The 240,147-nt window shown below is 52.1% G+C and overlaps 3 protein-coding genes across 10 annotated transcripts; 1 reads left to right on the plus strand and 2 right to left on the minus strand.

Annotated features, from left to right (window-relative positions):
• Positions 1–49,874: 49,874 nt before the first annotated feature.
• On the minus strand, positions 49,875–119,360 carry SETD3 (SET domain containing 3, actin N3(tau)-histidine methyltransferase). Of its 2 annotated transcripts, none has more exons than XM_030883394.2 (13): positions 119,198–119,360; positions 106,713–106,822; positions 104,149–104,241; positions 101,796–101,944; positions 99,716–99,788; positions 99,154–99,410; positions 63,117–63,175; positions 62,104–62,218; positions 57,325–57,399; positions 56,143–56,309; positions 55,175–55,260; positions 51,942–52,102; positions 49,875–51,252 (listed from the first exon to the last, which is right to left on the minus strand). In XM_030883394.2, the coding sequence occupies exons 2-13, from the start codon at positions 106,813–106,815 to the stop codon at positions 50,806–50,808; spliced, it is 1,785 nt and encodes a 594-aa protein (XP_030739254.1). In that variant the 5' UTR covers positions 106,816–106,822; positions 119,198–119,360; the 3' UTR covers positions 49,875–50,805. The 2 variants fall into 2 exon arrangements, with proteins under 2 accessions (XP_030739254.1, XP_030739252.1); XM_030883392.3 differs by lacking the exon at positions 119,198–119,360 and adding an exon at positions 106,937–107,734.
• Positions 119,361–119,693: 333 nt separating this feature from the next.
• CCNK (cyclin K) lies at positions 119,694–139,018 on the plus strand. Of its 3 annotated transcripts, none has more exons than XM_060295265.2 (11): positions 119,694–119,985; positions 124,079–124,327; positions 124,805–124,886; positions 126,393–126,524; positions 130,315–130,420; positions 130,923–130,980; positions 131,946–132,115; positions 132,466–132,737; positions 133,439–133,472; positions 136,290–136,361; positions 137,654–139,018. In XM_060295265.2, exons 2-11 carry the CDS (start codon positions 124,131–124,133, stop codon positions 138,277–138,279), a joined length of 1,749 nt encoding a protein of 582 aa, XP_060151248.1. In that variant the 5' UTR covers positions 119,694–119,985; positions 124,079–124,130; the 3' UTR covers positions 138,280–139,018. The 3 variants fall into 3 exon arrangements, with proteins under 3 accessions (XP_060151248.1, XP_030739256.1, XP_060151249.1); XM_030883396.3 differs by having other exon boundaries at positions 119,696–119,921; XM_060295266.2 differs by lacking the exon at positions 119,694–119,985 and adding an exon at positions 123,446–123,595.
• A 433-nt stretch (positions 139,019–139,451) lies between these two features.
• Positions 139,452–222,959, minus strand: CCDC85C (coiled-coil domain containing 85C). Of its 5 annotated transcripts, XM_060295267.1 has the most exons (7): positions 222,129–222,959; positions 160,014–160,087; positions 153,458–153,496; positions 149,368–149,475; positions 144,547–144,642; positions 143,590–143,688; positions 139,452–142,678 (listed from the first exon to the last, which is right to left on the minus strand). In XM_060295267.1, exons 1-7 carry the CDS (start codon positions 222,937–222,939, stop codon positions 142,589–142,591), a joined length of 1,317 nt encoding a protein of 438 aa, XP_060151250.1. In that variant the 5' UTR covers positions 222,940–222,959; the 3' UTR covers positions 139,452–142,588. The 5 variants fall into 5 exon arrangements, with proteins under 5 accessions (XP_060151250.1, XP_060151251.1, XP_030739261.1 ...); XM_060295268.1 differs by lacking the exon at positions 153,458–153,496 and having other exon boundaries at positions 149,368–149,472; XM_030883401.2 differs by lacking the exon at positions 153,458–153,496.
• Between the last annotated feature and the right edge of the window lie 17,188 nt (positions 222,960–240,147).

Below are 240,147 nucleotides of genomic sequence, written 5' to 3' on the forward strand. Positions count from 1 at the left end.
ATTCCACTTGGCCATAAATTACTCACTTAGCTACAAGGGAAGCTGGGAAACAGTCTTTGGGATGGATAGCTATGTGTGAGGTAAAAATCAAGACACTGAGATGGCCCCGTGTAAGGTTAGCTAGTAGAAGATTCCAGGGACTCCTGAAAGGAGAAAGCATGGTAAGGAACAACAGATCTTACCAGGTGACTTGGGTTTCTTGGGTGGGGGGTGCAGAGCTGGTTGCTGGAACACGATCTGATCAGCCACCCTGGCACAAGCAAAGAGCATCTAAAAAGCCATACCTGGGAGTCCCAGCCAATCTATGTCGGGACCATCGTTCTCTAGTGGCTGTGATGAAGACCCCCAGCCTCAAGGGGGATTGTCTGAGTCAGATTCAGTTGTGACACAAGGACCAAAGCCTTTGCTGAGTCCCTGCCTAGAGTATTTGGATCGTGACCAAAGGCGACTTTAGGAAGGGAAGCACGACCTTTCACTCCAGGACCCACAGGGATGATGAGCTCTGAGTCTGATTAATTTGAGTAGTGAAAGAGCTGTGTGTTCATTTTGTATCCCAAGTGCTAGATGAGAAAGACTCAGTTGTACTTGGAAGTGTGGAACTTGGTCTCAGTGTTCGTGGGACCTGAGCTCCTTTTTTGCTGGGGAATCCTCAGGTATAAAAGCAGGAGGGTGTGATGGGGGAAACTGGGACAGATTTCGCGTGTGACTCCATTAGCCTCACACTTTCGTCTTAGACAAACAGAGAGCCGGTGCCGTAAAGTACGGAGCCCAGCAGGGCACTTACAGGTCACGTGCACACACACACACACACACTCACACACACAGAGCCTTCCTTCTCAGATGAGGAACAAAGCCAGAGAGGGAAAGACCTGGCCAAGGTGGCCCAGGATGGAATCCGTTGTCAGAAGGTAACCCAAGAGGGAGGGAACCATGAGAAGACTGCCCAAAAGCCACGAATGTGGGGAGATTAACTGACTGCCATTTGAACTGGAAGGTGGCGGAGGTAATTCTTCCCGGAGGCAGAAAAGCCAGTCCCCAAGGAAGCGGGGCCCATCGAGGGACTCTCTGATGACCATCACGCCACGGGCTTGCTCCAACCCCTGGAGCCCAGTTCAGAATTCAGCAGGAAATGGGAAAATCTGCAGAGATGCAGACATGGCCACCCAGCTTCCCAAGCAGAGGGGCGTGACCAAGTGGGACCACATGTGACTATGGGGCAAAGCAATCGGTGCTGAAAAAGTGCCAAGTCAGGTGCCCCAAAGTCCTCCATGTCTGCCCTGAAGGGCCAGACATGCAGCTGGACATGGGCACTGATGGGAAGGACACTGCCCTGGCATCCAAGGACCTGCCCTGGACACCTGAGGAATCTTAGGCGGGTCCTACAGTGTCCTTGAGACTCTGCCCTCATCCACGAACCGGGGCCTCTGGACTTCCTGATCTCCAAGTCCCATCGCAGCTCTGTGAGTTCTGCTCTCTGCAGGGAGGTTGGTGGAGAGAGACCTAAGCCTACCAGGGGAAGGAAGGATGTGGCAGGGAGGCAGGAGGGAAGCATCCAGCCATCTGTGTGTCTGAACCTAGATTTCAGTCTCCGCGTAGCCATTACTCCTCTGTGCCTCCTTCCTCCCTGCCCTCTACATCACTGGATAATTGTGAGGACAGAAGCATAATGCTTTGCCAGCTGTCAGACACTAGAGCGCCACGCACAGGTGGGCATTTTTCAATTTGTATTTTTAGTTAATTGGATGGAGAATCAAGAGATGCCCGTCTTGCGATCTTGGGTGAGGCCCTTCTTTCTGGCCTCCGTTCCTCATTGCTCCAGTGAGAGGCTGGTCCACTGGAAGGGCCCAAAGGCTCCTGCGCTCATGTATCATCTCCTCTGTGAACCAGGTACTGTCTCACCTGAGCCTCAAACACCTGAGGAGGTAGATGGGGTTAGCACTGGACTCCTACGTACTCGGACTCCAAAGCCTGCACCGAGCATAGCGCTGGGCTGACGTGGCCCACTCCCCGTCTCCAGTCCTGCGGGGGCGGTGGGAGAGGGCGTGCCTGTATTCCAGTATTTAGGACTGCCCACTACGTTATTACGTTTGTGTTTTATTTGTCTCTAAGCGCCACGTTGACGAGTAAACATCCATCTCGTGTATCCCGGCTTTAGTTCGTTTAGGTGTCCATCTTGGCTTCCTTGACTTGCAAGCCATTTTAGGTAGATGGAAAGGAGCGAATCCTATGCTATCTGCCCATCTTGACTCCATCCCCCTATTCAGGCAGCGTATTTTCTTTAACCCCTGAGGGCTATCCTCTAGGGGTATAGAGCAAACAAAGACTTTGTAAAATACTGTGGAATTTTGCCAGGGTTTCAAACATCTGGAACTGCCACATGGTATTTGTTGGGGTTCTAGGCAATGTCTTGGGTAACATTTGTGGGGGTCCCAGAAATCCTGACGGAGCCCCAGGAGGGCGGGTGGAGGATTACCCGTCATTTCACAAGTTGGGGTAGAGATCCCACGGGCTGGGAACTGGGTTGGAAAGCCACAAAGATCAAGTTTAAGAATGGGGTAGATGCAAAGGGCTCGGCACGCCAAGATTCAGAGTTGGCCAAGCCCAGGCCAGATACCCAAGGAAGAGCAGAATCGGTCCACGCGAAGGATCTAAGAGGAGGCAGGGCCTGCATGAGAGCCTTTCTAAAAGACAATGAAGAAAGAGGTCCTGCCTTTGGGCTCTACGAGGCCTGGCCAGAGAAGCCAGGTCCCACCTTCCAGGTGGGCACAGTTGGGCAGAAGTCCCCAAAGGGAATCGGAGACCACGACAGGGAGTGACATTTAGAAAATGCACGTGGATCAGGACGGTTAAGTTCACAAAAGGGAAAACAGGTTTTAGTACACCCCTGAACGATGAATCTCCTAATACTATCCTTTTATGCTTATTCTTTCAACTCCCAACGCCCCTGTGATTCAGGGACCCACCACTCCCCTCCTTCTGCCTCTTTCTGCCCCAGGACTCAGCCCTGTGCACAGAGGACTCACGTATCAGGCTGGCTGGCATCACCAAGACCCCCATGACAGTAATCGTGGGACCAGAACGTTATTCCATATTCCAAAGGTATGAATGGAAGTTCAGTTGAACCCATGTTTCCAGCCTCACCAACAAACTAAAAGAGCACATGACTTTGCTTTAGGGGACCTCCATCAGCCTGGCTGCATCGGCACCCATTAGAAGTTTTATGCATCTTTGGTTAAAAACCCCGAGAGCAAATCAAATATCACCTTAACATTTTATTGTGGTCAGTAGACATTTTTTTCCCAAAACATGGGTTTCCTGGTATGGTTGGGGTAGGTTAGGCCAAAAGGAAACCACTGGCCTTTGTCTGTGGCCTAACCCCCTGCTGAACCCTGGGGTCAGGAGAGCAGAAGCCCCAGCTCCCTCACTGCCACAGATGCCTCGTTCACGGTGGGGAAGCTTGGTGACAGCTGCACCACAGTTCGTTTAGTGAACAAACGTGGGGCCCATGTGCCACTGTTTCCTGTTCCTACCTTCTAATGAAAGCCCACAGCCCCCCCACAAAGCCTCCCCACTACACACACGCATACCCAACAGCTCAGGTACTTGGGGGGCTCCCTCTGGAGGGTCTTAGGCAGCCTTGGGCACAAGAGCAGTAGCTGTGGGACAGTCACGGGGTGGACCCACCTTTCCCCCCTGGTTCCAGCCCCTCCACCACATATCCGCCCCCCGCCTGATATCAGCACCCCAGAAAGACACCCGCTGCTCCTGCAGGTCGCCCTGCATTTCCTGGGCACCGCTGTCTGCTAACTGCCCCCCACGGTCCGCCCCCCGCCCCCCGCTGGGACCCTGAAGGCATGCAAGATTCTCCAGGCTTTTCCGAGAGCTCTGGATGGAGGCAGAAGGACCCTCTCCTGGGGGGGAGGCTCGTGGACCCAGGCCTCATCTGCATTGCCTGTTATTCTGACGACTGAAGTCTGGGTGAAGGAAGTTGATATTTTCACTAGGTTACTCACCAACAGCGCGCCAGCGGAAATTAACAACAGCCATCGGAGTGGCATCCATTCGTGCACTGAACGGGCATCTTTTGACCAACACCGTGCTAGGTGTTTCAGGTAGGTGAATTCGACTCACAAGAAATCAAACACATCAATAAAGAATTCAGAAGAGTACACTATTTTATTATTATTATTATTTTTTTTTTTGGCAGTTAGCAGGCCTCTCACCGTTGTGGCCTCTCCCATTATGGAGCACAGGCTCCGGACGCACAGGCCCAGCGGCCATGGCTCACGGGCCCAGCCGCTCCGCGGCATGTGGGATCTTCCCGGACCGGGTCACGAACCCGTGTCCCCTGCATCGGCAGGCGGACTCCCGACCACCGCGCCACCAGGGAAGCCCAGAAGAGTACATTATTTTAAAGCAGAGGTTGGCAAACTTTTTCTGCAAATGGCCAGAAAGGAACTATCTGGGGCTTTGTGGGTCACGCAGTCTCTGTCACAACTACTCGACTCTGCTGCTGTGCGCAGCATGACGGCAGCCAAAGCGAATGGGTGTGTGTTTCAATAAAACTTTACTTATAAAAATAGGCAGCGGGCTGGATTCAGCCCTCAGGCTATGGTTTAGAGTAACATGAGCTGCTGCCATGCAATTGATTTCTGGTCCGTGGGCAGCTCCCCTCTAAGTTTTGATTCAGACCCTCAGAGTTTGGTGAATACCTGGCCTTCTCCACAGACAGGTGACAAGGAAATTACCAGATGTATTTATAAGGCACGGAGGTGCTGATTAAGTCTAGAAAGGACTGAGGTTTTGGTTTTTGTTTTGGGGTTTTTTTTTTACATCTTTATTGGAGCATAATTGCTTTGCAATGGTGTGTTCGTTTCTGCTTTATAACAAAGTGAATCAGCTCTACATGTACATATATCCCCATATCTCCTCCCTCTTGCGTCTCCCTCCCTCCCACCCTCCCTATCCCACCCCTCTAGGTGGTCACAAAGCACCGAGCTGATCTCCCTGTGCTATGCGGCTGCTTCCCACTAGCTATGTATTTTACGTTTGGTAGTGTATATATGTCCATGCCACTCTCTCGCTTTGTCACAGAGGTTTTAAAAGAGTCACCGAAGTCACTCAGCCGCCAGAGGGTGAAAAGAGTGTTCGTTCTTCACTAAGAACAGGAGGAAGAGGAGTGAAGCGGGGATGGGGCAGAGGGGAGGGCTGGCCCTGAGCAAGGCGGCTTTGCAGGCAATGCTCAAAGGCCCAGGCTTCATCTTGAAGACAACAGAGAACCAGAAGGGGAGCGAGATGATTAGGTGTGGATCATAGGGTACCCCTGTGGTCAGCAGAGGACGGCTTAGAGAGGAGCACGACTGGAGGCCAGGGAATCAAAGAGCTCTTCAGCAATACTGAGGACCAGAAAGCAAGAGGTTCTAGATCATCTTAGGATGCGACTCCACGAAATTCCTGGATGGGGTTGTAGGTGGGCAGGTTTCCTGGTTGGGTGAGTGGGTGGGTGGTAGAGCCTTTGCAGAGATCAGGAAGCCAAGGGGAGCAGATGTGGGGAGAGGGGATGAGATTTTTGGACGTGCTGAATTGGCGGTGTCGGAGGATGTCCAGGTGATGTGAATGCTGGGCCCGGCGGGCTGCCGGCCAAGGTCCTGGAAATCATTTCACAAACCGAACCAGCAGGGCGTGAGGCCACCAGCCAACACTTGTGCCAAGGAGCTGTCTGGAGAGAGACGGGCTGGGTGCAGTGCGGGGGACGGGTCACGATTTACACCGAAGAATATTGATTTCAAACAGGTGGAAAATACGAGCCGTCGAGGGTAGACAGGAAAAAGACCTCGACACCCATTCATCAGGGGCCGCGGATCAAGGAGACCAGATGTTGCTGCACAAAAAATGCAAAGAATTTCATAATTTATCCCCCAGACAAGAAGGGCCCGTTAAGGTCAGGGCAGGCAGCCTAGAGTTGCTGGTCGGCCGGGAGCTCTCCGGCAGGGCTGGGGTGGTGAGTGTGACCACGCGTTACCAATGGATGCCAGGTGGTGTCAGACACACACCTCCATAAACACCTGCACTGAGGGCAAAGACGCCTCCACGGACAAGTCGCAACATCTGCATCCAGGTGTCCCAAAGCTGGGCTCCTGGAGGGAGCCTGGAGGACCCGGGCATTCTGAATACCCCTCCTCTCTGGTGCACTTGTGACCTGAAGACCCAGTGTCACTAATGTCCCCCACTGGGGGCCAGGCCCATCCGTGTTGTTGAGTCCTCACCACTGCCCAGGCTGTAGGGCTCACTCCTGCCATTTGTGGGGGGAGGTGGGGGGGGGGGCAACGGGCGGAGAAGGAAGGAATTTGCCCAGTTCCTACTGCTGGAACCAACACAGAACATTTCCACACAAGCTTTGGAGTTAGGACTGAGGATCAAATGATTTCCTTTTCTAAGATGTTTCAAGAATGAATGTCTGGTCAGTTAAAACCCACTTGAACTCCCAAACCCAAGTTCCTTCTTTAAAGCTGGACTGTTTCCCTAGGTACATGTGATGGTGTATAAGGAGCACCTGGGTGTTTTTCACATGCAGCATTGCTCATTATTTCCTTCTGATTAAGATACAAACCAGAGTTATGGCCTCTACCGTCAGTCACAGCAAAGTCTCATGTCCTGCAAAAACAAGGCCTCTCAGCTGGTGGGGCCTGGATCCAAACTGAGCCTGTGACACGCAGGAGGAGACACCAAGGAGTGTGAGCTGAGAATCTCCAGTGGCCCAAATTCTCAGCAACGCATCCAAAGAATCCTACACCAAGACCAAGTGGGATTTTCCCTGGGAGGCATGGATGGTTCAACATACACAAACCAATGGGATATACCACATTAATAGAATGAAAGATAAAAATCATGTGATCATCTCAATAGATGAGGAAGAAGCATTTGACAAAAAGCAATATCCTTTCATGATAAAAATCCTCAACAAACTGGGTACGGAAGAAACATACATACGCATAATAAAGGCCATCAATGACAAGTGCACAGCTAACATCATCCTCAACAGTGAAAGTCTGAAAGCTTTTCCCCTCAGATCAGGAATAAGACAAGGGTGCTCACTCTCACCACTACTATTCAACATGGCCCTGGAAGTCCTAGCCACAGCAATTAGGCAAGAAAAAGAAATAAAATGCATCTAAATCAGAAAGGAGGAAGTAAAATTGTCATTATCTGCAGACGACGTGGTCTTAAATACAGAAAATCCTAAAGACTCCTCAACAACTGTTAGGCTCAAAAAAACTGTTAGAACTAATCTACAAATTCAGTAAAGTTGCAGGATGTAAAATCAACATACAGAAATCAGCTGCATTTCTATACACTAACAACAAAACATCTGAAAAAGAAATTTTAAAACTATCCCATGCACTATAGCATCCAAAACAATAAAATACTCAGGAGTAAATTTAACCAAAGACATGGAAGATCTGTAGAAAGCTACAAGGCTTTGATGAAAGAAAGTGAAGAAGGCGCAAACAAGTGGAAAGATATCCCGGGTGCACGGACTGCGAGAATTAATATTGTTAAAATGTCCAATACTACCCAAAGCCTCCTATGGATTCAATGCAATCCTATGGAAATTCCAACTGGCTCATGTTTCTCTTTGAAGGGGACCTCATTAAAAGTCATCAGCCCATCACAGCCCCCTCGCCTGTCCTCCAAGTGACACTACCGGTCTACTCGGCCCATCAAGAGCTCTGTGGGGACACGGTCTGAATCACACTGCCCAGGTGAGGAGATGCCGACGGCAGTGGGGTCTGCACTCAAGCCCTCAGAAAGCAACAATGATGAGAGCCTAAGAGCTTGTCAGGGAAAGGGACCTGGGAATGAGCATCTATGGGCCAGAAATTCCCCTGGAGGGAAGGGTCACTGCTCTTCCATGCCCACCTCTGGGTCTGGCAGGCATATGTGGCAGTGGCAGGGGCGAGGGGGCCAGTGGGACAGGAGGATGGAGGAACACCAAGAAGGGAGGAAGGAGGCCCCCAGGGGCAAGGCGTTGGAAGGAAGAGCAGATTCCAGGTGGGGAGACGCAGACCTCTGGGCAGCGGAGGGTCTGGGGGTGGCTGACTCGGTGATTTTCAGGGAGAAGAACCTCTGGCCAAGTTGTGTGTGGGGCCTGGCCCCCACCCTTCAGGCTCATCACCTCCTTTGCTGGGTGCCCACGGCCCCTGGGCATCCTCTCCCATAACCCTGACTTCAGGGTACCACATCACTGCCCGTTTTCTGTCTCCCTCCAGGCTGGGCTCTCCATGTGTTTGCACCATTACTGAGAAGGAACAGATGGGCTCTTCCAGAAGTTGGAGGGGCAGGGGGTCGGAATGGGGCTGGACGGACAAGGAGGCGGAATGAGGTGGGCTTCCTTCTCCTCTGCCCCCCACAGGCCCCCTTAGTCCCCAGCTAGCGGCTGGGCCCCAGTGAGGGAGCCAGCAGACAGCGTCCTGCCTACCGGGAGCAGTGACTCAGCCGCCATCTGTTATTTAATGAGAGGATGACAAGCCAATTGGCGTGTTTTCCCCGCTTCTCTTTAATATGGCAAATCGAGAAATGTGACTTTCTTGATCTATATTTTAATGATTCTGACTCGCTCACTCTTACTTCTCTTAATTCATCAGTAAATAAAGCTGTGATTTGTCCAGGAATCCCTACTGGGGTTTCTTCTGACTTTGCTTCAGGAGTTTGGGTCTTTTGGGGGGAGAAGGAGGGTTTTGCCAGGTTACACCCTTCCTGCCTCTGCCACTGGAAGGGGCCAAGTTCAACCCCAGGGTGCTCCTTGAATCAGAAAGAAATGGGGCCCAGGAAGGCCCCCCCCAACCCAGCCCACTTGAGAGAGGCCAGGCCACCGTAGCGGGTGACAAGCTGGCCTTGCTGTGCGTTTGAAGTCTGAGGCTGTACTGTCCCAGGTGGGCTCCGCAGCCAACCCTGCACGACCCTGGATGGGTCCTTCTCCCCCTCAGGCCTTGGGTTCTCAGGCCGTAGGCGGGAGGCCCGGTTGGTCCCAGAGGTCCTGTGATTCGGCGGTGCAGGTCGGGGATCTTCTGGACAGATTTTCTGGTGGTTTGGATGAGCACCATGTTCTTGCTTTCCCTGCTCACTATTTATATGACCTCAGGCAAGCTCCCCACGTGGGGACTGAGCCTTCCGCTCTGGGCTGTGCCCGGGGAAGGGTGACAGCGCCCACGCTCCTCTCAGAGCCCAGAGGAACGCGTGCGGCCTCCCCTGGGAGAAGGAAGCTCCCGGGGAGGGCAGCTGGGTCCATTAGAAACACGCTCCTCCTGGCTGGCAGGAGGGGGCTCAGGTCTGTGGTGGGAGAGGCCTTCCTCTCCCCGGGCCCCTGCTCTCTTTGATCCCCTGACCCCTCTGGAGTTTTGTAGTAGCTTCAAGCTCAGGAGGCCACCCACCTAGTGAGGACATGGGTTCGGGAGGGTGACAAACCAGGGTTTGGACCTGTTTGTCGGCTGTGTGACCCTGGGCCAGAGACCCCTCTGAGACTCAGTTTCCCTATCTGTTCAGCAGGGCTGAAAACCCCACTCACCACTGGCAGAAATAACGTGAAAAGTCAGGGGAGGGACTGCTGGGCTCGCCCCGCTGGTGGCAAGTTCGGCCAGAGTGCCCAGGTGCCGTGCCCCTCTGCTCCCAGCAGAAGCCACCAGACCCCTCCCTGGACGGAGGGCCCTGGGGCTGGGGGCGGGGGCCTGGGGGGGGGCGCTGGGATCTGGCCACGTGCTCTGCCTCAGTCCAAGAGCCGCGCTCACGTGACCATCGGCAGCGGATTGATGAAATTAAGCACAGATGGCTACTTTGCTGTTCTTTGAACTGACAGCTGCTGGTATAAAAATAAATTAAATTAAATTTCACATAAGTCAGACTTTTCTGTATTTTTTTAAATGATCTAAGTTTTTTTGTGTGGTTGTCATTAAATTGTTTTCTTTCTTTTTAACATACGGAGGCAGAGAAAACTCCAGGGCGGCAGAAACAAGAATGAGAAGGCGAATGCCCCAGGGCGACCCCCAGATTTGGAGAAAAGTCCCATCCTACCTTCCCACAGCCCCACCTCCCTTTCCCCAAGGTTTTTGAAAGACCACAGAGCTGCAGGGTTAAAAAAAAAAAAAGTCTTGGCTCCTTTGTCCCAAGAGGCAGGGGCCAGGGAGTCAATTGGTGCAAATTTGAAGCCAGGCCCGGCAGCCAGTGTCTGTGCCCTGGAGAAGCCGCTCAGCTGCTCCACGCCCCTGTCCCCACCTGTAAAGGAGAGAAGTGATGACGCCTCCCCAGGAGGTACCCAAGTGCGCAGAATTCTCGGCTTGTCATCACCTGTATGACCTGGGAATACAGAGAATCCTCACACGTAAGGATTATTATGAAGGTTAAATGCAAGAGGAAATATGGAAAGAAGCCCCCAGCAACCCTGTCCCCCGGCAGGCTCGCAAAACCACCCCCCGTGGCTGGCCTCACCCACCCACTCAACCCCCCTCCTGCCTCCCTTCCCCATACCCTGTGCTCTGGGTCCATGGTGGGCACAGCCGCTCAACACACAGGAGAAGGAGTGGGCAGCCCTCTATCTCCCGCCCCTGGCGTCTCCATCACCCTCCCTATGGCTATGTTCTTGGACAGCCCACCTACTGGCCACAGCCAAGTGGTCCAGCGGGGAGCACCTGGCCCAGGCAGGCCAATCAGAGCCCTTCCCTGAGGTTTTTGTAACGAGAGAGAGAGGTTGATCTTGTATACGGTGGTAAGCTGTGAATCTTTGGAGAAGGTGCCTGGAGAGAGAGGATGAGGCTTGTCCACAAAGAGGCAGAGATGAGAGATGGGGAGAAAAGCCCAGGGGCCTTTCATTCCCTGGGCTCACTCTTTTCCTGCAATTCTGCTGCACCCTCACCCTTCCCACAATTCAGCTGTTCACCTCGGCTATGGACTTCTTTCCGCCTGAGCTGGCTCCAGCTTGGTGGCTGTCACTGCAACCAAAATGCCCTATTCGTCCCTCCCAGACCAGCGGAGGAGAAAGTATACACTACTGACAACAGCCGTAGGGAGACCCACAAAGGGTCGCAGTAGGGGTGAGATAAAAAGCGGTGGGCACCCTGGGTGAGAGAGACCGATGCCGACAGGGAGTCTGAAAGCCTTCTGGAAGGAGGTGGTACTAGAAGTGAGATGGGAGAAACAGGGCAGCTCTGGACATGTGGAGAGGCGGAGGGGGACTTCCATGCAGTGGGAGCAGTGTGGGCAATGGCACAGAGGTGGGAAAGACAGGCACGTGTTACATACGTGGTCAAACAGTGGAAAATACACTAGAGAAGTGCACAGGGTCAGAACATAAAAGGCCTAAATGCCATTCTAAGGGATAAATGTTTGTCTATAGTCAGGAATCGCGAGAACACACATACCCCACACAGGCTGCTCTTACCTCTCAGGCCCCTGGCAGACACTTCTCATTGATCCAAGCATTCCTCCTTACTGAGGTGGGACATGGCATCAGAATCCTTTTTTTTGGCTGCGTTGGGTCTTTGTTGCTGCACGCAGGCTTTCTCTAGTTGCAGCAAGTGGGGGCTACTCTTCGTTGCGGTGCCCAAGCTTCTCATTGCGGTGGTTTCTCTTTGTTGCACAGCACAGGCTCTAGGCGCACGGGCTTCAGTAGTTGTGGCGCACGGGCTCAGTAGTTGTGGCTCGTGGGCTCTACAACGCAGGCTCAGTAGTTGTGGCGCACGGGCTTAGTTGCTCCACGGCATGTGGGATCTTCCCAAACCAGGGCTCGAACCCGTGTCCCCTGCATTGGCAGGCGGATTCTTAACCACTATGCCACCAGGGAAGCCCCAGAATCCTTCTTAAGAATTGATGCTCCGGGCTGATGGGAGGCGGCACGTAGGGTAAAATCTATTTGCCACCTGTGTCGCCCTTGATGGGGAGGCTCTGCCTCCAGGGGGTGATCTGGTCCTGTCTGGTGTTAGCAGGGGCAGTGACAAGCCAGTCAGTACTGGTTTTGGACAAGACCCTGTCCTTTCTTAGATCTCCAATGGCTGTCCAACAAACAAGGGAAATGGACAAGACCAGTGGCTTTCAAGTCTGTTTGTTTTAAGTTGTTGAAACCTTGACTCAAATTCCACAATGCCCCCCCCGCCACAAGTATACTAAAAATCATGCTCATCTAGGGAGAGGTGACAGAACCACTTTGGTTATGAACAGCTCCCTGATCTGAAGGCCGAGGTGCCTGAGGCTTCTCCCCCGAGGGTGGGCAGAAAGGAATAAACCAGGACTCCTGGGTTCCCAGGGCAGGAAAAAGGGAAGGGCAGCTGAGAAAGGGACGTGGTCCCATGAAGAGCCCCAGCCAGCCTGGTTCTGATGGAGCACCAGGGGCTGTGGGTCCCCTGGACTGTGGCCGCCTGTGGGTTGAAGGGCTGAGCCCCAAATGCTGTGGCCCATGCTTGGCCTGGGAAGCGAGGCTCAGGTCTTCTCCCTTGGGCAGCAGTGGCCCTGCATCCTCAGCAGATGGACAGGATGGTTCCGGACAGCCCAGACCACCCCAGGAAGGAGCGCGGCGCCCAGGGCCAGATGCTGTCCAACTGGGCCGAGAAAGAGGACAGACTGGCACCCCATTCAGGATGCCTGAGTATCAGACTCGGGGGACTCTGGGAAAAGGAGAGCGAAGTCCAAGGGCAGGCCCCAGACATCCCACTGATGCCATTTTGTTTCACTAGAAGAATGACACAACACGGCCACGTTTGCATTAGAGTTGGTGGAGCAGTTCTCACTAGTTTTATGCAAAACAGGAAATAAATTGCTCTTATTAGAGAAAGATGAAAGACCGTTCCTGAATCTCCCTCCTGCCTGCCTGCCCCCGTAACGTGGTCCCCTGAAATCCAGAGAACTTCTGAGAGCTCTCCCCACACCCATCTGCACACTCCAAATTCCATTTTCAGGGGGCCCTGGAAAGGGACCTGGACTAGAAGTCAGAAAACCAGGGCTCCTGGTCCCCTCTGCTGAGTAATGACTAAGTAGCCTTGCAATGGCGACATCTGATAGAACCGTCTGCAAGGTCGAAAATACCCCACACTGCAGTGTCCGGAACGCTAGTCCCCGGCCACTCGTGCTTACTAAGCACATGGAACGTGGCTAACACAACCGAGGAACAGAACATTTTACACTTGACTGCGTTTTAACTTAAATAGCCACATACAGCTACCACACGGGCAACCCAGCTTCAAATTCTGAGCCTCTGTTTTCCAATCTATAAAATGGGCCTATGAATCCCTATCTCTCAGGGGATTTGAGGGATGAAATGCGATAAATGGATAGGAAGGAACTTCATGAACTAAAAACTGGTGAAGAACTGCAAAGGATACCACTCAGCAACCTGTGGTTCATTTCTTTCTCCCCAACTAATAATCCCAGTGACATACTGGGCACTGGGTGTGAGCTTGCAGTGCAGCTTGAAGCAGACTCTGAAGTTCAGTCATGTGCTATGATTGTGCCGAGTGCAACGAGGGATAAGGACAGTCTGGTCAATAACTGACGATGATGTGGGTTCGTGTTCCTTGGAGAACAGCCACTTATGATCAGTCCAGATGCCCTAGGTAGACATCTTGGGCCAGGCCTTTTCCCGCCCCAGGACATTAGCCCAACCCCAAAGCTCCCAGATGCGACCACTGGTGCCAAGTCCTCAGGCCTCTGCTGCTGCCCAGCACCTGGGTAACTCGATGGAGGACAGGGCTCTCTCATTCTGGTGATAATACACTACTCAGCAGGAACTGTGCCCAAGGGGTCCCCTCCCACGGGGGTCTGAAAAATCAATGCAGTTGCTTTTCTTTTTCTGTCTGTGGGGAAGAGGAGGCAGAGGGTAAAACAGAGTTCTGCTTTTTTTTTTTTTTTTTTTTTTGCGGTACGCGGGCCTCTCACCGTTGTGGCCTCTCCCCTTGCGGAGCACAGGCTCCGGACGCGCAGGCTCAGCGGCCATGGCTCACAGGCCCAGCCGCTCCGCGGCACGTGGGATCCTCCTGGACCGGGGCACGAACCCGTGTCCCCTGCATCGGCAGGCGGACTCTCAACCACTGCGCCACCAGGGAAGCCCCCTGCTAACTCTCTTTTGATCGCAGGTGGAGCATGGCATTTCCCTTCTCTTGACTTGGTTTCCCAATTTGTAAAAAACAGAAGTTGGACCCGGTGACCTTTCTGGTATGTGGCAGGTGGGACTTTTTCCAATTCATTAAAAAAATCCTGTATAACAAGAACAACAGGGATGCGGATGACAAACAGTTGTAGCAACTACCGTGTGGGGAATGTCTGCTTGTTGCCAGACGCTAGGCTAACAGCTTTACACTGATGTTTGCATTCCCATCAGTGAGGTAGGGATGATTACCTGCTTTTGCAGACGATGAAGCCAAGGCTCAGAGAGGTGAAGCGGCTTGCCCAAACTCACAAAGCCCACCAGCGGCAGGGCCAGCACGGCAAGTCCAAGCCACTCTATTGCACAACTCTCCTTTGATTCTCCCTCTCATGTCGGGTCAAAGTTCCCACCCTCCCCGCCTCATGGGGATCAGGAGACCCAAGAGCATATCGTGCCTGGAGTCTAAATATCAGACCTAAAGGCCTCATCTGATCCCATCCCCTCAGGCAGAAGGTGGGGGCCCAGACCCTGAGGAGGCCCGGGATTGACCTAGGTCCCACGGCCAGTGAGCAGCGGTGCATCAGTTTGAGAGCCAGCTCAGGGAGGATGGGAAAAAGGGTGTCACTTGCAACCAGCTCCTTGCTGATCTGGACAGGCCAGCCATGTGGAAGGAACCCCTGGAATTCAGACAGACCGTCCTAGGAGAAATTTCCACCGTTCTGCAGCTCTAAGCTCCTCGGTTCTCTGAGTCTGTCTCCCCATCTGACAGTGGGGGACCCCTGCTCCCTCCTGATGAGGGACAGTGGATGCACTCAGGCACAGGGGAGCAGCTCCAGGCACAGCACTGGTACTCAGGGGATGCTGTAACCCAAGGACCAAATCCAAGGACTCAGAGGTCCTGGCCAGGAGAGGCCACCATGACGCCAAAAAGTCAGGCCCTTGGGAAAGAACTGGACCTGGACCAGCCCCTCCCTCTGTGGGAGGGAGTTAGTCCTCAAGGCTGAGTCCCCAGCCACACAGCCAGGAGAGCCTGGCAGCTGCCTGTCCCAGTAGCACCAAGAGAAGAGGATTTCAAGTAAATTAAAAACAAGCGTGTGTGTTTCTCCTTTGCCCATCTGTGGCAGTTTCTCGAAGCACTCTTGGAGGGGGGAAGGAACAAGGCGGAAGTAGAATGGCTCTTGGAGAAGCTGGAAAAATTAGCAATTAGGAGGGAAAATTGTAATGAGAAAATGAGCCTTAATAAGGCAAACACAATACTGCAACGGCTTTTTTCTTGCTCTCTCGTGAAAACAAGCGGTGACTTCATGTCTGGGTTTCTCTGCTTTCCTGAGGCAGAGCCAACTGGGAAAGAGCTGGAGAAAAAAATGTCTCCATTGTCCCTAGACAGTGGCCCTGGCATCCAGGAAAGACACGGCCTGCTTAACTACGACGAGCAGGAGAATCTCACCTGCACCTTTTCTGCAACTCCTACTCTGCTCTTGGCATCACACACTGTATACACATACTCCATTAGTCAGGATAGGCTAGGTCCTGCTGCAGTAACAACCCAAACTCTCAATAACTTAACACACAAAATTTACATCTCAGTCACAATATATATATATCTGGAGGGTCCACTTTGCTACACTCTTGCATGGTTTTTCTGGATGTGGGGGATACAGTGAATCTTTCCACCTCTCACTGGCTCTTACAGTCTTTACCTGGAAGGGATGCTCATCACACTCATATTTCATTAGCCAAAGTAAGTCACAAAGTAAGTAAGCCAAAGTAAGGGACTCTCGTCACTTGTATTCATATTTCATTAGCCAAAGTAAGTCACCCGACTTCAAAGAGGCAGGGACCTGCATTCCTAATGTGCACCCCACGGAGGATGTGGAAAATCTGTGACCAGCCCGAATGACTACCACACACACATTGTGACTAACCCTCTCCAAGGTAGGCAGATAGTAGCTATTAATGCTACCGCCCTCACTTCACAGGCGAGAAGACTGAGCCTCAGAGAGCAGACATGACTAGTCCTTTCATTCATTTGAGCAACCATCCAGCCCTGATCACTTGCAATTTCATTCGAGAACTAAATAAGTCTCGACTTCTTGATATAATTTCCTACAATGCTTTCAACATTCTGCCAACACTTCTTGAGAACCAGCGCTGTGCCTGGCACTGAGGATACTGGAGTGAATAAAATACACACATGCTCTGCCTTCATGGAGCTCACGTTCTAGGGGGAGACACAGACAAAGAAGAAAGCAAGTGAATAAACAAGAAAATGGCATTATAGAGCCTGAGAAGGATGATGCTAGAACTGTGAAATGAGCACGCTGAATGAACGAGTACACTCGTGAGTAAATGAATGTTTTCCACCCTTAACCCTGAAGACCCAACTCAAGGGCCAGACAGGCAGCAGAGAGCAGGGCTTTGGAATCAGAAGCTGAGCTGCAGATTCCAGCGTCACCATTTTCTAGAGATATGATCTTGGGTAAATTACTTAACCCTGCGGTCTTCAGTTTCCCCATCTTTATAAAGACATGAAATCTTACCACTGAGGGCTTAGGAAGAGTTTATATAAGGTGTCCAGCACGGTAAATGTGCTCTAATTAGTTTCACCCACAGCACATAGATCAGGCAAACGGAAAGAGACCCCAGAAGTCATTCCCATGCAAAGAAAACTGTGAGCCCGAGACTGGGCTGGGGCTGGGCTCCGCTCCTGCCTGGGCCGGCTTTCCAGCCTGCAAAGGGACACTCATCACTTGGGTTGTTTGGGGTTTCCAGGCCCTCAGCTCTGATATCCCTGGGCCTAAGATTTAATATCTTTAAGGGCCAACAGACAGACACCCTTAATACAGAAACAGCTGCCTCTTTTATAAGTATTGATGCGGATCAATATCGCTGGGCCTTGCTGTAAATAACTTCAACAGTCTGTCTGTGGACACTGGAATTCACTAGTGGTGACATGACTGAAACCTGTACCCGGCCGGCTGCCACCGCACGGGCCTCTCGTCACCACCGAAGGCCTGGTCTGGGAACCTCTTAGCTCTCACCTGAGGGCGTTGGCACCACCTAGGAGTTCGGTTCCAGGGCACTGGCAGTGCTCCCAAGCTGCTAGGGTAGGCAAGGAATAGCGCCCAAGAACCGCACTGCAGGAACACGCAAACACAGGGCGGAAGCCAGGCGCGGGCGAGCCCTGAGCATTGATAGCGCCCCCGTGAGAGGCTCTGATTGGCTCAAGTCGCCACACTCCTGTATGGGCAGTTCCTATTGGGCAGAGTTCACGCCTGCCACCACCCACCTGAGTCTGTCTTTGGCTCCTCCCCCAAGCCCTGGTCCAATCAGCTACGCAGGCGGGTATCTGGCACTGTGTGTGCAGGGGGTTCCTGCTTCAAGAGCCCGCAGCCAGGAGAGCTCGGTCACCTCGGCGGTTGCTGCCCCAAATAACACGGTCATCTTGGACGAGTCACTTCTTCTCTCATCTGCAGATTGGGTCCAGTGAAGTCCTCTAGTGGCCCTGCTCGTATTACCTTACACAGGAACTGGCTCCTGGCCAGTTCCTGCCACATCCGGGAGAGGTCAGTCCAGCTGCCACATGCAGGGGACCTCGAGGACACGAGTGGAGGGGAGAGAAGGGGAAGGCGACCCCTGGAAGGCGGCCTGAAGCCCCCTGCCCCTTATATACACAGCGTGCAGACGGCACCTGCGACACGTAGTCTGGCCCCTCCACGACCATTTCCTCTCCATCTAATTTTTCAAGCATCGGGCCAGCTAGCGAGGCACCGGCACCGTTCCTGCTGTGGACGGAAGGCCCCTCTCTGCCAAGGAGTTACAGGCGCAGCGCATTAATGCTCGGAGTAGCTGAGCGTTTCCGGCCCTCCCACGGCCAAGCCCATCCCTTCCAGCCCAGGAGGACCGGAGCGGGAGAAACAGCTGCCCCCCCTGTGCAGTGTGAGTTAATGGGAGTTGTAATTTCTCCAGCGCCTCTGTCTAGAAATGGGAGTGATGTGCATAATTTATGGGGGTCTGGGTCTGCGCAGCCGGGCTGGGCGCCGCGTGCTCACAATTGGACAGATGTGGGAGAAGGGAAAAGTTTCTGGAGGCGGCCTGCCCAGAGCTGCTGCCCTGGCCTGGCTCTTCAGCCCTGTGTAGGAATGTGAGTGCCTGGGGGCTGGAGAGAAGACCTAGAACTAGCAGTTATCCGAGCCCCAGTTTCCTGGGGCAGGGGATGAAGGGGGAACCCACCCATTCCATTACTGATGGTGGCTTTTATAGCTCTGAGTCACAGCCCAGCTGAGGGGGCATTTGAGCAGCCTTGGGAGTCCTCTCATTTGCCTTCCAGCCTGATTCCAAGCTAGGTATTTGTTTCTTTTCCAACCTCCCCCCCGCCCCGCAACCCCTCTAGAATATCAGCTCTATGAGGGCAGGAGTCTTTGTTTTGTTGACTGCTGTTGACTCAGCATCTAGAATAGGGCCTGGTCTGTAGTATGTACTCAAAAAATATTTGTTGAATGACTGAGTGAGCTCAGGATCTCAACAGGAATCAGGGAGATGGTGTGGTAGATTTGAAAGAGACAGATACGAGTTTGAATCCTAATTCTGCCGCTGATTTGCTGTGTGACCTTGAACAGTGTAAACCTCTTTTTAAAACTCTGTACCACTGTTTCCTCCTCTGAAAAATGGGGATAATGGGATTATTCCCTTGGGGCATCTATTGGGGGCATCTCAGGGTGGGAAGAGGGGCCAGTCAGGCAACAGGCAGGGCTGGCAGGGCGGTTCTGAGGCCCACCGCAGAGTCACCACAGGGCTCAGGAATCCATTCCACAGACCGACGCTTCCCAATTGGAGATTTTTTTTTCCCCAGAGGACATCGGGCAAGGTCTGGAGACATTTTTCGTTGTCACACTGGAGGACTGCTGGCATCTAACGGATTGAGGCCAGGGATGCCGCTCAGCGCCCTACAGTGCACAGGACAGACCCCCCCAGAAAGGATTATCCAACCCAAATGTCAACAGTGCTGAGGTTGGGAAACCCAGGTCTAGACCCACGAGAGCATTCAGAGCCTCAGAGTCCCCATCTGTAAAATGGGAGGAGGACAAGGTCATCACAACACGGGCAGACTTCCACCGAGTCAGAGCCTTCCAAGCCCAGAGGGAGCCATGAACAACGGGGGCCCCCCTGGGAGAAGTGTGCTCCCCTGAGTACCTGAGGGAGCAGGGGGCTCCGGGGTCTCTCTCCACCCACGTAAATCTGCCCAGGAAGGTAAGAGCAGTGGCAGCCCTAATTGAGGCCAAGAAGCTGTGTCGAAAGTTCAAAGAACTTTCCAGGATTTCTTCCTTAATTGTATCTTTAAGGGCGCCTGCCTTCACTCCTGCCAGGTGCTCCATAAACCATGTTTTCAGAGACGGGGTCTGCCCCCGAAGGCTCAGCTCAGGAAGGGGCTGGTGAGCTCTGCACAGTGTGACTGGGAGCTCAGATTGCAAAACCACCCCCAAGGCTCCAGAACCGCCCGCCAGGACTCTAGGATTCTGGAACTGGATGCTGTGGCATTTTGACACTAGATCTACAATCAAGGACTCAAGAGGGCAAAGGCTTAGGAAGACCTGTGCCCTGATTCTGGAAGCATGGGTTCTAGTATTCGACCTCTTGCTTAGGGACCCCATTCACACTGACCTCATGGGAACCCAAACATCACAGAGAACCAGGGTGTCGGGCTGCACCCCACAGACCTGCAAGGCCTGTACTTGCCCAACCTCAAGACCAAAGAAAAAGCCCGTCAGCAACAGGGACGTGGGTGGTTTAACGCATGGGGGATCTTACACATCTGAATCAAGGTCCTGGGGCAGCGCCCCACGATGTGTGGCAGACCGCGGGCAGGACGTGGTGGCAGTCTTGGCTCCTGGGGGGAGGAGAAGGTTACCAGTTATAGAGGAAGCTGATGTCAGGTTGGCTCATTGGTTATCAGGGAAACTGTCAGAGTGGCACGCCCCTCACCACCCCTTTGATAAGCTATCCTGGTGGAGATGTTCTCATCTAAAGATTAGAGCAGTCACTAGCTGGGGCAGAGGCAAGAACATAGGAAGGTCAGTCATGTGAGTAGGGTATAGGGGAAGCAGGCGCTGGTCAAGCAGGGGATGTACAGCCAGCAAGAGCACAGCCATCTTGGGCAGCCTGATCACACACAGGGTTTTCAACCTGATGGTTTGGCATGTTTGCAGTCACGAGGCTGACACGGTGCTGAAACCACAGGGCGTCCTGAGTTCCAGGTTTTCCTGCTGGAGGTCAGCTCCCCGCAGGGACTGAGGGAAGAGTGTCCAAGACCCTGAAAGTTCTGCACGGCCCCGACACACTGGGCCAGCTCCCCCGGGAGTGGATTCTGTGGGGCTCCCACCAGCGGGGACACAGCTGAGCCGGTTCGTCCAGAAGTCTGGTTGGAAAGAGCCCAGGTGCCCAGTAATACATTCCCCCCAAATGGGGACACCCATCAGGTGACAGAGGCAGCCCACGTCTCCACCTGGGTCAGGCTGGGACGACAGCCACATCTGTCCCAGCAACAAGGCGCAGGGTGCTTCTCAGAGCCTGGCAGCTTCCCCAGCCCACAGGGGCCTTTTGAGAGACAGCCGCTCAGCCAGCCCCGACAGGCTCAGTGCCTCTGTCCAACAGCCTGAATATTCCATGCGCTTGAATAATGCAGGCCGCCACACCACAGCAAATTAACTGGGGCTGCTAGAAAACTGCAGAGGGAAAGGGTGGTGGGATGGGTCCCGATTTTTTATTCCAACCCGTGGCTGTTTTGAACTGCAAGAGGTCCTTGCGCAGCTAAGGATGAGGCCTGACACATGGGGCGGGGGCGGGGACAGAGGCATGGAGGGGCACCGTACCACTCCCAACCTCTGCGGTGTTTGAGGCGTCAGTGAGTTGGAAGGAAAAGGGGGGCGGAGCTGGGTTAATCCAGTCTCAGATCCCGGCTCCACGACTTACTAGCCGTGGGTCCCTACCCAAGTCACGTGACCTCGCTGAGCCTCAGTTTCCAAATCTGTGAATGGGAGGTGTTGCCTTGGAGCATTAAGTGAGGCTCCACGGGGAAGAGAAAGTGCCAACTGGAGATTTCAACGTGCATGAATTCTCCCCACCCTGGACCTCCTCCATCACCACCGTCATCACCGTCACCCTCATCCTTACTATGACAGTCTGCGTCCACAAGCCAGGACAGCGGGAGCTGCCTTCCTGCCTCGCTTTCCCCGTACCCGGTGTGCTGTGGAATTTTCCTGACTGCTTCGGAGAATGCGTTTGGCCAAGGAATTTGGGGGCTGGAAAGGAGGACCCTACGGAAGACAGTTAAAATGTCTAACCCCGGAAGGCGACAGAAAAAATGAAGACAGGGCCTTCCCTGGTGGCGCAGTGGTTAAGAATCCACCTGCCAATGCAGGGGACAGAGGTTCGAGCCCTGGTCTGGGAAGATCCCACGGAGCGGCTAAGCCTGTGCGCCACAACTACTGAGCCTGCGCTCTAGAGCCCGCGAGCCACAACTACTGAGCCCATGTGCCACAACTACTGAAGCCCGTGCACCCAGAGCCCCATGCTCTGCAACAAGAGAAGCCACCGCAATGAGAAGCCCGCGCACCACAACAAAGAGTAGCCCCCGCTCACCACAACTAGAGAAAGCCTGCGCACAGCAACGAAGACCCAACACAGCCAAGGTAAGTTAATTAATTAATTTAAAAAATGAAGACAGCCTCCAAACCCTGAAGCCCAGCTCTCTTGTAAAAAGAAAAAAAAAAAAATTGTTTTTAAAATGCAAAAAAAAAGAGTATGTGTCCCTTATAACAATTCAAACAATAAAAGCATATTTAATAGCCTGTCCTACTCCAGTCCAATCCCATAAGATAACCAATGTTAACAGAATGAATTAATACAAATTAACCTCTGTTTCCATTGTTACTCTATGTAACAGTTCCCTAGGGCTGCCATAACAAAGTACCACAAACTGAGTGGCTTAAACAGCAGAAAATTATTATCTCACAACAATCTAATGTCACTAGAAATTTGAAATCGAGGTATCTGCAGGGCCACGCCCCCCTCTAAAGGTGCCAGGGAAGGATTCGTTCCAGTCCTCTCTCTTATCCTCTGGTAATTCATTGGCTTGTAACAGTGTAACCCCAATCTTCACTTGGTATTCTCCCTGTCTGTGCATGTCTATGTCCAAATTTCCCCTTTTTATTTGTTTTAAATTTCATTAGACTTTATTTTTTTAGAGCAGTTTTAGGTTCACACCAACACTGAGCAGAAGGTACAGAGATTTCCCATCTACTCTGTAAATACGCATCCTCCTCCACGTTACCATCCCCCAGCAGAATGGGACATTTGTTACCAATTGAACTTACATCGACACATCATTTTTACTCAAAGTCCACGATTTACATTAAAGTTCACTTTTGGTGTTGTTCCCTTTTTTATTTTATAAGAATTCCAGTCATATTGGATTAGCGGCCCACCCTGCTCCAGTATGACATCTTAACTGATTATATCTGCAACAACCTTATTTCCAAACAAGGTCTCATTCTGAGGTGCTCCGAGTTAAGACTTAAATGTATGAATGGCGGGTGGGGGGTGGGAGGGGGGATGGGGCAGGGGGCAGGGTCACAGTTCGATTCATAACACTCTGCAACTTTCTTTTTTTACTTAAGCACTAATAAAAATCTTTCCAGGTCATTGTTCCAACTTACTCTTTTTTTTTTATTTTAAACTATTTTTTTAAGTCTTTATTGAATTTGTTACAATATTGCTTCTGTTTTATGTTTTAGCTTTTTGGCTGCGAGGCATGTGGGATCTTAGCTCCCCGACCAGGGATCGAACCTGCACCCACTGCACTGGAAGGGTGAATTCTTAACCACTGGACCGCCTGGGAAGTCCCCATTCCAACTTATTCTTTAAAAAACACACACACAGCAACACAGCTTTATTGAGACATAATTCACATACCATACGACTGACCCATTTAAGGCATATAATTCAACAGGTTTTCGTATATTCACAGATAGGCATAATCATCCTCACAGTTAATTTTAGAACATTTTCATCACCTCAGAAGGAAACCCCATACCATTTAGCTATGGTTCACCCCCTTACAATTCACCCCTTTATTCCCCCATCCTTCCCAGCCCTAAACAATCTACTTTTTGTGTCTACAGATGTTCCTATTCTGGGCAGTTTATATAAATGGAATCATATACTATTAACTGGCTTCTTTTACTTAGCATAATATTTTCAAGGTTCATCCATGTCATAGCAATTGTCAGTACTTCCTTCCTTTTTGTGGCCAAATAATATTCCATTGTGTGGACATACCATATTTTGTTATCCATTCAACAGTTGATAGACGTTTGGGTTGTTTCCACCTTTTGGCTATTATGAATAATGATGCAATAAACATCGTGTAGATAAACATCTTAGTGCAAGTTTTTGTATGGACTTACATTTTCATTCTTCTTGGCCGTATATCTAGGAGTAGCATCACTGAATCACATGGTAACTCTATGTTTAATCATTTAAAGAACCGCCAGACTGTTCTTAAACATGGCTACAGCATTTTACATTCCCAACAGCTATGTATGACGGTTCCAGTTTCTCTATATCTTCATCACTTGCTATTATCTGACTTTAATCTAGCCATCCTAGTGGGTGTGAAATGGTATCTCATGGTAGTTTGATTTGCATTTCCCCAGTGATGAACGATGTTGAGCATCTTTTCAGCTGCTTATTGGCTATTTGCATATTTTCTTTGGAGAAATGTCTATTCAAGTGATTGGCCCATTTGTAAATTGGATTCTTTGTCTTTTATTTTTGAGTTATATGATATCTTTATCTATTCTAGATATAGATCCCTTTCAGATAAATGATCTGAAGATATTTTCTCCCATTCTGTAGTGGGTTGTCTTCTCACTTTATTGATAATGTTCTTTGAAGCACAAAAATTTTCAGTTTTGAGGAAGTCCAACTGAACTGTTCTTTCCTTTGTTGGTCATGCTTTTGGTGTCATATCTAAGAATCCACTGACAAAACTGAGATCATTAAGATTTACCCTTGTATTTTCTGCTAAGAGTTTTATAAGCTTCGGTTTGGGTTAGTTTCGTTCATTGAGACATTTTGAGTTAATTTTTTTGTATGGTGTAAGGTCAACCTTATGCTTTTGCATGTGACTGTCTAGTTGTCCCAGCACCACTCGTTGAAAAGACTGTTCTTTCCCCCGTTGAATGGTCTTGGCACCATTTTGGGTCTTTTACCATTTCTGTAAAAAAAAGAAAAAAAATCAGTTCATCATGGATAAAGAAGATGTAGTATATATATACAGTGGAATACTACTCGGCCATAAAAAAGAATGAAATTTTGCCATTTGCAGCAGCATGGATGGACTTGGAGGGCATTATGCTAAGTGAAATAAGTCAGACAGAGAAAGACAAATACTGTATGATATCACTTATATGTGGAATCTAAAAACTACAACTAGTGAATATAACAAAAATGAAGCAGACTCACAATATAGAGAACAAACTGGTGGGTACCAGTGGGGAGAGCGAAGGAGAGAGGGACAGTATAGGGGTGGGGGAGTGGGAGGTACAAATAAGCTACAAGGATATATCGTACAACATGGGGAACATAGCCAATATTTTATAATAACTATAGATGGAGTGTAACCTTTAAAAATTGTGAATCACTGTATTGTACACCTGTATATTACATAATATTGTACATCAACTGTACTTTAATTTTAAAAGTTTTAATCAATTTACCATAGACACAGGGGGTTATTTCTAGATTCTCAATTCTATTCCACTGATCTATATGTCTATCCTCATGCCCATACCACACAGTCTTCGTTGCACTTGCTTTGTACTAAGTTTTGAAATCAGAACTGTGAGTCCTCCAACTTTGTTTCCCTTTTTGCACAATTGTTTTAGCCATTCTGGGTCCCTTGCAATTTCATATGAATTTTAGAATCATCTTGGTAATTTCTACAAAGAAGTCAACTGGGGTTCTGATAAGGATTGCATTTAATCTATAGATAATTTAGAGATAGAGCCATCTTAACAATACTAAGTCTTACAATCTGTGAATGTGGGATGTTTCTCCACTTATTTACACCTTCTTTAAATTCTTTCAACCATGTTTTATAGTTTCAGAGGGTAAGTTTTGTGCTACTTTTGTTGAGTTTATTCCTAGGTATTTTATTCTTCTGATGCTATCATACATAGACTATTCCTAATGTTTTTCAGATATTTCAAAAATAGTGTTCCTGCCATTGCGAATGTGGTGGGTTTTCCATTTTTGTTTGTTGCTAGTGTAAAGAAAGGCTATTTTGTTGTTGCTTACTTACCTGGTATCCAGCCACCTTACCCTTTTCTTGTTGTTGAATTGCTTGAATTTTATATATACATAATTTATAACCTGAAAATAAAGGCAATTGTATCACTTCTTTTTACATATTAGGATCATCTTTGTTCATTTTCTAGAACAGTGCATTAGCTAGGACAGTGTCGAATAATAGTGGTGGTAACAGGCATCCTCTCTTAGTCCTAATTGTAATGACAGTGGCTTTAGAATTTCTGTTTGCTTCTCAGTTTGGGAAAAGGTCTTTACATGTTTAAGTAGTTTTCTTATATTGCATCTTACTTAGGAGAGCGTAGTAGTTAAAAGTGTGTATTCTGGAGTCAGAGAGTGTAGGTCTGAATCATAAGTTACGTACTAGATTTGCAACCTTAAAGAACTTACCCAACCTCTCTGTGTCCTCAGCTATAAAGTGGGGATAATAACAGTTCTGACTTTATGTGCTTGTTATAATGATTCATTATTCTTCTGTCTTCTGATTTCCAGGACGGGAAATAAGAACTCTGATTTTGGTCTAGATTCTCTTAGTAACTTAACTGTTTTCCTCTGCCTGGAATTTTGAGAGCTTTAAAAAAGTTTCCCCTAGAATTTAGGAATTTCAGCAGACTAATCCTGCCTGAAACGTGGTGTGCCCTTTTGATCTGAAAATGTTTGAGAGTCTATTGAGGGGGGGAAGAAAAAAGGCAGTGACCTCAGACTTCTATACCTGGTCATGATCATTCATATCATGGATATACGAGTGCCAAATTTTTTAAGATTTTACATTCTAGCCAATGACAGTATCAATTATTGACCAGTATTTGGAACATTGGGAACTTTGCTGGTGGGAGTCAAAATGACCAAAGCCACTTTTACATTATGCAATAAAGTTGAAGAAAAGAACACCCCATGACCCAGCAGTTCTACCCCAGGGTCTATACCTCAGAGAATTCTGACCCGTGAGCACCATGAGACTGGCCTTGTAGAAGCAGCACTGTCATGAGAGCAAAACAAAGCAAAAACAAAAACAAACATCTGGAAACCACCCACATTTCATCAGCAGAAGAATGAATCCATACATTGTGGTCTCTTCATAGGGCGGAATGCTACACAGGGGCGAAAAAGAATAAACTGCTGTGCGCACAGTGTATATCATCTCAGTACCATCATGTGGAGGAAAAAAAGCAGAGGGTAGAAAGATACACACAAAAGGACTCAATTACGTGAAGATCAAAAACATGCAAAACTAAACAGTGTCACGTTTAGGGCCACATACACACAGAACAATAAAGCACAACAGGAGAATGATAAATGGATAGAAATCAAGGCACGTGATTGCTCTGAGGGAAGGTGGGCAGGGGGCGGGACCTGGGAGAGTGCACAGAGGACCTTGGAGTCGACGTCCAGTCTTGTTTCTTACACTGGGTGCCGGGCACCCCAGGGCTCCTGTGTAGTTGCTCTTTATACCTCACGCATTTTCACAGATGCTCTTTTGTGAGTCCTGCTATCGAACTAAGCACACATTTCACAGAGAATGGGGTTTAGGAGGAGCCTGGGGTCTGCTGTGAAAGGGAATAGAGACAGGAGGAGGTGGCTGGAGAGACACGTGGGGTCAGGGTGGCGGTGTCCCCGGGGTGGGGTTGGTAAGAATGGTCCGCCAGGTACATTGTTTGTATAGAATTTAAAACATAATAAAACTGACTGAAAGTCAGTCTGCTTTTTATTGTCACCATGTGTCTGCAATTCTATACAATGTCAGTGATAAATAACCGGCCCTGAAAAAAAAACCTCCTCCTGGTCTGACTCGTAAACAATAGCTGCAGTTACTGTTGAGTTTTAATGATTTTTAAAGTTTTGGGGGTTTTTTTGTTTGTTTTTTTGCGGTACGCGGGCCTCTCACTGCCGTGGCCTCTCCCGCTGCGGAGCACAGGCTCCGGACGCGCAGGCTCAGCGGCCATGGCTCACGGGCCCAGCCGCTCCGCGGCACGAACCTGTGTCCCCTGCATCGGCAGGCGGACTCTCAACCACTGCGCCACCTGGGAAGCCCTAAAATATTTCTATGACTTACTTTTAATAAACATTGAGAGCTACATGGAAATAAATTCCATCGGCCCTTGAAACATGCAGCTACCCCCAGGCTGCCCAAATGGTCTTCTCCTGGTCCCATCCCCAGGGACAGGATACACCCCCAGGCCTCCTACCTGCAGCCCCAGTCGTCCACCTGGCACTTGCCCTGGGCACCCCTCTGTATGGCACAGTACACCCAAGCAGACCTTGACATGACCTCATGCTGAGGGGCCTCATCGCCAGCTGCCCTTCCCCTCAACTCAGGCCACTCCGTTCCCCCCAATTCCTGCCCACACTACTGTCATCTCCCTGCACTGCCCCATTCCCAGCGCTGCCGGGAAAACCGACCCATCCTGCAGAGCTGACCTTAGAGGCTGTCCTCTCCAGACAGCAGCCAGTGGCTCTTTCCTCTGGATCCCACACCCTACTCCACAGGCAGGAGTTTGTTGCCTGGCCCCCGGGTCACCCTCACCCCTGGCACCTGGACACCCCCGGCAGGTGCTCAGTGAGCATTTGATGATGGTGAGTGATGTTGGGATCAGTCCTTCTGGGCCAGAATTCTGTATCCCAGGGAGGTCCCCACAGACCCTCTGGAGGGGGCCCTGGTGGCCCTGCATGACCCAAGCCACACACTAGGCACTGGGACCCCAGGGCCAGAGCTAGCCTCGGTGGGCCAGAGAGCCCGTTCGTGAGTGTGCACATTCTCTGGGCCGTATCACAACGCTAAGGATTAATATTTTTGCTCCATTTTAATCCCCCCAATAGATCCATAAATTCAACACAATTCCAATCAAAACCTGATCAAGATTTTAATGGGATTTGACAAGCTGATTCTAATATTCAGATGGAAGAGTAAATGTTCAAGACTAGCCAAGATAGCTTGAAAAAAAGGAAAAACAAAGAGGGGAATTTTGCCTGACAAGATGTCAAAGTATATTATAAAGTAATTTTAATAAATATAATATGATATTAGCACATGAATAGATAAATAGATCCTTGGAACAAAACTAGAAGATCAAAAAAACAGACCCATGTGTATACTGGAATTTAGGATATGAAGAAAAGTGGCATTTCAAATCAGTGGGGAAAAGGTGGATTAGTCAATAAATATTGGAACAATTTAAAATTAAATTTCCTCTTCATGCCGTTAACCAAAATTAATGGAATAAAGATATAATTTTTTTAAACCCTGCAAGAATAACAGAAGAAAAAAATACATAAAATGTATTTATGACCTTGAGGAACCTTAAACAAGATTTAAAGAAAAGCGAGATTCATAAATTTCACTACGGAATTTAAAGGTCTGTATGAAGAAAGATAATGTAAAGTTAAAAGAGGAGTGGCAGATAAGGAGAAAATATTTACAGCATATATAACAAACTAAGGATTAGTATTCAAAATATACAAAGAATTCCTTTAATAAGAAAATAGGAAAATGATATGAGTGGATAAGATGCAGAACAGACATTGTAAAGGGTTAAGACAGATGCTCAACTTATTAGTAAAAAGAGGGAATGCAAATTAATTTGACATTTTTTTCCCATTAGTTTGGCAAACATTTAAATGTGTCAACATCGAGTGTAGGGAGGTAGGTCCTCTCATACACTGCTGGTGAGGTTACAAATGGATAACGTCACTTTGGAGACTAATATGGCAATATCTGTTAAAATTTCCTATGCAGCCTGCCTGCCTTCTTTTCTTCTTGAATATTCAGACCAAAAGCCATTAGACAAAGCTGGGCAGGGTGGGTGTCCACACCAGAGGGAGGAAGGGTATAGCAGCCCAGCATGGGTGTCGAGACTGAGTGGGTCCAAGGGGGCAAGATTTGCCACGTTGAGGGCCAGTGATGTGGGGAATCAAAGGCCCCACGGGGATGAGAGGGTGTCGGGGCGGGTGAGCACAAGGTATCAGAGCCAAAGCAGGGAGAAACGTAAGGAGGGTCCCTGTACACAAGGGTGATGGTGGTGGGGTGTGGGAGCCCGGGCAGAGTTAGGGGGCATCCAAGGGAGATGGTGGTGGCAATGGGAGATTGATCACCTACTGGAGGATTGATCCCATAAGCAATTATTTTGAGGATAATGGGACCCTGGAGTCTCACTGTTGGGGAAGGGAGCTACAAACTTGGAAGGTAGAAAACCAGGATGAACTCTGGTGTTGGAATGGAATTGGAGGTATGAATTATATAGAGAGATAGAGGAATGTAGAGGTAAATGAGTGTGTAAACATGTGTGTGTTTAGCTGTGTCCACTGAGAGAGCCTGGCAGCCGACACCCCCAATAGTAATGAGCACACATCCTGTCCAGATCTGGGCTGCTAACACCACACTCCACTAAACAGGAACGGGGCATGAGCCATCGATCCGGGGCCGGGGCAGGGAAAGAACAAGATACGTCTGGAATATCTTGTGACAGAAGGTAAGGAGGTGCTCAAAGGATGTTGAGGACCAGGGCCAGCTTGAAAGGCTAACCCACTGGCCAAATCAGGACCAAGTTCAATATCAAAATAAATAATGGTAAAAAATATAAATGATAATAATGACAGTAATAGAAGAGGAAAGGGCTATTTACATATCATACACATACAAATGTAATACCCCTGCATACACACACACACACACACACACACACACACACACACACACACACCACACACAGGAGATAATTAATTACTGAGAAAGTAACTCCACAGTTGGTAAATATGGCAGAAACGACCACAGTCAAATGAATAAAGTCACCCTAGTTGGCTCTGGGACAAATGGAAATCCTGTCCCACATCCTAGGATGCAGGGAGCGGAACGCGGCATCGCTTCCGTAGGGTTCCTGAGAAGGTGCGGAGCCTGAATCCACGCGTGACAAACCCCAGCTGAGGGGCATTCTAGGAAAGAGCAGGCCTGGGTCCTCGGAAGAGTCAGGGCTGGGAAAGTGAAGGAACTCTCAGATGAAGACAATTAAAGGGGTGCGACAACTAAACGTGAGGCGTGATCTGGGATCCTTTCACTATAAAAGACGTTCTGGGACCTCTGGTGAAGCTTAGACGGGGTCTGAGCATCGGGTGGTCGTAATGCATCAGCGTCAATTTCCTGCCTTGGTGGTTGTACGGTGATTAGGTGGAGAATGTCCTTGTTTGTAGGAAATACATGCCAAGGATTTTTGCTTTGATTTGTTGCGTTTTTGCAGGAAGTGGGGCTGGTGTTTGATAGCGCATTGCGTGGGCACCTTCAAATAGTGTTCAGGAAAAGAAAGTTCTCTACGCTACCCTTGCTCTACCCGAGCCTTTGTGGGTGTAGCTGAGGGAAGAGCCTTCACTGCACTTTGACCTCCAGAAGGGGTGGCTGGGTCTGTCTCAATCACCAGTGAGGTGCTGGCGTGTAGTAGGCACTTTATAGGGGGTCTTTAAAGGGGGAGTTTGGGAATCACAAAGCTAACCTGCTTATCGGAGAAGGGTTGCTCCTAGGACCGTGTTCATCTCTTGATTCCTTAAAGAATAGGTTGGCTGGGCTTCCCTGGTGGCCCAGTGGTTGAGAGTCTGCCTGCCGATGCAGAGGACATGGGTTCGAGCCCTGGTCTGGGAAGATCCCACATGCCACAGAGCAACTGGGCCCGTGAGCCACAACTACTGAGCCTGTGCGTCTGGAGCCTGTGCTCTGCAACAAGAGAGGCCGCGACAGTGAGAGGCCCGCGTACCGCGATGAAGAGTGGTCCCCGCTCGCCACAACGAGAGAAAGCCCTCGCACAGAAATGAAGACCCAGCACAGCCAAAAATAAATAAATAAAAAAGCCAAGGCTTTGAAGCCCTTTAAAAAAAAAAAAAAAGAATAGGTTGGCTTTGTGATTTGGGCCAAAATCCTGTAACTCAGCTTCAATTTTCTTGTTGGCAAAATGGAAATAGTAATAAAGGAATTGGACTGGACAGTCTGTTGCAGGTATGTGGAGAGAATCTGAGGTCCCAGTGACTGTCAGGCAGTCCGGCACCCCAAACTGGGCCCCTGGACCACACCCTTCCTACCCTTCAGAGCCCTGGTCCATGCTGGCTCTTGTTTCCCAGGGCCCTGTGATCAGCCAGCCCCTGAGCTGGATGCCTGTGGACCAGGATAAATTGGACATGGGCCTGCCTTCAGTCTGGTGGGTGTGGCAGGCACATAAACAACCATAACACAATGGGGCGCATGCCTTGGGGACCCCTGGGGAAGAACGAGAGACCAACAGCCACCCTGGATTTGAAGAGCAAAACCACCAGACTCGGCCCATCCATCCAGGTCATCCTGGCGCCTAGCACAGCGCCAGGTGCGTGGGGACGGGCATAAGTGACAAATCACTCCAGCCTCAGTCGCAGAGTCTGTGCTCTGTGCTAAGCAGCCCACATAAAGTATTTGATGTAATCCATAAAACAGCCGTATGAAATAGGTGCCACTGCTGCCCCGTTTTATAGATGGAGAAGTTGAGGCAGGGGGTTAGCTCACTTGCCCAGGCAGCTGTGAAGTGAACAGACAATCCTGTTCTCCCATATCATTTCCCAGCGAACGGACGCATAGAGCAGCACACGTGCCAGGGAAGTCCTCGCCGGGGTGATGCTGTCCTCCTCGAGGGAGACGGTCCTCGCCGGGCCGCTGGAGGTGCCAGCATCCGTGCAACCAAGAAGGCTCTGATGAACACCTCGGTTATCCCAGGAGGACTTACATTTTCTTCTATTAAAAATGTCACAGGAAGTCCACTCAAACGTTTGAAGCCACTGCTAAGCGTGCATACGTTTCACATTAATTAAAGCGAAAGATGACAGCCTCCAGGAAAAGGAGTAATTTTCTTCTCTCGGAGAAACGACCTTTCAGGAGAGCTTGTTCTTCAGTTCCGGCTGGTCATTACCGGAAATCACTGAGTATTTTCAATAAAGCTGAGATGACCAGCTCTGTTTGCAGCGTTCCTCCTCCTGATAAGAGAAGGGGCTTCCTTCCCAGGGCGTCCCTCACCCTCGGCCAAGCCACGAATGATGTCCTTGGTGAACAAAGAATGAACCCTGCTTGGAATGCAGCTCTCTGCCCCCATCCCCTCCCCGGGGGCCCCTGCAGCCACCAGGGGACAAGTTCTCAGCTGCCCAGCGATGTGACCTCCTGCTTCCTGTGGTCTTGCCGTCCACCTCGTCTCAGTCCCCCAGCCATGGCCACAACCTGACCTTCGTCACCCCTCCAAACAGCAGCCCCAGCTTGCCCCCTCTGGCCACCCCCTCCTGCCCTCCAGCGCCCCCCCTCTGCACCCTCACTCCGCAGCTCTGGGGCTCAGGAGACCCCGTCCCTTCATCAGCCTCACCTCTCAGGTGCCCACCTGTCTTCTCACCCAACCGTGCGCCTCACCACCTTGTCCCTTTGCCTCCGAACCCCAAACCGCAGCAGGGGTTTGGCCAAATGGGTTAGACTTCATGCTTCATGCCTGCGCCAAAGCGGCCAGCGATGGCTGGAGAAAAGCACGCCTCTGTGCCGGAGGGTCCTCTTGGAGGCCGTGCCTGGTGGGCTGGCTCCGACCCCCGCAGAACTACCTTTCCTCACCTTCTCATCGTTCCCCAGATGCTCACTCCTGCTGCCCGCACCCCTAAAGAGAGTCTGTCTGTCTGGGTAATCACTGCCTTTGTCTCCCCTCCCCCACCTCCCCCAGGTGTGCCCACACTCTACCTGCCCCATCCACCACGGAGCTTCCCCATGGGCAAATCCAGTGGTCGCTCACCTGGCAGAGGGGCTGCCGGTGTTCCCCATAGCTGACAGCTTTTCCTGGGACGCCCCTCTTCTCTGCCTGCGGGCACTGCAGGGTAGACTGGGCCCAAGGCGCCAGCTTCTGGGCCCCAGGATCCCGCACCAGGACTGTACACAGGTGCAGATGATACTTTCTGAGAGAATGAAGGTCCCAGCGGACATTCAGGAAACTCAAGAGCCCTGTCCCCGCAAAGCCAACCTGGCTGGAGCCCCGTGGATGCAGGAGCCTAGGCCGGCCCCCTGGGGCCTGCTCGCTTCCCCACCCACATGAGACAGCAGAGCAGGGGCAGGATACTCAGCCGTGAGCCCGTGCCATCCATCACCCCACCTCTCCAGGCGGATGCAGCCTGGACCAAGTACCGTTTTGTTCCTAAGTCTGCAAAACCAGGACAAGGGCAGGCACGGTCTCAGGCCTTTCCCACGCCTCCACACGTCTGTCAGCAGCTCCACCTCTGGGTGCTGTCATCCATCTCCCTCCAGCTGGCTGGGCCGCCAGCGGGCACCTTGAATGCAATTTGGCAAAAATCAGACTCCTGGCCCCCCGCCCCTCCGCTCTGTGTCCTTCTCACCCCAGTAAATGGCTTCCACCCACCCACCCAGTGGCTTGGCTGGAACCAGGTACCAACGCCCCCTCCCTGCTTTCTCTCCCACCCAGTTCCTCATCTTGTCACCCCACTCGACTCGCCCCCCTTGCGCCGGCCATGATGGCCTTTCTGTGCCTTAAACCACACACACACACACCCCAGGCTCCTTCCCACCCCAGGGAACTTGCTGTAGCCCCTTGTGAGTCACGCCGCCCGAGAGGCCTTCCCCGACCGCCCAGTAAAGAGCCTTCCCTCCTCAGCCACCTGCCCACCTACCAACCTGCTTTCCTTTCTTGTAGGTACTTGTCAGCCTCTGGAATCATCTTAGCTACGCCCTGGAGTGTTGTAGGATTCTCCCTCCGGAATGGGAGCCCCCCGAGGGCCCAGGCCCTCTCCTCCCTCCCCTGATGCGGGACCCACATGGTCCAGGAGCCCCGAAAGCTGGGAGCTTAACTTGGCTGGAGACTTAAGTCCTGTATTCCTGTCCCAGCTCACCTCTCTGACCTGGTTTCCTCATCCACAAGATGGACAAACCCCTGCACCCGCCTATCTCGGGCCCATGGTGAAGGTCAGATGGGATTGCAAGTCGCCCCTGGATGAGAGGGTGTGAAGGTTCCCCACGTGGACAGGCCTCACACCCGGCTCGCCTCCCGCTGAGAGGTTCACTGAAAGCCGAGAAGTGCCCAGTTGACGCCCACATCGTGCTCCACGGGCCTGTTTATTTCTTGAAACCTTCGTGCGTCTGTCCCATTGTTGGAGGGCCTTCACCGGTCCCCAGGCTACCTGGGCACACCATTCACTTCAGTCCTGTGGACTCAGACTAATAAGTGCTGAGCCTCTTCCCTGCGATGGGGAGGAAGCTGCTTTTGAATTGCGGATTTCTTTTTGCAAGATAAAATGGCTGGTGGAAAAGTAATACCACTAACAGAATACAGTCAAGGAAGGGAGTGTTTTAATAACAGCTGGATACAGCGTGTGGGTGGTAAAAAAACGTAGCTTCGTTTTTAAAAAATATTCATTTATTTATCTATCTTTGGCTGCGTCAGGCCTTAGTTGCAGCACGCGGGCTTCTCTGTGGTTGTGGCACGCTCGGGCTCAGTTGCCCCACGGAATGTGGGATCCTAATTCCCCAACCAGAGATCGAACCCGCATCCGCTGCATTGCAAGGTGGATTCTTAACCACTGGACCACCAGGGAAGTCCTGCTTGGTTTGTTTTTAAATAAGAGAAAAGAGAGGTAAGAAGTTTCACCCTTGCAGTAGAACCTCCGGGGCCCACACAGGAGATGCACAGCCCTGGAAGGAATTCTGCAGGCTGGTGACAGCGTGGTCGGAAGAGGCTGGGACCAGAGTCCAAAGGCCGAGTTCAAGTCTCATCTTCCCCTCCCATCAGGTGGGAGGGAATGCGTTTGGCCTCTGAGGCCTCAGTTTTCCTCCTCCAGAAAATGGGTAAAAAAATCCACCTTCCTCCGGGGCGCGGACATTTAGTAACATCCTTCAGGGGCTCAGGGGTGGAGGGATCCTGGCAGTTTGGTGGAGAAATAAGACGTGCTTTCAAGTCTCAAGGATTCAGGGAGGCAGTGGGAGCACCATTATGTCTTTACACCTCACTGGAAGAAATGAGCGTCCTCAGGGCTGGCACTGGAGTATGTGTGACCCGGGGTTTAGAAATAGGGACGTCTCAAAGCTGAATTCGAAGAGCCTTTGACCTTGAGGCGCTCACAGTTTAGTGGTGGAGGTGGACATAGAAACAAATCATCAAAGTCCCGCTGAGAAGGCCAAGGGGCGAGGCAGCAGGAAGGACCTCCCGCTTTGGCGAGTTGCCGTCCACGCTATGTCCTACAGGGAAAGGGTCTCCCTTGCTTCTGGGATATTTCCATTTGAGGTCGGAAGGGCTCTCCTAAGCTGCCCGAGGCTTTGAGCCGAGGGCAGGCTGCTCAGTGGGCAGCCCCACTCGGCCTCTCCCTGGCTGTGCCCTGGGTGGGTAACGGTCCTCTCTGCGCCCAGTTCCTTGTCTGGAAAAAGGCGGTAATCACAGCCTGTAGTGTCGATGTGGGTGCGAGGGCACAGGCTCTGCAGCCAGCCTGCCCGGGTCCCAGTCACACGTGCATGCACACACACTCACACAGATGCACACACACACACACACTCTACTATGCAGGCACACGTGTGCACTAACCTCGCCGGGCCTCAGCTTCCTAGGCTGTCAAGAGAGGTGGCCCCGGAGCCTCAGAGGGGGCGGCGTTTGGCACATGGGAAGCACACAGTGTATGGGCAGCACATGGTGACCCATCCCGTTACTTCTTCCTCCTGTCGCTGCCAGTCACCCCTGGGGCGGGGGGGGTGGTCGGTGGGGGGACTCAGGCGGCCTCAGAGGGAGACCATAATCCAGCCCCCGTGCAACACCCAGGTCCTGGTGATAGTGGGGGGCAGGCTTGGCGCCCCAGGCGAGGATTCAGGTCCACGAGGTGGGGGAGGGCACAGGTGGGCAGCGGGCGTGCAGAGCCAGGAAAGGAGGAGTTTGTCAGGCAGATGGTGTCGGGAAGGGCATTCCAGGTTGCTACAGGCCAGGGGAGGCAGGGCCGGGGCCTTGGAGGAAGCCATCGGTGACGTGGCAAGGTGACCCTCCCTCCCTGGCTGGCTGGGAACCGTGCGCTAGCACCTGGAGAGCCCCGCGGACAGATCAGTGCTCTGTGCACGTGGTCCCCTTCCCCTGGAGATGAGCACCCGTGTGTGCTGCTACTGGCTGAGCTTAATTGCCTGAAAAACCCTGTCCTTTATCCTCTGTTTGGGCTACCAGTCTCTCAGCATTTCATTTCAAAAACAAAAAAGCACCACTTGGACCCTCACGTGCTGCTGCAGATTTGTCTGCAGTTCTTGCTGTACTTTTAAAAAAGAAATGTAAAAAAACGTTTTACGCTCTCTGTGCAGGCTCGCGGCTGATTTTTCCTGCAGCCCCGAGAATGCAGCGGCCGGCCCCGGGCACAGTCCTTAGAGCTTCCCTTGGGCTCTCTCACTGTGATCCTGTTCATGTGGGCGGGACCGGGACCCTGATGCACAGTAAGGAGTGGCAGGGCAGGGTTCAGGCCCAGGCAGTCGTCACTAGGACACAGGGCTTCGTTCTGTATTTCTGAACTAATTTTAGACTTATAGAAAAGCTATAAAAACAGTGCAGAGTTTCCATATATCCCTCACACAGCTTCCCCTCAAGTTCACGTCTTGCGTGACCAGAGAGCAGTGAGCCAACCCAGGCAATGAACATCATACACAGCTCCTAACTAAACCTCAGACCTAACTCAGATGTCACCAGGTGTCCCACGAGTGTCCTTTCCCGTTCCAGTGTCCCGTCTAAGATCCCACATCACTTAGTTGTCCTGGCTCCCTCATCCCCTCCAATCTGTAACAGTTCCTCAATCTTTCCTTGTCTTTCATGATCCTGGCACTTCTGAAGTGTACCGATCAGTTATTTCGTAGAATGACCCTCAGTTTGGGCTTGTGTGATGTTTTGTCAGGATTGGACCGAGGTGGTGCATTTTTGGCAAGAATCCCACAGAGGTGATTCTGTGTCCTGCTCGGTGCCTCACATCAGGGGTTCATGGTGTCCGTGTCTCTTCATTGGTGATGTTGACCTTGATCACTTGTTTAAGGTGGTGTCTGCCAGGCTTCTCCACAGTCAAGTTCCTATCTTTCCTTTCTAATTAATACATGTCTTGAGGGAGGTACTCTGAGACCATGCAAATTCTGTTTCGTCTCAAACGTTCACCCATTAATTTTAACGTCCATCGGTGGATCCTGTCCACAACAATTATTAGTGTGATGTTTGCCAAAAGGTCACGTTCTATTTTCTTCTTTTCTTTATATTAATAAATAGGAATTTGACTGTAAGGAAGAACTGTCCCTTCTCTCCATTTATTTATTGAATTGGTTGTTTATATCAGTATGGACTCGTGGGCATTTGTTGTAATCTATGTGTTATAATCCAATACTACCGTTATTTATTTTATTGCACAAATTGTTCCAATTTAGCCATTGGGAGCCTCTTCGTTTTGACTCCTGTGTTCTCTCAACGAGACCCCATCCTTTTTTACCACCTCCTAACTTCTTGACACCACAAGATGCCCGATACGAGCTCATTTTGTATTTTCCCTGCTCTGATCCTGAGACCATTTCTCCCAGGAGCCTTTATTGGAGGATGGTGCTTGGAAACCAAGATGAGGCACTAAGGGTGCTGTTACTGGGGCATCACTGTTTCCAGGCCCACTCAGTGGACACAGCTGGGAAACACATGTGCTATACATGCGCTAAACCACACCCACACACATCCATGATTCTGGGTCTCCCTATCTTATACACAGTAAAGACCGTGAGTTCATACTGATCACAGGGATTATTTTAGCCTTCCTCTTTTCCTTCTTTGTAACTTTTCTCCAACAGGGAGAAACCCAGCTCTTATTATCTACAATATAATGATTCTTTGTCCAATTCTCATGGCTGTAGAGGGTAGTTTCAGAATTGCTGACCCGTTCCCCTTCAAGAAATGCATTTACTGACTAGGTTTGTGTACAGCTCTTTCCCCTGTGCCCTTATAGTAACCAGTCAAGACACTGAATTCCAAAGTTGCTTATATTAGTTCCTTCCCCACACCCTTCAGCGTGGTTGCGCTATTCATTTGCAATATGGCTTTGGTTCATTTTGGGGGAGGGTATTTCATTTGGGGTTACCCTCATATCCAGGTTTGTTTGGTTTATTCTGGGGGGAATGTGAAGGACAAATGAAGGTCTGTGAAACATCGCAAAGGTCCTGAGTCATAGCTGGACCGAAGGAAAGACTCAGAGCCTGGCCACCCGAGCCCCCTCCCTGCCTTCTAGCCCCATTCCCCACTCCTTTTCACCCACTCCATGTAACTCATCTCTTTAGTGTCTGTTTTTCTTCCTGTATCTATTTTACACAAACGAGTATATTTCCCTAGCCCTCCTTCTTTTCCACATGAAGGATACCATGCCTCAGAAACTCTCCCGCACTTTGCTTTCTTCACTTCACCGCATGTCCTGGAAATCACTCCACGTCAGCTCACGGAGATCTCTTCCTCCTCCACTGTGTGGAGGTTCCAGAGTTGATTCAACTCCTCTCCTGTTTATGAACTTTGGAGCAGTCTCCAGTATTTTGCGATAACAACCAACATTGTAGTGCTCAACCTTGTGTGTGTCTATTTTTGTATGTTGCAGGTGTGTCTTCAAGACAGATTCCTAGAAGTGGGATTGCTGCGCTGACAGGTAAGTGCGTGTGTAGCTCTGCTTGGTTTTGCCAAGTTCCCTTCAAAGGTGTTGTACTAATTTGCAGGAGTGCAAATGCAAAAGTGCATGAGAGGACCTGTTTTCCCAGAGGCTCACCAACAGAATATGTGGCCGTATTTTAATTTTTGTTAGTCCAGTACGGGGAAAATGGTATGTCAGTGTTGCTTTAAATTGCATTTCTCCATAACAAATGAATTTGGACACTTTTTGTGTGTTTGAGGACTTTGTGTGTGAATTGTCTGTTCATGTCTTTTTTCCCATTTTTCTCTCAATTTTTAAAAGTTCTTTATATAATAGAAATATTAGTCCTTTGGTAAATGTTGTAAATATCTTCTTCCAGTTTACTGGGAGAGAACATCTTTTGACTTTGTTTATGGTGGGCTTTTTTTTTTTTTTTTTTTTTTTTTTTTTTGCGGTACGCGGGCCTCTCACTGTTGTGGCCTCTCCCGTTGCGGAGCACAGGCTCCGGACACGCAGGCTCAGCGGCCATGGCTCACGGGCCCAGCCGCTCCACGGCATGTGGGATCTTCCCAGACGGGGGCACGAACCCGTGTCCCCTGCATCGGCAGGCGGACTCCCAACCACTGTGCCACCAGGGAAGCCCTATGGTGGGCTTTTTAATGCAGCTTTTAAAAATTGTGGGAAATTTCCTACAATGTTGGTGGGAATGTAAATTGATACAGCCACTATGGAGAACGGGTGGAGGTTCCTTATAAAACTAGAAATAGAACTACCACAGGATCCAGCAATCCCACTCCTAGGCATAATTCGAAAAGATACATGCACCCTCATGTTCACTGCAGCACTATTTACAGTAGCCAGGACATGGAAACAACCTAAATGTCCATCAGCGGAGGAATGGGTAAAGTAGATGTGGTACCTATATACAATAGAATACTACTCAGCCATAAAAAAGAACAAAATAACGCCATTTGCAGCAACATGGATGGACCTAGAGATGATCATACTAAGTGAAGTAAGTCATACAGAGAAAGACAAATATCACATGACATCACTCATATGTGGAATCTGATTTTTAAAAAAATGATACAAATGAACTTATTTACAAAACAGAAACAGACTTACAGATATCGAAAACAAATTTATGGGGACCAAAGGAGACACGTTGTGGGGAGAGATAAGTCAGGAGCTTCGGATGAACAGGCACACACTACCATAGGTAAGATGAATATCCAACAAGGACCTACTGTACAGCACAGGGAACTCTACTCAGTATTCTGTGATAACTTATATGAGAAAAGAATCTGAAAAAGAATGAATCTATGTATCTATAGGTAACTGAATCACTTTGCTGTATGCCTGAAACTAACACAACTTTGTAACTCAACTATAATCCAATAAAATTTTTTAAAACAATTATGTAGTCAAATCTATCCATCTTGGGTTGCCACCGGGTTTTGAGGGAAAGTTAGAGAGTCTTTACCTGTCCCTGAGTGCAGTCCTTCAAAGTGGGGAGGGGGGTGTTGATGGTGGGGGGCAAGGGCAGGGGCAGGCAGGGGAAGGTGGAAGGGTCTGCTGGAAATAGAGGACAGGCCAGTTTACTGTGGAGCTTGAAAGGATGACGAAGGGACTCACTTACACAGGTGGCTCCCCACACACTTCAGATTCCGGTAGGTCTGCCAAAATGGAGCTGGCCACCCACGCTTTATGAAGACGTAGCGAGGTACAAGGCCAGGGGCCCGTGCCCCTCCGAGCACACGTGGAGGGAGGGTGGGGAAGGGGACCGTCTGAGCTTGCGGATTCCGTGCTGCCATTTTACCACGCTCTTTCACTGCTGACCCATTGTCCGGGCGGAGAAACTGGAGTTCGGTTAAATAACCCCGTCAGCGGTAGAAGGGCTGGGCTGAGTCCACAGGTTAGTCCACAGGCGGAAGTGTGAGTCCACAGGGCTCACACCTGTCACTGCAGCCTGCTGGCTTTGCAGAGGTGGGAAGGGGGCTTTTGGCTCCCCCAGGAGACCTGCTTCCCATCCCCAGAGCAGTTTTTGCTTAATGGCATCTCCAGCCCCCAGGCCCCAGCAGTCCTGGGCTCTCCTCTCCCCAACAGGCACCTCCCTCAGATCTGCTTTCCTCCTGGACCTCCTGGCTGGACCCCTTCACCTTCCCTGGGGTTCACTGCTGCAGACACTTGAGCGGTTCCCTACTCCAGCCTGGTCCCCCCAGTGCACTGTGTAGGACCCCACAGGGATCTCCCCCAAAATTCAGAGGGCCCCTCCCTAAAGGAGAAAAGCCCCATTTCTTTTGCCTGGCGCGGGGGTGCGGGAGGCTCTGTGACCAGCCTTCAGCCTTCCAAGGGCCCTCCTCCACTTCAGCCCCACCCCTGGCTCCAGCCCCCCAGCGTCTGAAGAGCCAGGCATCAGCTGCCTCCCTGTCCACTGGGGAAGGTGCTGCTGTCTGCTGGGGCCAGGCTCCCACACCACCTCCCCGGCGGCCACCCCTGTGTCGCTCTGATGTACCCAGACCAGCCCTGATTCCTTCCAGTCTGGGGGTCTTCCCCCCGCTGTAGGTATTGGGCAAATCGTAGATACAATAAAATCTCTGGAAAAGTCTACTGTGGAAAAGGGAGAGGAGACATGGGGTAGAAAGAGCGCTGTGGAGCGGGCAGGACGTGGGGCGGAGAGGTGGGCAAGAGAATGAGGCCCGAGGGGGGCATCCTACAGCCTGTGGGGCAGGTGACTCGTGAGTGGAGGAGGTCAACAGGGAAAAAAATGCAGGCCAGAGTCCCCTTCCCTACAGCTTCCTGGCAAAGCCACGACGGCCTATTCTAACCAAGCCCCACGAGGGGCCCAGAGCATCAGGTGCGCTCAGATTTAACACAGGTTTGCAGCCTGCAGGGATATTTCGGGATTGGCAGACGCTGCTCCGTTCGCCTGCCTTTCCTTTCCGTTGGTGTCCCCGGGCAGGTGGCACTCCCTGCGCGCCACGCATCCCCGAGGACAGGCTGCTACCAGCTCTGTAAAGCGAGTCGCGTCTTTGCCTCCCAACCACGATTCTTTGGGAAAGTGATCTGTCCTTCTTAAGAGTATGCGATCACCCTGTGAGTTCCTATCCATCCATCTGTCCACTCTGCCCGCAGGCATAACGTTGTGGAATTGTTGGGAATAAAGCATTATAGTGAAAGTCACCATTCTAACAATTTTCCAAATTATATTTTGTCGAAGACTATTTCTTGCCGTTTACAGTTTCCAGCCCTCTTGCTGAGCCAACTGCCTTGGACTTCCTTTCTCTTGGGCCTCTTCTGGGCACCTACACTGTGCAAGGAGCCGCGGGCACAGCCGCGGGCTGTAAACGGGACCTCGCGTATCAATTGCAAAGTGAAATCTCGTGGCGAGGGCGCTACAATGTGCCGTGGACGTGCAGGGCCTCAGCCACAGTTTAAGGATGGAGAAGCCGGATGGCGGGGAGATGTCCAGGGCCAGAGGGCACCCGCAGACAGGGCAGGGTCCTGGCTCCGTGCACATCGTTGGTATTTGCTGGATAAACAGGTGTAATTGTGGGTCTTACCTATTCCTTAACGTTGAGCACATCTGTACTGAGAAGCGTTTATTTATACAACACAACAGGAGCACCAACAAACCCCAAACACACATAATGCGAAAAAAAAAATCCACCTCTCGGATCAAGTTCTTGGCTCGGTCTGGGAAGGTACCTCCTAGAACTTGGCTTCGTTTCCCCCGGCGGCTTCCTGGAGGGCGGTTCGTCCTAGCTGGCACTGCCACCAGGGGGCGCAAACGGAGCAGGGGAAAGGAGATTGCCCAGGTAGGGGCTCCTATAAAGCCTGCGGGGAGGTGGGACCCAGGGCCAGAGGGAGGGGCGTGGGGTCGGGTTGGATGAGGGTGAAAAGGGAGGTCTGGCTTGTCTTGTTTTGGTGGCAGAGGAGGTCTTGGTGGACTTTCTCTGCTGTTTCCCATGCCATGAAGAGGTGATAGAATTCCCTTCCTCGTGGACACCGATCTGGGAAGGCTGCCCGCGGTGGTGGTGCAGGGAATGGGCTTCACCCATTCCCTGCAGCTTCACCCTTGGCCTCTGGTCGCTGGCGGCTGAGCTGCCTTGATTGCTCTGTTTGCCCGTCTGCCTGTGGGTCATTTCGGGGATGCAACTTGGAGGGTGACGCTTTTGTTCTTAACTCACATTGCCCTTCGTTGCGAGTTTGCAGAAAGCACTTATTTTTAAACGTGCAGATTCAATAGTTGAAGCCTGAAGTCTCCATAATTGAATGACTAGAATCCTGAGATGATTTAACAAGCGCATATACTCATATTATCCTACTAACTGCGCACGTTATTGGGGCTTAATTTTTCTATTTCCTCGGCTTGTAATCTACTTCCCTCCCCATCACATACACAGCAATTCTATTCTTCCAGTAACAGCTGTTTTATAATCATCACCCTGACAGCAGAACTACATCCTTGTATTCATTTAATAACTGTTTATCCTCTATCTTCCCATTTTCAAAAAGGAGTAAGTTGAGTGCTCCAGAAATTGGAAAAGAAAAAATTGAAATTTGACCTTTATTAACTGGGTTAATTGTCAAAATCTCTGCTTGTAAAAAAAAAATTAATGACCAAAAAGTGTAACTTCTAGAGTTTCAAAGATTAGGTTAATGTCCAAGGAAATACAAACTCTGACCTTTTTGACACATGTCACAAGTAACATCTATCCTAATAAATTGCTACCTGTGAGCAATTATAACATTTTTCCTGTATCCAGTCATGCAGTTTAATTGCTGCTGGAAATTCCGGCTTCCTTGGAGATAGCCTGCAGAATTATCTGATGCCTACGGGCGTCATTTTATATTTGTTTTAGGGGAGAGTATTTGTTCATTTGGATTTCTAGACACTGAAATGTCATGGAGAGACAGCTTAGCCGCTTTGGCCAAAGGCAACTTGGGCGGTAAACAACAAAACTTATCACAGGAACGACAGGGAAACAGGTGACAAGCTTCTATGCCCAGATGTGGTGTGTCACTGAGGCTGGATCCTCTCATTTCCTTGTTAATTGTCCGTTTGAGATAGACTGAAGTAGGTGTGGCCTAGTCAAACCCCGCGGGATTAACAAGTGGTTTTCTTTAAATGTCATCATTCTGGGATGGGTGCTCGTGGACTAGTTTGGGGAAATGGGGCTAATCTCCACCATTCACGCTCTCACTTACCAGTCTCATAACGGGTTTCTGTTTCAGCCAAGGAAACAGGGATTTCACGGTCATTTATCTGGAGTCACCCCAAAGCTATGATGCTGGGGTTCCCCTCTTATCATTCCACCCTCATTCGGAAGATCCCAGAATGTTAGGAAATCTGGAAATGTAGTATCTGTAAACATGAAGAAGATTCTAGTTCCCTGAGGCATGTGTTCAAAGCACTTAAGTTGTGAAAAGAAATCAGAGACTTAAATTCTGTATTATTTGGTAATAGAAATGAACCTTTTGGGGAGGGGGGGGATAAGGAATAAAAATTAGTCTAAGAGAGAATTACAGGTAATCTACCATTCTGTAGACTGGGGAATTAAAAGCCCTGGACAGTCTCTTTTCTGTTAGGGATGGAAACAAAGGAATGTGCCTCAAGACCTAGTTTGGGTGTAACTTCCCCAGGAGGCCCCCTGCAGCCTCCAGACATGGGCTGGGTGCCAGGACCGCTGCTCCTGGAGCTCCTTGTGGACGAGCGGCTGGGGGTACACTGTTTGCACCCCCAGCACTGATCAGATACTCCAACAACTGTTGGGTGAATCGACAGGTGTCACTGAATCAAAGCTTATTAAGGAAGAGGAACTGGGATGGGAGCCTGTGGCCACCCGTGGCTCACTTTCCCGGCAGCTCAACATGGCACCTGGACCTGTGCTTTGTCATCTGGAAAACAGGGTTTCTGCCACCTGCCCCTGCCACCGGGGTGCAGTGCGAGATAGCAGCAGACCAAGGCTGTTTGGGTCCCTGTGGGGAAGAACCCACACCTTGAAGGTCTGAAGTCTTTGCCGTCTGAGCCTCCAAGAAGTCTGACCTGGAAAACTGCTGGGTCCCATGGGGGCCCTTGCTCACCCTTGCACGACCGCTGGTCCACTCATGTCGTAGGGCTGAAGGCCTGGGGGAGGAGACAGCCGCTCCTGTCACCCCAAAGGACGGGGCTCCTGGCACTCTGAGAGCTCCACCCAGTTAACTTACGCGGAATGGCCCGGCCCGTTCCCTGAAACACTCGGTAGCTTTTGTTAATGTCGTCGGCGCATGAGTCACCAATTCCCAGAGCATCTCAGCAGGCAGCAAACACGCACACCACGAGCCTGCTCTCCACCTCAACACCCTCAGCACCCAAGTCTGGCAAAAATAACCCTATAAAGGCTTTTCTGTAAAACACCACCTTTGTACAGCTGCTGGTAGAGCTGGTGGTGTCAGTGTGTCTGTTATAACACCTGCTTCCTAAGGGGGGAGGACGGATGTGAGGGGGGAGGGGGTTATTCCTGTGCCCTTGATTTGATCCAGCCGGGGCAGAAGAGCGGGATTTTAACGTCAGCCTGGAGCTTCTCCGCAGGAGCGTGTAAATCACAGCCACCGAGGTGGAGGTCTCCCACTGCTGGGGGTGCTCCACCAGTGAGGAAACCTTTTCAGAGCACGCACTAGGCGCCAGGTCCTGCACGAGGCACCAGGAAATGAAAGATGAGCCACAAAGGCACCAGCACTCACATCGCACCAGCTGGGTGAAGTCTGCCCTCAGCCATGCCGACCGAGCACCTTCTCTGTTGCCTGAAACTGAAGAATACGAGTTTTGAGAAAATCTTATGTGCACACGTATACATATACACACACACATTTGTGTAAATGTATACATGTAAAATATATGTATGGACACACACACAGGTATGCCTGACTCGTAAGAGGGCGTTAGGAGAATGAATAAACCTAGGGGTTGGCGCCGAAATGAGTGTGACAATCTGGGCTAACTTTCCTAACCCCGCAGGCAGGCTAAGGCGTCCATGAACACAGGTTTCTCTGCCGTTTTATCTCGTTTCTACGGGAAATACCAATGGTCTTTCAAGCAGCTGGCCATTGCTACATTTTTCCATCTAAAGAAGTTCATTCATTACAAGGTAGGTGAAACTCTGCAGGAGCTCTCCTTGGGGTCCCTGGGCACCAGCCAGTTCAGGAGCCTCCTGCGGGATTCCTCAGGGGGACCTCAACTTCCTACCCCCCACCTCCAGCCTGGCACTGCCCTGTCCCCACTCCACTGCTCACAGACGAACCCCTGAAAGCCCAGGTGCCACTTCCTCCAGCGCTTCTTTCCCCGAGTTCCAGAGTGCGCAGAGCACCCCGTCTCCAGAAGCGTGGCGTGCTCTGCCCGGGGTTACGGTTATTTGTTCAAATGCTTGCCTCACCACCTGCGGGGGCAGCAAGGGCTTCTTAGGAATCTGAATTACACAGAACCTGGCATTACACCAGGAACACAACTGTTGCTCAGTCCAGGTCTGTCTCAGTGGACAGATGCCAGCAGTCTGCCTGCAGAGCAGGGATGATTTTGCTGCCCCCCAGTCCCCCCACCCAGTCCCACTAACATTTCCTGCCTCCCAGGAGTGGCTCAGACTTGGAAAAGAGTAATGACTCACATTTACTGAATGCTTAGCACGCGGCAGACACTGTGCCAGAAGCTTTCATACCCGTTACCTCATCTGGTCGTCCCGGACCCTCTAGAGGTAGGAAGCGCAGACGCACTAAAGGTGGGTACAAACACATCCAAGGACTGTCCCCAGGTCCCAGGAGAGAAGCGGGGCTGGGTCAGAAACCCAGAGCCATGTGGCCTGCAACTTGCACTCTCAGCCACCGTGGAGAGCCTCCCCACCCTCTGCATAAAGATAGATAAAATCAAAGTGCCCCAGACACTTAGAACACCCTCTTCCCACGGCCGGCGATCCGTTCACGTCCATGCCCACGTCCAGAGCAGCCTGCATTGTTAGGAAGCGCCCCTCCCTCTGCGGGGATCTGCCTCCCGGCCCACTGGCCCTGGCTGTGCCTTCTGCAGAGACAGAGTGAGTCCCATCCCTCCTTCCCGTGACAGTTCTTCAAATACCCAGGGCCAGCACTGCAGCTTCATTTAAATAACAAATTCGCCAGTGCATCTAAATACAATTTGAGTTACTCCAATTCGATTTACACACAGAATTTTAGGAATACACTATATAACGTGCTGCTGATTACAATAGTAGGGTGACCCCTAATGAGGTTACTGGATTCTACTGTATACTTACCTGAAATTGACATTTAAATAAAAGTGAGCCAGATTCTTGGGTCAGGTTACCGCTACATCCTATTAATAATAAACATGTTCATTTTGCCAGATCGGTAATAATGTGAACATGGCACGGTGTATCACATAAAAAGCTTCTCACCGTAGCCATGGTTACAGCCAACACTTCAAGATCTGGGCTTCCTGAAACTCACCCCCAAAACCAACCACCACTAATCATGATCCCCTATTTTCTTTACAGCCAGTGCTATTTTAGTTCTGAACTCAAGTTGTAGGTACTTTCTTTGGGTTTTGTTTTGAATTCTTTCACTCCAACATGTACGCTTTAACCATCAAACACATAGTAAGTGATGACTTACAGAAAACGAATTCCCTTTTTTTTTTTTTTTTTTGCGGTACGTGGGCCTCTCACTGCTGTGGCCTCTCCCGTTGTGGAGCACAGGCTCCGGAAGTGCAGGCTCAGTGGCCATGGCTCACGGGTCCAGCCGCTCCGCGGCATGTGGGATCTTCCCAGACCCAGGCACGAACCCGCGTCCCCTGCCTCGGCAGGCGGACTCTCAACCACTGCGCCACCAGGGAAGCCCAAATTCCCTCATTTTTAAGTGAAAGTTTAATTTAGCATAAGCCTGCATATTGGGAACCTGGGTATATTATACTTTTAATGTCTTACCTCACCTCTCCAAAAAATTAAATACATCTTCTAGTGAGCCTATTCTAGAAACTACTGGGGGAAATCACCCATCAATTGGCAGCCTGAGTGGAAAAACGGGGTGATTTTTCTAGGCTGGTGATATCTAATTCCCGTTTACACAAATCACACACAGAGCGGACGAAACAGAAGCAGAAGCTGGCATTCCCCAATGACTAGCCTGAGCAGCCTCTTATCCAAAAGCGTTAAGGAGAAAGCAAACCTTAAAATGATTTGAGAGAGAGGTGGCAGCGAGGGTTCTTCAATGCCAATTTAATCACTTTTCCTCAGTTTTCAAATGCTTCAGCTGTGAACCCAAGTGTCTGTGCCGCAGCGCTGAATCCCTCATGGGCGCAGAGGGCTGAGGACATGCACTGTGGTCTCGCTGACCCCCCCCCCGCCCCGAGTCCTGCAAGGGTGATTCTATCTGACCTAGGAAATCATGTTATTCAACACACTCTCTTCCGACATCAAAAGCGTTCTATGAGCACCCTTTTTGTCACAGACAGTCTCCTTGATTGGAGCGTAACCTATATAATCGTTTTTTGGTCCAATAACCTTAACAAAGAGACACTGTGGATGGGCAATTCATGGACAGAAAAGTGTCTGAATTTTTAAGCAGGGACCACTGATAATTTAGTACCATTCCCTCACCTCCCAAGTAAATGAGGGAACTGAGGCCCGAGCGTCGGGTCCCTGCACCCTCCAGTGGTGCCGTGAGGACCAGGGCTTGTCCTGACCCGCGTCCAGCTCCACCTGAACTCGAGTCTTCTCCAGGGAGTATTTTGAAAACTATTCTATCTCATGAAGCTACTTTACATCTGAACTGTGTGTGTGTGTGTGTGTGTGTGTGTGTGTATATGTGTATATATATATATATATATATTTTTTTTTCCCAAAGGACATATATTTAACATTAGACTTGAAAGCTGTCATCCAATGAGAAACTCATCTACAGGGAAATCAGTCATGAGCATTCTTCATCTCTTCTGGGGCTCCTGTTCCAGAGAGAAAACTCCTTGAGTACCACCGTGCTTCTGCCTTTTGGAAATTAGTACGTAGGTTTCCCAGACTACCTCATATCTTTGGTAAAGTATCTCAGGTACAGGGCTGATAGGAGAGCTGATGTCACTGGCATCCTCTTCTGAGGCAGTTCAGATTGTGTTCACATTAACAACATAGGAAGTTACAGGCGCCGACCTCACGTAAAGATGAAACCTGTCTCTAGCGTCCAAGGAAGCAGGTACACGTGACATGCGGAGCCCTGGGAGGTGGGGTGTCCTTGGTAGAGAATAAAGCAAGTTATTGGCAGAGCTGTGTCTTCTCCAAGGAGAAACACCGAGAGCACCCTGAAGACTACCTGTGTGCAGCGATGTTTACCGGGACGGTCGGGGGAATAATTCACATAGCCTTTCCCAAAATAAGCGACGTACTTAATAGTCAGGACATCAGAGACGACGTGAACATTTGTAGTTAAGGAAGACTGGCAATCCATAACCTGAAGGCTGGTGGCTTTCTGGGGATGGATCCCACCTCACCCCCAGGACACCACCCCAAGCCTCTACTTCCCCTGAAGGTAAGAACTCCTCTTCCTGTGTTCCTGGTGCCACCGGCCCTCCCTGAGCATGCCCTGCAGGCTAGGGAGGGGGCTGAGCACACGCGCCTCTCGTCCATCTCTGAGTCCCCAGCGGGGAGCAACACACAGCACGGGTCAGGTTCGAAACCCCGCGGATAAGCAGGATGGTTTGCATAAAAGCTCGATTCAAGGGGCCTGTCGCACTCCAAAGAAAAGGAATAGACAAAAATATTAATTACGTTTTCCTTTTAATAAGGCTTTTTACTCAAAAGTGTAGCTTTGAAAATCTCTAGCTTGTTGTGACAACCAGAGAAGCCAGGAGCGGCCTTGCCTTGAACATGGTGCCCTCGCAGCTCCCCGGCACCAGGGCTGGAGGGCAAATGCACCACTTTACAATCAGAGCCAACATTTAAAATTAGGAGGAGGATGCATGTCCTACTTGGATTCAAGGAGAAAGGACAAGTTCTCAATACAGTAAAACAAAACACAAAAAGTAAACAAATCTTTAGAAATCACTAGATGTGTGTGTGTGTGTGTGTGTGTGTGTGTCTGTGTGTTTATATAATTAGGATTATCATCAACATTTAAAACTATTAAAAATAAGGTTGCCACCTTACCTTTTCTTTTGGTACTGGGGTGTTATTTTTTTAGGAAAATTTTTTCTTTCTTCCTCTCAGGTTTCCTAACCTGAAGCCTGTTTTCCACTGTGCAGCCAAATGCCCCACCTTCGCGCTGCACCCCCAGAGCGCCACCGTCAAGCCCCGCTGGCAGGAGGCAGGGCAGGCTTTGATTCTGGTTGTCAAGATGACAGGCCCACAAAAGCACAGCTGACAGAGGAACTGAATTCTTCCTCGGGAAGAAGATACATTTGCCCGCAATGGGTCTGCAAAGTCTTCCGAGGCACCTCTTCCCCCTCTGTGCTCTGCTTGATAACTTGTTTGTTTGGCCAAGAAGCAAGATGGCAATCTTAATCAGAAAGGGAAGCTAGACTTTTTAAATAACTTAAAAAAATCATTTTTATATAAAGCAGCAAAAACATATTTTCCTCTCTGCAGAAAGAAAACCGTGAACAAGGAAACACAGCGATGTAAACGGGGCCGTTCATACACTTCTGCTAAACTGGGTCCCCGACAGACTCAGAGCTACTTTCCAACCTCCTCGGCGCTGTCGGAAGAAGATTCTTTGGCGTCTCCGGTCGCTCTTTTACTTTCCTCTTGATTTAAACTTTCCTTTTCCGAACTGGTCCCGTTGGGTATAGAGTTTTCGCCGTTGACCAGCCCGTGCTCTGCAGCCTTTGCCCTGCGGACAGCCTCAGTGAGGGTCAAGGCCTCCTGTGTGCCGGCCTCCCCGTCCGGGTCCCTGAGGACCAGGGGCAGCCGCGAGTCCGCCACGCCCTCCAGCAGCCCCGGGTTACTCTCCTCGTACTTGGGGAGCGGGGCGTGCCCCTCCACCTGCCTGCGGCAGTGCTCTCGGTTCGCGGCTGCGCTCTTGACCGCTTTTTCCAAGATCTCTTTCTCACCTAAGCGCAACTTGATGGCCATCGTGGCACGAACGGAAAGGGCATGGTTTTTCAAGAAGGACTTATCTTCCTGGAAAAGGAAACAGAGCAAAATTAACTACAGCAAGTCTAAACCAGCAAAACGATAGTGCCAGAAGGCAGATCAGTTGCTGCCGGGGACGAAAGCATGAGAGAAATTGGGAGTGATTGGGGGGGGGGGGGCGGTGACAGAAGGTTCTGGAACTTGACTGTGGAGGTGGCTGCCATGACTGCACGCTTAAACCCAAGCGTACACTTCAGAAGTGTGAATTTTACTCTATGTAAATTATACCTAAGTAAATGATTATAAAACAAAAAAGAAGAGCCTAAACCAAATGGTGCGTGGACACTGACAGAACTCCACTTATTTCTAAAACCCTTCTGTCTTGTGCCCTGATGGAGCCCAGGGCTCGGCACCTGGCTGAACGATGGCTGAATGACAGGCACTTGAAGTCAGTGACCCAAGAGTAAACTTGTGTTTGTATCATATGAATTAGAAATTATGGAAAAATGTTAAATAATGTAAAAAATTTATATTCTAATCAACAATGCCTCAGTGTGACTCTTTTGGTAGGGGTAAACATGTAAAATAGAAAAATATTAATAAGTTTAATGAAAAATGTCAAATACACAATGATTTTGCTAAAGCACGACAGTAATTGACATTTAAGAAAGAATCTCTTATTAAACATCTTTTAAAACATGACAAAGCACAAATCCTCCCTTAATGAACAGAATTACCTCAATGGTTGTTTTATATGTTTTTAAAAGAAGTGAGGCTCGATCTTCAAGAAATGTCCACAGTTTGACCTCATTGTCCCAGCTAACAGGATACTCAGAGTTCCCCAAGGTGAAGATTCTGTCAATGGCATTATCTCCCAGCAAATGTTCTTTCAATTCTTCTACAAGAACACAAACAGCCATCTGTTAGGGGAAACAGCACTACTTCTCATTTTCACCAGCAGCCCACCTCACAAAACATCCTTCCCAACAATGTCATCTTCCTGGGGTGACGAGTTCTCCCTGATCCATCAGCCAGGCCGTGGCTAGACTCTCCAGAGCAGAGCCAGAGCTGCTTCAGGGGAGAAAGAGGGGAGTCTTCCTGATTTGGAACCCAGACCAAGCCTTGCTGGGCCAGCCCTCCACACTGTTCACTGTATTTAAGAGGGATCCCGAGAGCCTTTAGATGGTTTCGGAAGATACTTCTTAAAGACCATCTGTAGCGACACACGCCTTATTTTGACAACACCCCTCTTGCAAACTCTGAGCCCAGTCACAGCAACTGGGTCAAAAAGACATGTAGGTGAGCAACGTAAACTGTGAAAGCAAACAACAGCACAACAACCCAGTGATCCTTCTAGACTGAAATCTGACGGATGCTAATTCCAGCAGTTGACCTGACAAAGCTATTTGTCTCATCTTACAACAAGTAAACCACAAACTGAAACCCAAAAATGGACTAGAAAAATCTTAGTTAATGAAATACGTGTCTATATCCCTCACTTGTCAGGAATTTAAAAAGGAATTACAAATAAACACAAGTGCACATCTCAACTGCCTTCAAATATATGTAAGAAGAGGGAAGAATTCAGCAACTGCTCTGAGCATTTTATCTCCTGGCACATTATCTTCAAAAGACCAAAACATGCCGATCCTATTCATGCTCAAGAAATACAACCGTGCTTCTTATGTAATTATGAGACAGTATCTCTTTCAGAGCAAAATGCCCTACAGCTGTCACTATTTACAATTCAAATGGAAGAACTTCTGCTGCCAGCAAACCAAACTTTTATTAGTATTAGTGAGAGTGATTCAAAGAATGCATCAATTGTCTTGACAAGACAAACTGTCTATGACTAAAGAGAAACTAAAGAGAATCAATGGAGCTAAGATGATTCAAAAGCAGGTTTGCTGGTTTTTTTTTAAGAAAATAGAAGTTAATCTAATATTCAGAAAAGAAATTTCTTAAGTTGCATTTGTTAGCAAAAGGTCATGATGAAATTCAGGATTTTTAGATTTTTGATCCTTCAGTTTATATTCTCTGCATAAAGCAATGAAGATGTTTAAAATGCTTTTTAAGTGGAAGAAGCTTCTTTTTAGATGCCCCCAATACTAAGGTTACAGTTTCTGTTTTCCTCCTCAACCTACCGAGTTGCACCCTTTAATTAACATTGGGAAGGTGAGGGGCTGAAGCAGAGTTTTCTCTCTGCCGCTCTTAACAGTGATACTGGACTGGCTTCACATGCCTGGAGAAATAGAACCCACGAAAGGCCATCACCCTGCCTGGAACACTCAGGAAGTGAACCACAGGCTCCGGGGGCAGGTTTCTTCCCCCTCTTCCCTCTCGCTGACAAGCCCTTCCTGGATTTCCTGCATTCCCTGCCCACCGCAAGAGTGTGGTTTGGTGGCCCCCAGCCTGGCCCCTGGACACCCTGCAGCGCTAGGATCTCTTCCGTGGGCTATCGGTCTTGCAAACCCGCAGGAGCCACGTGGGGGCCTGGGGTACAGGCCCTGAGGCGGCAGAGCTGGGTCCCAAGTCAGGGTCATCGCCGGCCAGCTGAATGGCCAAGTTACTCTCCTCTTTGCATGGGAGCTTCTACGTCAGTCAAGTGGGAGCCCCACCTCCCTCCAGCAAGGCTGATGAGGATGAACAAAGCCTGCACCACGTTCAGCCCGGCACAGAGAGAGGGCTCCCAAACTATGGGGATTATCATCGTCGTCATCTCTCATCAGGATATGAACTGTGACATTCAACTTTGTAACCCTATATTACATGCAAGAAAAGCCCACGGTTAACCCTTAACTCGTGTTCACTAAATTGAAGTGAGGAACCAGTGCCAAAGCACAAAATCACCAGAAGCTCCCACGTGAGTGACAGGGAGTCTAGAGCAGTGTGGCTGCGAGCGAGGGACAAGGACCACCTAACACCTCTCTGGGCTCTGCAGTTGGTTGTCTGTGTTTCAGGACTCAGTTTCTTCTACTTCCAATGTCAAGCCAGGACCTGGGCGGCACTTCTCTGGCCGCAGACATGAAGGGAGGGAGCCAGACGGCAGAGACCAGCAGACTCCCTCCACGGGCTGTCATTTCTGCTCCGGCCCCGGGCTGCCCTTGCTCTAGCGCTCGGACAGCTTCCTTCAGAAGAACACTTGTCTGTCTCTTCAGTTAGGTGGCACGCACTCACTGTCACTCATTCCCACCCAATCCGCTGTGCACAGGATCCAGGGTAGTTTACAACAACAGCAAAGTCACACACAATTAAAAATGGAACCTCACAACCAGGGGATTTGGAGGAGTATATTTTCAGATGAAAAGTGAAAACACAACCGCAATAGATCACATCTCAGTGCCAGAGATCCCAAACGGCTTGTCTTAAGGAAACATAAAAGTAATGCTCAATGCATACATTTAACTTTTTGTGCCTGAAATAAGAGGCTGTAGACAGGAATATTTGCAGTTTAAACAGGTTCTGTTTGCAGTGTTATTTACTCCAACTGGATGCCTGGCACTGAAAGGCCTGCTGGCAATTTCGGATTCACACTACAGAGCTGGTTAACAAATGAAGTCCTCTGGCCCACGTGGGTCAGGGCCGACCACCCGACTTCAGTGTCGATGACCATTCACCGTGAGGACATTTGGGCTCTGTCGTCCCGGGTAACAGGCACATCAGAAGCTCCCATCTACAAATGTCGAATTTTGATACAGGCAGACAATCCAAGATGTATTAAGTTTTCTTCCAATGCAGTAGAGAATTATTTGTTTATTACAAGCATATACTGACAACACACTGAGGATTTAATAAAATACTTCCAGGATAAAACAGATCAATTTCTTCTTTCTCCAATATTACCTCTTCCCCCCAAAGTGCTTTAATTTTAAGTAATTTTATCTTTAATCTGAATCCCTCTGTCTCACACTTCATGAATTAAAAAAAGAAAAAAACGCAACATTTTTTTTTTTTTTCTGAAATGATTTACCTTCGGTCATGCAGAAGACTCGGAGAAAAGCCAGAAGTTGGGCAGAGATGGGTGGCTCCGTAAAATGCAATGCAAAGACACTGGAGCTGACGAGAGGAAGAAGAGAGATCAGGCCCTGCTGCAGTGGCCTCCTCGCCCCACAGTGAAATCTCTGAATCTGCACTCCGTGTGTGGTCCTCAGGGAGCCTGGGCCAGCATGAGGGACCCCACCTCCTCACCAGAACTCTAAAAACAGAATTTTCAGCCCTGGCGAAATGCGGAAGGCCTGGGCTGGCCGAGGAGGGTGGCGGTAACCATCACTGCCTGCAGTTCTTAGTCTAATAGCCTTCATCTCGGGTGCACACAACACATCAGGAGAATTAAGCATACCCATGGCTCCTAAGAAAGGTTAACAATAATTTATTTTCAGTTCACATTTTAATCATTAATCAAATATTGACAAGTTCAATAAAAAAAGGTCTAGATAATCCATTTTCATTAAGAATGGTTCTCTCCACTCCCTGGAGAACCAATAAATCATAATTCTTGTCCTTATCATTTTGCACCTCAAATGCAGGAAAATCTTAAGATTTGATTTAACCAGAAATTCTTGAAATCACTGACTATCATGACTTCATTACAGACCCTAATGGTGGCAAAGAATTAAATGAAACAAATTGATCCAGGTCATTAACCTTTTCAAGGTGAAAGGCATTAATGACATGGAGACACTTATTTAACTGAACGAGGATTTCAGGCCACATTCCCTGGAACTGGCTGTGGACGCTTCCAGCGACACAATTACGTTGATCTGAAAACGCTGGTAAATCACCATGCATCTCCACGGTTTAACTTTGCAGTGTAACAGGGATGAAGGGATTAAGACAAACTACAGTGGAGAAGTTTTATTAACACGCCAGTTAAACACTACGCGACTGGAAATATTTCAAGTACCACAGTAAAGAGCTGACAGATTTTTTTCTACGTACGTTGGGATGCCAGCGCGAGCCAGGACCTCGGCCTTCATGGCGTACAGCCTGTCACTTTTACTCACTCCAAGCTTTATTTTCACTCTGTCGTGTGAATTATTGTCAAAGAAAAAACCACTGTGGATCACAAACTCTGCATTTGACCGAGTGCCATAAAAAATGTAAATCTGAGATGCAGTAAAGAAAAAATAAAGGGATATAAAAGAAACTTAACATCCATTCTCAGTACAGAGCAGGGCAAAGGATCAGTTCTCATATATTTAACGCAACTTCACACTAAGGAGACAAACAGCTCTGAGGTGACCATGTCCCTGTCCTGAACATCATGTGCTGCCGGGAGGGGCCGGGCGGGCTGAGAAGAGCACACGCCGACCTCCTAGCACCCAGAGGAGCCGGACCCCGTCGTCCCAGCCTTTCTCATACCCCCTCACACTCCCAGTCACAGCGAGACTGCTGCTTTACGACTGCACTTTAAAATTCACCATGTTCTTTTCTCCCTCTCCTTTAACTACAAGAGCGTCTCCTGGAACCAGGGTTTAAGGCAGTGTCTGTCAGAAATCCACTTCTAGATGCTGCGGCCATTCTGCACTGTCTCCAGGCACTTTGTTAGGCTAGTATTTTTCACTCTGTCCCAGCTCGAACATCAGTGGTCTGTGTCGGTTCTGTCTTTTGTGTTCCCTGCTTGGTCACAGGACTGCCAGGCAGAGTGCAGGTGTCCATTCGCGCACATGTTCAACCCCACCCCAAATATTACTCAAAACTTCACAGATTAAAGTGAAAGTACAAGAAGGCAGCTCTTGTGGTTCCTGATTCCCTTATGGTTTTGCCGCTTAAATAAACTGCCTCCTTTTAAAGAAGGTTCTAATCAACAGAAAAAGATACGAAAACAATGCAGTCTATACAATCGAAAAATCTGTTCTACTGTCGTAACACAGAATTTATTTTCAGTTGACGGTGTTACACACAGTAGATGGGTTGTGCAAATGACTGCGTTCACATCTTTCTCCCTGGTGGACCCGAACGTCCCATTCAAAGCACGGCATATTTATTACGGCTTTGGGTCTCAATATGTATTCCAGAAAACAAGCCTTAAATACAAATCTCAAAATTTTCTGCCCAAGTTAAATACTTTTTAAAAATGATCAACACAGTTTGAGGTGAGGGACTCCGTGTGGAACCCACCTGCTCTCCGGCCCGGAAGTCCTGCAGGGCTACACACTCACAGCGGTCGTCCTCCAGGTTGTAGCCGGTGGTGATCTGTACACGGGAGGAAGGATGACAGGACAGCGTCTAAGTGCTCTCGCTCAGGAGGGCCTTTTTCCGGCGATTAGAGGATAAAAGACACGCAAAGCTACTTAAAGGGCTGCATTCTGCTTGCTTCACCAAACTGAGCAAAGAACTGCTTGGTTATTTTCATTGATTCTACTCACACCAGAAATCCTTATGGAAGACCCCGTACCTGCAGTGAGGGACATACTCTTCGGAAAATGTATTGTATAGGTTATCCCTTGCTGGTCTCAATCAAACATAATCATTCATTACAAAGTTACAGGCTTTGAGCTCATCCCCCCCCTCCCCCACCATCTCCAGCCACCCACCCACCCACAGGACCTGCGCTCCCGCAAGGAGGGAAGCGGGATCTCTGGAGAACTCGAACTGACTTGCAAACAGCATCTTTAGTATTTGGTCATTAAGAACACAGGCGGGTTTCCCACTGGATAAAGAATCAGGGAGAAAGAAAAGCTGTTTCCGAATTATGTACTTATTTTACTCTGGAACTAGAGAAATTAAAACTTTCAGATAAGCAAAGGAAAAATAAAACAACTTAGTTGTATCCTATTCACTCTCTTTATGCTGAAAGCTATCCTGTGAGAGTTTCTGAACCCCCAAATCCACTAACCACACTGACAATCCGCATCTCTTCCTAATCTCTCCTGTCAAGGGGTGTGGGAGGGGGGCAGGCGATGTCGTGGTCTCGGCACTGAAGTCACCACAAAATTCTCTGGGCCTCAACTGGTCAGCATTTTACCTTCCGAGTCACCCTTTGCATTTTGTTTGTCCTGCCGTCCCCTGGCTCTTCTCACCCAGCTCAACACGTGCAAAACCCTTCCAACTGGTCTCAAATTCCAGAACTGTCCCTCCCGTGTCCCATGTGGCATACGTGTTTGACCTCCTGTTTAAAACTTTTCAGTGGTGCTCCACTTTGCCTTGCGGAAAACATCCAAATTTTTGAGCAAGGCCAGTTTACAAGGAGGCCCACACCTCCGTACGGTCTCTGGACACGCCACTCGCCTGCCACTCCAGGCGCCGTCCCCGCTCCCTCGTGCCTGCGACCACCTTCAGCTCCTGCTTTGCCTGAGCCCCGGCTTCTCTGGAGATGCCCCCCTTCATCCCACCCTCCCTCTCTGTTCCCCAAAGCCTCTCCCACCCAGTAATAGGGTATTTATATCTCTGCACCCCCCACCAGCCAGACCTGCAGCCTAGCCCTTTTCACCTCGGCGCCTGGAGCTTAGCTCACCGGGCCCAACACCTGACACTGCCCTCGCCCTTGAGAATATCTGCTTGATGCAGGGAAAAGAATAGGCTCTCCAATTTATATTAAAAGCTCCTTCTCAGAAGTCTGTCCCTCAGAGCAGCCCCCAATCTCTTAGATTGTCTGTAAATGCTCATTAATTACTTCGATCTCCTCATTTTATCCTAGAGAATCAAAATTCAAGACGGCTACAAGTGCTACTTTGCTATTCAAGGTATCAACAGCTCAAAAGATTACTTTTGAGTCCAGGGAATGGCATTTGGGGATGGAAGGGCAGATAACACTCCTCTTTAAACCCAGTATCCCCAGAACCAAGACCAATGAGAAATACGAAAGCAACGAGGACTAAATGAAGGCAGGTGTTCTGGCTCATTTTCACTCACAGAACAGCTTAAACACTTGATAAAAAAATCAGCTCCATGAAGTTCCTGCCCAATATCAAAATCACTTTTATGACCCCCAAACATGACCCTGATGATAAGGTACAGAGTGGGGATTGCCCATGACCTCCCAGCCCTAGAAGGCTGGCATTCCATGGTGCAGGCAGTACCCAGGGGCCTGAAAGGAGCACGAACAGGCAGAAGGAAGTCAGGGGAAGCAGGAGGGAAGGGGGAGGGCCAACAATCTATAAGAGGAGCACGCGGAAGCACAGGAGACAGACGGTAGAGGACAGGAAGGGAGGCCCGTGGGTGGGGAGGTGTGGCCATCCTATGCGTGGTGCTCAGGATGGCCCAGCCTGGGGAAGCAGCGGGAACAGTCAGCGCAGAGGCCCTCGGTGGGCGTGTAGGGCCCAGACAGACTGGGGTGTAGCGAGGACAGGCTGAGCAGGGGGCCCTGTCTGCTACTGTAAACACCTGGGCTTTCACCTTGAGACTGGAAGCCTCATGCACATCTAAATGTTTCAGATCTTCAACACTCAAACAGAAGGGCCTCGAAAAAGAAACCCCTGCAATTCTGCTTGAATCTTCCAAAGCCCTTTCATCCTGGTTGGTAGGGTCACGTATCCAAATACAAGGGCTGATCATTCCAACACGCTTTACCTGTTGGAACTAATACAGAGGCCGAAACCCACTTAGAAGTATCCTTCTCTGTATAAACTGAACAACCTCAAAAAAGGGAAAGCAGACCTGTTCCCGTTAGTTCTGAACAAGCCACGCAGAATTCAGATACATTATGCCTCACAGCCCAACACGCCGCCTTATAAACCTGTCTACGTTTGTTTCTCGGAGTGGCTAGGAAATAGATCACGTTCGCTAGAGTCTCCAGCCCGGCCTAGATATTCATCCAGCCTCTTAATTTCTCGTGCTTTTCCTTGCTGCTGCTGGTTTGGAATCACTGTCACAGGCTTGATTCCTCCATTTCTACCCCCATAACCAGGTTTGGGGACACTGTTAGAAGCACGCAGCGTTGCTGGGTTACAAATTTCTATCAGCTCCCCCAGCGGTAGTCAGATCAGACAGACAACGACTGTCAGGACAGACACACACAAAAAAGAAATCTACTGTCTGAAAAGCTAAGCCTTTCTTTCAAGTACCTTATTTTAAAAGAGATTAACTGTTAATATGTATGACATACAACTTCATAGTGCTAAAAGAGATTCTGAAATCCTACCAGACAAAATTTCCCATCAAGTGTTGTTTTTACGGTGGGAAACTGTCCAACAAACGTGTAGTAGAGTTAAGTGTGCAGAGAAGACAACCGCTGCAAGAAAAAGCACTAACATCTTGGATAAACCTTCTCAAGGTTAGCAGTGTTTCTGCCAGGACTGCGGTGGCTGAGACCTGATGAACAGTATTAGGAAAAAGACAGTATTAGTAGTTGTCATCAATTCGTTATTTTTATTTTGAGATAAACTAACTTTTTTTTTTTTTTTTTACTTTTAGGGGGGGAAAGAGTGAGTAGTTTACATGAAAGCCACACAAAACCAGTGTGTATGTGAGTATGTGAAGGTGCAAATGCACAGCAAGAGTGGGAGAGACGTGCAGAAAGCCAGTAGCCAGCTACCCAGGAGGCGTCGAGTGGACCAGCCACGGGGCCGCCGGCGCCCAGGACTGGCAGGGGACCTCCGAGTTTCACTGCAGAGGCTTCTGTTTTCTTTAACTGGTTTTCTTTGTTTACAGTAAAGTATGTACTTTTTAAATTTTAGAAAGAAAAAAATAAACCCCAATGATCAATCAAGTTTGGGAACCAATGACCTAATCCAAGAAAAAGAAAAATGTTACTGTCAAATATTAAAAGCTATTTGAAAAATTTTTAAACGTCAATGTTATAATCATTTAAAATAGCTCTGAAAGAAAACAAAAAGAACAAAATATAAAATTGTATTCATTAATGAAAATAAATGATAAAATACGCTAATACGCCTCAAAACGGCTAAATTAAGCACATCTAAATTAAGGCAAAAATATAATTATAAAAGTATAGATATTCTTTCTCTCCAATTTAAGAGTGTGCTGTGGCTAGACCTTCCCAGGTTCACACTAGGGTTTCTCTCAAGTGTTTGGCACACGTGGCATGTGTTCTGGCCATTTTGTGGAATTAGATGTGAAATACTCATTTATAGCACCAGTCTATTTATAATACTGCTAATAATAACAAAGAAAGCTGACACTGAGAAAAGATGAACAAAAAACTAACCAAACCACTATACGATTACAATATTTAAAAATTCAAAACGTTCTGAAGTTGATCATATTTCCAACTAGTAATATCAGGAAATCTTTCTCAGCACAGAGAGCACAGCAACCTGCTCCGAGGTTCAGAATCTGAAGAATGCTGAGAAACAGAGGCAGCCTCCTCTATGCGTCATGATTAACAATCCTCACAGCGTCTCCCTATCTTTCCAACGTCTGATGATGCCAACTGACTCCTGCATCCAAGGCCAAGAGCCAAACGCCGAAGTGCACCTCCTCCCGCCCCACTGCCAGGGACACCAGGACTGGCTCCTGAACAAAAGCAGGTTAATCAACGGGGCCAAGGATGTGTCTGCATAGCAGGTGAAGGGAGAGGCGGCAGGAAAGAATCAGAGAAACTTAAGTAACTGATAATACAGTCAGCAAGGAGAGAAAACAAGCAACACAAAAGGAAAACCCAGAAGGAGAAAGGATTTTTTTTCAATAAATTGGTATTTTAAAAAGAATAAGAAAAAAGAAACTTTGGTTTAAGTCTGTCATCCAATAAGATAAGAAAATGTATGTCTAGGCTGGAATCGTGGCTTAGCAAAGAAATGCAGTTCACTGTGGCTTCTGAAAGTGATATAAGACTCACGTTTTCAGGATTAAGTAAACACAGAGAGAAAAAACCGCCAGCCTCTACTCATGGGGGGCGAGGTTTGGCGTTGTCTGCTCCTCTTGGAGGGGGCAGTAGGGGACAGTGACTTTTAGGCAGAACTTCGCCGGTTAATGAACACGACCCGAGGAGGTCCTTACCAGGCCGTTGGTGTGATTGCACATGTCCCACAGAGGAATCAGCGCCAGGGTCACCCGGGAACCATCCTCCGTGGGAATCTGGTTTTGTCGAGTCATAACGGAAGAGACCGCCCACCTGTAACAATCAGAAAAGAGGCGAATTATGGCCGGCACATCTGAAAGCCCACGGCAGTCACAACTCAACCAAAATCGAGGTGTGCCTGACCTCTCACGAATTTTCAAAACCCTTTCCTAAGTCGCAAAGGTGATGTTCATCATCATTTAAAATTAAGTCTAGGGTAAAGAGAAGAGGAGGGGGGATATGGAAGGAAAAGGGAGCCAGGGGAAATCTAGGAGTGAGAGATTAAGGGAGGACGTTCCCGGGAGAAAGCGGCCTGGAGGAAGGGCCTAGAACAGAGTCAGCCAGGCCTCAGCTGGTCCCGGTCCGCGTTGCTGCGGAGAGACCCCACCCCTCTTTTACCCAAACGCTGACTCTGTACCTATTTTGAGCCTCACTGAAAAGCAAACACTAACTCCTTTCTGATCGGAATCCTCTAAGAACTCTACAAAATGTGGAATGGTATTTTTTTTTACTATGTTGTGCACTGCATTAAATCTTTTTGTTAAAAAAAAGTCCCTACTTTAAAGAGCTAAAACAGTCTGTTTGAAAGAAAAAAAATCCTCACCCCACACTAACGTTAATCTTGAACATCACCTGGCTCTATCAACTAATCCCCACCAACACAGGTTAATGGCAATTTCCACATGGCTATCAAAACGCTGCTCCCTGCCCCGGGGTCCAGTGTAACTTCCAGAAAGAACCATCTCTTTTTTAAGGCTTTAAAATGGTCATGCAAGTCACTTCTTACCCAAGCCCTTCGCACTTCTGAGATCCCAATTTCACTCAGAAACCACCCTCCAACACATGCCTTGCACATACGTACACCACACCCCACACACACCCAACACACACACACACACACACACACACACACACACACACACACACACACACACACACCCCTCACACCAACCTGTAGTCCTCATAAGTGAAAGAATCCTTCAAGGGCAGTTTGTGGGCATGAGGATGGGTCTGGGAATTAGAAGTTTTAGAAAGCAGAGGTGAAAAGAGAAAAAGGGAAAACAGAAATCAGTCAGCAAAATTTCATTATTTAGCTGCCTAACAGATCCTAACAAGAGCCAAATGAAGCAGGAGGCATCCAGCCGCGCTACTGAGGGATCATCGTGCTATTATGCTCTCATACATCACTGTCAACTTAATTTGTTGTGCCCAGCAGCCGCCATAAATCTGCTGCTTCATATTTCGATACCAGGACCCACAGACACGGCACAGAAATAAAATTTAAGGTGGACTGAGTTTACAAAAGGTAGGCACACCCACACCATAAGTGTCTCGTCTACACGGAAACCCGGAGTCTCCAAGTCAGGTGTCTGTCCCAGCCTCCCTTTGCATCTCTTGCCTTAATGTGCTGTACAGCCCTCACGAATAGTCCAAATCTCTTCTTGCATCAATAAAAGGAACAATTAAAGGCACTCTAATAAATTGAAACTTCTTTCATTTATCTCTGACTTAAAATCATTTGGAAGGAAATCAACTTGTTACGTGCAAATGAATCATACAACATGGCAGATGCAGCTCAAATACAGAAAATCAAGAAAAACACAGTTTTGTGAAATTATGAATTAAATTTTACAAACAAATGTAATAAAGATAAAATCGAGATCGGCATATGTGAATTTTACTCCTTTTCTTTTTGTCTCTGGACAAAAGAACATTTGATAAAAATATCCAAAACTCCACACTTTAGAGAAAATTGTACACATCTCACATCCTCTCTCTCCACAATACTCCCCCCACCTTGGGCCTTTCGAGCACTTAAAAAACTGCGTCTCAACTAAGAAATTCAAAGCTGTAACAGTATAATTTTAATCTTCGGTTTCCATTACAGGCTGACAGACAGATTGCAGTAAGTGATCAAATGGTGACTTCTGAGATACCAATGCGATTCGGCTGCACCGTCTCTGCAGCACTGCAAATGCACGGAGCCCCGTGCAGTATGCAGTTCTGACTTTTGACGCATTACCATCACAAGTGCATATGGTAATTTATCATCGCTCACTGCACTGTACTCGCTGGCACCGTATGCAGGACAGTAGGGGATGAGGTAAAAGTGGCTCGAACCGTAAATCAATTAGAAAACAAAAGCTTGTGCTCGGCGCGCAATTTTAGGCAAATTATATATTACAAAAGGCTGCCAATTGGGTGCTAGCTCCCAGGTGCCTGCTTCTCCCCTCTGATCCTAAACCCAGTTTTAACCCTTTGGAAGAAAAGTCAACATATGGAAATACAGTTACCTAATATGTAAATGTTCTGACAATAAAAATGAAATTAAAGAAGATATAATTTAGGTCAAAATATAAAATAACCTATCGCTCAGGGGCATTCTCTAGCTGCATTATTCTAGCTAGGAAGATTAGAAAAAACTATCTCTGGTTTAAAAAAAAAACCCAATACCATGGTCAAGCACAGCAAAGATTCGAGGAGAAGCTTCTTATTGCCTCTTCTTTGTAATGAGTGAAATGCAAGCCTGTGTCCTAAGAGTCCTAAAGAAGCTTTCCATTTAATTATGGAACTTGACCATAAGGGTGCTCAGGTTTTTCCTCGTAAGAGTACAAATTCCGCAGATAAGAACTGCCCCTCCACCCAAAACTAATTTGATGATAAGTACCATAGAAATTTTTCAGAACTTTAAAGAAAAGAAATTCCATTGCTAAAATTTCCTTTCACTTATAATAAAATGAAGCTTCACACAGTCTGACCTGCTGGGAATGTTGCACATCCTATCTCTTCTCAAACTCTAGGAGGGGGGAAAGCATTGTTGCTTTTGTTATTTTAAAATGTTTTAAATTCATTTAAACTGGGGAATGCCCTGTGGTATTTTGAAAGCTGGTAAATTCCAATGCTAAAACCCCTGAGTATTAAAAATTCGACCCCTCCCCCCTCGAAAAGTTTGACTTACTGAATAGGAGAAGAGATGACAATTTTCAAAATTAGAATGCTGAATGTCAAAACGACTTGTGGAAGAATGTTCCAAACACTCAAAGATCTTTAAATAGCTTTGGACGCTACGAAGAAAACTCTTCAAACAAGGGCAGCCTCCCCAAGGACCAAAAAGATGGAAAATTAACTCTCCAAAATGTCTCCCTTCCTACTATTTATATACATTTCTTACCAAAAATACAAGTTTATGTTCACAGGCCTGACGAAGTCGTAAAGAATACGCAAGGGAAAAAATACGCAAATGCTTTCTTCAGGTTAATTTTGAAGATTATTTTGGCTATAGAGTTACGTAATATTTGCAGAATCTGTTAGAAATAGTTGTTCTTATCTGCTTCAGAAATAAGGTGTGCCCACTGTACGTAATTCTGGTTTTAAAAAAAAGCTATTCTACCACAGACACATGCACTTAACAGTTATACTGAAGTGGAATTTGAGGCTATAGAGAAAGGCAAGTATCTTCCATTTCAACGGGGCCCTCACTGCTGTGACACCAGCGCCACCTACTGGCCTCATGGTGGAATCGGTTACAGCTGCAGGGTTCTTGAATTATTTCCTAGGGCAAGGCCCCCAGAGCAACTTATCCTAAAGCAAACCGGGGTTTATCCAGAATGGCTACTGGCTCAGCTTTACTCAAGAGAAATTTGGTTTCTAAAAAAAAAAAAAAGAAGAAAAAAAGAAACCAACCTACCTCTTTAAATTATTATATAATAGTTTTACAAGGATCTTGAAACATTCAAATATTGAAGTGATTTTCACGTGAAAAGCATTTAACTTTAAAAATAAGTATTTTCACATACCCTGAAAAAATAAACAAGAATAAGAAATATGTCTATTCCAAACACTAAGCTCTGGACAGAATTTTTTTTTTTAACACATCAAGCCTTAACGTTTAAAAATACATTTTCCAAAAATTATAATATTAACCTGAAGTTACTTGAAAGCTCCTAAAAATGTTCTTAGATGAAAGTCATTAAGTTCACACTTTATGGGGAGGAAAACTGAACACTCCTCATTTATAGAGCAAAATCTTATAAGGGTTTTGTTTATCTCCAATAGAAGACATTCCTAACCTGTACTTTAAAAACTGTAAATGAAAGCAGAAAACTTACTCATTGTGGCTAATTAGTTTGAGATAGCTGTTTCCAAGATCTAGCTACACATGGGATGAGTGAGGGTCTGTCTGGCAGTAGAGAAAGACGACAGTGATGGGGTCTCTCAGGTACCAGGGCCCAAAAGGAGCAGGCCATAGGGTCCACCAAGCATTAACTTCCTTCCCACTCCCCACCCACCCCATAAATACAGGTTTAGAAACAAGCCCATATTTTTTAAGTGATTGACATTTTCACTTTCTTGTGCATTATAAACATCTGAAGTTGGAGATATGAACAGTTCCTGTAGCTCATAATCAGACTTGAAGCCCTATAGAGCTTACTTTTAAAAGAGGATTCTTGTTTCCTTAAGTCAAGCCTGACAACCCAGGGACGCTCTCTCCCATTCCCTCTTCTATCATAGGAGGTGTTCCAGATGAGACACAGTAATATTGTACCTAGTACAAAATAATCACTATGTTTGGGGAAGATTAATATCTAAAATCGTTTGTTTGGCTTCAATAAAAAGAAGTAATATTGCTAAATATGTAAGTATGACATTTTGAAGAATTTACCATATTGCATGGGTCTGGTAGCTATGCTTAAGGAAATTAAAAACCACTACAGTCAGCATATTTGATCCTTATTAAAGTTCTGTCTTGAACTATCACTCACATAAAACAAAAATAAACCAAGAAGAAATTTAAATAAAACCTATGGATTACAAGAGTTGAAGATGAAAAAATGAACAATATTCTGCCTTTTAAAAATTGATTTAGCATGCAGCTTCTCTTTATAGTCCCTTGATAAAAATGAAATCTCCCTAACAAACACTTAATAAAACCTGTCAATATCTCGGGAAAGAAAAATGACACAAATGCATTAAGTATTAAATACCCTTGGAAAAAGTCACATATTCCATGAATTTTTGATGTACTATCTTGACATTAATGTAAAACCTTGATATTTATAATTGACAGATATTTAATAAAGTATAAAGAAGATGACTGCTGTGTAGCATGCAAATTTTTCAGGTTGATCAGAAATGAAAGATACAGACATGTACTTAAACTAAATAAACAGTTAATATGTGCTACACGAATCAGCTGCAGCCTTATTTTAAGCTCACACAACAAATCTTGGTGGAGAAGCAAAATAAGCAGAATTCATTATTATGTGAATTCCTAATTCAGAAACATCTAGTATGTGAAACAGCTTTGCAACAGCTCTGCACAGGAACAAAATACATTTGAGTTAAAGCTGCTTCTTGTTTTTAATATTTAACAGTAAACATTTCAAAAAATAAAATAAAGACAAGCACTTTCATAAATATATGGACAGGTATTTCCTAAAACAATTCTTTAAAAAAAACCACATTTAACCTAAAGAAAGATTCAAAACACTCTAAGGAAATTAAACAAAAAAAGATTAAAACACACAAATGGGCTCTAGGACACAAACACTTCTCAAAATCAGATCTTTACTTTTCTAAAGAATACTCATCTCTAACCTTGACCAGTTTTTATATGGAAACTGAGTTGAATACATTTAATAATCACCTTCAATGAGGCATTTAAATATATTAAAAGGAGAGTAGCTCAGTTCATAAAAATGACTCCTAAATACTGTATTTTAAAGAATTTTACAACCTGCTGTAATATATAATCAATTGTTAACTTGAAAAATATGTATGGTAGTTCAGTGACCTATTAATGCCTCTATAGTATCAGGAATGACAAAACATAATTTAGAAGTTGTATCTATTTTGTTCCGATAAAAAACCACAGTAGCATGCAATTTGAACTTCCTAACTAAAACATGTCGAAGACTGTATTTGGCATATGTATTAAAAGGCAGGGGGCAGGGGAGGGGCAGAAGGAAAATTTACACTTAGAACACTGAGGTTCCCCCTCCTGCTCCAAAAACAGGCTAACTAGAAGCAGCACGTCAGGCAGCAATCTCTAGTAGGTCCTCAACCCTCCTGCTCGTATTTCATTTTCTAAGTGGATATAACACAGTTTAACTGAATGACAAATTGCAAAATATCTTTTGAATCTAGAACTTAGTTTTGATGACCATAAATCAGAATCAAAGCACGGTTCACGCGTTTGGCTCTTGAGGGAAAAAAATCAATTTTAAAGACTTTCATTTTTAAACACAGATTACACCCAACTCTTCAGGGAATTTTTCATCATAAAGTTCTTTGAATTCACTCAATACGATCAAATAAATACATCAATACACATTAAATTTAAACTGTCTGCTTTTCCCTTATACTTAATTTTTATAGCAAATGGGTATTACCTTATAATACAAAAATTTTAATTAAGTAAATGAGTTTAGTAGAGAAATATCAACGCTGTTCAATAAATTCATAAAATTACTTTAGGATGGAAGAATTGGTTTTTTCATTGGAACACTGAAATCTATAACCTACATCCAGTTTAGATTAAATTGAAATCTACTGAAACACTGAAAAAGATATGCCTGTTTAAAAACTTTATTGGTTACCATTTGTATTCCCTGAAGAGGGGCAATCAGCCACGAATCAAATTTAGTCATAATCAATCTACATTTTTGACTGTCAATCATTTGTTCACTCAACAAATATTCATTGACTCAGAAAAAAGCTGAATAGGTTAGGACTAGAAATTCAACAAATACTGCATTTACTGACTATCTTGAATGCTCTGCGAGGTGCTGTGTGACAGGAGGACACAGTCACTATCCTCACAGGGGTCCTGCCAGGCAGCAGTCAGATAAGTGACTTTAAAAAGAAAGGTGATGCCAGAGGTTACAGCCCAGACCCTCCTTCTCCGACCACCAGGTTTCTCTGCTCTGTGTCCTCCCAGTCCTGGGCCCTTCTTTCCCACCGTGTGCACACGCGCACGCGTGCGTGTGTGCAAGTGCGTGCGTGCGTATGCATGTGTGTGCGTGTACACGCACACAGGCACATTCGGTTCACAGTTCTTTGCCCGAGGAGGTGAGCGGGGCAGGGACGACGTCCTTTTTACCACTAGGGAACCCCCGGTGCCTCGCACGATACCTCATTCAGAGAAACGCTCTCCTCCACAGTGAGAGGGAAACGCTCCCCCTGCCCTCTGCCCTGGGCAGCAGCGAAGGGCGAAGGGCGAGCCGCGACCTGGGGGCTAGGAGATTTCCTCTCGGTGGACCCGTCATGGCCAAAGTGACAGGTGGGACAGAGGAGTGGTGACTCCAAAGGTGGCGAGAGGCAGCGCCAGGGTAAGCAGGCGATCTGGCGGTGACCAGACCCCACCCCAGGGTCACGTGCTTGCCACGCTCCTCCCCTGCAGCACCGCACACAGGCACTGCCCACGGGCTTCCGGAGAAACAGATCTGGGCTTCCTTTCCTTCTGTCTGCCATCTCTCATGAATAGGGTATTTTCCCACTATCTAGGGTCAAAGAATCTTCTCTCTTTTTTCCCCCAAAATCTATCTTCAAGCATATCTGAGAAAGCTTTACTCTACTTTAAGAATCCAATAAGGGGCAAAATGGACCAAGCCCAGCAGTTCCCTGTCCCAAATGGCCCTCCACCGTGCCACTCCAACTCACCCCAGCAGCGGTGCACCTTAACAGAGACAGCCTCATCCTCCCTGGTCACCTCAGATCACCTGACGCCGAGCCTCCGTCTCCTCATCTGAAAAGGGGGTCAGAGAGCAGCCTCTATCTTTTTTCTAAGCTCTTAAATCTTTTGTTTCTTTGCCTTTGACACTCCCCACCCCCAAATATCTCAATCTGCTGATTAACTTGAGGACTCCAAACCATGATCGAATCTCTCTTCTGGTCTGCAAAAAGATAATAACTCCAGCAAGCAAGCAATACTTGCAACTCCTCAACTTATCACCAAAGAAACTAGAAATAAACAGAATGGTAAAAAGCAGTTTTCATTTTTAGAAGGATGCATTTGCATCAGAAAAGTAGGCTAGAATTATTTATCATCAGCTTCATAGAATTTTATTTTTCATTTCGGCTACTTTAGATTTCAACAATTCAGGATAGAGACTTTGGACTCTGGTTAAATTAATCAAGCTAGCATGATTCGGGGCACCAGTCATTCATAAGAGGAGAGCATTCTGACCACCATTATGAAGCCCATCTCCTTGATAGGGAGACTGACGTTCAGAGATGCATACAAACCTTGTCCCAGAAAAGGAATTACCGTGGCTTGGTACACAGGAAAGCTCTCTGTATCTCTAGAAGACAGAGACACAGAGACAGAGACAGACAGAGAGAGACTGAGAAACTGAGAGGGAAGGAGGAAGGGAGGGATTAACAGTCACCATTTACTAAGCAGTCTGTGCAAGGAACTCTTGCGAGCTTTACTGAACTTTACGTGTATTACATAATTTAATCATCCTGCTTCCTGTGAAATAGGCACTATTAGTAGACCCATTCTGTTGCTGCAAAAACTGAGGGACAGAGAAATTAACAGCATGTCCAAGGTCATTACCCAGTTAATAAATGATGGGGCTGGGATAATAACCAGGCAAAAGTTTTCTGGAGCTTACTGAAAGGCAAAGGATAATTAGTTGTCCCGCTTTTATAAATTAAGGTTAAGTTCTGATACGGTAAACACGTTTTTTTCCTGTTGAAATTCTAGGAAAATGCTTGGTAAATATTGCTCTCATTTAAAATTCAGCACAGAGATATTTTAAAGGACATTGCAAAGCTTAGAGGCAGGCAATATTACCAAAACTAAGAAGGTTTATGTCTGTTATTTCCAAACCCCAGAAAGCACGCCATATTTAGTTAAAGTCGCTATCTATAGTCATAAAATCTCAGACCCAGGTGGTAACTTAGAGATCATCTAGCCCACATCCCCTGTTATTCTGGACATGAAGAACCCTGGTCCCAGAAAACACATATGTACCAAATACATGTAGATAGGTACACTCTTTTCCTTTAATACACTTTAAAACATAGAGGTCATATCTGGAATTCACTTTCTGGTATTTTCTTCATTAGAATTATGCCACATTGGTGTCCCAACAACTTCCAATATTACATTACCTGGAACGCCTATCATTTTCATGATAACTCTGAACAGCCTCTAAGACACCCCACAGCTTTATCAATCATTAAACCAGTATTACCTCCAAGTGCTTACACGGGTGCCATCTCTTTGGCTACTTGCAACTCTCCTCGTTGTCAAGTTGTTAGAGAAATGAACTTTGGCGCCTTAAACGTCCTGCCTTTAAGCCTAAAGGAAGCTGAAGTCACGAGCAGCTAGTAAGCGATGAACCCAGGGGTGCACCACGGAGCCTGAGAACCCACGTATTTCAGACTTGGGATTCTGATAAAGACCGGCCACATTCTGACGTAATACATCAGTCCTAAGGATTCAGGAGGGTTCCCACAACTGAGCAAGCCTCTGAAACCCTCACATGCTCAGGCACATCACATGGATCCACACATCACATACGCTACTTGGTCACCAGCTGCTATGAGCTAACCCTGGTAAATCCCAAGGATAACAAAATCCAGGGTAGAGGTCCCTGCTGCACACAGCCAGCTGCTGGTCACGAGGGAGGTGGGTAAGAGTGGGTGGCTGAGATCACAGCACCAAGGTTCAGTGCGTCTTCGCGACCCCTGCAGGTGCTGGGGTCCACAGGGAGCGTGTACGCGACCAGTGGTGAGGGCGCTGGTGCCCCCACCATCGCAGACTACTCCTCTCCCTTCCTTTTCTGTATTCCGGATGCTTAAACTGTGCTACAAGGTACCAAAGAGAAAATCCCCAACACTACTTCTCTGGGTCCCCTCCCCATCAGGAGAGCAAAAGCACAAATGTTCCAAGCAAGGAGGAGAGGTACAGAGGCCACTCCTCTTGCTCCATGGCTGGGTACACAGGAAAGCTCTCTGTATCTCCAGGAGAGAGACAGACAGAAAGATGGAGAGAGACAGAGGGAGGGAGGGAGGGAGGGAGGTATGAACAATATAAAGTCACTGATAAAGAGCTATTGCTCAGAATAGAAAACCTTTTTTGTATCCCCTGAAAAGGGAACTTTCAAACGTATCACCCTGAGATTTGATAAATAAAAAATTTTTTTAACATTTTTGGTAAAAATGCCCCCATTAAAACTACAATGAACTGAATTACAGGGCTACAATTTGTTAGAGGCACAACAGAATGTTCTTACAGTAAGTCAAGACAACTCACTTGACTAACCAAATGTAATTTAAAATGTCCGTGCCTTTGGGTAAAGTAGCTGAGAGCTTTCTTTTTGATTAAGCAAAATTATTTTATATTCAGCTTCAGTTGATAAAAAAATGTCCCTCTCTCCTTTTGAGTCCAGAAAAGGTACCATAACTCTTTCGAGCGTTGTTCTACCAAAAGATAAAAATTTAAAAACCAGGCTATTTCCCTACTGGCATCAAAATTTCTTAGGGAAAAGAAGTCATAAAAAAAATTCTTCTGTAAAGTTAGAGTCTACCTTGAAACAGAACCAGGTATAAAATCAAGAAGAGGAAAAGGGCCGATCAAATCGTGCAGGACTGTACCAGGCTCTGCCCAGCTTCCATCTCTGAAGATAAGCCCAAGTGAGAGCCCAGCAGGACGAGTGAGACAATGCAAGTCTACTTCTTTTTCCACAAAAAATATGCTTTGCCTTATATTTCCTTAATTAGATGCTTTACTGATCAATAGTTATGAGATGGATTTCACTCTCGTTTTTATCAGAGAAAATACTGTCTCACTTTCTAAGAATAATACCATTTTGTTGGAGCAGTCAATATCTGGATACAAATTTTCAGTGAAAGAACAGTTTAATCAGTGCATAGCTTTTAAGCACTACCTATAAAACAGGCAATTATCAAATTGTTCACTTGGAACCGAAAGCAAGAAATCCAATATATTAACTTAAGTCACCTTTCGATATAAGATGACTTTTGATTACAGTCATATATGAGAGAAGATTTTAGAACTGGGTTTTGAAAACCAGGTCTAACTCCTAACCCAGAGTCCCGAAAGTTGGGGAGCACTTCTATTCGGGGGGGGGCAGGAATGGCAGTGAGAGAAGCCCCGGGAAGAGTGAGCTTGAAGGGTCAGCAGGAACGTCACAGAGGTCGAGGAGACAGGGCAGTGGGACAGCCACGGGATCGGACAACTGGTGGCCCAGGGACCCATCAGGGGGTATGTCACTGGTGGGGCAGTGGGAGGGCCTAGACCACAGGGGCTCGAAGAACTCTCAAGCATGGAATATTCTTGGTACATGCTGTGGTTAAAGACAGAAGGGGACAGGACGTTATCTCAAAGGCACAGGGACGTTCTGTAAACCCAAGGGCTAAAGCTGGGCAGGAAGGAAAGGATGAGAAAGATGGGGATGGAGAGACGGCACCCAGAGCAATGTCACAGAGCTCTGGGCACGGGCCACCAGGCTCACCTTAGCTGCTGGCCAGGACTCCTTCTCAGAGGGACTGAGGGAGGCAAAGACACAAAGAAACTGAGATGGAGACAACAAGAAATAGAAGAAATTCCTGTCATCTGGTCTGAGTTTTCTCTTAGTAAACTGGGAACGGGTGAGCCTGGGGGCAGCTCAGGGCTGCAGAGACTCTGAAACAACACCTAGGGGATGAGACGGTCAGCGACGTGTGATAAGGCATCTCTCTGGCCAGGCTACGGTTTGACCTGGCTCAGAGTTAACTGTCACCTGGACACTCCTGCTGATGCTCTGGGGCCCGGGAGCAGAGGCTGAGACAGGATGGTGCGGAGGCTGCAGGTCTGCTATAAAGGGCAGCACAGCCACCTGCTTCATAACAGACACGAGAGAAGAGAGTTTAGATTTAGTCTCGAGCTTCTCAGGCTGGGGAAGGCGGTACAGAGAGAACCTCTTTCTAAACACTTAATGAATCTGCTGCAAAAAGAAAAAAACCTGTTTTCCCATCTGCACTTCCAGACACATATAATAAAGTGACATTTTCCAACATAGGTTTTTCTAGATCATTAGCTTTGTCAATTAAGACTCTCCTCGGCAAAATGGCCATTGTTTTTTCTAGTCATCTTCTAATTTCTAAAAAAAAAAAAAAAAAAAAAAAGTTGCAAAACCTGGAAGTAATCTTATATATCCCTGAAAAAAACGTGACGTGGAAAAGTTTCCCCCGATTTTCATAACTACAATTTGATATTACTTTCCAGATCAGAAAGATTTACCTCCCTTCCACTGATTCACTCTGCCAACCCTAAGATGGTTTGATATCCCTCTTCCTTCAAACCTTCAGATGCCCTCCAGTGACCTCTGCGTTTCCAACACAGAAGTCTGCAAAATACCAGCTGGTGCCTGACCTTACACCATATTAAACTGCTCTTGAGTTGATCCATTCATTCATTCACTCGTTTACCCACTCCCTTATTCAACAAATATTACAGAGTGCCCACTCTCGAGTGAAATGCTGTGCCAGGGAATGGGGAACAAGTAAGCAAGATGGCTCAGGCCCCTGCCTTCCTCCCAGAGCTTCCTGTCTGCTGGGTGGCGGGTACTAGACACAGTTATGGTCGGGATGAGAGCGGCTGAGGGGAAGAGTGCAGAGCAGGGGGAAGTGATACAGTCTGGCAGGGGGCGGGTGGCAGGTGGATCCAGGGAGGGAGAAGGGACGGGCACAGGGAGCCCTGGGCTCTCCCGCTGAACCTGTCAAACGCAAGGAGCTGATAAACACAGCCGGACTCCAGTTCACTGTTCCTGCTACGGGTCAGGCCCCGTGGGGGACAATGAGTAGGACGGGTTCCCTATGCACAAGAGTAATGACACCATCGCAGGGCATCCAGGTGGGCAAAACATGACTGTGTTGTGGCACCAGAACACATGCCGTGTGCTGGAATCACAGAGAAGGGGCTGCAGACGTTGTTGGCAACAGAGCGATCAGGCAGTGACTCAGGGAGGAGGGTCTCCAGGTGGGAAGGGAGAAAGTGCCCCAGACAGTACCAGGAACATCGGTGCAGGAGGAGGAGGGGCTGAGGTGTGCTGGGTGGAAAAGCTCATGTAGGGAAGCAGCAGGGAAAGGCTGGTGGGCACGCGAGGGCCCTGCAGAAGGCGCGGTGCACAGGGCAGCAGCTCTGGAGGGGCCCTACTGGTCAGCTGCCTCACGTGTAAAGGGAAGACAGGGCCCACCCCCGAGGTCTGCTGGCACCTGAGAGGCATCAGTAAGTTAGTAGCCCTCCAGAGGAAGGGATTTAAATTCAGTAGACATTGGTAAATTAATGGAAATGATGAAGAAGGTCTTCTTTAGGGAAAGTAATGTACCAAAGGATGGATCAAAACAGAGAGCAGAGGAAGTGGAGAGTGTGGGGAGGGGGCTGGTGAACCTGATAAAAACATTGGGTCTAAGGTGGCAAGGCCTCGGCCAACCACCAGGGAGAACTGAGTCCCCAAGGAGCAGAATCCTGCCACCAGTCAGGAGATGGAGTGCAGACGCTGGTCCTCCTCCAGTCGAGCCCTCAGATGAGAGCACACACTGACTGCAGCCTGAGAAACACCCTGGAACACAGGACCTGGTGAGGCTATGCCTGGATTCCTGGATTCCCAATACCACCCATGCGAGAATAAGGGTGCATTGTTTTAAGCCTCTAAAAAACAGACAACTATGGGCCTGGGAGTACTTCTCAAGAAAGTTCACACGAGCACATACATACCTTATCGGTCAGGATGGGCTAGGAGCTGCTGTAGTAACAAGTGTCTTCAGTAAATGTTAGCACCTTTCTGCCTTTTAGGAAAGGGGAAATGAACATATTTACTGGAAAAAAAAGGAAGAAGATGCACAGGATGGGGAATAAGTGACAGGACAAAGACACGTGGGCATTATGTTACCAAGAGCACAGGTAAAGGGTTGGCCTGGACAAGGAGAGAAAGGTGAAGACAAAAGAGGATGGTGACGGTAAGGGGAAATAATGAGAAGGACACAGAAAAGGCACGGAAACTAAAGGTGGACAAAACACCCCAATTCTCTTCCTACTGGAGGCAGGAGCTTGTGCTTAGAATGAGGGGCATTTGGTCTGCTTTACGATCATTAGTGTGGTGATACTGTCTCTTGTCCCCTTGGCCCCACTTGTGCTCAGCATTCACTCAGTCACCTGAAAACTAATACTTTATTTCAATCCTAAATTTACAGCTTTTGGAGACATCCAAGTTCTTTGAAACATATGCTTTGTACTCTGAACAAAGACACTGGCTAGTTAAGATGTGATAAACAGTTGCTTCTACACTGGCAGTCTCAAAGAGGATCAAATCCAATATAGAAACCCATCTGAGTCTCTTTAATTTCCAAAGTTACTTATGAAAATCAGGCAATGTGAAGGCCTCCGTAAGGCCCACCTCACACGCTTATGGATTTATTTTGGTCCCTTCAATTCCATACACCTGCTTTTGATCTGTAACACAGATGAAAACTGTGATACACAAAGGGAATTGTAAGACATTCTGGACAGGCTCCAACAGCAAGCTCTTTGCTCTTCCAAAGTCCTACAGTCCAGGACGCTGCTGTCTGGGTGCACTGCATCCAGGCCTCAGTCCAGACCTACGGACACCAAGAGTGGAGCTCAGGAAGCGCCATTTTTAACAAGTTTGCAGGTGACTTATACTCACTTGAGTTGAATCTAGGAACTGGGTATATTGCCAGCTGCCACCAAGGAGGAGGTAGTGAAGATCTTTGCTATCTGATTAAACCCCTCCCCATGCCTTGCAGGTACATATGCACATGCAGGTACACATGCACACACCGATGAATGGTGGCAAAATGCAGTCTGGGAGAAGCTAAATTTCACACTAGGGTTTCTGGCCCCATCTTTGTCCAGATCTGCCCACTTGAGGTTCCGGGTCATTGAAACTCTGCCAAACAGAATATATAAAACTTTAATTCTCCTCCTTAAGCTATTGTATTTTCTAATATTTTCTACTGTACATATGTATGGTTTCTAATTTTAAAATAATTTCACTTAAAATAAAAGAAAAAAGTCAAAAAGGCCGCTGAGAGCAAGGCCAAGGACTCAGCCATATTACTTTTTCCTCTAAAGTAATCTAAAGGTCTCCAACTCCATCCATATTACTTAGATTCTCAGGATCTCTAACACAGTTTTGGACCTGACCTGCAAATAACTGATAATTAGAATTTATTCAACTTATATTTATCATGTGCCAAACGTCAGGCTAGGAGCTGGGGAAACAAAACTGAAGAAAGTCTGTTCTCAGCCCTTTAGGGGCTCAAAATGGCCCCATTAAACAGAAATTAGTGAAATTATGCAGGTGACTCATTAATGAACAATTAAACTTCTCAATCTGCTGAGTAGTGAAGATGCAGGTAAATGCGGCGCCGCTGGCTCACGTATCACTTTCCTCCCCACGACAGAACCTCCGTGCCCGTCACCCCTGCCTAACTTCCTAGTGCCAAGGGCCACGGTCTCTATGTCAGGAACTCATCAGCCCGCTTCCAGAGGACTGGTCACTGTGTGCAGAAAAGGGTCTGACTGAGGCAGGTGCTGAATGGCATTATCATCCAAATCAACTCTACAGTAACAATAAAATAACAATTAACATTTATTGAGTACCTACTATATGCCACGCACATAAAATATCCTAGGCATTTTACAGTATTAACCAAGTTAAACCTCGCAAGGAACCCTGTGAGATAGGTACCACCATCACCCCCATTTTACAGATAAAGAAACTATGCCCCAGAAGAAACGTGCCCCAGGTCACCCAGCTAGGAAGTGGAGGAGTTTCCAAATCCATTCATCTAACTTCAAGTGCTGCCTCTATATAAATATAACACATATAATGGTAAGAAATTTTTTAAAAAGATTATTGGGTGGGCCCACAAAGTGGGCACCCCACGTTTCTGTGAAGATCTGTACTTCACAAAATCCTCTTACACTTCTCATTCAATCCTCCAGGACCAACATGAGGCAGTGAGCGGCGCCTCCAATGTCAGATGTGGAAACTGAGGCTAGGTGACCTGCCATCTCTAGGTTATTTGGAGGCAGGGCTGTGACTCAAACCCAGCTGTCGATTCCAAATTAGCACCTTTCTGGCACACACCATTCACACAAATGCAGAAAAAGGGGAACTAGTGTGGCCTTAAAATAGCAACATGTGTTTTTAAGGATTTTAAAGCAAGATCTAAGCATCTAACCCTAGAACCACTGATCGCCTTGTCAGGGTCAGTTTCAACAGCAGAACAATTACCATCCCACAACGTATGCTGAACAAGGTGATATTTTCCCCATCTGACCACTCAACAGCCATAAATTCTTATATAAAATTAGATTTTAATATAAGAATACTATGAATGTACCGGACATGACCATTAAACACAGGGACAATTTCTCATAACAACGCTTCTGTCCTTGCCACCCTCTTGAAGAACAGCTGTCCACGTGGTTTAAGGGCACCACTTCTGAAGGTATTCTCTCCTCCTACCGATCCTAAAACATCACAACCTATTTTACTAGGATTTGAATATTTAAGTGGTCAGTTTTGTGGAAGACCTGACAAGTAGGCATACAACTGAACTACAATGGAAAAACTACCAAATTCCCTTCTCTCTGGCAAATGTCTAATCATGACGCTTATATGCAAAGAACCAGATTACAGTCTAATTAAAACATCACACTTCAGAGTCAATTTATTTTATGAATTGCATCTTTCGTGTGGGCATTTTCATTATGGTTGCAACCTGAAAGTTAAAAAACCAAAAGAACAAATACTCTAAATCAAGTCCCTAAATAAGCAAGTTGGAAGGGGAAAACAATCTTCAGTTTCTGCACATGCCAGGCCATTTACTTCATGCTTCAAACATTGCCTTTAGACCACCAAACACTGAAACTGTAGCTCTAGATGTTAAAATGCTCCATGGAAAGCTCCTGATAATTAATGTACTGAGTTTTGTTTTAAATAAAAGGCTAGGGGCACAGATGTGGAAGAATCAAGATTTTTCTCAATTTCTTCTCATCCCATACACATGAGTTAAAGAGAGACGGCTCATAGACTTAAATGTGAAAGGTGAAGCAGTAGACCTTCCGGAAGCAAACGTACAGAACATCTTCACAACCCTGTGCCAGACCAAGCCTTCCCCACCTCAGCACGCCTGACATTTCGGGGCAGATGATTCTTTGTTGTGGGGAATGTCCTGGGCGTTGCAGGCTTGGCGGCATCCCTGGCCCAGCTGTGAGAGCCAAAAATGTCTCTATCCTCCAAGGCGCAGACCGCTCTTGGTTGAGAGCCCCTGGGTTAGGCAAAGAATTCGTTAAAGGACACAAAAACACACCATCTTTAAAAAATAAGACTGATAGATCAGACTTGATTAAAATTAAGAACTTCTGTTCATCAAATGATACATTAAGAAAGCACTAGGCAAGTCCCAGTCTGGGAGGAGAGAGTCAAAACATGTCTTATAAAGGGCACGTAATCAGAAGAAAATGCCAAATCACAAACAGGCGACGGGGCGGGGCAGGTGGGGGGAAGCTACGGCTTAACATTTACAGAGTTTCTGTTTAAGGTGATGAAAAAGTTTTGATAGAGGTGATGGTTGCACAACACGATGAATGTAATTAACGCCACTGAATTGTATGCTTAAAAATGGTCAAAATGGCAAATTTTATGTTACATATATCTTGCCTCAATTTAAAAACTTAATAACATAATATACTACTCTCCCCAAAAATACACACTGGACTTCAAAGATTTACTGCAAAAAAAGTGAAATATATCATAAATCACTTTATACTGACTATATTTTTAAAGGATAATCTTTCAGCTCTATTGGGTTAAATAAAGTATATTATTATAATTTTGTTTTAAATGAGTAAAAGATTCCAACAGGCACTTCCCTGAAGGAGATACCCAAGTAATTAATAAGCAGGTGAAAACACACTCAGCACCATTAGTCACTGGGGAATGGAAGTCGGGACTACACGCATGCCCACAGGATGGCCCTGCAGCCCAGGCTGGGAGGAAGCTGAGCAACCAGAATGTTCGAGCACTTCTCCCGCCACCAAATGGGTTTAGTCGCTCAGAAAATGGTTCATCGATATCTACTGAGGTTGGGTGGTCACATATATGACCACCCAATACCCCAGCTAGTCTTCTTCCAAGAACACCCAGAAGAAAGGAATGCATAGGTCCACAAGAAGACACATACAGGATTACTTACAGCAGCTTCGTTTACAACAGCCAAAAAGTGGGAACCACCAAAATGTCCATCCATAAGAGAATGGATAAATGTGGTTATTCAAACACTGGAAAACTATGCAGCAACAATAAGGGAGTCAACTACCGCTACACCCAGCAACCTGGATGGATCTCACAGACATTACACTGAGCAAAGGAAGGCAGATGCAAGCGAGTACACGCTGTACAACCCTAATGACAGGAGGCTGGTGAGCAGGCAAGACTGACCCATGGTGACAGAATCGGAATAGTGGTCACCTCTGGAAAAGGGTGGGTGGACACAGCCTGGGAAAGGAGACTGGGGAGCTTCCTGGGATGGTAAAAATGTTCCATATCTTGACTTTGATTTAGCTACTTAGTATAAAGACTAATCTATACTTAATGCATGTGCTCTAGTGTATAAACTAAATCTCCATTTAAAAAGTCAACAGAACATCCCCAAACTGTCCATCTTTGCCACAGAAGGTGCTACTACGGAGAGCTACTAGATGGCCCTGCCTTTTTTTCTATCATATATTTATTCCATTAATATTGACCATTCTAAGTAACTGGCGTTGCAAAGGCTTATTTGTTATATATGATATAATCCATCAATAGATACACACTATGTTTACCTTTTTCCATTACTTGCCATGTGGAGAGACTGAAGATAAATCTTATCAAAAAACCGTTTATAATGTTTGATGTTTGGACCGGCTTAGTCTACGTAGGGAGTCTCCTGGGTTTTTCACCACCCAGAAATTTGACCAGCACGCCTCCTAGGTCTTTTCACCATCCCGACAAAAGTGCTTGGCAGGACAGGCCCAGGAAGAGAGCCTGACACCACCTGCCATCTCTCCGACCACACTGAGAGTCCCTCCCTGTTCCTCTACTAAGGCACCAGGATGAGTGTCTTGCTGAAATTAAGCACCTCCTTTAAATTAAAAAAGAAAAACAGTAGGTGAAGCTGGCTTGGAAAGATTTTTTCTTAATGCAGGTTTGATCTGGTCCACAGCTATGTTCTTATGTGCTTTTCATTCCTAGAGCAGCCTGTCCAGGAAGCTACTGCTACCCACACACTGGAAACAAAATCCAGAATTGCGTCCAAAAGTGTTGACACCGTGGGTCGGTCACCACCTACTCTCGGCCTCACCCAGGAGTTGTATTTCTTGGTAACTGGTTACCAAGCTCTCGCTGCGCGCCAGCACTCACTGGGCTGGGTGCCCGATCCACGCAGGCCAAGCCCTGCCTCTGCGGTGCTTCCGCTTTAGCAGGACTCGTGAGTACACGTCCACCACTTAAAGCATTGTAACTGCTTACGCTGAAATACAAACCAGATTAGTTACTGAGCCGTGGGCACCCCGTAAATGCTTACAGAGTGAGCGACCAGCTCCCTTGGCTACAGGGTGAAGTCAGCATGATACTGGAGATCCGGAAGGTACATTAGACTCAGGTAGGAATCTAAGTTCTTGTGTACCAGTAACTGGGTATGAGTTCAAGTCATGGAGCAGACAGACCAGCAAATAGTCCTCCGTTTTGTCAAACAGGAATCACAGCCAGACCCGGGAGGGTGGTTGTGAGGACTCAGTGTGCTTAATGAGTATCTGGGCACCAAATGAAGCGCTACTGCAGCGCCGGTCCTGCTTTCCCGCCCCCGTGCAGCCTGTCTCTCCACCCTCACTTCCTCTGCCCCGTGCACACCACGCTCCAGCTGCACTGAGTGGCCAGCCTGTGCCCTTTGCCCACTCCCCCCAGTAAAGCCCGGACCTTCCTCGGGGTCAGTTACCTCACCCGCCTCTGAGAAGCCTCTCCTGACTCCCCAGTCTCTCGGCTCTCCCCTCGCCTCTGGGCTAGCGCCCCCTACCCCTCGCTCTTCTCTTACGGGACGAGATTTGGTTTTCCGCTAGACGGAGAGCTCCTTGAGGCCAAACCACGTCTGCAGCCCCAGCACCTACCAGTGCTCTGCACACATCAGTGGTGCTGCGTGACAGAGGCTGACTGCCAGAGAGCAAAGGCCTAGGCGCAGCGGGACTTCTGCGTGATTCTGCGACGTGCGGGGGGGTGTGTGTGTGAGACACGGACAGAACTGATCCCTGCCAACAGACCTTTCTCGGCTTGGGAATAATACTCCTAAGTCCTCCATACACCCTGGTCCAACACTTCACACCCTCGAGGAAGCTTCATTTCACATCTACATTAGCAGTAACTGAAACACTGCCCTTGTCACTACACCGCCCACGTTCAGGTGACGAAGTTCCAGCATTGACACCCAGCAGCTGTATCTAGGAGGTCCCTCTGGTTAGCGTAATGACCTGTTAACAGGAAGCTGCTGTCCTTCTGCTTCTAGAAACCACAGCCACTAGACTGATGAGAAGACCACACAAGAGCAAGGACCTCCACGCTGATGGTAGCAGTTCTGATGTAAACGCCACCAAATGAAATCTAGCTTATTAATTTTAAATGATTTCACAGCATTTAAGGAAAAAACATGAGGCTGACACAAAGATTTCAGAACTCATTAGAGACAGTCTTGAAATCACTAATATATTTAAATTGAACGCTGCTCGTCTGACAGCTTTTCGTTCAGACGTGCTATTGTGCGTGTGTCACTACGGTTAAGGTTGGGTGAGCGCTTCCATTAAAACCTTCACCTTCACGAGCTTATAATTTCACAATAAAGATTTGCTCCAGGCTTGACTTTTGCATACAAAAGGTTTCTGCTTGAAATATCTATTCCAAAGTACAAAATAAACCTGTCTGGACTGAAAACTCAGATACAAAGATTACTTTCTGTGCCTTGCATTCAAACAAGTTAGAATAAACTAGAAATTTAGGATCAAAAGTTTCCTTTCTAAACCATAAAGGTTAGAAATAGAGAAAGGCTGGTAAAGTCAGCTTAGGAATAAGGGGGGAATAGTAAACTTAAAACCAGTTTATTCCAGAAACCTCAAGGTCATCCTAAACTAACTCTCTCCCAAACTCCTCTCATCCAGTTTGTCAGCAGATGCGGTCAATCCAACCTTCAGATACTTCTCAAACTCCTCAGGCTACCTGGTCTTCTGGCCTCCCTGCCACGAGGTTATCTTTAAGCGAGCAAACAAACCCAGGCCAACCTGATCACTCTGCTGCCCAGGGCTCCCTACGACATGCAGGGCAGAAACCCCAAAGCCTGCTGAAGGCCCTCGTGCCCTCCCACCCTCCCTCCTTCCTGCACCCTCCATCCCAGCTCCTGGAAATGGACTTTTCTGTTTCATCCTCCTGCCTTTCACATCCAGTACTGGAACTTTCCTTTCTGACATCACAGAAGTGTGCTCAAATCCAGCTTCTGGTTAATTGCATTAACAGAATGCTACGTTTTAAAACCACATTTTATTCCCTGACAGCTCGGCTGTGAGACAGGGTGGGAGGTAATTGTGGCAACTGAGGCTCAGAGAGTTTGAGCCACTTGGGCAGGTGGCATAAAATACAACTACTGAGGCCACAGCCATTTCACCCCATAATGGTCTGAGCTACAGGAATCCCAGGGAGATGCAGGGACCCAACTTCTGGGAGTTGGTCCCTGATGCAAACCCCGAAATGACCTCCCTCAAATCCAGCGGCTGCGGCCTTTGCTTGGCCTCGGCTGTCTCCCCTCCTCGGAATGTGTCCTGCCGCCCCCCAACTCCACACCTTTGCTGACAGTAGTTCCCTCCCTCTACCAGACAATTTTGCCTTTCGAGCCCCAACTCAAGTACCACCTGACTGCCCCCCAGGAGCTCAGATGGCAGTCACTGCCTCAGTTTCCCATTTTTGCTCTTCAACGTCTCCTGCCAATTGTTTTCCTCCCATCTCTACTATAAATTTCTACAAGGCAAGGACTCAGATTACTTCTCTATCTCCTTATAGCACCTACCACTGGCCTGGAGGAGAAGCCAGCATTCAGCAAAACACCATTATTATTAGAAGGTATTTTAAATAGGTAGTTATTTGACTTAAAATTTTTAATGAATACTATTATAATTTTTTCCTGATGAGGCTGAATGTAAATAAAAATAAACACAGTATCCATGATATGTTTTCAATCACTAATATTTAGAACTCACTTTTCCTTGTACGCCAAAAGAATAAAATTGATTTGTGAAATGAAAAAATTACCCAAATTGCAACACGTGACAAAGCTCAAGGACTAAAGAACACAGGTGGGCCTAAAAGTAACAGCTCCCCAAAAATATAATTCAAGCTTAAACTGTCAATAACTGTAGGGCATTTTGCTACAGTCATATGTGAGCTGGAGATACCCAGTGATTTCCAGGAGGAAACAGCTGGGGAGAGGGTCAGAAGGAATGCATACGGCCTCGGATGGCCACACGACAACACGCCGAGGAGGAGCCGTTCCCTGGAGCAACGTAAGGAGCAGCCATCAGGCCCAGCACAGCCAGAAGCCCTGGCTAGAGCGGAGTCAGCGGAGGCAGCATGGCAGTGGAGGGCATCAGGAAGCCCTGGCTAGAGCAGAGTCAGCGGAGGGAGCATGGCAGTGGAGGGCATCAGGAAGCCCTGGCTAGAGCAGAGTCAGCGGAGGGAGCATGGCAGTGGAGGGCATCAGGAAGTCCTGGCTAGAGTAGAGTCAGCGGAGGGAGCATGGCAGTGGAGGGCATCTGGTGGGAAGTGAAGAAAAGTGGCCCAGAGCACATCTGCAAAAGGCTCTGAACCTGAGCATAAGAGCCTGGTCGTGAACACCGGGTAAGAATGAAAGCACAACAGAAGCCGACAGTGTTGTGAAGTACATTTCACGTCACCTAATCTTTTGGAAAATATAGACGGTATTTTATTTTTTACAGAGAAAAACACAGTAGCCCAAGAGAGTATAAACCAGTTTTATGGACAGCTACTAGATTAAGTCTGCTAAAAGCAGAGGATGTGATAAATCCTCCCCTCACTGTAAGTTTCACATCTGGGAAGACAGAGGAAGAAAGGCCAGGGCCATGGAGCTCTGGGCAGAGTGATGGCATGCTCTGTTAGACTTGCGGCAGTCCTCATTTACATGGCTCCTCTGATGTCCCAACAGGTTTAGGGACATCAGAGGACCTTTGTACAAATTGGAAGAAGTTGCCTGCCTGTTAGGATGCAGCTTTGAGGGAACACAGCTTAGGGAGCCGAGGACAGGTTGGACTTTGGCCATCCACCTCCCACGAGGCCCTGGCCATGCGAGACTCACTTGGAGAGCCGGCAGGCAACCGGCTCCCCACTGAACAAGCTCTGCCCGGGCTCTGTGTGCCAGGCACTGTGCCGGCAACAGTGCCACGGTGGCGCCTGGAGAGCAGGGTCACTCCAGAGGAGAACACGGATAATAAGTCAATACACAGATTTTAAAAAAGCATGCTAACTGTGATGATGAATTTTATCTGTCAACTTGGCTGGGCCACATGCCCAAATATTTGGTGAAACTTTATTCCGGATGTGTCTGTGCAGCTGTTCTTGGATGAGCTTAACATTTAAATTGGTGGACTCTGGGTAAAGCAGATTGCCCTCCCTAATCGCTCTCCTTCTCATCTAGTCAGCTGAAGGCCTGAACAGAACAAAAGCCTGACCTCCCCCAAGCTAGCGGGAAGTCTGCAGCAGAAGGCCTTCAGACTTGAACTAAAACATCAGCTCTTCCCTGGGTCTCCAGCCTGCCGGCCTGGCCTGTAAATTTTGGATTTGCCAGCCTCCATAATCATGTGAGCCAATTCCTTAAAATAAATCTCCTTCTATACACATAAACACATCCTGTTGGTTCTGTTTCTCAGAAGAGTCCTGACTAACACACTAACATAGTGGATAAGGCAGATCTACTTCAGGGTAAGGGAAAGCCTCACTCAAACTGCAACATTTTAGCTGAAACCAGAAGACTGAGAAGGAGGCAGCCATGCACAGAACTGGGGGAAGGCACTGCAGAAAGGGAGCAGATGGGGCCAGGGAGGCTGGGCGAGACCAGCGAACTGATCACAGCCAGGGGGAGCGGGCTGCAGTGACGGGGAGGAAGGGGTACCCAAGGAGTCACCTGAAGTGGGAGGAGAGGCCATCTCAGCAGCCCTGCCCTTTGAGTTTTTCCAAGTGTGATGGTAAACCAGCAGCATGATATAATTTATGTTACGAAAAGATCTCTCTAGTTCTGCACACAGACCCAGACAGGAGGGTTAAGAGTGGAGAGACCCTCTGGAAGGCAGGACAGTGGCCTGGACTGGGTGTCCGTCATCACTGGAAGGAAAATGAATTCCAAAGTAAGAGAAACGACAGTAAGAAAGCCACTGGCCATTTTAAACAAGTCAGAATTGCTCCAGACCAAAAATAAAGCAAACAAACAAAATTAACTGACTTGAATATTGAAAAAACTTATACATGTGACCATAGTCATTGCTGGTGACCACAAAAAATTAGAAAGCTATCTGAACATAGAAAACAGGCAAACAACCCCATAGAACAGAAGAGAATTAATTAAGCTAGGGAACACAGAAGACAAGTCTGCTCCTGACCCCCTGCAGGTTCCAGAAGAGCCACAAAACAGATGATTGAGTGACAGGTGGCCTGAGTTCTGGGACTCTCAGGGGGGCAGGGAGGATTGCAGCCTGCAGAGAGCACACAGGCTCTAGGGTCTGAGCCAAACCTGAGACCACCCGTGAGGCCCGGCAGGTCTGCTCTTCAGGAGGAAGGAGGAATCGCACCTCTCACTGGACGCTGACAGGAGGAAATGAACTAAGGCACAGTGTCTGACCAGTTTCAGTAAATGCTACTTGCTGCTGTTTCAGCTACTGGCTGGTGGCTTTATTCACCCAACAAACTGCGACTGAGCCCTTGCTAGGTGTTAGGCACCTTCCAGCTGAGGATAAAACACAGTCCCTGCCCCCAGTGCACTGACATTCTGGTTGGGAAGACAGACAAATGAATGAAGAAATACACATATGCTGTCAAGTACTAATGTGCTTTGAGGAAAAAATAGGCCAAAGGCGAGGTCAGAGAGCAGCGGGGGCCCGTGTCTGAGATCACCTTCTCCAACCACCACTGCTCCCATTTAAAAATGACAAAAACCAAAAGAAGTCCTCCTCCACTTTCAGCTGGAAGGACTCTTCCTTCTCTTTCAATCTATGTCCTCAAATATCACTTTTTACCGAATTAATTTTACAGGCCCAGCAAGCAAGCTTCTAACGTGGTAAACTGTCGATTCCAAGCAGGGGCACCTTGCAGAGAGGTGTCTGCTAAACAAATGCCTCAGGCGGGGATGGGGGGGGTGGGGGGTGTAGACAGGGAGGGAAGGAGTCGTGGCAGAAGGCAAAATCTACTCTTTTGCTCTCGAGTCAGGAAACGACTCAGATGAACGTTCCAGGGAGGCATGCTTTGCCTCTGTACAAGGGCTGGTCCTCTAAGCAGTCCTCACGCTGGGAAGGGCTGCCTTGTCAGATCGGGCCCTGAGCAGGGACCGTGTTCTAGCAGAGGCCAGAGGACGGCCCAGGAGAGGGTATGGCTGACCCACTGAGTCTGCAGGGCTGGCGTCTGTACGCTGAGCCCCGCAGAGATGCCTCTTCTCCACTCCCACACAGCCTGGCTGGCGGGCACCCATGTCTCCTTTCTACAGATAAGGGAACTCAGACTCCAACTTAACCTGACCAGATTTACCTAGCGGGTGACAAGCTTAGACTCGGACGGACTGTTCTTTCTTCTACAGGACACCGACTCCTCCGAAAACTGGCAAGCTGGGTGCAGAATGGATTGCTAGGCAGAGTGGGAAGAAGCTGCTGTTAACAAGACTATTTAAAAATTATTATATTGCATGGGCAATTTTTTGGATAATCTGCCCAGCAGAAACACGCTGCTAAAATGAGTTTCCGTAACGGTAAAAGATGTGATCCACCTGATCTAACGCCCCAGGGCTAGAATGAAGCACTAAATACTCAAAGCAGAGCGCCTCTGCAAATGCAGGAAGCAGAGCCCGATGAATACCAACAGCAAAGCCCCACCTACGCTCGGGCTCTCAATTCCAAGGAAGTCAGGCGGAGGGGACTGCGGTTGTGTCTACTCCACAGCACCTTATGGAATAAGGGCAACAGAACACAGGCGCCTATGTTCCCTGCCTGTGAACACTCACTAACCTACCGACTCTGTTAAAGCGGTCGTCCTCACCATCTCACTCCATGCAGGTCTACACACTCCCTCAAGCTCACCGGAGGGTGAGCTCGATCCACTCTTCCGCTTGGTACTCAAATGCAGAGGGGGTGGACAGTCCCAGCTGTGCCTCCACATCCAGCTGCCGAGAGGTCCCGGCCCAACCCGAGTAAAAAGGATGTATTAATAATATAACCCCTGATGTTATGGAGGTTCCTCTACTGCCTCTAATTCCTTTTCATGCTTCTACTGTAAATGCTTTTCTCCCTGAGAGAAGGCGAGAAGGATACGCAGAGTGGCCATGGGAAGGTTGCAGCCTAAGCCAGAATTTCTTAGGTCATAAGCAATTATGAAAGCAGTACAGCTGTGCAGGGAAGGGACAGAATTTGCACGTCAGCGTCAACCATCATGAGTGGCTGCCAATGTGTCTGCTCACTCAGGAGAGTGTTCTCGTAAGGGCGCTTGTCAGAGGTCTCAAAAAACAGAAGCAGGCTCTCGTCTTATCACACACACTCAAAACAAAACAAAACAAAAATAAAACCAGAATTCCTATCCCAGAGAATAGGGAATGTAATCACCAGATACAGACCTTAGGGGGCTGGGAAGAAAAGCAGGTTTCAAGAAAAAACAATTTTGAAGCTTTTGTTTTTAAACTTGTATTTTCAAAAAAGTTCTACTGATCAGACTTGTGGGAAAGACCCAGGACTGGTAAAGCGGGGGCTAGAAGGGGAGAGAAGGAATTGTAGAGAAGATGGGTCTGTGGAGACGAGGGAAGTGGGAAAAACAGCCTCTAGGGTCGGGAGGATCTGGCCTTCAATCCTGACTCGCCACTCAGCCCATTTCCTCACCTGTAAAACGGGGTGATGCCCCAAAGACTCGGGCCCTAGGACTGGAGGTTTCCGCTGAATCTAATTTGGTTAATTCTGTCTCAGATTCTCATGGGAAGGCAGTAGTTCCTGGAATAAAAGGCAAGAAAGCTCTCACAGTGCTGGACACATAGGCGGCATTGCCATGAATGATTACCCTTGTAATGGCTTTGTTGGACTTCCGTTCCCAACTCTGATCAGCAAAGTTGGAAGCTTTTCTCAAGGGGCCCAGGTGACAAGCCGAGCAAGGGCAGGAAGGCTGTCGTTCACAGGAGGACTGCCAGACAGAAGAGCCAGCGGGCCAGCCAAGGGCAGGAGACAGGAGTGCCCTAGCAACCACGGCAGCCTGGAGATCTGGGAATCTTACCTGGAAAACTTCTACAGGAGGACACAGAGCGTGGGGCTGCCCAGCCTCCCCGCTTGTACAGACACCACAAAACGGTGACCTTCCTCAATAACTGCCAAGAAGGAATATGCGCCACCAACTGGACGCAGGTATGGCTTCCCCCATTTAGAACCAGGAATACAGAGAAAGAGCATTTCGTTTCTTGAGTCCCTCAAAGGCTGCTGAAACAAAAACTGGAAAAAACAAAGAACACTAGATTCCCAGCAGGTGAAGTCTATATCTATTTGAATTGCTATACCATTATACAAAACAAGCAAACTGTTAAAACCACAAATTAGATGTTTTTAAATGTCATATCTGCAGCCTGTATTTATAAAAATGGTGAAAACTAGATACACGTTCAGAATGAATAATCTACAAAGTCAGAAACCTTAAATAAGGACATGATAAGGACAACACTCATACACATTTAACACAAATTAGTAATGCACAATGTCAGCTATCAGGAAAAAGCAAGGACACAGGTCAGTGCATCTCAGCAAGACAGCCAGAGGCTCTACAAAGATCACCAAGTCGCTGGAAACTCTCCAGAGAACATGCAAGCCTGGAGTGATTTTCCTAAGTTCCAGTGTTTCCACTTTTTTATAACAGTAAAAGTCAAGTTGGTAAGGACAAAACAAAGAAAGAAAGAGAGAGGGAGCTTCATCAGCTTCATCCCAGCGTGGGGGAAAGCCAGCAGCCTACGGCGTCCTCCGCATGTGCCCTCTCCCACCTCTGCACAGAGTGAGACTGAGGCTGGACGAGGGCCCCTCCAGGAGCTGGAAGGAACCCCAGCAGGTGCCCTGTGCAGGCCCAGGGGATGGCACAGCTTTCTGCAAGATAAGAGCCCAAGAGAGACTTTGAACAAGACTGCCCTGCCCTTAAAACCAGACCACTTCTGGGCTTCCCTAGTGGCGCAGTGGTTAGGAATCTGCCTATAAATTCAGGGGACATGGGTTCGAACCCTGGTCCAGGAAGATCCCAAGTGCTGCGGAGCAACTAAGCCCATGTGCCACAACTACTGAGCCTGCGCTCTAGAGCCCACGAGCCACAACTACTGAGCCCGTGAGTCACAACTACTGGAGCCTGCGCGCCGAGAGCCCGTGCTCCACACAAGAGGAGCCGCCGCAGTGAGAAGGCCGCGCACTGCAACGAAGGCTAGCCCCCACTCGCCGCAACTAGAGAAAGCCCGCGCACAGCAATGAAGACCCGACGCAGCCAAAATTAAAATAAATAAAAACAAATAAATTTATTAAAAAAAAAAAAAACACTAGACCACTTCTTTGCCCCAAAAGTAAGACCAGAAAGAGCTGTAGAGAAAGACTGTGACCTGCCGACCCCAGTCTGGGAGGGCTCGGGTCCGGCCGGCCTGCTCTGACCTGGGCCTGGGAACCCCACATCTCCCACTGCTCCTCTGCAAAGGGAGGATGGACACTGCCTCCCTCACAGGGTGACTGGCAGGACTAAAGCCCTGAGGAGAGAGCCCAGGGAGGGTCACACCGATGGGGCCGCTCTGTCCCCACAAAGCATCTTCTGTTAGTGACCTCAGGTCCATACAACAAGCTCAGGAGCCACTCCCACCTCCCGGTCCGGCCAGTGCTCCAGGGCACCCGGCACAGAACACGACTCACAGGATGGGAAGAGGCCCCTCGGACTTCGGGCACAGCTTGGAATCAGAGGGCTTCATTCTCTCCCCATCACATCCTGCACCTCCAACCAGTGCCCTCACCACAGAACCCACGTTTACCTCGATACCCCCAGCCACTGAAGCGCCTTCTCTCATCCCCACCCTCGCCTCTGACTCACCTCCTCGGTGTCCCATACCCCCCACCCTGTGTCAGGAGTCGTGACATTGTCAGGAATTTGGCTGAGAACAAGAGCGTTACGTACGGAACACACGTGCCCCCGGAAGGGAACTTACGTGGGAACGAGGGCAGGAGCAGGGTATCCAGGAGGTGGTGCCCACGGCCAGGCTTTCAACTTTGTACTATGTTTACAACTTTTTCCTAAGTCGAAAAAATTATTTCAAGATAAAAAGTTCAAAAACACCTCTTTGTACCCCCAGGGACATTAGTCCCGGTCCCCAGGTGTGGTGCCTCACGCTTGAGATCCTCAATAAACAGTGGTTGAATGAACAATCAGGAGGATACAGTGGGCTAAAAACAAAAAGAAAGGGGAGTGAATCCAAGGTCAGGAAGAGAAGGTGGGTTGGTTTATCTGGAAGGAAGACCCTTACACAGGTTTCTAGGCGGAGGGGAAGGGCCAACGGAGGGAGAAGCCAGCTACGGAGAGCCCTCCAAGCTCCCCATGGCCTCAGGGATGACGTGGAGTAAACCTGCACATAAACCGGGGGTGCCCGCCACCACCTCAGCCACCAGCGGAAGTCAAGTTCCATGAACGCAAGTGCACATCCTCCGTTGCGGGGCTCTCGGGTACGCGCACCCACACGTGCCTAGGACAGCATTTGACGCCCACATACATCGCCTGCATGTGTCAAGGCGCTGGATCTTTAAAGTATGCTGAGTCCCAGGGGCTTTACTCAAATCTGATGTTATTCCTGTAGGCCTCATGCATGATCAGATCTTCTCTATGAACTTCAGGAAAACAGAGGTAAATCTATCTCCAGCAAAAATTCACGTCTGTGCTCTTCTCCTGTGGCTCCAGCAGGGACAAGGAGAACAGCGAGAAATGGGACAGCAACTGACGCTCAGCCACAACTGCCACGGGATGCCGAGAGCCAGAAGTGGCACCTTCCTTGGCCTCTGGGCAGGCCCTGTTCACAGCAAGCTGTGAGTCTGGCTGCGCGGGTCTCCTGCCACCACGGGCCTGGCCAGGTGGGAGAAGCTGCCTGTCCGGCCAACTTAACACAGCCTCCCCCCATCCTGCAGCATTAGGCAGGAAAGGCGGAAGGCTTGAAATAAAATTCACAGCACTTAACACACACAGGCGTTTCTCCATCAGCCCTTCCCCTGTACCTCTCAGATTCGATCAGCGCAAAAAGAGGAGATCCAAGTAAGGTGGGATAAATCACTTAAACGATGAGATCAATGGGGAAATAGTAATTTTATAGATATGCCTCTATGCTGTTCAACCCCGTACACTTGAATTTACTTAAAAGAGCATCACATTCAAGCTCAACAGCACAGGAAAATGTGCTCATCCCAAGAGAGCTCTTAACCTTGGGACAGCTGGCGCTCCACATCGCAGTGCCCAGCCCACTACGTGGGATTGTCAACTAGACAAACAGCTCATTCACAGGATCTGCTCATTTCTTTTCCATTGACACGGGTGAGAAATATTTGGACTATCATTCATCTACGTTAAGATATGATTTTCTTCATTTTCTCACAATCACACCACTTCAAAGTTGGGTTTAAGCCAAATCCTACTTTTTTCCCACTGATTTCTATCACAAAACTAGTCATATATTTCCATGCAACAGTCCCAACTTGGAGCTGAACTTTGGAATGTCCTGGTCTGTCAGGCGTACTTTTATAGGTTAAAGCTCTGCAGCAGTTTTAAGGGCCAAGTTCTGCCTCTACTATTAATCCTCTCTTCTTCCCTCGCGTCCCCCTTCACAAACTGACAGGAAGAAATTCTACCACCACTCAGGTTCTCAATCCCCACGAGCCTTTTCCAGCGTTTGGCTGAGCCACAATTTCTAAATTCAGCTTCCCGAGTTTGGGTGCTGACATTTCTCAACCATGAAACTGCAGCAGAATGTTTCACCAGCAGGTGTGAGATCTTAACTGCAGGTATGCACAAAAAATTCCCTGAGTTTGAGGCTTCTGGTTACATACTATCATCTGTTAGATACCTAAAGGACACACTGTATACTGCACATCTCAAGAAGAATACAATGCAGGTACAATGTAAAAACCTTAAAGAACCGTGAAGCCCAAGCGCTACTGCACAGAAGAGGACGAGCAGAGTCCTGGAAAGACTTTTAAACCAACTCTGTGAAGCAAACTAAAGACAGAAAGTAACCTGAACTACCAAGCGGCCGCACTCAAAAGCCTTTGACCAAGAAAATATGCTGGGAGGAAATTATTTTCCTAGTTCTTAGGCAACAACAAGCAGACAGAGAGAGAGAGAGAGAGAGAGATAGGAGAGAGAGAGAGAGGTTTCTCTAAACATTAAGAATGCAATGCAGAGAAATTCACCTAGAAGCATTTATAATTCCTAGAAGTTAGTATTAGTGCCAGTTTTCTTTTAGAATAAACATCCTAAAGGCTGACGCAAGATGACTATGAACACGTCTCTGTGCTCCTCTCCCAGGGACTTGGGATCGCCACCACACAGGGACGAGCCGTGCTTGCGTCACACTGCTGGTGCCCCCAGGAGACAGTGGCCAGGCCGGGGCTGGCAGACCTTCAGGCCAGCGGCCAGCTCAGGAGAAAAAGAATGAGTTTCGGCTCAGAGCAGAGTTTGGTCTGCATCCCCAGAAAAATGACTTTAAATTGGAAGTCATAACAAAAACCTGCGAATCAGGTTCTGGAATTTGAGCCCCCAAATGGTACGCCAGGGTTTGTGATTATAGCACACATACACGTCTCTGGGAAGAGGGTTCCCAAGACCCTGAAAAAGGTTAAGAGCTACAATGCAAAAGAAAAAAAAGAAAAAATCAAACTGAGGGCAGGTCGCTGTACTGAAAATGTTAAACATGAACTGCTGTAATCCTACTCACTCTCCCCTGAGTGATAACGCATTGCTGAAGTGATCTGTCTACTAAAAGGGAGAAAAAGCCCAACATCCAAGCCTGGAAAAGCATAAGATGTATGGTTTGGTACTGAAGTGAGAAAACATGACACACAAAATAACAGCAGTACCGTGTTAACATTCATGTTTACTCTCAATTGTTACTGAAGACTTCTATAAGCAGTGGGAACATCCTGAAACTAGAAAAACAGCTAGACTCAAAATATGATTTTTAAAAAGATAACTCTTGCTTAAATCCATTTTTCTTCGTCATGAATTCTTATGCAAAAACCTTCTCCTCCATAGCCTAGACCCCCTGGTTGTCTCAGCAGTACGTCTCATTCTGGGCTGCCTTGAGGTCCTATTCCATCAGGCACAGAAATCAAATCATCAATTAAGAAATTTTCTGCCAAAGCTCATTCTGATGTATTTTCAATGTGCAATCATATCTTCTGCTGCCTATTTTTACTAACGTTAAGTGACTGTCACATTTTCTTTTACTGAAAAAGAACCACCCTTAGACTGGCCACATTGTGGGGCTCACGGCATTTACTCCACATAAAGCCACGCTTCTCCCGCTGGAATGTGGGTTCCAGGGATGCACAGCGGCAGGTAGGGTCATGGGAGAAATTGGGCTGTTTTCCTACAGTGCCAGTCTGACCTGACAGTAAGTCATTTCACATGATTGTTAAACCACGGCAAACAAACAACTGCACACATTTTTAATATTTAAAAACATGAGATAAAAAACCAATGACAGTAACAACAAAAGCATGAGATATCGAAGCAATCTGAGTTTGTGAAGCGTCACTTGGGTCTAGGCCCTAGTCCTGCAGGAATACTCTCCACTATCCGTGGCCAATAGGAGTTTTTAGTAGGAATGTTAAGAAATACTACCATAAGGTACTGCAGGGACAGGGGAGATGCAACTTAAAACAATTAACACAAAACAACCAAATGACATGGCCTGAAGGATCAAAACACAAAACAGTAACAGAAATGGAGCATTTCTATGACAAGTACTGCTGTACTGAGGGCCTCACGCAGATCAACTCATTTCGTCCACTCAGCAACCCTGGGAGACAGGTGCTGTATTATCTCATTTTGCAGAAAAGGAAACAGAAGCACAGAGCCCTGGCAAAAACGATGCTGTGGGGATTTGAACCCTGGCAGGTCAGCCCCAGAGCCCACCCTCTCCACTACCATGCCGCCCTGGCTCGGGTGGCTTCAACCGTGACCTCCTTGGTGTTTCCTCATGCCACAGGCATTGCAGCCCGGCACTGTGCTGGGGGCTATGATGAACAGCCCAACTTGGGCTGACAGCAGTTACACTGAAAAATGGGTCTTCTACCTAACAGATCAGGAGACAAACACAGAGGGGTAGGGTAAAGCAACAAATGCCAAATTATATTTAATTTAATAGTAAATACATTTATTAGGATTTCAACTCAGGTTTGTCTGACTACAAAGCGCAGGCTCTTTCTGTGCGGCCTCTCTCTCTTGGGCAGATTATCCCACTGCTGCTTCGACCCTTCCTGAAACCACCCTCAGTCAGAGCTGCCCCGTTCGGGGCACATGGTCCTTCCCCTCCCATCAGTTAAATGCCCCCTTCCTGACTGAACTCTCACCAGCTTATGTGGAGAAATGATGATAGCCCACCACATAAAGTTCATTTTCAAAATGCAATTTCAAGGATCTCGACTCGACTCCTTGGTCCAAGTCTGTGTTTTTAAAGAGTAATCTGAATTTTACACTTAGAGTTTTTCAATCTTTGTTCCCCTGTACTTACATCCTTAACAAGTCAAACATCTCCAAACCTAGTCTTATATCTGTAAGTTTTTAAAAAGAAGTGATGTTTGTTAAATGACAGCAAGCAGAAAAGCACTTTAAAATATATTCTCCTAGCTACAGCAGGCAGCTAAAGCCGGGGGGATCTGGAACTGGCCCACGAAGACTTTCTGACATATGGAGACAGTGACCAGCAACCAATGCCAGTCAGGCCCTAGGCATCCAATCACTAGAAGGGATTGATGGTGATTTCTGGAGTCACATAGGTATTTGAGGTGCTCTGTCCTCTATATATAAATACAAAGCAGGGGGTCTCGGCCTTAGCACTATTGACATTTTGGGCTGGACAATTCCTTGTTTGGGGGCTGCCCTGCACATCAAGAGAAGTTCAGCAGCAACTGCAGCCTGGAGGCCAGTGGCATTCCCCCCACCCCCAAACCTAACAATCAAAACTGTCTCCAACTGTTACCAAATACTCTCTAAAGGGCAAATACCCTCTCAACCGCCCAGCTGAGATGCACTGATGTAACACAGAAGAAGCTATTATGTGGTCACAGACATACCTTGCTTTCTCTTCGGTTTGATGCTTTTGACAGTCAAGAAAAGTACAGTTTGATTGCATCTTTAAATCATTTTTAAAATTTATGATTCTGCATATATATTTTTTTCTTTTTACCTTTTGAACCCTTTCACCCATTTTTAAAATCACAACCATTATTTTCAAATACTCAAGATTGGCTTAATTATGCAAAAAAGCCAACATTTGATTGTCTGATAATTCCACATTTGGATATACCTTGTTTCACATTTATTAATCAAAGTTTCCAATAAAAAGGAAGAATAAATAAATAAAGGAATACTAAAAAGGAATAACGGATAGATTCATTAACGCTTTAAGACTGTGGTTGTTTTTTTAAAAAGGATATTCGGATTCATTATAAGTTATCCAAATTGTTCTTGTTAGTCATGTGAGAATTTTATTACTCTTAGAAAAACTTCTGAATTACAGTTTATTTTTAGAATGTTCTCTAGTTCCTGAGATGTTCATAATAATACTATTTACTACACAGACTGCGGTATAATTCAGTCACCTAAACGTCATCTAAAGGGGTTTATTTCAGAGGGTTATTAAGAGACCTGGCATGAGACGGTTCCATCAAAATGAACAGAGTATTTTAGTGACTCACGGACATTTAAAATCTCATTGAACCTTGAAGCAAAACTGCACTACTTTGTTAATACTGAAATAAACAGACCGGTGAGTGTAATGAAAATCCAAAGAACACGCCAAGCCAGCTGTCGGGAGACTCAGCATCGTTCCAGAACCCCCGGCCTGACCACAGAGGCAGTTCCTCTCAGGGTAGGCCGCCAGCCTTCGCCATCTCACAGCCCCGATTTGAGAAACACATTCCTGAAAAGAGCTGGTTTCCAGTTTGTTGCCTAACAATAGGAAATAACAAAGGTTTAGACCTGCTAGGGTCAGCTTCGCTTTTATTAGTCATTGAAGAAACACAATTAAGAACTAGGAATAGGGCTTCCCTGGTGGCGCAGTGGTTGAGAGTCCGCCAGCTGATGCAGGGGACACGGGTTCGTGCCCTGGTCCGGGAAGATCCCACATGCCGCGGAGCGGCTGGGCCCGTGAGCCATGGCCGCTGAGCCTGCGCGTCCAGAGCCTGTGCTCCGCAACGGGAGAGGCCACAGCGGTGAGAGGCCCGCGTACCGGAAAAAAAAAAAAAAAAAAAACTAGGAATAAAAGCACAACCCTTTCAGGTCACGAAGAGCCACGTCACACTTTAGATTGCAGGGTTGCAGGTGCAAACTAACCGAATAATCAGGGTTTTGGCCTGGCTCCATCAATATTTTTCAAACCAAGCACACTCAAAATAAATGCTATATACATGTTATATGATAATTCTTAAAGGCTTCCTGAAGTTTAAAGTTTAGAAAAGCAGCGACTTCTACTTGAAGACAAGAGTCATAGTTTTTTATGTATCTGAAGTATTTGATACAGGGGAGGATATAATTTTGAGTGTGACATTCTTGCACAGTAGGCATGCTGTAAGGTTAAATGATGAACACCCAAACATTATTTCCTGTAGCAATGAAAACAGAGCAGAGACAGACCAGCTAAGGAACAACCAAATCAAGCCTAATCCAGGTTATCCAATTACCCAAAGAAAAGGGAAAGGGAGCAGCTCACCTTCCCACTTGCCACCTATTAGGTACAGCAGCCCAGGAGCTGATTCGTGGGCATATGAGAAAGGGGCGAGTCAAGAGGCAGAGACACTCGCCCTTTCTTAGCTCCCAAGGGAACCCTGACACTGGCCCTCAGCTGTCTGAGTGCTGTTCAGCTGGAAAGGAAAGAGAACACTGGCTGAACTGCCAAAACACAGCAAGGAGCAATCAGGTGTAATTCAAATGTTCATGACCTTATAGAGATTTCCATATGACACGTCTACTTAGAACTAATCAAAATTAATATAATACACAGTACACTTTGCAAAACATAAAGAAATCAATTGTCAATATTTTACTACTAATATACGTATGAAGAACCCACAAATGGACTTTCATTTCCTTGGAAAATTTAGACATGGGGCATATCTTTTTGTACTAGATAGATTGTAGAGCTTCTAAAAGTCCATGGTTGTCTTTCGTTTTCAGAAAATGCAGTGACTTTCATAACTTAGGAGCAACCGCTGCTTGTTTTAACACTGGGCACTGAGGAAGTCAGATGTATTCCAACCACATTTCAGTGACATTTCTGTAAAAACAGAAACAATGCACTCGATGCCTTTTACCTTAAAAAGCAAAATGTTTAGGTGGAACATTTAAGCAATCAATTTCCCTCCTTCCCCACCCTGTAACACATCCTTCAAACAGCTCCCAGCCGCTCACCTGGATGACCTTATAGAAGTAGGCGTACTGCCGCGCTGTGTTCTTATACTGGCTGAAGACGTCATGTATGGCCTGTGTGGACTGAAGGTAGCGAACCTCATCCTCTTCGAAGTAGAGAGGGGTGTCGTATTCGCTGGGGAGGGTCTGAATGTAGGGCTGCCAGAAAGAGTTAGGGTCGGCTCGCTCACACAGCAGATGAAAGGCCAGTGTGATGTTTCCCATGGCTTGAAGAATTCGGTCTTGAGAATACAAGGGCCCTGAATTAACCCAGAAGGTAACAGCATCAGTTCCACACACTGCTTTAAAAAGTGTTTATTCAAAATATATATTAAAGTTATAGGAATATCTTGATAGTCATGTAACATTTAAGGTAAGGTGCCCTCTTCTTTTGACATTCTTCTACTATGTCAGATTACAAGTGTGGAAAACACTTCGTGTGGATTTGGGGAAATATTTCACTAGTTGAGAAAACGACCAAATATAGTCCCTAGCGCCACAAAATGAAATTTTATATATTTTTATCATTTTTGCTCTGCCTTGAACAAACAGAAATTATTCTCACCCAGCACTGAATTTTTAGCAGATTCAACAGTCATTAGTAATTTTCGTGGAACCCATAAAAATAGTTCTTCTGCCTAGGAGGAAAAAAATAATAGTAGAATCACCAAGACATGTTACAATTGTCAATCCAGCTACATCTATGGTCAGAAATCCAATCACAATGAAATACAACTTAAGGTTGCCTATAAGCATTTTATTTCTAATTATCAAATACGCTTTTAAATGTACACGTTTATGTCACAGTTAAATGAGTAGAAGCATCGTCTCGAATCCTGTTTCCAAAGAAAAACTATATACACTGGGGAAAAAAAAATCAAAAAAGCAATTCGAAGCAAATATAACAATTTGGGAATAGAGCACAAGGGTGCTTATTTATTCTTTGCTGTACTTAAGTTCTAAAAACAAAACAAAACAAAATTCTACCTCCAACAAAAACCCTAACCTGCCAGTGTGAATTGCTATTGAGTTTCTGAAGCTAGAGTAACATTCCTTCCTCCACATGCTTGACCTTAAAGCACACGGATACCAGCGAAAGCACAAGCCCGTAAGACATACTCTGGTTACTAATTTTTTCCCAAGGCATTATCTCACTACTTTGGCAACATGAGATGCTTCTTTCAGGAAGTCCTGTCCATGTGTCTATACTGCCTAAAGCATGCACATCAACATAGTACCTTGAGTGGGGTGATGGTGTCACGGGTATATGCATATGTCCCAGCTCATCAAAACATATACGTTAAATACGTGTGATTTTGTATATCAATTATGCCTCAATAAAGCTTAAAAAAACATGCACATAGTGAAGACGGACCACCGCTAAGATATTCTGGGCAGCATCCATACTAATGATGCTTCTCATCAGAGATGAGAACAAAGTGTGACAGCTGGTTTACTCTTGCCATTTACCAATGTCTACTATTTATTTTTATGTGTGTCTCATCCCTTACTATATCAGCCTCATGAAGGAAGAGATCCTGGTGTTTTGGGAAGCATGGTATAATAACAAGCAAGGTACTATTCACACACTAGATATTTAACAGGCATCTAATAAACCAGTGTATGGTTTATCAAGGCATCACTGAAAAGTAAACTGCGACTTGACCAGAGATGCTGCTGGAAGTTTGAAGGGACCCAAATAAATAACATCCATTTCCTCCACCCAAGTTCTGAACCAACTGAGAGAGACACAAGAATACAACAGATGGTGACACAAAACATCACCTACGGAATCCCAGAATTAGACAGACTCCCCACCTAGTTACAGGCAGGACTGGAGCCCCGACAGGCCTCCCCACGTGTGGCCTGCCCTGTAAAACTCCCAGGGTGGAGAGAGCAGGGGAGAGAACACATATGGCAACCAGCTCTCACGGAGAAAAAGGCCAAGCCCAGATCCTTCTTCCAGAACCATCAGATCGTTACACCTCCTCTCTAGGAGCGGCATGATAAGGGCCAGAGAGAGGCCTAGAGCCCCGCCGGGGGCTGCTGCTCCCTTCATCTGGAAGGAAGGACCGAGAGTGGAGAAGAGCTTTGTCCCTTAGCACATGGATATTTCTCTTCTTCTTTCCCCTCCCCTCTGCTGCTGCTGTCTCCGTAAGTGGTACCTCCAGCCACTCAGTTACCCACTCCAGAAAACCGGTCCGCATCTCGACACTGCCCACCCTCCACCCCACCCACATCCAATCCATCACAGGGCCCTGTGTGCTCTCCCTCCAAACCACCCAAGCTCACATCCTCCTCTTCACTCAAATCTCAAAAGCCCGCAAGACATGTTCTCTGGTCTCCTAACAGAGGTTCGGAGATGTGACCCGACTTGCCCCACTCACTGGCTGATAGCACAGTTCCAAGGAGGACAACCTGGGAGGGGCTGTCTAGAGCCCTGGGCTGAGGCCCCTCAGGACCACGGGGCCAGCCGGGAGACTGCAGGTCAGGGAGAGAGAGGTGGGCTGCACGCTGCCGACACGACCACAGTGTGCTCAGGACAGCCCGAGACGCCTGTCTCCAAGTCCTGGGCCCTCCACGCCACACCACCCAGATGCTCTTAGAGCCCGCCCCCCAGACCAGCAGCTCACCTACAAACTCACCTTGATATCTCTTGTCGCTCTCAAACCGAAGCCCTCTTCTTTGAAGTTCACCATTTCAAAACCCTCAACAGAGGCTCCATTTTCAGAGGCCCATTTCATTAGATCAGGAAAGTAATCTTCTCTTTTTCCATCAAAAGTAACAGACAGACCTATATCAATCCGTGTTTTAGAAAACAAGAGCTACTTTTAGAACATATCAGTCATGTTGCTCTCAGAAAATAAAAAACAGACCACTGGAACTACCTACCTAGAAATAGTAGTAAGACTCCGATCTTGAAAAAAAAAAAATCAAAACTGACCACCAGATGTCACAGTACATACCTTAACTAGTGACAGGAAAGGTGAGTTAAAATCCTGAACGCCCTGCTGGTTACAGAGCAATAGCTGCTGGTCCCAGGTGACATGAATATTGGCGGTCAGGTTCTATTAGGTGCACTAACAGGGATGGGGAAAGCCTTCATGACCACTGCAGGTTCCTAGAGCAACCTGCCATCTCTCATGTGCACACTTGCTTTAACAAAACTCACACGAAAACAAAAATCAGTAGCTCACATACATACATGCACAAGGAGACGTCTGTAAGGAGGAGCCCTAGACCCTGATTCTAAGAGCACAAAACTGGAACGCTCTGAATTTCGTCCAGCAACTTAAATGAGCAGCATCTATATGTATCACTGTAAGCGAAACACAAAACTTAACACTGGTTTTCTGAAAGTCCAGTAGTATGATACCATTTACGTAAATTGTTAAAATACCAATTACTACCATCTATTTGTATGGGGTTATATATGAAGCAGAAACACATTCACTGTAAAGACAACGCCCCCCGAGGGGGAGGGGAGGGGAGAGGAGGGAGTGGGATGGAAGTGTGGGGCTTCAGCTGTGCCTGAAACGCCTAATTTCTTAAAAACAAATATAAGAACCAATCAAAGCACGGAGGGAGGGGAAGAGATCGGACCAGTAGCTGAGAAGGAAGGAAAGAAGAACTTGAACCCACAAGACTCTGGCATGTATCCAATTGAGATAGTAGCTGCTTAGGTGTTATTTTCGGCACTTTTCAGCACGTTTGAAATATCAAAAAAGATGAAAAGCCATGCATAGGAAAAATCATTATTTTTCTGAGGAATAAAGAGAGAGGAACAGGAACTTCGACCACATGAGGTGCTGGGCACAGAACCCAGCCCAGGGCCTGTGGCCATGTCCCCAAGATACAATTCATGGTTAACTAGATCTGTGAAGCAGGACTGCCTGGCCTGACGCCGTGCCAGGCTAGGTCTGCAAAGGTACCTGCTAAATGGAGAAAACTGATTTTGTTAGGGATACTCTAAAACAGAATTTACTCTTCCCTTATTGAGAACTAGTGAATGCTCTAGCTTCAGTGCCAGTTATAGTAAATGGTCTCTACTCAGCACAGAAACTCAGGATATAAAAAAACTTTTCAGCAACCAATTTGGTAAGCCAGGATTAGCACAGTCTACCATTTAATGCAAATTAACACATTATAAAAGAACCCGTCCCCATTGAGGGTTTGAGACTATCTAACCTAAAGACTGCATGTTTGCAGATGTGCATGGGAGAGCGGTAAAACTACTCCCTAAGAGGGCAAATACAAAACAAACCGTCTTCCCACTAACTTTCATGGCAATAAATAAAAGGGGAGTCAAAGAAGTTCTCTCATCCTTCTGAACGCAGGCTCCTTATTATGCTTTCTCCTTCTACCTTCCGTGTGGCCTGCATACAAATCTACTTTTTGTGCTTTACAGCACAAAAACAATAGGTATATTGAATACGCTTTTCCGAATTGACACTTGGCCCCATTGCCAGCCTGACTGGGAATCATTAAGATGCCTACTGAATACACCCTGGAAAAACACAGTTTGAGAAATATAACTACATCTCTTATTAAATCAAGACATATTTGAGCTCATTGTAAATCTTGACAAGACACTAACCAATCCGTATATATTTGTGTGTTGACCACACAACACCATGTACTGGCCTCAAACCCTAAAGGAAACACAGGATGCAAAAACAAATTTAAATATGTATTTCATAAAATAAAAATAAATGAAAGTTATACCATCTTAGTCCCCAGATAGAAAAACTGTCCCCGCTGAAGCTCAACATTTTTATCCCTTCCAAAGCAGCAAAGGCACCTCAAACATGGGGAAAATCCTGATGGATTCCCAATGCAGTTTCCCTCCCAATATCTAGGAGCCCTTCTACAACCACCACCCAGACAGGCACGGAGGCCTGAGGGTTGATGCCGAGACCTTCATTCTCAAAGCCTCTCTGCTTATGCCAGGTTCCACAGGATATTATTAAAATGTGATGATCATTTGAGGAAATTTACCTTTTTGTTTTTTTCGTATTTTCTCAACTAGAGACCGGATCTGCACATACTCTTCCCATTCTTTTCCTGGGCCAGGGGCAGGACTACTGCATTCTGTAACACAAAAACCATGGCACCGAAACATTTCTTTCAGCTTAACCTGTTAGTCTTCAGAAGAAAGAGGATCTGGGTTTTGTTGTTGCTGTTGGTTTCTTTTTAAAGAACAAAGGTATATAGCCGTGATGACAGAGGTGAGAAGTATAAACCAGGTATACTTTTTTTAAATTAATTAATTAATTAATATTTGTTTTTTGGCTGCGTTGGGTCTTCGTTGCTGCACGCGGGCTTTCTCTAGTCGCGGCGAGCGGGGGCTCCTCTTCGTTGCGGTGCGCGGGCTTCTCACTGTGGTGGCTTCTCTTGTTGCGGAGCACGGGCTCTAGGCAAGCAGGCTTCCGTAGTTGAAGCATGCAGGCTCAGCAGTTGTGGCTCACGGACTTAGCTGCTCCGCGGCATGTGGGATCTTCCCGGACCAGGGCTCGAACCCGTGTCCCCTGCATCGGCAGGTGGATTCTTCACCACTGTGCCACCAGGGAAGCCCATAAACCAGGTGTACTTTTTAAAGCACGTAAACCCTCTGAAACCACCCAAGCCACATATTACACTGTGACCACAGGACACAGGTGTGAGCACCTAACTTGCATCTACCCCATTCTTGCTGCTCTGATCAATTTTCCTCAGAATACTCATAACAGGAAAATCTAAAAAGCTAAGCTAAAATGCAAAACATTTTCCTGAAAACTCTTGTGGATGGTGAAAAGAAGGTATATTAAGAGTCAACATTTTTTTCTAGTTAAACTCCATAACAATGATTCCCTAAGGGAACCAGTTAAATTGGACATAAGGACAATTAGTCAACAAACATTTCACATCCTTGTGTAAGGCTCTATAATAAGCACTCTGGGGGAGTTACAAAAAGAGATGGCACAGTTGCCGCTAAAAAAGAAGCTAAGATTCTGTCAGGCCAAAACCGAAAGACCTACCCGCCAAGACCGGAGCCATGGCAGTGGAAGGCCGCACCCCGGGCACCCGGCCTGTCAGCGGCCCTGACCTTTTAAGACAGTATCAGTTTAAAGAGAGAGACCCCGACCACATTCCTTTTAAACCTCCTGGCCCCCTTTGTTCCCCACAGAGAAGACCAGATGTGGTAAATAATCAACAGGGGTTGTGGGGGTAGGAACTGGGAGATGGGGACTGACACATACACACCATTGATACCATGTATAAAATAGACCACTAATGAGAACCTGCTGTATAGCTCAGGGAACTCTACTCAATGCTCTGTGGTGACCTAAATGGGAAGGAAATCCAAAAAGAGGGGATGTATGTATATGTATAGCAGATTCATTTTGCTGTACAGTAGAAACTAACACAACATTGTAAAGCAGCTATACTCCAATAAAAATTAATTTAAAAATTAATAATAATTAACAATAACTAGTTATGCATTGACTCATAACTTAGGTTAACCAGTCTTACTTCACTCTTCCATCAACAAACACTGACTGAGGCCCCAGAACACAGGAGCCTGTCCTGAGGCCGCCTGTAGTCCAGCAGGAGAGACAGGTGGGGGCGGGCAGGTACAGCCGTGCTCTGTGGGAGCCCACACTGACCTTCTGGGGGGCTCCCCACAGGGGGGATGGGAGAACTCAGGGAGGGACCTGACCCTGACTCAGTTGCTGCCTGCCTGCCTGCCTGTGTCAGGGAAAGAAAGCGCAATTTTTATTTGGGGGTTAGCCTCTCACATAATCTAAAATAAGGGGCCAAGAAAATGAGACAAACGTAGTTAGTTAATCGAGTGACCACAGCTAAATCTGAAACATACAGAGCACCAACTTAAATTCCAATTTAAAGAAAGAAGTTACCAGCTTACACTAACTTGCTAAAGCAAGTATCGGCACTTAACAGATACTTAATTTCCTAGAGCAAGAACGGATAACCTCCATACGTGAAACTGGAAAACTATTACGAATCACTGAAAGTAAAGGGAAGGGAGCCCAGTTCCTACGTTTGCTCTCTGAGCGGCACGCTGCGCTCACCTCTGGCTTCACGGCCCAATGACCTTCAACCTTCACGTGCCATAGCTCACATGGGGCTCGAGACACTCTATTTACTGATGCAAACACTGCGACTCAGCAGGGTTAAGGAACTGGTCCAAGGCCACACTGTTAAAAAGCAGTGGAGTTTGGCCTGGCCCACCGGTGCAGGCGGGGGGGTGGTTATCTACATTCATTCGTTCTGTCGTCCAAGCCTCCTTTAACCATAGTTACAGTTGGTACCATACCTGTTAGGTAAAAGTTACCTGTTGGAACCTGTTGGTACCGTACCTCCATTTTTACAGGCAGGGAAGCTGCAGGCTGGGGAAGATCTGTAATGTGCCAGGCCCCATGGCTAAACAAGCTGCGATCTGAACACAAGCTTGTTTCACCTCCTGCTCCCCAGACCAGGGACCCCCACGCGGTGCATGGGTGTGAGGAGAGAGACACACGTGTCCCACACAGAGGCGGGAAGGCCGAGCCGAGACTTACTCTGCAACAGCTCACTGGTTAGGTTCAAGGTTTCCTTCGGGGACACGCTTGCCGTAGCACCAGTGCCTGATTTCTGCGTTTTTACTCGACTCTTCTTACCCATTTTCTGACTACGGAGAAGAAAAAGAAAAAACAAAGAGAAAAGCATTACATTTCCAAAGAACAAAACTGAGTAATAAAACGTGGCACAGCAGTGGCTCGGCCTTGAGACATTAAGATCTTACCTCAAAGGTGCCATATCCTGAAGTTTCCCTCCAGAAAAAGCAACGTGTAACTAATACTAGTATTTGGAGGCACTCAAATGTGAAAAAAAAGCTGCTTTGTAGTCTCTGGAAGAAAAGTTCGTTCCTTTTCACCTACAAAAACTACAGTAGAAGCAAGTTTTACTCTAGAATTTTTTTCAAATTACATAGACTTCATTGTATATCCTAGTATTCTGTGATACTACATAGATAGAAGTTACATCTACATTCATGTATCACAAACTATCACATGGCCACAAAAACCTATATATTCTCTCCTCCCTCTGCTTTAAACGAATAATTTCCCATAAAGAGTAACTATATCATAAGCAACAGATTAGACCCTCTAGACACATGCTGAAGACATTTTAGAGATCAAAGAAACTTCAGAGAGCTAATTCAATTCCTTAATCTTGCTTCAAGGAAAATCCAAAGTACCTTGCCCAGGGTTTCACAGGAAGTCGATGGCAGATCCTACCCTCGAAAGAGGTCTCCACTGCCTCCCAGCCTGGCACTTCAACCACCCTGGAGCCCTCAATGGTCTAACAAATAAGAAATGGCCAGGATATGCCACAAGCAGACGAGACAGTGGGACAGGGGATGCACCAATAGATGCCGGGCAGAGATGTTTATAACATCTGTCTGAAAACATTTTATAGCAGTGAGTCAGGAGATGTGTCTTGAAGAAAGAAAGGGACTGGGATGTATGAAGAAAGGGTGGGCAACTCAAAGGCAGGGCAGGAATGAGGGAAGCACATGGCAGGGCAGGGGGCACAGCACCCCAGGTGGAGAGGTCTCTGTGGGGAGCGGTGGGAAAGAGGACCCCAGCTGCAGGAGGGCTGCAACTGTTGTCTGAGGACTTTGATCTGAGCATTCCTCCTAAGACAGAAGCGCTTGAGGATGACAACCCAAGAAGACGGAGAGAGATCCCCCCAGAGAAGCCACTGGAGCCACCCACACTAATGAATACCACACACCACGATGATGCTCCATGGACCCCTCGCCAACAAGCTACAATTAATCTCAAGGGAGAACCAAAAGGCCAACTCTGACCTACTTGTTTTTTACAAAGAGAAATGACTATTGTAGTGTGGAGAGCTGTGATGGGACAAAAGGTTGAAAATGCATATTCTCCTGCAGCCTAGCTGATCACTGATTCCACTGCAATGACTCCATGCAAATACAGGCCATGCTAAAACAACAGAAAATAGCTTTCTATTAAAGGGCTATCTTATGTAGCTTCTCTGATGCGTCTGATGCATGAAGTATACTTTGTAACTTACGTATCTAAAAAGCCTTCTAAAACACAAGAGTGGAACACATAGTGCCAGGCACCCTGGAACAAAAGTGAACAGATAACAATACCTAAAACTTCGGCAGCAAAGAGAATTAGTTATTTTGAGATCAAAAGCAGAAGGAAAAAAAAAGTGTGGGGTGGGGGGAGCAGGCGGGGGAATGGTTTAAGCACCTTTCCTTAAGCTCAAGGACTAAACGAGAAGGAAGCTCCCGGGTTTACTAGCTCACGGCTGAGAGGCCTGGACAGAGCACCTGCCGCTCTTCTTTGCACCAGGCCCTCTCCACATCTACCAACGGCATCTCTGCGGAGGACCACTGAACTTGACCTGAAAACAACTAAGACTACCAGTAAGCCTGGAAAGTAGGGCTTTAATCACACTTCCAAATATAGCTTGGCAGGAAGAACTGTGAAGCCCGCTGTCAGAGATGGGCTTGCCGGCCTCTCCCTGCCAGCGTGACCTTCTGTGTGTTAGGCGTCAACTCAAAAACATCACTCAGATAGTAACTCCAAGACCCTTCCCTCCTCTTAGCAGGCCTGGGGCACAGTGAACCCAAGGCAGCCGCGCCCCGCCTACACCAGTCTCCCCAGCACGAAGACCCGAGGGCTACAAAACAGGCTTCTTCACTCTGCCTGCAGCCCCTTTCCCCTCCCCACCCCAAGTCTTCTCTCAGGAATCCCTCCAACTCCCATCACTCTCTGGCATCTAGATACCTGTCCTGAAATAACAATCGTTAATTAAAGCAGCAGCAGTAGTGACCCTGTGTGCAGTCCTTAACCTCTGCCAGGCACTGGGCTAAGATCATCTCTTCATTTGATCTTCCCAGACACTCTAATCAGTAGGTATTAGCCTCATCTTTTAGATGACATTCTCAAAAAGGTGAAGTCCTCCATCTTTGTCCAAGGTTAGAGGTGCAGTTAGAACTCAGGTCTGCCTGACTCTAAAGCCTGTGCTCGGCCACTGCCCCACTGCTTCTGTGACATGCAGAGCAAAAGCACAGGGCTCCGCAGGGAGCAGGAGGGCGGACACGTCTTCCAGACCCGACACCGACAACATCCGGCCAAGTGGTAACACCCCTGAGTATCTCAGGCCACCTGCTCGTCTTGAATTCATCTCTTGCTTAGACTATAAGTGTCCTGCGTTCTCCCTGCCCAAGCCCACCCCTGCCACTTAAATCTGCCCCCACTGAGTAACAGGTACCAATATACAACATAGGTGAAACTTCAAAACACATCAGGAAATTAGCACCATGGACCCCTCGCCAACAAGCTACAATTAATCAGGAGCAGCTGTCCTTGAACTTCATACACATGAAATTATACAACATGTAGGCTTCTTTTGCTCAACGCAAGGTCTTTCCATGGCTCTAAGGTGACACCTAACCTCCCCAGCACAGCCCTCAGGGCCCTTTACTGCTTCACCCCATTTTTCTTGCCCGGCTTTATTCTTCCCATCACCGCTTACACAACACAGCTCTAGGATTTGCTCTTGTTCTCCCCTTTTCCTGAAATAAAGCTACCCTCTGCTAACCCTGTCTCCTCCTGGCAAAATTTTTCACATACTCAGTCAAAATGTCCCCCATGGCCTTGAGGAAATTCCGGGCTCCTCCATGCAGCCCTCACTTCCATGCAAATCTGTAAGAACGGGTCAAGTTCAAGGTGATTAACAGATGCTAAAGGCTTGGCTTACCTTGAGATCAGTCTTTTGGAATTCTCTTGGGACTGTTTCCCTCCCACAGGGATATAAGCCCTAAAGAGAGAAAGCAGCCTGCCCAGGTTAGACAGTAAGAATCTCCCAGTAGGCATTAACTCGCTTCTCAATTAAGGAGGGGTAGGGAGATGGCTGTCCTTCTCCCCAGGGGATGTACCTCCCTGGGGTACAAGACCCTAGGTCCAGACCAGCTCTTAATCTGTTCTACCTAGAAACCAGGTTGACAGTGACCTCACCCAGGAAAGCCTCCAGTCACTTGGACCCACTCTGTCCCGGAGCTCCTAATTACTCAGCCCCCGGCGCACTGAATCAGAGGCATGTCCTCAAGTGTGTACTTGAAGAACTAACATTTCTGGAGGGCAGGGGTTCTCTGTACCCAGTTCTATGGCCCAGCAGCCGTTTTTCTGAACTTTACAGACGTCAATGTCTATAAGATTCATTTGCCTCTGGATTCGATATGGTTTGGCACCAATTCTTCTCGCATTTGTGTGACCAATGTACCACCTAAAAGTACCTCAAAGGCGGTAGCCCCGCATTTACTTCTTTTCACCCCACAAAGCATTAGGCCCTCCTGCCACCCTCTGCCAGCTCCCTCAGCCCCTCGGCCCCATGCCATCCTCTGATCCACACGCTCCCTCTTCTCTGCGGCCTACGTGCCTTCAGCCCTTGGTGATGGTGTCTGAGTCTTGACTCAAACCCCAGCTCACCGACAGCCCCCTCCCCACTCCACACCCTGCAGAGCTCAGCCCTGGAGCCCCCACGGCCTCACGCGCTGTAGCTGACATCATTTATGTGCCTACCTCACCCACTGGTGTGGCTTTCTGTCTTGTGGCAGAAAAAACCCAAAGCTTCCATTTCTAAATTATCTGTAGGGTCTAGTATGGTGCCACGGACACAGTTGAGGGTCAAATATTTGTTGAATGAAGGAAAATCTTATCTGAATTTACTAGTGTTACTTATGGGTAAGATTTATTTCCCATCACAATAGTAAGATTATACAGCAAGGAACCATTTTGATATATTCTTCCACCAGTGACAGAACAGTAGCCAAAATGAGACATTTACTTAATACTTAACTACTACTTCTAAGAACTAGGATGACTCTTAAAAGTCAAAACATAAATTTATACATATAAAATTCACATTTAAAAAATAGTTTCCTTTGGGAAACCGTAGTTTGTTGTTAGAAAAGCTTTAAGGTATTAAAGTTCATAAAAGAATCTCTCCAATAAACACAAACTGAATTTTTAAAGTGTTTTTGGTCTCTTAGAAAACAACCAAGCAGGAATAAGTCCATTTCCAATAGAAATGGAAGAGCTGCTACTCAAGCACAACTTCAAGCTCCAGGGGCACTTGTGACTGGGGGCACGAGCATCTGTACAGCTCTCTGCACTGGCCAGACACGTTCCCGCCACAGCCTGCAGAGGCCAGTGGTGACCACTGGCCTGGCAGGGTGCTCAGGCATCGCTATGACTTGGCCAAGAGGCCACAGCCAACAAGCAGCGGACCTACAGCTTCAACCTGAAACCCTGTGTTACATCCAGCACATTTGCAACTAAACAAGGTCTCCTACATCCACATGCCAGGACCACACCAGCTGCTGCAGAAGATGACCACAGCCAGATGAGGGACAGCCAGCCCTGCAGGCCACAAGGGTCATGAGATGAGGACCCTGGACTCAGCCTGGATAACTCCTAAAATGTGCGGGCAAAGTAACCAAACAGAGAGGGGTAAGGAATAAAGTACAGGTAAAGAAGAAGGACTAGATGTTCAGATTCAGTCTGAGAAAGTGTTAGAATCCAGGCTGAGCGGTTTCCTAAACTCAACCCCCTTCTGCCTTGTTTAGCTAACAAAGATTTCCCCAACTTCACGGATTTAAAATAACTACCTACCCTGTTCATTTATGATTCAAAAACTTGTTACATACAATGAATAATTTTCATTGTGAGTTCAGCTGAATCCGGGGCTAGATTCCAAGTTTCAACAAATGAAAGAGCCAAATAGGTATCCTGAATATTCTTAGTGCTCTCAGTGGAAAAACAGTACCTATTAGTTTAATTCATCAATTTCCTACAAAGACCAAATATTTCTCTTCAATATTTATTTCAAATATGTATATTAGAAAAATACAAAGATGTGCTAAATTAGGTATGTGTATGCACACACAAAGTTAAATGCCAAATTTTAGCCGAAGGTACAATGCTAAATGAAAGATTTTTTCCCCCAAAGTTTAGATCGAAAGCAGGTATAATTTCCAAATTCTTAATGAATTATCTGGGGAAAACAAATATACAGTAAAAAAGGACTTAAACAATACTTAAGACAAAAGAAAATAATATGCAGAAAAGCAATAGGATTGACAGGCAAAAGGATTCTACAGTAAACAATTACAGTGACAGTCCTTCAAAGGAAGGGGCATCTACAAAAAGAAACAGCAAGCTAAGAGTTCCACACATATCTACATTGCTTCACCATCAAGATATTTTAAAAATCTACAAAATCCTCAAAATCTGGCTCTTTATAACACCATAAACTATTTAGCAAGTCCATCAACAATCTCTCCACCTAAGAGATACAACAAACTTTAGAAAACAGTAAAATAGATGGCATATTCAATTATTATTTAAATTGCTGACTAATATGCAAGTGTCATCTGTAATCAACAACCACTTCTGACCAGTGAAGTGATTCTTTCACACATAATCTGCCTAAGTGAGGAGAAATAAGAACAGAGTGCATTTAAGGAACTTGGCTGATGGCGTGGTGGGCGTGGTGAGGGGGATACTTAACCCATTTTTACAAAGTATACTTCACACCTACTGAACAGACCGAGATGGAATTCAGCTGTGTGGGGTTTTTTTTCTTTCCCCCAAAATTCTAAACGGAATGAATGTATATTTGCGATATTCTTGAGTTGCTTTCAACTAAATACAACTAGAATAAACATTTTTGATTATACTTATTTGGTAATTTGGTAAACCAGAAAACCTTAGCTCAAACCCAGCAACTGTTTTTCAATGTATGCTGCATCTTCCCAACTTTACAGCTGGTTTGACTAAGGGAGAGAATGGTCCTAGGGCTTCCTCCCACCTCAGGCTCCCAGCTGTAAACGGACTTGAAGGGAGTGTGAAGCCTGCCTAATCTTTTGGAGGAAGAAAAGAATCTCACTAAAATACTTCACAGGCCATTAGGATCAGATTACTACATACTGAATTAAATACACAGACTACAGGATGATGGCCTAGGAAAATGAAAGCACTCCCAAATTGAAAAGCATTTAACTGTGCTAAGCTCTCTCTCCTCCAAAAACTGATGAAGCATACATGGTCCTTGCGTTGGTACCATGTTAACTGAAATACTGGAAACACCTCTCTTTGCACAGTAGCAGGATCTAGTAACAGGGTCAAGCCTTACTAACTTATACAGGTTCAAGTGGCTAACTAGCACTCATCATTCCAATCTCTATCAAAGGAGACACTGATGTGTCACAGCTCAAAAGTACCAAGAAGTCAGGGCAAGCAGACAGGCGAGATGATGGAATTAATTTCAACTCAGTAGCTACATACATACCAAGATGAATGTAGACCTATAAGCTGCATGTAATTAAAATTTCAATCTTTATACAGAACAATCTGGGCTGTCATATATACATATATAGATAGATACGTAGATAGATACAGATATACACAAACTTGAGATTTAAACTTGCTCTCTACAATGTTTTTGCTATATTTCCACTAATACACATGATAATTTTAGAGACACTTAAACCATCTTTGATTGACTTTTCAATACATAATAGTCTTAGTTTTAAACTGCTATTGAATTAAGTTGTAAATACACTTAAAATGAGGCTCCTATTTAAAGGAAGTTGCAAAACAAACTCTTCATAAAGCAAAGAATCATTCAGTATCATGAATAACCATTTCCTATTATAGCTTTCTAAAAGAAAAATGTTAAGGGTGAAGGAACAGCTAGCTATAATCTGTCAAGAAATTACTTTCAAACCACCCACATTCCTCCCATAAGGATTCTAGATTCTAGAATTGTGGAACATCAGGTTTGGAAGAGCCCTCTGGGGCTACCTGTGTTAACCCTCAAGCCTGAACATCTTTAAAATAAAGATATCTAATATTATGTAGCAGGTATGGTTATCAAAGTGCTTTGCTCTCCACTGCCAAATTCAACCCAAGGAGATGAGTCCCCAACTTACTGTGGTTCACGTTCAGATACTTCAACTTTAATACAGACGGTGCAAGCGCATACACATTCAGTAGAAACCTTGAATTTTTATCTTTTCCCAGGCTAGTGATATGCAGTGTGATACCCTCTGGTGATGCTGGGCAGTGGCGGCAAGCCTCAGCTCCCCGCCAGTTACACGGAGCATGAGCGTAAACAACGAACACACTTACAACCCTTCTGAACAGACAGCCATTCTGTTTTTCACTTTCGGTACAGTGTTCAAAAAATAACATGAGATATTCAGCACTTTATTACAAAACAGGCTTTGTGTTAGATGATTTTGCGCAACTGTAGGCAAATGAAGTGTTCTGAGCGCTTTTAAGGTCGGCTAGGCTAAGCTGTGATGTTTGGTACATTAGGTATGTTAAATGCATTTTCGACAATGGTATTTTCAACACGCTATCAGGATGTAACCCCATCATAACTCCAGGAAGATCGGTATAGCTAACACTGCCTTACTTTTCTACCAGCCAAGTGAATGAGTGAATTCATGCTTGCATTCAGTGCACATTTCTTGAGTATCTAAAATGAAATGCAGGGATAAGTGAGACGTGGTCCCACAGTCTTGAGGATAAGGTGGTAACCAACTACACCCTTTGTTACGTAAACTGACCTTCAGCCAGATACATGTGCTACATTAAACAACTGAGTTTTGGAACCTAAATGCAAATTATTCATGCTGTCACGTTGTTTGTTTCTGGGCTGTTGAACCTGTGTGTGCCCTGGGGCAGGCCCCCAACATGACCGTCTTCATCATAACTGCATCATCAGGCATATTTCCTATATCAGGAACTGAGGTAAGCATTTTACACACTAGACAAAGAAAGATATTATGCCCACTTTACAGATGAGAAAGCTGAAGTTTAGTGAGGTTAATAAATTTATGCAGCATGACAGACAGCTAGTAGCACAGCCTCATCAGCACAGCTCGATGTCAAACGTCACAGATGCCCAATGGTATTTCATGGATTCAGTGCAAAACCAACCCCCTTAGAGAGGCTCTGAAGGTTCATTATCTCTGAAATTCTAAATAACAGTATTCCTTTGCAGTTGTAAAACATACCATGTAAAGCTTTTACCCCTTTGGCCTTTTAAAACTATAGAGTCATTATGCTGGCCTTGTCCAAATACAAAGGAGTGGCCTCAGCTTAAATTTGGGACATGAACAAAACTTCCAAATTTTATGATAAAGGCAACTTTCATGAGTATTTTTCAACACTAACCCTTACTTTCTCTTAACTGTGCTTAACAGAAAACTATTGATACTGAAGAGTCAGGCCTATTTTCTGAGATTGAAACCTTAAAGGTTTGGTCATAGAATTTTTAGGCCTTGTTATGTTCTAATGAACTGTATCGTAAACAAAGGAGAAAGTGAAATTCAGGATGGTAGATAGGTAATAAGGCTAAAATACTGCATACTTATTAAGAGTTCTATGTAGACACCTGCTTATCTAATTCTCTAGACAATTTTTTAGTCCTTCTAAAAAATAGTGAAAGCACTTTTTCCTGCCCTGTCCCTCTGCCCCCCGTCCCTCTGTACCCCCATTATTCAGCCTACACATGTAAGAAGTTAAAATTTTACTCTGGCTTGGTAATCAGTATCACTCAGCTCCCTTTCAAAATCTTAACTTCAGAGCTGGACTTGTCTTCCATTGCCAGTCAAGAGTGTTTGGACTTATCTTGATTATTAATTAACTTCTACTTGGAAAGGACTTGAATAAAAAAATGTTCAAAGTCTTAACATTGGTATTTGAATTTTATAATCATTTGGAATCATTTTTCTTCCATTCAAATATATTTCAGTTGAAAATTGTCAATAGCTGTGTTTGTACCTCTGGTTTTACGATCTGTTTACTTCTAAACCTAGAAGAAACTCCCAAATGGAAATGGAGTCTACACAGCTAATCTCTGGCTTGAGTTACTGAATGAATTTAACAACAAAAAGGATTCTATTCTGTTAATCAACTTTTTCCCCATAAGACTATTAAAATGACTTGAAAAAAAAAACAAGTCTCAACTCCTTTGTAATAAAATAAGTGTATTAATATTTTGTTAGAAATTTATTTTTACTTTGAGAATAAATATTATGTAAATTATATATGCAGATCAAACTATTTAACAATCTCCAATTTTATGAGTAGGAAAATGAGATGACATAAGGAAATCCAACGTACAGAAGTCAATTTTGTCAAGTAAGGTACACTTGTATATGCAACAAAAGTGAAAACCAGAAAAATTTAAAAGCCAAGGAATCCTTAATCTGACCCCCTTAATATGACTCAGAATGAACTGATATCCAAGATAAACACTTCTTCAACTGTAGCAAGAAAAAAAGGATGCACAGCAAATCAAAATATTCTTTCTGATAAATTAATGGGCCCAAATATAATTCTTGTTCATTGAGAAAACAAATTAACTGGCCACAAGCAAATTCCAAAGTACCATAAGAATAAAGATATATTCACTCTTCACTATTCTGTTAAAAGTGTTTAATGCCATAGTAATAAATGACTCCATTTCCTTTGTGCGGGAACAAAATCTAGGTCCCACTCCCAGGACTGAGGTACACGAAGAGAAAACACACTTGAAACTCTTCCTCCCTACTCCTCACAGAAGCCAGAGAAGACAAACCAGTTTCTAAAGATAAAAAAAACCTCCCAGTGATAGATATTCATCAAACTACACCAAAAAAGATACAGTATTATTAGTTACATTTCTAAAAGCTACTGCAGATTAGTGATAAGAAAAAAGGAGACTATGTAATTCAAACATTTTGAGAGATTTGGAAAGCTTCAAACTAAACTGACATCTAGTAAAAAGAAAGAGAAACCCTGAGCCAGGAGGTAAGGTTTTCATTCATATTTTTACTAAAATTCCACGCGCCACAGAGTAGGTACCTGGTTCCCATTGAATTCAATGATTATCTGCTAAATATTTACTGCGAGCAGACTCCAGCGTACTGTAGATACTCTCCTCCAGCTGTCATCTCCTTTGCCATTCTCTTCTGGATCATGAGAGCGACAAGTTTTAAGGAAACGGTTGTGACCAATTATCAGAGCTCTCAGAACAAAACAGTTTTCCAGGGGTTGAACTTTAGAATGGAAAACTATTTCAGTACAACCTTCACAGCTCTCTCAGTTTCCAGTGGCTTCTAAAGCAAAGGTTTAATCGTCACTGAAAACGGGGCCTAAGTGTTCAGCAAGTGTTACTTTCTTCCTGACAATCTTATTGCACTCCTATCAACAGAACTGAACAGAAACTTTCATTTCTACAGCACACGTAGACATAAATGTTTTAATCTGCGAGTCCAACACCATTCCTATCCCAGGGATCACTGGAGAAGAGATAAGAAGCAGCAACCATTTTACTCGTTCAGACTAGAGTTTCATTTCAGACATTAAGTTACAACTTTGAATATATATAAGAGAGGGCAGACAGGAAGGGGTAGCAGAAGGAAAACACAGGCCGTTGGGGCCCAATAACAAGCTGTTCTGCGGCTCTCTGAGAACTTGGCTTTTCAAATTACTATCCTAGGCCCGAGAAAAACTCCTTAAAATGCTGGAACTTTTCCAAACTATCAGTCACAGCAGCCCCAGCAACTAATGTGCTAAGATGAGACTGCATACATAGTAGACTCTGTATGGACACAATATATCAGGGTTCAAGTAAGTCTTGCCAAATTTTAAGGGTACAGAGGAAAGCTGCATTTATTTTGCTATATTCTTAAGTTAAATTCATTCACTTAAAATGGTAAGAAAAACCTTTCCAAAATTATTTCTGGTTCCTTCAGTTTTGAAATAGCAGTAGGGTCATTTTGGAGAAAAAAATCGGGGAGGAAGAGGTTATCATCTACACACGGCAAAATTCAAACTTCTCAGTGTCCAGTTCTGCCAGTTCTGCCGAACGCATACAGCTGTTGTAACCACACCACAATCAAGCTCTGTGCAGATCCATCACTAAAGGGTTAACTCTTCGGAGGCTCTTAAAGGCAAAATTCACCTGTCAACATGCTTTAAAAAGGATTTTTTCTTTCCAAACATCACCTCCTTCATTTGGAAATGCAAAACGTCACCTCCTTCATTTAGGATCCCAAGTGATCCTACACCAGTCAACACACGGCAGGGGTAAGCCCCCCCCTCCCCCGCCGCAAGTGGCGCCCAACGCTAATCGACTCCTCCCCCGCCCACCCCCCCCCCACCTCCGAGTAGACACTGGGGATAGAGGATACACAGTTGCATCGCCAGGCTGGAGCCACGAGGAGGAAGAGTTTGATGCTGGAATGACAAACTCCAAAGCACTGAATTCTTCTCCCTAGTAGGGCACGGAGCGTGGGGAAGATGGCCAGGGCGCGTGGGAAGAAACATGACCTATTTTCAACGACTGTTTTTATAACTGGAAATTGAGGGAGAGAAGCAGGGACTAGTCCCCGAGCACCCCCGAGGGCACCTGAGGTTTGGAGAGAGGAACATGAGAGCCACACCGTCCTCGCCTAAGCAGCCGAGTGACGACGGGAGGGAGGGAGGGAGAGAGGAAGGAAACGGGTGCGCGAGCCAGCCCCACGCAGAGCCGAGCCGACGAAAGCGAGAGGGACCGACCCCGGCCCCACCCGGTGGGTGCCGAGGGGCCGGGCGCTTCCTGCACCTGCTGCCACCTCTGGGCGGGCAGAGCGGGGAACGGAGCTACGGCCGCCGGGAAGGGACGCTGGGCAGCGGTGAGCGCGCCCCCGCCCCAGGAAGGCCGGAGGGCAGAGACCGTGCGGCGCCCTCCGACCTCGCCGGGCCCCCGGCACCCAGCCTTGCCCGCCGGGCCCCAGGGCGCACCCCGACCCCTGCACCCTAGGCCCAGAGCGGCCGGCGGGGCGCGGGCCGGACCACGGCCGAGGGGCGCCGGCCGGGGTTGGGGGCAGCCTCGCAGCACTCTGGGCGGTGGGGGGGGGGTTGCGACGCGAGTCTGCCCCGCGGGCCACGCGCGCGGAGGGGCCGCCGCCGGCACTCACCTGCCCGCTTGCCCCTTCGCGCAGCGGCGGCGGCGCCACACTCCGCCGGGACCCACAGTCCACCTCAACCAAGCCCCAGGCGGTGGCGGCGGCGGTTGCGGCCGGACAGGCGGGGGCGGGACCGCTGCCTGAGACGGCCCCGCCGCCGCGGCCCAACCCGGTTCCGCCCGCCCCAGGCCCCGCCCCCGAGCCACCGCCGCCGCCGCCCATTGGCCCGCGGTTCAGTCGCATGGGCGCGGCACCGCCCCACCGCCCCCCGACCGTTCCGCTCGGGTTCCTGCCCAGCCATTGGGCCGGCGGGCTCCGGGGCCAGAGCGGCCTGCTCGGCCCCCGCCAGGTTCCGGGCCATAATTGGCTGGGCTGAGCCCATGCCCGAGCGTTAATTGGAAGACCGGCACCCCGAGCCCCGCCTCTCGCGCCCAAGTTCCGTTAGCAGGTTCGGTTGCTCCCGAATTCCGTCTCTCCGACGGGATGGGCCCTCTGGTGGGCTCTTCCTCCCTGACGCAGCGACCGCTGACCCGCGGGGAGGGGCCAGGAGAAGACTGGCGGCTCGTTCCACGTTTGAGAGCTCTACTTTCTTCTCATTGGTTGACAGGCGTCCCTCCGGTCGCTTATTTCTAGTCCCGGACGCAGCGCGATGACGTAGATTTCCCGACATTCCACGTCCAAGATGGCCGCAGTCAACAAGGAGAGACGTTGCTAAGGGGCTTGCCTGAGGCGAGGGGTGAGTGACCGACGGACCGCGGGCAGCGCCACTCAAGTCCCGCGTACCTGGAGGTCGGATTAGGGTATGGCCACCTGCCTCCATCCGCTGGCGGAGTCTCTCTTTCCGGCTTCCGCCTCCCTCCGCTACCCCCCGGGTGCAGATCGAAGTTAGCGGGCGACAGCGGGGCCGCGAGACGCGTTCCGGGAGAGGGTCTGAGGCGCAGGAGCGGGTCAGGGAGGCCGGCGCGGACCGTAGAGCAGGTTGCGACGCTCCAATGAAGGGCGGTTAGGGTTCGGGGACTTTCTGGAAGGTGAGGAGAAAGGGCAGGGGTCTTAGGCGCGCACACACTCAGCGGTCCAACCGAAGACTACCCACGTCTTTCCGGTTATTTCGCAGTGTGTTGGTCCCAACCTTGGTAACGCCTGAGACTTTGGGTATCGTTCCACATCTGGGGTACTCTGACTTCGGAATCTGAAGACCCGTGTAATAAGGGTGGGACTAGGAATGAGGAAAAGGCACTTCCGCGGTTAGTTTCGTTTTTGCCGACACATCACGCTTACCGACCCTCTCCTGGGTTGTTTGGTTTGTTACCAGAGGAATTGTTCTTTAGAAGGTTGAGGCGTAAGGCAAGAGGATATCTAAAAGCTCTCAGACTATTCCCCGCACAAAGCATGGTCGGTAGCGCTCCCGAAATTTGGCTTGCCAGTCAAACGGAGCTTTCGCTAAATCTTCTGACGTTAGGAACGGCTTCTCACAGCATTTAGTTGAAGATGGCCTGTTTTATGTTTTTAAGGTAAACTTGATAATGCTTGTGTATCTCTTGTGTATCGTTAAAGATACCTAGCACACTGCCTTGCAATTCTGGCGCTGGTTAAGGTTTGTATGAATGATGTTGCTAGAATGAAAGCTCCACGAAGGAGCTTTATATCCTCAGCACCTAGAGCACTGCCTGACAGATAGTAAACTGTCTTCATTGCTGAATGAATGGATGGATGATGGTAATAGTTGCGGTATTGATAGACATTTGGTTAAGATTCTTAGTGTTCTTAGATGCCTGCTTGTTAAATAATCTTGACTATGAATGTAATAGTTATCCAGGATTGCTTTGTTTTTTCAGAGTGACTACCGTTGGTGTCTAATTTTAGTTTTGTTTTTTTTTACTTTTGTCTCCCTTTGATTATCTTTTGATGCTTTGTTGAGAAACATTAGTTGATTCTTGTATAAAGCATGTTAAACATTCCATTTTGAAAACGTAGTTTACACCAACAAGCAATAAAGAAACATTTTACTTGCTAATGAGATCATTAACTCTTAAATGCCATTTCTAAAATTGAACGTCATAAAGAAAAACAATGGTCATAGTTTTGGCTTACAAAATAAATTGTTCGTTTCAGGAGATTATATTTGAAAGCAATGAGAGTTTGCTAAGTATCTAGAAGGAAAAATGTTTTGTTGTCTCTAAAACTAGGTCAAGACAAAATCAAGAAGGATTAAGTTCAAGGTAATTGAGGAGATTATAAAGAATATCTAATTGGATTACATCTAATTCTATTTTCAGGGTCAAATAAATGATATACCAAAATACATGCAGATAAGATTGTGAAATTATTGTTCATAGGTTTTGAGGAATCTTAAAAGTGCAGTTAATGATAGAAGACTGGAGTCTGATAAATGTGTCAGTTTTTGCAGAGAGCAATTGGGTGGCTTTGGATGCTAGAGCTTATTAGTAATCTGTTTTAGAGTCTTGTTGGGACAACAAGAAGAGAGCTTCTAAGTACTTGGGAAAAAGGGCTCACACCCTCAAACCAACAGAGCTTCAGTTTAAGAAAACCAGGTGACACAAATCATGTTTTCTTTTGTTATAAGTTTACTAGACTGGTGGTGGATGGGGGATTGCTAGACATGAGTCTATTTAGATTTCCTTAGGGCACTGAACATAATCCCTCTTCCTATCCTAATAGACACAAGAGAGAAGTATACTGGGTAAGGTCTAGTTAGATGGATATATGTCCGTTCAAATTACCAAACCCCAAATGCTGATTAATGGGTTGATGTCAACCTGAAGAGAGGTCTTTAGCGATAAGTTGCAGGGCTCTGGCCTTGCCCTTACTCTGGTTAGCACTTTTTTTTTTATTACCAACTTTAAATATATGAGGCATGCTTCTCAAATTAATAAATGCACTCAAAACCTGTAGTGATACTTAGCCAGTATGTTAGATGGCACTCAGGATTCAAGAGTTCTTAAAGGCTGAAATTACAGACCAAAACTAACAAGATGTAAATTTGCCAGGAATTATTAAATTTATCAAAACTCAGTTGTGGGGCTTCCCTGGTGGCACAGTGGTTGAGAGTGTGCCTGCCGATGCAGGGGACATGGGTTCGTGACCCGGTCCGGGAAGATCCCACATGCCGCGGAGCGGCTGGGCCCGTGAGCCATGGCCGCTGAGCCTGCGCGTCCAGAGCCTGTGCTCTGCAACGGGAGAGGCCACAACAGTGAGAGGCCTGCGTACCACAAAAAAAAAGAAAAAAAGAATAGATATTTCTACTTAGTATTTCCCCGCTTTTCTTACTTAGATACTAACATAGCTGTGTATGCTTTCCTGCACCTTGCTGATCCTGGAAATTTCTTTATACAAGTACTTACAGATCTTTCTCAGTCTTTTTTAATAGCTACATGGTACGCATTTGTGTTAATGTACCATATTATTCAACCAGTGCCCCAATGGACTTTCACGTTGTTTACAGTTTTTGCTGTTATAAACAATACTTTGAATGATCTTGTGCGCTTGTTGTTTCATAATTGTGATCTTATTGTCAGAGTAAATACTTAGAAGTGGAATTGCTAAATCCAGGAGCAAATGTGTGTGTAATTTTGTTGGATATTGCCAAATTCCGAATCTCTGTGAGAGTGGCTCTGCTTTGTACTCCCACCAGCGACGTAAGAGATTACCTGCTTCTCCCTGGCCTTGCCAACAGAGTATATTGTCAAACTTTTGGACTTTTTGCCAATCTGATAGGTGAGAAAATATATCTAGTATGACATCTAACTCCCAGCTCTTCATACTCTTACTGAGCATCTGATTGGGAACTCTTCATACATACTGAGGCTTTAGTTAACCGGTCTCCCCCAGCCCCCACCCGTTGCCCAGTTCAGTCACACAGAGTGTAAATTAGTTCAAGAAGATTACTTTTCTCCAGGTAGTACTTAATTCTTCCTGTTGGAGGGAACGTTTCTCTTTAGAGCTCCCAGGTGCAAGGAGAAGAGCGGTCAGCCCTCCATGTCACCTTTCCCACCAGAAATGAGGCAGCACACAGGAGAAGTTAGGCTTCCAGATTAACTGATGGCCCTGGCCCAGAGCCTGGCTGCCGAACTGCTATTTTCTTGCTGAACCAGACCAACCCGGTTCTAGCTACCTCTTTTAGAACCCTTTTGCTGCCCTGTATGAAAATGTCTATTCTCTGATCCAGTTTACAAACAATTTCCATATTATAATGGCCTCTAGGTGAGAGTCCTTATTTTTTGTTTTCTTTTCTCAGCATACAGCTTTTAGAGAATCTCTTCATTCTGAATGAAAGAGAAGAGGATGAGAAAGCAAGAAAAATTTAAAGGAACTCCTTCTTTCCCTTGTGGACTACCTCCCTCCATCCTTTCTCCCCAGATCACTACACCCACACCCGATCTACATTGCTCAGTTCAGTGGCTTGTGCAGATATGAATTCATGCAGTCTGGTGGCTTTTCTAAGTGAAAATACCTAAATGAAATCAAGTAAACTAAAAAAGGGAAAATTTTGACTGGATGCTGGATGGAAGAAATGGATAATTTTGGAGGATAAATCTTTTGGGGGGGTTAGGACCAACCTGGGTTTTACTGAAGAACAGAATCTAGACCAGCATAAGGGAGGTGGGCCTAGTGAAAAAAGGCAGAAGGAAATGAGACAGAAAAGCTCCTCCTTTTAAGCAATGAAATTTGGGATTTATCGTACTGTGAGTCACTTAAGTATTAAATTTGTGTTTGGAGGTACGCCTGGGCTTCTAACTACCAATCAGTAGTGCTTCTTCTATTGAAAAATTTTTATCAAGTACAAATCTGTGATCGTAGACTGTTTATAATGATTGGGATTATTTAACGTGAGGTATCCCTTTCCAACATTACTGCTTCTTCTCTTTCTTTTAGGATTCTAACATTTTCAGAAAGTCTGTTGGAAAGAACAAGTCTACTTCAATAAATGAAGGAGAATAAGGAAAATTCAAGCCCTTCAGTAACCTCAGCAAACCTGGACCACACAAAACCATGTTGGTACTGGGATAAAAAAGACTTGGCTCATACACCCTCTCAACTAGAAGGACTCGATCCGGCCACTGAGGCCCGCTACCGCCGAGAAGGGGCTCGGTTCATCTTTGATGTGGGCACACGTTTGGGACTGTATCCTGATTCTGGGACCTGTGATAGACAGACTCCCCACCAGCACCACAAATTAAATTAAATGCTATAGACAAAAGACCAAGTAGCATCCCTGACTAAAGCAGCTCTTAATTAGCTTTCTTATTTAAATGTTGCTTCAGATTTGCTTGGCTCTTCAGGGATTTTCTATTTCCTTTTTATCATTTAAATGTGTAGAATTAGCCTTTGAGCAGGTGGCCACCAGGATGGAAAATAGCACCCAGTGACCTCAGTTGAAGTATTTCTAAAGGATAGTGAAGCCCTGCCTTACTAAAGCATAGACTTCAGCTTGTACCAGAATTCCGACACCCGGAGATTCCCATTCGCCTGCTTTGCCACTGATAGTGTTTGCTTTCCCACTGCTCTTGTTGTTATTGTTTGTCTTTATTGTTTTTTCCACATTTAACTAAGACGTAACCTGTAAAAATTCTTGGCCAAAACCCTTAACCAGAACAACAGACACTATGATACCCTGGCAACTGGAATAATTTATTTTCATCGCTTCTATATGTTTCATTCCTTCAAGCAATTCCCAAGATATGTAAGTGTTTGAATTTTATTATAATTTTCTATCACATGTTATTATTTCCACACAGTTTAGTGGACAGATTGTAGTCTCTCTTTCTATTTTATTTTCCAGAAAGTATTTATTTTTGTATGGTACATATTATATATAAACAAAAACAGCCTAAAATTTGTTTTTTTCCCAATTAACTGTATTAAAGTATTTTTAAGTTTGTTATTTAGTCCAATATGAACCATAATCATATTGTACTTAGTGTGAAAATTTGCTTCCTTGTTACTTTTCCCAAGATAAAATTGGCCTTACAGTTGAGAGCCAACAAAGGCCAAGACTGCATAAGTTCTTTATACCATATCCGTTATTCTTCAGTTACTCCTTAAGACATGGACTGTCTTATGCTCTGTGGGAGAGTCTGCCTCAAGTAGCTTTCAGTCCAGGGTAGATGGTATGACAGGTACAAAACACACTGTAGAGAGTGAGGCCATAGGAGAGGTACAGAAGGAAGGCTGTAGCATTCGAGGGAGAGATTAACTACGTCATAGAGGGATCGAGGAAAATTCTGGGGAGGAGGTGCCAGCACTGGGTTAAGCCTTGACTGTAAGTAGGACTTACCCGTGCTGAGATGGGACAGAGCAGCAGTCCGACAGAAAGCAGCGTGAGCCAAGGCCTGGCGGAGGCCTGCGCGGCAGCCAGGAGGCCTGTCGGCGGGAAGGGCATGCTGGGACCCTGGGTGCCAGGTAGACTGAACCAGACCATAGTGGGCCTTGAATGCCAGACTAGGGAACTGTGGCTTCAGTAGGTAAACTGAAGTGATGGAAGGGTTTCATGAAGAAGAAGAATTAGATGTATCAGGAAGTTAGTCTGCTGGGGGTCTTCCTTTTGCTAAGATTTTACTTAGTTTTGTACACATCTTCCTCATTAATTTGTGACGTTCTAGGGGAAGGAGACCGTGTCAGGATCCGCTTTGTACCCCGGCACAGGATCTCACTGATGTCTAACGTGGTCAGGATTCTGTGAAGGGAGGGGCATGTAGGAGAGACTGGAGCGAGCGGGCAAAGAAAAGCTGAAGGTAGAGCGGTGAGAAGATCGCAGTGGAGTAGGAACTGGACCAGGAGCCAGGCAGCGTGAGGAAGGAAAAAGAAAGCGTGGGCAGTGGTGCAGAGGCGAATTCCAGAGGACATGCGTTTGGGTGCACCAGTCAGGGAGTCAGTGTCTTTAAGATTGCAATGTGAAAAGAAAATTTGTTTCTGTGACTTTTTTCCCTTTCTGGTGGCTACTTTGTTTACATGACATTTTATTCAGAAAACTAAATTTAAAATAATTTATGAAGCCAAATGGCGGGGCGGGTGGAATATTTGTATGTGACATTTCCTTCAAGATTTTAGAGTGTCCAGGTGTTTGCAAATGAGAAAGAAGCTGGCAGGAGAGTGAGGGAGCCCAGTTTGTTGTGAAGGCCCAAAATGCTTTTTCTGTTCTGTGTGAGCTTTGATAACAGGGTCTCAGGAGCTTTTGTCTCCCTTTTAGGTGACAGGAGCTTGTTGTCTCTTTCTGGCTGGGAAAGTAGAAGAAACACCAAAAAAATGTAAAGATATCATCAAAACAGCTCGGAGTTTATTAAATGATGTACAATTTGGCCAGTTTGGAGATGACCCAAAGGTAAGAGTCATAACTTCCTGCCTTCAGGCCTTGATTCCTCACAACAGCATTATGATAGAGTTCCCTGTGTTGACAACGGCCGTGGCCCTGTATCTGCCAGTCCCCTGTGTCCCTAAGAGGACTTATGCAGAAGGTATTCTTCCTTGCTTCTGTGAGAAAGGAGGGAAGATAACGTAGCCTACACTTAGGTAGCATCTGCTAATGTGCCATGCTGGGTTGTGAGCCCGTTAGGGGCAGTAGCACATAGAACATGTGTGAGCAAAGTCCTCTCGTGGCCCTTAGCACTCCTAGGCCCAGAAGCAGTTTGGCTTCTTGGGTTCATCTCCAGCTGGCTTCTGGGAAGACAGAATGTACAGATGCTGGATGTACAAGTGTGTCTACGTGTGCTGTGTGTCTTTTGCTTCCCAAGAGTGGTGGAAGGTATTAACATTTGCAGACACCCAGGTTGATATACTATCCATCCTGTCCCTTCCCCACAACCCCTGCTAATGTCAGGAAATGATGGTAAAATAATTGTATACATGATTTTATTATGTTCTAAAGAGACCACTTTCGGGTCGGTGGCAGCTTTCCTCCTCCCCTGTTCTTGTCAAGGTCCCCCCATTGTAACCCTTATAGCACTTGCGAATTAGCCTTCATAATGTTTATCACAGCTCACAATTGGATAGATTTTAACCAGATAATCACACAAAGAACATTCCTCTTCTCAACTGTAGATCTGTGAGAGCTAAGACCCTGTCTGTTTTGCCTGATACCTAGTGCAGTGGCTAGATAGAGTAGGCATTCAACAGGTACTTGTTGAATAAATGACAAACTAAGGATGTGGGGAGAAACTCAGAATCACAGTTAAAGCAAAACTAAGCCAGACGATGCCGTTCAGCACGTCCATAGCCCTGTTTTTCCTAGTCAGCTGGTACTGCCTCCCACGGTAGTCGGCCTCCCCCACCCAGCAGAATCTGTGTGTGTGTCTGCAACGTGTGTGCCTTCCAGGAGGTAACAGGCCCAGAATGCTTTTGCACATACTGTGGTCGTGATTTGTAAGTAATGTCAGTGTGGATAACTCTGTCCCTTGAACTTATTTTATAAATCCATTCACCTGTTTATAAAAATGTGAGCCCATGAGGAATTCATACTAACAGTGGTCAAAAATGTACTTTTATAAAAGTAACGTAGCATCAGATAATGTTTCCAGTGCCTGTGGGTTTTTGATTTTCACACAGCAGGGAGACAGTTGTAGGAATGTGTTGTGCTTTAGTCAGGTCTTGGTCACAGGGGCAGAGGGACCTTGTGGCTGATGAGCTGTGGTTACGCAGAAGGAGTCGCAAAGATCTGGAAGCACCGCAGGGCAAGGGCACGTGGCAGCAGCTGGCGTGTTCTGTCCAGGACGCCTTTGGAGGAGTCCCCTTCTGCTTTCAGCCTTTACCCACTGTACCAACACATCAGGAAACCGAGATCCCGGCCAGGCACAGTGAGGCAGAAGTTCTGCAGCTCCAGGGCCCAGAAGTCAGGAAGAGGGCAACAGCCATGCTAATGAGGCTTTTAAGCCAGGCCAGCCTGACTCAGGTGGGCAGAGGGGCTTTGCAGCCTGCCCTCCCCTCTCTCATGTGCAGTCTCCCCAGGCATGACTGGGTGTCGGGGCCAAAGGAAGGAACCCAGGATCTGGGAGCGGTGAGGACATTGTGGAAGACATTTTCCTCGCCGGAGAGGAGAGGAGGGAAGTTTGGGGGGAGGCGGCAATGTAAACAATTAGAAAAAGTACGGTCCTGAATTATGTGCAACTTTTTTGTCTTACTTAGCTTTGCCCTAACTCTGTGGTTTCTCCCTGTTACATTAATTTCTCGTGTGTTCAACAAATATTTGTTCCAGGCTCTGCATTAGGCACTAGACATGAACAGGTGGCAAAGCAGGCCTGGCTTTTGCTCTCATGGATTTTACAGTCGAGTGGTAGGACAGATTTTAATCAAATATTCAGATAGCCAGCTACCTGATTATGAGTTGTGATAAATGCTATAAAAGTTATTGAAAGGTGCGGTGAGGGCATTCGATCTGGGAACCTAGACAGGTGCTCCAGACAGGAAGTGTGGGGCTGAGGGAAAGTTCCCTGAGGAATCATGTTGGCACACAGACCTATAATTATTCCATTAATTGAGTATTTGAAACACAAAGGGAGGCCAGGCCTTGGGCTGTCTCGTAATACTATATGGGCTACAGTCTGGACACTTGGTAAAAGATTGTTTCTAAATTTAAGGGATATGTTGAAACTTCTGGAAAACAGGTGGTAACAAAAGTGGGGTGGGGGGACAGTGATAGTGGGATTTTTTTTGATACTGTGTGAAAACCTTAAGATTTTAAGACGCTTTCCTGAGAGAACACTTGGGAAACAAGGGTGGAAAGACATTCACCTTGCCCTGCCATTTGGAATAACACTCATGGTAGAATCATCTCTACATTCTGTGAAGTGTGGTGCCATACTTTAACCTGAAAGCCAGTTATCTACGTGGCTTCTCTTCCCAGAGTTAACGGGTTTATGCAGCTGTTAATGATGAGATTGTCAGTCTCTCCAAGGCCCTTTCTTCTTCGACTCAAACAAGTGATTGTAATTGTTCTTGCCACACAGAGCATCTTAATTGTATTTTACAATCAAGTAAAATTATAAGTGCTCGGACAGTCAGGCTCTACAGAGGTTGAATTCAAGAAGTTGTTTATGGACACTAGAAAGCATAATAAAAGAAGAGATTCCATTTACAGTAGCAGCAGTAAAATAATATATCCAGGAATAAACCTTACAATAAATTTGTGGAAACCACGTTGGGGCGGGGAGGCTTTAAAACTACTGAAGGACTGAAAAGAAGATTTTCATAAATAAATTTTTGATAGAAGATTCAGTGTAGTTTAAAATGCCCATTTCCCTAAATTATTCTGTAAATTCAGTGAGTTCCCGATCAGAACATCAGTAGCTTTCATTTTTCCTAGAATGATACTAAATAAAATGATATTAAAATGCAGGTGGTGGGGGGAACATGGCTAAAACAAGAAAGGTTTTTAAAAGAGGAATAATCATTGAACTGTCCCTTCCAACTGTTAAATCTCTGATCCTGGTACAGAAGTAGACAAACAGAGCAGTGAACAGAAAAGATTGTGTGTGTATGCGCACGTGTGTGTGTGTGTATAGACAGTTCAGGATGTGGCTTAATAGAAGAGAAAATGATAATTTACTTAGTAAATGACATTGGGATACCTTGTTTCAGGTAGATGAATGATTAAAACACAAAAATGATGTTCCCCCATTCTCTCTCTCTTTCTCTCTCTCTCTCTCTCTCTCTCTCACACACACACAGACACACACACACAAAATTCACTGTCCAGGTTTGCATGAAGCTGCCACTGTCATAATCTTTCTTGCTTAAAATTTTCAATGTAAATGCCTGGAAGATTGCATTTTTTTAATGGAGGTCTGGAAGGAAACTAAAGTATCTGTAAAGTAAAGGTCTATTTTGTAAAGGGGGCTCATCTGTATGGAAAATAATAACATTTCTAAGAATGTTTACTTTGTTTCAAGTAGGTTTTAAAAATTAACTGATTGTTTTGTCTTCCTACTTTTAGTTCTTTTCAGAATTTATCATTGTCTGTGAGCATGTTAAAGGCCTGAGTGGGAGAGAGGAGAAAAGGAATGAAAAATAGTTGCTAAAATATAACTTGAAGAGAGAATAAAAGGAAAGCTCACTTTTTTAATGCTGTTTCTGACGTGTGATTGAAATTACTGTCTCAACATTTGTTATTTCATTTTTAGGAAGAAGTAATGGTTCTGGAGAGAATCTTACTACAGACCATAAAGTTTGATTTACAGGTGGAACATCCGTACCAATTCCTACTCAAGTATGCGAAACAGCTCAAAGGTAACAAAAAAAAGTTAAGAGAACTTTTTCATTCTGAAATCAGATCTTTATAATAATTTGATGATACTCAGATTACGCTTCTCAAAAGAGGACAGCAGAAAGTTCAGTGTGTGAAGTACCTAGGCCATAGCTTGCCAGACAATTCAATATTATAGCTGTTAACGCTGTTTCCTTTTATGTATAAACAGATTCTGTCATCCAGTTGCCAAGTGATATGAGGCAGGAAAATGAGTAAGGATTTTTTAAATAGCCTAATAAAATCAGGCTTGGAGCCAGGTTTCCCATAAATGGTGGTTCAGTGTAGGTCATGCAGAAAGAGAACAGAGGTGGGACTTGGGCCTGCTCATTTGTCCTTGTTTCCCAGGCCGAAGCTCTTTGCTGTGTATTGAGGGTGGTGCTAAGCACACAGTAGGCTTTAAATAAGTACTTGTTGCTTCTCATTCATTCTTCTTTTTTTTTTTTCCTTTCTATTACTAATTTGCCTTTTCTTCCCCGTTTCTAGGTGATAAAAACAAAATTCAAAAGTTGGTTCAAATGGCTTGGACATTCGTAAACGACAGGTACATGGGTTCAAATGTTGGTTTAATTATGGTGTTTTAAAATAGGTAGGGACTTTACGTGTCATCTAATCCAAACCCCTTATTTTGTAGTCAGGAAAATGACTTGCCCCAGCTTAAGGAGCCAGTTAACGGCAGACTTGGAGTTAAAGTCCAGGTCACCTGCTTCCCGGCAGAGGGGATACCCTGCCACATCACGGTGGTATAGGATGCTGACATCTTATCACCGGTTTGAAACATAAGTCCTAAACAATACACCAGAGAATTTTGACAAGTATATACTTAAATCCATTTCATTTTGCAAAATTGCAAACTATATATTTGCAACTTTATACTTCCTTGTAGTGGTTTTAGAGCCTTGATGTTCTTGGAGCTGAGAGATCTAAGGAGGTGCTGGATAGGGAACAGAATGCCCGCGAGTTGCCATCATGTAAGGAGATGGTTCAGTGCTAGGGTTCCAGCTGTTTGAAGAACTTAAGCATTTTCATTTGTATTTCATGACATAGCAATTTTTTTTTTTTTTTTTGCGGTACGCGGGCCTCTCACTGTTGTGACCTCTCCCGTTGCGGAGCACAGGCTCCGGACGCACAGGCCCAGCGGCCATGGCTCATGGGCCCAGCCACTCCGTGGCATGTGGGATCTTCCTGGACCGGGGCACAAACCCGCGTCCCCTGCATTGGCAGGCGGACTCTCAACCACTGCGCCACCAGGGAAGCCCAACATAGCAACTTTTGAATGTGCTGGAATTCTGATTTTTTAAGGAACAAATTAGTAGCTATAGTTAAAGTAACTTATCTCGGTACATTTAGAAGACTAAAAACTTGCTTCTTTATAATACTTTATTTGATCATGTATAGGGAAAAATAAGCAAACTGACATTTAGATATGGCATCTAATCTCCATGCATTGGGTTAATCATAAACGTTTGCTCATCCGAGTCAAGTCACCTCTTTTTCTTGTTGAACTAGTCTCTGCACGACCTTGTCACTACAGTGGGAACCAGAGATCATAGCAGTGGCAGTGATGTATCTTGCGGGACGTTTGTGCAAATTTGAAATACAGGAATGGACCTCCAAACCCATGTACCGGAGATGGTGGGAGCAGTTTGTGCAAGACGTCCCTGTGGATGTTTTGGAAGGTACAGGGCGTGCTGAGCTTTCTGCAGGGTGTTCCACATTAGATCATTCTTCCCTGTGAGGAAGAATGAGTCCCGAGAATGGATTCTCCCAAACAAGTCCATGCAAACTATTCTTTAATTAAATTCTCTAATGTAATGTTCATTCTATCCAAACACATAGTTTTGGTGAACTAAAAATGCACACCAGTGCTGTGCACACCAGGGATTGGTGAATTACAAATATGACAGCCACATATTGGCCCTTGTAGGGGAATCGCACCTGCAAGGGAAATGGGAGTATGTTTTTTTCTAGGTAGAATTTTATTTAAAATATCAATTTGTGGCAAATGTAATTGTTTCCTATCATTTAGACATCTGCCACCAAATCCTGGATCTTTACTCACAAGGGAAACAACAGATGCCTCATCACACACCCCATCAGCTGCAGCAGCCCCCACCTCTCCAGCCCACACCGCAAGCACCACAAGTGCCACAGTCACAGCCGGCTCAAGGCTCTGAGCTGCCCCAGCCCCCGCAGAAGGACTCGCAGCAGCCAGCCCAGCCGCAGCCACCACCACCGGCCCAGCAGCCCAAGAAACCGTCCCCGCAGCCTAGTCCCCCCCGGCAGGCGAAGCGCGCCGTGGTGAGTGCGCCAGGTTGGCACTGGGTGCGTCCGGCTTCCTGTGGCAACACCCCACCTGTGTGTGTTCCCCTGAGGCAGCACACGGAACACCAAAAGCAGGGAGTGACACGATCCACCTCCCTGTCTGCCTGTATGGCCACAGGCAGCCTGACAGCTGGCGTGGTCAGAGGAGAGGTACCTTTTGAGGCCAGGACGGCTCTGTCCTCCTCCAGCTGCTGCTGCCTGTGTCAGGGCCCCAAAACGTGCCCGGGTGTAGTTTCCACATCTGCACACTGACTGCCGGAATAGGTGTCTCCCATGTCTTTAAACTTGTAAAAGTTTCTCCCCATGGTAGCAGCCGCGCCAGTGGAGGAAGCCGTACGTTGTGACACAGACCCCAAGGAAGCCCCACGGGATAGGGGCGGTCAGCAAGCACCCTCACCACGGTTAAGACAGCTCGATGGAGGGCATGAAACTTAGTGCTCAGAACTCACTAGTCAGAAAAGTTAGTAATTCTGCCTGCTGTCTGATTTGAAAGGGGAAGAGGAAGGAGGCAGAAATGATCTGTTAGGTGCCATGGTTTCCTCTGCAAGTTCAAGCCAAAATTAATTTTTGTCTGAGTCCACGTTCTGGCTATGATTCTGTTCAGTGCCTGAATAATCAGTTTTTCCTCACTGCATCTAGGGCCTTGGTTAACAGTTGTGTATTTTCTTTTGTAACAGGTTGTTTCTCCCAAAGAAGAGAGCAAAGCATCAGGTAATTTTATGTTCTTGTGTTTCGTTTTTTAGTTTTATATGTTGTTTATCAAGACTTTAAATTCTTAGTCAAAAGTTGTTTCCTTTCAGATTTAGATTGGCCTTAAAATTTAACGTTAGAGCCCATCAAAAACTTTACGCTAGCTGCGTTGTCTTCTCTGTGTATTCCCTGACTGTATATTTTTGGATTGTACTTTAACAGTATCAATACAGAAAAAAAAAAATTAGTGGCAATAAAAATGTGCTTGGTAACGTAAGTCATCCCTCGGTATCCACGGGGAATTGGCTCTAGGACCCGCCTTGGATGCCAGAACTCGCAGATGCTTGGGTTTCGTAGTCCACCCTCCCTGTCCACGGATGCGAAGGGCCGACTGTATATCAAAATATAATTAGGAAAGTAGGCGAACTGCTGCAGCAACATTTATTTTTGGAGGTTAGTTAAGCCCACCACAGTCGACAGAGTGAAGGGCCCCGGGCACCCCCAGACTGAGCACCAAGCAGCAGAGCGATGGGTAGAAAGGATCGGAGCCGCAGTAGGCGTGCTGCCCTGCTGCTTACGGGGGCAGGCTTCTTTTAAACACGTTTTTTCCCCCATATTTGTGGAGCCCAGAGTTGATTAACTTGTTTCTGTATTGGAAACTAACAAAGTGTGAGCAAAACCTGAAAGATCACAGAGGAGAAAACCAGAAGTGTTTTGTCTCCGGGTCAGCCTGTAGTACTGAACCCTGTGCTGGCACAGACCATGTTTACTCATTTCTGTTTCTCTGTCACTTAGTTCCAGGGTAGGAACCCAGTGAATTATTTATTGAACTATTGTGAGATCTTCAAGTTACAGTAAAGCTCCTTTTTCTCAGGATCTTTGTGGGGATGATGAGTTCATTACAGGGGAGTTTTTTTAGCTCCAGATGGGCAAACAGTAAGTGCGAGACACAGAAGAGGGGGCTGCACTCCGTGCCGCATGGATGTTGGGTCAGCTGAGCTGGCGCTGTGTCTTCAAGAGGCAGAAAGGAGCCCGGGTGGCCTTGGAGGGGGACTTGCCTTGAGCAACAAGGGCTGACAGGGTGGAGCCTTCAGGCAGAGGAGCAGAGTGAACAGTGGGGTGGAGAATTTGGGAGATAACAGAGAGGGGAGTCTTACTGGACTGTGAAGGGTTAAAAAGGAGTAGCTTTTGCTAGGACTGAAAATGTGCTAGAAGCAGGTGGTAGCGCCCGCCTGGTGGAGGGTGGATTCTGCATAGGCAGGGGAGCCAGTGGAGGCGTTTGAGCAGGAGAATGGCACGGTCTGAGTTCACTGTAGAGAGAGTTCCCCTGGCAGCAGTAATGGCAAGAGGGTGGGGAATGGGGAGGAGCCTGCAAGCCCCAGAGTGAGACGTGGTGTCGGGGGTGCCTTGGGGCCTGGAAGCAGGACCCCACTGTGCTCTGGGTTGCAGAGGGCTGGTGAGCGCTTGACATGTGGCCTACTCCAAAAACACCACGTGCCCTCAGTGCAGAAGACACACGGATCTCTAAGAGTTAGAGAAAAGAACATTAAAAATCTCATTAATAAAATTCTACATTGATTCCACATTAAGATGACAAAATTCTTGATAATACCAGGTTGAATCAAAGACCGTATTAAAATTAATTTCACCTCTTTGTACTTTTCAGCGTGGCTACTAGAAGATGTAAAATTGCCTGTGTGGCTCTCCTTATATTTCTGTCGGACAGCACTGACCTAGATGACCTCAGCTCAGCCGTCTGTGGGAGGGGCTGGAGGGGGGCGCCTGCGTGAGAGGGGTGGGCTGCTCGGTCTCGGGACAGGGCCCAGGAGCCTGCTCCACGGTTTGGGAGGAGAGATGGAAGGCAGAGGCATAGATCTGCAGCTCCTCTGCCTAGAGACGGGGGATTTGGTCTCTGAGGAAGAGAATAGAGAGAGGGATGTCCCTGGACCTTGAACCCAGCCTGTGTCTGGGACACAGGAAGCCAAGAACATTGAGCAGTGCCAGAGCAGAAGCAGAGCAGAGCAGCGTACGAGCCAGAATAAAGTGAGTTTCAGGAAGAAAGAACCAAACCATACAAGCGAAAAGATGGCATTCTTTTCTGGTAGTGTGCGCGCACCCTGTACCGTCACAAACGGAAGGTGCTGGATGTGGCGTAGCCTGTCTTGGCGACTTAGGATTGTCAGTGAGGATGCTGGTTACATGCAGCCGCTCAACCCTAAAGGATGGGCTCTGTCCTCTGCCCCAAGCGGTCCCAACGACCTTGCTTTTCTGTCCATTCGCCAGCCTCCAGGTCTCTACCGACGCCAGTTCAGGTGTGCTGCTATAACTAGGAGTAAACATTTGTGAGAGAGAAAACAAACTTAAGTGTGCCTAGGCAAGAGATAAAAGGTGCCGGCTTCTCCTGGGAGCACTTGGGGCCTTTCTCGGTGCTCTGTGTGTTAGTGAGGACCCTGACGGGTACCCCTTGGTAACTGAGATGCAGTCTGCTGCTCTCATGTCATTGGAGGGCTCGTCTTAAGTGGTCAGGAGGAAGTTGGGCAGAGGTGGAAAATGGGCTGGCGGACTGTAAGAAGCGAGAGGGTTTTTACTTTTGGAAGGAGGTGAGAGGCGTGGGGTGGCAGGAGCTGGAGGGGGGATGTATTTGTTTCATTTGTTTTGTTCTTTTAAAAGGATGGTTTAGCTGGTGCCTTCCTCAGCTTCCCTTCAAGCCTTGGTCATATCAGCCTTTTCCCCCAGAAAATTCCTTAACAGTGCATTTTTCTTTTTCTCCTCTCTCGCTCTCTCTGACATACTTACTGTATATGAAGAGTAGCTTTTTAATCTACTTTTTCTTTTCAGAACCACCACCACCTAAAATTCCCAAAATTGAGCCCCCTCACCCTCCATTGCCTCCAGCCCATCCACCTCCAGGTAAGTGTTGCCTGCAGGCAGCTGGGAGGGCCAGCTTTTCTCGCTGCCTTTTTGAAGGGCACACTTGGGAAATCCTGGGGAGGATTTATAGAAGAACTTCAGAAATTTAGAGACGTTAATGACCTAGGATTTTTCAAAAAATTGGTTTTTTTACAACCAGATAGCTTGAGGATGTGAATTCTAAGTATATCTGAATATTCTCTGACCTCTCGCATCCAGAAATGGTGGAGGATAAATGACTTTAGAATCAGTTTTAGGAAAACAAAGCCCTGCAACTTAGGAACATTGTCGAGATCTGGGCAGATCGCTGTCGACCTTAGACTCCAGGCTCTCGCGTCGGCTTCCCGTTGGCAGGGCGTCTCCTCAGTACCCTTTGGAGAGTAAGCAGTTGTTCATGGAGTCATGTGGAGAATAGAGTGAAAAGGCCTTCACAGGCACACAGTGAACTGGGACGCTTCCTCAGCGGCATTAAAAATAGAGGAGAAAGGTTGTAAAGAACTTTCATTCTTCAGCTGTGGCGACACTTTGGAAGGTGAAGTGTCCAACTAGAGAAGGCAGGAGTTAGGGTGTGTGTGCCAGAAGGTGGGAGATACTCCAGCGACTTCCGAGCTTCTGGGGGCTTCAGCTCTTCCAGTCAGCTGCTGGCCGCCAGGGAGCCGGGGCGGGGAGCGGTGCCCCCGCCACACAGGGCACGGGCCAGAATGCCGCTCACGTGGGTCGTTGGGGTGTCAGAGGCCGTCCCGGCGTGTGTTTAACGCCACGTCACTCGTGTGACCACCTCTCAGGCGTCCTGCCAAATGCCAGTGCCGCCCGCAGACGGTGCTGCATCCTGGCCCTGGGCTCACAGCCTCTGGAGGCAAGACGGGCAGAAAGAAGGGGCCCCGCGCACGTTTGTACTAGAAAGAGGGCTGGGGGTCTGGGCGGAAGGGACTCCATGCGCCCCCGGGACTGCCCGTGCCTGGTGCGCTGGGGAGCGGGGAGGGAACACCCAGAGTGGCTGGAGGTGAGGTGCAGGGCCTGCGTGACAGCACATGAGCCGCTGGCTTCGGGACACGGGCGCAGGCTGTGCTGTCTGGCCACAAAGGTGACAGCTGCTTGCCGCTCCTCTGGAAGACGGCCCACGGTGCTGTGACAGGGCCAGGAACCCCCGGGGTGGCCGTGAGCTGTTGGGGTTGCGGGGGGGCTTCCCTGCCCCGAGGGAGTTGGTGCATCCCCCCCTACACGCGCAGCCCCCAGGGGCGCCCTGCCGGGAGCCGTTCCAGAGCTGGCAGTGGCCTGTCTCCCTTCTGCAGACCGGAAGCCACCCCTTGCAGCCGCCTTGGGCGAGGCTGAGCCGCCAGGCCCCGTGGAAGCCGGCGACCTCCCCAAAGTCCAGATCCCCCCTCCGGCCCACCCGGCCCCGGTGCACCAGCCTCCACCACTGCCGCACCGGCCCCCGCCCCCGCCGCCCTCCAGCTACATCACCGGCATGTCTACCAGCAGCTCCTACATGTCCGGAGAGGGCTACCAGAGCCTCCAGTCCATGATGAAGACCGAGGGCCCCTCCTACGGGGCTCTGCCCCCCGCCTACGGCCCGCCGGCTCACCTGCCCTATCACCCCCACGTCTACCCCCCGAACCCGCCCCCGCCGCCCGTGCCACCGCCGCCAGCCTCCTTCCCGCCACCCGCCATCCCTCCCCCCGCCCCTGGCTACCCGCCCCCCCCGCCCACCTACAACCCCAATTTCCCGCCGCCACCCCCCCGCATGCCGCCCACCCACGCAGTGCCCCCTCACCCTCCTCCAGGCCTGGGCCTGCCACCGGCTAGCTACCCGCCTCCAGCTGTGCCCCCTGGAGGGCAGCCGCCTGTGCCCCCACCCATCCCGCCACCTGGCATGCCTCCAGTCGGGGGGCTGGGGCGGGCAGCCTGGATGAGGTAACCTGGCGCCCTTCTTTCTTCCTTTGTTTTTTAAAGAAAAGTTTTTCTAATTAACTTTAAAAGTAGTTTAAGTGGGTAAGCCGCAGGGTACCTTGTATAATGCTACACAGTTGTAGTATGGGAAGAAATGGACCGGACCCCCAAGGTGAAATTGGGGTGGTCCTCCACATCTGGGGAGTGGGGACAGCAGCTCTCACTGGAGCCCAGGCAGAGCCGGTTGTGACCCGACTGTGCGTTTGGTCTCAACCAGCGTCGTCCGCGAGTCCTGCGCTGAGTTACTTTACACTAGTGAGAATGTTAACCAGCCATATTGGCTCAATAAATAGCTTCAGTAAGGAGTGAATTTCCTTCTAGAAATCAGTGCCTATTTTTCCTGGAAACTCCATTTTAAATAGTCCGGTTCCATCTGAAGTCAAGCTGTTGTCATTGCTGTCATTCCATGATGTTCTCTCCCATGACACGTGTAGGTCAATTGAACCACATTTTTGATTTAGAGATACTTACATCCTTTGCGTTTAAGTTATTTTGAAGGGGTTGACTTGCTGGATGGCTCTATTCTTTTTCCTCCAGGAAGAAGGGGAGAAATGTACTTGGAAGTAATGTATGTTTACATCAATTTGCAAATTCCTGTACATAGAGATATATTTTTTAAGTGTGAATGTAACAACATACTGTGAATTCCATCTTGGTTACAAATGAGACTCCTTCAGTCAGTTACCCAAATAAAATCAGTTCTGAAATGACGCCTTTGTTTGTTACGGGCACGAGGTGGGGCTCCAAGCCTTAGCAGCCCCTGGGTTTGCAGCCCAGAAGCAGATGTTCTCCTTCTGGACCCTGGGGGCCAAGCAACAGGCAGTGGAGGAACGCTGCCCAGGAGAGGCCTGGCCACCGGCCAGACCCAAGCCCCTCCCTGGGCAGTACCCTCATGGGGCAGCCTCCCACGTCCAGTGCCTGCGTGGGCTTTCTTGGGAGGAAGCAGTTGAATTTCAAGCTGGTTTGGAACTGTCAGTGTCCCTCCAATAGACAGGGTCCTGGGTTAGACCAGGGTTCGGATTTGAAATGCTTTGCATTTCTGGCCTATGACTAGAGGCCATGGAGCAGCAGTCAGCGGCCCCCACCATCCACCCTGAGGGGCCCCATCACCCAAAACAAATGAGCACTGCGTACCCACCAGAGGCTTGCAAGAGCCTTTATTTATCTAGCGCAAAGTATACACTATCACAATCTTCTGTTACTCCTTTTACTAAAATAGTTCAAATCAATGTTTTTACCACACTATCAAAAAGTTCTAATTTTTTTTCTCTCCCCAAATCAAAGTGGTTCAATAGAAGGTAGAAACGGGCACAGGAGTCCAGGGCTCCCAGCTCTGCCCAGAGCTGGGGAGGGGGCGGCCCCAGTACTCGGGCGGTCACATCCGACAGAAGGTAGATAGAGCGCGGCTGCCGGCCTGGGGCCAGGGGCCAGGCGGTCCGCCCATTCCCAGAGAGCAGCACAAGTACTTCCCCCACGTTACGAAAAATATACACCTCTCCCGCTCTGCAGTCATGCATTTCCTTTGTTTCTTAAAAAAAAAAAAGTCAGTAGTATGTATTGTTTCCTCTCAAGTTTTCAAGAAAAAAAAAAAAGGTCACTTTTTTCTCTTTAAACAACACTGATGTGTGGCTAATAACTTTTGGATAAAAATGTGCTCAGTGGATTCCGACTCCAGGATGGGCTTGGCCACCTGGGATGAGGCTGGAAGGGTGACATCCATCACAGTGGGAAAGGAAGCCACAGCACAGGTGTCACACGGGGCTTCGGGCGCTAGAAACAGTGTGTTTATGAAAGGACATCAGGTTCAGCAACACCCCACCACGAGCTCTCAGAGCTGAGGCTCCAGATGGGAGGTTCGCCGGTGTCACCCCCTGCACACTCCCTGCTAGTGGCAGAGCAGGGACTCACCCCGAGCTGGCCCCCGGGACCCTCCTCCCAGCCGTGGGCTCCCGCTGCAGCTGGGCCCCAGGCCGGCGTGGGGCGCGCAGAGGCGCTGCAGGCTTTTCGACAGCTTACGTTAAAAGAGATGCCGTCACAGGTACGATTCTGCCCTCAAAAGCCATTCCCATGCAGTGCTGGCTCCGGGACACAGGCAGGGGCAGGAAGGAGACGTCGGCACCAGCTGGTGCTGCCTCCATGGCAGGCGGGAGGCTGCTTCTGGAGGGAACGCCTGACCCACTCCCCGGACGCCACCGCAGCACTAGGGGACAGGGTCACCTCCCTCTGGCAGGGAAAGGTCCCTTGGAGGCTGTTCTTCCCTGGGTCCGTTTGCAGGAGACCTGCAGTCACCAGGACACCTGGCTTATTGCTTATTTTCAGTGGTGGCCAAGCCAGCCTGACCCAGACGTGACACACGGGTTCTCAGATGTGGCTCCCACCCAAGAGACCCAGACCCCCCTCGAGCTGCTCCACGGTTCTTTGGACTCCAGGACCCGGGAGGGGGCCTCTGCCCTGCAGCTGACTGCCCACCCGGGCAGAAGCCACCCAGAACATGACCGAGGATGTTCACCCAGCTCCAAGTGCACACCCCTAATGACAGGGAACTCACCACATGACCTAGGGACCAGCTCCTTCCAGAGAGCCCATAGCTTCCTGTAACACCCAGGGCAAGAGGGCCGTGCCCGACGCCGTCACCGGCACCCGTTCAGCACTCCTCGGGCACAGTGAGGGCCGCGGGCCTTTCCCCTGAGTGTCGACCCAAGGGTGCCGATGGCAGACAGGCGGTGGGGACGGCTCAGCGTCCCCGCTGGGGAGAGGGACGGGGCAGCCTCATCCGTCCCCTCACCTGGTCCCCGTCCCTCGCGTGAGCCTCGGATGAGGCCTGTCCGGTGCCAAGCCAGCCTCTCGGGCTCTTCGCTCGCCCGCGCACAGAGCTCTAATGACCACTGGAGTCCAGCGATGGGGGAGGAACTGCAGACAGCGGGTGGACGGGGGCTGGTTACAACAGCAGCCTGTCCCCGCCCCCCAGGCTCTGGGATCTCGTCTGTGATACGCCACTGATCACTTACGCCCTCGGGGCCTCACTGCCCTCGCACACAAACTTTAAAATTTACATGTCTCGCTTTACAGTTTATACACGATCCTTTTACACTGAAGGTCTTACTTGATCCCCAGAGCCCTGCAAGGAGGACCTTAGGCTGCCCACTCTGCAGGGGAGGACTCTGAGGCTCAGGAAGGGAGGTGACCGTCCACCGAGAGGAGGCAGCAAGGCAGCGGAACTCAGCTGGGGCCTCCGCCCCTCCCAGCCCACCCACCAGCCGCCTCTCCAGCAGGAGGACCCCGTTGGCTCGCGCGCTGTGAGTGAGGATACAGGCTGACTAGAGCTGATGGCCTCGAACCTCTGAGCCCTCCTTTCCCGACCAGGGGCCCAGAGAGGCTGAGTGACTTGCTGAGGGTCACACAGGAAAATGAAAACCAGAGCCAAGCAGGGCTCCTCCCAAGGAGGGCAGAACTCCTTCACCTACGGCCACACGACTCCGTCCACAGTGATCCAAGAGGGGTCCAAGCTCCGGGGGCAACCGTTCCTGAGCAGAGGCCTGGCCACGGCCCGGTGCCACCCATGCAGAGAGAGAGGCCCAGCCCAGAGACTCCACACAGCCCATGATGCGAAGCACAGAAATGGAGGTGCCTCGGGCCCTGGGCAGGAGGGACCCAAAAGGATAGGGCACAGCCTAGGACAGGGTGAGGGGACACTGCAGAGTGTGTGGCTAGGGGTAGGGGCGTGAACTCTAAAAACAAGCAGAGCCGGCAGCGGGGAGGCTGGGCCCTGGGGCCAGAGGAAGGGCCGCGGGTGAGTTTCCTCATCCACGACTCTGGGGACCCACTGCTTATGGAGCCAGTGTTCAGGCCACAGCAGGCGGGTCAGAAGTGGTGCCCCGTGCATCAGTCCAGCTGCCAGCGGCCTCTGTCCAGCACAGGTGGCAGCCGGGGATGGAGGTCTTGATGAGGTGCCCCTCCACCAAGGCTGGGCACAGCCCGGCACGGTTCCTGGGCCGGACATCTCTGAGCAGCCTCAGCCTCTCGCCAATGGAGCCCAGAGCCCAGGCCCCTGAGCAGGAACGAGGTTGTCCAGGCCGCTCTGCTGCGGGGAATAGTCTTCCCGGTTTGCTGGTGTGTGAGAGGTGGGAAATGGAGTCGCACCCCCCGCAGCCAGGCCACAGCAGGCAGCGTCCTATGTACAATTCACCACGGAAAAAGAAGACAGTGGCTCGGCGCGAGGGCCTGCCCACGTCTGGGGACCCCAGGCAGGGCCAGTCCACGTCCACAGGGGAACGGCCCTACAAAGGTCCTTTGAACTGGTTTCCAGACAGGTGCTGCCGGATGGAGGGCTTGGAGCTGGCGGCATCTCCCAGTTTTCTCCAGACCACCTGTGGGGAGGGGCGAGCTGTGAGTGGAGGGCCCATCCCAAGCCTGCCCAGGGGCCTGTGCGCACAGACTGCCCCATCGCTCTTCAGAATCACCTGCGTCCCGAGAGCCATGGGGCCAGGAGGGGACACGGAGGCCGCGTGAGGCCCAGAGACCCTCAGAGTACGTCTTTGCACGTCCACCCTTCACAACCACACCTCCCACCCCGAGCAGGTCACATCTGGGGGCAGACTTGGCCTCGCGGCTGTCCAGTGGGGCCTACAGACCCAGGAGGTGGCAGAGGAGGGGGATTCGGGGCACCTCATCCCAAGCGAGGCCCAGGTGCACCCCGTGATCCACCTTCCCTGCTGGCTCCCTCACGAGTCCAAGGAGACCATGCGTATTGGCCAGGCGGGTCGGGGGATGACGCTCTGCCTCCCCAAAGACCCAGAGAAGCCCAGCTTCCAAAAGCCAAGGCAGCTAGCTCCAGGGTGGGGCGTCCTGCAGAATGGAGCGTTCCACCTGCACCCCCGTGAACAGCACCTGTGCGCTGGCAGCCAGCAGGGGCACCAGCATGCTGGGAGGCTGGGAGCCAGACAGGCATCAGGGGACAGGGGCCAAGGGTCAGGATAAATGGGGCGAGCAAGACCAGAGATCAGGGACCCTGTTCTTGGGGAGGGAAGGGGGGAAGGAAAGAAGGAGGGGAAAGGAGAGAGAGGGAGGGGAGGAAAAGGAAAGGGGGAGGGGAGGGGAAGGGAAGAGGGAAGGGAGGCGGGAGGGGGGAGGAAGTCAAGTGGACAAAGAGAGGCCAGGGCTCCCGAAGCCCCAGCACCCGCTCCCAGCCCCCCAGGTCACCGGCCCCTCCTGGGGGAGTAATGGCCACACAGGGCCCACCCCCCCAGGTCACCCCCGGCCCGGGCCCCAGGAGGCTCACGTTGCACATCTCTCGGACGATGGCCTTCTCCTTCTCACTCAGGTCCTCCTCACAGCTGTCCTGGAGCTGCCGGTCCAGGTTCTCATGTACCTCTAGGACCTGCAGGGGACAGGGCCCAGGGTCAGGGGCGGAAGCCACCAGGCAGGCCTCAGGCAGGTCGCCCTGAGCCGCGGCTGCGAACGGGAGCCGTGGGGTCCCGGGACGGAGGGGTGGTGTGCAGGGAACAGGGGCATGGAGAGGCCTAAGGGCCAGGTGGTCCTTCCCCGCTTCGCGTCCTCTCCCCGCGGTACAGCGACACCGGGGACGCTACACGAGGGAAGCAGCACCCCGTGTCAGCATCGGGGGCAGAGCTGAAGACAGGTCACGCGGGAGCAGGGAGGACAGGTGGGGTGGGGACCACTGTCACACGGGGGGACTCACTCCGCCCCCGGGCCCCCACTTGGGCCTCAGGGCGGCCCGGCTCATGCACGTCAGGGGTGTGTCCCGGTCACCGCCCGCACAGGCGCGAGTGTGCCGTGTCTGTGCAGCCGTGCCAGGCCTCACACCCGGGGGACCGTGCACTGCGTCCGCGGCGCGCATACACGTGAAGGGATGGGGATGCCATGGTGGGAGATGCACCGCAGGGCGCACCCGGAGGCCCTGAGCAGGGCACAGGAGGAGAGTGGGCCTGGGAGGCCTGAGCCTCACCCCACAACCCCCATCCCCGACCCTGGGGAGTGCCAGCCCTCCCCCCACCTCCCCCAGGCCTCAGCTTCCCTGGCCGCTACCCAGCACCCCGCGGAATCCCCACACCACGGTGCTCCAGGCAGCCACGGCCACCCAGAGGCCAAAGTCCCTGCCCTGCCGCTCAGCTGCCCCCAGGCTCAGAGAGGGCAAACGTGGGGTCCAAGGTCACAGGCTCCTGAAGTGCAGCAGGATCTGGGGGCCCCCGAGGGAGCGGCAGGGCCTGGCCCTCACCTTCATCGCGTGTACGACAGCCTCGGGCTTCTGTCCCACAGAGCTGTAGCCGCCCGAGGGCGACGGGGACAGCTCGGGAACCGTGCAGGCCGGGCCCTGTGGGAAGGAAGTGCGTCTCAGCTCGCCCTGGCTGGCTCCCAGGTGGCAGCCACAGGTGCGCCAGCAGCTGGGAGAGGGCACTGCGTCTGCGTGGCCAGGGCCCAGGCGGGAGGAAATGGGGGTGGAGGTGACGGGGGAGAGGAGGCTGGGCGTGAGGCCGGGGGGCAGCATCGGGACTCCCCACACACATCCCGCAGGCTCCTCTAAACAGCCCACAGGGAAGGTCTGCTGTCTGTTTTGCCGGTCACCTGGGAAGGTGCGAAGGACCTGGGCTCCAGCCCCAGGCGGCCTGCCTCCTAAGGTCTCTCTCCCTCCCCGGCCTCCACCCCCCAGGGCATTCCTGGGGCTTCCAGCCCTGACCCTCCCAGTTCTGTCCGGCCACCCAGGAACAGTGCCACCTCCTTCTGCCAACACCCTAACTGGCAACCATGTGCCCACCACCCACATCAGCCTGAGGGGCCGGGAGGCAAGCCGGGAGAGGAAGGGACCCACTCCCTGGCCCTCTGCCCGCCCGTGTCGGAAGCCGAGTGTCTGTCTGCCCGGCTTCTCCCCGGCTGGCCAGGTGTCCATGGGGCGGAAGGCAGGGCTTTTGGCTGGGGCTGCAGCGGGGACCCCGGCCCCAGAGCAAGGTCAAGAAGGGATCGGGGCCGCACAGAAGGAGCCCACACACAAGGAGGCCGATGCAACCGCGGGGCGGCAGGAGCCGGGAGGTCAGGAGACGCTGGGAGGGGACCTGAGGGGAACCGGCGGATGCTGGAAGGCAGAGATTAAACACCAAGAACACCCCAGGGAGTGCGTGAAGGGGAGACCCTGGCGTCTGGGCAGCCTTCCTGTCTCTGAGTCTTGGTTTCCTTCTCCGTCGGTGGCCCCCGATGACCCCTCCAGAGACCAGGCCAACTCAGTGAGCTCAGCTCATGAGGCCATCGCCCTGGGACCCTGCCCAGCCAGGCCACGCTGTGCGGGGACCCTCGGGGCCTGGAATCTTCCACCACGAGCAGCCACCCTCTGCCTTCTCCCCACCGGCCCGCGTGGCCCGGACCTGATCCCAGGGCCTCGCAGGCTCGCCCTGCTCTTGGCTCCAGGCAGAGGCCAGACCCCACAGCCTTGATGTCCGGCAGAGCTGGGCTTGGGCAGGGTTCTCCAGGCAGGCCCGACCCACTCTGCACCTCGGTTTCCTTGTCTGCACGACAGCTAGAGTCCCTGTGTCCCAGGCTGTATGGAGAGCCTGGGATGCTGTTTCCCTAACTCTGGCCCAGGCTGCCCGGTCTCTGGATCCCGGCCGGGTGTGTCATGCGGGGGAAACCAAAGCGGCTTCTGGGAGACAGGTGCCGGGTGGGTCACACACACATAGGTGCGCACCCTGAGGCAGAAGGCTGCCCTCCCCACTAAAGGCCAGCAGGGGGCGACCACACACAACTACAGCCCAGGAAGGCGCCTGGCCCTGGCTGGGCTCCTCTGGCCTCAGGTCCTGTCTGCGCCTGGGGCTCCCTGACCGCCCGCACTGTAAGGGGGCCGATTCTGAAGCAAAGACTAGGAGTGGCCACGATAGGCCGTGCAATCCAACCGCTTCCTGGGCCACCCCACCAAACAGACGGCAGGTGCTAATGAGAGCGTAGCCGCGGCTTCCTGCGACTGAAGCCACCACCGGACAGCGGTCAGGACCGCGACCTTTAGAGCATTTCCCAAACCCAGCTCACCCCTGCAGGCCTGCCATGGCAGGAGGACCACAGCCTGGAAAGCCCGGTGATGCCTGCCCCCGACCTCCTAAGAGCCCACTCGGAGCAGAGCAGCCCACGGAGTGCCGCTTGCCACCCTCTGCGCAGACGCTGTCTTTCTATGCTCCCACTTTACAGATGAGTAAGGGGAGGCTGCACGACTTGCCAAGGCCACAGAGCTAGTAAACCAGGGGGCCGAGCCTCCCCCCCCGGGTCTGTGGGACTCCAGCGCTGGAGCCAAAAGCGGGGAGGTGCTCCCAAGAGCACTGAACACAGGCGTCCACACACGTGCCCGTGCAGGGGTGTTCAGAGCAGCACGAGTCACAACAGGCAGAAAATGGAAACAAACCAATGCACAGCAACTGATGAACGACACACAAGATGTGGGGCACCCACACAGCTGTTGCACATTAAACTCTGTCCAAATTTACGTGGACAATAAAATTTGACAATAAAAAGCAATGAAGGTCTGACACAGGCTACGATGTGGATGAATCTTAGAAACGCGGTGCTAAGTGAAAGAAGCCAGTCACAAAGAATGGCATGTTTTATGATTCCGGTTTATACGAAATATCCAGAAAAGGCACATGCGGAGAGGCCGCAAGTAGATCAGCGGTTGCCAAGGGGCTGGGGGCGGGGGCTGCGGGGAGGGGCTGCTAAGGAGCGCGGGGTTTCTTTCCAGGGTGATGAAGATGTTCTGCTGCGATGACTGCACAAATCTGTGAAGATTCTAAAATCCACTGAAATGGACACTTAAATATAGTCAACTGACCAAAAAAAAGTAGGGAAACCAGTTTCCCCGAGGGAGCTGTCAAAGCCTCCTCCTCTCAGACCCTGATGGGTACAACCTCCGTTGCTCGCTCCACTGACAGGCAGTGGGTGGGAGAAGTGGGTAGGGATGGGGTCGGGGAGGGTGGGGACATCCAGCTGGGCAGGGAGGAGGTGTCCCCACCCCACAGGGTCACCTGCTTCACCCCGGGATTCTCTGACATGTGGACATGCAGGTAGCCTTACAGAAAATGTGCCCACACGTAGCTGTGGAAGAGACGAGGCCCCCGGCAGCATCAGAGCACAGGGGGTCCCCCCACACAAACCTCCTCTCCCTGTGGACCCACAGGCCCTCCAGGGCCCAGCAAGGGCTCAGCGCCCTATAAACGTCCCAAGGGGCCTGGCCTCTGAACTCCCACCTCAGCTCCGGCCCCTCTACTGCCTCCTCAGCAGCCTCTGTGGCTGCCCCTCCCACAAGACACCATCACCCTCTCCATCTGCCCCAACAGCCTGCCCGCGGCCTCGTGCTGCACGCCGGCACCCGGCCTCCAAGCCCAGCTTGGCCTGGTGCTGGCACGCACTAGCCATGCGACCCTGGCAAACCGTCCCATCCCACCCCACCCCACCCCAGTGGGCCTCAGCTTCCTTCCCTCCAAAGGGGGTGACAGCCCATGGCACGCAGGCAGCCTAAAGACAGCACAGGGAGCCCCTCCTAAGGCCTCCTCCAGGAAGCCTTCCGGAAGACTCATGCCCTCCGCTAGCACTGTCAAGGCCTCAGGGGCTCAGCCTCGGGGAGTGAGCTCCCTCTGCTCCCATCTGCACGTCCTAGGAGCCAGCCAGGCTTGCACAGCACTTTACAGTTTGCAGCTCACCAAGAAGTCTTCAGTGCCCTGTCCCGTGAGCTGTTAGGATTCCCACAGTCAATCAGAATGAACAGAGGGCAGAGGGTATGAAGGGCTGGGGGAGCCGCTCCTGTGGGGGCAATGCAATGCTGGGCTTTGAGAGCCCTTCATCATGGAGCCTCATTCAGCCACGGGGCTCCTGGATAAATATTTGGATTATCTGTCATCAGCAGGCTTTGCTGCCTGCACAGCGTCAGCAGCTACATTCCTGGAGAAGGTGCGAGGGCCTCAGAAGAGAAACAGCAGAGCGCTCGGCCAGCAGCCAGCGGCAGCATCGGCCTGCTCCTGCCAGCGCAGAGGCCCAGGGAGGAACCCCGGGGCTGCCCTTGCTGGCTGGGATGGAAGGGAGACAGCCGGGCTGGGACCCTGGGGGAGAGTCCAGGCCCACCTTGCAAGGGACCTCAGGCCAGCTCGGTTTCTCATCTGTTCCGTGGGGACTTCTCACCAAGTCCCTGCCTTGCTGCAGGGCTTCTGTGTGTGGAGAGCGCCCAGCACGGCCCTGCACGTAGCAGATGCTCAATAAACATCTACAGAGCTCATGCGAACGCGTGCTTCTTGGGAGGTAGTTTTTGCACATTCACAGATTTGTACAGTCATCCAACAGAACGTTTTCATCACCTCCTCCCGCCTCCTGCCAGCCCCTGGCAACCACTAATGTACTTTCTGCTTCTGTAGATCTGCGTATTCTGAATACAAGAATACATCCCTCGGTCACAGAGGGATGACGGGCACATTCACCCACAGGGAGCAGTCCTGAGCCGGGCATGCACATCCCAGGGAGCTGGCCGCACGCTGCCCTCCCTGTCCCACCCAGGGCAGGTCAGAGCCCAGGCGAGAAGCCAGGATCACCTTGGAGGCGCCCTGATGATAACGGAAGCCCACGGTCATAAACTTGAGCTCCTCTCCCACCTCCGTTATAAAGTCTGGGGTAGTCGCCCTCACGTACACACAGGGCAGCCACTCCCTGCTGTGTCCAAGGAGTGACAGAGGCGGACGAGTTGCACAGACAGACAGCGGCTGGGCCGCGTGGCCTCTGCCCCAGCCTGCACTGCCGGCAACGGTATCCCAAGTTGGGCCCCCACCTCTCACCACCACGCCGGGCCCTTACAAGGTTCTAAGGGTCGAGGGTGGAGGGTCAAGGGTCGGGAGCCCAGGCGCCGTCCAAGCCTTGCCCTGGAAGCAGCTCGGGCAGAAGCTGAGGATCCCAATCCCAGCTCAGCCGTGGACCATCCTCGTGCCCTGGGCAGGTCACCAGGCGGTCTGAGCCTCACCCCTCCACTTCCGGAGGTGGGCGGTCCACATGGGAACAGTGGGGCTCTTGGGAGAGGGACACTTACATTCTGCAGGGCATCCTGGTAGGAGGGCGGCAGGCTGGAGAGCTGGGACTCCGAGTGGTACGGGGAGAAGCCTTTCCGCAGTGTCCGGAACTCTGCGGAGCCTGCCTGCTGCGTGAGAGAGAAGGGGAGAGGGGTTAGAGGTGAGGGGCGAGGGGCTGGGCTGAGGGGGCCGAGGATGCTCCCGTCAGGTCCTCGGACCGCTGGACGAGACACCCCTGCCCGGTCCAGGCAGGGCTCCCTCCGTGGGTTCCCTCCGCTCTGTTCCTCACACCTGCCTGGAGGCCCGGCCTGTGCACCCTCCCTCCGCCCCCACCCCAATTTGATCTCACTGCCACTTTCATCAGTAGCCGTTGACGTCCATCTCTCTGTTCAAGTGTCAGAGCCACGAGGCCAGGGGCTTCGTTTCGCTCCCTGCTGTGTATTTTATAAACGTTTCTTGCATGGCTGAATAGACAGGTGAGTGAATGGGAGCGTGGCTCGCCCCGCCCCGCCCCCCTCGTTCCTCTGCTCCAGCACCCTGCACTGGTCCCCGAATGGCCTGGGGAACGGCCTCTGCAGCCCCTGGGGTCCACGTCCTCGGGGAAGTCCTCCCGCCTCCACGGGGCTGGGGCTGCCCAAGGTGTGAGCCTGCAGAGCGCTCTGACACGCTGCCCGTGAGCCTCCACCGTCAGAAAGCAGCTCGTAAGTGTGAGCCCTGGGCCTCACCCTCTGTATCCACAGGTGCCAGCGCAGCCGGGCTCATTACTAATGAATGCCCAGGGCACGCTTAGAAGGAGGGGGGAAGCGGGAATGAATGAATTACTGAATGAATGAGTGAGTGAATGAATGAACAAGCACCTATGTGGCCTTAGGTGGTTCCCCTCGGGGCAAAGCAGAGCCGCGCAGAAGCTGGGGCTGGACCCAGAGGCGGGGGGACCCAGGGGTCACGCTCAATCCAGCGGAGGCCCCCTGGTCCCGCTGAGCAGAAACCTTGGCTTCTGGACCCTCTGCATCACTACAGCCCTGGGGTGGTGCTTCTGACCCCAACACCCTCTTCTACTTCAAAGGAACTGCAGAAACACTTCTGGGCAGATAAAATGCAGCGGAACGTCCCATAAATCAGCAGCAGCCGTTGAGTTGCCCAAACAAACCCTAGGAGGGGAAGAGGCCAGGGCTGGGGGAGCAAGACAGGGCGGCAGCCACTCCTGGGGGCCCCTCCTCCTCTCCAGCACTCCCCTGCTCTGCCCGGGGGGCCCCGCACACACCCATCTCCCCCCCCGCCGCCGCTGGACCCAGGCCCCCATTTCTCACGGGGCCTCCAGCCTCAACAACTCCCTGGGTTCTGCCTTCCCGCCCCCATCAGACCCAGGTCAGACGCCCCAGGTCTCAAGGGCTTGGGCACACACAGCAGTGCCCTGTAAGTATCTGTAGAACAGGAGCGGAGGCGGCCCGGAGGAACAGGAGAAAGGCAGTCACTCCCCTCATTACCCCACTCCCATCCCATCCCCACCCCAGGCTCCCGCCGGCCTGAGGAGAGCCGAGACCAGCCGCCTAGCTAAGAACTGTTCCCGTGGCCTAGGGAGCACCGGCGTGTGGCCAAGGTCACCAAGGGACACAGAGGGGAGAGAAGTGGGGTCCCCTGAGTTGCAGCAGGGTCTTACAGGGGGATCTCGGTCACAGTCCTCTATCTTAAAATTGGACTGTCACCCAAGGCATACTGACCCTCCCTGGCCCAGCCAGGGGTCTATCTGAGCCGAGCCTCTGCCACCGGGCGCCAACAGGAAAGAGACACCGCCCCTCACCCAGCACTCATTCACCCTCCCATGGGGATCCGCCCCCCCAGCTCCATTTATAGGCAAAAATCCCAAAGCCAATTATTTTCCTGGCCAGATCTCTGTGACAGTTACAAAATCTTCTCCAGTGGAAAGCGTGTTCTCAACTCAACATGCTGAACGTCCACCCCTGGGGCCGCAGGCCACACACACACTGGCATGGATTTGACCACAGGGCCAGGCATTGGAGCCACTGCTCTCTCCCGTCGGCCCCTGGGACCAGGACGGCGGGTGCTGCCCTGTCCTTACCCGCACCCTGTCTAGATTCTGCTCTGGGCTGAGTCTCCCCTCCTCCACAGCGTCTCTGATCCCGGACCAAAGGGGTTCAGAAGCAGCCCACGTGCTGCTACTGAAAACACAGGTCTGTGTGTCTCCTCCCTCCCGGCAGATAATTCCCTGGGGAGGAGGTGTGTGTGCAAGAGGGTGGGGAGTTTTTACTTAGCAGCACGCAATTCCTACCCCTGCCTCCGGCGATGTCCATAACTATTTGCGAGCCCACAGCACTTTATGAGCAAAAAGCCACAAAGCTGGCGGGGAGAATGCTGGGGCAACGCAGCTAATGACGCATCGACATGAAGCAACACGACTGCACTTAAACCCAAATTAAAACTCCTGCCTCTTGCCTCTTGGTGCCCTGGAAGATGAAATCCCTAGGGTTTCACCACTGAGGTGGAGCGAAGCTGAAGGGGCCTTCTGGGGCGGCGGGGCGGGCAGGACACGGGGCGCACCACTGCTCCCCAGGAGAGGACTGCCCTGCCCCCCAGGCCCCCTGACGGGGTCCCTCGGGACACAGGGAAGCGGATCTGACACACAGAGCAGGAGCTGGAACAGGGTTGCCCGGATCCTTAAAAGGGAAGGAAACGATCCAGCGCTGCAGCTACGGCAACGGCCGCTTCCACCCCGCCCTGTCCCCCACGAGAAAGCAGCACAAGAGTTCTGGACCGGGAGGGAGAGACCCAGGAGGCTGCAGAGCCTCCCATCCCACTGTTAAGGGCACCCGGGGCCTCTGTCCAGGGCCATCACTGCAACGCTATCCAGCTCAGAGCGGGTCGCGGCGGGTAGTGTGAAGTCAGGCTACCCCAGCCTCTCCGGGCCTCTGTGGGGCTGCAAGGAGGCTCCCAGCCACAGAAGCACCTAGTCATCGCCTGCCCAGCGACTCCTGCTTGCAAAGCCGGGGGATCCCTTGAGGCCACCTGCAGAGCCTCCTGGGGAGCACCGTCAAAGGAGGTGCTGAACAGAAACGGGCCAAGGGCAGAACTCAGAGAAAACAAGGCTAGGCGCCCACCTCCCCGCCCCTCCACTCAGGGCTCCTCCCTGGGGGGCCGCTTTCTGGGCTCGCTCAGAGGCAGCTACTCGCCCTGCCTTCCTGGTCCCAAAGGGCTCTCAGCCCCTCGGGTGGGCCGCAGGCTACAACAGGACGTGGTCCTACCGGGTGCACCCAGGCAGGGAGGCAGCGCCTGACAGGTGAAGCGGGGCCTGCCACTGCGGAGATGGAAGGTGAGCACCGACACGGGGGCGCCCGGGCGTCCCCACCTGGCAATCTGCCCTCAGGTGACTGCTCAGATCCCCAGACGCAGGGCCCATGGGCCGATGTGTATGCAGTGACCAGGGGCAGGACCCCATCAGTGGGAGCCAGTCCTCAGCCTGCCAGCCTTCGTGGTACAGGGAGGTGTCGGTGTCTCTATCATGGGGACAGGTGACAAGTGACACCAGCCCCGCTTTCCGAAACCCTAACACAGGGCAGTGACACCTACCTCCCAGGGGTGGCAAGGCTGTAGCGCTCGGAGAGGGTGGGAGCCCAGCACTGGGCGCTGGTGGGTTCTTCCTACCTCCAGGCATCCCTGGAGACCTCGCTCGAGGACCTGGGCCAGCTGGGAGCCACCACTAACTCCTGTGGCCTCGGCAAGCCCTCGCCCTACCAGGCGCTGCAGGTTCTCCTGCAAAGTGCAGATCTCGACCTGCCCCTGACCTCACAAGCTGGGCAGATCCGGTGAGAGGTGGGTAAGCAGGGGCCCGGGTGCAGCATCACAAGAGGCCACTGTCTCATAACTCTTCTGCTGTTACTTTGTAAAACTGGGCAGTAACACCAGCTCAGAGAGAGGGCGGATCCCACAATGAATCTAAAGGCAGGACCAGGGCACCCTGGGTGGTGGTCAGCTCCCAGGAAGAGATGGGAGGGCGCTGCGGGGGGCACCCAGAGCAGACAGGGCATCACACAGCACTGCAAGCAGCCCCCACCCCACACAGCACTGCAAACAAGCCCTGCCGGGCAGCTCTACCTGAAGCCAGCTTCTCGGGCGGCCATAGGGGCGGGGCAGCTGGAAGGGAAGAGAGCAAGTGTCACCCAGCGATGCCAACCACGACCCTCACCTCTGCCCTCCCTCCCCTGGACGCCCATTAGCCCAAAGCCGCCAGGACCTCGGCTGGGCTGCAGCAGGGAGGCCAAGGGCCGAGGTCGGGGTCCCCAAGGCGCCTCACAGGAGCCCCGTGTTTTTAGAAACTCCAGATTGCACAAGGACTGACAGCGTGCCTACCACACGCCAAGAACTGGGGCCCCAACCCCTTCACAGCCCTCCTCGAGGCTCACACTGGAACACAGCTGCCCTTCTGAGAGGCACCCCGAGATCCCAGCCAGCTGGGCAAGGCCAGATATCTGCCCGTCCTCAGGGCGAATGTGGCCCGCAAGGTCTCTCACGAGAACGTACAGGTCCTACCAACCAGATTTACCTGCTTTTTTCCGCCTTTAATTTTACGAGAACTCATTAGCAGGCCGTGAATCAAAGGGGCTGCGGCGTGGCCGGGGATCCAGCGGGTTCTTCCGGTTATTGCTCAGATGAGGCAGCGTGTCGTCCACGTGCGGTTAACACGTGGCTGATGTCTCACCCGCAGCTGGCACTGCCCCCTACCCCCATGCGACTTCAGGTCCTAAACCATTTTTCAAACCCGGATGTGTGTACTGCCCAGAACCACGTGGCCTGTAACTGATGGGTACCGCGCTGACCGGGTCCCAACCGCAATGACCGTCATCCCCTCACGGGTCCCCTGGTGGGACCATTACTTGCTCCGATGAGGTGAGTGAGGGGCGGGCCATGTAACCTCTGTGGAGGCAGGTGGGGGACTCTGGAGGGCACAGGTGTTGCAAAATCCAAATCCCATCGCAACTGAGTGGACCTGAGCAACTCGCCCACTCCCAGGTCTCTGTTTGCCTGCATGTCAATTGGGGTCCAGTAGGACACTCAGCTGCTGGACGGCCCACAGGTGAGGTCACAGTGGCTGACCCCCGACCCTTATCGCCAGCCAGCCCCGGCCCTCAGTGCTTTCCGTGATTTGCCCTTCAATCCTGGAGCAGACACCGTTAGTGTCCCCGTTTTACAGCTGGGAAACCTGAGGCACAGAGAGGCTAACCCACTGGCCCAATGCCACCCAGCTGGTAAGTGGCACTTTGGGGGTTGGAACCAGGCCCTCTGGCTCTGGGGTTAGCCTCTTACCATGCTGAGCACCTGGTGTCTGGCTCACGGTGGACCCTGGTTAAGCCTCGGGCGTAAGGGACAGAGGTAGAATTCCTTGTCTCTCTTCCTGCCCACGTTGCTAGACTGACCATCTGCTTGGAGGATGGAAAGAGGGGGTTTCCTCCCTGGCTGAGGAAGAGGCTGGACTGGTTCTAAGGTTCTGCTAATGAAGCAGATGAAGCCCTCCGGAGACCACATCTCTCATGACAGAAGGGGCGGGGACATGACAGCCAACCCCGGAACACCAAACAGGCGAAGCAGGGACAGCCCAGAGCCCGTCAACGAAGCAGCACGGCACAGAAGATGCCAGCGAGCAGAACTGCCACCACAGACACACCATGAGGCCAGCATCTCTGCAGGGCTTGGGCAAGGGGACCAACCAACCAAAACAGCCCTCCCTGGGGAGGCGGGAAACAGTACTGAGGTGTCAGCAATGGGCTCAGATAGTAGCAGACTGTTCCTCAGTCCCAAGGCCTGGATGGTTCAAAACGCAGACAAAAGGCAAGAAGGAGCAGTCCACCAGGGACCAAGCCCGGCTGAATGGGCGTGGGCTTCCAGACCTTGAAAAATCCCAGGCTCCCAAGACCAGGAAAAGGAGAGAAGGGCAAGCACTGCCTGGGCGCCCCCAGGTTCCAGTCAGTGCTGTAGCAGGCATCACCATCGCCCCTGTCTTATAGGTGAGGAAACCAGGCACCGGGACATAAGGTATCTTACCTAAAGCCACACAGCCGGTGAGTGGTGGAGCAGGGATTATCTGAACCCAGACTCCTCTGGGGCTCAAACCCACTTTCTTATACCGTCAGGCCAACAGCATCATTGCTACAGGTTGAACTGTGTCCCAATCAAATTCATATGCTGACCTGTTGACCCCATGCTCCCCAGAACTGTGAGACAATACATTCAATACATTTCAGTTGCTTAAGCCCCTTCTCCACGCACCCCGCTCCGACAAAGTGCATGGTTCTTTGTTACGGCAGCTCTAGCAAACTAATACAATCACCTGTCCCAGGAAATCCTCCTCCACCCAGGCCTCAGTTTCCCCATCCATGCTTGGTGTAAATCCTGGGGTCACTTCCAACCTGAGTGTACAGTGACCCTGTGTGGCATGGCAGGATGGGAAGAGTGGGCACCGGGGCCAGGCGAAGGGGGGCCGGCTGGGACCCGTCACAGCCACGGGCCTGGACCACTGCCTCCTCTCCCCCAGACGGCCGCCCGCTCCTGCCCGACCTGCTTCTTGCTCTTTTGTGAAGCTGGCTTCTGGGCACACGCGGAGCCTTCATTGATCAGCCCAGCAGGGAAGTGAATGGAGGGAACCACAGAGCGTAGGCCCCCGCGTCAATCAGAGCCGCCTCCAGCCCAGCCCGGCTAGGCACAGAATCCACGGGAAAAATCCTATCACATACTGGGCTCCAGATGAATCACTGCAGAGGAAGCAGCTGTGTTGATGAAATTTTAAAGCCGACATGAGAAAGAAAATATGAACTGCAATACAGTAATTTAGCCTGTGAACACTCTGGCACATTTTTAATTAAAGCTGTTTTGGAGTTAAATAGAGGCCGTGGAGGGAGAGGGTGGGCAGTGGGGAACAGGAATCCACAGCGGCTCTCTGCCCTCCCACCCAAACCCCAAAGCCACGTCACCCGAAGATAGTTAAAAGAATAACATTGCTCTCCCCTGCTTTTCGCCAAAGGCAGATTTTCCACTTTGCACAGAGCTGGAGGTTTCTGTGCAATTTGATTTCACTGAAAAGATATAGGTGCCAGAATCATGAAATCTCACAAGCTAGAGCCCATGAGATCGTGGCCAGAATCCCACCCATGGCAGCAATCTCCTTCTTCAATATTCCCAAACACGGTCATCCATCACCCCCATCCATCCATCCATCCATCCACACTTGATTACCTCCACAGATGGTACACTCACTACCTTATGAAGCCACTCTCCCTGGGTTAAGCAGACCTTCCTTATTCTGGGCAAGAACCAGCCTCCCCTCCCAGCCTGGGAGACCAGGCAGGTGCAGCCTGGGTTCCCCAAGATGCATCCACCAAGTCCAGTTGGGCATTGAGACACAGATGTGACCACTGAGACCCAGCAGCCCAGTCCTTGAGTACCTAACAGTCCAGCAGGGGTCAGGGCCAGGCTTCACAAGGAGGATCCCAATATCCCAGCAGCAAGAGAGGCAGCCTATGGGGCTGAGAGCCCAGAGCAAGTGCCGGGCCACCTGGGGGTGGCTGGGGAAGGCTACTGGCAGGAGGCCAGGAGGAAGGAGGCTAAGAAAACCCCATCTTCCCTGGACCAGTACTCATCAAAATAAGACCAGTACTCTACTTGTGGGCTGAGCCCTGCCCACGGAGTTCTCCCCACCTCCACTGTCCTCCACAGCCCTCCCGTATACATGAGCCTGCTGGCCAGGACAAGGAGGCAGCACAAGAGTGCCCCCTGTGGGTAGGCCTCTGCCTGGACACCACTGTACACCCACCCCACCGCCCCGCCGGCCATGCACACAGCAGGTGATCAGTTACACATGGAGTGAGTGAGTGAGTGCCCATTTTACAGGTAAGCAAACAGAGGCCAGGGGAGAGGAAGTGGCTCAAGGGTCCTCATAAAGCTGATGCCACCTGAGCCACCCTAGGAGCCCAGAGGCAGGCAAGGTGTCAACTGCTACCAGGAAGCCCTGAGCAGGCCAGAAGCGGCCCTCCTCTCACTGTTTCTCACATCCCCTGCGTGGCTCAGAACAGCAACGCCCTCCTCCAGGGCACCCACCCACCCTCAAGGCCAAGCCCTGGCGGCAGCGGGTGGCAGGGGCAACAGGAGTCCCGCCCATGACCCTGGAGATGCCCTGCCCGCACCCTGGCCCCCGGGTGCTTTTGCATCCTGTAGCTTGAGGGTCAGCCCTCGGCTGAAGCAAGGGGACCAGGGCAGGTGGGTACGCAGTGCACTGGAGGGCCAAGGCCCCAGCACCACACGGCTGTCCCCTTCTCGGGATGCTGGGTATGGCCCTGACCCCGCTCACTGGGAGACCCTGGGCAAGACCGCCACTCGCCAGCAGAGTCCTCGTGAGGAAGAGACGAGGATAGGACCCAGGGGCCCCACCCCCATGACACACACAAGCACCCACGGCTATCACCGGAGCAGCTCAGCCTCACAGGGCTTCATCTGGGGAGAAAGAAAAGTCTACTCAGGAAACAAGAAACTTGGAACACTGGCACACTGGATGGTCTCGGCGTTCCCAGCACTTCTCCTGTACCAGCGAGGAGCTGGGCCAAAGCATGTTCTTGTCCCTAAAGCCCCATCTGCCTGAAGCCAGCAAGCCTGGGCCCGGGCGAGAGGTCGCGCCCCATTCTGATGGCTGTGTGTTTCCGGAGAGCCTGGCGTGGGTACAGGTCGGGGACAGAAGCCCACTACTGCTGCCTCCAGGACAAGGACAATGTCCCCAGTCTGACCCCTGGGAGCAGGTCAGAGCAGGCTTGGTGGGGAGGGACCAGGCAGAGAAACCCCCTGCCCAGGTGGCGGCCCGCACCCCTGATGCTGCAGACACAGGGCCCCGTCAACCTCCACCTCTGCCCTTGTGGGCACGGGGCAAGGGGACACAGCTATGGGGGGCTCCCTTATGAGACCAGGGGGCTCCCAGAGGCAGGAGGAGGAGGAAGGACTGCCACTCTGCAGCCTGTCCTTGTCCTTGGAAACAGGACCACAAGCCATGCCCTGCCTGGACCGCAGAACAGCATTGCAAATGGCATGCCAAATCTGGGGTCCAAGCTCTCAACCTGCTTCTCCCCAGAAACAGTGACACAAAGAACAGCTGGACTGGGGCAGACTCACAAGGCTGGTGACCCGCTGGTCGGAGGCTTCCACTGCCAGAGCGAGGTCCTGGCCTTCACCCTGCTGTACATGGCTGAAGTGAGTGACTCGCTTCCCTACTCGCTGGATGGGAACCAGCCCCAGAGCAAAGGCCCCCAAGTCCTGAGGCTGCCCCCATCGCCCCTGCCTACAGCGCCTGCAGCCCGCCCCACACACCCTCCTTAGCCCACATGGAGTGTTCAGGTCTAAGGAGCCCTAGCCCACCGCCAGGCGAGGCCCCAGCCCCTCCCTGCCCTTGCCAGCCCCGAGGAGCCAGCATATCTTGTAGCCAGGCCCTTCCAGCACCTTAACAAGTGACACATTTTGTTTGAAAACAAGCCTTGCGATTCAGTGCCTGGCTATGCGCCTGACACAATGCGGTGGCCATGGGATGTGGGGGAGCAAAGACCCAAATGTGAACCACATACTCTGCAGGGTCCTGCCGAGCTAGGGGGAATTTCCAGCAGCCCCTGCGAGGGCGAGAGGTGGGATGGCAGCTGTCGGGCTGCACTTGGGGCTGTGAGCATCCCAGCCGCCGCCCAGTGGGCAGAGAGGGTGTCTGAGCAGGGCAGTGGCGCCAAGCCCACTGGTCGCCTAGCAACGAGGCCAGGCAGCTGAGCCCTCCCTGGGGCTGGTTCCCAGAGAAACGCTCTGGGCATCCCGGCCGGCCACTTATGGGCCAGCAGATGTGGCAGGGGAGAGGGATACTGAGATGAAGTCAGGGATGAGTACAAGGGAGAAAGAGGCTGGAGGGTCAGCCGAGCCAGCTGGCCCCAGACACCCCGACCAACCGGGCTGATCACAGCCCCCCATCACCACCCTGCCAACAGCAGGAAAGGCCCCTCGTCCTGGCAGCCACGCCCCCTCCACGCTCCAGCCGCACTCGTCAAGGGCACAGACGCCTACCCCCCACCTCTCATCCTGCACCACCTCCTCCCCGCACTGACCCCATCACCCATCTCTAACCCGCCGTCCCTGTGCTGGGGACAGGCCAGGGGCAGGCCAGGGACAAGGCCTGGCCTCACCTGTCTGTGGACTCAGGCCAGGCAGGAGGGAGGAGGGCAGACCCCAGCCCAGAGAGAAACTGGCACAGCAGGGGCAGGGAAGTTTCCATGGGGGTCTGAGCGGGGACGGGCCAGCCCGCCTCTTGGGCCTTGATGCGCCCATCCAGAGGGCAAAGCAGTCCATTGCTTCAGCACTTGCGTGTGTGTTCTGTACCATCTCTGGGACGGGCCCAGCGCCAGCCCCCAAGGGGCTCGCAGACCACAGTGGGGACAAGACAGGGAAAGGCTGTGATGGAGGGAAGGCAGGTGGCCGTCCTCGGCCAGGTGTCCCAGGAGGTGACTCCGGGCAGGAGTCGGGGGCAGGTGGAAGGTTAGGGGTGGGAGGGGGGAAGGGAACCCCAGGCGTGCTGGGGCGAGAGTGGTGGGTGGGCAGCAGGGCCTGCGCTGGCCCTCAGGGTGGGGTTGGCCCACAGCCAGCCTACCTGTGCCAGGAGCTTGTCACCCTCCAGCAGCTTCACCTTGGTCTCCAGCTGCCTGATGTAGGTGGACGAGGGATCTGTAACGACACAAAGGGGGCATGTCACCCGTCGGCAAACTGTATCCAACAGGAGGGCCCACCCTCCCCTGGGCCCCCTCCGGTGGGCCTCTGAGCCCAGGTTTCCCTGACCTGCAGAAAGTGGGTGATGGGTTCCCTCACCAGCTCGTCCTGAGCTGATTCCTTCAACTTCCACAATGCTTCAGGTCCAAAAAGAGTTCTCACAAATGCTCCCCTGATGGGACCCTCACCCAGGGGCAGCCCACCCCAAGGCCCAGGGTCCAGGGAGGCCCTCCCCTGCTCAGGGGGGAAACTGAGGCCCCAAGCATGCCAAGTCAGCATCAGGGCTTCCTCCACTCCATCCTGCCTGACGCACAGAACTTCTACAAGCGATCTGTTCGGGGGGCTGCATAACACAGATAACCCACCACCCCTCCTGCAGTCAGAGGCCAGGGAGACACCTCCAGCCACACGCCCCCAGTTCCTGAGCGCGGAGGGGGTGAAATCCACCTTCCCTCACCACACTGACCCCGCTGCACAATCACATCAGAAGTGGGAGAGGGACTGCCCCGCTGGCGTGGCGGTTAAGAATCCTCCTGCCAATGCAGGGGACACGGGTTCGAGCCCTGGTCCGGGAAGATCCCACATGCCGCAGAGCCACTAAGCTCGTGTGCCACAACTACTGAGCCTGCCCTCTAGAGCCCGCGAGCCACAACTACTGAGCCTGAGTGCCACAACTACTGAAGCCCACGCACCTAGAGCCTGTGCTCTGCAACAAGAGAAGCCTCTGCTCGCCGCAACTAGAGAAAGCCCACGCACAGCAACGAAGACCTGACGCAGCCAAAATATAAGCTAAGTAATTAATTAATTTCTAAAAACCACCTTAAAGCATCCTGTCTCTATTAAAAAAAAAAAGAAGCGAGAGAAATTCCGCCACCCTGGCTACCCACGGCCCTGGTCCTACCTCCCCATTGGGCTGGAAATCAGCTCAGAGGAGAAAACTAGTGACTAACTCACTCCAGGCCAGGACAAGGGAGCCTGCCTGGGTGGAGGCCAAGGGTGACATGGGGCAGAGAGGGCAAGGGGAGGGAGGCAGAACACGGGACAGGGAAGGTTAACACAGGGTAGGGTAGGCAAGGGGACGGAAGAGTCACAGCAGGTGCCCGTGCCGAGGGAGGAAAGGTGGGTCTGAGCACCTCTGTGACAGCATAGGGTACCTCCCCCAGGAGGTCTGCTGCCACCTGCTAAGGGACGGCTATGCTCCTCTCACCCGCATGAGCGCCCGGCCAGAGGCCACACAGCCCAGACGCCAGCCTGGGCCCTGCCCACCCCTGGGCCAGTCGCTGTTCCTGCTGTACCCACCGGCCCCGATCCCCAGCAGGACTCAGGGTCTTCCCGGACCACACCAGCGGCCCTTCATCTCAGAAGGCACCAGACCTTCGACCAAAGCCAGCTCCCTAATGCCCCACACCACTGTCCCCCCGCGGGGGCTTTTAACCTTCCCAGGTGGGCAAAGGGGGCTGAGGTGCAGGCAAAGGACAAGCTGGACCGTCATGAATCCACGCCAGCACAGTCAGCATGACCGCGGGCGAACCCTGGGCCCTTAGGTGTGTGACGCGGACGCCGTGCCCCTCCCCAACAGGGCCTGCCGGCAGAGGAGGGGTCCGCGGGCGCCCTGTGAGGATGGGGCGGCGAGTGGCCCCCTCCCCAGGGCCCCAAGCCCCCTGCGCTGGAGGCTGGCCCAGGCTTCACGAGCTTCCGCCCATCAGCAGCGCCGAGCTGCCGCCTCTGACGCGCCCCCAGTTACAGGAGGTGCCCGTGTGCCCCTTGACCTGCCTGCTGTGGGTCACCGTGTTCCCCAAGCATACCCTCAGGAGCCTTGTCTCCCCAGCCCTGGACCAGGCCCAGGAGCCCTCAGCCCCGCCCTGGGCAGGAATGGGGGGCGGCCCACCCCGCCCCAATTACATAACCAACTCCTCCCCCCTGCTCCCTGCCAGTCACCTCTCAGGAATGCGGAGCCTCCTAGAGAGGAAGAGGGTCACTGGCCAGGCCACTCCCCCTCGCTCCCAGGGAGACCCTGGTGACACAGGGCAGCTCTGCAAGGAGCCCCGCTGTGTGACCTGCGAGAGGCGCCATGGCTTCTTAATACACACGCGGGGCAGTGGCGGGGCAGGGTGGGGGGACCGGACCCCTGTGCCCAGGGCCCGGGCAGGGGACCCTCAGCAGTCACTACAGTTCACGCCCCATGCTGGCCCCCGGCCTCGGTTTACCCGTCAATCAGCCCAAACTGACCAGCAGTTCCCACATCGTGTCCGCACCCGCCCTCACAAACAGGCCTGATGGGAAGGGCCTCAGTGTTCCAGGGGTGCTGGGCCCTGTGAGCAGGGGGACGGAGATGGGGTGCAGCCTGGCCTCCCCAATCCTCTGTGTCCTCCACCTGCTGCCGGCAGGAGGGTTCCCTGGAACACCACCCGGGAAACAGCGGATTAGACCCTCCCAGCTCCCTCAACCTTACACGTTAAAACAACCACTGACCCCTATGTGGTCCCCCTCTGGGTGGGGTCGGCGGGGGAGGGAAGGTCCCCCCCATTCACCCCCGTGTGACGCACGGCAGCCCCTGCACCTGGCGCCTCCTTGAAGGCTCACAGGGGCCAAAAGACATCGTCCCCGTTTTCCAGACGAGGAGGCCACAAGGAATAGTGTCCCTACTTGCTGGCAGGTGAGCAGGGGGGCCCAGGGCCCAGACTTCCAGACCCTCTCCCCACCACCCAGGCCCACCCCCATAGGTCAGTGCTCAGGATCCCAAGTGTCCCGCCACTCTGAGAGGAGCTGACAGCACCGTGCCATTTTGAGAAGCCGGCAGAGGTCCCTAATGAGACGTGGCTCTTGGTCAAGCGTCTCCCCTGGACGCCCCACTACTGCCCAACCCTCGGGCACGGCCGCAAGCCAGCCCCCTTGCGCACCGCAGCCCCACCAGGGATGTGCTGCCAGGCACAGCCCTGAAGCCAGAAGGACCAGCCACCTGTGTGTGACCAGCGACCTGAGTCAGGTCACTAACTCTCACGCTGCCCTATACGGTCGCAGAGCCACCCTGAAGGCGGGCACACCGCCCGCCCATGGTCTCCTGGCTATGGGGGCGATTTTGTGTCCCTCTGCCATTCCGATGCACTGAGCCAGGAGCTCCCAGCCCTTCCCTTCTCTGTCATACTGCCGCTGGAGCTTGGCCTGGGTGGGAGGGAGTCAGCAGACGTGCCGAGCAGCTTAGCGCCCGCGCCGGGCAACAGGCGGGCCGGGCACACGGCCACTCCACAGCCTCACGCCCACCTCCCAGGATGGCAGTCGGGAAGAAGGAGCGGCGACAGAGCCAGCGCCACGAGAAGAGACACAGGCCATCGCTCACCCCACAAACCACAGGCCGCGTCCATGGCCCCGGAACAAGGAGCCGCTCCGCTCGGCCCATCTGTCTGGGTTCGCCCCAAACCCCAAGAGGCTGCAGAGGATGAACTACGCTTCAGACATCAAGGTTTGTTGGGTTTTTCTTTTAAATTTCAAAAGAACAACGTGAGAAGCTTAAAATGCCTTTAATCACCCGGTGCTCCCAATGGAACGTATCCTAAGGAATGAATTGCAATCATGAAGAACGCAGACAGCGTTACAGTGACCCAAACTGGAAACAACTCTTCGTCCAACAACAGCAGAGCGTTTATACCCTTGTCGCCAACCAACGACGTTTAGGAGAGTCTCTCTCCTCAACGGTAAGAAAAACACTTAAATGCCAGTGAAAAGAACTGGACACAAAACTACAAGTAGAATGGCTATTATGTTTAAAAATACTGAAACAGAAATCCAGGAACGAGGCACACAGAGATACTGACCGTGGTGTTGCTCACGAGGAGATGGGTGACTTTATTTATTCACACTGTTTCTTGTTAATTTTCAAGTAATCTCCCTTTAGAATAGGGAGAAATCTTTCTTTATAAAAAAGGAGAAGGGACTAAACGATTGTACCTTCACATCGCAGAGTCCCGTGTTAATGTCAAGGGAAACAGAAGGGTGGCCCAGAGGATGGCGTGGAAAGTGGGCCCCATCGGCCACCCTCTGCCCACTGCCCCCAGCTCTGCTCTGGGGGCCTTTTCCGAGGTCCAGGCTCAGCCCCGAGCCTGCCCGATCCTGCAGAGTTTAACAGGCTATGAGGCCGCCTTCTCAAAGACCCAGATAAGCCTCCCCGGCCACACGGGACCCCGTCCCCACCGCCCCTACCCTCAGCTCCCCAAGCCAGGCTCTGCATGCTGCCAGGAGCCAGGGAGCCGGACATCTGGTCACCTGGGGGTCAGAGCAGGTGCCCTGCCGTGGGGACGAGTGAGAGCTAGGTGGACCCTCAAGTCGGGGTTGGTGGCAGGGGTGAGAGCAGGAGGGCAGGGGATGCCAGGAAGGGCCCGGCTCCCTGGGAGGACGATCCTTCCCAGCAGCCTCGGGCAACTCACAATCCCACGGGGCGCCTCCATGCCCCCGCCTCTTGGAGACAAGCGTGTAATTAAATTAATCCCAGGTTTGCAGTAACAAGGAGTAGAGCCAGCAGGGAGGGAAGAGCCATTTCCTGGCTTGACTGCTGCGGGGGGGGGGGGGGGGGGGGGGTGGAATGAGGGAGGTGACTATGAAAAGGATCCTGAGCCAGGCTGGCCAAGGTATCCCCTGGACATTCCCTGACCCTCCCAGGGCCCACTGGTCCAATTCTGGGGGACTCACGATCCACCTTCCATCTGGAGTGACAGGGAGAGCTCCCGCAACATTCTCGCCCACAGGAGCCTGAACATCAGCCCTCCTACGCCCCTCCTCACAGGTCCTTGTTCCCGGGGCGTGCAGGACCAGAGCAGCCCGTGGGTGGGTGGAGTCCTGGAGCCGAGGGTCTGCAAGCCCCTCCCCACTGGCGCTGATCGGCTCCACCGAGGAGTCCTGTGCCAGGTGCTGGCGTTGACCATCAGGGCACTCTGCCCTCCCGGAAGCTGCCAGGTCACATCTCCGCCCCCTGCAGCCTGGCCCCCTGCCTGCCTAGGCAATGTCACCCCAGCCTCACCATCGGTCCAAACTGCAAGAATTTGGGGGCCAGAGGCCACGTCCAACCACCCCTGTCACCCCCTCCCCACCTAGCTCACCGCTAAGCACGCAGTAGGCCCTTGGAAAAACCTGAAGACCTAACAGGAATCAGTCCTACGGGCTGGGTCGAACAGGTTTCCCCAAACGAGTTGACTCTTAATCCTATGAGCTCCCACCAGCAGCAGCTGCAATGACAGTAAGAAGCACTCAGCCTGTGACAGTGACCTGGCACCCCCAAGGCCACAGAGGGTACAGCATGCCAGCGGCCAAGGGCAACTGTCCCTCAGACCTCAGCCCACAGCATTTACCCTGTTGTCTTGTGCCAACCTCACCAGGAACTTTCATCTTAATTTGGGTGAGACAAGGATTCGCATACAAGTGGGTTACGTGGGAGGTGACCCCAGGAAGCCCAGGTGAGGGTGTGGAGAGGTGAGGCGGGGAATGGGAGCTGATGAGAAGGGTGTGAACCCGCTGGGGGTCTCACAGTTGCTCGCCTGCCCAAGGGCTCCCTGGTGGGAGCCGCTCATGGCAGGAGGGTGGTGTTCATGCCCCAGGAGTGCCCACCTGGAGAGGCAAGCTCCCAGGCAGAGCTGCAGGTGCCCACAGGTGAAGCGGGTGGTGGGCACGGAAGCGGTGAGCGCCAGGGGGATCTGGGCAGGGCGCCCACAGTATCTGCTACAGCTTGGGAAAAAGTACGACTTTCCCTCTCTGCAAAGGAGGAAGTGGATGGAGACTGAGGGCAGGGGACTGGGGGGCAGCACCGTGACACACAGCCACGTGCGGGGCCTGATTCTCCAGCTGCTGCCTCTTCCAGGGTCCCCACCAGCCCTGCCTCCCTTCTACCCCCTCTCCCTGAGCGGGGTCCCTATAAGGTCTCGGGGACAGGCAGGCTTTGCGGCAGGTCATCAGCAGGAGACTCAGCAACGCCACATCTTGGGCCCCTGCTCACACCCAGCAGCTCTGCCGTGAGATGGCCGGCATTTCCACAACGCAGCCCGGCTGATTCAATTCCCTTCTCCCTCCACTTCATTACGAGGGGTCGGCTGTGGCACCGGGGCCAGTGGCTCCACCGAGATGGAGGGGCCTCATTAAGCAGAAGCACCCTCACCATTCCAGGCTTCCCTCCCTCTCTGCCCCAGAGGATGAGGGCAGCTCCTGAGAGCATCTGCCTTCCCGTGAGTCGGTTCCTGGGCTTCTCTCTTTTCTCCCGCGCCCCAGGACTGGCCCCAAGGGGACAGGTGAGTGCCACACATACCTGCGGGCCGTGGAAATCAAAACCAAGTGGGGCAGGCCCACTCTGCACCACGGAGCCTCAGTCTCCACCCGTGCCTCCCACCTGCCCAGGATGTGGTGGAGCTGTCACCCCTCACAGGTAACCTCAGACACTTCACCCCCATGTGGAGGTATCCCCATCCCCCCACAGGCACAGAAACAAGGACGCAGCGATGCACAAAGTCACACAGGCAGGGCCACCAGGAGAACCACCCCCAGGGAGCTCGGACCAGCCCCGGGCGCCAGGGACAGTGCTATGGTCTGGATGTCGGTGTCCCCCAGAATCCATATGTTGAAACCTAATGCCCAATGTGATGGTGTTAGGAGGCAGGGCCTTTGGGAGGTGATTAGGTCACGAGGGTGGAGCCCTTGTGAGTGAGATTAGTGTCCTAACCAAAGAGACCCCCACAGAGCTCTCTTGCCTCTTCCGCCAAACGAAGACACAGCAGGGAGACAACCGTCTGTGAACCAGGAAGTGGCCCTCTCCAGACACTCAGTCTGCCAGCACCCTGACCTTGGGCTTCCAGCCTCCAGACCAGAGAGAAACTCCTGTTGTTTATGAGCCACCCAGTCTGTGGTATTCTGTTATAGCAGCTCGAACGGAGTTAAGACATACAGAGCAAGGCGAGGTCATTCCAGCAAGAAGCAGCAGTAACCACACACTTAATGAGCACCAATGGTGTGCCTTACTTACAGGCAATCGTCCTCATCGTCTCTCACTGTGAGCAGGTGACCGACCCCTGTTTACAGATGAAGAAACTGAGGCTCCGGGATGTGAAGTGACAGCTGCAGACCAGGCAGTGACGGAGCAACCTGCTCTCCCCAGGCAGCCTTCCCTACCTCGGGCTCAGTGCAGCCCTGGGCTCAAGGCAAAGGCCACACTTTCTGCAGTACCCAGTCCTGCTGGGAAACAGGCCGGTACTCAGTGCCAGAGCGGCCGCTGCCCTCCCACCCTGCCCACAGACCAGGCTGGTGTCCCTGCTGCCCTCACCTCTGATGAATGCACAGCCCCATCAAGGCCCGGGACACTGATCCGGCGGAGCCTGGGAACGGTCCTGTCTTCTTCAAGGACTTGGAGGATGTTCCAACCCCAGGCCCACCTACTCCCCAGACGCTGAACAATCCCAAAGGTCACCAAAGGACTGAATCCTTGCAGAGCAGTGGGTCCCCAAATCCAGGACTAGAAAGGCAAGTTACCTGTTTCACGACCGTCCAGGCTACCAGGGGGCTGTGAGCTCCCCATCACTACTGAAAAGCAAGCAGAAGCTCAGTACTGGATGGAGCCCCTGGAACACTGAAGTTTCCCCACGTAGCTGGGAGGGGGGCCCCGGTGCCAACGTACTCACTCTACTACCCTCTAGATCCCCCAGGGACCCTGCCAGGTGGGCGGCAGACGGCCTATCATATAGAGGACAAAAAGAACGCTCAGCGAGTGAATGGGTCCACCCAGCGTCGCAGAGCCAGGCACCGGCAGGACCAGCAATCACGCGTGCTCGTGTAAGGGCATGGTCCCCTACTGCGAGGGTCTCTCAGCCTAGTGCAGGAGCTGCAGGAATAACCACGTTTGCGGAAGGGCAAAGGGTGGAGTGAAGAGGCTCAGCCCAGGGATGAGGGGGGCCGAGAGCAAGGATGTGCTGATGGGGAGAAATCAGGGACTCCTTCCTGAAGGAGGCGGCATCTGAGCTGAGCACTTAAGAGCAAGCAGGACTCTGACAGGCAGACAAGGCAGGGTGGGGATGGGGAGGATGGAAGGCGAGTCCCAGCTGAGGGCGCATCTGCCTCCTGGCATACATCGCGGCCCCAGGAGGTGCGGGCTGAATGTGAGACAGATATTATTTATGGATGAAGGCGAAAAGGCTGAGGAGGCATATCAGAGGAACATCAGGTTCCTGCGAGGAGGAGTGGCAGCGCTGGGCAGGGAGGGCTGCCCCTGCCCCTCCCTCCTCCAGGCGGGCCTGCCCACCTGAGCTGCCCACCAGTAGGTCTGCGTGGTGGACAGGCCAAGGCAGCTGGCTGCAAACTCCGAGATGACTACCAGAGCCTCGGGCGTGAAGAAGAGTTCCCCTGTCCACACAGGACATCAAGGGACCCTTCTTTCCCATTCGCACACGCAAATGTTACTGAGCGCCTCTTATGTGCCAGCAGACGCCAAGCAAAACCCCAGCCCTCCCAGCACGCCCCTAATCCTCACACCGAGCTATCCCCGTTTACTGCAGAGGAGCCTGAGACTCAGAGAGGTTAAGTAGCACGTCCAAAGTCACACAGCGAGAACACTGCAGGGCTGGGATTTGAACCCAGGTTTGTCCAGAGCCAAGGTTCTTTCCACCCTGCCTCAAAGCTCCCCCAGCAGCCCTGGGGGCCCCATACAATCACCCTGGGCCTCGCAGAACACCAGCACCGTGGTGGCTGGCACTGCTCATTCCAAGCCTTGACTCTGCCAGGGAGACACAGAAACCAAGGTTCAGGAGGGGCCCAGTAACAGGTCCAGTCACAGAGTCATAAAAGCAGGGCTGAAAGTCAAGACGTGCGCGTGCGTGCGTGCGTGCATGCGTGTGTCCATCCCCAAACCCGGTGCTCCTCCAGGCCGCCCACCGAGGCAGAGAAGGGCAGGGCTTGGGAAGACTCATGGCTCCCCTCCCCTCCCTGAGCAAACATTCTCTTCGTGGGGCGGTTCTGGAGACTCTCAGCCTCTAAGACTGGGCCCAGGCTCCAGGGAACTCCACCCTGGATGGCGTTCTCCTGGCCCTCTCGCCCCCTGGGACCTCCACCCCAGGGCACCTGCAAGCCCCAAGACTCTGGGCCTCATGGGGTCATGAATGTCCGAAAGGCTGGCCCCCAGCCCCTCCCAAGCTCCCCCCTCCATGCCCTGATATGTGGGATCCTGGAAACCTCAAATCCCACATCCCCAACTCAAGTGGACAGCCGTGACCCCACCCTCTCCATCCTGAGCCTGCAGAGGCAAGAAAATTAATGGGCACAGAGAGAAACGAACAACTGCATTGATGAGAACTGAGATCTCGCCACGCTGGCCGCTCGGCCTCTCCTGACGAGGCGCACGGCTGTCTCCTGACTCCCACCTGCCCCTCCGTGTGCCACACACACAGACCAGGACCCCACGGATCGGTGCTCTGTCCACCCGGGGCCACCTGGCATTTAATTCAACCTGCGCTGAAATCTCGACGGAGTGGCCAAGCAGGAGGCCGAGCCCAACCCGGCTCATTTAGAACACACCCCGGTTTGGGGCTTCCCTGGTGGCGCAGTGGTCGAGAGTCCGCCTGCCGATGCAGGGGACACGGGTTCGTGCCCCGGTCCGGGAAGATCCCACATGCCGCGGAGCGGGTGGGCCCGTGAGCCATGGCCGCTGAGCCTGCGCGTCCAGAGCCTGTGCTCCGCAACGGGAGAGGCCGCAACAGTGAGAGGCCCGCGTACCGCAAAAAAAAAACCAAAAAGTAGACTACACCCCGGTTTGGATCCGCCTGCAGCCACGGGTGTTCTCAAGCTGAAAACTCAAACTTATTTTTCCATCTACCGCTTGGGAGGCCCGACCATCCCAAAGTGAAACTGCGTCATTACTTCAAAACCAGGGGAAAACAGGAAAAACAGAATTCCTTTCCTGTGCCTTCAATTATCAGGCCCAGAAATTAACCTGTGTGCTTAGGTGACAGTTCAGGTGTCAGCACTGTTCATGTCCCCTCCCCCCCCAACCTGATTTAACTCTGAATGATTGGGACTTATTGATAGAGGCTGAACAGACCACCTAGAGGCCCCAGCACAGCCACCTAGCCACACAGAAGGCAAGTCACACCTGGCCTGGGTCTCCCTGGGGACATTTTAACATTTGATCTCTTCTCCCCTGGAACCAACTAAACTGGACTCCAGCGAAGGGGCCTGGATGTCCATACATTTTAAACGTCCTCCAGGTGATTCTAACGTGCACACAGGGCTGGGGACCCCTGATCTATGCTGAGCAGTGACTGTTCAAATTGTCCCCCTCTCGGGCTCCTTTCCCGAGGGACCCCACACCTCCTGGCCCTGACTACTCACTGGGGCTCAACCCCTGCAAACACAGCCGTACCACAGGGGCTCCGAGGTGGCCAGGACATGCGGGACGGATGTCTGAAGGTGGTGAGGAAAGGGGGTAGGCGGGTAAACATTCAGGGAGCCCCTGAGTGTATGTGCCAAGCCCCTTGGTAGCCATAAGTGGAGACCTTGCTGGTTTCGGGGGAAAGGGAGTTTGCTTTCATTGTTAGACATCATGCATGTCTCTACCAAGCATGTAAAGCTGGTGGGCCCAGAATGGAGCCAACTGTCCAGCAGAGGAGGCAGGAGGGAGGGGGCAGGACGGCAGGGCACACTCCAGCCGCCTGCAGAGGCGGTGAGGTGCGGGGAGCTGTGGCAGGTGGAGCGGGCCCAGCACACAGAAAATCTAGGTGCGGCTGCGTCATCGGACACAGGGGAGTGGCTGGAAGTCCAGCCGGAGATCTGACACCTCAGCAGGAACCCCGCCCTGCGCGTGAGCAGCAGAGCTGGGGCTCAAAGCATAGGAAGCAAGAGAAAGAGGAAGAGGGGCTCCAAGCAGCACCAGCTCTGGCGGCAGCACCATGTCTGGACAGTGCTTTGCTGATTCAGTAAAAACAAGAATAAGTCATCACAAGAAAGGTGGAGGGATTCCCGGGGTGGTGAGGGCCCGCAGAAGCTCTGCGCGCCTGGCACGCATGCCCTGCAGCATTCTGTGCCGGTGGGGGAAGGCTGAATTGTTTCATGAAAGGGACTGTGGCGGGTGCTGAGAGTAAAAATTCAATCCCAACCTCACACCACACACAGAAGGCAGTTCCGAGGAGGACAGAGTTCTATGGGAAAAAACAACTCTAAAGACTTGGGCTTGTTTCATACAAAGGGGGGTGACAACTTATGCTACAGGCAAGAAGCCAGTCACAAAACACCACATCTTGTACGACTCCATTTATATGAAACGTCCAGAGTCGGCAAATTCACAGAGACGGAAAATAGATTGGTGGCTGCCAAGGGCCGAGGGGGAGGAAGAACAGGGAGTAACTGCGGACGAGCACAGACTCTCTCTCTGGGGTGATAAAAATGACCTGGTATTAGACAGTGATGGTTGGGTAACTCTGTGAATGTAGTAAAAAGCAATGAATTGTATACTTTCATATATATATTAACTGTGTGAATTTTGTCTCAGTACAGCTGTTGTTAAAAAAGAACAACTCCAGGACTTCCCTGGCGGTCCAGTGGTTAAGACTTCGCCTTCCAATGCAGGGGGTGCAGGTTCGATCCCTGGGCGGGGAGCTAAGATCCCACATGCCTCGCGGCCAAAAAACCAAAACATAAAACAGAAGCAATATTGTAACAAATTCAATAAAAAGAGCAACTCCAAAAAGGGAGGGAGGGAGGGAGGGAGGAAAAACAAGAAAAAGAAGGAAAAAAAATAAAAAGAGCAGTTCCAGCTTTCAAGTAGGAAAGGATTTCTTAATCAAGAAGCAAAACGAACAAACCGTAAAGGGAAGACCTGTCACACTCAACTGTGTGAACATTAAAAACCCTGCCCAACAGCAGACCACAGATCTGTGAGCACAGTCAGAAGACCAGCCTCCTGCAAACAAAGACAATGAGACAGTTTCAGCCATTTGACCGACAGAAAGTGAATAGTGGTCACTCATGTGATGGCAAGAGCGTAAGAAGCAGGAAGCAGGACATGGGGCGCCCTGGCACAGCAGATCAGACAGCCACCCGGCATGGCTTCCCGCCACTGAAGATGCACCTGCCTTCAAGGACCCCCGGCGGTCCAGGCGTGCGGAAACAGGTACAAGAACGTGTCCCAGCGCTGGCCAAAGTAGTGAAAAAAATGGAGGCCACCTCAAAGTCCTCCCTGGGAGACCAGACGAATTGCGGTTTAACCAAACAATGAAATACTATGCAGAACTGGAAACGAATGAAGTGGAATTACAGGTACCATCAACAAGGATACATCTCAAAAGCACGATGGGGGGAGGGGCGGGGAGGCGGAACTGAGGGACACATATAAATGTGACATCATTTATAAAGTCGGAAAACCTGCAAAGCATCATCGTATGTTGCTTATGGACATACAACCTGTAAGAGAAATAACATCTGTGCAGGAGAGGGGTTAGGTACCGAATTCCTGGCGACGGAAGGTTCTGGGGAGGCAGGGGTGAGGAGGTGACACACAAGATGCCTCAACTCTACCTGTAACACTTTATTTCTCAAAAGGATCTGATGCTAAAAGGCTTTATTGTTGGCAATCTGATAAAGGTGGGCAGTGGAATCAATAGCCTCATTATTCTCCAAGCTTGTTTCTTTTTATATATTTCTTCACAATAATAGTAATAATAACATTTTTTAAGTAAAAGGAAGAGAGTTGGGGCAGCGTAACAGACGCTCCAGAAAAGGTACTGGAAGCTTTTGATGTTGGAACACCCCCTCCCTCGGTCCCAATTCCCGGGCTGCCTTTGGAAAACCTCACAACATCCCTGGCAACGAGCCTCCTTTGGTGCCGCCCCCCACCCCTTGGGAGCAGTGAAATGGCAGCAGGTCAGGAGCCTATGGGGAGGAAGGGCCACAGGGATGGGAGGCTGACAGCAGTGGGAAACCACCCTCCCGCAGACCGCTTGGGGACAAGAGCGGGTTCCCTCTCTGCCCCAACTGCTCTGTGACCTTGAACAAGCCCTTTCCCTCACCCAGGCCCAGAGAGATGCAGGCAGGAGGCCCAGGTGACCCAGAGGGTCAGAGGGCAGGACAGAGATGTGACCCAAGAGCCCCTACAAGGCCGCATCCCTGCAAATAGGCAGGGCAGCAAGGACCCGCCCGTTAAAATGACACAGACTCGGCACGAGGACAGCAAACTGCCCCTCCCCCTTCACAGAAAACCCACAGCAGGTGACTGCCGACCAGAAGATCATGGACAACACTGGGCTTCAGGGTGCATCCCCCGAGGTCCCGGGGAGGGCGCGTCCTTCCAGCCAGTGAAGGACCAACTCCTTTTGTGGCCAGGGCGTGTCGCAAGAGGAGAAAACTGGTGAAACGTTGCAGCTCCGGCAGCACCCTCGGGCCTCAGTCTCCCCAAATGACACCACAATAAAGATATCAGCCTGCGCTTATGAACTGTACTAGGCAGACTACTGTCCACCCAAAGATGCCCACGCTCAACCCCTGGAATCTGTGAATATGTGACCTCACGCGGCCAAAGAGACTTTGCAGATGCGATTAAGGTTATGGCGGTCAAGAGGGGGGATTAGCCTGCATGATCCAGGTGGACCCAATTTAACCTCATGACTGTGTAAAAACGGAGAGCCCTTCCTGGCTGTGGTCAGGAGAGGTGACTGAGGAATGGTCAGAGAAACGTCCTCTTGCTGGCTCTGAAGACAGGAACGGGGCCACGAGCCAAGGAATGCGGGTGGCGTCTAGAAGCTGGAAGAGGCAGGAGAAGGATTCCCCCTCAGGTCTCCAGAAAGTGCGCAGCCCTGCGGACACCTTGATTTTAGCACTTCTGACCTCCAGAGCTCTAAGATAATACATTTGTGCTGTTCAAGCCACCAAGGTTGTAATTTGTGACAGCAGCCGTAGGAATCTAACAGAGGAACTAAAAGCTGTGGCTGTGTGACTTCAGGTGACTTGCCTAGCCACTCTGAACCACAGTTTCATTTTAAAATGAGATTTAAAACACCAACCTTGGAAGGCTGCTGTGAGGATTAAGAAAGGCAGCAGCTCTAAAAGCCCCTGGCATCGCGCCTGGCAATTCCTTAGTAGATGCTCAATAAAAACCAGCCCCGACCTCTCCACTGCTCACACTCCAGTGGCATGACCTTGATGGGAAAGAACGGCGAGCTGAGGCTTCCACGCTGCCAGGTGAGGGCACACCAGCATCAGGTCACCATGGAGACAGCAGAAATCAGGCCACGCTCACCTCCACTGCATGACTGCCCACCTGGGGCCTGGCCCACTCGAGCCCCCTGCATTTGCCTCCCTTTCAAATCTAGCAAAGGGCTGGTGCATCACCACAAACTTTTAAAAGTGAATCCAATTTAGGAATGTCACACTCGGAGGTTATCTGAAGCAAAGGTGGTATTGTTTGCTCATAAAGCAAAGGCCCCCTTCTCTATTTTAAGTTGAGATTTTTGTAGAGCATGGAGTACAGGGACCGCTGAGCTGGCTGTGATGGGGGAACAAGCCGAGGCCGGTTCCATACACCGCAGGGAAGACCTCTCCACCGTAAACAGAGTCCTGGGGCGGGTGAAGGTCCTGTGTGCCTGGACCACTGGGGCTGGACAGACCCTAGTGACTGACAGCCAGCGCCCAGCCCTGTGTTCATGGACGCACAGCAGGCAGCCTAGAGGGAGGGAGGGAATGAGCGAGCAGGTGAGTCCAGGTTCAGCCCCCCGCCTCCCAGCAAATTGCGCCCCACCCCAGTTCAAAGCCCCCTGGGAAACAGTCTCAAAGAGACAGTCCGAGCCAAGTCCAGGCAGAAAGTGGGTCTAGAAAAGAGGAAAGGAACGTGGCGAGAGGAGAAATGGCCCAAGCCGGCACTAACCGGGCCCCAGGCCCATGTGGCAATGAGAAGCCCAGGCTGAGGGAGACCAGGGAGGACGTCCGTGGTCACAGGTCGCCTGAGGTCTGATTCGAATGCTGCAATGATGGGGCAAACCCCGAAGCTGGGGGTCCAGGTGTGAGTTTCAGGGAAAGGAAGGACAAAGCTCTCCCAGGCCAGAGGAGCCTGTGCCCAGATGGCTCCCACGCCAGAAGAATGGAGGGGTCTCCTCCGGGATCCAGGGCGGGTGGGCAGGACCCGGGCTGCTGCCTGGGGGTGCCGTGAGCTTGCTGTGTGACCCAACTGCTCTGAGAAAGCTCACAGACCTGCGTGTCCACCCCAGGTCATCGTGGGGGCCTTCTCAAGGCTGTCTCCAGGGAGGCATGGACCGGCCCAGCTGGCAACGAGGAGACGGGCACCGCCCCAATCCCCGCCATGCAGCAGAGAGGGCCTGGGCGTGGGGTCGGCCGGTCCGGGCTGGCTGCATTTGCTGGACAGGGGCATCCCCGCCCAGGCCTCAGTGTGCCCTGGGAACCAAGAAGACAGAGCAGGTTCCCCGAGCCTCCCAAAAGGAAGGGCCTGCTCCCTGCACAACACCCTTCCAGAGAAGGGCCACGGCGTTGCAGGTGTTGGTGCTGATGGGGGGCTCTGGGTGTTTGGGATTCACGCGTCACCCCAGGTGCACTCTGGTCCTGCCATCGCTCATCGGCTCAGCTCTCTGAATGACCCTGTGGCCCGGGCTGCCTTTCACCCAGTAAACTGAGTTGAAATTGCCCTTTGGACCCACAGCCTTCCGAGCAAGGGAGAGGGTGCACGAGCTTCCAGGACTCAAAGGTCACCTGCTCACCTTGGGCAGGGCTTGGAAAACCCTCCACTTCCCACCGTGACCTCAGTCGGTGGCTCACAATGGGACTGGCAAGCCTGGAGCTCAACATCCTACTCGCCACGCACTTGGTCACCCCAGGCCGCTAAGGATGTGCCGGGGTGTGATCCTCCACGGGAGAGGGACCTGCCCTGCGACCTCACATTAGCGACTAAACATCTCTGAGCCTCTGCGTCCTCATAATGGGAGGAATGATGCTTCTCCTCACTGGGCTGCGGGGAGGACTCTGGAACCCCCAGGCCAGGCCCCTGCAGCCTGGAATTGGGGCGGGGGGTGTGTTGGGGGGTGGAGACAATCTCCTCACAGATCCTTCCAGAGCCTCCACAAGCACAAGTTCAGAGTTCGCATCCCCGTGTGGCACCTGAGCAAGGGACTTCCCTAGGGCCTCGGCCTCGCCACCTGCAGAGGCAGGCCTGCTTCTCACGGTGGCCCGCCGGGCTGCTCTGTGACTGCGCGCAGAGCCCCTGCGGACCCTCCTCCCACCACCCAGGACTGCTGGAGACATCCTGTTCCACTCGCTGCACGGATCTGCCCCCCTGCTTTCCCGCCTGAACTCCCCCTCCCCCCATGCCCTCACTCCCTCACCCTCAGCCGAAGGTGACTGTGGTTGTCCCCACACAGCAGCTCCTCCACGGCGCCTCTGGCCAAGCCTCAGCTGCAGGGGAGACCCCCAGTCCCTGCCCGAGCTGGCAGGTGAGGCACTCCCCCGGGATGCGCTGGGTCCTGGGCTGCAGGGTGCTTCTTACTGGAGTGTGCCCGCCCCTCACGCCCCTTTGCAAGTTCTTGCAGGGCTGTGTCACACACCAAGACAGCACCTGGAAAAGGCTGGCAACCCTCACATTCCTAAAACATCAGCCCTCTCCCCAGCACCAAGCACCCAGCCCGGGCTCTGAGAGGGGACGGTGAGGCTCGGCTTTGGAAAGGGCGGGTGGGCACCAGCAGTGAGGGGAGCAGATTCTATGCACCAGGGGCCGGGTCCTGCCATCACTTGCTGTGTGACCCTGGGCAGGTCCCCTCCCTTCTCTGGGCCCCAGAACACCTCTCTGCACAATGAGGGAGTTGGAAGCCTCCAAGGGCCCTTCTGGCCTGGTGAGCACAGGTGGGCACAGGCGGGCGTGGTGGGCACAGTGGGTAGGGGCCATCACTGCAGCACTCCGCCAGCCCACGCAGCTGTGTTTCTTTAAGAAAGATATGAACGCTAACAGACCCAAAGGTCAGGAGAGCTGGTGCCAGGATGAGGTCAGTGTTTGGTTACTAACGAGAATAAACAGACCTCAGTCCTGCAGAGGAAGGGCCCTGCTGGAGAAGCACCATGGGGAAGTGAGGTGGGCGGGACCAAGGAGCCTCCCTCTGCGTCATCACACCCACAGACGACAGGTGACAGCTGGCCACCAGGAACTGCCCCACAGCCAACTCCCAGTCTCAGCAGGGGGACAGCACAAGGCCTGGAAGGGGACCCCAAAGGGAGCAAAAGGGCCTTCAAGGTCAGCCCAACCTCTCTTGCTAACATCAGGGTAACGAGGAACCCCGAGGTACTCACCAACTTGCCTGAGGTCACAGGCCATCCTGGCCCCCAGGCCCTACAGTGGACACATGTCAAATCCCAACCCCCTTCTCCTCCCCGGCATCTAGCCAGCTGTTTGTGCCGGGCAAGGTGACAATGACAATGACAATGAGAGCCAGAGATTACAATCACGTTGGATAAAATAAGAATCCACACTGATAAAAGACACGTCCACACACACAGCCCGATGAGGGAGAAGGGGAAGGCACCTCACAGCAGAATTCCAGCTGCTGGGTGCTGACGGACAGACAAGTTAGCAAGTCATCATTACCACCACCAGAGCGGTGCCAATGGACGCAAGCCTTGTGGGCGCCCGGTGAGGATCGAGACACCTGTGTGACCTCAAAGTGCCTCCCACAAGTTACTTATTAATTACAAAGTTATATGTACTAACCTCACAGTGGGGAGACCTCCTGACCCAACGGATGGAAGTTTGCTCCCAAGACGGGCCACACCAGGTACCTCCTGGCAGGACAGGCCGACAGCACAGCATCCCCTCGGGGCCGTTCCTGCCCCAAACACACAGCCTGCATCCAACCGTGAGCCAAACGCAGGGCTGGTCTGTGGTCTTCAAAACATAGATGACATGTCAAAGGCGGAGGGAGGAGACTTTCCGAATGAAGGAAGGTTAAAGGGAGTGTGTGATCCTGCGCTGGATCCCCGATCAGAAAGCAACTGCTCTAAAACACCGTGCTGGGACGCACAGCGGGCCAGCTTCAATCTCCCGACACTGTCACCGTACTGTCACCACCTAAGTGAAAGTCCTCGATCCTAGGAAACCCACACTGGAGTGTTGAGGCTGAAGGGGTGTGTTAACCCCAACTTCTCTCAAATGGTTCAGGGGAAGGACAGCCCACCTACAGAGAAGGAATGACCAAGTGATGAGGAAACTAACACACTCTCTCTTAGGGATGTTTAAGGGCAAGAATGGGACATGCCAAGCAACTCGCAGCCACACACATCACCTCCGACATGAGCCATGAGCCATCCCGGGCGTCACCCTGCCGTGCTGCCCGGAGTGTTGTCCACGGCGGGGCCTTGGAGTCCCTGTCACAGCCCCCAAACCGACAGCCCTCCTCCCAGGCAGAGGTCGACCGCCGACCTAAAGCACTGCGTGCAGGAAACGTAGCTGCCAACACGCCAGGAGACAACCTATGCTTTCCGACAACAGAGCGCCAGTCACGTAAATTCTGGGTAACTCACTTGAAGGGGTGCTGTATAGACACTAACAAGGTTTACGAAGACCAAGAGGAAAAGCGCATCTGATGCAATGTTGAGGGAAAAAAGCCAGATTCTACACAAACACACAGCGAGATAACCAGCAGCCAAAACACGCCGGGGGCGGAGGGGGGGGCGGGGGAGGCGGGGGAGGGGGGAGAGGGGGGAGAGGGGGAGGGGGGATAAAACACTGCCATTGTAGTGGGAGATTTTCAGAGCAGGGTCGGGGTGCGGGGGGGTGCTGGGCTAAACATGTTTTTTTGGGTTTTTTTGGGTTTTTTTTTTTGCGGTACCCGGGCCTCTCACTGTTGTGGCCTCTCCCGTTGCGGAGCACAGGCTCCGGACGCGCAGGCTCAGCGGCCATGGCTCACGGGCCCAGCCGCTCCGCGGCATGTGGGATCTTCCCGGACCGGGGCACGAACCCGCGTCCCCTGCATCGGCAGGCGGACTCTCAACCACTGCGCCACCAGGGAAGCCCTGGGCTAAACATGTTTTGATTTTCTTTCTACTTTTCCAAATCTTCCTGTTTCTCTAACAAGAAATAAAATCGCCTTAGGAATAAAATCAATCAAATCAATTCCCCGCCCTGCGCAGCCACGGAATTCCTCTCCTTGTCGGAACTGGCTCACACCAGCTGCCTCCCCGGGTAGACGTGCCCTGGACACAAGGGACGAGACCCAGGAGCTCTCGGGCCAGAGCTGCCTCTGAGCGGTTGCCACCCAAGGCTGCCCACTTGTCCCGGCCAACAGAGGGGTCTTCAGACCAGCACAGGGGCAGGCGGGAGGGTCTGGACTGGGAGATCCTGGGATGAGCCCTCTGAGTCTCAGTTTCCCATCCGGGAAACGGTGATGGTCACATATGTGGTGAGATCACTGGAAGGCAGCAGCGCTGGCAAAATCGCCTTGAATAAAAGTCTAGGGGCAGACGGGAATGACAAAGCCCTCATGGAGCAATTCTAGAGCCCTCCCCTGTAGCAGGCCAGGGGCCGGACAGGCCCTCAGCGCTCCCCATCTTGACTCTCAGAGCAGTCCCACGAGGCCACAGCACCAGGTTCACTTTGGAGAGGCAGGGAGGGGGCTCGGTAACGTCCAGTGGGTCCTGCCCTTTCCCCGCAGACATTCCCATGCCACTGAGTAAGAGTGCAAAGGAGACACTCCCTCTCAGAGGGCCCTGGAGGGAGTCAGCTATTCAAAGCATGCTCCTCCGCCCAGGTGGGTCCACGGCCTGGAGAGAGGTCACACATGCAAGAAAACTCCCAGCTGAGAGAGTCCCTGTGCTGGTCGCACACCCCCAAGGGCGCAGTTTGGTTAATTAACAACCACTGCCCAGCTCTGCCCCGATGCTGGAGCCCGCGGGAGCCTGAGAAATCCCTTCTGCAGGGAACCAAGATCCAGAGAGGAGTCCAGCCTCTCGGGGAGTCGCAGAGCCAGGATGAGAAGCCAGGGCCCGCCCACTGCCCCCCACCCTGCAGCGTTGGGGGGATTCCAGCTGCACCGCGGGACTGGCTGCAGCCACAGGCCAGCGCCCTCCGTCCAGCCAGGGCAATTCACTCACGTGCAGGCACCATCAGGTGGCACTGCCCCTGGAGGGCACCATGTGGGGCATCAATGGCCTCTCTGCGCCAGGCCAGGTGGAGCCCTGGCCTGCCACCCCTCACTGTGTGGTCCCAGCCTGTACGGTGGGCTGGACCAGAACACCTCTGACGTGGTTCTCTGCTTCTCGCGACTTCCTCCTACCCCGAGGCCCAAACGCAGCCTGGGCCGGAGCCCATCCCACCGCAGGAGAGAAGCCTCAGGCGGCACCGGCCCTTCTCCAGGGCTCCAAGGGGAGCGAGGGGAAGAAGCAAGGCTTATTTCACACCCCCTGCCTGGTGCCGGGCAAGCTCCTGGATCTTCAGGACCATCTTCAGTCCCCAGGCTCCAAAATTCAGTGATTACACAGGCGGCGGGGCAGTGGGGGGGTGGGGACAGGCAGCAGCAGGTCCTCAGGGAGCCACAGCGCAGACAGGCCCTGCCCGAGTCCACCCCATGCCACGCTCTCCCTCCCGGGCCTGCAGGTACCTCACCTCTGCCCACAAGAAGTAGGACCCCAGCCTGCGGCCCTGTCGGGAAGGGTGCTCACGGGGCAGCCTCAGGAGGCTGTGCCCGTCCGGAGCGATGTCCCCCACAGCTCCAGGGTCCCTCAGGAAGCAAGAGCACCGAGGGTGGCCTTCGCATGGCTGCCCCTGCTGCAACAGGCAACACTAAGCCTAGACGTGTCTGGATGTGAGCGCTGGGACCGCCTGAGCCTGGGCGAGCTCCTCTGGCAACCAAACCTCACTGGCATCACTCCATTTACCCGGCTTGAAAAGACACTCGCGCCCTGGGGAAAGACGTGCCGGGGGGCCGGCTGGGGACTCCCAGAGCGGTAGGGTCAGAGGGGCAGAGGAAGAGGGGCTTCGAACCACAGAGCTGTGCCCCGATGGGCAGACCCAGGCCCAGATGACGCTCAGTGGGTGCCCCCCACCGTGCCAGGCCCTGGAGGCAGACTCTGAGCACAAGGGTTCACCCTGGGAGCTCGCAGCAGCAAAAGGGAGGGGGCCAGAGTGAGGCACCCGCAGACAGGGCAGCACACGCCCTCCGAGGGCCAGGCTGCGCCAGGGCCGCCTCTGCCTGGGGGCCCGGCTTGGTCCAGCCACATTCCACCCATGAGCTCCCAACACCATGCCTGCACGCACTGTGGCCTAGGACACTTCAGTGGGAGGACAGACCGAGGATCGGGGGCCAGGAGGGAGGGCAGGAGGAAGGGGACTTCACACCCGGCCCCGCCTTGTGACTTGGGCCCCTGAGTTGCCACTCTCCCAGCTGTGAAAGAAGCACCTTTGCTGCAGAGCCAGTAAGATTCAATTAAACTCAATTCCGCAGGACACAGGACGTGGGGAGGCCTGACCCCCAGCGATGTGTACGTCCCCTCCTTCCCCTCCCCGGCCACGCACGTGATGACTTCGGTGCAGAGCTGCCCACTGGGCCTCTCGCTTCCTTCAATGCCATCCTCCCTCAGAAATGCCCAGCGGGCAGCCAGCCAAGGGTCAGCCCCACGGAGGTGCCTGTGCGTTTCACCACAGCCCACGTCTTTGGGGCAAGGCCACCCTCCCACAAAACAAAAGCACTGTCTGGGGCAGAAGACAATGACGTGCCCCAGCAGGCTGGCCCGCTGCCTCCTGGGCTCGTGCAGCCCCCGGCAGGCAGCAGATGTTCGGAGGGACAGACGATCCAGCCAGCCGGGGCCGAGGTCCCTCCCCGGCCACAAGTCCTGCTCCCCATTTTGCCTCTGCTGCCCATGACCTTGCACCCCTCTGGCAAGCCTACTGCTCACTCAGGTCTCAAGGGCGGTGGCCACCCCCACCCAGTGCCACAACAGAGCTGGAGCTCCCTGCCTCTCAATCCTCAGAGGAGAGCTAACATGCCCCTGGGTGCCTGGCACCCAGTACAGAGACGGGGACTGTTACCACGTCGTACGGGAACTGAAACTGAGCCTCCAAGGGGGCAGCCTGACCACAGCCAGAGGGCACCAGAGCTGGGGTCTGAATCAGGGCTGCCTCACAGGGGCGGGGCGACGTCCAGCGCCCACCCCGGGTCAGCCTGGCCTCGCAAGCGGAAGAGAGATAAACTATCTGGGACAGCGCGCCGCCTGGCCCGAGTGACACGTGCTCCCCGAGGGCTGTGCTGGAGACCAGACATTGCGAAGGATCCACCCACTTCTCCTTCCCCTGCACACCTCACACTCACACACGTGAGCTCGCACGTGTGCACGTACGCACACACTCCCACGTACACACATTCACACGGGGATGCACCCACACACGTGCCCCGCCTCTCTCCAGGGTCTCGACACTGAGGAAAAAGTATTGAGCTGGGAAGCAGTCAAGGGGTCATTTATTTTAATTATTAAAACAGCGCCACTTACTCTCGAGCCATCTATAATGCCACTTAATTACCTAGTACATAAAACTGCCTTTGCATCTTAGCAGAGCAATAAATCAGCTCAGAGCCAGAGTTGTTTAAAGCATTCTAGCCGAAGATTCGGGGGGGGGCACGGTGAGAAATCACCCCTCGGCGCCCCAGGAAGTGATAACCCAGGTCTCTGCTCTGAAGCCGTGTCCACGGCAGGAACAAACGGGCCGGCTCCCGCCGGCAGGGTGTGGGCTGGGAGGCTGGCGTCCTCCCTCCCGCTCCTCTGTCCACTGCTCGGCTGGCCCCTGCCCTGCCATGCTCCATCCTTTGTGTGGTCCACAATGGCCCTGCCAGATGGCATGGCGTGGCCGGCGGCCCCTTCAAGCCAATCGCTCATCCTGTCGGGACCCAGCGGGGGCTGTGGGCAGGACACTCGGGAACTGGCCCAAGCCACGCCTCGCTCGCCCCTGCCCTGACCGCCTCCTGGTCCCTGGCCCTCAGGCACAGGCGGCCTAGGGCACAGCTGGACCATGAAGAGGACCTCAGGCAGGTGTATCGCCACCAGGGGAGTAGGCAGAACCACGGGGTGATTAAGTGGTCACTGTATCTGCAAGACACTGGGACGAAATGGGGAGGGCGACAGAGCAGGCAGGGAGACGCCAGGCACCACACTCCCCGAGTGCTGGCAGAAGGCGCAGTGCTTCCCAGCAGGCAGGCATAAATCATCCCCTCCCATGGGCTGCCCTGGCCTCCATGTGCCAGCAGCCCCAGCGTGCTTCTCCAAGGGAAAGGGGTCCTGTGCACGGCACACGAGGGAGCAGGTGGGCTCTGCAACTCCTGGGGACACGCCAGACTGGGCTGGCTGAGTCCCGCCTTCCCTCTGAGGATGGCTCCCACGGCGCACGGGGCATGGGGTGGGGGGATGGCAGGCACCAGTCCTAGGCAGTGGACCCCTGGGCTGTCTCCAATCTCAACCATCACAAGCACCGCTGCCATGAGGGCCTGGGCGTGCCCCATCTGCACGCGTGCTGTCCGCTGTAGGATAAATTCCCGGCAGTGGGATTGCTGGGCCAAAGGGGACATGCCTCTGCAATTTTCTAAGTCACCAAACTGCCCTCCATAGGGCCTGGCCCCATTCACACTCCCATTAGCGTGCATGACAGCCTCCGTCTCCCATTAGCACGTATGAGAAAAGTTTTCTGTCTCGTCCTTTGTTCTTTGAAGAGAAGGAGTTAGCCGGCTGGAGGCCTTTTAGGCTCCGCATGCCGCCTGCTCGCTGCTTTCTGGTCCTCTCACCCGGGGAAGTGCCTCCTCTGGCCGGTGTTGGCCCCCCCGCACCCCCGCACCCCTGGCTGGCATGGCTGGAAAAGGGGAGCAGGACCCGGCTCACCCCGGGACACACCCCCCTGCAGCTAGGCAGATGTGTGTATCCCAGCGTCGAGTTCAGCAGGCACAAGTCACCCCTTTTCTGAGGCCCCCCTCCTCCACAGAGCCTTCTAGAATTGCCCCGCTGGGGACGCGTGCTCTCCAGCTACCTGCACCAGAGCTTCAAGCTCTCTTTGATTCTCGTCTCATTGTGTCACCTTTTCCCCGAATCAGCCTCCACCATCTGACTGTGAGCTCCCTGAGGGCAGGGACTCGGCCAACCTGTGTGTGAGTCTCTCAGGTCATGTGTGTGCGTCTCTCAGGTCATGTGTGTGCGTCTCTCAGGTCATGTGTGTGCGTCTCCCTGGATGGTGCCTGGCATGGATCCTGAAGGTGGGAAGTGGCCGGTTAAAGCCGTCAGGGAGCTGAGGCGGGGGGAGCTGGCTGGTGGCTCATCCGGGCTCATCTCCCGATACCAGGAACAATGTCTAGCCTGTCAAGCCCCCTCGGGGACGCTCCAAATTAAACTGTCTTTACAGAAAGATGGGCATGTGGCCAATCTGAGACCTTCGGGACAGACTGCATGGGTTTACAGGGCGACTGGATGGAGGGTGGGGAGTAGGTGGGGGCAGATGCAGGAGAAAACGGTCTGTGAGGAAAGTGTGCTTGTCCCCGGAATGCTCTGGAACTGCCAGGAATACGGGCGGGAGCAGCGGCCACCGGGGACAACCAGCCCCAAAGTAGAAGGGAAACGGCCCCTCCCCAGGTGGCCTCGGGCCTCTGAGCACGCAGCCAAGCGGCCGCTCCGGAGCTTAGTCACGGGCCACTGATCGCACTGTCCCCCAGCTGGGTTCACCAATGACAGTCAGCTCAGGCTAAAGCACAGCCGCTTGGGGACCCTGGTCCCCAAGCACTGCGTTAACTCCCGCCACCCCTCCCCTCCTCCCAGCCAGTCCGCAGTCCTCTCACAGCTACCGGGCTGAGGGGCTGTGTAGTCACAGGACCTGACAGGTCAGATACGACGTCACCACGGGAGAGCTGACCCGTGACACTCAGCTGATGGGGGCCTCCCTGCATCCCACCCCCAACATATGGGGGTGGGCAGGGATAAGGGGGGCTGCAGAGGGGGACGGGGGTCCGAAGACAGAGGCGCACCACTCCCCACCCTGGGCCTCACTCGGGGATGCGGCCCCTGTAGCTCCCGCCCTTGGCGCTCACCATCTCAGGGCAGGCGGCAGACGTGCCCACGGATTACACGAAGCTGGGGTGTCCGTCCTGCGGAGGTCTGTTTACAGACACAAAACTCGTTTGCCCTATCACTGCGTTTGAGCCCCCCAACAGCCTCACGGACCAGCTAACATTAAGTTCTCCCATCTCACCAACAAAGAAACTGAGGCTCAGAGTCCACCACTGACCAAGTGCACTCCACGAATGAGGGCGCAGGATGTGTGCCCAGATCGTCTGCCTGCAGGCCCAGACACAGCTCCATGCCCCACCGAGAGCATCTCACATGGTACAGACACCTGCCTGCCAGCCGAGGCAAACAAGACTGCAGAAGGGGGAGGGGGCCACGCAACAAGCCTGCACAACCCAGCAGAGCACGGCCTGAGCACACCGCTCCGTCCCACTGAAAGCCCGGGAGTTAAAGCCCAGGGGCGGTCACAAGAAAACGCCAGCCCCAGAGGCCAGCTACCGGGCCAAGGTCCATGAACGTGGAGACAGAGGGGCCTGGAGGGGAGAAGGAAATTGAAGGAGGTAGGGTGGCTGAGTCCCACTACAGGGCTGGGCTGGGACTCCCTCGGCGTTCCCCAGACCTGCGGGGGAGCGGGCAGTGGACGGTTTGGAAAAGTCAGCCGGGAAGGGCCACGCCAGGCGCCACGGGCCTCCGGGAGCCCCAGGAAGAGGCATGAACAGCAATGAGTCCCTCCCACACCTGCCAACAGTGCAATGCCTCTGCTCCTGTCCAGGACACTTGGACGTGCTGTCCCCTTCCTTGCAGTGGTTCCCTCCTCCACTGCGACCACAGCCTGGGACTCAGGCTCTCAGAGGATCTCCCAGGACGTGGAGCATGCAGGTAGGGGGAGGAGAGCTGACCCCCGGCGGGGGGCGCCGGGCCGGGCACCCCTCTGACACACAACGCCCTGCACTGTGCTGAGAGGGAGGGACTTCAGTCCCCCTCGTACAAGACGGGCCACCTAGGACCCTCTACCAGAGATGATCCAAAACCTGAGTGGCACTAACCTGGGGAAGCACAAGGAGGCCTAAAAACCAGACAGGTAACGAGCTCCACTGCACTGACCCAGGGGTAGAGTGTCCCCATGATTTATGTAGCCCTGGGAGAGAGGGGGGTACGTGCCCAGGCTGGGTGCGGGCAGGCTGCCACCTCCTCCTGCCGTGTGATGGACGTGGGAGCCCAGCAGGACGCCAGCGGCACCCCCATGCCCCGCCCCACTCGCCAGCCCCTGCTGCTTCATAACCATTGTCTGCTCTTCTATTAACAGAACTGGACCCGAGCAGAACAGCCACAAACACAAACAGGCCTCCAGCAGAGCAGGGGGACCCCAAAGAAGAGGCATCATGATGCAGGAGGGGCACGCTGGCGGCCCCCCACCCCAAGGCAGGGGAAGGCAGCTGTGGGCCGCAACGGGGCAACTTTATAGAGGGTCCCGGGAGATCGGAAGGGGCGCGGCAAGGGACCCCGCATCCTCTCGGCTTAAACTGGGTGCTACTGCAAAAGGAAGCTGGTCTTTCCTGAGCACCGACTGCGGGGAAGGCTCACTCACAGCCATCACGGCCACTGCCAAAGTCTGCTCAGCACTTGCTACGTGCCAGGCGCTCTGCCAAACACATCACACGAATTACTCAGGCCTACGAGGGATGCGCCGTCATTGCCCTATTTTCCAGACGGGGAAACTGAGGCTCCAGGGGGGTGGTGTCAATGGCCCACATCACCCAGAATGGTAGCTGGTGGATCTAAGACCTTGAGTCCAGGGCTGACCCTCTCAGAGCTGGGCTCTTCATCCCTAACCTACGGTCTCCTGCCTCCCCGCCCCCACCCGCCGCCAGCCATCCAGGGAGGGGAGGTGTCCTGTTCACCCCCTCCTGGAGAGTGAGCAAGGTGCCCAGGCCCTACAGCTCCCCGCCTGACCCTGTGAACCCTGCACCCGTTTACAGCAGGAGAGATTCTCAGTATCAGGGTCTGGGCAGGCGCCCGCCTCCTGCCAGGTGTCTGCTGCCCTGAAAAGGCCTCAAGCACGTCCGCCACCCGCCCCATGCCCAGCGACCCCCTAAGACCGGAGTCCAGCACGGTCCACCGCCCCACGTGTCCCTCCCGGCTGGGCACCTGCCTTCTGCAAGTGGCAGTGGGCTCTCGGCCGCTTCACTGTCCCTCACCCTCCGCTGAAAGGAAGGGGTTCGGTGGCTCTGATCCCCAAAGCGGCAGCGGCTGAGGAGGCTGGAACTTCTGCGCAACCCGCCACGGTCAGGGTGCTGCTGTGATGCCACGCCTGCCGCACCCAGACGCCACGAGGCAGGGCGAGGCCCGCAGATCCCAAACCCCCTGGCCTCCCCAAGTCACGCAGAGAGCTTCCCCAAGTCACGCGGAGAGCTGCCCCAAGTCCCCGAGCTGCCAGCTCGGCCCGTGTCTGGGCCTCCACTGGGGCCCCTCATCTGAGGAACAGGCAAGGCAGGCCCCCATCCCCGGTCTGGCTGACACGAGGATGAAATGGCAGAAGCAGTCCCAGGAGCCCCTGGAAAAGCCGCCCTGACCCAGGCACCAGGACGTGGCGTGTTGACCGATGAGACAGGACAGCACACTTTTTGTAAAGAGTTCCATGAGAGCCTTGTTCTCACGGCAGAAGGGACCCCCGGCCCGGGACACCCTCAGGGGCCAGTGTCTGTGACCTTTCCCTGCTACCCATGAATTTGCTCCCTGACTCTGGCCTCACTGACCCAGGGCTAGCCCTCAAGGGGCCACTGGCCCAGACTGGCCGGAGTCAGGACACTGGGCCAGCCCCTGTGCCCTCCAGCCTCTGCCTAGGGAAGGCCAGGGTCCCAGAGTTCCAGCATCTATAGTCCTGCCTCTGCCACTTTGGTGCCCATTTTCTGCTGGGAGTGGAGGGCCAGCCTTGTGTACTTGGGGGCATCCACAGCTGTTCAACAGAGTGGCAGTGGGAAAGGCCTCTTTGCTGTGTAACCCAGGCCTCCAGACCCAAGGTGGGGGGCTGCTAGCCAGGTGTGTGCATTTCCGAGGGCCTGGGAAGGAGGACGATCCCAGGGCCCCTGGGCCCCCTCCAACCTCCTCCAACCTCCTCTGCCCCTCCTCACCCTGGAACCTCTGTCCCAGGCATCTCGAGGCACATCCCACCTCCCTAGCTGCCTTGCAGGGTGCGGGCGAGCCCCAGGGGCCTCCTCTGTGGACCCCTGGACACACGCCAACGCTCAGAAGACAGCGCCCTCCTGACGGGCTGGCAGGTGAGCAGACGTGAGGACACCGCTGAAGGAGAGAAGTCGCCGCCGGACCCTGTGCCCACACGGAGGGGGACGCAGACCAGCTGACGAGGGTGCAGCGTCCTCAGGGAGGAGGAAGCTGGGCCTTTCTGGGGCTGCGGGACAGGGCCGGGCCACACATCCCACAACTGTAAGAATTACTGCGAGCTGTGTGATTACTAGTGGTTTGGCCAAAAGCCAGACACAGGCTCAGAGAAAAGGGCAGATAAAACATGACTTCAGTGAGGCTGTCAACAAAGGAGAGGATTACCTTGTCAGAGACAGAACTGGAAACGACGTGAGGGTGGGAGCACTCCCATCCGGCTTCTCCAGCGTCCCCACCCCTGCTCCACCTTGAACGTGGTCCTGAAAGGCAGGCAGGGCACTCTCTCCTGGGGAGGCCGGTGCCTGGTACAGCAGCAGGAACATGGGCCCCAGAAACAGCCCCCTCGGTGGGCTGACCGAGGGTCCCGGGGATCGCGAGGGGGTGGCTGCTACAGGGAGAAAGGGGGCAGAGAGGGATGGTCAGATCCCAAACCTCGGCCCGACAGCCCAGCCCCTGCCCCCAAACCCGGCCACGCAACAGCCAACTTTGACAAAAGACCCATGTGACCTTATGCCTTATCCACAAAGGAAGATCCAAATTCTAACGCCCGGCTTCCCTGGTGGCGCAGTGGTTGAGAGTCCGCCTGCCGATGCAGGGGACGCGGGTTCGTGCCCCGGTCCGGGAGGATCCCACATGCCGCGAAGCGGCTGGGCCCGTGAGCCATGGCCGCTGAGCCTGCGCGTCCGGAGCCTGTGCTCCGCAACGGGAGAGGCCACGACAGTGAGAGGCCCGCATACCGCAAAAAAAATAAAATAAAATAACAAATTCTAACTCCCAAGTGTGGTCCCACGGCAAGGAAGCTATAAGCCCAGGAACCAGGAAGCTGGAAACCACACGACACAGGGCTCCGGTTTCTGAAGCGCTGATGCCCCCAGCCAACAGGCCACTGGCCAGCGGGGTGTTTGCTCAGCTGCACCAGGCGGGATTCCGAAGCAGTGCGTGTGGCTGGGGGCAGCACACCACCACTGCCCGGGGCTCTTGGCAGTTACGGGGGGGCCCCTGGTGCCAAGGCAAAACCCGCAGCCACAAAAGTCAACGTCTCCTATCCAGAGAGGCCCTAAGAAGACAAGAGACAGGGACCCAGCTGCCTGTGGCTACAAAGCCAGGACACTCCAGAACCAACACGTGAAAACCAAAAGCATCCGACCTCACACCGGGATCCCACGCCACCCCAGGCGTCCTCGTTAGAGCCTGAGACCTTCATTCCGATCTCACACCTCTGAGGTACCACACAGGAGTGCTGTGGTGTCTGCACACAAAGGTGCGGACCATCACTATTAAAGTTACCGTCCCAGACGCGGGCTCATTTAGGACATTTGCTGCCGCTGAGCTGGTTGGAAAGATCCTGAGCTAAGGGCCAGCCTCCACCGGGCAGCTTACAATGAGAGCAGGACGGGACCTGTGCAAGTGAGAATGGCTCCAAAGAAGGAACCCTTGATGTGGGGCTGGAAATATGCTTTCCCAAAACCAAATCACCCTCCGCAGGGAGTGACATCCACGTGCGGACATCACGGCCTCGCTCCTTTACACACCTGAGCACCTCACACACCTCATCCCAGCCAGTGTTCACCACACCCTGCAGTAAGGAAGGTTCTAACAGTCCCCCACTAGACCCATGAGGAAAGAGGCACAGAGAGGTTAACCGGCCAGCCCAAAGCCACACAGCAGCCAACACTGGGGTTTTCTGTGAACCCTCAAAGGGCCCTGGACAGAGAGCTTCCTCCCACCGGCCTCAGGATGGTCAGGAATGCGGGGGTGGCCTGCGTGCCTGGCCCCTTACTGTACACAGACCCTGTGATGTGGGTCCCTTATCAACCCCACTCTATAGAACCACAACAGGGACCAGAAGTGGCCCAGGCAGAGGCTTCTAAGGTGGTGACAGGCCAGCAGGGGGTGGTCAGAGGGGAGCATGGGGCCACAACCTGACAGGCCAGACAGGAGAGATGAAAACGCGTCCCTGGACCTCAGATATGCCCTGCGGTCCCCTGGGAACGAGGGGTCCTCCTGGAGCCAAGTGCACCTTATCCAGGTGTTGACCTCCTTGGCCACTGACCTCAGAAAACACAAACCTTATGGGTATATGTGGCTTCGGAGAGAAGCAGACTCAGGCCCTGATACAAATTGAAGGGCAAAAGCAAACATGGAGACGGTGGCACATGCTGGGGCTGGCGCTGGGGCTGGCAGCAGTCTGGGGGGGTCCCAGGTGACGGAAAGAGGACGCCTTCCCTGCCACCTCCCCAGCTCCAAGCGGCAAGGTCAGCCCTTAGGGTCCCCACCACCACCCACTCACTGTCCCCCCAGCCCCGCCATCCCCACCTTTGCCAGGGGCTCACTCTCTCCAACAAACCACCCCAGCGAGAGAGCAACGCACAGGAAGGAGGACTGAGTCAAAGGAAGCCCAGCATGGGGCCACCAGGCCTTCTCACCTCGCCGAGGTCTGCCAGCCGGGGCTACCACAGCAGCGAGAATAACAGCCAACAATTTAATTAAAAACACCCAGCTCTGACTGCTATGATGACCAAGTGCCCGTTGTACATGCGTGGCGCTGAGCTGCTCCCCAGCCCCATGTGACAGGTGAGCAGCAGTTCAGAGAAGCGAAGGCCGGGCCCAAGGCCAAGGTAACAGGGTGTCCCTGGGCAGGACGCTAGGGATGCGGGCCGGCCGGGTACTCCACCACCAGGAAGGTCAAACTCGGTCCATGGATGCTAGAGCGCTTCGTACCACCTCGGACTCCTTTCTTCCCCTCTGTATGCAGCAAGATTTAGGATGCCAGGAACTCCTTGGAGAAAAAGGTGGGTGGGAACCTGAATCACAGGCACAGGGTAATTTGTGGCCTGTCCGGGGGCTGACGGATGTACATATTTTGGGCAGGCAGATGCCAGGTTCCAGGACCCTGGTTTCATGAGCCAGGCTCCGCCAGGCTGATTAGAACAACAAATCCCTCTCGTCCCTTCCCTCCTGCCTCCTGACCCATGGGAAGCAGGGACCATCACACCTGCCCGGCCTCTTCGCCCTTTATCTTGGCCCTGAGCCACAGGGAGAGAGGCTGAAGGGACGGGGTGAGGGGTTTGGGCAAAGGAGCTAGAAACTGCTCGGTGTGGGCCTCCTACCCCCAGCGGGGCGTCTTCATGAGGCCCAGAGGCTCCCCACACGCAGTCCTATAACCCGAACCCTACTCCAGGCTCTGGAAGCCTCTGGAAGTCAGGGGCGGGGTGAGATTCTCTACACGCTCTCCCAAGTCCATGGGCTCACCTTCACAGGGCGGTAGGTCCTGGAGGAACCAAGAGGGTGGGCTTCCTGTGACCCTGGCTCCACACAGCCAGCCTTGGTGGGGAGGGGGTGGGGAGCAATGTTTGTGAACAGCCAAGCTGCAGCCACCCTGGGAAGTCCTCCATCCACGGGGGACAGCCACGCCCCCTTCAAAAATGAATTGGTTTTGGGGGGTTTTTTTTAAGAATATGTACAATGGGCTTCCCTGGTGGCACAGTGGTTGAGAGTCCGCCTGCCGATGCAGGGGATGCGGGTTCGTGCCCCAGTCCGGGAAGATCCCACGTGCCGCTGAGCGGCTGGGCCCGTGGGCCATGGCCACTGGGCCTGCGCGTCCGGAGCCTGTGCTCCACAGCGGGAGGGGCCACGGCGGTGGGAGGCCTGCGTACCACGAAAAAAAAAAGAATATGTGCCATGTGGGCTTCCCTGGTGGCGCAGTGGTTAAGAATCTGCCTGCCAATGCAGGGGACACAGTTTCGAGCCCTGGTCTGGGAAGATCCCACATGCTGTGGAGCAACTGGGCCCGTGCACCACAACTACTGAGCCTGCGTTCTAGAGCCTGTGAGCCACAACTACTGAGCCCACGTGCCACAACTACTGAAGCCCGCGCGCCTAGAGCCCGAGCTCTGCAACGAGAGAAGCCACTGCAATGAGAAGCCCATGCACCGCAACAAGGAGTGGCCCCCGCTCGCCGCAACCAGGGAAAGCCCGCAAACAGCAAGCAAGACCCAACGCAGCCAAAGATAAATAAATAAAATTTAAAAAATTTAAAAAAAGAATATGTGCCAGGTGTTAGATTTACTTCTCTTTATTATTTAATTTATTTTTATTTATTTATTTATTTATTTTTATAAATTTATTTTATTTATTTTTGGCTGCTTTGGGTCTTCGTTGCTGCGCGCGGGCTTTCTCTAGTTGTGGCGAGCAGGGGCTACTCTTCATTGCGGTGCGCGGGCTTCTCATTGCGGTGGCTTCTCTTGTTGCAGAGCACAGGCTCTAGGTACGCATGGGTTTCAGTAGTTGTGGCACACGGGTTCAGTAGTTGTGGCTCGCAGGCTCTAGAGCACAGGCTCAGTAGTTGTGGCGCACGGGCTTAGTTGCTCCGCGGCATGTGGGATCTTCCCGGACCAGGGCTCGAACCCGAGTCCCCTGCATCGGCAGGTTCTAAACCAGATTCTAAATCACTGCGCCACCAGGGAAGTCCCCCAAAATGAATTGTTTTTACAAAATAAATTACTTTTCTCTAAGAAATAATACATAAGTTCCAACGCCAGCATGTTGGGGTGTCACCTCCTCCCCCTAGGCTGAAAGCTGTGTACAGGGCCTTTGTCACCAGGACACCGCAGGGGTCCTCCAATGCAGGCACCCACACCTCACTCCGAGGCCATCCTCCACCGGGAAACCAGAACACCTCGAGAAGTGTAAGTGAGATGAGATGGTGTCATCTCTGCCCAACTTAGATAAAATCCCAACTCCAACAGTTCCGCCCACTCTGCCCCCTCGGTTACCAGCCTCCAGCCACAGTGGCCTCCGTGCTGTCCTGAAAAGCACCGGGCTCATCCCCACCCACCTCCGCATCCTCCCTGGGCTGCAAGACCTCCAGGGACAGCTGCTGCTCATGCAGCCCCAGTCCAGGCGGCCCTCCTCCCAGACGCAACCCCTGCCCCCATCTCTGGTCCATTCCCAGCACTCACCAGTACACAAAACCCTCTTGTCCATTGATCTGTCGGCTAGTTTGTCTCCCCAGTGAGACCTCTGACTATTTTTCTCCTGGGAATATCCCAAGAGCGTGGAAACGGGGCCCCGACATGAAACGGGTGCTCGATAAACAGCTGACAGCACACGCCCCGGGCACCGCAGAGGGTGAAGGGCACGGGACCACTCTGACCAGGCTCCTGGACCTCTGAGCTCCACCTTCCCTGTGCATAAGATGGGATGGTGAAAACCTCAGAGCGCCACGGTGACCACGGGAGACGACACCACATGCCCGGTGCCAAAGGGGACAAGTAAGGCTGCCACCGTTTCTGGGGGCACTCAGAAACCAGGCAGAGATGGCCACCGTGCACACACCACTTAACATCTCCTGGAGCCCCCAGCATCCCTGCCGGCCCCGCTGCTGTCACTGCTCACCACACCCGCAGCTGGGCGGACCACCCAGAGTGAACGCCAGCCCCCTGGGTGCTCCCGGCAGAGGAAGGAGCCCTGGGTGGCCAAGATTCTAATGGGAGCCCCCGGGGAGCTGGCTCTGCCTGGCGCGGGGGTTGTTATGGTCTGAATGTCTGTGAGCCTCCAGAATTCATACTGAAACCCTAACCCCCAAAGGTGATGCTGCTGGAGGAGGGGCCTTTGGGCGGAGCTTAAGCCATGAAGGCGGCGCCCCATGAATGGGATGAGGGCCTTACCATGGGCTCCAGTCCAGAGAGCTCCCTTGCCCCTGCCACCCTGTGAGGGCACAGCGAGAAGGTGCCAGCTGTGAACCAGGAACCCGACCACGCTGGCGCCTTGATCTTGGACGTCCAACCTCCAGAAGTGTAAGCAATAACTTCTGTTTCCATAACCCCCCCCCAGGCAGTGGTATTCTGTTACACCAGCCCGCACCAACGAGGAATGGGTGCTGCCCCCCTCCGCAGCCTGCACTGCCTGACTGCTCAGGGGAGGTTTAACATCACTGAAGGCCATTTGGTCTCACTTAGAAGCACAGGACCCTCTGCTGTCACCAAACTGCAGGCAATGGCTGAGGCCACAGGCTTCACAGTCGTCACCACCCTCCCCCACTCTGGGCCTTGATGTCCCCTTAGAGGAGCGGGCTGAACAGGGCCTTGCTTGGTCAGTGATGAGGTCCCCGCAGCCCAGCTGCTCTGGCTCGAAGAGCAGTGCGTACCCAGGAGGCTGTACTCCCGCCCGGGTCGGGGCCCTGGGCAGCAGCATTCGGCCCTGGCTCCAACCTCCTGTCTCCAAAGAGCCCCAGGCAGCACCATGCCCCCATTCCACACGGCCCCCGAACTCCACAATCGCTGGCAGGTGTGTGCTGCCGGGGTTGGTGGGGGAGGAGGGGTGTCAGCCTTCCAGAACGACTTGGTTTTTACAACCGCCGTCGCCAAATGCACCCCTCACCACGACCCCACCTAGACTAGCTCAATGCCCTCTGCACCTTCCCCATGGAAGGGTGGCGGGGCAGGCGAAGACAGACGAGCCTGAGTCAGGCCCAGGCAGCTGCTGGGTGACCCTGAGCAAGTCCCTCCACATCTCTGAGCCTCAGATTCCTGGGCGTGTTAACACTTGCCCCCTGACCTGCAGAAAGCCTCTGGTCCCCACAGCCCATACACAAATGAGGGGCAGTCCAGGGCGCCTCCAGATCCTGCCTTGCTGGAATCCTGCTGCTCCTTATCCCGGGATGTGAAGGACAGACGGGGACGGCTGAATGCAGGAGCTGCCATCTGGAACCCGGGATCTCGGCCGGACATCTTTGCTCATGGAGGGCACGTTCACCTGCCAGCTTTGTGCAGGGGTTAAATTCTGCGACACCTGCTCTTTCCTCTCTGGCCTCCCACCACCTCGCAGCAGAGGACCGGGGGTGGGGGTGAGGGGGGTGGGAGGAGGGGCAGGCAGCTCAATGAAGAACTGAAAATTGCTCTGGGGGTTTTCTGTGTGTTCACAGAAGCTGTTAGATCTCAGCATAAATCTTTCCTGGATCAGGGAGGCAGAGATGCTGGCTGAGCAGTATCCCAACCGCAGCTGGCTCTCCCCGCAACCAGGGCCTGGCACACGCATAGCATACTCCCCCCCCCCCAGGCTGAGGCACAGAGAACCCAACAAGTTCAATCCAGATCCGGGGGAGCGCGGGTGGGGGAGGGGATAAAGATGAAGGGGACCTGGGAGGCAGGAGGGCCTGGAATTTAGGGAATGTAGGGAGATAAGGGTAGAAAAGAAGAGAGGCAATCAGGGCTAAAGGCACATCTGCTGGGGTTCCGAGCACTGACCAGGGGCTTCGTCGACGTGAACCGATTCTGGGACTTCCCTGGCGGTCCAGTGGTTAACACTCGGCACTTGCTGCCAGCGCAGGGGGTGTGAGTTTGATCCCTGGGAGCTAAGATCCCGCGTGCCACGCAGCGCAGCCAAAAAACAAAAAGTGAAATGATTGTGTTGGCCCTCACACTTGCCCTGAGCGGTACACCAGCGGGCAGGCTGGGGTGTGCCTGCGGCCCCGCCACTCACAGCTCCGTGACCTGGGCACATTCCTAAACATGTTCCCACAAGTGCAAAGAGGGACCAAAGAAGGACCCGCCACAGGGCATTCTGGAGGTTGACGAGGCCATGGGTCAGGTCCTCACCCAGGGATGGGCTGTGGAAGCTGCTCAGTGGGACGCCGGCCACCCCGCGGGGCATCCCACTTTGATGCCCGGAGTCCCCGAGAAGCGAGTGACTGCCAAGGTCACCAAGCAAATGGCTTCGACCAGCGACAGGGAGGAAAGGCTTCCTGGAGGTGGGGACTGCAGCCAGAGGGCAGCCTTTAGGATCTCATCCGGAATGGGGCTCAGTCCCGGCCTCTGCGGGGACGGCCTGTGCTTCCTCCTTCCTGTTTAACTAGCACCACCCCCAGGATCCGGCCGAGTTCCCTGACACGGGAGCCACGGGGTGGGGCCCGCTTCCTAACCCTGGGCCAGCGCGGGGGATTAGGACGCTCAGCAGGCATTAATGTGACCGAACCAGGGGACTGGCAAGGACCTCGGGAGACGCAGAGGCCCCGCGGCTTCACACCCACGGTGCTGGGCCCCCTCTGCCATCTGGGCCCATGGCACACCGCTCACCCTGCAGGGCGCGGAGGACACCAGCACCCAGTAATCGCTCCGTGAGCCTGGTGCCCTTCTGTCAGTAATGGGCCTTGCAGGGCTGCCATGAGGACCCAGCAAGAAACGGAGGAAGCTCTCTGGAGCACAGAGCTGCACAGAAGCCCGCGCCGACCGCACCGGAGGAAATCATTCACAAACGTTTCCACAAAGCGGCAGACCTCCACACACTCACGTGCTTCAGACCATCTCCGAGCCGTGCTCCGTGCAGGGAACACTCGTGCCCCAGGCCCTACAGCAGAGGTTAACCTACTCCAGGCTTCGCAGCCCTGCCCTGAGTCACAGCGACAGTCACAGGCCATCACAGAGAAAACAAAACCAACGGGAAGGCAGCTTCCCAGCCCGGGACACCCAGGACAGAAGGTCGGCATGCTCCCCACAGGCTGACCCCTCACAGATGGCCTGTGTTTCACGGCTGCTGGCCGGAGGGATGGGGTGGAAGTCAGGAATCCGAATCACCTCCCAGGCCAAATCAGATACCTGGGGGCCGGCGATCCCCTCCATTCCCATCCAGAACTCAAGTCGCGACAGGAAACACTAGGGAAACCCAGGGTGTGCGTCCTCCGCCCACCCCACAAATCTCCCCTGTCCAGGCAGTTCTAATGGGCATGGCTAGACTGACAGTCACATCTCCCCCCATCCCCAAAGAGAAACCACAATCCCACAAAGGGGGCCAAGGGCACATCCAAGGGGGTGACAGATCACCAAATCAAGCGGTGACATGTGGCGGGGATTTCTAGATGCCTTCGTAAAGTGTGGCTGCTAACCTTCCCCACTGACCACATCTAAAACCCAGGGCCAGAGGCCTCGAGACAGCGAGCGTGATCCTCAGGGTCCCTGCAAATGGGGTGAGCCGGCCACAGTGCACGGCGTCCATCCGGTTCCGACACACGGGACCAGGCTGGCCTGGGAGAAGGGGCTCCCGGGAGCCTCACCCCCACCTCTGCCTGGTCACACACCGTCCCCAGGACAGAACGGCGCCGTCCACTCACATGCCACGAACCTCACCTGTGGCACCTACCTCTCTGGCATGGCAGCCTCACCTCCGAGAACCTGTGAGATCCAGGGAGTAATCAGCAAGGAGCCGAGGCCCACATCCACACAGGGATGCCGGGAGCATGCAGGGTGCACACGGTTACAAAGCTCGCCCGCAGCTCCCCCAGGGCCCATGCTCACCCCGAGCCCTTTCCCACCAGACCTGCCGAGAACAGCCTTCCTGATGAGGGACGCTTGGATAGCAGCAAACATTTGCAAGGTCTCTTTCAGGCTTACAGCCCTCTTACCCCACAACACCCTGGGGACTCGGGGGGCAGGGAGAGAGGGACAGACTCTCAGTCACTCGGCAGGAAATCAGGGCTCAGAGGGGGTAAGAACACGTGCCCAAGGTAACACAGCAAGTCAGCAACTCTTTCCACACCACCCTGCCCACCCCACCACCCTGGATGCCCCTGTCAGAGCCCCTGCCCACACCCATGGATGAGCTGTCCCACCGGGCCCAGGCTGCCTGGGCTCACAGGGGGGCCACCATAGGCCCCAGGGGCCCCCACTCCTGATGAGCTCTGCGGCCGGCCGGAGGCCTCAGCGTCACAGCAGACACCGGCAGGGGATGCGGCTGCACCTGCGCCCCGCTGGACCGGTTCCAACCCCAGAAACAATACTCCTGGCCTGTCTCCTCTCTGGTTTCCAGTCTGCATCTTGCTCGTCTCTCGCGCTCAGGGTGCTTAATAAACATATATTGGATGAACAAAGGCATCTCTACCACTGAGAGCCTGCTCTGTGCTGGGTGTGGGCCCCCGACCTGCACGGAGCCACCTGAGTGTCCCTGAGTCCACTTAAAGCCACGGAGACTAAGTCCAGGTGAGGTGGGCAACTTGCCCAGCGAGTGGGCGGCAAGTCACACTGGACCCCCCCCCGCCCGGCACGCCCCCAGGGCGGTTCCTCCTCCACTGGCCTGCAGGTTCCAGGGTGTGCCACCGGCACGCCATGGGGACACCACGGCGAGGACGCTGCCTATGGTGGGCGCCCAGCCCCTCCACTTCTCCGTCCCATTGGTCCAGCGTCTCCCGGGCACCATCTCAGGGGCACCTCAGGGCTCAGGGCCACCTGGGTCTGCCAGGTGTCTGCTGCATGAGCAGGCAGCTCCCTCTGAGCTCTGGGCCTCGGTTTCCTCACCTGCACTGAGGCTTCAGATGCAGCGAAGAGGAAGGGCCGGTGTTCCCACGGGGGCACAGCTCAGCAAACGCCCACCCTCCCACGCATTCAACAGGACGTGCAGATGGAGGGAGGGTGCCGTGAGTGTGTAAACACCAACACGGATACAGACAGCACCCACTTGTCACCTAGAACCTTCCGTGGGTGCAGTCATACCACCCGGCAGATCATTGAATCCTCACCCCAGGAAAAAGCTTGCAGAAGTCAGCTCTATTCTGGGGAGGGGCTGGAGGGGGTGGGCAGCATGGGTGCTAAAAGCAATGAAATTGCCCTTTCTCCCAATTACACGTGATAAACTCAGCACCACACCGAAGGCCCAGCAGTTGTGAGCATTTAAATAAAGGTGACTTGAAAGCAAGAAATAGAAGCCGTGGGGAGGGGTGCTTTCAGGCTCTTGAACGTGACCGAGGGGAGCGGGGACAGGCTGTGTGGGCAGGCTGGAGGCTCACACGTTCACACACACTCATACAGACACACTCACACTCAGGTAGACACAAACATGTAGACAGACACACACACACATTCTCACTCACACTCAGACACACACCCACATAGACGCACTCTCTCACATGCACACACACTCACACCCCTTCCATCCCGGCCGCCCCACGTCTTCCCCAAGCCAATCCCCTCGGCTCCCCTTCAAATCCAGGGCCCCTCTCCTGGCTCCTGCCCGACGCCAGGCACTGGGCCCAGGGCAGCCCAGGGGGGCCCTGTTCCCAGGAGCCTGGTCAAGGGGACGCTGAGAGAGGCCATGCTTCCTCGGCTTCCTGGGTCATCGCTGCAGCTGAGTTAATCCAAGAAGCTGGTGGCTGACTCCACAGTCAGGAGACTCGGGGCTCAGGGGCAGGCAGGGGGGACCCCGAACCCCAGCCTCCTGCCAGCTCGCCCCACAGGACCCCCTCAGGACCCCCAGACACCCATGATGGGCCCGGGCGCTCCAGATGCCCCTGGCAGCCGGGGGGCCAGTGACTGACTCAGCCCACCCTCCTCCGAGCCTTGCCGAAACCCAGCCCCAAAGAGTCCAGGCAAGAAACACAGATGGACGGGGCAGAGCCCAGAAGGCAAGGAGCAGGTTCAGGATCGCTGAGGGCAGGCGGGGTGCCCTCGTGACCCAGGAGGGCATGGGACGGGGGCGGGGGGGCTGCCTGGTGACTCTCAGGGCCCTGCCCACCCCCACCTGCTGAGAGGCCGCGAGGGCAGGGCCGCTGGGGGAGGGGCTCCCACACCACCTCCTGCCCACCGCCACCTCTCCTGACCCTCACTTGTCCTCATCTTACCAACAGGACACCAAGGCACAGAGGGTGTCAGGCTGTCCGCCCGCAGGTGGCCTGAGACACCCCTGACCACCCCCATCTGGCTGCGTCAATAGCTCTGGGCGTCGGCCTGGGGTTGGGACATGGAGTGACCCCAGCAGTGGCCACTGTGGCAAACCACACACACCCCGGAGCGAGTCACCAGGGCGAGGCTGGCCGCTTCATCCAAGCCTCACAATCCTGGGCCGCTGCTGGAGAGCAGACGCCTTCCAGGAACTCGGTCACCGAGGTGGATGGAGCCACTGGGACAGGAAGCAGGCGGCCTGGCCACCGGGGCCCCTGAGGAAGCAGGGGACGGGCAGCTCGGCGTGGCACGCGGCGTCGGGCAGGGGAGGCACCAGGCGCCCACAGGGCGCTCCCCACGCGGGCAGTGGGTGCCAGACCAACGACGGTTCAGACGTGGGGCCGTCCTGGGAATTCACAGCAGAGGCTGATGCGGAAACAGCCGCATGCAGCCCCGGCAGAGTGAGACATGACTCAGAGAGACCCATGCTAAGCACTGGGGGGAAAGGGTGGCTGGAACTGTGAAAAGGGGGTGGCATTTCAGCCACAGCTTGCACACCAGCAGGATTTTCCAAATGGAAATGGAGGGGAGGGGAGGGGAGGGGAAGGGGGTTGGAGGTGGAAGAGCCAGTCCGGGCAAACGCAGGGGGGTATGAAAATGCCTGGATAGCATTCGGGAACGCTACTGGCCTGGAGTCACGGAAGCTTCTGGGAGGGGGCGTGGAAAAGGAGTCAGGGTCAGATCACAGAGAGCCTCCAGCCGTGTTCCCAGGAGCCTGGGCTTGATGTTGAGGCTGAGGGTCCCTGTGGGTGAGGCGCAAGGTGGGGGCTGTACTTCCGGAAGAACATTCTGTAAGGGCAGAGAGAGGGCTGGAAGCGGAGACCCGGGAGGCAGGGAAGCCACCTGGGAGGCTGGAGCAGAGGCGGGCCTGGGGGGTGAAGTCCCAGCACCAGCAGCGACAGAGCCGGGCAGGAGCGCCCCACACCTGGACATCACAGACCCACACTCACGGTGCCACCGGTTCACCATAAACCACGTGCTCGGCGGGGCAGCAAAGACCTGCGCAAGGCGGGAGTAGGCCATGGACTGCGCCACGCCAAGCCAGGCAGACCCCCTGCGTGTCTGGACCTCCTGCAAAGCACACGGGCCCCAAAGTTAAACTCCAAGCTCTACAGCTCGCAGTATGGCATCTCAGGCCTGGGGCCTGACTCCCCTCCTTCGGGGCCAGGCCCCTGATGGGCAGAGATCCAGTGACCCGCCTGATGGTAGGCCTGCCCTGGCCTGGGGCATCCACTGACCCTGCCCAACAACTGCCTTTTGTTCTGAGGTCCCATTGTCCTCAATTCTCTCGCCTGCCTGCACCAGGGCCAAAGGAGGATTTCCAGAGGGATCTCTCCATGGGCTTGTGGAGAAACATCCTGTCGGCGGGACCTGCGGCTCCTGGCCTTGCCCGGAAAGGCCACAAAGCGGGTGGGGGCCAACGAGCCTCTGGAACTGGCCCCGGACACGAGTGGTTACTCTAGCCCAAGCGATCGTTGGGCTGCAAGGTCGTCCGCAGGTGGTGGGACTCGCCCAGGCATGTGGGGCCGCGGCGGGCAGAGCCAGCCCTCCTCCTCCAAACCAGCCACCCTGCTGCCACGCTCTGCCCTCCCGCGTGACCTCATCCAGTCTGGGGACCCAGGGGGGTTCCCCCAAAGCTGCCCCACCTCACAAGGAAGGGGTGCCAGGCCTGCCCCTCGGACCACCCGAGGTGGGGCGGGGTGCTGACACGACCAAAGAAGCCAAGAGGGAGCACGGTACCCCTTCTGAAGGTCCCGGCGGGGACGCCCACAAGGTGGGATGAGCAGAGGGCCACTCAAACTGGCATGTAAGAACTGCCAGTGATGCTCTGATAATATACTCTCAACACAACCTGTAAATCAACTATACTTCAATAAAATTTAAAAAAAAAAAAAAAGGATATTCTCAACATGCTCCCGGGGGAAAAAAAGGGATTACAAACTGTAATACAACATGGCAAAAGTTGATTTTTAAAATGCATGTCTTAGGGCTTCCCTGGTGGCGCAATGGTTGGGAGTCCGCCTGCCGATGCAGGGGACACGGCTTCGTGCCCCGGTCCGGAAATATCCCACATGCCGCGGAGCGGCTGGGCCCGTGAGCCATGGCCGCTGAGCCTGCGCGTCCGGAGCCTGTGCTCCGCAAAGGGAGAGGCCATGACAGTGAGAGGCCCGCGTACCGCAAAATAAGTAAATAAAATGCATGTCTTAGATTAGATCCTGAACAGAAGAAGGACGTTAGGGAAAAGCTAAGGAAATGTGGAGTGTGGACTCCACTCAGTGTATCAATATCAGCTCGTGAATTGTAACGGATGCACCAATATACCAGCGGATGAAGTGAGCAACCAGGGAACAGGGCGCAGGGTTTATGGGAACTCTGCTATCTTCTCAATGATTCCGTAAATCTAAAAACAGTTCTAAACAGCAACATTTATTTTTAAAAGTGTGTATAACAACTCTACACATGTGGCAAGAGCTCATAAAACTCTCCACACACATAGGAGTGAGAGCACAGAAAGACAGGCGCTGTCGGAGGGAGGGTCTGAGGTCTGGTCACTCACTGTGTGGTGCTGACGTCACTGTCCTGGTTTCAATAATGCCCCGTTCTCCAAACATACGGACACCAAGGCGGGGAAAGTTGCGGGGCGGGCGGGGGGTGATGAATTGGGGGATGGGGATTGACATATATACACTGATATGTATAAAATGGATAACTAATAAGAATCTGCTGTATAAAAAACAGATAAAATTAAATTTTTTAAAAGAAGTGGTAATGACCCGTTCTCACGAGGACGTCACTGCTGGAGGGAAGGGCACACGAGAGCCCTCTACGCTACAATTGCAACTTCTTATGAGTCTATAATTAGTTCAAAATAAAACGTTAACAGAGTTTGTTTTCTAGGTCTGTGAGTTTACTTCTGTTTTGTATATAAGTTCATTTGAATCATTCTGTTTAGATTGCACATGTAAGTGACATCATGTGCTATGTGTCTTTCTCTGTCTAACTTCCTTCACTCAGTATGATCATCTCTAGGTCCATCCATGTTGCTGCAAATGGCATTATTTGCAGACTCACAGACATAGAAAACAAACTCATGGTTACCAAAGGGGAAAGGGGGTGGAGGGGATAAATTAGGAATTTGGGATTGACAGATACACACTACTACATATAAAACAGATAAACAACAAGGACCTACTGTATAGCACAGGGAACTATATTCAATACATTGTTAAAAAAAAAAAATTAACAGAAGGTGTACACAGACTTCCCTTTTCCACCCAGCATTTCCTCCTTTAGGAAAGAAGGAAAACGTTAATATCTGTTCTCTGCAGAGGGCAGGATTATAGGTGATTTTCAAATTTCCATGTTGAGCCTTCCAGTACCTCCCAAGCCCCCCATTACGGGCACACAATAAGCAAAGGATTGTTTAGGGGTGGGTAATACTCTGCGTCTCCGCCAGGATAAACCACAGGGGGTTGGAGTCTGCAGCCTGAAAGGACCAGGTGAGACGACAACTGTAGGGGTGTCCCCACCCCCAGCCGGACACGACATTTGTCCGGAACGAAGTCCGGAGCTCCTCACACACTCCCACCCACAGAGTCCAGACAAAGAAGGGGCTGCCTCGCTCCCCATCCCCAGTGGGGTTCACGCATCAGCAGACATTCTAGCCCCCTGGGAACTCCTGTCAGGGGACCCCAGGATAAATTAGGAAGGCTGAGCTCAGGCTTGCAAGAGGGGGCTGTGTGTCCCCAGACGGGGGCATGTGATGCACTGGGAGATATCTACAACGTGCATCATGCTGCAAAAGGGGCTTTGGAGCCAAGAGGTTCCAGAAAACGCGTTCTACCGATGCGCACGTTTCAAGTCCACTAACTGCCCCACTGCCCACAGAGAGGAGAAAAATCGCACTCAGAACTAGAATGTTCCTGCTTGTCTCCTAAACTCACCCATTTCAATGGCCAGGCCTCCCACGGGAAGTGAGAAAGTGTACCGATTACTGACAATACCACCGCTGGCCACATCGCACTGGTACGCAGAGGCCGTCTGGGTGCTGGGGCCCAAGGTGATTATTTTTCTAAATTGTCTATAATAAACAGGCAATTGTTTTAGGAGAAGAAGATGCGTCCATGGGAATGATGCGGCTTGTGCGCGGAGAGGCAGTGCAAGGCCGTGGTTAGGGATGCGGGCCCCAGAGGCGGGTACCGCTCTGCCCCTTTCTCCGCGGGACCTGGGCAGCTTAACCTCTGGGCCTCCGCTTCCTCTTCCTGTCCAACGGGGAAAACAGAGGTGCCTGCGCTTTGTGAGGGCTAAAGGAGTGGATACGCAGACAGCACCGAGCACCCACGAGTTCCTACTGTTCCTACTATTACTATGCGAGCATCTTGGTCCATCCTCAAGAGCCCTAAGATGAACTGGATGGGGTCACTCCATCTAACAGAGGCGGAAGGGTGAGGCACACAGGTGTGTGTGACCTGCCTGGGCTTACACAGGTGGACCCACGACCAGAGCTCAGGACCCTCCATCTGGACCCTATCAGGTGGCACCCAGTGCCAGCCAGGTAACAGAATCACAGCCTCAGCTGGGACCCGCTGGGTGAGTTGGGCTTGGCCAAGCACAGCAGTGGGGTGTGTGAGATGCCAGAGCCCCTCTTCCCTGGACCTCAGGCGGGAGGCTGAGAGGTGGCCACGCTCAGGGCACAGGGACAGGGGCCAGGCCAGCCACCCGGGGAACTCCTTCCTCCTCCCTGCAGGGAGGACCATCCCATTCTGGGCAGGTCTTTCTTTCCTGATGGCCCCTGCCTGCCTTGGGCGGTGCTCAGACCAAACGGTAATAATGACCCCAACGTGACTCTAAGGCCCAGATACGGGCAGGGCTGGGGGACCTCAGGGGCCCCTTACAGATGAGGCCCACAGAGGGGTCCAGGACAGACTGAGGCCAGACCAAGGCCCCTGACCCTCCTCCAGGGCTCCTACAGAAGACTGCCCACCACACAGACACACACACAGACACACACACACACACACACACACACACACACACACAACTCAGAGACACACCAGACCCTAAGTGTCTCCTGAGCAGGGGCCAGCAGCCTGCGGGGAGGAACGCAGTGGTCAGCAGGCACCAGGGGCCGGGCCCCATCCACCATTACCACCCCTCACAGCTGGAGGCACTCTGCTTGAGACAGCACAGCACGGAGCTGAGAAGACCACCAAAATCCCCACTCTGCCCCCGGGAGACAGGCAGGAAACTGAGGCACAGGGATGGGGCGGTGGTATCTGTGAAATCCCATGGGCCTGCGGACTGCGTGTCCTCATCTGTGCCACGGGGCCGCGCCAGCTCCGCCTCCCCACATCCGGGCCCCGGCAGCCCCGAGGACTTCTCCTAAAGGCCCTTCATGATAAATGCACGCATGTTTAGGAAGCAAGCTCTGTAATGAGGCATCATTTCCAGACGCCAGCTCACAACTCTGGCTCACAAGCATCTCCTTGTCTGAGCCTCTCGGGACATGGACGGGAATAGCGCTGCGCCAGCGAGCCAGCCCCCGGCCCCACTGGCCCTTCCCCCACCCCTGCCGCTGCCGGTCCAGGTCCCCGAATCCTACCAGGCGGCCTCAGGGCTGGCGTGCCACAGCTAAGCCCTGCAGCCACAGGCAAACCTCCGGAGCTGGGTCCCTGCCTTCCTGACCCAGGACAGGTACCGGCAGAGCAGGGGCCCAGCCAGGCCACCTCACCTTCCCTCCAGCAGGGCAGCCTCCCACTGGGACCTCCCCTTCCCCACAAATTCCCCTCCCGGGCCTGCTGGACACCTCACGCACCCCGAGTATTAAAAGGACAAACCCTAAGGACAGCAGGAAGGACACGAGAGCACGTTATCCGAGGCGGCCACCTGCTTCGGGGGAGGCCCAGTGCCCAGTGGTTCAGAGCAGGACTCTCTGGGCTCTGACCGCCCCCATTGCCATGGGCCACTCTCCCTGCCAAGACCTTCTCCCCCCTAGTCCTCTATGAATCGTGACCAAAAACAGCCTCGGTGCCTGCAGTAAACGGTCAGAACTAAGTCTCGTTCAAGACCACTGAGGGAGGTCGTGTATGCTGGTTTTCTAACACATCAGAGAATGGCGTACGTGGATTTATTCCAACGCCCTATGAAGGGGCCCTTCGAGATCCCTAACCCAAGGGTCTGCTTCACTGGTGACAAAGTGGAGCCCGACGATTGGGAGGGGGAGGGGAGGATGGGGGAGGGGCCTCAACAAGGTCAGACTGTCACTCACCGCTCCCCTGACTGAGGGGCTCCGCGGCCCAACTGGACCAGCAGAGGGCCCGGCGTGGTCTACACCCGAGTGCACCGCGCCGTGGGGAGGTGGTCACGGCAGAGCAGGTGCACCTGAGGATTCCCTGCCCCTCCCCACCTCCCTGTCCCTGCGGTGGGCTGACCCCTCCTCCCGCAGGCTCATTCCCAGGTGCAGGAATAGGACACAGCAGCAGGCAGTCACTCGCGCCCGGAGGCCCACACCACTGACAGCCTCAGAAATGTCTGCCGCGCGAGTACCGAAGCCACGTCACCCTCCCTGTCCTCGTGGGGAACACAGAGAACCCAGCCCAGCATGGCTTCCATCTCCCCTTGGCGCCCCCCGCATACCCCCTGAGGCCTCCTAGACCCCATTCTCCCCTTGGGACCGTCCTTTCCGCTTCTTCCAGGCACTAATCAGCGAACCACAGAAGGGCCAGTGGGGATGCCACCGGGAGACACGGCCTCTCGGCTGGATGCGGGGCTCCCCCCTCCCCCAAAGCTGCCCTGCCCCACTGGCACCCAGGAGGCTGCGAACACCAGCTTGCACATGAGTGAATGAGCACCTTTCAGAGTCAAAGTCATTGGCTGGGCGCTGGCCCGGCAGTGCAAACCGCCTTCTCCTGGCCCCCAGGCCTCCCCCTCCTCCCAGGGCCCTAAGCCTGCCATTCTCATTAAGGCAAATGAGGCACTACTGCATATATTTTCAGCGGGAGAAAAGGGAGCCCACAGACCTAGTCAAAAGTCACCAGAGGCGTGGTCTGTAGGAGGAGAGAGGAAGGATCAAGGTTGCAATTCAAAAGAAGGAAATTAGAAGACTTTCCCATTTTCATTCTGCTCCCGCTGGCAATGGCTGCTGTGCCCACAGCCGCAGGGAGTTGGCATGTGTGCCTCTGGGGCGGGGGGGGGGGGGGGGGGGGGGGGGGCGGAGCTTGGAAAGTGAAGCCTCGGTGGGTGCGGTGGAGGAGGGCAGCAAGCGATCCCTCCTGGCCACTGCTTTCTGATTTTGGGTCAGATCAGTCCCCCACCTGGGCAAGCACTTGGAAGGTGAGGGCCTGAGGTTAGAAACTGGGCCACCGTGGATGCTGAAAGCCCCAGAGTGGCAGGAATGTCACACAGAAAAGAAGGCCCAATGGCACTGGTTCGGCTGCATGGGGAGAAGGGGCCAGGCTGGGAACAGCCACCAGGGCAAGGCTGATACCCAGGGAGGAACTTCCTCAAGTTCCTCCAGGGTCTCTGAGCCCCCATGGACCTGGTCCAACTGCCTCATCTGCCAGCTGGGTAAACTGAGGCCCAGGGAAAACGAGGCAGAAAGGAAGCAGCACGTAGAGAAAAGTCCAGGAAGCAAAGATAGATGTACGTGGAGACATCTACCCAACTCTAAACCCTCACATGAATACAGACAACTTCAGGAAAGAGGAACAAGAGGTGTGACTCCCGAGAACAGAGGGCGGGGTGGGCGTGAGCCAGAGCTCAACACCCACACCTCCCAGACCACAGGCTCAAACCAAGCGGCCTTTAGGTTTCACTCTCTGACTCCTGCGTGGAGCCTCCTGGCAAGGCGCGTGCATTAAGCTCATTCATTTTTACTTTTTAAAGGCTTCAAGGGGAAGCAACCTAAATGTCCACTGACAGAGGACTGGATAAAGATGCGGTACATATACGCAATGGAATACTACTCAGCCATAAAAAAGAATGAAATGATGCCATTTGCAGCAACATGGATGGACCCGGAGATGGTCATACTCAGTGAAGTAAGCCAGACGGAGAAAGACAATTATCATATGATATCACTTACATGTGGAATCTAAAAAAAATGATACAAATGAACTTATTTACAAAACAGAAATAGACTCACAGACTTAGTAAACAAACTTACGGTTACCAAAGAGGAAGAGGGAGGAGGGATAAACTAGGAGTTTGGGATTGAAATATACACACTACTGTATATAAAATAGATTACGAACAAGGACCTACTGTTTAGCACAGGGAACTATACTCAATATCTTGTAATAACCTACAATGGAAGAGAATGTAAAACAAAGTATATTTTTATATATAAGTACAACTGAATCACTTTGCTGTACACCTGAAACTAACACAACACACACTAACTAAATCAACTATCTTTCAGTAAAAATTTTAAAAAAGAAACTGAACAAAATTTTTAAAATATATATATACATATATATAAATAAATTTTTTAAAAAAAATTTTTAAAGGCTTCAGGGAGGGATTTCACTACCGCTCCCACTGTGGTTCTGGATCTTTCCTGGGCCACAGACCACTCTCCACCTCTGAGAACCTGCATAAGTACACAGCCATGTTGGGGGCCCAGGGCTCCCCAAAGCCTGTCATGCCCAGATTAAGGAGACCACTGAGCATGTGTCCACTGAAGGTCAGCACAGAGCAGGGCACAGCTGACCTTGAAGCAGCAGGGACTGCGGAGGGACCAGAGGAGGCTGAGCTGACCCGGGTGTCTCCCTCCCGTCACAACCCCCCAAATAAAGCCCCAGGCCAGGAGGTTCCAGTGACCCCACCTGTGCCGCATTTTTGGAGGGCAAGGGGGCAGACTCGGGGGGGCCGGCCACCACCCCGACCTCCCCCCCCCGCCACTTTCCCGCTCATGAGTTTGGGTTGCACCACAAACAAGGGGTCTTTTCATCCAGCATTACCCACAGTGTTTCAGCCCCACACGCTTGGGAGCGGATCACATTGCCCACAACCAGGCCAGCTCACGGGAACGAGGCCTTAACTCGGGGGACAGGGATTATGGACTCTGCAGGGAGAGAGGCGAGATGAAAACAGCCCGGTGCTGGGGACCACCCTCCAGGGCGGGGACCTCGGAGGGAGGGCAGGGAGCATTCCAGGGGGCCTCCTGGACACACTGAGGAGCTGCTGCGGGTCAGCAGGAGTTCCCACAGGCGGGGCAGGGGCTGCAGGGGCTGCATGGGGGCGTGGAGCAGGGCTCACAGGAAACCCTCGGCCCCAAGCCAGGAAATGCCCTCAGCAGAGGAGTGACAGCAGCAGGAACGGGGTCCAGCGGCTGCACGGGGTGCTGGGGGCCTCCAGGGAGCTGACGCCAAGGATCGCCCCCTCCCGCCAGCCCCCCACCGCCAACTGCATCTCCAGAGTAAGATACCTCAGAATGGGGCTCTCCTCAGACCTTCCTGGCCCCCAAGGTCAGGGAAGCCCGAATATTAGCCCCTCTTCCTGGGGCCAAGCCAGTGCCTCATCAGGCCTTCAAAGGGGGGAGGGGGCATGGGGGAGCCATGCTGCTATCATCTCACCGGTTGCCCTGATGCTCCCCGCCACACACACACACACACCCAACAGTGGGCTCAAGGGCACAGGAAGGGCAGTAACCAGGGGGGTCGAGGCCAGGGCCAGAACACCAGGTGCAGTGCGTAATGGCTTCACCCGCCAGGGAGCGGCTGGCGCAATGACCCGCAGCTGCACCCAGGCAGCTCGGTTAACCCCGAGATGGTGAGAATGCCTGCTGCCCGTCACAGCCACGCATAGAGGGCCGGAGGGGGACCGGCCGGAGCAGGTCTGCAACCTCCTCTACACACAGAGGGGAGGGAGGAGAGGGCCTGTGTCCATCCCCCGCAACCTACCCCACCTCACCCCACCGTCTGAAAAGCCATTTTCTTTGTTTTCGGATCCCGCAGGCCTCCTGGCCTTGTTTCGAGGATAAGGAGCTGGTGGCTGGGAGTGGGGGGCTGGGCTCTACGGGGAAGACCTCTGCAGCCTCCTGGAGCCCTGTGGCCTCTTGGGCTTGGGTGTCCTACACGTACAAGTGAACCCACACACAAGGCCACCAGCGGGAGTGGCATCCGTGGCTGCAGGGCAAACGGCAAGAGCCTGGCTTGAGGCTCCTGCAGACGAGGAGTGGACGAGGGCTGCTGGTCACACATCCTGTGACTGTCCATCTCTAAGGGCAGACCTAAGCCTCAAGGGAAGGGCGGGATCTCAGTGGGTGCAGGAGGTAAGAAAGGGCAATTCCTGCCAGCAGAAGCCCTAAGGGCCTGCTGTGCACCGGCAAGGCAAGCAGACCCTGGGATCGTGCGTGGAGCCTGGCAGGAAGGGACAGAGCCCCCGACACCACGCTCACACGCAGAGCTTCCTTCTGTGTACAAGTGCAGTGCACGGCGCAGCAAGGAGCCGTCCAGATCAGCGCTGCCGACAGAACTCTCTGGAAGGACGGAGATGTTCCTTTTCTGCAATGACACGGTGCAGAGCACTGGCAAGGGGGCTAAGCGCAGCTCAGAAACTGAAACGCTCGTGTTACTCAATCCTAATTAAGTTGAATTGAAACAGCCTCATGTGACTAGTGGGCAGCTCAGGGCTAGAGCCAGGAAACCCTGAAGTGGGGTCGCCACCCGTTAGGCAGAGGGGACAGGAGTGTAGGTGAGACGAAGGGGCCCAAACTCAGAGGGCACAGAGTCAACAGGATGGTGACCAGGATGACACTGGACTGCTGGGTCTCCAGGTCAGGAGCGAAAGGTAGAGAAAGACTGGGGGCTTAGCCCGGGAGCGATGCTTCCCAGTACAGGCAGGAGACAGCTAGAGAAAGCCAGGAGCTGCTGCCAGGGAGGTCGGCGGTGCCCAGCCACCCTGCCCTGTTCTAGAAGACAAGCCCACAGTGGGCATCAAACACCACCAAGAGGTCAGGATGAGAACAGGCCACTGGACCAAGCTGGAACTGCCTTTCCCGGGGTCCAGGACTGCCAGGGGCCAAGAAGCTGCGGGTGGGCAGGTGGGCTGGGCCTCTGGTGCTCCTCGGAGGATTGGGTGGGGAAGGAAGGGAGCCGGGGGCAGGAAAACAGAAAGGAGAAGATTTTGTTTATTGCTTTGGACTAGGAAACATGAGCCTGTTTTCAGGGGAAGGAGCCCGGAGAGACCCGGGAACAAGAGGAGGGAGACAATGGTGGGGGGAGGTCCCACGGGAAGGGCTGGGAAAGGCGAGGAGAGGCGGGGAGCCCTCCCCGCCAGGGCAGAGGGTGCTGAGAGAGGGAGAAACCTGCTGCTTAATTTTCTGTCCCGTATAAGGGCGGTGTGTGCACGTTCCAGAAAACACAGAAAAAAAAGGAGAAAGGGCACGGCGGGAGCCTCCCATTGTCCCATCAGCTCCGAGAGATGTGAAGCGGCCGGGAAATCGAGCCTTCTGAGAGCCCTGGCACAGGCAGCGTGGCCGGAACCCGCCACAAAGGGCCACTCCCAGAGCGGGCTCATTAGGGAGAGGAGCCGGTGCGGCGCGCTCCGTGACGGGCGGGCGCATTCAGGGCCGCCGGACAATCGGGCCCTTGTGGGGGGGGGGGTGGGAGGGTGCCTCCCGGAGCCTCTGATTCCAAGACAAGAGCGTGCCTCCTTCTAGCCTTACAACCCGGGAGCCGACGGAAAGACAGATTTGGGAAGACAAAGAGATGCTTCCCCTGACAGTGGATGGGCTATTTTTGGAAATGGGTCGGCTCTTCTCCCAAGCTGCCGTCTGGGTGCCACTGGCCCAGCCTGCCTCTGCTCCCTTGACCGCAGCCTTAAAAGGCCCCCACCCCGTCTGGGGCGGCCTAGCACCCCACAACAGGGGTGGCAAAGGCAGCGCCTCCGTGCCGATGCCTGGCAGTCTATTCTAGCTCCCAGGGCGGGGAGCTGGGGGAGCAAACCGGGCTGTGTCCAGAGCTGGGGCAGGTGCTCAGGAAATGCAAGGCCAGGCTCAGACCCAGCTTTCCACTGCTGCCTGGGAGCCCCGCCGGGCGAACCAAAGCCAGCTCCCGGGGCATCCACACGGCGAATGTCGGCAAGGCAGTGTACAAACGGGCCTGTTTCACCCTCACGGCTAACGTGAGCTGACACCAGCCTCCCCGCCCTGCGGGCCAGGCTCCGTGATGCCCCAGTGTGGGGCCACGTCCTTGCCTCCGGCTCACCTGCTGATGGGCCATCTCCAGCTTGGGCAGCCCTGCGGGCCCAGCAGCTTCTCTCCCAGAGCTTCCCACAGTGGCTCTGCAGTCAGCAGAACGCCCAGGAACGTCTACAACCACAGGAGGCTCCGGGACCAACAGGGGCCCATCTCTGGGGGCTTGTCCAGGCAGTGGCACTTTTTAAAGTTTCCCGAGGTGATATCTAATATGCAGCCGAGGTTGGGAACCACTGATAAAAGCAAACGTGTATATAGCAAAGGAAACCATAAGCAAGACGAAAAGACAACTCTCAGAATGGGAGAAAATATTTGCAAACAAATCAACAGACAAAGGATTAATCTCAAAAATATATAAACAGCTCATGCAGCTCAATATTTTAAAAAAAACAACCCAATCCAAAAATGGGCAGAAGACCTAAATAGACATTTCTCCAAAGGAGACATACAGATGGCCAACAAACACATGAAAGGATGCTCAACATCACTAATTATAGAGAAATGCAAATCAAAACTACAAGGAGGTATCACCTCACACCAGTCAGAATGGCCACCATCAAAAAACCTACAAACAATAAATGCTGGAGACGGTGTGGAGGAAAGGGAACCCTCTTGCACTGTTGGTGGGAATGTAAATTGACACAGCCACTATGGGGAACAGTATGGAGGTTCCTTAAAAAACTAAAAATAGGGCCTTCCCTGGTGGCACAGTGGTTGAGAATCTGCCTGCCAATGCAGGGGACACGGGTTCGAGCCCTGGTCTAGGAAGATCCCACATGCCGCGGAGCAACTGGGCCCGTGAGCCACAATTACTGAGCCTGCGCGTCTGGAGCCTGTGCTCCGCAACGGGAGAGGCCGCGATAGTGAGAGGCCCGCGCACCGCGATGAAGAGTGGCCCCCGCTTGCCACAGCTAGAGAAAGCCCTCGCACAGAAACGAAGACCCAACACAGCCATAAATAAATAATTAATTAATTAATTTTAAAAAAAAAACTAAAAATAGAATTACCGTATGACCCAGCAATCCCACTACTGGGCATATACCCAGAGAAAACCATAATTCAGAAAGACACATGCACCCCAATATTCACTGCAGCACTATTTACAATAGCCAGGTCATGGATGCAACCTAAATGCCCATCAACAGATGAATGGATAAAGAAGATGTGGTACATATATACAATGGAAATATTACTCAGCCATAAAAAGGAATGAAATTGGGTCATTTGTAGAGACGTGGATGGACCTAGAGACTGTCATACAGAGTGAAGTAAGTCAGAAAGAGAAAAACAACTATCGTCTATTAATGCGTATTATGTGGAATCTAGAAAAATGGTACAGGTGAACCGGTTTGCAAAGCAGAAACAGAGATGCAGACATAGAGAACAAACGTATGGACACCAAGGGCGGGGGAAAGCCGGGGGTGCGGGGGATGAATTGGGAGATTGGGATTGACATACATACACTAATACGTATAAAACAGATAACTAATTAAACAAATAAAAGTAAACCAAAAACAACAAGCAAAAAAAAGCAAACATGTATTTTTTAGTAACTGTTAAAAGGAAACAGGGAAGCTGGGGAGAGGCGAGGCAGCGGGATGTACAAGTTACCATCCTGGGAGCGGGGGGCAGGTTTGTTTGTTTTGAAGAAGCTGAAGACCATTTGGTGCCAAATGGAACAAATGCAAAAAAGAAAGGCAAGTGGCCAAAGGGGCTTGATCACTGTCGGGTTTAAAACAAGAGGGAGACCTCGTCCAGTGCCTCCGGGCTGCCCATTCCTCACTCCGACATTTACTGAGCACCCACCATGTGCCAGGAAGACTGGACCCCGCCCTGGGGAAGGTTATGGTCTTGGGCAGAGATAGGACAGCAAATGGCAAAAGTCCAGAACAGGTGGCCTCGTCCCGGGCAACCCCACACCAGGGAACCAGAGCCAGGCATTCTCCTCTAGCACCAAACCTGCTACCCAGCCCTGCAGGAGGTGATCGGATGGCAGATGCAGGTAATTCCACCGGGGCACTCACCACAGCCCCTCACGAGGACAGGCTGGCCAGCCAGGGGTCTCGGTCTAAGCCAGTGCTGGACAGAGCAGTGCCTGTGTGTCATGGCAACCACAGCACCGCCACCACCCAGACCTGCCCCAAGCTGAGGGCCAGCCACCAGGCAAGAGACCTAACCACAAAGGTAACAACAAGAGGCAGGATGGGCAGGGCAGGTGGCCCTTTCCCTGTGGCTCTGCCAGTTGTAGAGGATGCTAGGGTCTCTGGGACCCTGGACGGGGCCCATCCAAGCTTCCCATTTTACAGATGGGCAGACAAGCGGCTTGCATTAGGTCAGGTCACAAGTGGGCTCAAGCTGCTCGTTCTGTGTCATCTAAGCCACACAGAACAGCGCTGGAGGGCACAGCCGTGTCCCCAAAGCCCCAGATGTAGCGACCATATCAGCTGATGGGGCCACCCGTGTATTAAGTGGGGCACAGGGGAAAGGGAGGGGATGGTCTATGTAAAAGTACCGGTTTCTGAGTGCACCCCTCACACGTAACTGTGGAAAAACGCTCAGAGAAGGTCACAGCTGGAACCACTCACAGCTAGAAAAGCCCGGCCCAGGGACTTCGGGGGGGGGTGGGAGGGGGAATGCAGGTACAGTGGGAGACGTGCCACAGACCCCACCTGCCCAGCATCGCCCAGTCACCCGTCAGCCCTCAGAGCCAGATGTGCCTGCTCCCCAGCTGTTCCTCCCGCCATGCCTGGCCTCTCCCCTACTCTCCTCTGCTTGTACTGACCGGCTCCACCTCCCAGGCCCATCTCAGTTCCCAACTCCAGCCACCCCCTCCGCTGAGCTCCCGGCACACCTGAAGGGGTTGAGAGCCAAACTAGGGCACTTCCAAGAGTGAAAGGGGCTTGATGAACACTCATACGGGGACGAGGGGGGCACAGGTGGGCGCAGGCTCCAGCATCACGCCAGACGGCCCCCTCCCCACCCCACATGATCTGACGTGACTTGCCTCATTGCCCTGAGCCTTTTCCTCAGCAGAAACGGGGACCCCAGTGCATCTCAGCACCGTTGTGGCCGAGCCTGGGGCGGTTCCCCCTTCCCTTCCAAGTCTCCTCTGAGTGCCTTTAGGGCTCTGGGCAGTTTGCTCCAGGGTTTCCGGCTTTCCCAGGCATGGCATTTCCTCCACTCTAAGATACCATCAGTCACAGATGCCCAATTTTCCAGAGTAAGGGAGGGGAAGACCGTGCAGTAAACACACACACTGATTCTAAGATGCACCCTGCACTGCCACAGAGGAGGGGAAAGCCCATCTTTGAATTCAGGAAATAACAAATGACGAAGGCCTCTGGCCAATGGGGAAGCAGGAAGGAGGAAAGGGAAACAGACCCTCACCTACGTCCCAGGGCTCCCGGCTTCTGCTTTGGTTAAGTGATGCTCCGCACCTCTGTTTAAACATCATACACAGGGTGATCCCAAGAACACTTACAAACGAATCGATAAAACTCCTGATCCTTCTGCCCTGCTCCCCAGACAGCAGAGACCAACAGTGACTCGTTCGAGAGCAGGCAGGCACTCATCACCAGGGGACTGACCCAGCTCCAGACCTGCCCTATCACACTCCACCCACCTGCCCCCTCTGGCCTGTGGCAGCAGAGGACAGCAAGAGGGGAACGTGTGACAATGACCAGCTCTGGGTGCCTGAGAAGAGGGGCACCATTCCCCTGTTCATGATCAAAGGAGCATCACGTCCCTTTAGCAGACAAGTTTGTTCCTCTGTCTCCAGGCTTTGGGGAAGCCACTGGGGTTCCCTCATCACCTCCCCAGCTCTGATGAAATCCCAGAGCACTCCCTGCCTGGATCCCGGGCACCCAGGTTGCAGGTGTGGGCAGAGCAATCGTGGGTGTAACCATCCTGTGGAGAGGTACAGTGAGGCTGCAGAGAGAGAGAGTTTGTCGCCCACAGGTGCTGCTCTGCCCGAGCCCCAGGGCAGCTCAGGACTGACCCCTGACCCCACAGGTCAGGAGTCACAAGCAGGCAGACGGGGGGTGGGGGCAGGGCTTTGGGGCAGACCCTCCTGATCTGAGAACCTCAGAGAAGGTTCTCTCCCATGACCACGGTCACAGCTATCGCCACCCTGGAGGCCCCAAGCTTCCTGCCCCTCTGTCCCCAGCCTGGCCGCCACCACGACAGACCCCAGGTTAATGCTCCGGAACCTCCGCTCCCCAAGCCCGGCTACACGAATCACCGTGAGCAGCACTCAGAATTCAGACTGAGTAACCACTCAATAAACGTCTGCTCTTGTCTTCCTTCCTGCTTGAAGGGTGAATTCTCTCAGCCACCCAGCCCTGCCCGTCCACCTCCCTGACTATTCTCTACTCGCTGTTCTATACTCACACAACCAGATGCCCAGCTCTCTGGGTGTCCCATTACAGTGGGTTCAGGAATGCCCTGTGCTTGCATGCCTCCCCCGACAGGGAGCTGCCCACCTCCAGATGCAACCTAGTCCACCTGGACCGCTCTTGTCTGTGAGGGCTGAAATCCGAATCGCTGGAACTTTGGGGGTCCACCCTGGGGGGCTACACACAGCACTGACCCCGCTGGGCTGACAGCTCTCCCCGCCCAGCAGCAGCTCCCCAGCCCCAAAGCTTTTCTTCCCCCGGCTCAATGTTCTGGTTCTTTCTGTTCCCATGAGGAGGCTTCCAGGCCCCGGGCCTCCCCCACGCGTCATGAGAACACCTCGCAGGCCCTGGGCTCTCGGCACCCATGGTCCAGATCCACCTGCAGACCTGCTGCTGCCGCTGGAAGGCCACCCCCCTTCTGTTCAACTAGACAACAACTCATTTGACTCTGACACGGGGTGGGCACAAGGGCCCCCCTCATGAGCATGTGTCAGGGGGTCCCCCATCCCCACCCCGAGGAGGCAAGTCTGCAGGGTCCAGGTGACAGTGGAGGGTCACTGAACCCATCCTTTAAGGCTCAGTTCTAGGACCAGAGTAGTATCATCCTCGAGACACAGATGAGGCTTCGAGGTGCAGTAAGCTGTCACCTCACACGCGCTGCGCAGTTTACACACTTCACCACACTCCCTCCTCCCTCAACCCAAGGGCGGGCAACGGCTTCCCACTTTGCAGATGAGAAAACAGAGGTCCACAGGGGTCCTGCTTCGTAGGCTTCCAATTCCTCGTGCTGATGACAAGGACAAACACGGCACAGAAAATCCCCATGGGTGCAAAACACAGACGATGAGCAGCAGATTTCCTTGCTAATCGCGCTGCCCCGGGAACGATACGAAACCAAGTGTGTGTCCTAAGAACTCAGAGGCCGGGCCATGGGTAAGGGGTCTGCTGGGGCCACAACAGCAGAGGGAAACCAGCCTGGCAGGGAAGCGAGGGAATGAAAAATATAAGTGAGGAGGGACTCCGTGCGCGGAAGCCTGCGCTTTCCCCATCGCACTGATGTCCGGAACCGTGAACCGTCATGCCAGGAAGCAGGACAGCATGACTGAGCCTCTGGGTCTGGACTGAGAACAGGTGCCACACCTTTGCTACACAGGTCCAGCCCCTGGAGCTCCCGCCCCATCCTGCCTGGGTCCATCTACAGGGGGCCCTGCCCAGGACCAAGCTCCGGACAGCCTTCCACTGTTGGTGGGGGTCTCCCATGGGAGTCTCAGGCTGTCCCGGTCCAGAGGGGCAGCAGGCACAGGGCGGCAGGCCCAGACTGACACCGGAGGCCAAGACTGATTCCCCAGACTGATCCCAGGCCCCCCAGCCAGCCCACGGGACTGGGAGCAGGTCACCATACCGCTCCATGCCTCAGTTTCCCCACCTGCAATATGGGACCATTTGGAAGCTCTGAACAGAATGGAGCTGGGACTGGGACACCCTCTGTGGTAAACTGTGAAGTGCTGGGCACACCCTGGTCCCACCCTGGGTTACAGGCCAGTGAGCTCCTTACCACCAGCCCCCTTTGGTATGTGGCCCTGGGGGCTCCGTACCCCAAGGCCAGTGACGGATGGTCAGGGTCAGGATGCAGAGGGAGGGGGAAAAGCTTATTCAACCTGCCCCATTGTCTTTGCTGACCTTTGGCCCAGGCCTGACTGGGTTTAGGAAAAGCTGCCTTATTAGCATCCTGCCCAGGAGCTGCTGAGCCGGGAGGCCCCTCATAAAAGACCTATTCAGGGCCAGAGGCCCAGACCACCCTCGCTCCATCCTCCCTTTAAACCAACAAAAACACAAGCAGGAGGACAAACCCATCTTATTTTGAGAAGCTCAAATTTTTAATCCAAACTTTTAAAAGTAAACAGGGCCCACACAAAGGCTGCTGGAGGCCCCGGTTTCTGTGGGTTAGCTAAAGGGAAGTGGACCCCGTGGTGTGATGGGGGGACTGGGACAGATGTGAATGGGGACGTTGGGGGGAAGGGAGAAAGAAGGTGGGACACGCAGGATGGGGAGGGGGAGGGGAGAATTGTTGAAAGTACTTTTGTTTGGAAATTGCATCAGCTCAAAGTGGCAAACCTGACCTTCTGATGTTTGGGGTTCGCCTGCCTCAGTTTGCCCCACCGGATTAGAGTAAAGAGCATCCCAGTCCAGACTTTAGTCAGCCCAGCCCAGACCTCCATCAAAACAAAACAAAACAAAACAACCCAGAGAAAGGCCTATTTGCATCCCCATTCACAGGCCCACCAGGCCCAGCCCCAGCCAGGGACGGCATACCGATGGGCCACCACCCACCACAGCTGCTTAGGGCCCTTACAGCATCCTGAAGGGCTGCAGGTACCCTGCAGCTTCCGAGACAGGATTACAGGGCCACTGCTCCCCAGCACATCCGCAAGTGCCACCAGACGCCGGCTCAGTCGCAGACACTCAAGCGAGCTGTCTGTCTAAACAGCAAACAGAGTTTCAAAGAGAACACCGATGTCTATCTGGCAAACCCCCAACAGGTCCCTCTCTTTTTCATGAGGAGCCTTGGAAGAAGGATGCACGGCAAGGATGCTGACAACCGTCGAGGCTTCTGACAACTGTCGAGGCCCACTGTGTGCAGGGATAAAGGGGGCACTCTGGGTTTTGCCCCACTCTACAGAAGAGCAGAAAGGGGCTCAGGGCAGTTACGTAACTGGCCAAAGAGAAGAGGGAAGAGTGTAGACTTGAACACGAGACAGTCTGAGCCCTCTGGGTAACGGGGTTATCAGCCATCTGCTCAGTGGTCACCGATAAGGAAGTGACACTTCCCAGGACAGGAGAAGGAGGGCAAACGTGGGTCAGGAACCAAGAATATGGAGTCAGCAGTGTCTGTTGATGAATATTATCGGCCACAATGACAGCGGGCTGCTGGAGAGGCAAGCCAGCCCACGGGTCTGGGCAGGAGAGGACCCCCAGGGCACCACCCAGGCAGCTGGGACTGAGACACCTGAATCTCAGTTGCTTTCCCAGGAAACGCTCAGAACCTCTCTGAGCCTCCACGTGCTTGGCTTTAAAATGGGGATAAGGGCCCGAGGCACAACCCTGGTATCCGACTCCTTTCGCCACCACCCAGACTGAGGCCTGTACCTGCCTCCACCTCTGGCTCGCTCTCCGCTCAAAACTACAAGTCCAAGTACAGAAAAGTGTTTTCTAAGAGATAGGCCTTTCCTTGTTTCCAGGCATCCTACTCATATTGTTGGAGAACAACTCAAGGCCACGCCTGACTTTATGAGACAAAACTAAACGACAGCGATGCCACCTATACCTGAAATTCATGATGAGAATATGAATGTTCATGTCACCCCAACATAAAGCTTTGCCACCACAAAATCTGTGGCAGTCCTGTTCCGAGTGTGCATGGGACTGGTGGCAGCATGGGTTCTGCAGGAAACCCTACAGCTCCACCCGTCCCGCCCTCCCCCAGTGGGGTGGGAGCCTCACTCCTGCTCTGTTCACTGAGGCAGCAAAACGCTGAGCCAGACGGGGTCCGCGTCTCCTTGTCCAAAACATGACAGAACTTCTCAGCAAATGTGCTCTGACACTCTGGGGCTTCAGTGCCCTGCTGAGAATCGCCCTCGCCAAGTGTCATTGATGACGCAGCTGAAAACCAGAAACGTTTCATTTCCTAGCCACAGGCAGGACTGCAGCAACCCCCCGCCTCGTACTGCACTCGGGCAAACCGAGGCCCAGAAATCTGACCCTCCCAAGGCCCCCAAGAAGCCGAGGCCGGAGAGGCTGGGCCTGGGACTCCTCACTTCCCAGATGGTGCAACTTTAACATATTAAACCTCCTAACGCTGAGCCACTCCCACTGGCCTTAAGGAGACTGCTGGTGGGAGGTGGGGTGGATACAGAGTTACCAAGAGAAACCCAAGTTGTAGCCTTAGATTGCTAATCAGTAACAAAATATCCCTCTAAACCTAGTCCTGCCCTGAACTCACAGGCTGGGAAGGTAAACGAAGGAAAAACGGTGCTGGGCTATCACCCCACCTCCCGGGGTCCAGTTCCCACCCCAGCCCGCCCCCCCCCCAAGGCACCTGCGAGGCCACTTGGCCACCAAACCAAAGAGAGAGCGCCCTGTCCCCACCCCACCCCCCCTCCAGGCTGTCACTCTGGGGAAGAACAGTCACTTAAAGCCTAGATACACTTTCTCTGAACTAGGAGAGCCTTTAAGGAGAACCAGAAAGGGCTGTTTAATCTCCACCTTCAGGCAAAGAGTTCAGGCAGCAGTAAATGCCACCAGAAGTAGGAGCCAAGCCACTGAAAAATGTGGAAGGACAGGGAGGTGGGAGAGGAGACAGGCAGCAGGCAGAACCACTGATCAGAGGGCTAGGGATGGGGGCCGGCTGCTCCGCTCCTACAGAGCCCTCTGCCTTGGGCCCGACAGTCACACAGGCGTGGAAGACAGTAGCTGAGCTTTCCTGAGGCCAAAGGTCCTCCCACCCACACCCTGGCCACCGCAGACGACTGTGGCACTTCCTGAAAGGTGACCAACAGTTTACAAACCCTTCAGAGGCTTTTATCTCCACCTCAAATCCAGGAGGTAGGGATTATTGGCTCCATTCTACAGATAAGAAAACCGAGGCCTGCAGAGACAAAAAGCCAGGATTCATTCCAAGCCCGCATTCCTCTGGAAAGTTTTAGAGCCTGAGTTGAGAAAGGTCCCTGAGCCCTGAGAAAGGCAGGACTAACAACAACCGAGGAAGGCTCTTAGCCCCGGGTACTCTGGCCCACCTGCCTCTGATCCTTCCCAGCGGGCAGGCAGCAGGGAGGTCAGGTGGAATTCCAGCCCCAGCACACAGGTGAACACTGCTTAGGTTTGGGGCTGCCTGTTGCTCCAGATAAGAGAGGGAATTTCACTTTCCCTCAAAGGGCCTTTCTTTCTTTCTTTTCCATTAAAAACTTCCCGCTCCCGGACAACGGTTTCCAGGCAGGGATGCGGTGCCCCCGGCCAGCCCTACAGTGCCAGACTCTGATACTGATAAACTCCGCAGGAGAGAAACTTTTCTGGGGTCTGGCGGCCCCCGGCCCGCTGCGTATTCAGAGGGGCAGGGGCACGCCTCCATCACTTAACCAGAAAATTACCACCCAAAGCCCCACTGCGGGTGGGCTCGGGAGCCTCTGGATGCCAGCTGGAGGAGGGGTCTGGAGTGGCGGCCGCCCGCGGGGGAAGGGACTCTGGGCCCGAGACCCGCGCCGCCAGGCAGGTGCCGTCCTTACCGTGCAGGCCGTTGGGGATGCTTCGGTGGTGCGGTGGCGCCGACAGGTCGTCCAGGGACCTGCGCGTTGCGACAGCTTTGCCGTCCGGGGCCTTGTGCGGCCCGGGGGGCAGCAGCGGGGGCGGGACGTGGTGGTGGTGGTCGGGGCTGCCGCCGCTGCCGGCGCTCGACGTGCTGCTGCCGTCGCCCACGTCGCGGGTCCCCGCTCCGGCCGCGCCGCCCGCCAGCGGCCCGCTCAGGCTGGCCTGGCTGTCGATGGAGCTACGGGAGCCGGCGCCACCACCACCACCGCCGCCGCCGCCGCCGCCGCCACCCGCGCCCCCCGCCAGCGCCGCGCGCTCCTCGTCCAGCAGCAGCACCAGCTCCTTGAGCTCCAGGTTCTCACGCAGCAGGCCCTCCTGGCGCGTCTCGAGCTCGCGCAGCTTCTGCTGCGAGCGGGCCACCTCGTGCCACACGGCGCCGGCCGCGTGGCGCCCGAAGCGCTGCCACTCGCGCGCCAGCTTGCGCCCCTTCTGCCGGTCGTCGTCGAGGAAGCAGCAGAGCTCGCGCAGTTCCTGGTTGTCGTCCTGCAGCCGCTGGTTCACGTCCTTGAGGCCGCGGATCTCCAGCAGGTGCTGCTGCAGCCGCCGGTTCACGTCGCGCATCAGGCCGCCGTGCTCCAGCATGAGGCCCACCTTCTCGCCCTCCGCGCGCCGCAGCCGCCGCGCCAGCTCCTCCTTGCTCCAGCGCAGCAGCTCCTCGTCCGGCACCTGGCTCAGCTCCTCCGACGACGCCGCCGCCGCCGCCGCCGCTGCCGCCGGGGGCTTCGCCATGGCGGGGCCGTCACCGCGGCATCGCCCGCGCCCTCGCCCGGCCGGCGCTCCCCGTGCCGGGGCTGCGCTGGGCCGGTCCGCCCGCGGGCGGGGGGCGACCAGGGGCTCGTGCGGCCTGCCCCGCGCCGCCTCGCGCGCCCTCACGCAGCGCCCTCCCGGGCCGCCCGGGAACCCGCGTGTCTCGAGGCTCAGCGAGCTGGGACCGCTGCTGCGTCGGCGGCTGCAGTGCCGGGCGCTCTCCGGGCTTAGGCGAAGCAAGCGGAGGCCCGCCCCCGGCCCAGCTCCGGAGCCCCAGCCGCCCCGCCCACTCCGGGCGGGGAGGGGCGGGGCGCCGCGGCCCGGCCCCGCCTCCGGGGAAGGGAGCGGGCAAGGCACGGCCGGCCCCCACGTCCCTCCGCGCCGTGCGCCCGCCCGCCCGGGGCCCTGCCACAGGCGCCCTCGAGCCGTGGTCCCGCCCCCAGCCCGTCCGATTGGGCCTCTCCGGGGGTGTGCGGGAGGGGCGGGGCGCAAGCGGGGGACGCCGCGGAGATGGTACAGTCCACTGGCGGTTCAAGTTTCTGCGCCGGGAGGACGCGGCCTCGGCCAATCCCAGGGCTACAGGGCGCTTTTAAAATGCAGGTACGGCTGCAAGGAGGGGGAAGGTGGGAAAGGTAGGGCAGGGCTTCCCTTAAAGGAGACGCGCGGAAATGGTCGCCCAGCCCCTTCCTGGGCCCGCGTGCCCCGCCCGGCCTCCCCCGCCCCAAATAAACAAATACCCAAGATCCGAAGGACAGCTCCCCTTCTCCCTCCCGGGGGCACCAGAGTCCAGCTTAGTGTGAGATACGACGGACAATAGGACTCTGACACGGGGGTCGCTCTCCCCGGCGGCAGAGCGGCTCTTTGTCCCCTTCCCTGCCCCCGGCTCCTCCGCCCCCATTTCCACCCCCGTCCCCTGCCGGAGCGCGCCGAGGTTGCGGCGTTCCATTCCAGCCCCGGGTTGCGCACCGGGAAGGCCATGGCCTCGCCAACCGTCCCGGAGCACGGTCCGTACCCTCTTCCCTGCCAGGAGAGGGCGAGGGCGCCGGGGACATGCACCGTTCCCCCGCCAACCCGACCGCTCGTCCCGGAATTCGGGAGAGAATCTGTGATTCACGACGTGGAGACCACTGGGGAAGGTGGAAGATGGTCTCCCACTGGGGTCTTAACTGTGGGGGCGCCGAGTCGGCGGCGAAAAGCCTTCCCCACCGCAGCCTGGCCCGGCACCCGGGTCCTCCCACTGTCTGTGTGAGTCCGTCTCGTTTATCCTCGCGTCCCTGAAGTGCATTTACTGCGCGTCTGCTGCCAGCCGGCCAGAGGTGGGCGTCCCTCCCCCGGGACCCGCAACGAGATAAAATCCGCGCACTCGACCGTGAGCGCCACGGCCTGGCGCGCGCGCCCGCGCAACAGCTGATGTCCCCATTTACAGCTGTTCAGCCATTCATTGGACAACTGTGTACAGCCCCTACTGTAAGCCAGACCTCTTCTAGACCACTGGGGGATTCTGTAGGGGACAACGGCAGAGGCCACTGCCCTCTGGGGGGGAGGACTTTGCACCCTGCGGGGAGGAGGGGAGAGACGATAATAAACAAACTAGATAGCTATGAGTCTGTAATAAGTGCTGTGCAGGGGATTAAGACAAGCTGATGTCACAGAAGGTGATTATCAGTTACTTTAGATCCCGTGGTCAGGGAGGACCTCTGAGGAGGTGCGTCTAAGCTGATATCTGAGTGACAAGAAGGACAAAGATAAGGGGGAAGGGCACTCCAGGTGAAGGGAACAGCTAGTGCAGAGGCCCGAGGGTTGGCCTGTTAGTGGCCTATTCAAAGAAGGCCAGTGGGGCTGGGAGGGGGCTCGGGAAGAAGAGTGAGAGATGAGGTCAGAGGGGCCAGATCATCCATGATTCTAAGGCAGCTGGGAAAGCAGTGGGGGGTTAGCAGGATGCAATATGACCTGATTTGCCTTTTAAGAGACTCACTCTGGCCCATGTGTGGAGAAGGGATGGGGGTGGGGGGCGTTGCAGAGAGGTCCAGATTCAGGACCTCATTCCCCACCCTTCTCCCCCTCTCTCCATATAGATGTTCAGGGAGAGGATGTGCCAGGCAGAGCATAGCTTTGAGGGTCAAGCTCCAGGGTAGCTGAGGTTCCCCCAGGCAGGTGAGCCTGCTGGGGGTCACCCTCCCCACTGGGGCACTGTGCTTCGAGGACCCAGCCCAGGGCATCTGAGTTTGAGTTTGAGGAGAGAAAGGGTTCCAGCTCCCGCTTGGGAAGGGTACAGGTCTTTCTTACCCCAAAAGGCCAACCAGATTAAATAACTCACTGGAGGCTCTCCCCAGAACAAAGCCTGAGCTGGGAGAGTGAGGGGTGAGCACAGGACACATGGGCTCACTAGGGAAGTTGCTGAGATGGTTAACACTGCTTGTGGGAACCGCCACCCCAACTTTGTGTGTGGCCCCAGGTGGTTCCCATGGTCTGCATCTCTGCCCTCTGATCCTGCAGAGCTGGCAGCTTCAGCTGAACTCTCCAAGAGAAAAAAAAAAAAAGCTTCCATCTAGACGGGGCTTGCTTGCATCATCTACAGACTGTGGGACCATGGGTCCCCCTCACCAAGACTCAGGAGAGCATCCCTAACATCCCCCTGGTGCAGCAAAGACAAGGTGCTAGAGATGAGGCTCCTGGGTGGTGGTCCCAGGGACAGTCTTTGCTCTCCGCACCATGGCTGGACAGGCTGGGGCAGAGCAGGATAGACGGCAGGAGATTGAGAGGGTCCAGAGCTAAAAAAGGGTCCTGAAGCAAGGGGAACCATCTAAGCCAGAGCCCCCTCCCTAAGGGTCCTGCAAGAGGTGCCAAGCCCCCTCGAATACTCACCATCCAACAGACCCTGTACCCCGAGCCAGGATCTGAAATGTCAAGTGTCTTTGCTGTTTTAGCTCTGCTTTGTCATGAAATCCGTAAAACCAAATCATGGACCTCTAATACAGTAATTCTCTAGATGCCCAGTAAAAGTAGTTGTGGGTCTTTTAAAAAATAAAGATGCACCACCACTCCCCAATTTTTTTTCTTCTGAATCTCCAGGACTGTGTGTGTCCATTTAAAGCCACACAAATGTTTTTGAGAGCCAGTACACTAATACGTAGTAGACAAAATAATTCCCGATCGCAGTGTCTGTGAACCCGGGAAATGGTGAGAGCACACTGGCAGTAAGCAGACTGTCTCCTCACTGAGAGGGGATGGGGCTTTCCTATCTCATCTGTGGCTGGGGCGCTGAACAGAGACCTCAGAGCAGCCATTATTTGCTGTCTGCTGAGTGAATGTGTGACCCTTCAGTACGTGACCAATTGAGTCTGAGCCCCTCATTTTGAAGATGAGGAAACTGAGCCCCAGAAGGGAAATGACTTGCCCAAGGTCACTTTCATTCACTGATTTCCTGAACACACAAGCATAATTAGTTAAGTATTTATGCATAAATTCATATGTGTATGTGCAATCCCATATGCATTGTGGACGCGTTGTAAGTACCACAGAAGAGCGGGGCAAAACACATCATTGTGGGAGCATCCTAAGGCAGTGGGAGCAGCTTCCTGGAGGAGGTGACCCCCCCCACCCACCCCCGCCCGGTGAATCTTGCAGAGTGAGTAGGAGTTTATCAGATTGTAGATGGGGAAGGTGAGGGTGGGGATAATCCAGGTGGAGGGAACAACAAAGCCAAGGCCTAGAGGTGAGCAATGGTGAGGGGTGTGTGTAGACACAACCATGCCTTATTGCCGGAACATACAGGAGAGGCAGAGAACAGCGGGGAATAGTCACAGAGGAAGTGTGGCCCCCTCCCTGGGGCTCTGATAGCTAACAGCAGCAACAACAGCAATAATAATAACTACCACCTCCTACCACTTACCCAGCACCCAGTGGGTGCCAGGGATTCTAAACCAGCCCTCACGTGATGATCAGAATGGTGGTGTCATTGGCTCTTCAGGATTTAACGTGGATTCCTGTTGGCTGCTCAGACCACTGTGTGTGAACTTACGGGCAGTGTTCAGAGGCTGCTGGACGCTCAAGGGCTCTGGTGTGGCCAGTGGAGCTTTGCGTGGTGGCTGACTATTTCTGCAGGTCAGCAAGGCAGTGGCAGCTGACCAGGTCTGGGGCTGGGCTCTGGGGTTTCTTCCCTGCACCCCACCTCAGGGAGGATCCTGAACGGGGGAAGTCACCATGCACAGAGGAGGGGCTATGATGAAAAATCAGGGCTCATGGAAAAGCAACTGTCATTATTATTAATAAAGGATAGTGTTGGTTGAGCACTTTTTTTTTTTTTTTGCCACGTGACTTGCGGGATCTCAGTTCCCCGACCAGGGATTGAGCCCCAGGGCCACAGCAGTGAAAGCCCAGAATCCTAACCACTAGGCCACCAGGGAACTCGCAGTTGAGCACTTTTTATGTATCTACCCAGCACTGTGCTAACGCTTTACAAGGATTGTCTCGTTGAGCCCTCGCTGCAGTCCTGTGAGTTAGGAGCCTCTATCCGCATTTTACAAAGGGGCAAACTGAGGCTCATAGGTTAAGTCACTTGTCCAAAGTCACACAGCAAGCAAGTGAATGAGCTGGGATTGAAACCCACGACCATCTCGGCCCAAGAGTGCACCTTACCCCATAGACTACAGCCTCCTGTACTGCAATTGCTCTGTGACATCCCTTTCACTGTGACTCTGGTTCTACAATGTGGAGGCCTACGCTGTGCCCAGACCATGTCCATCACCCAGCTTCCTCCTACTTCAGCCTTCCACATTGTCACCAAGCCAGAGAGACTCCCCGAGCCTCTGGATGGACCACTGGGAAGAGCTTTCCAGCTCTTCCTGCTGACAGATCAGTCACTGCATGTTGTTAGCTCCATCTCACAGCTCCTCCCTCACCAACTTGCTGGTGACCCTAGGCCAGGTCCTTAACCTCTCTGAGCCACAGTTTTCTCATACGAGCCTTCCTCCACAAGGGCCAGTGTCAAGCAGCTAGCAGGGCTCTTGCCCAGCTCTGGAGAGATGCACGTGCCTCCCTTCCCTGTGCGCTCTCCCCACCCTCTGGATCAGGACAGTCTTCCCATAATGTACATTGAAATTGCACCCATTTTCCAGATGCAAACCCTGAGGTACATTGAAACAAGGGCTCTCCTGGAAGCCTAGTGCTTGCCCCTGGCAAACGGGACTACAAAGGATGCGGGCTATGGCCCTGGGCTGCCACCAGATTCCTTCTGGGATGGGTGCAGCATGGAATATGGGGTTTAGTGATGAACTGTCTCAACTCCCACATTTTTAGGTGAGGAAACTGCACTGATGCTGGGGCCACCAGTAGGCAAGTTTGCGGGGATGTCGACCCCTTGGAGGGCAGCACTCGGCGGCCTGGGGGGAGGGTGGGCTCGTTCACTCACACCATTACCCAATGGTCAGGCCCTGTTCTGGGGATCAGGAAGTCAGTGATGCATAGGATGGTTGCCTGGAACTGCTGATGTCACAGGCAAAAGCCTCAAGGTCAACCTGAGGGCAGTGGGAACCACAGAAGAGTACAGAGCAAAGAGAAAACTGGCAGACTTTTGTTTGATAGCAGGTGACAGGAGGTGTGAGGGGAAGAATGCATCAGAGAGGGTCCGCTGAGGCCAGGAGACAGGCAGGAGGCTACAAAGCCAGGCTGGCCAGAGGCCAGGGCAGAGGTGGGGGAAAGGTGCCTTTAGGGACCAATGGTGGTGGTGGGGGCAGGTATCAGCATCTGCATCCCTCCTCCCTGTCTCTCCCTTCCCAGCTGGAGCCACTGAAATACCCTCCTCCCCTTTCAAATGCTGACATCCACTCAGACCATTGCCCCGAGGAGCAGGGCAGGGAGGGATGCTCAATCACGGGGAAACTGAGTCAGGGGAGCTCTCTGCAGGACCAGCTCCCCCCTCAGTGCACTTATAAACGCTATTCTTATTATGAACGATTTCCTATCACAACGAACTGCAGAGCAGCAGGTGCCTGGAGCCCAACTGCCCGGCTTAAGGAATCACCACTTTCGCCGGCCCCTGGAGCCCCTCCTGGTCACCTGGGCAGCCCACCTGACCCCAGGGTGAGCACGATCCTGAATGCTGCATTGCTTATTCCTGTGCTTTCACAATACTGTATTTCTCCCTTCTAATATACTGCTTAATTTTGCATGCGTTTGAACTTTATTTGAATGGTATTATACTTCATGTGTTCTTTGGCAACAAGCTTTTAAGTTCTGTATTATTACGTTGATATATGTAACTGTGGCTCATTTATCTGTGCGGCTGGCTGTATAAAGAGGTTTCTCAGCCTCAGCATGTTGACAATTTGGACTGGAGAAGTCTTTATTGTCGGGGCCGGCAGGGGCCGTCCCTCGGCTCTGCCGAATGTTTACCGGCATCTCTGGCCTTCACCAGTTAGATGGAAGTGGCACCCCTGCCCCTATTGTTGTGAAAACCAAAAATGTCTCCAATCTTACAAAATGATACAAATGAACTTATTTACAAAATAGAAACAGACTCACAGACTTAGAAAACAAATTTATGGTTACCAAAGAGGAAAGCTGGGAGTGGGGGGAGGGATAAGTTAGGAATTTGGGATTAACAGATACATACTGCTATATATAAAATAGATAATCAACAAGGACCTACCGTATAGCACAGGAAACTATACTCAATATTCTGTAATGACCTAAATGGGAAAAGAATCTGAAAAAGAATAGACCTATGTATATGTATAACTGAACCTCTTTGCTGTACACCTGAAACTAACACAACATTGTAAATCAACTATACCCCAATTATAAAATAAAAATTAATAAACAAACCCAAAAATGTCTCCAGACCTTGCCAAATGGCCCCTGGGGGCAAAATCTCCCCCTCTGAGAACTCTGCCATCTAATTTCCATTGCATGAATACATTACCTTTACTTTTCTCCTGTTGAAGGACATTTGTTTCTAGTTTTTTTGCTGTAACCAGCAATGCTGCCATGGACATCCCTGTACCTGGGTCCTGATGCTCAGGGGCACAAGCTTCTCTGGGGTCTGTACTCTCATAGCTCTCAGAGCACAGGAGAAACCCAGGTCAAATTTTATATTCGAGGCACCCTGTATATTAAGGGAGAAAAAAAAGAAGAAACAGTATAGCAGCCTTGCCTACCATGACTTCTTTGAAATGTCTGTTTTATCAAATTGACGCTTTCGGGGCTTCCCTGGTGGTGCAGTGGTTGAGAGTCCACCTGCCGATGCAGGGGACGCAGGTTCATGCCCCGGTCCGGGACGATCCCACATGCCGTGGAGCGGCTGGGCCCGTGAGCCATGGCCACTGAGCCTGCGCGTCCGGGGGCCTGTGCTCCGCAACGGGAGAGGCCACAACAGTGAGAGGCCCGCGTACGGCAAAAAAAAAAAAAAAAAAAATTGACGCTTTCACACATGCACAAATACAATGCTACAAGACTTATGCTACTTGTCAGATACGCAGGGTTTACTCCAGGTGATAAGTTCCAGACCCCAGACACACGGTCTTTGAGGCCAGCTGTGTATCTCTGTGACTGCCGGCGTCACTGTGCTGGGAAGCGTGAAGCCCAGGCGGGCGGGCCCACCTGTGATGGGTGGTTCTCATCTGCCTCCCCGCAGCTGCACTGTCCTTGAGGACAACGCCCCCTCTTCTCCAGGGCCCTCAGGGGCCTGGTCCCCGTGGTGTTCCATGGGTGTCTGCAGCTGCGCCATCTGCATGAGACACCCCCGTGCCACGCCCATCCAGCCCCTACAGCCTCCAGATGCCTTGCACCCCAGGCCTTGGAGGCTGCCCTTGGCCCAGTATCTACAGCCAGCAACGCTGCCCCTCCCGGCCCTGTCCTCTGCAGACACCGGAGACCAGCCTCCTCCAGTGCCTGAATATTTTATGCCCTGATGGTGGAACGAAGTCGGTGACGACCTTAATTGTTAATGTGGCTGCAGCACCAGCCTTCCCCGCCCTCTCTGTCTGCTCCTCCTGTTTGATATAGCAACAGCAGTAACAGTAATTCCTCCTGTGACCTGCTCCGGGCGAGGCTGGGCTGAAGTCAAGCTGTCCCCCCAGGCCCCAGTTGAGCCCACAGCTGGGCAGAGAAGCTATGACATGAATAACTTTAAAACTGGACCATCAGGTTCACCTTTTTGTTCGTCGCTGCTCCCTGGTGTCCTCCCAGCAGAGAGCCTGGGGACTCAGTGAGTGCTTGTGGAATAATGAACGGTACAGGAGGAAGCTGGGTTAAGTAGAAAAGCCCTGGAGTTAGAATCTGTGTCTCTGACTTGATATTTCCTAGCAGGGTAGCCCTGGGGAGTCCTGCCCTTCTCCGAGCCTCTGGACCTTACCTGGAAATGGAATCATTCCAAGCCTCCTCCTGGGGTAGAAAGAGACTCAAATGCACAAGAAAAGGTAGGCCTGAACCACAAGCCACACAATGAGGCAGGTGGGGTGCTGGTCTGCTAGGGGAAGGCCTGGGAATGCCCCAGAGCCCAGCCTGAGACTCTGAGACCCTAAGAGAAGAGTTGAGCCTTCTTTCCAGAACAGGCTCAGCACCCCCAAGACCCAATACCAGGACACAGCTTTGCGACGAAGAATCACATCTTAGCCTCCTAAGCGCTCAGAGCCCCTGTGAACAAGTCAGTGTCCTAAGGACGCAGCTAGTCAGGCTAACTCTGAACAAGGCCAGGGGGTCAGCGCAGTGGTTCTCAGCTCTGGGCACTGGTTAGAATCACCTAAAAGCTGGTAAAATGCAGACGCTCAGACCCCACCCCAGATCCATCCCATCAGAATATCTGGAGGATGGGAGTCCATCAGGCAGGGCCGAGAAGCGCTGGGTTAGATGAAGCTCTTGTTCATTGGCAGCAGGTTTCCCTAGGAGCCACTCTCTACAGTATCTCCAAAAACTAGAAGACTACGGAACAATGCATTCGAGATTCTGAAGGAAAATTATTTCAGTATCCGGTCAATTAAGTATGAGGGTAGAGTATGACATGTTCAGATTAAAAAAATAAAAATTACCTCTCAGACATTCTTTCTCTAAACTTAGGAATTCAATAAAGAAACGAAAGGACCCAAATTCAGGAAATGGGGAATCCCAAAGTGATGGTATAGGGAAGTAGGACAGGGAGGGCTTCAGGGCTAGAAGCAGTCAGTGCAGATTGGAACAGGGAGGGAGGGTGCCAGGAGGATCTGGCCAAGAAAGAGAACACAGCTCATGGAGTCCCTGGGGCCTTGGATGTCTTGAGAGGAACATCAGAGCTCTGTCAGAGAGTCTGGCGGTGAAATAGTGACAAGCACAAAGAAAACCCAGCAAGTCAAAATAAGGAGGCAACTAATAATCACCAGGGAAACCCAGAAGTCCTACAAGGAAGGAAATACAGTCATAGGACATATCGTGGCTCTGTTGGCCATAGTGTTTAAATAGTATAATATGTAAACAACATTGATTTAACCAAAAAATTGCGATACAGTTATACTAGGAGGGTGGGGGAAGGGGTGGCATGTGTGAGGGTGGGCGCATGAGTAGGCTAAACCTTCCTGGTCCCTGAGAGAAAGGCAGTGGTACTACCTAAACTGGAGAGTCAAGAGCAGTGTACGTGTGTTGTTTTCAAATGTGGAGAAAAGTCACAGAAGAATCGAAAGTAGTTGCTTCTGGGAAGCAGGAATCAGGGGCGGAGCCATGAGGCAAGGGATTGTTTTTTGGTTTTTTTTCTTTTAAGTTTTATAACCGTATTTGATTTTTGAAACTCTGTGCACGTGTTTTGGTTTTTTTTGTTTTTATTTTTGGCCGTGTTGGGTCTTCGTTGCTGCGCACGGGCTTTCTCTAGTTGCGGCAAACGGGGGCTACTCTTCGTTGCGGTGCGCGGGCTTCTGATCCCGGTGGCTTCTCTCGTTGTGGAGCATGGGCTCTAGGCGTGCGGACTTCAGTAGTTGTGGCACACGGGCTCAGTAGTTGTGGCTCACAGGCTTAGCTGCTTCACGTCATGTGGGATCTTCCCAGACCAGGGCTTGAACCCGTGTCCCCTGCATTGGCAGGCAGATTCTTAACCACTGCGCCACCAGGGAAACCCCTGTGCACGTGTTTTTAAATTAATACATTTTTAAAAAGCTTGGCATTGGACTTCTCATTAGAAACCCTGGAAGCTAGAAGATCACAGAGCAATCAGTTGCCTTAAAAGTCTGAGGGAAAAGGATTTCCTGCCTGGATTCTAGGCCCACAGAGAGCCGTGTGTGAGACTGGAATCTAAACATTTTCGGAAGTGCAAGGTCGTCATGAAAAGGAAAAAAATGAACTGCTGTGCACCTCTCGGGAAGCTTTGGAAGCACATGCTCCTCGAGGTGCTGAGAGTAGACCAGGGCACAGGAGGGCTCCCCAGGAGGGCAGGTCCTTTCCTGGTGGGAGCAGGGGGAGGGTCAGGCCCAGGCCCCAAAGCAGGGGGTGGACGGCTCAGCCTGGAAGAGCCCAGGCCCGGAGGGGCTAGGTAAGGTATCCAAATGCCTGGACGTTTGACCATCCTACCCCTAGGTTAGAGCGGAGCGGATAGAGAACGTAAGAAGAGACACATAAAGACCTAACACGTTTTTTTGTTGTTTGGTTGTTTGTTTTGGCTGCACCACACGGCTTGTGGGATCTAGTTCCCCAACCAGGGATCAAACCCCTGCCCCCCTGCGGAAGCGAGGAGGCCTAAACACTGGACCGCCAGGGAATTCCCAAGTTTGTTTTTTTTTAAAGCGCATTAACGCCAGGACATAAACAAACAAAGCTCCACCATAAAAGGAACCACTAGGTACTTCCTTTTTTTTTTTAATAAATTTATTTATTTTTGGCTGCTTTGGGTCTTCGTTGCTGCGCGTGGGCTTTCTCTAGTTGCGGCGAGCGAGGGCTACTCTTCGTTGCGGTGCGCGGGCTTCTCATTGCAGTGGCTTCTCTTGTTGCAGAGCACGGGCTCTAGGAGTGAGGGCTTCGGGAGTTGTGGCACATGGGCTCAGTAGCTGTGGCTCGTGGGCTCTAGAGTGCAGGCTCAGTAGTTGTGGCGCAAGGGCTTAGTTGCTCCACGGCATGTGGGATCTTCCCGGGCCAGGGCTCGAACCCGTATCCCCTGCATCGGCAGACGGATCCTTAACCACTGCGCCACCAGGGAAGCCCTACTAGGTACTTTCACAGGTAACATTTACAGAATAATAATAAAACCCTGGACCACTGGTCAACTAAGAATTGGGTAGAGCCTTTGAGGGGATGCTGAGGGAGTGGGAGCTGAAGCCTCGTCTGTCACGACCGGAAGGAATTCTAGAAACGTCTAGAATTGAAAAATCAAGAAATAGCCACGGGAGCATCTTACTGAGAAACATGGAGACCAAAACCAGAAGGAACAACTAAATGTGGGAACAGGTGGTTCTGGGGAGTGGGGGAGGGGAGGAAGGCCAGGGAAATATTTCATTTCCTTCTGAACCTTTCCATGTTATTTGATTTTTTTTTTAACCTAAGTTCATACATTGTTTTGTTTGCAGTATAAAAATAATTAATCTGGGCTTCCCTGGTGGCGCAGTGGTTGAGAGTCCGCCTGCCGATGCAGGGGACACGGGTTCGTGACCCGGTCCGGGAAGATCCCACATGCCGCGGAGCGGCTGGGCCCGTGAGCCATGGCCGCTGAGCCTGCGCGTCCGGAGCCTGTGCTCCACAACGGGAGAGGCCACAACAGTGAGAGGCCCGCGTACCGCAAAAATAAATAAATAAATAATAAGAATAATAAAACCTATATCCAAGCCAGTGTGTGTTAAACAAGAGAGGAGGACCAACAAGGACCTACTGTCTAGCGCACAGGGAACTCTGCTCAATATTATGCAACAACCTAAATGGGAAAAGAATTTGAAAAAGAATAGATGCATGTATATGTATAACTGAATCACTTTGCTGTACACCTGAAACTAACACAACACTGTTCATCAGCTATACTCCAATATAAAGTGAAAAGTTAAAGAAAGAAAATAAACGAGAGAAGAACCAGCGATGCTCCCTGACAGAAGCCCCCAGACCTGACCCTCGTCAGCTGCAGCCTAGGCCCCGCAGCCTCGCCCGTTGGCGGCCGGCCCAGCCTAATCCACCCCGACATTCTTCACGGCCATTTCCAGTTTACAAAGCATTCTCTGGGCCACTTCCTCCTCCCATCCTCCCAGCAAGCCTGCGAGGTGAGCAGGAATTATTACGCCCATTCGTGCCCACAGAAGCTGAGGTTCTGTGTGTAGCTGGGTGTCCGTAACAGGTCCCTGCCATGGCAGGTGCACCTGCTACAAAGGCCGGTGGAAGACCCAATGAAGAGCCAGGAAGAGGCAGCCTCACTGGGATTTCAGGGCTGGAGTCACCCCTCCTGGGCTGGAGGCTCTCAGCAGGGAGGCTGCAAACTCTTCACTCAACTCTACAGTTTATCTTTCCTAATATGTAGTCACACACGCCACCCCCAGTGTCCGATGGAAGGAGCATTTCGCCCAGCAGGTGGGGGGGTGTCCTGTTGAGGGGGTACCACCAGCTGCCAAAGAGGAAGGGCTGGCATCAGCTGGGACTCCACTTAGATGCGGCATCCTGGGGGCTGTGAGAGAGCCGGCAGGGCAGTGGACAGGCACCTCCAAGCGGAAGGTGCAGCCGACGGGGGCAGGGGTGGCTCCAGGGGTCTCCGTGCTTCTGAGATGGGCTCTGAGTCATGCTTATTGCTGACGAGTTTGCTGTTGTCCAATCTATCTAGGTTTGTAGCCCCAAACTCTTAAGATTCAAAAGGGCCCCTCGGGGGAGTTCCCCGGTGGTCCCGTGGTTAAGACTCCACGTTTCCATTGCAGGGGACATGGTTCCATCCCTGGTCGGGGAACTAAGATCCCTCATGGAGCATGGCACGGCAAAAAAGAAAAAACAAAACAAAACAAAAATGCCCCTTGAGCATACGCAATGGCTCAGGACCACCAACCTGGTCCAGTCCCTCCAGTGAACACACGGAGATACCGAGAGTTATTCGGAAGAAAGAGACTCATCCATCCAAGGAGCGGGACACCCTCATCCTCCCTGGACTCTGCGCCTAGATCTTCCTGGTTGCCTGGAGAGGCACACGCAGCCCGGCTTTCTAATTGCTTCTATAGCCTCTTGCCTTTTAAACCCACTCGGGGGACTTCCCTGGTGGCCCGGTGGTTAAGACTCCATCTTCCATTCAGGGGGCACTGGTTCGATCCCTCGTTGGGGAACTAATATCCTGCATGTTGCATGGTGTGGCCAAAATTTTTTTTAAATAAAAAAATATAAAAAATAAACCCACTAGGACCCGAAGCTCCGGACCTGCATGTACAACCACTTCCCTAATGTCCCCTTAGCCTTGTTCCCTCAGCTGAAAAGCTAACAGCCCCAGGCCTTTGCCTGGCCTTTCCTTCCCTCTGGAAGATTCTTGGGAACTCAGCCCAGCTGCTTCCCTCAGGAGCCTCCCTGCACGGGGCCCCTCCCAATGCTTGGACCAGGTTGGGTACAGAGCAGGGGCTCAGAAACACCCAGGAACACCCCTGGCTCTTGGGGGCCCAGGTAGGAAAGGAATGGGAAGGGGAGCGGCAGTCCCCCTTCTGGAGCCTGACACACCCTGGTGCGCAGGGCTGGCCTCGCTCTCACGAGAGCCTCCCTCCTCCCCTCCGCTGACTGAAACTGAGCCCGGCCGGGCAGTGGGGAGCAGGGAGAAGACCCCCGCAGAAACATCACACCAGCCTTCCCACACCCCTTGGCACTGACGTCCTCAAACCAGCCTGTGTGGCCTGAGTGCAGTGCACAGCTGTAAATTCCCCTGTGGTGACAGGATGGGGTTGGGGAGAGGAAGAGGGACACATAGCCTGTGTAAGTGGTGACAGAAGCTCACAGAGCCCCGCATCCCAATGGGGCCATCGTAACCATAACCTCACTAACCCTCCCAGCATCCCACGGGTAGGCCCGGTGCTAGGCCCATTTCACAGATGCAAAAACTAAGACTTACCAAGGTTTAAATAAATGCATTGCTGAAGTTGCAATTTTAGCTGTGAGCAGGGTTTCCCACACCTGCCTGGTGATAAGAATCACGTGGGACACGTGTCACCCGGACCCCTTCCCTGGAGATTCTGATCCACCACCTCCGGGTAAAGCCTGGAGTCGGTCTGTTTGATGGGGCCAGGCTGGGGATGGGGCCATCAGGAATCGCAGGGTGACTGACCCAGGACCTCCAAGCACCACCCCCCAATTCACCCCGTTTCACAACTGGGTGTGATATTTAAACAGCAGAGGTGCTTAGCTGCTCCCCCACTGCTGGACACGAGGTTTATTTCCAGGGCTGAACTATTATAAATAACTCCCGTGGGGACGTGTCTGTGCACAGCTTGGTTTTCCTGTCGGATTGTTTCCTTGGGATGAGTTCCCAGAAGTGGGATTCCTGAGCGGAAGGATGGATGTTTTCCCGCTCCTATCCACACCCCTGATCTAGTCTAGCGCCGGGACGAGGATCCGGCCTTTCTCTGGCTTCAAGGAGGGGCAGCCGGCAAGTCCCCCTTGGCGCTTCCGGAGGAAAATGACAGATCTGGCCCTTTCCTGTAAGAGCTAATTACCGGCTTGACGCGTTCACGGCTGTCAGAGCAACGAGGGCCCAGGTGACTCAATGCCATCTTTCTGGGGCCCGCCCGGATTGGTCCGCCAGCAGGTGATGAATTTTGTCCGTGGAGGTCACAGGAAGCGAGAAAACCATCCCTCACCTCCCTGGGGAGGCAGATCTGTCAGCAGCTTTGGGAGAGGCCAGAAAGAAGGCCTGGAAACCCAGTGGGCTGATCATTCCTTGTCTTTTCAGACAGCGAAGGGCTTCTGGCCCCTGGCCCCTCTGACCTGCCTGAGGTGGGGGCCACGCCTCCAGGGCCCCTCTATGGGACACTCTGGCCCACCCCTACGGGAACGCCTCTAATAGGAGCAGGGGGAGTCAGCCCTACGAGGCCAGCCTCTCAGTGTCCATGGTCCTACAGAGCCTGGCACTAGTGTGCTCCCTTCTACCTCCACCCACTATGAATTCTTTGAAGGCAGGCTGGTGTCTGCTCTGTTTCAGACTCCAGGAAGTGAGCTCTCTGTCCCTGGAGGTGCACAAGCCAAGGCAGCACGGACCATGGCTGGGTAGAAGGGTCTTCCTGGGCTGAGTGCCCAGCCTACGCCACTGCTTGCCCAATACTTACTCTTCTCTGGAGGTTATACCCACTTTACAGCTGCAGAAACTGAGGCACAGGGGCTAAATCGGCTTCCTGGTGATCTGAAGACGGCTGACTCATTCACGACTCATCACTGTTTACGGAGCACCTGCTGTGCGCCAGGCTGCCTTGCTTCCTGAGTCTCCCCTTGACCAGTTTTCCCAGCCATTGTCTGTATTTCATCACAGGCACAGGTAGCCACCGTCCATCCACTCCCACAGGAAAGGAGTTAACTCCTCTCGCCTTGCCCCAGAGCTTCCATTCACCCGGCAGTGGCCCTCTTTGGTCTCAGGGCAGCGGGGATGGCTGTTCCTCGTGGGACTGAGGGCTTATGTGGGTTAGGCCAACCCCAGCTGTTGTGAGGGGGTAGGGGAGCTTTACAGGCGTCGCTGGGGATGCCTCTCCTGGAGCCAGGCCGCTGGCCGCCTCCTCTGAAGGACCCTCCCAGGGCCAGGACACCTGATGGTACAGGACATCCCTCCGGGGCCCACAGACCACAGAAAGTTTATGAAGAACCTTCTGTGGGCAGGCCCAGGAAACAGGTCTCCCCATCTCAGCCACAGGAGATGCCCATTTTTAAGACAATTTGGGGGGAAATAGCCTCACCAATGCCATGTCAGTCTGTGCATACAACCTTCTGTGCCTCAAGGCAGGTTATTCTGGCTCTCCGTGTTCAATTCCAGTCTGTTGGTTTCAGTCCCTTGTTTCACCTGCTGAGGTTCCTGGAAATGCTGTGTTCTCATGGGGCGTTGCCATTTGCACATCTGATAAGCAAGCTTCCGGTGGCTCCATGCAGATGCTGGATGGAAGTGAACAGAGCTGAAGGCAGAGACCTATGGCCCATCTTTAGAGACCCTCATATCAGATTGCACTGATTTACAAGGTGAACTTTGTCCCTACGTCACTCTGTCCAGGGAGTTATGACTTCCCTCCTAACTGCTCTGCTCTCCAGCCTACATTTTCCATTCCACCAAAAGGACAACATAAAGAGCTTGTCCCCTAGACACACTCTTATCTGTCACACCTCCATGCCTTGGGCCACAGTGTTCCCTTTGTCCCTTTGATGCCCTGTCCGTCCTCACCTGGCTGACTCCCACGCCAGGACACAGGTTTGTAAAGTCCGTCTCCACACCCCCCTCCCAATCCATGAGGCTCCCACAGGCCCCTGGCTTCTCTGGTCGTGGCTCCCATGCACAGTGCTGGCCCTGTCTGCCCAGCCCCCCCCTTACACCCTGGGGTTCCCGGGGTTCCCAAAGCCCAGGCAGGACCCAGCACCTGAAGAGGAAGCTCTGTACTGTTGAAAGAGCCCAGGCTCGGGGCCAGCTGGGCTCAGGCAAATGGTTGAACCTCTCTGCGCCTCAGTTTCCTCATTTGTCCAATGAGGACGCTCGCCGGGTCGAGGCTTACTGAGGATCACAGACCATGTGGACAAAATGCTCAGCGTGGGGCGGGCTCTCTGTGTTCACCGGCTGAATGAGCCAGGCACCACGGTCCCCGTCATCAAGTTCACAGTCTGGCTGGGGCTAGAGAAGGGGACAGAGAGTCATGCCTTAAATGAGACTAATGTGCTATGGGAGCTGCCGGGAGGAGCAGTGATTCCAGTGAGAAGCTAGGAAGGCTTCCTGGTAGAGGAGATGCATGTGCTGGGCCTGAAAGGGGGCTCCCCATTTCTGTAGGCAGCAGAGTTGGGGAAGAACATGCTAGCCTTCCTGGGTGTGCTGTTTCCTACAGAGCTGCCAGCACTGGCTTTTATCATTTTAATGACGTACGGCTGTGTGTGTGTGTGTGTGTGTGTGTGTGTGTGTGTGTGTGTGTGTGTGTGTGTGTGATTTAATAGGGATGAATGGTGCTGGAGCAGCCTTATTCCGTATTTCTTTGAATGCCTGTTTCCCTTTGAGGCTGGCTCTGAGAACCACGATTCCCAAAGGTATGTATGAGCCCAGGGAAGTCCTTCTCTATTATCTCAAGA

Source organism: Globicephala melas, chromosome 2 (assembly GCF_963455315.2).
Source record: "Globicephala melas chromosome 2, mGloMel1.2, whole genome shotgun sequence".
Classification (NCBI taxonomy): Eukaryota; Metazoa; Chordata; class Mammalia; order Artiodactyla; family Delphinidae; genus Globicephala; species Globicephala melas.

Coding starts and splice junctions, on each gene's coding strand:
- CCNK (XM_060295265.2), top strand. CDS start 124,131: ATGAAGGAGAATAAGGAAAATTCAAGCCCTTCAGTAACCTCAGCAAAC. Junction 124,328..124,804: donor GTGGGCACACGTTTGGGACT/GTATCCTGATTC, acceptor CCAGAACAACAG/ACACTATGATACCCTGGCAA. Junction 132,738..133,438: donor GGCAGGCGAAGCGCGCCGTG/GTGAGTGCGCCA, acceptor CTTTTGTAACAG/GTTGTTTCTCCCAAAGAAGA.
- CCDC85C (XM_060295267.1), bottom strand. CDS start 222,939: ATGGCGAAGCCCCCGGCGGCAGCGGCGGCGGCGGCGGCGGCGTCGTCG. Junction 149,476..153,457: donor GCCCGAGAAGCTGGCTTCAG/GTAGAGCTGCCC, acceptor TCTCTCACGCAG/CAGGCAGGCTCCGCAGAGTT. Junction 142,679..143,589: donor TCGTCCGAGAGATGTGCAAC/GTGAGCCTCCTG, acceptor CCCTCCCCACAG/GTGGTCTGGAGAAAACTGGG.
- SETD3 (XM_030883392.3), bottom strand. Junction 62,219..63,116: donor TTCACTTATGAGGACTACAG/GTTGGTGTGAGG, acceptor TGATTGTTACAG/GTGGGCGGTCTCTTCCGTTA. Junction 57,400..62,103: donor GCAATCACACCAACGGCCTG/GTAAGGACCTCC, acceptor TCCCGTGTACAG/ATCACCACCGGCTACAACCT.